Genomic DNA, 288358 nt, shown 5'->3' on the forward strand with positions numbered 1-288358 from the left:
TAAGTTCCTCAAAATCTGAGGGTTTTCCCTATCTCCTACTCTCCTCTCTGGAAGGTGGCCATTGGGTTTTCTAATACAAAAGTTATCTGGTCTTGAGTTATATGCCGGCTGCTCCTAGCCACAGCTGACTGAATAAGAACTGACAGGCATAAGAACTTTATCTAATAGGAATGTTCCATATATGATGGTCACTGACTGATTGCATTAGAACCTTTAAGGAAAATCTGAACACCAAACAGAGTGAAAGGAGAAGAAAAGGAGATGGCAGCAGAAGAGAAAAAGAATAGTAAGGTATAACAACAGCAGTCACAAATCCTATGATATTGGATTGGAACTGTAGGTATTAGTGTGAACTCATGATTTTTAATAACATACATATAGATACAACAATACATTGAGATGTGTGTGTTAACATGAATACACCTACTTCCTAGCTCTGTATGCCGAAAGGGCCTAGAAGTAATGACACTCCAGTAGTAATGAATACACCTAGTGTCCGTTCTTGAGTGCAAGAAATCAGGAGCTATCTGGGAAAACAGCTGATGCAGGGCTGGAACAGGAAAAATATGAGTGAGCTTGGAACATTTTGTGGTGCTAGAGAGAAAGGAAGGGCTAAAAAATGATGGGGGCAATGCGAAAACAATACAGAAGCCAACCTGAAAGAATTCTCAATGGCTAAACCTGGGCCAGTATGAGCAACAAATAAACTACTGGAAGTATTAGATTATAACCCACAGAATAAGACAAATATCCATTAGTTTATACTAATATAAATAAATTGTTGAATAAATATATGGGAGAAAAGAGAGAGCTCTTGCCTATAGTAGAATACCAATTAATAAGTACAGATGGAATAAGTAAACAGAAAGTCATCATTAGGCCAACACAACATTAATTCTTGTAAGCAAAAACCACTGATAGATGCTAAAATTAGCAGGCAAAAGTTTAAGGATAAGTAAGATATTTACACAGTTTCAAAGTATCTCCTCACAAGATTCTTATTAATTTCAAAGGGGGAATTAGTTATTTTACAGTAGAGAAACCTGACCCACACCACCACAGTCACATGATCCAAGTTAATATCACCTCCTGCTAGAAGGCACTAGAAGGGCACATCATCACTTCTGGGGTAGCTCTGCCAAAACTGCAGACCCTCAATCTAATCATGTGAAAACAGAGGACAAACCCAAATTGAGGAACATTCTATAAAATAACTGGTCTGGATATTTCAGAAGTGTCAAGGTCATGAAAGGCAAAGAAGGATGGAGGAACTACCAAGGGCTGAAGGAGACAAAGGAAACATGACAACAAAATATAACATGGGATCCTGGATTGGACCCTGGACCAGATAAAGGACACCAGCGGGGAAAATGGCAAAATCTGAATGTCTACAGATTAGTTAGTACAGTGTCAATGTTAATTTCCTGCTTTTAATAATTATACTATAGTTTTGTAAGATGTTAGTATTAGGAGAAATGAGGTACGGATATGTGAAAACGACTATTTTTGCAACTTTTCGTAAGTCTAAAATGATTTCAAAATAAGTAGGAGTGGTGGTAGTAGTAGTAGTAAAAAGAACAGCAGTCATTGAGGTAGGGAGCAGCAGACAGAACCTTGACGTACTGGACGGTGATTGCTGGAGCATCTGCTGGAGCCCATGTCCTGACTTCTGACTGCCTCATACCCACCACATGGTCATGGCATTCTTCCATCACCGAAGGGACTTTAATACCTGTCTCTATTTTCTGCTTCCTGAAAGAGAGTAGCTAACACCAAAGGAGGGATCCAAAATGGTCCTGCATGTGATGGGGTGGTCATCAATGGTGGCTAGTATCGATGGTGCCCAAAGATGCACCAGGCCTCGCTGTGTCCTAAGCCAGGGTTGACATGTGCCTGGTTTATGGTATGCCCTTGGGGGATGGTGTGCAGACCCTCTGCTTAGTGACTAATATGCAGACTGCATGGGGGAGTGGTTTATTACAGGCTAACTCAGCTGGGACAGCAGTATAGACAGAGCAGACTCCTTGGCCACCTGGGCACAGCCTGATCTCATTATCACTCTTCCTACAGTTCCCCGATGTCTGTGTTGGTCTCCTGAAGGAGGCCCCATAGAGCTGAGCTTGCTTGGTCATTTGGTACTGTTGTCCAGTCCCGGACCAGAGCAGGGTAGTGACCCACTCAGCCTTCCTCCTAGAGGTGCCTTACACTGGCTTGGTTCCAAAGCTGGAGAAACATGGTCTGGCCTGACACCAGAATGTGCAATGAGTGGGAACAGCTACCATAAGGCAGTGGAGTGGGGAAGAGTTCTATGGGTCCCTTCTCCTTGGAATTCTAGGGTATGGGAAAGAGGTAGCTACAGTCTACACTGCACAACCTCTGCCTGGGCCTCTGCACTCTTTTTCCACAATCTGTGCAGACATTTTGGGCACTGAGTTGCATGAAGGCCAGCAGAGGGTGGCAGGTCACAGCCTGGTCCCCGTCTTTGCCCAGGCAGATCTGTTCTTAGCTGCCAAACTTCTGAGCTTTCTGAGACCATGAAAAAGTTCCAGAAACTATAGGCCATGGGGATCATGCTGAAGGATAAAGATAAGGGGCCTCCTCTTCCTCCTCCTCCCTGCCTTGAAGGGGGTGGGGAGGCAGCTCCTCTCTTGGAGACCTGTTACCAAGTTTTTGGGCCCATAACAAAGGTCCAAGGGAGGGCAAAATCCCTATCTTTGACTTTGAGGCTGAGGAGGGGTCTACTAGGGGTAAACAGGCATCAGACTGGATGGAGAGGAGGGAAAGGGCAGGAGGGGAAGATAGGTCAGTTGCCATGCCACAGCCGAGGGGCCTTTATTGGATGTTGAGGGCACGTAAAGGCAGGTAGGTAGAAGCTAGAGGTTGTGGCACACCTTCTCAGGGTGTAGTGGTGCCCGGATGTCCAGTTTGCGGGTCTTGCTGTCCTTGTCAATGATCTCCAGCCGCAGCTTGGGTGGGCGCTTCTCAGCCTGAGGGGAGGACAGCTCGGGGCTCTTGAGCAGCTGTTTGTCTGAGTCCTCCACAGTGATACGCAGAGTGCAGCCCCCCGGGAGCAGGTCCTGCTCATAGGCAGCTGCCAGCTGGTTCACCACACGGCGCTCAACCTGTAGGTGATGGGCGAAGGGGTCAGCACTGCTAATGCCGTGGCCTGTAGCCCAGGCTCTTTCACTTACTACTGCTAGGGCAAGTCAGAAACCTGAGCTTCAGCTTCCCCCTCTGCAAAGTGGGGCTAACAACACACAGCTTGCAGGACTAGGCTAAGAACTCAACAACGCCAGTTTCTGAAGTTCCCAACTTGTTCCTCATTCCTGGCTGGGGTTCACATGGCTTATCCTCCAGGACCGGGGTTTTACTTGATCATCTTCTGGTTTGGGTTCTGAAGGGGCATCTGCTCTGCGTATGGGCTATTTCAGGTTGGGAGCCCAGGGTGGGGCGGAGGCACCGGGGAGGGAGGTATGGAGGTGCCTTACTTCTCTCAGGCTCCTGCACTTACCTCATGCTTGATGGAGCGGGCACCATAGTGTACATTGTAGCCGTCAACCAACACATCTGCCACCTCGCGGTCCCAGAGCAGCGTGATGTTATGCCTTTGCTTGGCCTGAGATAGGTCAGATAGGAGCATGCCTGCATGTGGCCCAGTGCTTTCCATCTCTCACCACTCTGGCCTGAGGCCTGGGACTGTGACTGACTGTATCCCCCAGGGCCACTGGCCCACACCACTGTGCTCCATGCCTCTAGGAGGGTCGCAACCCAGTGTTTCCTGATTTCCAATGGGCAGATGACCCAACCCCACCCAGGGGCAGTTCCTGCTCTTACTCTCTTGGCCCAGAAGTTCAGTTCCTTGTTGACAAGTTGGATGAGCTCCGAGTGGCAGAAGGGGAGGAAGTAGACAATCTCGTTGATTCTTCCCAGAAACTCATCCCTCCGGAAGTGAGCCTGCAGGGCCAGGTTAGGGGTGGGTGAGCTCTGTGACCCAGAAAGGGTAAAGGGAATTACTGGACCCTGGTGGGGAAGACTAAGGATGGCTAAGGGGATATTCCCACTGGAGACTCCAGTAGGAAGGACAAAGACCTCTTACTTTCAGGATAGGGCGTATCACATTCTCCTTGAAGTTCTTTGAGATGGTTATCTTGTCATTAATCTGGACATCCCCTGTGGAAAAAGAATCATAAACTGCCTACTCCCCAGATTTAGGGAGCTCTTGCTCCCATTCACGAAAAGAGCTCTGGTCCTGCCCCTAATGGTCTGTGTGATCCTGGTCAGGGTCTCAGGCTCTTTAGGCCTCAGCCTGGTCTCCACTTGAAAGAGAGGATTGGACTGGGCACTTCCTGAGGCCCTTCCAGTTCTATGTGCTACAAATACAAAGCCTGGGTGGGGTTCCTTAGTGTAGGAGTTGTGTGAGGGAGGGAAGGAGGGGGACAAGAGTCAGGACCAAGACTTGAGTTCTGACTTGGAAGAAGGGTTGGAAGGTTCATTTGCAAATAGAAAGGTGACAGATGTGGCCTCCTGGCTGATCTCATCCTTGCCCCTAGGAGATGTGCTGGTGGTCTGGGCACTTGCCCACCTGCCCAGACGGCTCAGGCTGTGTGCCATACCAAGATTTTCTGCGATACGGTTACGGCTCATCTCCAAAGCTTCCTGTCTCAGCTGCAGTGCGTGCTGTGCAATCTCATCGCTGGCCACATTGGAGGTCATGATGAAGATGGCGTCCTTGCAGTCGATGGTCTTCCCTTTTCCATCTGTCAGCCGGCCCTGGGAAAGAACAGTGACTGCACAGTCAGGAAGAGCTAAGCTTGGGCACCTCTTCCGGGAGGTCTCTCCAGAACCCCCAGCTGCTCACTCCTGCTGGTTCTCACTGTCCTGGGCTGCAACCATTCCACCTGCTGATAGTGTCTGCAATCAAGACTGAAGCTCTCTTTGTCATCCATCAGGGCCCCTGATTCATCTCTGGCACCCCAAAAGTTAGCTCGATTAAACCTGCATCCATGCAATATACTTTTTTAGAGGCCCAATTTGGGCCAGGCTCTATGTTGGGCACTGGGGCCTCACTGAACCTTTGACATGCTTCTTGTTTTAAAAAAAAACAAAAACAAAAAAAACACACAAAAGACACCCAAGAAACCAGCAATGACAATTCAGTGAGTTAAGTATTATAAGGGGGAAGCCCGGTGAGTTAACTATTATAAGGGGTCACTGTAGGAGCTCAGAGGAGGGTATTTTATGTGGCCATTGTGAAGACTAATATGGTCATGTTGGTGAAAAATCCTTGGTTAGCCAAGCTGTGCAAATGTTCTGAACTGTGATTAGACAGCAGACATGTAATATAATACCTATTTGTTGGTATTTGTTGTATCAAAATGAACGAGACGAATGAAACAGGTATAATCTGTGCAACTTAAAGCCTGGCCTGGCCGACAGGGACAGAAAATAAGGCTCCTCCTTTAACCAATGTGGGAAGGGGCCTTGGAATATTTAGCTCTTTCTAGAAAGGACACAGATGAAAGAAACCATCTGTACTGGAGACAGATGCACTGAGGAAAGAGAGAGGAGACAGAACAACAGAAGTATAGCTATCTGGGGCCACGCAGTTCAAGGGCAAGAAGCTCCCACTGACTCAGCAAACAATGCTGTATCACTGAACTGCAGTACTTTACAGTTATTTATGACACAAGCAGCGGTCAGGGCCTCGGTGAGTGGAATAGCTGGGGGAACAACAGTGGACACCGGCGGGGCACTTCTTGCACCCAGGTGCTGTGTTTCATGTTCTCTGTGCCCTACTGCACTCTCCCACCAAGCACAGGACCTGACAGGCCAGAGAACATGGTCCTGGGGACATGTCACTGACCTCAACCTGTTGGCTCCTGCCTGCCCCAGCCTCAGGTGGAAGCTAGTCCTCTAAGCATTTCCCTTTCCCTGGTGGTATGGACCTCACTCAGGCTCAGTCCTTGCTTCTAAAGCCAAAGCAATGGCAGACCAGCCCTGGCCCCCGAAGCAAAAAAGGAAGGATGTGCATTAACTTAGTACCTACTCCACGCTGGGCATGGTACCTGCTTTTTAGCCTTGCTTTATACTGGTCCTTGGCACAGGCTTCTTAGATTTGTTCAATTTGAGAGAGAGTGCAAGTGGATGTTCTTGAGTTTTTGCCACTGGCTTCCCTGATCATGAGTAACAGAGCAACAGAATCTACCGAGGGCAATTCTAGTTCTAGGTACCTGGTCGCGGTGTGTGTGTGTGTGTGTGTGTGTGTGTGTGTGTGTGTGTGTGTGTGTGATGTGTCCAAATGTATGCACGGGTCACTTGGCAGGGCTCAACCCCGAGGACGGAGTACACATACTGCTACACTGGCCAGAACAGTAACCAGTGGCAATTCCACCCCAGGATCAAAGTCCTGCTTTTTTTTTTAACTGGGACAGGGATGGGTCCCAGGTGGGTGAGGGTAGCAGACATGGTGTATGACGACCCAAAGCGTGACTTTCACAGTGTTCGTGTCTCCTCCTCCTCCTCAGAGACCTTGGCAATAAGGACTGCCAAAGAGTCCTCTCCAAAAAGGGAGCTGTCACTGTTCCACCCCAGCAATGACTGGGTGTGAATGCTACCCCAGGGTTATAGGGGCTGTTTTCCCACTGCTTCTGTCCTTGAGGGAGGAGCAGAAGCAGGCTCTGCAGGGGCAGTGTTCTCCTGAGACTTCTGCCCTGCACGGCAAGCTCTGGGGTCATTAGTTCCACTTGGTGTTTTGCTGAGAGCATCAGGGCTCCTGACCAGACTTGGGAGAACTGAGCTGGTTGGGAATGGGGGGCTTCCTTCACACCCCCAGACTGGAGCAGGAGCTCTTACAACTCCCAGCACTTGCCACTTATCCTAGTGCAGCACATATCACAGTGGGGTGAAGTGCTTTTTGCTGTTAGTCTTCCCAACTCTTTCATGAACACTGAGGCAGAGACTGTGTATTGTGTGTCCCGTCCACCCCACACTGAACCACATTCCCTCTTTGACTTTCCTGATAGGTCACAAGACTCTGTTATTAGCTCTCCCTTCTTCTCTGCATACCATATAGCCCCTAGCTGAGAGAGCTCATCCTTTCCTGAGGCTTCTTACTCTACCTGTGCTGACATTCCTCAATCTCTGCTTCCAGTCCAGATCTGTCCTATGCTCTAGACTTCTCCAACTGATGACCAGCCTCTTGGACACCTCCACCTGGTTGTCCCTCAGGTATCTCATTTTTAGCAATTTCAAACCTCAACTCATCTTCCTCGCCAATCTGCTGCTTGTCCTCATGGGTTCCCTGCCTCAGCTGAAGGCAGCAGCAGCTGTCCAGCCACCCAGGCCAGAGTCCTGTAGCTGACCACCCCTGGCTCCTCTGCCTCCCCTCACATTCAATCTCTGAGTCCTGCACAGTTGGCCTTCTGGGATTTCTGGCCAGCCTACAGCCCTGCTTCAGAGCAGGCGTCCCCAAATCTAGCCTGGATGCTTCACCAGCCTCCTCGCTGCTCCCCCTCTTCTTTCCAGTCCATTCTATCATGGTTGCCGATAGGATCTTTATAAAGTGAGAATGTGGCCATGTTTCATTCTTACTTAAAGCTTTTAAAGGCTCCTTTTGATCTAAAACCCACATTCCTTCACCTGGGATCATAACTGGTCCCTGCCAACCTTACCCCTCACATCTACTGTTCTGCTCTCACTTTCATTTTGCGGTCTAGTGGTGCTGAGCAGTTAGAGTTCCCTGGACAGACCAGGATGCCCCGTGCCCCTGTGCTTCTGCATAATAGGTGTCTGCTGTCAGCCCTTCTCCACTGTTCACCCAGAACCTCCTTAGTTATCCTGGGAGGGTATGCTGAATTACTGTTGAATTAAGTTACTCAGCAGAGCATTTCCCTTGACTCTGTGGGCTCTGGGAGTGGTTGGAGTGAGTAAGACAAGATCCCTGTCCATAAGAAGCCTATAAGCATAAATCTAAGTAATCTTGAATGGCAGCTTTGGTCAATGGAACCAAGGGCATAAACTTTAGAGATGGTAGTGGGAAGGAATTATTATCAACTCCTAGAAGGTAGTCAGTGGAGTGACAGCAGGGGAGGGGTACAGGGCTTACATATGGAGGTGGTAACAACTTGGAAGTAGCACTTGTTGTATCTCAGTCAGTAGCTGCCTCCCCTCTTCTGGGCCAAGAAAGCCATCAGAGATGCCATCTACAGAGATGGCAGAAGCTGCAGTGCCCATGCCCTCTGAGCTGGGCCCTTCCTTCCCGTGAAGGCTTCCCTGCAGATCTACCTCTCTCTTCTGGCCCTGGCTGCATGGTGGTTATTACTGAAGCTGCAGGCTCTGAACTGGACCACCTGGGCTCCCATCCTGGACTCCCTCTTCCCAGCTGCATGCCCATAGGCCAATCACTTCTCTCACTTTACTTCAGTAATTACGGAGGCAGTAATAATAACCACCTTCATAGGGATGGTGGGAGGACTCGATGAATTGATATAAGTAAATGTTTTAGAACAGTGCTTGGCACATAAAGTAAAAAATATCAACTATTATTATGTCTCCTTTCCAACCATCTACTATGCAGGGAGCTCCCAGAGATCAGGACTGGGCCTGGTCCATAGCTGTCCATAGCCTGGTCCATAGCTTGAATCCCATCAAGAGAATGGAACGAGGTGGGAGGTCTCAGAGCACAGGTATGAGTAACTGAATATGAAACTTTGGAAGGACTAGCCTTCATTCCTCAGCGGCTGGTCAGGGGACAGGGTAGACTTGGGGAGCTAGGAAGATAGCAGTAAAACTGGGGCAGGGACAAGGATGCTGGGCCAGGTGGGGAAGGTGATGGGCAGCTGTGAGTATATCTGGATCTGGGTCTTCCTGGCTTGGCACCTGGTGTGCTATTTGGTCCAGAAGTGCCTTCCTGCCCTTTGAGTACACTTGCAACATGGGAAGCAAAACACTTTCCTGTTGTCCCTGGGCTGCAGGGAGCTAAGTGGAAAGGCAGGCTGGACTCCCTCTGGACACGTGTTGGCTAATATAGAAGAGAAGCCTCATGCCCAGTTCCACAGGGCCCCTAAAGGAGGTCAACCCTTCCTATGTTCATAAGTCTCTCTTCTCTGCTTGAGGTAAGGAGTGGTACAGAGAGGGAGAACTGGGACTCCAGAATCAAACATATCTGTGGCCCAAACATGGTTCCTCTGCACAGTGGCTCGATGCCATAGGCACGACATTTATAACCTCTCTGAACCTCAGTTTCTTCTATAAAAAGAGTTTCTACTCTGCCTGCTGTTATGATGGTTAGCAATAACATCTTTAGCCTAGTACACAGAATGTGCTGAAAGAGAAGAGAGTTTTTCTCATTTAGGGCTCACCCCACCAGTAGGAGGAGGTCAAGTTTGGGACAAGCCTGAAAAGGGCTTGTGACAAGAAAAGGGCTCCATGAGCCAGAAAGTTTCTTGGAGATTATCTTGGATTCAGCCTGTTTGTCACATGAGGCCCCTGATGCTTAGAGATGGTGTAGAGTTGAAACTAAAAGTTGAGGTCTGTCCTGGCACCTCTGCTCTGTGTCTCTCCAGAAGGCAGCCTGGGTAGCCACAGAATTTCAATTCTTGGGTAGTGCTGGTCTGTCCTAAAGTGCCCAGCATGGGCCCTGGTCCAGAAAAGGGGCAAAGCCACATCTGCTAGGTGACTGAATGTACACATGTGGAAGCGGCAAGTGAAGGAAGGGTCAGACAGGCCTCTGGGTCCTTGATTCTTATTGTTCATAGGTCCCTATGTCCCGAGATGTCCCCTACTCCATCCCAGCCCAAAGTGACTTTCACCTCATCAAATAGCTGCAGCATGATGGTGAGCACGTCTGGATGGGCCTTGTCCACCTCGTCGAAGAGCACCACAGCATTGGGACACTGCTTCAGCTTCTTGGTCAGCTGGCCGCCCTCCTCGTGGCCAATGTAGCCTGGTGGGGACCCGATAAACTTGGCCACCTGGAGGAAGGAAGGAAACATATTGGAAAGGTCTTTCTATACCTTTAGTTTCTGATACGGACATGCACAGGAAAATGGCTTCATTCATTATTAACACTGCCTATCTCAACAAGGACAGTCAGACTTTTCTTCTGGGGTGGTAGGAACCCTGCCACAATGGAAGAGTCTACAGATCTTCTCTAGGTTTCTTTTTCAGAGCAAGTCCTATGCAAAACAGATCGGTGACCCTCTTGCACATGTATGCCCCCAAAGGATGAATCCCAAGGCTGCTGGAGTTATCTCAGGTCCAAATGACAAGTCCCAATAAAATACCCATGCAGAGTGATGTTGACTCACAGGCCCTCCATACCATACTTCAGTGAGGACTCTCACTTACCTCATGCCGCTCTTGGAACTCAGACATGTCCAGCCTGATGAAGCCCTATGTGGAAACAAGCAGGAGTCCATTTGGAGGCAGGAAGGTAGAGGGAGAGGGTTAAGGAGGAGAGCATCTCAAATATCCCCTAGGCTTTCAGACCACACCAATGCAAGATCTTCTATCCCATTCTATTTTTTTGGCTCCTTGCCTCCTTTTCTGTCCACTCATCTCCCACATGGTTCCCTCATTCCCTACCTTAATAAACCCAAGTCATGTCCCGGCCTTTCTAAATCTGGCTCAGAATGTCTCTTTTTAGGCTTCTACTGGTCTGATTACCACATCAGCCACCCATATTTCCTGAGGGCATCCTGTGTGTGCTGAAGCTACAGCAGCGAACAAGTCTTGGTCTCCATCCTTGAGAAGAAGCCGTCAAGTGGGGCAGGTAGACATGGGTAGAGTCAGCTACAGTCTGTGTGGGCCATGCGGGGAAGGAAGGGTGCAGCGAGCACCCAGCCAGCTCCATGGTGCCCTCAACTTTGCAGCTTTTGTGGGCACATGCCTCTGTTTTATATTACTTCTCTTTTGTGCTAAGAAATCTTTTAATTTATTTACATTTCTTCATTTCACTTAAAAGCTATACATAAGGCAGCTTGTAGCCCATCCTTCTCCACCACTGAGCCTAGGAGTGATCTGCTGGGAACTGGCCCTCTAGGGTGAGGTTCAACCATGATTAAACCCCAGGGAAAGGGTGTGTGTGTGTGGTGGGAAGTTCGCCAGTTAACGCAGGCAGAGTGTTCACTCTTTTTTATGACGAATTTAGGGACTTATAGTTACACGTGCCCTGTCCCTCCACCCAAACCGGGGTTCCCCAGGCTCCTCTCCCGCTGGCACACATTTCCACCGCAGAAAGTGCACTCACTGAATACACTTCGTCCAACAGCTGGGGATGACAGGGCACCAAGACCCTAGAGGGAGGTAGCTATCTATGTCTGAAATCTAGGCCACATTCTAGCATGCTGCTGGTCAGAACTGTAGTTTTTCTGCATCCTGTCACTCTGTATCCGCAGTACAGGGCAGCAGAAGTGCTCTGGCAGGGACATGGCTTCCAGTCCTAGGTTGGCCACTGTCTCTGTGGCGCTGGGCATGCTGCCTCTTCTTTTGGAGCTGCAGTTCCCTTCTGTGGAACACAGGCTCCTGTTTCCTCTCCCTTTCTCACCAAGGGCCTGAGAGCACCTAATCCAAGCGATAGATAAGGGTCTGGAGAACTATCAAGGCTACATGGAGGTGATCACTGCTCTCAGAGAACATGGGGCATCAGCCAGCAAGCATTTCCAGAGAGTCCTAGGTAGCTCAGCCAAGGCTTGTGGAAGAATGGGAGGATGGACATGAGGAAGCTCAAGTGCTTCCCAGAGGGAGCAATGCACTGAAAACCATGAGATGGGTACCTAATGATAACAGCTGACAGTTCTGGATGCTTCTTAAGTTCCTGGCAATGTTCTAAACAAACAACACAGGGCTCAGAACATGTACAAGTCTATGAGCTAAGTATTATTATCATTTCCACCCTCCAGATGAGAAAACTGAGTCACAGATTAAAGTAACATGCCCAAGGTCATTCAGGTGTGACAATTTAGCTCCAAGTCTGTGCTCTTAGCCACTAAACTCTACTGCCTCATATTTCCTGCTCTGTCAATCAGTGCTTGGCAGTCTTCATTTCTAAGTTCTGAGCTTTGTGCCCGGATGTCAAGTGTCCCAGGATACCAGAAGTATATACTCTAATGATCACTTAGGTCAAGTGTTGTGGGTTCTTGTCCTACTTCTACTGATTTGCTGAGTAACTCTGAACAAGTTTCCAGGCTTGATTTGCTTGCGTGGAATATTTTTGGTTTCACATGATCTTAGCTTAGGGTTATCTAGAAGTGAGGCAACAATTATGATAGTAATATCCAATATGTACCGATCGCTTACTATGTGCTAACAGTGTTTAGCTGTTTACATGGTCTCATTTAACTTTCATAATAATCCAATGAGATGGGCACCATAATTGAACCCATTTTACAGATGAGAAAACAGATGGGAACACAGATCCCAGCCAGTTCTGGAACAGTTGAGAGTTGGGATTTGAAGCCAGGCAGGGGACTCAGACCCTCGTCACAGTGCCACGCTAACTGCCATCTTCCGGGCACTACTATCCTACCTCAGGAGAAGACCACAGAGCCCCTAAGCACTAAAGTGCTTTTGCAAGGATTATTAACCCTAATAACGGAAGCTAACAAAATTGCTCAAATTTGGGACAAAGAGCAGAGGCTAATGAGAGAAAAAAATAAGCCAAAGATCTGAAAAAGAAATTATACAAATGTCTGAACAAGACCTTGTGAGGCAGCCAGGTCTACAGGCATTCGTGACTTTTTACAAACAAGGCCACTAAGGATCAGAAAGCCAGAACTTAAAACCAAGCCAAGTCCCCAGCTAGTGTACATGTCACTGAGCCGGCCCTACTGCCCAGGTCCTCTCCAGCTCCTGTGACATGGCCCTTCCTGTATACCTTTCCTTGGGTCCTGCTGGCATCAGGTACAGTCCAGGACTCTCAGGTTTTGAAGGCAGGTTTCATGCCTGCCTGTTACATGGCCAGAAAATGCCTGTGCTAAACAAAGACTCTGAACGGAGTTGGTACAAGAGGAGTTTTATAGATGCACCAACTAGGATTTAAATATTAAATACACAGATGGCTGTACTGGGTTTCTCATGCCTCACATCTCCCTATTTGACACGGGAACAGACTGACAAGTTTACAATCTAGCTGCCTACTACAGCTAGGAACAATGGCACTGAAAGGAGAGTTGAGAGACTTGGATTCTGATTTTATCTTCCCCTTGCAACTGACCTTGGACGGGCCCCTACATGCTATAGGGTCTGGGTCTTCCCATCTGAAAAGTGGCTCTAAATCAGCATCTATGTTATCTTCCTCATGGGGTTGAACAAGAGGTTGATGGGGTGGTACCATGGAAAATATGAGGTGATGAATAAACATGAGATCAGGGCTCAGGCACTGATTAGTGTGCTAGAGCCTGAGCTCACTGTGATTTAGTATCTCGCTGTGGGGAGGGGTCAAGCAACCTGCCTACGGCCAGTAGAAAGAAGAACTGGAGCCTGTGCTGAGGCATGGCCGGCTCCAGGGCCTTGAGTGCCCAGCCTCTGAGGGGTGATGGTGTACTGTAGGACGCTGTCCCCGTGCTTTCAGGAGCCCTTGCCCTGGTGTCAGTCGGCCCCTCGTTCAGATGCGCTGACTGAAAACGACCTGCATCATCAGTCTCTTAGCAAGCCCATCTCCTTTCTACACCAGCAAGTCAGCCGATGCTTCCCTTCTTCTTCTACTGTGTATGAAGACATATTAAGACAGCTTGGATAAGGAGATTATAATTTGTAATTAAATATTAACCTTTCTGACAGTATTAAAATTAAACCACTCAGAATTCTTCATCCCTAATCAGGTGGTTCCTGCCCGTAACTGTATCTTCCCTAATAGTCTTGCTAGTTTATGGCTCTTTCCAGAGTGCTAATTGTTTCAATCGCTGCCAACCTGATGAATTGTCTTAAAAATGCTATTTCAGTTGCAGCATGCTAATATGCTGTTCTTGCCTACTGCCTGTCAAGAAGGTCTGCTCTGGGCTTGGTTGAGGCAGAGCACAGCTACAGGCAGAGCCAGGGAGGCTCCAGAGCCTATAGCCAGTTATTAGGCAGAAGGGGGCTGGGGATGTTGCCATGGCTAACAGGCCCTCGGGGAGGAGGCAAAGGGGCAGTGAGGACAGAAGCAGGATGGAAGGTGGCTAGGACTCTGCTGTTAGTGCAATTTTGGCTGACAGGGGCCTGAGTAATTTCTCAATGCCTCAGCTGGGGAGGCCTTCCACAGAAATTAGGCAAGGGCATCTGAGGTCACGGGCAACCTCAGGTGGTGAGCAGGGGTACCTTAGCCTCCATAGGGGAAGGCTGGTGGAAGAATGTCTGGCTTTAGTTGAAATGTTTCTGCAATCTCCAAGGATGGTTCTGACATCTCTCTCTGTAGGAAAACGTTTCCATTCAGCCTAGAATGTAAAACTAAGAAGGCTTTGAGGGCCCGAGTCTGAATAAATATAGGGATAGTCTTCTATTTTGGTGAGGTCCAAAGGCTCTGAAGTCATGGGGAAAAGGGTCTATGACCACCCCACAGCTTAGGGCCAGAGAAATGTTTAAAAGCTCATATACAATGGAGAGAAGCAATACGGTATCTTCTCATTCCTACTTGTTTTCTTCTATAGGCCCCAAGACACTCTCTAGCATGGCCTTGATGTACTAGATAGTAATAATATCTTTCTAAACCTGTTTCCCTCTCTAGCCCGAGTTCCTCAGGGCAGGGAGTATGTCCTAAATGCTGAGTTATCAGGATCTATACAATACCCGGTCAGAGTAGATGCCTGAAAATGCATGATGAATCTTATTGGGTTCTCCTAAATGCCCTAGCAGTCAGACAGGGCAAGGATTATTTTCACTGTTTCACAGATGAATAAACTGAGATACAAGGAGGTTGGATAACTTGCCCAAATTCCTGGAACAACCGGTGGCCAAGTTGGGGTCAGACTGAGGCCTGCTTTCTGGGCCAGGGTCCATCTTTTTGATTCACTATTGCCAGATTCAGGGAGCCTAGAATTTTGGGGGCTAGCAGTAGTGGTGAGGTCTCCATGGCCTGCACATCAGGCCGACATCCCAGCCCTTACCTTTTTGGCATCTTTGTGCATATATTTGGCTGTCTGCTTGGCCAGCTCTGTCTTTCCTAATAAGAAGGAAGGGAGAGGTGTTGAGTTAGGACTAAATGACTTGTCTTCTGGAATGAAAGACTATTAGAAATGGATGGACATTGGAAATAATGTTTTACGGATGGGCTCATGGAGGGTCGGTGACTCTTCCAGTCACTCGAGGGAGAATTAAAGGTGGAGCTGGAATCAGAATCAAAGTATACACTGCATCTTGATTTTTCTGTGGATAGAGATTGAGACTTTTTTTCTACAGCAGCATCCTAAGAATAGGAGGTGGACTTTTATAATCCAAAGCCAATTTGTCCTTCAAAGCCCAGTGCAAACCTTGCCTCTGACAGGAGCATTCTGATTCCTGGTCACTGCACTGAATCTCTTTAAACACTCACGGTCTTGCCATCCAGCCAGGCCCCAGAGCCAAAGGCTGAACTGAGGCTGAAATGAGTGGTGGGGGTGGATAAAGACTACTTCTCCTTGGCCTCATAGCCTTTCTTCGTAACATAAAGAAGAAATGACAATACCAAGTGGTGGCTCTGAAGGGCCTTTTGGTATGATGGCCAAATCTTTGGAAGTCATTGCCTAGCAAAGGAAATCAAGTTCTACAGTATCATGGTGAGGTGGTGGTAACCTAATCTGGGGAGTGCTAGGTCCTTGAAGATGCTAAGAGGGAAAGAAGAGACAACAAATGCATGAAAACTTGCCATCAGGACAATGATGGGAGGGGGTGGTACAGGTGGGGGGGCTCTGTGAGGGTGAAGAGTGAGGACGTGAGAATACCTCAGATAATCCAGCCCAACTGGCCAGAAAAATACCCAACCCATCTGACTAAAACCAATTTTGCGATGCACCCCACACTGTGTTGGCCACATCATGGGCTTTCTTTTGCTTCCTAGAAGGTTATGCCCCAAGCTGTACTAAATAAGGTTGGTGTGCTAGGCAGTGGAGGTGGTTTAACTATTCCCAAAGGGCAGCGTTGGGGATGCAGAGTGGCCGGACCAGGGCTAACAGACCCCAAAGGGCCAGGTGACTTAGGCCCTACACCACAGCTTCGAGTGAGAGGGACATAATTCCAGCTGTTCCTAACCTAATGTGACAGATGATCCTCTTGCTGGCTCTGTAATTTGGAGGCGGTGTTTTCAGAGCTGGAGTTGTACAGAAGTGGATTGTGTGACTCTGGCCCATAGCAGCTAGGGTTCCCCCAGCTCTCCTCCCCCACTTTCCAATCTGCTCCCAGTTACCTATTCCAGATGATCCCAAAAAGAGGAAGACCAGAGGGTGTTCTTCGTCGTACCAGCCATTCTCCTTCCTCCGGATCGCTAGGGCCAAACACACAAGATTGGGGGGGGTGGCAGGGAGAGAGGCAGATAAATCAATGACACAAAAGGCAGGATAATTATCACTAAGTATACAATATGTTTTACTGCTCTGCGCCCACTCAAAGTCCTCACTACCATTAGTGCTGCCTAATCTGATTAGCTGGCAAGGCCCCTAGAGACACCTAATCAGGTTAGCATGGATTTGGAAAGCTGCCCAGAGCAGATTTCGGATAAAGTTTTCCAGGATGAGCACTCAGCGTTGCCAGGGAAACTGAAAGGCGGGTGGATGGTGAATGGAGGGGTAGGGGGCTGGTGAAGGAGAATTCGAGAGGAACTTTAGCTCTTAGATGGCTGGTTACCCATCTACTCACCATTGGTGAGAGAATGAGCCTGCCTCCTATGCAAATGAAAGAGACAGAAGCCCATGGCAGGCCCTGAGGGATCCGGGGTGTGAGCTCTGGACTCTTTCCCATTTGGGGAAACCAAGATCTAGTCTGCTGTCTGAAAGTATAGCCAAATGTACTTTCTGGAATCCAGTCAAGGGTAGTGTAGAGCTCAGGGCACAGACGGGTGAGCCACTCGGTTAGCACTGCCATTAACCATGGCCTCTAGTGAGGAGCAGTGGCTGGGGAGTGAGACAGACATGTACTATAGTTCCCTGAGAGTTCAGCTCTGCTCGAGACAGACCTGACCGCTCCTCTTCAGGAGGAAGTATATAACCAAGAGCTGTGCATTCAAGGTGAGGAAATTAAGTGCCTAACGACAGAGTGGGAGAATCGGGCTCAGAGGCATCACTCAAGTGGAAGAGCAGGGGGAGGAATGAGGCAGAACCACTAGAAGAAAAACCATTTATTGAACATGCTATCTGCTGCACACAACTGGAAAAACTGTCAACATTTTTTATTACTCAAGACCCACACAAACACCCTGAGAGCAAAAGTCTTATTCTCAATTCTATTATACTAAACGGGAAACTGAGGCAAGAGATAAAGAGACTTGCCCCAGTCATACAACTAGTAGATTACTAGTTGAGAGTAGAGTCTCTTCTCTCTCTAAATATTTCTTCTTTTTGCTCATATAGAGTTGCTTTAAACATGAATGGGAACATGGCAGTCAGAGGCAGGAAGGGGATAGAGCACTGTGTAATGTCAGGCTGGTCTGGTTCTCAAGAGTGTCAGGGGGAGATTAACAAAGGGATATAAGCCAGAAGACAAGACCTGGAAAACAAGTCAACTGAGAAAGAGCTGATGGTCTTGGGGGAAAGTACTGGCCAGTCCTGAGGTACAAAGATCATAAATGCTATACTGTGTGCTACGATCTATATGGCTGGGTTCCAGAGAAGTAGCTGCGGAGGTCAGGAAAGGCTTTCTGGAAGAAGTGGGACTGATGAGGGACTGTGGAGGCTGGGAAGGATCTGGAGGGCCAAAAGTGGACAGCATGACACAAATGGGGAGACAGGAATGAACATGAGTAATTGTGGGTGGGGTCAGATTATGGTCTCAAATACCTGCCTTTGTGGCCTTTCTTACCTCAAACTCATATGCTGCTACCTGAAGATCTTTCCAGCTCTGGCCTCAGCAGAAACAAATGGAAGTGCAACCTCTTGGGAGACATCCCCTGAGAATCCTGAGAGGGGCTTAAGAAAACACTCAAGTCCAGCCTCTCCCTTGGGCAAGGTTCCAGATCATCTCTACACTGGCTGACCCAGTCCTATGGAAGGCTTGGCTCTCAGAGGAACCCACCAGCTTCACAGGTACCTGAAGGCTGGGGATGATGAGGGGCAGTCCAACCCTGGCTGAGATGGGAGTCCGCAGTGCCCCCCGTGAGAAACAAGAACCTGTGGGTGGCGTTTTGGGGGAGGCAGAGATATAAATGGCAAAGGCTAGACTTCTGTGGACACAATGTGTAGGTGTGTGTTGGGGCAGGGGTGAGAGAGGGGCATCTGAAAGGAATCATATTCTTCCAAAAGCTGGGTGAACTGAGAATGTAGGTTGGAAAGAAGCTGAGCATGAACTGGGTTCAGGCTTCATGGGTTATCTGGGGGAGGCAGAAGTGGCCAGGCATCACCCAGACAGGTGGCCTGGGGGAAGTGTATTTCCCCAGGTGTCAGGTACCTGAGGTTCTCATCTTGATTTCTCTTTCAGAAAAGCTTCCCAGCTACACACTGCTGGGCTATGCAGTTCAAAAACACCACGGAGAAGGAGGAATTGGATTATGCCTGCGGCCATCTTTCCCCCTTCTTTTCTAATAATGCACCTGGGAGAGAGCCCTTTATAATGCCAGGCAGACTCCACTGCACAGCTGTCCCTGGCCAATTCTGCTAGACCCAGGGCACGAGTCTGGGGTGGGTTTGATCTGGCCCCCTGTGAAACAGGCGAAATGCCAACCATTAAACAATTACAACTCTGGATATTTCTAATAATATCTGAAGAGAAAAACGACCAAGCAGATGGAGTCCGACAGAATGAAAAATGGAAGCAGCTAGGAAAGACTGAGGAAGGCGGGCCCCCAGGGTGTTTGGCTGGCCGGGTGGCTGATGACCACGGCTGGGAGCCTTGAGGGTTCTGTCAGGCTGGGGCAGAGACTCTGAAGGGCTGCTGGAGACGTGGCCATAGGTGCTGATGTTCTTACTGTGGACCAGCAAATGTAGCAACTTCTTCTGCTAGCACTTTTCAGTCTATCAAAAACTTCCACAGACATAACTTAATTTGAGCCTCATTATGAATCTACAAAGCAGGCAGGACAGGGAATTTTATCCCCCCCTTTTATTAAGTTTATTTTTTAGTAATCTCAACACCCAACGTGGGGCTCGAACTCACGACTCTGAGGATCAAGAGCTGTGTGCTCTTCCGATTGAGCCAGCCAGGTGCTCCTTGATTCCCTTCTTATAGATGAGGAAATATGTGCAGAGAAGTTAGATAACCTGCTCAGGTAAATAAATGAATAAATGAAGGCCCTGGGCTTTACCCATAGCTCTGGCTAACTCTCGAGCCTGAACTAATGCTTCAGGAGTTTAAAGAAAGGAGTCAGTCTTCCCGGCCACAGCACCTCCTCATACCCTAGCCTCAGCCAGAAAACTTGTCTTTCTGTAGCCTTCCAGTCTGGCTCATTCAGCCTTTGATACATGGCCTCAGGAGCCCCTGTCCTCCAACTGTCTCCTGACCACAACTCTCTGGGTTCGAGATGGTATCAGGGTCCCCTGAGCAGGCAGCTCAGCCCCTTCCTTCGCCTGTCCCATCTCTGCAAGCTTGCACTGGCCTGGCTGCCTCTCCACAGACTGGGCCAGCACCAGTGCCTCCTTTCTGTGTTCTTCCCCTTAGGAGAATGCCTTCTCCTGGCTGTGTCCACCACTACCAGACCATCTTCAAACTCAAAGGCAGCGAACTTTTTGATTAACTCCACGACCCCACCTCTACTCCATTAACTCCCAGGGTCTGGGGGAGTTGAGCATCTCTTCAGTAGGTTGAGCATCTGCCTTCAGCTTGGGTCTTGATCTCAGGGTCCTGGGATGGAGCCCCATGTTGGATTCCCTGCTCAGTGGGGGTCTGTCCCTCCCCCTGGCTTGTGCGCTCTCGCTCTCTCTCAAATTGAATGAATAAAATCTTAAAACAAAAACAAAAACAAAACCTCCTGGGGTCTTTATTCTCTGGCCCACGTCACCTACAGGGTGTTACAGTAGACAGGGTAGGAGTTACAGGATCAAGTGTAGAGTCCTGGCTCTGCCACTTTCCAGCTGAGTGGCTTTGAATAAAATATGGATTCCTGTAGAGCCTTGGTTTCTTCAGTTTTGAAATAGGAATAGTCAGGGACGTCTGGGTGGCTCAGTTGGTTAAGCCGCTGCCTTCGGCTCAGGTCATGATCCCAGGGTCCTGGGATCGAGTCCCGCATCGGGTTCCTTGCTCAGCAGGGAGCCTGCTTCTCTCGCTGCCTCTGCCTGCCTCTCTGCCTGCTTGTGTGTACTCTCTCTCTCTGGCAAATAAATAAAATCTTTTAAAAAAAATAAAATAAAATAAAACAGGAATAGTCAGACACATGCCAAGCCCGGCCCCATGTAGATGAAATGAGTCCAGGGTTATGAAGGCACTCTGTACAAGCAGGATAATCAGAAAAGTACAAACCACAGTAGTCCCAGTAGCAGTGGCAGCTGTAGTGGTATGGGACAGATATCTCTTTCATCCTTGTGCTAGTCCTGAGCAGTAGGTACTAGCTCCATTTTACATAGAAGACTGGGGCTCAATGAGGGGCAGTGCAAGGGGTTTCATCCACCTGTGCCTTTGTGGCCTGGAGGAGGGTGTGCCCAGGCGTGCCCATAGTGTGTAATCTATGGCAGCAGGTGCTAGGAGCTCCATTTCCTGAGGGACTAGCCCAGAGGTGGTATAATGCTTGCTGATTGAATCAATTAATTGTTGGTCTTTCTGGGATCACAAGGAGGAAACAACAAACACTTCAATTTCCATTTTACAGAGAAGAAAAGTGAGGCCTGGATCTGAGTCTCTTAATGCTTCCAGTGGTCACTATGACCCATGGTGAAGAAGGCTTCCTCTCTCTTCTTAACCCCTCTCCAGGGAGCCTTCTCCATCTGAGCCAGGTGCTGTGCTAACGTAAGGTCTGTGCCATTTAAGTGAGCGCTGCTGTGCAAACTGTGGCTTCCAAATGGGATGGGAGCCCCGGGAGAGGTGCGGGAAGAGCCATTCGTGTCCGACTGACATCCGCGCCAGGACGATGAGGGGGCACTGCCAGGCAGTGTGGGCATGATGGGACATTTCAGACAGAAAGACCCACCATGTGAAAAACCAAAGCAAAAGGAGACACCTGCCTCCTCCTCCTCCCATCCCGGGCCATTGCCTCCATCCAGCTCCAGGTTCTGAGGCTATCTGCGTGGGCTGACTCCTCCTTCTTGAGAAGTTCTAGTGATCTAGTGTGGGAGGTGTTTTTTAACCTAACCTGGAACATATTTGTCCCATGCTTGTGGCACCTCAGGGGAACCAGTCCTTCAGAGGATTTCTTGTGGCTGAGTCATCTGAACATCTTTAGCAATCTTCTGTCTATAGCTTGTAGGTTCGGGCAGCACAGCTCAAGAAGTGCTTGCTGGCGGGGGCACCTGGGTGGCTCAGTGGTTAAGCCTCTGCCTTCAGCTCAGGTCATGATCCTGGGGTTCTGGGATCGAGTCCTGCATCGGGCTCTCTGCTCCTCGGAGAGCCTGCTTCCCCCCCTCTCTCTCTGACTGTCTCCCTGCCTACTTGTGATCTGTCAAATAAATAAATAAAATCTTTAAAAAAAAAAAAAAGAAGTGCTTGCTGGCAAAATGGGTACCGACTGGAGCCTCAGGTTGGGAGGATGAGAGAACAGTTCTCTTCTTAGTCTCTAAGGATTAGTGCTTTTGAAGGCTTACTATTTGAAGGCTTACTATTGGTACTGAGTGGTTAACATGATTAACATAAAAAATGCAAATAGCTTTTGCTGAACACCCCCACCCCAGGTGTGGGTGGGTGGGTGGGTGTGTGTGCGCGTGCGCTTCGTAGGAATCACTGGAAGAAAGAGTGCCACCCTTCCAGAAAGAGGCTGGGATGAGAATCTGTTGAAGAGAGGCTGAATGTCAAAATGGGCTCAGGCTTCATTCACTTGAGTTCAGCAATTTTTTACAGACCTGTGTGCCTAACCCCAGGGAAATGCTGAAAGAAGGTAGTTCCTGACCTTTGGAGAGAGACATTAAAAAAGATGTCCTGTGGTAGGTACAGTGATAAAAGGTGTCCATGGGAAGCCCCAAGAACGGGCCCTGTGTCCTGGCGGAGGGAGAAAGGCTTTCTGGAAAAGGCCTGGGTCCTGAGTTTCTCGACAGACCAGGGAAGCGCCCGGGTGGTCTGGACAACGAGAATATCTGAAGTGGTACAGGGTGGAATGGGACTGCACGCAGTTTTCTAAATTAATCACAACCACGCCATGACTCAGGAATGGCCTGGACTTATTTCTCAGCTCAGAAATAGGACTCTAAGGGGGGGTGGTCCAGAAAGGTGCAGGGCTTGGGCAATGAGAGTTTTAGACGGTCAAAAAGGGAAGCAAAACACAAAATAGCCCACTATGTGCCACATGGCTGATGCTGAGATTCTGAATTCAGGCCAGAGCCGGGTACGAAGATCAGTTGTGATGGGAGAGTTTTCTTGAGGGAATTCATGGGCTTCAGAGTCAAGTGGGAGCAGGTGCAATGGGTGTTGGTGATAAGCCCCTGGTTAGAGGGAGCATCAGGGAAGCTTCCAGGTGGGCAGGCTAACCCAAAGTAGGACTGGGGAATGGCCTATCCACAAGGGTCAAAGGTCAAGTAGTGTGCGTGTTGTTAACAACTATTTCAATACACTCGTGTTCCTAGTATGCTTGTGAGCTACTAGAGGGCAGGCCTGCAGCTTCTCCTCTTTCCTCAGAGCAAAGAGATGAACAAGGGGCCCAACCAAATTACTTCAGCGAACTGCACTACACATCTACTTCAAGCAGAGTGTTGTGCCAGGAACTGGAAAAACAAAATGATTTGGTCATGGTCTCTGCTCTCGGGAGTCTACAATCTATTGCTCCTGAACTGAGTTAGGTTAAGTAAAAACCAGCTAGAGTGTGGGATGGGCAGGGCAGGGGTGCAGGTGGGAAAGGACCAGAAAAAATGGAATTCTAAGCAGAGGGCAACACAGCATGTCCACAGTGGAAGCGGCCAGGTGTACACTTGCTCAGGGAAGGGGGATGGGGTGGCAGCAGCAGGGGTGGGCCTTGTATACCGGGCCATGGCAGCAAGAGACAAAGATTTTAAACAGGGCAAATTTCATATTTTACAAAGCTCACTCCAGTTGGGGAGGCGGCGTGATTACAGGGGAAGGAAAGGAGGCAGGGAGACCAGGGAGGAGGCCACTACATGGTTTAAATGGGAGATTCTGAGATCCTGAGCAAGGGCAGTGGTATTAGGAAAGGAGGGGAGAGGCCAAGTTTGAGACCCATTTAAGAGGCAGAATGCTAGGACCTAATATGTGATGGGTTATAAGGCGTGAGGGAGAGGGAGAAGCTAAGGAATTGTCTAAGTTTTTATTCAGGAGACCAGTGAATGGCAATGCCTTTACTGAGACGGAGGAGAGGGAGGAGAGGTGGGCCCGTTGGAGAAGGGGGTGGAGTCTAGCCCTGCATGTGCTAATGAGACAGCTGGTTGCTTTTCTAAGGAGAATGGTGGGCACAGAGGCTCTGAGCTCCCAGGAGGTTGGCCCAATGGGCTAGGCATCCTCCCCCTCCCATGACTAGGAGTAACTCTGGATTCCAGAAGGAGAGACTCACTTTCACTGCCAAGGCTCTGGCCTGTGGTATGTAGGCTAGCCTTGCTTTGGCTCCAGTGACCCTGGAAGACCAGAGAGGTCATGGGGGCCTAAGCTAAGGGGTTGGTACTTTATCTCCTCCATTTGTAAGGCGGTAACTGCGCGCCAGCCTTGCTAGAAGCCCTGCAGCTGGGGATCACACTGATAAATTCACTGTATTACTTTGCACAAATCAATATCCCAGCACTTACCAGGGGTTGATGTGACCGAAATTGGTTTCAGCCAATTCGTGTGGGTAATAAATGGCCATTTATCAAATCAATTCATTCTGCGGCACTTCTCTGGCTGCCCATCCTCATGGTACCCCTGGGGTGCCAGGCTCCACCCAGCCAGTCCCTAGCACATAGCTGATGCTGCCTAGAGGATCTAGAGAGGCCCGGCCTACCCCTGTGGATCCGCCTCTCTCTCCTGCACCTGCTTTAGTCTGGAGACCTTGGGCCACTGGCTACTGCTTGCCCACCACAGATTCTGACCCAGAGAGTACCTCATGCTTCACCTGGTAAGGGAATATTACCTGATCACCATTAGTGTGATCACCAGCCCCAGGCCTCTCAGTTGGTGGGCATACAGTTACTACCATACAAATGGAAGAGAGATGCCAACCCCACAGCTCAGGCCCCGATACCTGTTTGTCTTTTCTAGGGTCACTGAGAGAGCAGGGTCAACCTACCTAATACAGGACAAGGCGTAGGGCCTTCCTGATCTGAGGCAGAGTTTGGGTAACAAAATGGAGCTCTGGGTAGAGGGAAGCTCTCAGGGCAGACATTCCGACAGCCCCTCGGAGGTGGGCAGCTGGATCATTTACTCCTGCTCTGGGCCAACGAAAAGGAGAGACAAGGTGGGTGGTACTTCAGAGGCCAGTGTAGGATCAGAGGAAGAGGCTAGCCTGGGGCTGGGACTACGGATCAGTCCTGGCATGAAGGAAACAACTGTGGGCCTGATCTAAAGAACATGCCCAACCCTGGATGATAAACATCCTGAGGACAGAAACTAGAAAGAGCACGTGCTGTATTGTGAGACAGTCATGTACTTGGTTCCCCAGCTCACAGTTGAGCAAACTGACGCTCAGAGAAGCCGAGTGAGTAGCCTGAGTTGCATGGCTGATAGGTGGCAGAGCTGCTATCGGACCCAGTTTGGTCTAATGCTCTCCATTCAACATCCTCCTCCCTGCTCCCTCCAACTTCTGGGGGCTTTACATCTTACAGGCTTGAGGAGCCAGGGAGAGGCAGGAGGTCACAGACACAGCCTGCTGGGAAAGGACCGTGTAAGAAGGAGAGGAAGACACTACAATGGCAGTGGCAGTGCTGGCCCCTGTGGACAGGAAACTCCAACAGGAGATGGTTTCTGAGCTCTCTGCCCAGGTAATCTCTCTCCCATGAGCAACTCCTCTCTTCAACCCCCAAGGGCTCCCAGGGTCTCTTCTCCTTCCACCTCAGCCACAGCCTTGGCAAAGAAGTACGGGGTTGCCACCTGCAAGGTGGAGGCTGAGAGTGGATGTATCCAGTTACAAAAGGGCAGCCTGGTGTGTTTTGGGTAGTGTACTGGGGCCTGTGTGTTCAGAAAAGCTTTCCTCAGCTCCCATGTGTGGCTGCAGACAGCCTTCTGACCTCTAGCTGGTGAGGCAGCTCTAGTCGGTGGGCTCCTTTTATCTGCTGCTGAGGTCAGGCCCCTGATGAAGGGTTCATGACCACTGCATGAGTCTCACAGATGTTTGAGGAGGATGGAGCTCAGGCTGGGCTCACTGTGTCGCAGGGGCGGCTGCCTTCATTTTTCAATTACTACTCTAATTGGTGTCCTAGGGCTGAAATGCTGCTCCAGAATGTCCCAGAGGAGTACCACAGTACAGCCTGATGTCTTCTTTTATCAGTGAGCCTCTATCAGGTGCTGTCTTTGGCAGTACCGGACCGCATCTGGTGGGACCAAATGCTTGGAGAGAAGGGGTAAGCAACACAAATGGTACCAAGACACTGTAGGGCAGAGGTTTTTAAACTTGAGCTGAGCATCAGAATTACCTGGTGGGCCTGTTATAACGCAGACTGCTGGGCTCTACCCCATAGTTTCTGATTTCACAGGTTTGGATGAGACCTGAGATCTGTAATTCCAATGAGGTCCCAGAGGATACTGATGTTGCTGAGACCATTATTTGAGAAACAATGCCTTGGGGATATCTTGTTTAAGCTGGACACAGGTTACTCTGCCCTTGCCTCATCTGAGGTCACTTCAGAGAGTCATGCACCTGAGTCACAGACCAGAGGTGAGGCCACCACTTTGAGCAGCACCCTAGTTTTATATTCTTTCTAATGGGGTCTGCATGGGCAGGAAGACAATTAGAGTAGGGGTTATACCAGAGAGCAATCTGGCTCCTAGTATGGGACATAAGAGCTTCTAGGGTTGAGAAGAAGGCACTTAAGACTTGTTCAGGGTGTTTTTCCTAAAATCAAGCCAGCTGCTGACAAACTATACTGAAGAGAGGCAGAGTTCCAGGCTGGGAGACAAAAGACAGAAATTCTAGTTCTGGCTGAGTTGCAACATTACAAGTGATGGATAAGCTCCTGTTCTCTGGGTCTCAGTCTGCCCACCTGAAAAGTGGGGGTTGGGGACAGTGGACCAGATGAAGATCAGAGTTAGAGCACAAGAAAGCAGCCTTGAGCAATTATTTTAAGTGCTCTATATCTCAGCTTCCTCCTCTGCAACGTGGGGATTTGGGGCACCTGGGTGGATATGCTGGTCTGCCGTCAGCTCAGGTCATGATCTCAGAGTCTTGGGCTCGAGTCCCTTGCTGGGCTCCCTGCTCAGTGGGGAGTCTGCTTCTCCCTTTCCCTCTGCCCCCCAACTTGTGCTCTCTCTTCCAAATAAATAAGTAAATAAATAAATAACTTTAAGAAAAAGTGGGGGGGGATTTAATGGTACCAGCCTCATGGGGTTGCTGTAAGGATTAAATGAAAATGTATGTGCCAAGCTTAACCCAATGCCTGGCACACAGGAAGTACAATGAATGTTAAGTTGTAACAGCCCCCTCCTCATGGTATGGTGACAGCAGGATGTACGCCTCACTGCAGCAGACCACGAGCCACCCACCCTTTTGTGGTGCTGGCTGGCCTCCTGCTACTCACCAGCACCCACTGTGGCAATGGCACTCTCCTGGCCAATGATGTGCTCCTTCAGCCGCTGCTCCAGGGGAAAGCGGCGCCGCTCCTCAGCCTCACGCTTCCGTTGCTTCTCCTGATACTGTGGGGAGAAAGGGAAGCTGGCTCAGGGGTGCTGGACCCGGCAGGATCATTTCATTCCACACTATAACCCAGGGGCAAAGAACACAGGTCTGGGGCTCCAGGGGTCCGGATGCACACTCGGGCTCCTGGCCACTGGAGGCTGCCCCAGTGCTTCCTACTGTCTGCTTGTCCGAGTCCTCACCTCAGGTGGCCACGGCTCAAGAGTCCTGGCTCACCCTGCTAATAAAATAAAGTACTGCAAGTAGATTAACCCTTGACTCTGGAGTCTGACAAAAGGCCTGGGTTTGAATCCCAGCTTTATCACTTATAAGATGTGCTAATTACCTGGAGCAAGTTACTGCCCCTCAGTTTTCTCATTTGTAAACTAGGGATTAAAAATGATGATATGCACAATGAGCTGGCATGCAGTGTAAGTGCTTAACGGAGGTTCTTTCCTTTCACTTACCCTCTTGAAAATCTTTCTGGTTTTTACTCTCTCACTCCCTCTCTCTCTTTAAAACATTAAATTCTATGCCCAATGTGGGGCTTGAAGTCATGACCCTGAGATCAAGAGTCACACACTCTGTCGACTAAGCCAGCCAGGTGCCCCAAAAACCTTTTTGGTTTTTAAACCAGAGCTATGAATACCCTCCACTTCAATGATATTGCATTTCAATTAAACACAATTAGTGGGCAATTGCCATGTGTCTGGCCCTGTGCATGCCATGATGGAAATGGTAGGTTGGGGAGGAGGAGGAGGACTGGGACCTAGGGGGCTCTAGCTGCTGCTGAGTGTCTAGTGTGTGTCTCGCCCTTGGCTTCTTGGTCCAATTTAGAAAAGGCAGAAGGAAGGAGGCCTGGGTGTGATCACACTATAAGGGAAGAGAGGAGAGCCAGGTCTGCCCTCAGGGAGCTCTAAGTTGGACAGGGAGGTGAGGCGCGGGGCTCGTACACAAATAGTTCTTAGGCAGGATCAGCCATTTTCCTCCAAAGTATGCGTGCCTATTTCTAGCTTGTACCTATCACTAAAAAACAAACAAACAAAAAACAAATAAAAACCTCCCATTATTGAAAACAAATTTGCTGGGGTGCCTAAGTGGCTCAGTCCGTTAAGTGTTTGACTCTTGACTTCAGCTCAGGTCTAATCTCAGAGTCGTGAGTTCAAGCCCCACACTGGACTCCACGTTAGTGTGGAGCTTGCTTAAAAACAAAAACCAAATTTGTTCCATGTTTGTGCATCTGTCCCTCTAAATTGATTATGAGTTGCCTGAGGGCAGGCACTATCTTTTACTCACTGCGCAAATCCTGGCACAGTAAAAGGCAGCTGGTGAGAGTTTGCAAAATAAATTTGGTGACAGATAAGAAGAGGAGAGAAATAACAGCTAACCCGGGTGGCACAGGAGTCCAGAGAAGGGAAAGATACACACAGCCTGGAACACTGTGGGGAGGCTTCTGGGTGACTGGAGGCGTGAAGAAGTTGGACTACTGAGTTAGGCTGGAGACGCGGGACTGTCTGGAGGCCAGACACAGTGCGTGAGTATACAGGTCAGATCATAAAACGCTCATGGAACCAGGCAGATGGGGGAAGGAAGCAGGCCTTGGAGTGGGACAGAAAGATCTGGATCTTCAAGAGGCTCCTTTCCCCTAAGACCCCGTAACACTGACAGCTTTCTAGAAAGAGAGCTGCCAAGGTAAGGCCCTGTCACAAAAGTTGTGGCTGCAGATTGCTCTTGCAGGCAGAGTGGATGAAAAATACCTGCTGCTTGGGCAGTGTTTTCCTGTTACGGTAGTGACCTTGACAGAAGTTAAAAAAAATAAATAGCAAACAATCCAATTTTGGCTGTTGCTATCAGTCTGTAACTGAAAGCTCCCATCAGTCCTGGGTTTCATATGGAGCAATAATTCGGCGCCAATCCCAGTGGAGCGACGCTTGCCGGTTGGAATCCAGAGTGTCACTGCGCAGCTCCCTCAGGCGCCACATACATCACCTGGCTCTGACGACTCCGCCATATATCTGCCTCCTCCTCCTCCCTGCCCACCCAGCCCCTCTCAGCACTTGGGTCCACTGGGCTGGGAGGCTCTCATGGAGAGACGCACACACACTTCCTGGTCCCGCACTGGCTAGCGGCCTGGCCGGCTTGGAGGCAGGCAGGCCATGAAAGCAGCTTGAAGCAATGGAAGCTGGCTGCCGAGGGCTTGCTGGGTCTGCTTCCTTACCTGCCCTCAGTGACGGTCTCAGAGTCTTCCTGCCTCTGGGCCTTTGCTCATACTGCTCCCTCACCTCAGAAGTCTTCTCTGTTCCCATCCACCTCTAAGTGCCCTGGTGATCTCAACTTGAATACCGCATTGTCTCAAGAGCCTGGCGTAAGGCTTCATGCCTGGCACCTCCAGAGTATATGTTTAATTGTCTGTTTGTCTCTCCCTACTCAGCCATGAGATCCTCAGTGACAACGGCCATGTCTTACTCAGCTCCACGATTCTGTCACATAGCACAGGGCCTGGCTCCCAGAAGGCATCAGTGCGCGCTGCCAACTGAATGAGGTTAAGTCCCGGCTGTGGAACAGCTTGCTGAGCCAGGCGCTGCACTTCATGTACAGTGTCTCCTTCAGTCCTCACAGCTGTCCCTATCGGAAGCTTGGCTCCTCTTTTGGCTCACAGCGGGGCACCGTTGTATGGGAGAAATAGGCGGCTTTGCTCCGGAGAGACCGGAATTCAAACCTCACCTCTTCACTCACTGGCAAGCTGACCTTGGGGAAGTTAACTGGCCTCCCGGAATTTTCGTTTCCTCATGTCTAAAACGGAGACAGTAACTCACACCACCTTGCAGGGTCCTGGTGGGATGCTGGTGAGGATCGGGTGAGATAATCTACACAAAGAACGTGGCAGAGACTCTGGCACAGAGCAAATGCACAGGCAGGAGTGGTGGTGGAGGGACACAAGTGCAGAGCACAGTAGCTGGCCCTGTACAGGCTTCTGGTAAATGTTACTTCTCTTCTCCTTCACTGCATGTTGGTAACTATCTAACCCAGTGCTTTTTGGGGGGATGAGGTGGGGGCACTGGAACCCTTTTAACTAACTTATGCCGTATGGGCTCCACAGATGAAGAACTGCTCTGGCTCAAGTAGAATCTAGGAGCCTAGTCCACTTAGATGCCCCCAGTGCCCCAGAAATGGCTCCTTCCTCAAGAAGCCTAGGTCTGAGGGTACCATCTCCATACAAACTGGGTTCTGGGGATACCTCAACTGCGCAAGGCAGCTCATCTCTGCCTGTCAGTTTTCCTTACTGTGGTAGAGAATTCTGCCTCTAGGTGCTTTCCATGCATTCATCTGTAGGGCCTCTTAGAACATATCTTTTTCCTTTGTCACAGGCAAACATGACCTCTTGCCACTCTGTTGGTTTGGGTATAGATATTGTAGTCTCCCTAAGTCTTCTCCAGGGAAACATTTTTATCTTCTATAACTCTTTGGTGTCATGATTTTAGGTGGTTTTAATATTCTTGTTATTTTCTTGGCCAAGGAGAAATGGTCCTTGACTTCTATGGGCGTGAGTATGGGGGAAAGTTTATACTGTGATCTGGCTGGTTTCTTTTGTTCTTCTTTTTCCTTCTTTTCTTTTTAAAGATTTTATTTATTTATTTGAGAGAGAGAGAGAAGTGTCATGAGCAGGGGGTAAGGGTGGAGGGAAAAGCAGATTCTCCGTTGAGCAGGGAGCCCAATTCAGGACTTGATCCCAAGACCCTGGGATCATGACCTCAGCTCAAGGTAGACATTTAACTGACTGAGTCACCCAGGTGCCTTCTTTTCTTTCCTTCTTTCTTTCTTTTTTTTTTTTTTTAATTTAAAGATTTATTTTCTTATTCTAGGTGGGGGTGGGGAGCGCATGAGCAGGGAGAGGGGCAAAGGGAGAGGGGAAGCAGACTCCCTGCTGAGCATGGAGCATGAACCAGCCCCATCCTGAGGCCTCGAGATCCTGACCTGAACTGAAATCAAGAGTCAGATGCCCAAGAAACTACCCAGGCATCCTTAGCTTGTTTCTTATGAGGTTTCTAGATGGTCCTGGGAAAGATCCAACCTGTGGCCTAAATCTAGGCACATCCTGATTCTCTCCAACCTGGAACCATAAATATCTATTAAGAAAAACTTCTGAAAATGGATCAGACTTTTTGATTAAAAATGAATAGGATGCTGGGATTAAAGCAGGTTAAAGTTTCCTGCTTTATGGTCTTTTCCTAGTGCTCAGCACAGAGTTTGTATTTTAAAAAAATGTGTTGAGGGGTGCCTGGGTGGCTCAGTGGGTTAAGCCTCTGCCTTCAGCTCAGGTCATGATCTCAGGGTCCTGGGATTGAGCCCCACATCCAGCTTTCTGCTCAGCAAGGAGCTTGCTTCTCCCTCTCTTTCTACCTGCCTCTCTGCCTACTTGTGATCTCTGTCAAATAAATAAATTAAAATCTTTATAAAAAACGTGTTGAATGAACTGCTTCTTAAGGCATTAGCTAGGAGCCCAGGCTTGTGAAAAATTAGCTTGTGAAAAACCAGCTAGTGGAAGAACCGAGAAAAGGAAAATACTTGGTGTGTATATATTCTATGTGGGGGAGGAGAGAAAGATGGGAGAAGACACTTGGTAAGGGTTCCATAAATGTAGGCTACTACTGTTCCTGGCTTTTTAGGCTTTTTGAGGACGCCTACAGAGACTAAGTCAAGGCCCTATTTTGACAGGGTTCCAAGGAGAAAAAGATAGGGCAGGTGACCCAGCCTGTAGAAGCAGAGGGTACTGGGCTGAGAAGCACTAGGAAGAAGCCACCCAGGAGAGCAGGAGTGGGGGAGTGATCATCTTAATAAAAGCCACATGCAATTAGCTTCAGAAGCCCTCACCTGGAGCCAGCAGCAACCAGCTCCCCATGCTGCATCTTGGCTGGATAATCATGGCCACTGGTTTCCATCATTCTTGATTTAATATGGCACCCCTCCTGGCTGTGAGTGCATTTACAGGAAAGGGCTGGGAGGCTGGGGTGAAGCCTAGCTAGGCTCTCTCAGAGGTGGGTGGCTGGGATGAGTGGTTCTTTGGGGAGGGTTAGAGAGAGAAGGGGTATATCAGGCAATCCTATTATTGAGTGTTCCTCACGGAACAGGTCTGACAACGAACCTGGCAGTGTGTTCACCAAAAGGGCAGCTGAGGCAGTGGTGGGAGTGGTGAGTAGGCAGAATGAGACCCTGGGTAGGAATGTGGTAGGTATGGAGGAGGGAAGAGAAGAAAGGCCAAGTTCAATTTGCCTCTCATGGGAGGTCAGGGCCACAGAGCCTACTGGCTGCTCTCAGATACACTCAGATATGCCCCATCCTCTGGACTCTGACCTCAACTCACATCACCAGGCTTCTGTCATGCTCTGAAGCTAGAATGACAGAGAGGACTGGGTAGGAAAATCACCAAAGGGACAAGGGGCAATAGATGAGACTGGGGTCAGGGGATGATGGGAAGAAGCCCTGAGTGGGGGGGATGATGGTAAGAGCAGCCCAGGAGGTCCAATAAAGAAGCCTGTGGGATGAGAGTGGCACCCAAGGGACTCGAAAATCTCCTGAACTAGTTCATAAAGCACACATCCCTGGAGAGGAAGTCAGGAACAGGGCAGGTGTCAGTTCTATCACACTTGGTGACTGTTATGTCGGCACCCCAGATTCCAGTTTCCTCTCCTCTCTTGCTACCAGAGTGATGTTTTAATATGCAAATCAGATCATGTCACTATGCAAATAGCCAGGATGATCCATAGACTGGTAAGAGAAGGTTAAGAGGGGGCAAGGACTGTCTCAAGTAAGAAAATGAGTTGTGGTTCTCAGTGGCATGGGATGTTTATAATCCTACAACTGGTGACATTAACTTTGATCACTTGGTTAAGGTGGTCTGTGCCAGGTTTCTCCACTATCCTTTCCCACTTTGTAATTAATAAGTATCCTGAGAGATGAAGAGCTGAGCCTATGTAAATAATCCCGTTACTCCTCAAACTCCTGTTCACTAGTTTTAGCATCGACTTCGAAGTCTCACCTGATGGGGACCAGCTGTTCTAATCCTCATGGCCCTAAGAAGTTCAGAGTATCTCCTCTGTACAGAGATGAGGTAAATTAAAACACAGTTCCTCTAGTAGCAAGTAACAGAGACAGAGTGCTAACCCTTGCAGTCTGGCTTCAGAACTTTGCACTTGCCACCTTGCTGGTAAGAAAAGAGCTGTTCCCTGACTCAGGGAGTTTAGGGTCTGTTTAGGGAGATCAGAGTTAAAACACAAATCTCCTATTCCTACTTTTAGCATGGGGCTACCTAATGATTTTACTAAAAATAAACACCAGAAATGCATAACCTGAATTTAATCATAAGGAAACATTAGACAAATCCAAATTGAGGGACATTTTACAAAATAACCTGCTTGTACTAATTAAATGTCAAGGTCATGAAAGACAAGAAAAAACTGAGGAACCATTCTAGATTAAAGGAGACTAAAGAGACATGAAACTAAATCCAACTTGGGATCCAGAATTCTCTTCTTGTAAAGATAATCATTGGGACAACTGGTAAAATGTGAATAACGTCTACAGATTAGTTAATATCAATATTAATGTTCTGCTTCTGACGACTATACCAAGGTAAGAAAATGTCCTTGTTTTTTTAGGAAACACAACTATTTAGGGGTAGAGGAGCATCATGTGTATAACTTACTTTTAAATAGTTCAGAAAAAATTATGCATATCTCTCTTTATAATATTTATATACATCATAAAGCAAATGTGATAAAATGTTAACAGGTAATGTGGGTGAAGGGTTTACAGAATTCACTGCACTATTTGTGAAATTATGTAAAAATAAAATATATCAAGATAATGCTTCTCTTTGGGGGATGGGTAGTGACTGGAAGAAGTATAAGGTGGGTTTCTGAGTGAATGGTCTATTTCTTGATCAGATGTATTTAGTTTGTGAAAATTCAGTGAGCTCTATACTTGTGATATGTATACCTTATAAGAGTACATTTCAACAAAAAGTTTTTAAAAAGTTAAAAACAAAAGAGAGAGCAAAAGCTTGTCCCCATAAAGCACCTAAGTCTGTGTCTGGCCCACAGTAAGCCTACAGTGAAGGTCAGATGGTACCGCCACCCCCACAGCGCCAAGCACAGGGCTAGGTGTGCACATGTTGGCACCTGAGACGCGGCAGGGAGCAGGCTGGGCAAAATGGGGAAGGGGCATCACTTCACCCTAAGACAGGAGTAAGAGAACCCCCTTACCCTCCTGTGTACCTCATCCCTTCTCTCCTAGAGGGCTTTCCGCAGCTCTGATGGGAGCACCCAGCCTTATAGCCCAGAATGCAGGCCCAGGGGAGCACTGCATCCCCAGCTACCCCTGAAGCAAATGAAAAAATGTAGATATAGGAAATGCGCTTGTGATTCTGTCACTGGGATATGCAAATAAAATATATATGATAGGCCTATCTGCCTAATATTCCTGCCAATTCATTCTCTGGGTGTGATTAAAATGAGCAATAAATTCCTCGTGAGTCTCGGTGGAATGAGGATCCGGGAGTGGAGATGCAGGCTGGCACCAGCATGTCCCCCTCAGCTGAATATTCATCATGGAATAGCTCCCCATATTTTTGTTTTATCTGCCATCGTGTGCACAGAGATATATTTCTACCTCTCTCTTTCATCTCTTAGTTAAAACATGAAAATGGTCTAAGCTCTAAGTATTAAACTCTCCATGTAGTAAAATCCGTCAAACTGAGATCACAAGCTACCTTCTCTATGAAGCCTGCCCTGCTCATTCTGCCTGGACGCGATCCATGCTTTCTTGGAGACCCCACAAACTGTCTGCAGGCCCCTTCTAATGTACAAATCAGTCTGTGGGTATCAGAGCTAAGAGAGCCTGCCTCTCTCCCATACTCCTTTTCTAGACGGCCAGCTCAGAGGACAGGGGCTAGGCTTCATCTACCTCTGAATCTTCTCAGGAGGCCCAAGGAAGCTTCTGCACAGAGACTGCTGAGAAACTGAGCAACCTGGCAGTAAGGAGAAAATCATTCAGGCCACTTAAGGTGACAGAGATTCTTAGATAAGTGACAATTTTAAAAGGCAGAATGAAATTAAAAATTAGGCTTATGGATAACTTGAAAATGGGAAAATTATCAAGAAATAATATTTTTTTAAAAAGATTTTATTTATTTATTTATTTGACAGAGAGAGGTCACAAATACGCAGAGAGGCAGGCAGAGAGAGAGGGGGAAGCAGGCTCCCTGCTGAGCAGAGAGCCCAATGGAGGGCTCTCTGAGAACATGACCTGAGCCAAAGGCAGAGGCTTATTAACCCACTGAGCCATCCAGGCGCCCCAAGAAATAATATTAAGTTGAGCACCTGGCTGGTTCAGTTGGAAGTGTGTGCAACTCTTGATCTCAGGATCATGAGTTCAAGCCCCCACACTGAGTGTAGAGAGTACTAAAAAAAAAAAAATAAGAAGAAAGAAAGAAAGGAAGGAAGAATGAAAGAAAGAAAGGAAAGAAGGAAGGAAGGAAGAAAGAGAAAATTAAGTGGAAACCCCCTACCCTCATGGAACTAGGATCATAACTCACTTTCAGGGTCAAGTAGGAAATACAAATGTCTGATAGGCTGGCACATAATATAATAGGGAGTTGAGCGGCCTATGCCTGGAGAATCCACATTCCCAAGCCCTAAGGGATCACATTTTTTATAAATTCTTGGTTTAGCAAAATAAAATATGGCTGCCATTTGAGACTCCTGTATATACAGTAGGCTATTAATCAGGTTAAAAAAAGAGGTCATTTATATATAGATAGATAAGGTCCAGAACAGGCAAATATAATGTCATAAAAGGAAATCCTCTCATTCACATCCAATAGCTATTTATAATGACTTTCTGTAAGTCATCTGCTTTCTTTCTCTCAGCTTCAGTTTTCCCATCTGTAAAATGGAGGTAGTGAGAGCTGCTTCAAGGACTTCTTATAGGATTAGAAAAAATACAGGAGAGCACCTGGCACAGTACCTATTATTCACTCGGGCACTAGCCTTGTACTAACATGACCAACATTAAGCCACTTCTAAGGCAGCCAAATTTAGTTAAGGGTCCCTCAGCAGCCCTAACCCCTCCACCTATGCCGGCACTAAGAGGCCTGCTCTGTGTCATACCAATGAACATACCATGGACTCTCTTGGCCAAGTCCAGGGACAACCCATGATGATGGAAAGAGCCTGAGAGGGATGACTGGAGTGCAGTCCCTGAGGTTATTTGAAACATTTTCAGGGATTTCCTTAAGACACCTGAGGAAACTGACCTGGCCTCTAGGGCTGCTCCTAGGGGTGGAAAATCTGAACACAGAGGAAGAAGTGCTTGCTCTCTAGGAACTTTCACTCTTGCTGGTCCCAAGCACTCCTCAGGATGTGCTGTGAAAGCCCATCTCCCTTCTTACCCTCCCACCCCTTCTCTGGAGGGAACTACTGCAAGACAGTTACTCAGGATTCCAGGGAGACAAACTGTTATGTCTCATGCTGGTTGCCAGATATTTCCAGTTCTCCCCCTTCTGGGCACAGAAGGGTTATTCTTTTTGGCCTCTTGTGATTGGGTGGGAACAAAGCATTCTGTCCAGTGAGTTGTGAGTGGAAGTAGAGGGTCGATTTCTAGACTGAGTATTTAACTACAGATGCAAGACCCTCCAGAGCATTCCTTTCCCTCTGGCCAGAGACACGCAACATCCCAGATTGTGGCTGTAATGCCAGTCTGGTCTTTGAGGGCCTATGACAAACACAGGCCCCACCACTGACCCATCATGGACAGGCTGCATGAAGCAAAAAATAAATCTTCATTATTCTACACCACTGAAATTCTGGGTTTTACAACATAATCTGGTTTATTCTGACGAATACATAGAAAATTGTATACTGAATGGAACCTTAGAAACCATTTTGTGCAATGTCTTCATTTCACAGAGGTAAACTGAGCTTCAGTGAAGGGAAATGCTAGTCCACGTCACCAAGTCAGTGAGTGGTAGAGTTGGGATCACAACTCATGTCTTGTCTGTCTTGGTCCGGTGACCTAAGTGCTCTTACTCAAGACACAGAGAATATTTGCCACTAGGTGGGACCTGTCACACTAAATCACCTCAAGGCACTTCAGCCACTGTGCCAAAAGAGACTCCACGATGATGGAAAGAACACATGACTGAGAGTCAGAAATCAAGTCTTCTGCTCTTTCATGAAGATGGCACTGAGAGCGAGGAAGGAAGGCCCTGTCCCTCCCAAAGACAAAACCAAAGCCAAAGCCAAAGCCGAAGCTTTTAAGTCCCAGAAAGCAGTGCTGAAAGGCGTCCACAGTCACAAAGAAAAGAAGATCTGCATGTAACCTACATTCCCACCGCCCAAGACAATGGGTCTCTGAAGGCAGTCTAAATATCCTCCAAAGAGCACCCCCAGGAGAAACAAACTTGACCACTGTGCCATCATCAAGATCCCCCTGACTATCGAGTCAGCCATGAAGAAAACAGAAGACAACAACACACTTGTGTTCACTATGGATGTCAAGGCCACCAAGCACCAGGTCAAACAGGCTGTGAAGAAGCTCTAGGACATGATGTGGCCAAGGTCAACACCCTGATCAGGCCCAATGGAGAAAAAAAGGCATATGTTCAACTGGCTCCCGAGTATGATGCTTTGGATGCTGCCAACAAAACTGGGATCATCTAAACTAAGTCCAGCTGGCTAAATCTAAAATTTTTCATCATAAAAAGAAAAAACAAACAAAGAAACTAAGGCTTTCAGTTCTAGTCCTACCATTGAACCTACTACATGACCTTGCATTCAAGTCTATTAGTTTCTGTTTTGACACCAATGCACTCTGGGACCAAAGGCAAGCCATGTGACATACCCAGGCCCCCATTTCCCCAGAAGTAAAATGAGTCCATTGATTTAGGCTTCAGGTATTTAAAACATGTGCCTCACAGAAGAATGTCCATAGAGGCTGCCCAGGAGAGAAGGGCTAGGCCAGGTAGGTGTGGCTCTGATCCACCTCTCCTTCAACCAGAACAGCTTTATTTTCCTCTGACTTAATTGTTTAGGCTTTGGTAAGATTTCCCACCACTGGACTTAATGATTTCTGAGGTCCCTGGGAGCTCCGAGATTTGTGATTCTAGTTCTTGGATTCTGCCCAGTAGTTTCTGAGTGATAGCTTGGTGGCTGGAAGAGCAGAAGGTAACCGGCATTTAGGGAGTTCAAAAGTTTGGTTGAGAAAAGCAAATTATGATAGCAATTTTTTTGGACCAGACTGTCCCAGGCTCTCTGGAGTATGTGTGGAGGGGAAGGGTCAGAGAATGGTTCTGGAAGGAGTGATGATGGGAAAGGATTGCCTGCTGAGGATATGCTAGAATATGTGAGGCCAAGGTAATAGTACTTGGGCTAAAGATTTTGTCTAACTATCCCTGGTCCTATGAAAAGGAGCTAGAAGGCCCATTACCTCAAAAACTGAATCTGAAGATTAGTCCTCAGAAGTCAGAAGTGGCTCAGGCCTCTGCCTGGTCATGACAGGGGCAGCTACTTATTCTTGATGAAATTGGGGGCTGGACTTGTATTTAAACAGACAATAATCACCTAAGAAGAAGTGGCTTGGTATGGAGCCAGACATAATTTAATGAGTGAAAGATTAAATGCAGCAGGGAGTGCCCAGAGGCCTTCTCCTTTTTCTGAGACTTACCTTCACCTCAGAAGTCCTCAGAAGCTTCATCACCTCCCCTTCTCGGGCATAATCCAAGGGTGTGTGTCCCATTTCATTCCTCTGCAGAGGGTTGGCTCCTGGCAGGAAGAGAAGTAGTCAAAGGCTCTATGAGTGATCACAGTGAGGCCTCAGCCTTCTCTCAGAGGTAACCTGGGCCCTGGCTTCAGAGTAGGAATTTCCTTCGAAGTAGGGAGCAACAAACCCTAAGAGATTATAGAATGGTGAGAAAAACATGTCAAGGTACTCTGAGAGGACAGTCCTTAGTTCTAACACCGAGGTCAGGGTATCGGGGTTCATACACATATACGCACTCATGTGCAGAAACATATTACCCATACTACCATATACACAAAGATGTGTTATATGTATACATAGGTGTGTTGTACACAAATACACACACAGTTACCCCCCCAAATACACACAGCTGAACATGCTAATATACCAAACACATAGATTAATATATCCTACCACCAATGCATCAGTCATTAAAATGCCCGTATATTTAAGTCATTTGCATATAGATGAATATTCATTAATAAAATCATATAAAAGGGTTCCTTTCTAAAGCACAGAATATCAAAGAAAAAAGTAAAACAGCCCCCTTTTTTCCTGCTCTCTGCTCCTCTCTCCCTCTCCCTCTCCTTCAATGCCCTTTTACCTTGGTATTTCCTGTCTACCAGAATTAGTAGAGTCCTCTGGAAGGGAGTAGGCATCACCAGGAAGCTGGTTATGGCAGCCTCGAGGTTTGATGCCCTTACCAGTGCCTAACTGTTGGTTAGTGCGTGTAGGCAGGCATTTCTTCCAATCATTAGTTCCTGTGATTTGAGGACAAAGAACTTGAAGTATGATAAAAAGAAGGGGCTTGCTCAGGCCATCTATCTACCTTCTTTCTCTTTTAAACAGGCAACTGACGAGCCTGTTTAAACTGGGACTACTTGGTGCAATGTCTTGGAAGATATGGAGGAAGGGCTCCCCTGACCTCCACATTGCTAGAATCTCCTTCCCAAGGCCAGGTCTGAACACCTCACTCACCTCTTCAAAAACTGTCCATACCATTCAGTTTGGCAAACCTTGAATGTGTGGGACTTGAGACACAGAAGAATCAGATCTGGCTTGGCCCCCAAAGCACTTCTCTCAAACCACAGAAAGCTGTGCCTTGAACAGAGCAGATGCTCAAGAACTATGTATTAAATGGAACATTCCTTGATCTTCTTTCTTGCTAAGGAAATACTATCTAGAAGTAAAGAAGGGTTAAGACTCCACCTCTGTCATAAGGATATAGTAAGCTGGTTGGGAGCACTGTACATGCAGGCAAATGCACATCAGCATACGGCCTGGCTCAAGGTGGGTGTCTAGCTACGGTTTGCTGATGGACTATAAAACCCAGCATTTCTCAGTCCTACGCTGTGGAAACATCTGTTCCAGGATATAAAACTATTCCTACTGAAGCTCTCTACTTCTTAAAGGTCTATAAATTTTCAACAATTGTAAGCATTTATTAAGCATTTACATGTGGCTGTCTGCCCAGACTGCAGACGAATAGGTGTGGGAGGAAGAGGGGGTGGGGCAGAGAGCAAGAAGTATAATCCAGGCCAAGGACACTTATCAATGAGAAAAATTAATACTTTTATACATAATCCTATTTTCTAACAGCAATTTGAAATATTTATGTTCTTTTTTATTGATATGTGATTCACATACCATAAAATTCAACCTTTTAAAGTATAAAACTCACTGGTTTTAAATATACTTACAGGGTTGTACAACCACTCTAGATACATACAACTGATTATACATAGATACAACTGATTCTAGATCATTTTCATAATCTTGACAAGAAACCCCATAACCATTATCAGACACCCTCTATTCACCTTAAACCCAACAACTGTTAGTCTACTTTCTGTTTCTATAGATCTGTCTATACTTGACATTTCATATAAAAGGAAACACACAATGTATGGCCTTTTCTGTCTGGCTTCTTTCAGTCAGCATGTTCTCAAGGTTCATTGATGTTGTCGTAGCTGTCATTCATGCTGCAACATGAAAGCAGGAATGCAGCATTCCTTTTCATGGATGCGTAAAGCTCCATTCTGTGGACAGGCCACATTTTGCTTAGCCATGCATCAGTTGATGGACATTTGGGTTGTTTCTCCCTTAGGCTATTGTGAACAATGCTGCTATGAACGTATGCGTACAAGTCTTTGCATGTCTCTTGGCTATAAATCTAGGAGTGGTGGTCACGGGGGCTGCGGGTATTTGCTGAGCACTATGTGCTAGACACTGAGCTCTGCACTTCACATACACTGTATCATTTAACCCTTGCAACCACTGCTGAGAGGGAGGAATTAAAATCCCCATGCTACAGACATGAGAACTGGGGCCCAGAAAAGTGAACCAACTAGCCCAAGGTCACAAAGCTAATTATTTGCTTGGACCAGGAGTCCAACTCATTGCCAGGTTTTCTCAACTCCAATTCTCCACGCTCCCACGGGGTGGCTCCGACACAGCCCTGCTGAAATACCCTTCCCCAGCTTTTCACTGCTTACAGGACCAAGTGGTACCTCCCTGTAAGGAGGGTGTCTGTGCTCTTCCTAACTAGTAGCCAAGTCCTTAGGGGCTCCATTGGAGCCTCCTTCTTTCAGTTCTATTGGTGGTGACTGGGGGCTTTGTATTTGCAGGGCTCTGGATGCAGAATGATGGGAGACTGGCAAAGCCAAGGAACAGTCTTCTCTTTTGTTATTTCCTGACCACTTTGAAGCAACTGATACCTTGGCCACTCTCCACTGATTTCTATAAAACCATTTTTTTCAGATTTTCCTCACACCACTGTGGCTATCTCTTGTGCAGACTCCTCTTCCTCTCTTTAAGATTAGATGCTACCTACAGTGTGCATGAAGGCACAATCCCAGCTTTCCAGAAGCTAATGGGGATGAGAGATGACCAAACAACCACAACTCAGGCTGAATGTCAGTGTGCGCAGAAGGACGGATAGACAATACTGGGGGGGCCCAGAAAGGAATGGAGTACTAAGGGGCTTGTTCACCTAGTCTGGCCTTACCAGCCCATCCCAGCATCCCCCTGGTACTCAACATTGAGGGGCTCCACAAGGCTGAGGGCCAGTGGCAGACGGCATCCTCCCCTCCCCCCAAGTTCCTAGGTCATGGCTAGGGCCAAAAGGGAACTACAGTTCAGCAGGGGAAAGGCCTCCATTTTAGGTAGCCTTGAGGGGAACTCAGTCACTAGATATGGGCTGGAGTAAAAGGGGAATCTATAAGGAGAGACCTATAGAAGGGAAAGACAAGAGGAGCGAAGGGGAGAAGAGAAATGAAAGAGAAGGGAAGGGAGGCAAGGAAGGAAAAGTGGGAGAGGAAGACAGTGGGAGAAAGAACAGAGGGTGAGATTAGCTGCGTCAAACAAGTGTTGTCAGTGATCTATATTTGCTTACAGAATGAAAAATGTGTGCCATAAACACTGGCCACTGAGTAATTTCTAGTAGGAGTCGTGTCACTTCTCATAAAGGATAGGATGGGGACAGGTAGGACATCTCTGCACCTGGGCCAGCGAGCACAGGGACAGCTTTTAAAACAGTACTGGGCCAATCTCTAGCTCAGGAGGCTCTCAGTCCCCACCCAGCCACTCCTGAGGGGGGAAGCCAGCCAGTTTCTCCAAGGTTCTGGAGCCTCAGGGCAGCACTTCTGCTCCCACTTTAGGAAGGCTGAAGTGGGGGCACCATGGAAAATGTCCATCTAATATTAGTCCCCCAGCCCCACACACCCTTGCTCTGATGCTCTGACTTGACTAATTGCTGTAATAATTGATAGAACCTGACTTTTACAACTGATCGATTTCACCTCCACGACCAACGGCCACAAACCATTATACTCCAATAAATAACCACACTGGGTGTCACCCGTCTGCCCTCTCCGGGGGCATCAGGATGGCCCGTGCCCTGGCCTGACCTCCCCTTGTCTTCCACCCAGGGCCCCTCCGGGCCGAGCAGCTGGTCTAGAGGGTCAGGCCTCTGGGAGCAAGGGAGAGGGCCGAATGGAGGTGGGGAGTGCTAATCGCAGGCCATCCGTCACCTCCCACTGGCTGTCTGGGGCTGGGGCCAACACCTGGAGCACCCCAGGCAGTACAGAGCAGGACCCCTCCTCTCCTCTCCCTGCTCCAGATTAGTGTGTCCCAGCTTATAATATTTGATAAATAGCAGACTGGCTTCCTGGCAGCACTGCTGCGGCTGTGCCTGCCCGCTACAGCTGTGGAAGGTCACTCATTGGGGAAATATGTTTCTGTCAGTGGTATTGAAAAAAGTTTAGTGGAGTGACAGGCCTCAATTTTTCAAATTTTATTAACTCCATCCTCTTAACCATTTGTCTTGAATTCCTTCAGATTCTGGGGGATCTGTCAATAGGGCTTGGGTCAGCAAAGTAAGGTGTGTGTGTGTGGGGGGGTGGTATGGGCTGGTCCTGGCTGGTACCAGTGTTGGCTTGGGTCTTATCATGTAAAGCAGTGGAAATGGTGTTGGTAGGACAGAAGTATGGCCCACTGGGACCCAGGGAACCCCCTGCTCTTCTCTGGCACAGTGCCTGTCTTTGGTTTGACACAATCATAGATTTCCTGAGTGGAAAAACACCTTAATGGTGAGCTCTTCCAAGTCCCTAAGAAAAGATTTCCCTCCACTATATCAGAAACAGGTGGTCTCACCCTGGCTTGCCTGACTGTGCCCAGAACCTAGCCCCGAGCTCATGGTTCCAAAGGGTTCCCCCACTAAACCGAGGACAGAACTCAGTTTCATATGAGCTCCAACTTCTCCCTCCAAACCCACTCCCACCTTGGTCTTCCAGCAAACACTTGTTCATATTTAAAGACTTGGTTCAGGCTTCTCCAAGAAACCTTCCTGGTTTCCCTCCCATCCCAGGTTTGGTATCACCATTTGTGTTCCCACGGACCCTTCTGCTTCTACCTTACTGATCATTTTGCATGGAAACAGTCTGTCACTGAGAGCTCTTTGAAGTCAGGGATCGTGTCTGATCCACTGCTGTATGTTTGCTACGCAGCACAGGGCCTGGCACAGAACACTAAGATTAACCAAATGAATGGATTTCTTTCCAGGGACTATCTTCTGAGGTCACACAAAACATGGCTGCTCTTCCGGCCTCAGAAGAGCCCTCTGACAACAAGTGTATGATTGTCACTGACTCCTGTAGGCCAAAGCTCCTAGTCTCTTTCCTGATCCCAAGACATCTCTCTGGAAAATTAGGTCAGGTCAGGTCCAACACCCTCTAGGCTCTGTGGGGGGAAGTGGGCAGGAAGAGGTAGGACAGATTGGCTCACCTGCCCTTCCTTGGGAAAGGGCTGAAATTAAAGTGGGGGAGGGGGCTTGTTACTCCCTCTACCCGTGTCATTACTTGTTCTAGCCCTCTGCCTGCTTCTTTGAATACCAAAGAAGATAATGTTAGTATAGGAAGGCTGTAAAAAAAACACAACAGTGTACAAATGTGTTAGGCCATATTATTAATAACATGACACGCTCACACACTCTCCACTGCCCCCTGCCCCTGCGGTTCTATCAGCCATTCTGGCCTTCTAGTGATCCAGGTCTACCACCAATGAGTTTCCCTGACTCACCCCTTCCCCTGCATGTAGCTGGCTCCCAGCTCTCTAAAAGAGCAAGAGGCGGGGCAGCGGTGGGGGGGTGCGCGGCGGAGCTTGCATAGGTGGGGGCTACCACTTCCCTGCTGTGTGATCCAGGACACTTTCTTCACTTCTCTGGTGGTAACAACTGCTGCCTTGCCTATCTCTAGGGGTTTTGTTTGGACCAAGTAAAACAAAAAGCTTGAAAATGATTGGGGGAAAAAAAGACGGTACACTCTTCCTTCCATTTTTACTGCTAGCTCCTTTACCATCTTCATCTTGATTTTCACTATTTCAACAGTTTGATTACCCCCCAATTAGAGGTTTTTTGTTGAATATAAGGGAAAATTCCCCTATAATCAGAGATATTTGTCAGTGTGGAAGGATCTACTCTTTCTGGATGTGAGTTCCCCACCAAGGAAGCATTCCTAGAAAGACAGAATGACCACGTCAGAGAAACCACAAGTCTTCCCTGTCTCCACCCTGTTGTTCGGGCCACTCTTCACACCTGGAACCCTGCTCCTTATTTCCCTGACTACCCCTTCTTCAAGGTCCCTCCCTCTGGGAAGCCTCTACCACCCTCCAGCACTCAGTGCTCTCTTGTCTGTCCATGGGATCCTGTTGTCTTTCCAACACCATCCCTTTCCTTGGGGCCCATCCCCATTTAGTCCTCACAGTTAGTATGCCTGTAGCCCCTTAGGTCAGAGAGAGAAGAGATCTGTCCAGAATGCTGTCAGAAGGCTGAGTGGAACCAGGAAGAACCCCAGTTCCCTGTCCCTTGTCCTGAGCTGTTTCCATAAATCACACCAGTAAGCTCTCTCAAGATACATACACACACATACCTGTGTACCTCTAGATCGGCCTCCCTTGTGACCAACAAGCTTTACCAGCACTCACTACATGCCATACCCTGTGCTGACTCCTCCCATGTATTTCATTCTTAACAATTTGAAGAAAGCAGAAGAGGTATTATTTTCCCCATTTTCCAGGTGATTTAATGGAGTCTGGCAGAAGAGCAAGATGAAAAGAGGTAAGCTAACATTTGTTGGGTATAAGGCCTTTGTACACAGTGTCTGAATTATTCACCATACAACGACTCAGAGAAAACAGGCTCAGAGAGCTGAAATAATTTGCCCATGGTCACTCAGCAGACAAACAGTAGAGCTGGAATTTAAAGCACAGATTTATTACATTATTCTTTCTTTTGTATGCAATTTTACATAATCAGGCTTTTTGTTGTTTTTTTTTAAAGAAGCCAGGTCTGGTTTTCTACCACATAGTGCTATCTTCCAAAGACCTGACGACTCAAAAACAGGAAAAAAAATAATCTCTCTTCTTCCCTTCCATTGTGCTGAGATGCTCCAAAACCAAGATACAGGAGATTTCTAGAGGTGGGTTTGAGATTGACAGCTTTGTAGGGCACAAGATGGGGTTCCTTTTCCTTTCATTCAGGGCTTCCCCAACTGGGGACCAGGTGAATAGTGACCCACATTAACTGACATCCTAGAAGATCATCTGCAACTCCTAACTCTCCAACAGACACAGTCAGTTGAGACCCCTTGCCTGCAGAGAGGGGGATATCTAAAGTTCATGAAACAGAAAGCTACTGCCTCATGACTGGACCCAGCCATTTCATTAAAACCCACTGAGAACTGACACTAGGCCAAGTGCTGGGTACACAGTAGGGTCAGACCAGTTCTTGCCTTTGGGCAGAACCCAGACTGATGGGAGACAGACAGGAATGGAAACTGACAATGCAGTGTGGTGAGGGTGGACAAGGGGATGAGGATGACAACTCCCCTCCCCCCACTACAAGACAGCTACATACTGTGTAGCTGGAGAGACAGGAAAGCACAGCACCAGCTGGGGAAGAGCAGAGGTGTTACACTGAGTCAGCATTAAGGAAAAAAAAACTGGAGAAGTCTGGAGAAGGGAAGGTTGGAGCCTTCCAGTCCAGGGCTCTTTCCACCTGCCCACAGTCCTGGGCTCACCCCCAGACTTTCAATTCCAAGTGACCAGAAGGACTAGACCACACAGAGGTGTCACTATTCTCTTCTGTGGTGGCAAACTCCCCTTTGGCCACCACTCAGACCTTCTATTCTGTGAAGCCCAGCTCCATTTCCCCTGGCTAGAAACTTTCCCAGACCACTCTAGCTTACGTGCACCACTTCCTCCTTTGAACCCCTAAAATACCTAACTGATCACATACTTTTTATACACATACGTCTCATCTCCAAAATCAGATGTGGGGATGCCCTGTGACTGCTTAGAAAAGGAAATGGTGATGATCGCCAGGCAATGAGGATGGGGTCACAGAAACCCAAGTCACGCCAGACTAACCTCAGTTCCTTTCTTCATCGGGATTCTCTGTGCTCAATAGATGCAGTCAGGGCAAATGTGGACTTCATCAGACATTTGATGGGGTATCTCAGGATAACCTGAGGACATGATGGAGAATTGTGGGTTGGGTGCCAGTACAGTGTGGAAGGTTAGTAGTTACTGGTGGACTAACCAGACCCAAGGGGAATGATCATAGATGACCTGGAAGGAAGTTCTGAGTGGCAGCAAATAGGGCTGGTCCTGTTTAGTATGTTTATCCTTGACAAAAATATCACAGGATGGTCTGTTCATCAAACCTGTAGGCATCAGATTGAGGTGAGAAGAGCCAGATACACCTGGTGGAAGGCTGACATTAAGAGCTGAAACAAATGAGATGAAAAGTAATGGAAATAAATGGGAAGTCACGGGTTTTAGAAGAGAGACAAAGTAGAGATGGTTTGGGAAGTGTGATCAAAATAGGGAAGGGTTGGGTGCCTGGCTGGCTCAACTGCAAGAGCACGTGACTCTTGATCTCTGGGTTGTGAGTTCAAGCCTTACGATGGGTGTAGAAATTACTAAAAAAAAAAAGTTTTAAAAAAAGTAGAAAAAGGTTGGGAAGCCACATGAGAATAATGGGTTAAGGAACTGGAGGTGCAGGATGGAGAAAAGATAGCTCAGAAGAACATGCCTGCATCTTCAGGTATTGGAAGAGCCAGCAGAGGAACAAGGATTAGATTCATTCTACATAAGCCCTGCAGTAAAGTTAAGGCCCTTGGAAGCAGATTCTGGTTGAATATAAGAAATTTCTAATCATCATCCAAAGACAGATTCTGAGCAGCCTCAGAAACAAATGAATGTTCCCCAGCACTAGAAATGTTCAAGCACTGAGTGGATGACCATCTAGTAGATCTACTACTTATACCCCAGCTTATGGAGTTTTTTCCCCAAGACTAATTGTTAATTTGTGTTTGTTCATTCAGAGATACTTTTTGAGAACCTTTTATGTGTCTGGCATCAAGCTAAGTGCTAGGAATTCAAAGGTGAATAAGAAAACACTGTCCCGGGGCGCCTGGGTAGCTCAGTGGCTTAAGCCTCTGCCTTCGGCTCAGGTCATGATCTCAGGGGCCTGGGATTGAGAGCCGTGTCAGGCTCTCTGCTCCGCAGGGAGCCTGCTTCCCCCTCTCTCTCTGCCTGCCTCTCTGCCTCATTGTGACTACCCCCTCCCCGTCAAATAAATAAATAAAATCTTCAAAAAAATAAAAAATAAAAAAGAAAGAAAAAAAGAAAACACTGTCCCAGCTCTTAAAGAGTTCCTGGTCCTGCTGGGAGTAGGTTGCTAAGTTTATTTCAAGAGTATCTTGTGCCTCGATTACAGGCCTCAGCACAGAGAAGGTTGGCTTCAGCTTAGATTAAACCAAAGAGATCCTGTAGAAACCCAAACACATATTTGATTACTAAAGGCCATAGCTTAATCAAGCCAAATCACTTGCTTAAACCAGCTACTGGCTGTGAGAACAGAAGTGTACACTGAAAACACAATTCGTGAATTCTGTGCATGATATTTTGCTCTTAGAGCCTGAGATCTGATCTTTGGCGGGGACTTGTTTATGTACCTACAGATTGTCTTACAAGTGGCTGTGATGTCAGGGTGAAGTGATTTAGCCAGCAGGGCTACCCAACTCTCCATTTCTTACCCACCCTATGGGGACTGCTTCAGCACAGACATAAACATGCTCCTGCCGTTACCTTATTGCACTCGTCGCATGGGGAGGCTAGAAGGCTTGATTCAGGGATATGATTGGATTTTAAATCCCAGTCTCACAGGATTTTAATTACTGGTCTGGGGCAGCAGGGATAGGCGCTGGCTGCCTTTGGATGGAGGAGGTCGATACGCCACTCCACAACATATTGAGCCACAATGCCTGCAGACTCTATTGCTCTATTTAATCATCTTTTGCAAAATTTACAGTGGAACAGGAGGGATCAATACAGAATTTATCACATTCTCTTGTAAATATGAGCCAGGAAAGAGTTCCAGGCAGTTTGTTACTGAGTGGGAGGGAACATGTCTGTGTACAGCTGGGTATTAGGAGAGGAGACAAAATCCATACTTCTTGGCATAAGCTACAAATGCTCAGCCAGTCCCCCTTTAAGCCCGAAAGCAAGTTCAATGGGAAGAACATGGATTCATTCATTCATTCATTCAATCAACCAACCAACATTCCAGAGCACCTATTTTATGCCAGACCCTGTAGAGGCTCTGGGGATATAGACTGGTAATTCTGCTCATGAGATCATAAGCAGAGATAGACCACAATGGCTGTGCTACTTGCTAGTGAGTGGTGGAACTTGGCTAAGTTACTTAACAGTGCCATTGTTTATATATACGGAATATGTAGATAATAAGAGTATCAAATTCACAGTTATTTTAATTATTAAGAGAGAAAAAAAGCCATAGTATAGAGCTTAGTATACAGTAAGGACTCAATAAATGATAGCCATTGCTACTTTTAGTACAGTTACAATTATTAGGCATTCCTTCCTACAATGCATCTCACCAATGGTCTATTGCAGAGATCGCATACTGAACGCAAAGCCCCCTACCCCATCTCTTTAGCAGACAAAAGGGAGAGAAAATTCTAAGACAGACATGCTTGATGAAAAGTGAGAGTGAAGTCATCAGACTGACTTACAATACTTTCTTGTTTGGTGACCAGTAATTGATGCTTTCAGTCACCAAATAATGAATATGGGAGAGTCTGTGGAAGGTTGGCTTTAGATACACTGAATATGAGAATCTACAGAATATTAAGCATCAGCAGAGGTATTGGAGACATGAAAATGCCTGGCCTGTTGTAAGGCAAATATGTAGGCTAGTCTGGTTAGAAAAGAGGTGGTACAATAGCATGGAAATAAGTGTTCAAACATAATTCATATATAGAGTCAGGTGGGAAATAGGGTTTGCCTTATTCCTGCCAAGGATTTCTGTTCAATGCAACCTAAGGTAGGGGTTTTCTAGATGAGAGATGTTTCCGAATAGCATGCGGCATAAGCACTGGGAGTACAGGGATCCTCAGCTCATTTTCATTTTGGGCAAGTTTCCTGGAGTTGTGGACTCTCAGGAGACCAGCCCACTTCCCTCTCTCCCCACAATCCAGCACAGACTACCTTCAGAAGTGGCATCAGGCTCTGTGCCCAGAAAGCAGCTGGGAGCAACTGTCATGGAAGGGAATGACTCGGGATAAAGCAGAGTTCAAAGTGCACATAATAAGAGCCTGGGTCCCTGGGCTTCTGCATTCCCCCCACCCCCGCCCACAAATGACAGCTGAGACCAAGGCAGCCAAGCCTGGGGTCTGGGCTGAATTTAGCAGTCACAATTATACTGTTGACGTCTGGGGCAGAGCCACAGTCTCTGCAGAAGGCAGCAGCTTTTGTTCATGCACTAAAAACACATCATCTTCAAACATGCTAATCGCATGTCTGCTTCTGTCTAACAACATTGAAGGGAGGCTGAGGAGAGGGCACACAATGCTCACACATCTGGCTAATTCAGTTATGAGGCCAATCAATCTTGATGGGTTGTCTATAAAACATCAACCACCCCAAAGGACTGACCTGACCAGATGTTTAAGCTTCTGCTGACCAATCCCAGCCTAATGTCCACAGCAGAGAAGAGGGTTTATCAAGAGATGGCTTTTACTGCCACTCACATGTTTATTCCAAAGCTAAGTAAAGCCTTCTGCTTGAGAGCAATCAGTACATTAAAGTGGTGGTTGACCCAGGCTTACTGCAATGAAGCCCAGGTGACCCGTGAACAACACAGATTTGAGCTGTGTAGGTCACTTACACATGGATTTATTTTGATAAACAGTACTATACATCTATTTTCTCCTCCTCATGATTTTTTAAATGACACCTTTGCTCTAGCTTACATTATTGCAAGAATATGGTATATAATACCTATAATATACAAAATGTATGTTAATGAACCATTTATATTATTGGTCAGACTTTTCTGATCTACAGCAGGCTATTAATCATTGAATCTTGGGGGAGTCGAAAGTTACAAGCAGATTTTTGCCTGCATAAGCGCCCCTAACCACTGCATTGTTCAAGGGCCAACTGTATACTAAAATATACAGACTTTCACTCTGACCTTCAGGAAAACAGGAGGCCTTCTTTATAGGCAGCTTCGAGAACACTTGCAAAAACAGAAACCAATGGAATATTTTTGCTAACTACACTTCCTAGTAGGGAGAGAATCAGGAGTGTGGAGGTGGGTATCTTTATGATATTACATGCTACAGGCTCCAGTCCTGGATGCAGGAACCATTCATCTGCTGATGTCTGCTTTTCAACCCCCCATCAAGGCTGAAGGAATTACTCATCTCCCTCACAAAATTGTGGCTTTTTTAAAAAAACCAGAAGCCACTGCCAACAAGGACTCTCTCAGTTTATGCTCCTTCCTTTCTGGCCAACTCTGGTCACTAGGCTCAGTCACCAAAAATAAAAGTGGAAGGGCAGTGGGCAGATTAGGAGGAAGGAGAGGGCAGGGAATAGACTTGCAGGCTACACCAAGAGGACCATTTTCGACTCAGAGCTTCTAACTGGTGCTAATGATTCCATTCCCCTCAAAAGGATTTTTCTCTAATTAATTCTAAGGACTTTACCAAGTTTGTCTCAGTTGAGGCTGCATGACAAACCAGATGGATGAACTTGGAAAAAGAAACTTTTCAGAAAGTGGTGTGAGAGAATCACACATTTAAAATGAGGTCTCGTGATAGTCTGTGGCTAGAATAGTAGCTGGCACACAGTAGGAGCTTAATAAATATTTACTGACTGAGTAATTATGCTTCAGTTATGACGCAGTTGGGCTATGTTCCTTCAATTTTTATTTGTTAGGTGAGACCTCCTATAGCCCAGTCCCTGGAAATACTGCTAGACGAAATCAAAGAGATCAGGAGAGTCTTCTCTCAGCCTGAACAAGTGGGGATGAAGCAGTGTTGGAAGGCAGAGGTATGGACCTCATTAGCATACCCAACAACTCTTTCTTCTTCCTCCTGGCTACAGTAATCAGTGCTGCTGACCAATCCTTCCTCCTTTCGATTCTTTTCCTCTTTGATTTTCATGATACCTAATACCCATGACTTTATCTCCTATGCAGGTTCCTGTTCATTCCTCTGTCTCAGGTTATGGGTAACATCCAAGGCTGAGTCCTCAGCTCATGATCCTTTCTCTGTATGTACTCTCCTTTAAGAAACTGTTCCAGTTGGCACAGTTTAAACTACCCCAGTGGTTTGCAATCCTGGCTGTGTATCAAAATTATATGGGAAGTGTTAAAAACATATCAGTCCAAGGTGGGAGAAAATATTTGCAATATAGATCACAGATAAAAGGCTGCATCCTTAACATACAAAGAAATTTCAAAAATCAAGAAAAAGAGGGGCGCCTGGGTGGCTCAGTGGGTTAAGCCGCTGCCTTTGGCTCGGGTCATGGTCCCAGGGTCCTGGGATCAAGCCCCGCATCCGGCTCTCTGCTCAGCGGGGAGCCTGCTTCCCTTCCTCACTCTCTCTGCCTGCCTCTCTGCCTACTTGTGATCTCTGTCTGTCAAATAAATAAATAAAATCTTAAAAAAAATCAACTAAAAATTATAAAAAAAAAAAATCAAGAAAAAGAAAAAGACCAGGGGGAGGAGTCAAGATGGTGGAGAAGTAGCAGGCTGAGACGACATCAGGTAGCAGGAGATCAGCTAGATAGCTTATCAAACCATTGCAAACACCTACAAATCCAACGGGAAATCGAAGAGAAGAGCAACAATTCTAGAAACTGAAAATCGATCACTTTCTGAAAGGTAGGACCTGCGGAGAAGCGAATCCAAAGCGACGGGAAGACAGACCGCGGGGGGAGGGGCCGGCTCCTGGCAAGCCACGGAGCAACAGAGCACAAAACTGGGACTTTTAAAAGTCTGCTCCACGGAGGGACATCGCTCCAGAGGCTAAACCGGGGGGAAGCCCACGCGGGGTCACGGAAGGACCGGGGGTGTCTGAGTGCTGCAGAGCTCCAGGTATTAGAGCGGGGAAGCCGGCTACAGCGACAAAGCCGAGGTGTGAGCTCTCAGCCCGGGGTTACCTTGTGCCGGTCGCAGGCTGGGTGGGCTCGGAGCGCGGCTGGAGGCCACGGAGACAGAAGCGAAGGGGCGCTTGTTCTCCAAGTGCCAGCAATTGACTGCTTTCCTCCAGGGGCGACCGGAGGTCAGGGAGGCAGAGGCGGTTGGGTGCTTTTCTCTGAGGGCACACTGAGGAGTGGGACCCCAAGCTCTCCGCTCCTCCGGGCCGGAGACTGGGAGGCCGCCATCTTCATTCCCGTCCTCCGGAACTCTACGGAAAGCGCTCAGGGAACAAAAGCTCCCTAAAGCGAACCCGAGCGGGTTACTTAGCCGGGCCCCTGGCAAGGGTGGTGCAATTCCGCCTGCGGCAAAGACACTTGAGAACCACTACAACAGGCCCCTCCCCCAGAAGATAAACAAGAAACCCAGCCAAGACCAACTTCGCTTACCAAGAACAGCGGAATTCTAGAGGAGGAGAAAGCAAATCTTATCTGGACAAAATGACAAGGCGGAAAAACTCACCTCAAAAAAAAGAACAAGAGGGAGTACCGAAGGCTGGGGACCTAATCAATACGGACATTGGTAATATGACAGATCTAGAGTTCAGAATGACGATTCTCAAGGTTCTAGCCGGGCTCGAAAAAGGCATAGAAGATATTAGAGAAACCCTCTCTGGAGAGATAAAAGCCCTTTCTGGAGAAATAAAAGAACTAAAATCGAACCAAGTTGAAATCAAAAAAGCTATTAATGAGGTGCAATCAAAAATGGAAGCTCTCACTGCTAGGATAAATGAGGCAGAAGAAAGAATTAGTGACATAGAAGACCAAATGACAGAGAATAAAGAAGCTCAGCAAAAGAGAGACAAACAAATACTGGACCACGAGGAGAGAATTCGAGAGATAAGCGACACCATAAGATGATACAACATTAGAATAATTGGGATTCCAGAAGAAGAAGAAAGAGAGAGGGGAGCAGAAGGTATATTGGAGACAATTATTGGAGAGAATTTCCCTAATATGGCAAAGGGAACAAACATCAAAATCCAGGAGATGCTAAGAACGCCCCTCAAAATCAATAAAAATAGGTCCACACCTCGTCACCTGAGAGTAAAATTTACAAGTCTTAGTGACAAAGAGAAAATCCTGAAAGCAGCCTGGGAAAAGAAGTCTGTAACATACAAGGGTAAAAACATTAGATTGGCAGCGGGCCTATCCACAGAGACCTGGCAGGCCAGAAAGAACTGGCATGATATATTCAGAGCACTAAACGAGAAAAACATGCAGCCAAGAATACTATATCCAGCTAGGCTATCATTGAAAATAGAAGGAGAGATAAATAGCTTCTAGGACAAACAAAAGTTGAAAGAATTTGCAAACACCAAACCAGCTCTACAGGAAATACTGAAAGGAGTCCTCTAAGCAAAGAGAGACCCTAAAAGTAGTAGATCAGAAAGAAACAGAGACAATATACAGGAACAGTCACCTTACAGGCAATACAATGGCACTAAATTCATATCTCTCAATAGTTACCCTGAAAGTTAATGGGCTAAATGCCCCAATCAAAAGACACAGGGTATCAGAATGGATAAAAAAACAAAACCCATCAATATGCTGCCTACAAGAAACTCATTTTAGACCCGAAGACACCTCCAGATTTAAAGTGAGGGGGTGGAAAACAATGTACCATGCTAATGGACATCAGAAGAAAGCTGGGGTGGCAATCCTTATATCAGATCAATTAGATTTTAAGCCAAAGACTATAATAAGAGATGACAAAGGACACTATATCATACTCAAAGGGTCTGTCCAACAAGAAGACCTAACAATCTTAAATATCTATGCCCCTAACATGGGAGCAGCCAACTATATAAACCAATTAATAACAAAATCAAAGAAATACATCGACAGTAATACAATAATAGCAGGGGACTTTAACACTCCCCTCACTGAAATGGCCAGATCATCTAAGCAAAAGATCAACAAGGAAATAAAGGCCTTAAATGACACACTGGACCAGATGGACATGACAGATATATTCAGAACATTCCATCCCAAAGCAACAGAATATACATTCTTCTCTAGTGCACGTGGAACATTCTCCAGAATAGACCACATCCTGGGTCATAAATCAGGTCTCAACTGGTATCAAAAGATTGGGATCATTCCCTGCATATTTACAGACCACAATGCTCTGAAGCTAGAACTCAATCACAAGAGGAAATTTGGAAAGAATGCAAATACATGGAGACTAAACAGCATCCTTCTAAAAAATGAATTGGTCAACCAGGAAATTAAAGAAGAATTGAAAAAATTCATGGAAACACATGATAATGAAAACACAATGGTTCAAAATCTGTGGGACACAACAAAGGCAGTCCTGAGAGGAAAATATATAGCAGTACAAGCCTTTCTCAAGAAACAAGGTCTCAAATACACAACCTAACCCTACACCTAAAGGAGCTGGAGAAAGAACAACAAAGAAAGCCTAAACTCAGCAGGAGAAGAGAAATCATAAAGGTCAGAGCAGAAATTAATGAAACAGAAACTAGAAAAACAATAGAACAAATCAATGAAACTAGGAGCTGGTTCTTTGAAAGGATTAATACGATTGACAAACCCCTGGCCAGACTTATCAAAAAGAAAAGAGAAAGGACGCAAATAAATAAAATCATGAATGAAAGAGGAGAGATCACAACCAACACCAAAGAAATACAAACAATTATAAGGACATACTATGAGCAACTCTACGCCAACAAATTTGACAACCTGGAAGAAATGGATATATTTCTAGAGACATATAAACTACCACAACTGAACCAGGAAGAAATAGAAAGCCTGAACAGACCCATAACCAGTAAGGAGATTGAAACAGTTACAAAAATCTCCAAACAAACAAAAGTCCAGGACCAGATGGCTTCCCAGGGGAATTCTACCAAACATTTAAAGAAGAATTAATTCCTATTCTCCTGAAACTGTTCCAAAAAATAGAAATGGAAGGAAAACTTCCAAACTCATTTTATGAGGCCAGCATCACCTTGATCCCAAAACCAGACAAGGATCCCACCAAAAAAGAGAATTACAGATCAATATCCTTGATGAACACAGATGCGAAAATTCTCACCAAAATACTGGCCAATAGGATCCAACAGTACATTAAAAGGATTATTCACCACAACCAAGTGGGATTTATTCCAGGGCTGCAAGGTTGGTTCAACATCCACAAATCAATCAATGTGATACAATACATTAATAAAAGAAAGAGTAAGAACCATATGATACTCTCAAAAGATGCTGAAAAAGCATTTGACAAAGTGCAGCATCCCTTCCTGATTAAAACTCTTCAAAGTGTAGGGATAGAGGGCACATACCTCAATATTATCAAAGCCATCTATGAAAAACCCACCGCAAATATCATTCTCAATGGAGAAAAACTGAAAGCTTTTCCGCTAAGGTCAGGAACACGGCAAGGATGTCCGTTATCACCATTGCTGTTCAACATAGTAATAGAAGTCCTAGCCTCAGCAATCAGACAACAAAAAGAAATTAAAGGCATCCAAATCGGCAAAGAAGAAGTCAAACTATCACTCTTTGCAGATGATATGATACTATATGTGGAAAACCCAAAAGCCTCCACTCCAAAACTGCTAGAACTTATACAGGAATTCAGTAAAGTGTCAGGATATAAAGTCAATGCACAGAAATCAGTCGCATTTCTCTACACCAACAACAAGACAGAAGAAAAAGAAATTGAGGAGTCAGTCCCATTTACAATTGCACCCAAAACCATAAGATACCTAGGAATGAATCTAACCAAAGAGGCAAAGAATCTATACTCAGAAAACTATAAAGTACTCATGAAAGAAATTGAGGAAGACACAAAGAAATGGAAAAATGTTCCATGCTCATGGATTGGAAGAACAAATATTGTGAAAATGTCGATTCTACCTAAAGCAATCTACGCATTTAATGCAATCCCTATCAAAATCCCAACCATTTTTTTCAAAGAAATAGAACAAATAATCCTAAAATTTATGTAGAACCAGAAAAGACCTCGAATAGCGAAAGGAATATTGAAAAAGAAAGCCAAAGTCGGTGGCATCACAATTCCAGACTTCAAGCTCTGTTACAAAGCTGTCATCAAGACAGTATGGTACTGGCATAAAAACAGACATATAGACCAATGGAACAGAATAGAGAGCCCAGAAATAGACCCTCAACTCTATGGTCAACTAATTTTCGACAAAGCAGGAAGGAATGTCCAATGGAAAAAAGACAGCCTCTTCAACAAATGGTGCTGGGAAAATTGGACAGCCACATGCAGAAAAATGAAATTGGACTATTTCCTTACACCACACACGAAAATAGACTCAAAATGGATGAAGGACCTCAATGTGAGAAAGGAATCCATCAAAATCCTTGAGGAGAATGCAGGCAGCAACCTCTTTGACCTCAACCGCACCAACTTCTTCCTAAGAACATCGCCAAAGGCAACAGAAGCAAGGGCAAAAATGAACTACTGGGATTTCATCAAAATCAAAAGCTTTTGCACAGCAAAGGAAACAGTTAACAAAACCAAAAGACAACTGACAGAATGGGAGAAGATATTTGCAAACGACATATCAGATAAAGGGCTCGTATCCAAAATCTATAAAGCGCTTATCAAACTCAACACCCAGAGAACAAATAATCCAATCAAGAAATGGGCAGAGGACATGAACAGACATTTCTGCAAAGAAGACATCCAGATGGCCAACAGACACATGAAAAAATGCTCCACATCACTCGGCATCAGGGAAATACAAATCAAAACCACAATGAGATACCACCTCACACCAGTCAGAATGGCTAAAATTAACAAGTCAAGAAATGACAGATGCGGGCGAGGATGCGGAGAGAGGGGAACCCTCCTACACTGTTGGTGGGAATGCAAGCTGGTGCAACCACTCTGGAAAACAGTGTGGAGGTTCCTCAAAAAACTGAAAATAGAGCTACCCTATGACCCAGCGATTGCACTACTGGGTATATATCCTAAAGATACAAACGTGGTGCTCCGAAGGGGCACGTGCACCCGAATGTTTATAGCAGCAATGTCCACAAGAGCCAAACTATGGAAAGAACCTAGATGTCCATCAACAGATGAATGGATAAAGAAGATGTGGTATATATACACAATGGAATACTATGCAGCCATCAAAAGAAATGAAATCTTGCCATTTGCGATGACGTGGATGGAACTAGAGGGTATTATGCTTAGTGAAATAAGTCAATCGGAGAAAGACAACTATCATATGATCTCCCTGATATGAGGAAGTGGAGATGCAATGTGGGGGGGTTGGGGGGAGGTAGGAAAAGAAAAAACGAAAGAAGATGGGATTGAGAGGGAGACAAACCATAAAAGACTCAATCTCAAAAAACAGACTGAAGGTTGCTGGGTGTGGGGGGGACGGGAGAGGGTGGTAGGGATATGGACATTGGGGAGGGTATGGGCTACGATGAGTGCTGTGAAAGGTGTAAACCTGGTGATTCACAGACCTGTACCCCTGGGGATAAAAATACATTATATGTTTATTAAAATAAATTAATTAATTTAAAAAAATCAAAAAAAAAAAAAAAGTCTTAGGGCTCCTGAGAGAAATGGCTGATTCCAGGGCAGCAGCAAGGTGGACACAAGAGGGGAACATCTTGTTCTGCCAGGAAATACGGAAATGCTTAAAAAAAAAAAATTGGGGTATGCCACACTGGCCAAATCTGAGACAGTTTTAGCATTTTAGCACAAGATAACAAAGAACAGTAATGAGTTACAGAACAATTAAAGCAATAGTAGCCATGAGCACATTTTCACAACAGATAAATAAATGTGGCAGAAAGGACTCTTGTTTACAACAGGATGACAGGTGCTGAGTGGTCAATGTGGAGTGAGTGCTGAAGTTGGGAAAGTTGTAAAATATTCATTTTGCAACCACTGTATATAAAAGACTGGTTCAGGAAAGAATCATCAATGGAAAAAAAAACGAATCATCAATGGAAGCTAAGTCCAGAGGGAAATTTTGATGAGGAGCAGGATAGCTGCATAGTCTTAAAACTGTCTCCCCACAGACTGCTTATTAATTTCAAGGGGAAAAGTAATAAAGAAGGACACCTAGGTGCCTCAGTGGGTTAAATGTCTGCCTTCAGCTCAGGTCATGATCCCAGGGTCCTGGCACTGAGTCCCGCATTGGGTTCCTTGCTCAGTGGGGAGACTGCTTCTCCCTCTGCCTGCCACTCCCCCTGCTTGTGCTTACATGTACGCACCCCCTGCCTCTGACAAATAAATAAATAAAATGTTTTAAAAAAGAAGTCATAAAAATACAGTGGAGAAACCACCTGGGTTTTTGATGGGGTGGCAGTAAGATCGTTAACTGAAAACTTTTGAATTTTGTACTGTGTACTAGTATTAACTATTCAAAACAGGAAGAAAAATAAAACATAAAATATCTCTGAAAGTCTAGTAGGCAGAATAATGGCTCCCCCAATGATATCCACATTCTAATCCTTAGAACCTGTGATTGTGCTAAATCACTTGGCAAAGGGGAATTAAGGTTGTAGACAGAATTAAGGTTGCTAATCAGCTGACTCTGAGAAGGGAAGATTACCCTGGATTTTTCAGGTGGGCACAATGTAATCGTAAGGGTCCTTAAAAGTGAAAAAGTAAGGCAGAAGACTCAGTGTCAGAATGAAAAAGAAGAAAGACCAACTGACCACTGCCAGCTTGAAGACGTAAGGGGACTACGAGACAAGGAATGTGGGCAGCCTCTAGAAACTAGAAAAGGCAAGAAAACAGATTCTCTCTGTGTCTCCAAAAAGTAATGTACTCCTGACACCTTGCTTTTAGTCCATTGAGATCCATTCTAGACTGATTTCCAGAATTTTAAGATAATAAACTTGAGTTGTTTTAAGCCACTAAGTTTTTGCTAATTTGTTTACAGCAGCAATAGGAAGGATACATAAGAAAAGTTACAGTGGTTGCTTCTGAGGAGGAGGACCAGGGACGTAGAAGGGAGACTTCTTTTTCACTATATATATTCTGGTACTGCTTGAAATTTTTACCTTGTACATTTTTTTTTTTTTAAAGATTTTACTTATTTATTTGACAGACAGAGATCACAAGTAGGCAGAGGGGCAGGCAGAGAGAGAGAGAGAGGAGGAAGCAGGCTCCCCGCTGAGCAGAGAGCCCGATGCGGGGCTCGATCCCAGGACCCTGGGATCATGACCTGAGCCGAAGGCAGAGGCTTTAACCCACTGAGCCACCCAGGCGCCCCTACCTTGTACATTTTTTAAAGTAAAAATCACTGTTGGGGCACCTGGGTGGTTCAGTCGGTTGAGTGTCTGACTCTTGGTTCCAGCTCGGGTCATGATCTCAGGGTGTTAAGACTGAGCTCTGAGTCTGTCAGGTTCTGTGTTCAGCAAAAGTCTGCTTCCCCCTCTCCTCCCTCTGCTCCTCCCTCCACCCTCAAGTGCGCGTACTCGCACTCTCTAAAATACATTTAAAAAAATAAAATTTTGAAAGTAAAAATCACTAGTCACTAAATAAACGACAGTCATCTCAGGAGCTCTATTGATTTCAAAGTGGAGTATAAGTCCTCTGCTCATCCCCAAGGCTCTTCACACTCCCTACCCATAATCCAGCAGGGGGCCCGCTTCTTCCTCCTCTCTAACATGCAAATCTTATTTCTGTTACTGACGCACCTGAAAAGCTTTCCTCCTTCCCTCTACTTGTTTGAACTCTACCTGTCCTACGGGGAACGGGGAACGGCCTCCAGTCCCCCTCCTCCGCGAAGCTTCTACAACACCAACACTGATCTTCCCCTCCTCATTCATTACATGCATTTATTCTGCCCTTGGTGTAAGTTTATTTCAGAGTCCTGAACTGTCCTGCACGGTTCTGTGTGCTTTGTTTATGAGCCTTTGCACCAAACTCGGGTGCAGTCTGAAGGAAGGGCCTGCCTCTTTCTCTTTTTTATTTCCTGTAACATCCAGTGCCCATTATAAATACATTTATTCAACAAATGTTTACTGAGTACCCGTCATGTGCTAAGGATACTGCAGGATGCTGGGAATATAAACACTGCAGATCCAAACCCTCTACCTTCAGGAAACACATTAATATAACAAAGGAGAGATCTAGTGATCAAATAACTGTATGACTACATGTTGTGGTAAGTTTAAGAAAGAAATTATTCAGGACACTTTAAGAGCATAGGTTCAGAGGAACCTAGAAAAGGGATACTGGCGGTCAGGTGCAGGAAAATATTTAATAGTTGCTGAATTAAGTATTAGATTAATTCTTAGATTTGCAATTAGATAAATCAGAAGACATTCAATGAAAGTCACAAAATATGAAAACAGAAGGAAGCTTTGAGATTGAAATCCAATGATCTAGTTTTAGATCATTAGAGGCTCTGAGGCAGAGGGTCTCCTCAAGGTTGCACAGCAAGGCTGAATTCATGCCAGATCACCTAAACCTGACTTAGCACTTCCAACCAAACAGCATTCATTACTTCAAAGGGAGTTTCTGAAGGATTCCTGAAGTGGCAAGCTCCTTCTGCCACATTTAAAAGAATTCATTTCTAAAACGATGTTTGGGAAGGAGTCTATGGTATAAGCCTATAGAGAGCATCTCTGCTGTGCTCCTTCTGGGACACTGCCAGGCCTCTGCGTAGAGGAAGAGAAAGCATGAATGCTAGAAGCGCAACTCCTTTTGGGTAGGGAAACTTGGTCCTGGGCAAAGCCCCAGTCTGACTCTAGGATGGGAACTTTGCTACTGTTCTGTAGCCCTTGACCTTCAGATTGACATCCCTTCCTAAAGCTGCAGTGCTGCCCTTTTTCTGTGCATTCTGTCCACAAGCACATTCACTGAAGGAGCAAGACTGGGCCAGCAAAGGGCAGATGGCCTTGCTTCGGGAAATCTGAATTCTACTCAGCTCTGTTTCCAGGCCCAGTGCAGGTGGAGGAGAACACTGGACAGAGAACAGACCTGCCCCAGCTAAGGCTGACCTCTCCTTCACCCAGGGGAGACTTGGCCTCCAGCTGCCTCTGTTGGCGGTGATGAGGTCATGCCGGATACCAGCCAGGCTCATCCGAGGACTGCTTGGAGCCGATTACAGCCTTGATGAAATGCGGGTGCCTGGATGGCAGGCGGCTCTGAAGAGCTTGGGCTCTGGTGGCCAGGCGCTCATCTGTAACTCAACCATGCAGTGACTCCTCTACATCCACAGGATCTGGGATACAGAAATATCTTTCCCTGGGGGTTAGCGAGGACAGTTCTTTATTCTGCACTGGGTGAGGGGCTGACTAGGTCAAGGGCAGAGGAAGGACTCAGGGTCACTGAGGGCCCCTGTTGGCCTTTACTTACCATATGGACTGAAATTATACCACCACAGAACCCCTCCATTCCCACATGCCCCTGGCGGGAGTACTAGGTCCCTCTGGATGATCCTCCATAGGACTTTCTCAAGTTAAGTGATGAACTGAGATCTACACTTCAGGTCTCAAAACATTTACTCAGGGAAGACTTCTCTCACTTCAGACCAGATCAGGTCCCTGTTATGCTCTCATAGGACCCTCTATTCTTCCTTAATAATACTTATCTCAGTGACAACTAGCTAATAATTCTGTAATTATTTGCCTAATGTCTATATTCTGTCAGAGTCTAAGCTTCACAAGGATAGGGAGATGCCATAAATGTTGTTAAAGTAATAAAAGGAAATAAGCAAAAAGACAAGTTTTACAACAAAAACAAAATTTTACAGATAAGTTTTGAATAGTACTCTTTTTTAAAGATTTTATTTATTTATTTGACAGAGAGAGAGACAGTGAGAGAGGGAACACAGCAGAGGGAGTGGGAGAGGGAGAGGCAGGCACCCCGAGAGCAGGGAGCCCAATGCGGGGCTTGATTTCAGGACCCTGGGATCATGACCTGAGCCGATGGCAGACACTTAACAACTGAGCCACCCAGGCACCCTTGAATAGTACTCTTTAAAAAGAAACTTTCATATACAACAGAGGAGCTCCTCTTAACCACCACCTTAGCTATGGGGCCAATTGGGTCCTCCTGGCTTTCTGGCCTGCAACCACTCACGCACACAAGCCAATCATTTCTGGTTCTTCATTTTTTTTAAATTACAGAGAGAGAGAAAGAGAGCAGGAGCATTCACGGGTAGGGGTGAGGTGGGTGGTGGGGTTGGGGGGGGTGGGAGGGGTAGAGCAGGGAGCCCAATGCAGGCTTGATCCCAGGACTCTGGGATCATGACCTGAGCTGAAGGCAGACGCTTAACCAACTAAGCCAGCCAGGCACCCCCAATCATTCCTGATTTTGAGTGGCATGGAGGATTTTCTATCTTTCTTTCTAACAACTCTATTGAGATATAACTTATATACCATAAAGCTCACCCATTAAAATATATATTTAATGCTTTTTTAGTATATTTACAGAGTTGTACAACCATTATCATAATCTAATTTTAAAATATTTTTACCAGTTTTGTGCAGTGGCAGTATCGTAGCCAATGAGGTTTATCCAAGGTGCAATTACTGCTAATTGAAAATATTTTTACCAGGCCCCGAAGAAACCTTGTACCCATGAACAGTCACTCCCCATCCCTCCCACAGACACTTATTGGCATGCAGGGTTTTTAGCTCCATATCCAAACAACATGAGGAACCTTCAGCTTCCAATGATCTGACATGATCTCTTCATCATACAGATGAAAAAAAGTGATGGCAGAGATGCCACAAGTCCTACAGAGGTGAGACGGTGGCAAGCTGGGTGTCTGCATCATAATGGCAGTGCTCTGATCTCTCTGCTACATAGTATGACTGTGTGTCCCAAATGTTTTAGCCCACTGGACTTCAAGTAACTTGAGGGCAGAGGCTATATTCTGCTCATCTGTCTTCCCTTCTTGGCCAGGTGTACCATCAGGGCAGTGATGTCTCAGGTGTGGTCCATGTGCTGGCACAGGTCTGTGAGCCCTGATACCAGTCCTTGATGAGATAAGTACAGTGGATTGTCTGGAAACTTTATAGCAACTTGGGATAATTTTATATCTGTTGAACCTAATGACAAATTCAGGCCTCTATTTTGTATGCCTTTTTAAAATATAATTTTTCCAGTAATTTATTTTTATTGTTTTTTACCAAAAGTACTAGTTCATGACAGATTGCCAATTCAAACAACAAAAAGAAACAGATCTTTCATAGATTGTTTGAGCAAAGTGCTGCCTTAAAGCAACCCATTCTCCACTCCTGTTCCCCTTTTCCCCCTCAGTTTCCTTATATCTCTTGCACTTGCTCTTCCCATGCTCACATCTGAAATGTAGGTTCTTTCAGTTGTGTCCTTGGGTATCTTTAGCTCTACAGCTCTCCATGGGCAACTCACAGACTTCCATCGCCCCCAAGAAACCAACAGCTCTGAAATTTTCATGCCCAACTTAGCAGTCTTTTCTTCTTGAGCCTCAGACCCATTTATCCAACTGTCTGCTACACACCTCTCCGAGAGTGTCCTCCAGGTTCCTTGATTGGTCAACAGCTATTAATCACCTACCATAAGCCAGCTGTGAGTGTTTTTTCTCCTAGGAGATATGCATATAGCAGCAAAATAAAGAGACATGGCTTACATTTTAGTGGGGAAGAGAGATGATGAACCAATAAACATGATCATTTTAGGGACTGATAAATGGCAGAAAGAAGGAAAAATGGGATAATATGAGAGAAAGTGACTAGGGGAACTATTTTACTAAAGTGCCCAGGGAAGGCCCCTCTGAGGAGGGGGACATGTGAGTTGAGACCTGAATTCCCAAGGGGGAAATGATCCCAATAACTGGGAGACGTAGGTACAGAGGCCCTGCCAAGGGAAGGAGTTCAGTGCACCTGAGGGGTAAGAGTAGGCCAGTATGTAACCGGAGAACTGTGAACAAGGGTGGGGAGTGGCTAGAGATGAGGTCACATAGGCAGGCAGGGTCTGGGTTCCCTGGCGCCTTACAGGCTCTGGTAAGGAGTTTGGATTTCATTTTGGTGTGGGTGATACCAGTGGAAGGTTTTAAGTAGAACAATGACAAGATTGATTGACTGATTGACTGCCTGATTAAGATTTATGTTTTAAAAAGATCTCCCTGGCTATAATTTGGAGGATGGATCTGGGAAGACAAAAATGGAAATATGGGACTAGCCAAGAAGCTGTGCTGGTCATCACCTTGGGACTAGAGCTGCACTAATGGAAATGGGAAAGTAGGAATGGGTTCAAGATGTGCTTTAGAGGTACAACTGACAGGACTTACTGAAGGACTTGACAGGGAATGTAAGGAAAAAAGAGAATTCAAGGATGATGCCAGGATTTGGGGCCTGAAAACTATGTAGATGATGATATCATTTATTGAGATGTGGAAGACCTGGCAGATGCCGATTTTGGGAGAAAAGCAGATGCATGCATATTTTGGCCAGGTTGACACTGAGATGGAGGAAAAAACAGGAGCCAGGGGAGTGGATTAAGTGCATAGGGATCATTCTTTTTCCGGACTTTTGCCATGAAGGGATGGACAGAAATGAGGTGGCAGCTGCACGGAGATACACGGCCCAGGAAATTTTTAGTTAGCTTTCTTGTTTAAGATGGGTGATTGTAGAGCATATTTTTATGCTGACTGGAATCAGCCAGCAGAGAGGGTAACAAAGATAATGCAGGAGAGATAAGGGATAACTGGAAGGGCAAAGTCCTTGAGAAGCAGAGGAAACAGGAGCCTGAGCTCAAATGCAGGTTCGGTCTTAGGAACTGCAGAGGAAGGAGGGTGGCATTCAAGTACAGATGGGGGTAGGCCAATGGAAGCAGTGGGAAGATGAGGTAGTTCCCTTCTGACTACAATATATTTTCTGTAGGAAGCGTGAGGTGGGGTCATTGGCTTGGTAGCTGGAGGAGAGGACTGGAAGTCTGAGGGAAATGAAGGTATAAAAAAGGCTCTAGAATAAGATGGTGACTGTACTCACAAGTACAGTGGGGCGGATGACAGTGAGATTTACGGTTGTAAATGCGAAGTGAGTCCACTTAGCATGGTTGTATGATTTTTTTCTCCAGCAATATTCAGTTCTCCTGATACAGACATGAAGTAAAAAGAAACTGGGTTTAACCAGGGTTAGTCAGTGTTTCATCAGATGAGTGCAAAGAAGGGAAAAAGCAGCAAGGGAATCATCAGAACACTGGGCCATGGAATCTAAAAAGTGGGAGAGGAAGAAATGTTCAAAATAGCCCTGGTCATGCCCCTTACCTCCAATCCTATATTTCCTATCTCTGCCCAAGTACATGCCATCTACTCAGTCATCCAACCCAGAACCTGGACCTCATCCTGTCTCCTTCTCTCTCATGGTCTGATCCTATGGATTCTACTCCTGACTCTTTCTGAGATCAGTATTCTCTCCCTTCCCACTGCAACTGCCTTGGCTTAGGCCTCACCTAGACAACTGCAAAGCTTTTAAATGAAATATTTTCCCTTTCTACAACCATGCCCCTTCCTATCCATGTTTTTCCATTTTCTTAACCTTTGTTTCAAGTATAACATACACAGAAAAGTACAAAGAATACAGATAGGCATAGCTCAAAGAATTCTCATCAAGGTAGATATAGCTGCACAACCAGGATCTAGATAAAGAAATAGACTATTACTCATCCCAGAAGCCCCTTGGTGTCCTCTCCCAGTCACTACCTGCCTACTTGAGGGTAACCCCTACGCTGACTTCTTACAGAACTGGTTAGTTTTGTCTATTCTGAACTCTGTATGTAAATGCAGTCATACAGTAAGTACTCTTTCATGTCTGGCTTGTGTCCAGAATGCTAGGTTTGTGAGATTCATTTGTGTCATTCATTCAATTGATTACTCTATTGTGTGAACACTCCATAATTTATTTACCCATTCAATTACTGATAAACATTTTTGAAACTCCTAAACCATTTTTCACATTAACATAAATCCAATCTTTCCCTCCCCTAAATTTTAATCCTTTCCCCCTGGAGGATAAAGTCCAATTTCCTGAGCAGGGCTTGGTAGAGGCCTCCATTATTGGCTCCTGCTTTCCATTCTTGCCTTCTGAGCCTTGCATCCATACCCTATAAACCCAGTTCTTCTGAACCACCTGCAATGTACTGAATGCATTGAAGTATGCTGCTTCATACTCCATGCCTCTGGAGATGCTGGTCCCTCTGCCCTTCTCCCTCATCCATCTGGTAAACTTGTATTCATCCTGTAAGACTTAGTGCAGACACCAACCCCCTACACCATGCTTCCCTGCTCTCCCCTGGGACTGAAAGGTCTTTTCTCTATGATCCCTCAGCACCTCCTATACATCTCCATTAATATACCTGATAGCAATTCTTTGTTAAAATGTCTGATTTCCTCCCTGAACTATGAGTTCCTTAAGGGCAAAGACCATGTCTGGATCGTCTTTATTTCCCAGGTGTCTAGGGTAGGACCTATGACAGGAGAGGTACTCAGTAAGTGTTTGAAAAATGAATGAAAAGACTTGCCTAGGGGTTACATAGGATGCAAAGGATACAAAGGGGTCCATGGGATCAGCTACTCTAACTTCCCTATTTTACTGAGAAGAAAGGATCTGCCTACAGAAGAAAGGATTTGCCTAAAGGAGAAAGGACTTACTGGTAGCAGGGCCAGAACAGCTGATCTTCAGCCCAGTGCTCATTCTCCTTCTTTGCACTGCTGGCAAGAATCAGAAGGTGAAGTTTCCAAAGGACAGCCCGAGGCAAAGCCAACTCCCTCGGCATCTAGCAGTACAGCCAGATGGACAGACAGCAGTGGAACAATGAAAGGAACTTTAAGTTTCCAGCCCCCAAAACAAACTAACAGGCTGTTCAAGGGAAGATGTCAACACTGGAAAGGCTTTTAGCCTTCGGCAGAGATGGGGGGGAATCTGACTCATTTGATGACGGCTGGTTAACACTGAGGACTGAGTCGTGCCCTTGGGAGAGAAGGGCAAGGAAGAGCCAAGACAGTAAGTAGAAGGAAAGAGGCTAAGGGAAGCCCTGGGGAAAGTGCTGTTAGGTTTCACAAAGGCCAAGTGTTTGGGAGGTGATAAGCACTGAAAAGGCAGTGGTACTGTAACTACAAAGATAGTTGTAAAGAGGTGGCTTGTGTGTAGAGCTCTAAGACACCAGATACAATATGACACGAAGATCGACTGGGCCAGGAAACAAGGGTGCCACATCTCCAAACGGGAAATCTACAGTGGCCTTAGAGATTTATCAGAGCACCCCATCATGTACTAAACTGTGTGCAGAGCACCGTGACAAAGGAGGCAGGGGCAAATCAGACACTGTCTTCACCCTCAATCTACCTCAGTCTAGTAGCGGGGACTGGACCCAAAACCCAGGGAGCAGGGAAGAGTTCAGAAGGGAAGGGGCACTGAAGATGTGGACTGACTGGCAGAAAAACCTGCATGAGTAAAGGCACCAAGGTAGGAACTCTGGGGCGACATTACTGTACAGCTGGATATTAGGGTAGCAGTGGGAAAAAAGTTAGGTGAGGGTCAGACTAGAATGTCTCCAAAATCAGGTTAAAAAGTTAGGATGAGTAGGATTCTTTTTATATTGTATATATATGTGTGTGTATGTATATGTATATATGTATTTATTTTAGACTTTTATTTTCTTTAAGTAATCTCTACACCCAACACGAGGCTCCAACCCCAAGATCAAGAGTCGCATGCTCTACAGACTGAGCCAGCTAGGCGCCCCTATTTTGTATTTATTTTTTTAACAAGTAAGCACTGAATGTTTTTGAAGTTAATGACAAGTATTATCCATAAAATGCCTCCCCTGTAGAACCTACACATGCCCTACTCCTGACATGAGAGAGTAGGTGACACACTCCCATTTCCAGATGAGGAAAGAGAACCTCAGAGCAGTCCGTAGTTGGCCCAAGACCACAGGCTATTTCGTGGCAGGGCTGGCATTCAGATCCTGACTCCACAGTTCATGCTCTTGCCTTGCAGCTTTCCTCAACTGGGCTTCTCCTCTGAACCACACATAGGAAACTATCTGAGTAACGATATTTTCAATTCTCCCAAGAATGGTGCATAACTTGTACCATTTTAGATGCCTGGGAGAGGAGTTATTCCATGTGTACAGTGGCTGCCTTACAGCATTAGGGCTCAATGCTCTGGAGGAACCCTGGTTGAGAAAGGCTGCCAAGACTGGAGGTATGTCTCAGGAAGATGGATCTGGCAGAGGGATCATATCCCTGGGAGGAAACAGCAGCGAAAGCCCCTGAGGAGCCCTAGAAATACAGGTAGACAGCTCTAGGGGCTTAAGGGAGGCAACTCCCCACCCTCCCTGATTACTCCTCTTCCCAGTCATCCTGTCTCTCCTACCCTACCTCCCTCCAACCTTCTCTTGTACTTGGCAGTCAAGTGCTGAGGCAGAGCTTTTTAGCTCATTAGCCAACAACACAGGCAGAAGCAGCACAGTCACAGAATGAGGACCACAAAGACGTCCACTTCTGTGTGGAGCTCAGGAGTAGAAAACTGGTCCTCGTGAATTCAGAACTCAGAACCCAACCACATAAAACTGTGTGGCAAACTCCCATTATCCTTCCTTTTTTTTAAAAATTGTGTTGTGTTAGTCACCATACAGGACATCACTTTTTGATGTAGTGTCCCACGATTCACTGTTTGCATATAACACCCAGTGCTCCATGCAATCCGCGCCCTCCTTAATACCCATCACCGGGCTCACCCATTCCCCCATTCCCCCCGCCCCCCGTAAAACCCTCAGTTTTCTTCCCGGAGTCCATAGTCTCTCATGGTTCATCTCCCACTCCCTTTTCTCCCCCTTCATTTTTCCCTGCATTCTCCTAAAGTCCTCCATGCTATTCTTTATGCCTCCCATTACTCTTCCTAATAAGGCTTAAGTGCGCGCGCGCACACACACACATACCCATGCCCCCAGCCCCAGGCTTTCTATAACTGACTCCACATCCCTACTCACTAGGGTATTTCCTCGTTCATGTTCCCAGAGCCCCTGTCCAGTCCCCCACCAGAAACCCACCCAGCTGTCACTGCCTGTCTCCATATCTATTCTCCTCTACCAGTCTGAGAATCTCTCAGGGTCAGGGTCAATTTGCCTGATCATCTTAGGATGCCCTGAAGTCCACGGTTTCAGAAATGACAACTACCTAGCCCACAGTGACAATGCAGAACTAAAGTAAACCCAGGTCTGTCAGACTCCCAAGCTTGTGTTCTTTCCACTATGTTACAGAACCTCCTAAAGATGAAGAAATGACCTGTGCTAAGCACCCAGCCTAACAATGCAAGAGCTCAGGGGTGGTGCTATGAGACTGGACCAGAGTACCAAGAGAAGCTTCCTGAGAGAGAGATCTAGATGAGAAGAGAGGGAACATGATGGTTATCTTAGGCAGGATGCAGAAGTTGTGACTGAAAGAGAATGAAGAAGTCTTTAGGCAGGAGCACAGGTTTTACATAAGGAGGAAATAGGAAGCTTATAGCTGTCAGGAGGAGAGCTTGACATCTTTATACAATCATGGTGCACTTACCACATATCTGGGCATATATAGGCATTATCACTAGTCCCCATGTTACCCCTGTGATACTTCCCAGGTGTTATCTGACAGACAAGAAAACTGAGGCCTAGAGAGTTAAGGCAACATATCCAAGGCAAAACAGCTAGTAGGTGGGGGAGGTAGGATTTAAACCCAGGTTGGCCTGACTTTGAGGTCCGCAGTGTCCTTTCTATTACTCCACGCTGCCTCTGAAGGGATCAGAGAACTGCCCTCGTTAATAGACTGACGCAGCTGCCTGGATCTCCTCCCAGCTCTCATATGGGGTCACTAAAGCCCTGTGGACACTCAGCGATTTCAAAGACAAGGGTTCTGTGTGGACCTCGTGAACACAGGCTGCCCCTGTGCCTAGGCCTGCCTTGGATCTCCCAGAGAGTGTCCCTCTAAAGTTGCTGCAGCAAAGCCAGTGGCAAATATAGGCTGAGAAAGCTCACTGGGCAGGAAGGCAGGCCCTTCTGCCTTCCCTGAAACCCTTGGGAGGAGGTCAGCTGAGGTCACAAGACCTTGGAAATGTGACTGGCAACAGCCCCTAGGACAAGTGAGCAGGATCTTGCCTCTCGGTTGGCTGGTCACACACACAGGCAGACCAAGAGAGGTCAAGGGGGGTGAGGGGGGATAGAAGTTGGCAGGCCTGCAGGCCCTGAGTGACAGCCACTTGTTCAGGTCGGGAAAGGAGAAATAAGTGGGTTAATGGTTTTGGCCCTTGAGGCTGGGAGACTAAGGCAGGGGGTGTAAATAGATGCTGGGTAAAAAGGCAGGTGGGCGAACTGTAAAGTTGGGGGCTAAGGGCATCTGTTCCAAGCCAACAGGCAGGAACCATGCCCCTGGAACGGCTCAAAGGACCAGCCTTGGCCTGGAGGGGTGAGGGTGGGGGATGGTTCATAAAAGGCCTGTGCATCTTCATTTCAAAGGTGTTCCATCTGGAAGGCTGGGCGAGGGTCTCTCTTTAGAGTGAATTCCCTGTTTGGGGGCTGACGGGAAGCAGGGAATGTAAACCACTGGACAATGGCTGGGAGTACTGACTGATTTTAAGGCTCAGCAGAAACAAACCCTATGGCGAATGTTCCAATTCTTAGCTGCAAATGTCCTGCCTGAAGTCTTTCCAAAGGACAAAGTCAGCAGCATCTTGCTTGGAGACAAATTTTCTAAGTCTCCGTTTCTGAAAGCAGTGAGGTCTTGCTCTGAAAGCATCAGTCATCCCAGGGACTGTCACCACATCCATGAGAAGTCCTACACCTCACAGTGTTCATGCCCCAGAGCCAGCCACACTCTGCTGCTCTGGGGCAGACTGCCTAGGCTGGGGGTATGGGCCAGGCCTAAGTTCTAAGCCAGTGTGGCTGTGGCTGACAGAGGTGGCGGGACTTGGGGATTACTGAGAAACCCTTCCAGCCCAATCACATGACAAGGACTAGAACTATTTGGGAATGTTAGGCTGTGAAGGAAGGGCTCTGGGACTGAAAGAACTTTCTTTGAATATTGGATTTTGAAAAAGTGATTAGGTTGCAGAGGACAGTTGGCAGAAATTACAGAGAAGAAAATCACAGTGTATTTAAAAAAGATGTTTTAACCAGTTAGAGAAGAGTTAAAATGGAATGGACTCCTGGGGAAGAAACACAGTTCCCTCAGTCCTTGCTAGGGTCCAAGGAAATGCCAGCCTGCTAGCTGTTGAAGGTTCCTGCCAGGAGGAGGAGGAGCATAATCAGGGTAACTCAGAGAACTTCTGAGGCCGCTTCCAGCTCCCAGGCTCTATGAAGAATGACCACCAACAAGGAGGCCCTTGGTATCCAGGCCTAAGAGAAGGTCCCTAGGCCCTCAAGAAGTGGCAGCAAGGGCATAAAGAGATAGTCATGTGCCATACTCACTCAGAGGCCTGGGCATGACACACCTAGGTAAGATGCTTCTCTCCCTACCCCAAGGAGAGGCCAGAATGGGATAAGGGGAAGTGGGAGGGAAAGTGACAGCTTGGGAAGTATCTGACAGGGTGGCAGGTAACTCTGTACCAGACCAACATAGGATGAGCCCAGCCCAAACTGGGGGATGGCACATAGTGTCCCTCCAATTAAACCAACACTCTCCAAAGGGAGGGTATTCAATCAGTGAAAGATTTATTGAGTGCTTACTGTATGCCAAGTACTATACTAGGTGCTGGGGACAAATCAGTGGCCTTTAGGGAGTGAGTCAAGTTAGGGAGAAGGCTACTGAACACATGAAAATAATTCCAGATTGTGACAAGAGTGATGATGGGAAAGAATAGCGTGCCATGATCCAGAGTAATGAAAGGGGCCTAATTTAGACTGTGGTTGGGGCATGGGATCAAGGAGAATGTCTTTGAGACCTGCACTGGTACAGAGTTGAAGGGCTTCCCTCCTTGTTCCACTAGCCCTGCTCTGGAGGTCACAGGGGAGAAAAAGGACACTTCTGGAGAGAGGCACAATCAAAAAAAACTCAGAGCAACTCAGAGCATATGCAGACAGGCAGCATGGTGTGGTGTGTGACACACACACAGGCAAAGAACACATTCTAGTCACACGAAGGCAAATCACACATCTCAGAGCCACTCTCATGAGGTGGAGCCACCCTCTGGGCATTTCCCGCTCTGCGAGGGGAACAGAGCTCTGCGGAAGCATGGATTTTCCAGAGTGGAGAGGTTGCCAAATACTCTTTCTCTGCCAACCCCCAACTGCATTCCCCCACGTGCTCACCTCCATCAAGCAGCTCCTTGACAGTGCGGTAGTCATCAGCAAGGACAGCGTAGTGCAGGGCTGTGCAGCCCTTGAAGCTGGCACGGTTGTTCAGTCGGTTGTTGAAGTCATCCTCTCGGGTTACCAGGACTGGGGGGGACAGCAACACAAACCCTCCCATTAGCAACAAATGCCAGGAGTCACCAATACCACCTTGGTGTTTTCTTTCCCTCCCTCAATCATCTAGACGGCTTACTAAACATATAATGCACCTACTATGTGCTGGGCCATGGGTGAGGGGTGAGAGGAGGTACAACAAGGCCAGTTAGTTCACAAATGTTTACTGACATCTGTTATGTGTTAGGATTCATTTGGAGACACAGAAATGAATCAGATATGGTCCCTGACTCAATCTGTTGAAGAAAGCGACAAAAACAGACAAGTAAAGTGCTATCTGAGACAAATGCTATGTTAGAGTTATAACAGGGTGATACAGAAGGCAGAGGTGAGCTTAGCTCAGTTTGGGCATGAAGAGAGCATCCCAAAAGATGAGAGTCTTGAAGGGGGAAGAGAAGTTATCCAGGTGAAGAAAGGAGGCTGGGGGTTCGCTAGGGGATGGTAAGCAGATGAGAGAAAAAGGCTGTTCCTAGCAGAACAATAACATACCTCTCTATTTTGAAGATGTTTATAAACTAGTGAGTATTTAGTACTATTTTGTAAAGAACTTTTTTAATTTTTAAAAGTTATTACACATTTGAAATCACAAAATAGTACAAAGTAGAAAAGGTATCAACAGCTCAGCAACCCAGGAAACTACATTTAATATTGTTATATGTCTCTCTCTCTCTCCTTAAATATATATACATACCAGCATGTATGTGTATCCTACACACAATCCTACAAAGCACATATGCATACCTGTTCTTCAAAATTAGAGCTTACTATATTGCAATTTTTTATTTTTTAACCTTTAATGATCTGCTGTGAACATTTTTTTTTTTTGAAGGTAAGAAGAACAAGCATTTCATCCCAGAATCCCTGCAACTGTCCTCAGACAGTGGCGCTATAATTCTACTTACAGAAAGGAACTAAGGGTTATAGAAGAGTTTTTGATTCAAGAGTGCAAAGCTAGTCAGTGGCAGAAATGCAGGTTTGTCTGACTCAAGAATATATGACTTTAGGCAATCTCTATACTGTATCCCTCTTACAGAGCTGGTGGAGAGTGAGTTCAAGAGGTAAGGAGGAGGCCATGAATGTAGCCAGTGTCTGCTGGTCCTCCCAGAGACTGGTTGATAAAGGAAAGATAGATACTGAATGGTTAATAGAGAGTAACTGTAGGTGAGATGATTTTCTAAAGGCTATGTGAGACCTGAGCATGTTTATAGTATTAGGGAAAGATTCTAAAAGGAAGGGGATAAGTACAAAGAGAAAGACTTTCATTGATTGATGACCTCAAGGCTATGGAAGAAAAGAGGGGTTCAAAGGCACAGGTGGTTGTACTTGCTTTTGAATCTCAGTTTTCTCAACTGAAAAAATATGGACAATAAGCTCACCACTTACAAAGAGTTGTATTAAGGAGGGCATGTGATGTGATGAGCACTGGGTGTTGTTATATGCAACTGACAAATTATTGAACACTATAGCTGAAACTAATGATGTACTCTATATGTTGGCTAACTGAATTTAAGTAAAAAAAAATAGAGTTATATAGATTAAATGGGAAAAAAAGAGAATAAGCATTTCATGTGGTCAAAGAACCAAAACCCCTCAGTTCACTCTACTGCTAATATTCATGACTCTCCAATTTAATACAGAAGAACCTAAAACTAGTTCCATCAATTTTATAGGACCCTCTGGGCTGGGTGACCACATATGTCCCAGTTCACCCTGGATGGGTTTATGCCTACTACCCTGGACAGTCCCAGTTTGAACAATAAATTGGGTGGTTACCCTACCTCTGGGGACTTGCCTTGGAGATGAGAACCCATAGAACGATATTTATCCTGCATAGATAGGGTTTCTTTCTGCCTCATGTAGAAATTATTGAAATTATTGTCTTATATTCCCTCGTGAGCTGAGTTTGTTGAGGGCAAAATTTGGGTCCTACATACCTGTACTCCCCTCCCCCTAGCCCATGGCATAGAGTTTGAAAAGGTAGATTTCTCTAACCTCCCACTGGATAAAGGGTATAATTTAGTCAAGAGGTAACCTTGCCTAGGTAGTTAAAAGTTCCATACTATTTCTTTTTTTTTTTTTTAAGACTTTATTTATTCATTTTACAGTGAAAGAGCACAAGCAGGGGGAGCAACAGGGAGAGGGAGAAGCAGGCTCAGGAAGCCTGATGCGGGGCTTGATCCCAGGACCCTGGGATTGTGACCTGAGCCTAAAGCAGACACTTAACTGACTGAGGCACCCAGGCACCCCATACCATACCACTTCTAAATCATTCTTTTCTAAGTGATAATGGAATGGAGTCTATGCATTTCCCCTCCTGAGAAACTGGACTTCCTATTTAAAAGTTCCCCAAACAAGAAGACTGTAACGTTTCTTCCTAATATCAACAGATGTCACCTAATGACCTATTTCTACTCTATGCCTGGCATGGTCACTCCACACAATCTATTTAATTCTTCTAACCACCTTATATAGTAGGTATTATAATTCCCATTGTATAGATGAGGAAATTGAGGTACAGAGGTCACCTAGTGAATGAATGGTTGAGTGAGGATTAGAACCCAGATCTAATCCGAATGCTTTTTGTTTACATCATATCATGTTGTCACTCTAATTTTGCAAATGAGGGAATCAGAGCCCAGAGCCCAGAGCCCAGATATTCTGGTCTCAGCCTTGGTTCCCACTCCCTCTTCTTTCTCTGCTCAAATGAAGATACAACACACTCTTGGTGGAACTTGCCTTTACAGAGATCGGCCTGAGCTTTGTAGCTAGCCTCTGGATAAGCTAGCTTAGGTGGAAGCATTTCAAGTGTTTAGCCAAAATGAAGTTGGTGGAATGTGTAGCTGAAGAACAGACACTTTGCTGTAGTTTATCCACACAAAGGTAGATCAGCTCTTCTCCACCACAGAGAGGCTCTCCAGACTGAGCACCTCCTCCAGACCCTGAGTGTTATCTGACCTCTCCCGAGCAGGGAGAACAGGAAGAAGCTCTGAGTAGCTAACATACAAGCCCCGTGTGCATCTGCATTTCTGCAATACAAGGGCTCTTCAGGACCTAACTCAGAGATTACTAACTCTTAGTCACAAACAGTCTTATCAAATCATGGTGAGTGATCTTATTTCCAGCCCACTGCAGATTAGGAGAAACAAACAAGGCTGGGGAGGAGGCATCAGAATCCAGCAAATTGATTATAATCAAGTCCTGGCTAGGCAGGAAAGGAAAAGAACAGCACCACAAAAAGCTGAAAGAGGAAGTCAAGAATACAGCACCCCAAAAGCCCCTAAGGGCACCACTGAACTCCACACAGGACATTAACTGCTGGATATAATGATGCACCTGAGGAAAAGTTATAGTTGGCTCACGAAAGCAGGAAGGATATAATCCATTTTACAAAGAAAACACATCATTCATTCAACAAACAACATTTACTGAGCATCATTGCATAGTGATAGCTTCTGGAAACATACTAATGAAGAAGACAGGGTTCTTGACTTTAAGAAGTTAACAGTCTAATGCAACAATCAGGAACAGACAAATTATAAGACTGTTTCGTAAACACAATGACAGAGCTGTACACTGGGTGCTTACCATAAAAAGCACATGAACTTAAGGAATACAGCTGGGCTTATTCGGTTCAGGGACAAATGTCAGCAGAGTGCCAGCATCATAGCCCAGCTAATAAGGAATGTATCTAAAGAGGGTTCCTGCTCACCTGAGGTCTCATCTCTCACTATTCCCTTCCTAATGTGCTTTCTTGCCTCTGAGGTTTTGCAAATACTATTTCACTGCCTGGAACGTTTTCCCCTCTCCCATGCCTTTAGTTGACTAACTCCAATTCACTTTAGGCCCTCGGGTTAGAAGTCTCTTCCTGCAATGATTCTCCCTCAGTCTGAGGCAGTTGTTCCTCCCAAGAGCTCCCCTAGCATCTTAGACATCTCCCAATTACTGTATTGACTCTATTCTGTTGCAATCATCTGTTTACTTGACTATGTTTCCTACTAGACCAAATGCTCACTGAGGGCAGAAAGTGTGACTGTCTTTAGAGTTGTATCCCCGGTGTCCAGTAGGTGTCTAGACATAAATATGGGCTTCATAAATACTTGTTGAATTAGCTAATAGATACAGAATACATAAATAAGTTCTAGGATTACCTGTTTTAGAGTGTGGCTGTTATATAAGTGATCTCAGGAGGCAGACCCTGGTGTTTGGATTCCAGTTCTGAATTTACTTACTGTGTAATCTTGGGTAAATCACCTAACCTCTCTATGCCAAGTTTCTTTACTGGTAAATGGAGATAACAGTAGCCTCTCATGGGATGTTGTAAGGATTAGACAAGACACTATGAGTAAAGGGGCTTGGAACAGTGCCTGGCATACAATAACTCTCAGTAAATGTCAGCTATTACCCTTCTTGTCTGGTCTTGTGCTTCCAAAAGTGCATTCTCTCTGTGAAAAGTGGCTGCATTTGGGGAATCCTGCATATACTTTTCTTTCTGAAAGGCACAGTGCTGAGTAAGAACCAGCTGTTTAATTTGGTGTTAGTCAGCAGTTTCCTGTTTGGCAGCCTCTTTCTACCTTGTCCTTGTTAAAATCCTACAGTATTAGTGTTCCCCAGAACATTCTTTGGGACTGAGTAGTGCATTACAATCACCTGTAAAAGAGCATTTTGCTTTCCTTATTTATTTTAGATTAACCCCGTGATGTAGAAGTTATTTTCATGTTACAGATGAGAAAACTGAAGTTGAGAAGAGTACTGTAATCAGTTAGCATGGGAGCTACGACCTAGTCAAGGTCAGCTAGGCCCATTCGGTGCTCTTAGCAATAAGCTCTTCTCCTCACATCACCCAGTTTGAGAAGCCTGTCCCGTAAGATCTTGCTGAAGCCCCCAGATCGTTCGAGGTCATACTATTCTCTATCCAAAAAAAGTAGCTAAAGGAAGAAGGAGGTGTGGGGAGAGGTGCAGCACGCGCCATCACCCACTCTCACTGAGGAAAAGGAAATAAATCCATGGAAGCTAAAGTGACTCACCCAAGACTGGCTCACCAGCTGTCCACCAAGGTGGTCTTTTGAGGCCCTGTGTTTACGGCTGATCCTCAGCCAGTGAACTGACCCCTTCTCAACTAAGCCATTTACCAGCCTGTCTCTTCTCTAAGCCAGCCATTCACGTCTCTCTGCCCCTCTGACCACAGGGAGAAGGCCAACACATCGCACTGTCATCCTCCTGCTCCCACCTCTGCCTTTCAACGTTGCAAAGTCTATGCCTTGGGTGCTGTCACAAACACATGTGCCTGATGTGCTCTTTGCAGGATTCCCTTGGACTCAACAGTGCCAAGGAGTCGGCAGAGGTGAAAGTAGTCCTTGAAGCCTGTCACACAGCCCTGGCCACTTGCCAGCACTGCTGAAACTGCAAAAAAAAAAAAAAAAGTGACTGTCTTCCCCAGTGAGAAAGACTGATTTAAGGTAAAGGGGTTTTACAGTCCTGAATCTAAGCTCTGCCACTTACTAAGTTCTATCTGTAAAATGGGTATGATAAGAAATAATTTGAACAATACTAAATATTTAAATATTACGAGAATCAAATCTGATAATAGGTTTTTTTTTTTTGATAAGAGGTATTTTTTAAACATCACCACATTTACTAATGCTGCTCTCTCTCTTGGGTTAAGCACTGGGGGCACAGACATGAATCAGACATGGCACTTTCCACATATGCAAAGTCTATTGGGGGAGACTTTGAAAAAAGGTATATGAGGCAAGATGGGTGGTCTCTGAGTAACAAAAGCTTTATTACTGCTGCCTTATGCAGAAGAAAGAACCCTAATTACGAGTGCCACTCCCAGGAACTTGTGCCATCTAATGTCATGGAGGGTTCAGCAGCGCCCTTGCCTTCAAAGATGTGAGCATGTCCCCATGAGAGAGAACCTCTACAACTACTCTGACAAGGGCGAGAACAGCCCCTTCCATCTGTGCAGCATCAGTGCGATTGTTTCCTCACCCTGTGACAACTTAGGACAGATACCATTCTCTCTGTTCAACAGATTAGAAGACAGAGGTAAAAAGGCTGGGTGGCCTGCCCAACCTGCACTGCTAATTGGTAGTGGAGAAAACCAGATCCAGAGCCCGCCTGGCTCATGCTTCTATGCTTCTCCACGCCCAGCTTCTGTCAGTGCCTGTAGGCTCAAGCCTCACATAAACCAGGGTTGGCTGACCTTGCTTGAAGCTCAGGATCTGGGTTAAATTTTTATCAAGAGTCTTAGGGAAAAAGCCTCTGGGCTCTTTGCTTCCTCCAGGCTATTCTGTATCTACTACCTCTTTAAATCCTCACTACCTGAGACTGCCGCCTCCTGCCAGCACGGAGGGGACCACCGCCACCTCAGCCTCTATGGGCGCTGTCAGCTCTGTCTCTTGTGTTTATCTTTGGGCAGAGGATGGAGCAAGAGGGAGACTCCCTGTGAGGAGTCACATGAGACCAATACTGGGGAAGGCAAGGACCTTCATTTCCTTCCACAGCCTGGAAACCCCTCTTTCCTTTTCAAATCCTACCTGTTCTTTAAAGCCCTGTCCAAGGCTCCTCTTCCAGGAAGTCCTTTCCTCCCAGCTCTGCCCTGGATGCCTGCAGTGTTGATTATGCATACCCATTTACCAGTTAATTCTTTACTAACAACATCTCTAATAATAGTTTCTTGCATTAAAATTTCCCTCTGAATCCCCAGTTAGATCCTAGGCTCTTTGTGGATGATAGTAACTAGTTCATAACATTTTCTGTATGTATTTCATACATATCACGTATTTTACACAGCTTCAGCGATGAACACACGAGAACCTTTATCCACCTGCCTGCTCATGAACATACCACAACTGAGCAGCTCAGAACAGCAGGCGCTATGAGAGTCACACATTCACACAGTCTGATGGCAGCAGAGACGGGGCACACACACTGCCTTTGAGAGGAATCACCCAGGAAAACTGTCTTGAGGATGAGGGGGATCTTGCCAGGTAGAGAGGGGAAGAAGGACGTTCTAGGAAAGAAAGTGGTGTTTGCAAAGGCCAGGGGGTAAAGACTGCACTACCTGTCCATTCAAGAAACTGAGTCTCTCAGTGAGCCTAGGATGCTGTGAGCAGAGAGAAGGTTGCCCATGGAGGCAGAGGACCGACTCTCAGAGGGGTTTGGATTCTATCCTGAAAGCTATGGGCACACAATGGTTTTTTGTTAAGGAATTAAGCAACATGGTGAACAGCAAAAACAACAGATCAGGAGATGAGAGACCTGGACTAAAAAATAACTCATTCAACTACCTTGGAATGCATTTCAAGCCCTCTGTGCCCCAGACTCCCTATTTTTCAAGTTGAAGAGTTTTTCTACACCAATGGTTCTCAAACTTTAGTGGGAACAAAATCACCTGGGTAACTTGTAAAAACTGTTGATTCTTGGGCCCCCATCTCAGCAATGTTCAGTAGGCAGTGCCTGGGAATGTACCAGAATACACCAAACTAGATGGTCTCTGAGTGTCCTTCCTCTAATGTTCTTGTGCTGAAAACAAGAAAGATGCAAGGCTAATTAAACCATCCCACCTCCACCTGCCTTGTCTTGCTTCTGGGAAGCCAAGGATGTCTGGGCATCAGAACACTCTTCCCAAGCCTCATGTTTAGAAGCTTAGAGCAAAGCCCCCAAGACACTAAGCCTTGGGATGAGACCTCCAATATCTCACTTAAACATCCTTCTGCCCCACAGAATCCCAGTTGGAATTAGGTCCTTTTTCATCATACACTCAAGGTCTATCTCCACATTCATCCACCAACCATTAATTAAGTACTTTCCATGGGCTGGGTCACAGCCTCAAGAGCTTGTAATGCTGCAAATAATGCTGAAAAAATCTATCTTTTATAAAATATCTCTGGCAGGAAAGAGTTCAGAATTTTGAGTTGGAGAGAACCAAATTCTAATCCTGATGACCCTGGAAAACTACTTCATCCCTCCAGGCCTCAAATTCATCATTGGTAAAATGGAAACATTAATTTAATATCTATGAACTGGTTTGCTGTGAAAATCAAAGATGATGTGGTATAGTCAGGGGCACAGGAAATGGCCAGCCCCCTAGGAAATGGCCATTTTTCCAGTCCTGGAGCTGTAATACATCCATATTCCTCTGTTTGAGTTTCAGAGGCTTTTCCTACCTAGTCCTCGTTAATGTCTCCAAATAGACTTTCAACTCCTCTCTTCTTGCAGTCAAAACCCACATAAGAGGACCCTGGTGATCCTACCATGAGTCCTAAGGAGGCAGCACTGTGATTTTGAAAGAATAGAGGTTGGAGTCAATCAGACTGGGGAGCAAAAGTCACTGTGCAACATTGATCAAAACACTTAACATCTCCGAGAATCTGTTTCCTCATCTGCAAAATAGATATCACCTACCTTGCAATATTCAATGGCAAACCCAATTAAAAAACAGACCAGGCTGGGGCACCTGGGTGGCTCAGTGGGTTAAAGCCTCTGCCTTCGACTCAGGTCATGATCCCAGAGTCCTGGGATCGAGCCCCGCATTGGGCTGTCTGCTCGGCAGGGAGCCTGCTTCCTCCTCTCTCTCTCTCTCTCTCTCTCTGCCTGCCTCTTTGCCTACTTCTGATCTCTGTCAAATAAATAAATAACGTCTTAAAAAAATATAGACCAGGAATCTGAGTAGAGAGATGTACAAATGGCCAAAAGGCACATGAAAAGATGGTCAACATCATTAGCCATCAGGGAAACACAAATCTAAACCATAGCAAGAAACGACTTCATATCCACCACGATGGCCAAAGTAAAAAAGACAGGCAGTAGCAAGAGCTGGTTAAGGATGCAGAGAAACTGGACCCCTTATACATGGCTAGTCGGAATGTAAAATAATGGTGCAGCTTCTTTGGAAAACAGTCTAGCAGTTCCTCAAAAGGTTAATAGAGAGTTATCCTATGGCCAAACAATTCCACTGCTAGGTATAAAGTCAAGAAAACTGAAATCATTATATTCACACAAAAACTTGTACGCAAACATTCACTGCAGTATTATTCATAATAGCCAAATGTAGAAACAACTCAAATATCCCTCAACTGATGGAGATGTGAAATTTGGTAGATCCATTAATGAACTATTATTCAGCTATGAAAAATGAATGAAGTACTAGTATGTGTTACAACATGAATGAACCTTGAAAACATGCTAAGTGAAAGCAGTCAGTCCAAAAGATCATGTATTGTACGACTCCCATTTATATGAAATGCCCAGAATATGCAAATTTAAAGAAACAAAGATCAGTGGCTGTCTAAAGTTAGGGGGAGTTGAGAGGAAATGGGGAATGGGGTTTCTTTATGGAGTGATAAAAATGTTCTAAAATTGACTGTGGTGATGGATGCACAACCCTTGTGAATATACTATAAACCAGTGACATATACTTTTTAAAAAACAGATTTATTTATTTGAGAAAGAGAGCACACACGTGAGCATGCACACATGAGTATGAGTGGGGGGAGGGGCAGAGGGAGAGAGCGAATCAAGCAAACTCCCAGCTGAGCATGGAGCCGGACACAGGGCTCGACCTCAGGATCCTGAGATCACGACCTGAGCCAAAATCAAGAGTCAGATACTCAAGCAACTGAGCCACCCAGGCCCAACTTACACACTTTAAATGACTGAACTACACAATATGTGAATTAAATCTCAGCAAAGCTATTATATTAAAAAAATGTACATAAGGAGGTGAGCACACTGCCTGGCATGTGGTAGGTACTCAATAATGCTAAAACATTTATTATTGTGCCCTTTCCTCTTCCTGAGGCGACACTCGCACTCTGGCCAGGATCTGCTCACACTAGCCTGGAGACTATGTCAGGCTCATTGCAGGGAGCGCATTTCATCCTCAGTAGAAGGTAACAGGGGAGTCCTGATGCCTAATATCCTAGGACTAAGAGTCTTTCTCCAATACTCGGATTAATAAGTATATAACTCTTGGAGAAGTAAGAAAATAACAGCCTCCATTTATTGAGCACTTACTATGTGCCAGGTTCTGTGCTAGGAACTTTACAATGGTTTTCCTCCCAAGAACCATACTAGGTTATTATTTTTATTGTTATTACTATTCCTACTTAATTAATGAAGAAACCATGACCTACAGAAGTATGTAGCTTGTTTCAGGTCACTGATACTCAATGACCTAGCTGCTCGGTTTAACTCCAAGGACTGTACTCATTTCTCTATGTGATTACATGACTTCATTATTCCTTTTCTTTATCTACAAGTTACCCATTCTTTATAACTCAGGCAGTTTGATTTTCACTGATCTCCCTTTCCTCTATGCATTCAAGTAATATCTAGTTAACATCAAATTAGTTAACATTCTCTTAAGTCTTATGGGTTTGAAGATTGCCTCATGTGTATGTTCCTGAACATGGCAGGTGCTCGATAAATACTTTAGTGAGTAGATGGTAAGCTTGTCTCCCCAAGAAGAAGATGGGTTCCTGAAGGATAGATACTGTGTCTTAGAAATCTTTTTATCCTTCCTACAGAGAAGGCACTCATGGCCATCTAGGCTGGCCTATGGAGGGAAGACAAGACCCCACTTGCAGATGGTTCTCACAGACACCACGTTCTTTGCCCATGGACTGGAAAATTTCTCCTTAAGAACAGAACTCTGTTTATCTCTTTATTACCTTCTAGTAGGAGCTCAGAAAAGGTTTGAAGAATTAAAGGGAAGACTGGGTCAGCACTTACTCTACTGAAGTCACATAAAGGGCAGCCTTCCCCTAAGGATCCCAAACTCATCTTCTCTCATCCCCACGAAAGGGAAGGGGGAGAGTGGGAACGTTGGAGCTTTAAGAAGACAGGTTGTTGACCCTGCCTGTGATGCTAGACAGTGTGGCATCCTTTCTGGCCCAGGACTCTCCGCCCACCCCTTTTTAAAAAATATTTTATTTTAGGTAATCTCTACACCTAAAGTGGGGCTCAAACTACAACCCTGAGATCAAGAGTTGCATGCTCCACCAACTGAGCCAGGCAGGTGCCCCTTCACGGACCACAGACTCAGGTGGAGGTTTCCACAGCTCACGTGCCACTTTCACATCATCAAATTCAAAGAGTGGGACAACCTCTTAAGAATGTGTTACTCTGCTGTCTGCAGGCCCAGCAACACTGTTTGATTCTCCCCTTCTTCCCATCTCCTCTAACTCTCACAGCAGTAACATGTCATAGCTATTTAGAGTCCCTCTGAGGTGGCCTATTGTTACTCTGAGCTTAACTTCTCCCCACTGTCCCTGTTGTGCCCCCGTCCCAACCAAAACATCCCATCTTTCAGCGCCAGGGATCCTCCAGGTAGGGCTGGTGACAAGAGGAGCCTGCCCTCTCTGCCTTTCAGCCAGTTATGCTTCCTGGTTGGCCAAACTCAGTCCCTCTGTGCTCCCCATCTCTACACCTGCTTGCCTCTCCTCTGCCTTTTCTTCAAAATGTTAAAAACTTGCAATAAAAAACAAATACAAAATGCTGTAATTAATAGCCAATTCCAAGCCAACCCAGCATCTCTACTAATAAACCTCAACACTTGCAAAAAGAACAATAAATTCTGCCTCTCTCTGTTCTGAGGTGGTCTCTTTTATATCCAGTCCGTGTGTGTGTATGTATGTGGGTAAGTGTGTCTACATATATATTTATTTTCCTTTATTTCCCATCCAGGGAGGGGCAGAATAATGAACTGCGTGCGTCAGGGAAGATGAATCTGAGATACTAGGGAGCAGTGCAGTAAAAAGATTAAAGTGTTATTATTGTTGTTTTTTTTTCCCCCATGGTCCATTGTGACAGCTCGACCGTCATCTGTAAAAAATGTCTCAGCGAGAGATAATCATCGGAAACTCAATAAAGCGTCAGGGGGAGCCTCAGCCCCCATCAATCACTGGGTGCCTGGAAAATTTCAGCCCTCTGTCTCCCTTCCTGCTATCCATATAAATGTCTCTAATATATTTTGTGTGGTGTGTGGGACCCATCCCTGATTTGGAACTTTTTATGAAAAAATATTTATACACAAAATATGTAAATCGGTTAAAAATCACAGGACTAGTTCTTCACTCCATCCTACTTTTCTTTATTTTTATAAATGTATCAAATTTATTCTTTTTAATAAAACATGTCAACTAGTCTATCTCCTTCTCCTAGTCAAACATATATAAATACATATATATAGGCTTAGAAGGCTAAAAGGAGAGAAACAATTAACCTAACTGGCTGATACACTTCACCTGGAAGTTGGTTAACAGGCATGATGGATTGACAGTGCACTGTCCATCCTGGTGACTACAGCAGCTGGCACTGCTGAGAAATGAGACATAGAACCACTGGCCCTGGAGGTGCAACAAGGCTGTGACAATGATGAGGAAGAGGCAGGGACATTAAAAGTAATAACTTGCCCCAACAACTTTTGGCCTGGCAGATTCCCAAGCCTTCTAAGACTCCGGCCAAGCAGAGGTCCTGGTACATACAGGGTGCCACGGTTGCTGGGTTCTGCACAAAAGCAGAGGATATCTCTGCTGGCATTTGGCTGCATCTCCCTGCCTCAGTTTCCTTGAGTGCCTGCATTACAGGGTGCTGTGGCACACCGTTATCAGTCCATGTTACCTGCTGCTGTAGTGGTCTTATCATCGCCATTCTGTTACCACCTCCCCTGCTTCTCCACCCTGGAAAGGATCCGTTCCTGAAGTGCCCTCTCCTCTAAAACCTTCAAAGCCCCTCTCTGTCTAAAGGACAAAGTCCTAGCATCTTGATCTGGCCCCAGTGCACGAACTCAGCATCTTTACTGTTCACTACTTCTCAAAATAAATCTGCTCTGTAGAAGCTTCATCTGAACAAGTTCACTTTGCAGCCTGACACACATTTCTCTGTTTCCCAGTGTTTGGGATATAACATACTCCTTTACGCCCAACTGCACCCACTTTCAGGCCCCCCATAAAACTTTTTACTCTGGGGCTCAGATACCATTTTATTTCCTTGACTGCTTCAACCAGAGATTCTCTTCTCTGAGCTCTTGATAGTCCTCTGTTATCTGTACCTCTGACTGAACACTTGTCAAATACTGTCTTGGTCAAGTCTTCAATCTTTGTTATTACTATTAATGACTTTTCTAGCTAGTACCTTACACATTTCCGTGATGCCTTATATTTTCTCAAGTGTTTTCATAAGTACTTCAATCTGATCTTTGTAATAAGCCAATGGTGTAGGAAATATTCTTCCCTACAGATGAGAAAATCAATTCTCAGAGAAATAAAGAGAAATGCCCAAAGTCACATGGTTCGGTGACGGCTAAGCCACTCCTCAGACTCTTAATAATGTTTGGCTCTCTACAGACAACAGTTTGCTACCCCTGAAAAGCATTTGGAAGGCTATGTTAAAGAGTCTGGGTAAAGTTCCACGAGAGTACAGAAAACCAGAAATTTACATTAGTGGGATTCCTTCTATGTTCTAGGTTTTAGGTTAGGGAAAAATATGCTACCTCTAACTCTTCTGATAACCTCTATTTATTTATTTATTTTTATTATTATGTTCAGTTAGTTCCAGGAAACAAACTGGTAACCTTTATTTTATAAATAAGGAGACAGGACCCCTGAAAGGTGCAGAAAATTGCTGCAGGTGTTCTAGCTATTACGTGTCCTGTAATACCCATAATACCGTGGCATAAGCACTCAGCCTCGCTAGGACTGAAGTTTAAAGTGGCAAAATAAGGTCTCTTCCAGGGAGAAGGCCCAGATGAGTTTTTAAAAAGCAGTTCAAGCCCAAAGCCAGAACTAACATCTGTGGTCTAGATCATGCTACTCAAAGAATGGAGAGCTGTGAGAAATGCAAAATCTCAGTTCCCACCCCAGAGTCACTAACTCAGAATCTCTGGGGGTGGGGCCCAGGACTCCGTGTTTTAACAAGCTCTCTAGGTGATTCTTATGTCATTGGGTGCATAATTACTTCCACTTAAATTTATGCTCTCTGAGGGCACACATTTTCTCTGCTGTCCCAGGTAGGGCTGGGCACACGGTGGGTGCTGGGTGGTTAACTTCTACTGAAGAGATGAACCAGGATGAGACCACTCCCTGGCATGTCCTGGGGAAGGGGAGAAATATTAGAGAGCCGTTGCATTACCGCCAGTGGGGACTCCTAGCCATCTCCTGAACTCCAGGGCACTTGTCCACTGGTTTGTGATGCGCCAGCTTGCACCGTCCTGTCCCCCATCTGAAGACACAGAGATGGGGAGGTCAGCTACAGCAGGCCAGAATCTGCAGCCCATGGAGCTGTGGGCAGGGGACCACCCAGACTGTTGGGGTTGGCCTTGGGAGGTAGAGCCTGGCAAGTCAGACCCTCTAGCCCCAGAAGGGTCCTACGCCAACCCAGCTTCTACACGACTCATCTTTATTCAGCCACCATTTGGAGCTGAGAAGAGAAGCTGATTTATATCCTGTTCTGACCATGTTTCTGCCGTGTTTTATTGTTTTAATTGTACATATAAGAGGCGCTCAGAGTGCTCGCTTGCATTTCTGACAGCCTGAGACACCCAATGTTTATAACAGTTACTTACAAGCACCCTGCGGCATCTCTGGCTGGATGACTTGTTTACTGTTACCATTAATTTACTGTCTCCTCCACCTGAGGATTGGGACCCACCACCCATCTGCCAGCCACAAGTGGAACTCTCCTGGAGTGGGCATGGATGGGGATCAAGGCACTGAATGGAATGTGGTCAATTATCAGGGAGTGAGTTGGTAGAGAAGCAGCAGTGATCTCCATGCTCCCCTCTCCACATGTGTCCCCTCTATGTGCCTTTGCTCAAGCTGTGTTCCCTGCTTAGAACAGCTTTTCTTTTCTCACTTTCTTTCTGCCCTCCAAAGCTCAGCTCAAATCCCACTTATAAGTACATCACTTGCTCTGATGGTGAGCCTAGAGCTTCTAGACCTTAGAAATCACATGGCTGACAGGGTCCTTAGAAGTCACATTACCCAATGACCCAGGGCAAGAATCCCCTGTACAGAATCCCTGATGGGCAGACAGCCAGCCTCTGTCAATGCCCCTGGAGTAATGAGTTGCTCAGTACCTCCAAGGCAGCTTTACACGGAGTCAAACCCACCTCAGTAGAGAAGTTCTTCATCAAATATCATCCTTCACATGATGCTTTACTTATCTCTAGTCATCCTAACAACCCTGTAAGATAGGTATTGTTATCCCTATGTTACAGAGGAGAAAACAGAAATTCTAGAACCTTAACTACTGGCTCAAGATCACATAGCTAGTAAGTTACAGAACTTAGACAAACAGAGCTTAGATAACTGCCTAGCACTAAAGCCTGACCTCTCTCCAGGACACCATTATACCTCTTAAGATGCCACTCTTAATGGCTGAAGAGAATGGACAGAACAGTCGGGCCAACCTGGTTTCTATGCCGGGCACTCCCGCATCACTTGCACTAGCAGACCTGCTCTCTGCCCAGAAACACCCACCTTGACGAGGGTGGGGAATATTGTAATGTTGTAATATTGTAATATGCCCGGCTGAGCAGTCTTCTTGCTAAAGAGCAATGGCCATATGTAAAACAGAAGGGTTTTGCTAGGAACGGGGCAACCAATGGCAAAGTCTCAAAAAGGTCATCGCGGAGGTTTCTTTCCTTTCTAGACTGTGTCTGTTCTAAGCAGGTAAAACAGTCAGAACCTCTCTGAAAGAAAACAAGGCAACTTCTCCAATACTTTTGGCACCCCTGTTTGGATCCTCTTTCTTCTTCACACCTTAGATGCTGTACCCTGAGGGAGGAGATTGTCCCCTCACCTCTTACCTTCACTCTTCTCCTTGGACAATTTTAGTCACATCCACTGTAGTCACTACCAAGCAAACGCTGGTGACTCCTAGATCCCTATCTCCTGCCAGACTTCTCCTTTGAACTCCAGACCCACGCATCCAACTGTTCACCCAAATCAGAAATCAGGATGTCACCACGGATGCCTCCTTTTCCATCAATTCCCACATTCAGCTAAGAATTCAACCTTTTAATATTTTTTTTTAACATCTACTTTCTCCATTTCCAAAGATCACTTTTAGGAATCCCCAGAAATTTTAAGTGCATTTTGGAGGAGAGGAGCATAGCTTCTCATCCAATTCTCAAAGGAGGCCATCATCCCCTAAAAATCAAGAGCCACTGCTAATCTCTCTCCAGTTTCATCCCTCACCCCATCCAAATGATTCACCTAAAATGCAAATGTAAACCAAGCATCTCCTTGCTTAAAATCCTTCAAGGACCTTCAGAAAACAGTGTGAGCACCCTAGAACTGTCCTACAATGTCTTTCTCATGCAGAACGCTGCTTCCCTCTCTAGTCTCGCTTCTTGCTATTCTCAACACTGAGGCAGATGAGTCCACTTGCTGTCATCCACCCATCCCACGTCTCTGTATGTGTTATCCCTTCTACCCGGAAGATCCATACCTCTTAGTCTTCCAGGCAATCTCCCACTCTTCCTTAAGACCCTATTCAAAGTCATTCACACTATGCCCCTTCCCAGACAGCAGTCTGCCCTTAGGCAGAGGTTATCATTGCCTATGCCAGTGCTATCTCCATTCTTTGTACATCTACCTTTGCATTATCACTCTGTACTGTGATGCCTTGTTCATAGGTCTGTCTTCTCACTTGACTGGGAACACTGTTGAGGGCCTAGACCATGTATATTCATTTCTACATTCCCAGCATCTGGCAGTGTGCCTGACACTCAGTAAATGCATGCTGAATTATAAAGAAATAAAACTAATAAGCAATTACAACTGTAGAGCACTTTACAATTCACACATCATATGCTTTATCTCTTGATGTTCACAATACTGATAAGGTAGAAAAGGGATATGTTACTGGGGTTTAGAGGTTCTGCCAAGGTCACGAACGACAACTTACCACCTCCTTTCAGTACTTAGCACAGTACAAAGGGCCACAGAAATATCTACTAGAAATTTAGTAAATTTGATGGACCTGGCACGGACTCTGCTGCAATAGTGAAGGACTGTCCAACTAAGCCTGTGACTTTCCTTTGAATTTGCCTAGACACACTCTGGGCAAAAGGCTAGCACTCTTGCTCTTTTCTACTCTCCTCACATATCCTGTAAGTCAGGTAACCTCCTGTGAGAAAGTCTGTCCCATCCAAAGGAAACAGAATCACAACGTTCTTTTGTTCCTGTCTACTTCACCAATGAGAATGACCCAGAACTAGATACAGTAGGCAACAGATACAGGTTGAATGGATAAAAGAACGAGGTATCTTTAAATAAAAGAAAGAAAAAGAAAGAAAGGAAAAAAGGAAGAAAGAAAGATCGATCAATTGATCAATCTGGTTAAGAAGGAGCTAAAGGCTTAGTAAGGAGAGAAGCGAGCCCTGGGATGATTCTAAAAAACTGTTACTTTTCAGGGCCTAGAGCATATGAAGTTGGGAGGGCAGAGAAAATCCAAACTGATATGCCAGGGAAAATTAGATAAGCTGCCGGAAACTGTGGCAGGCAGTGCAGTCTGGAATTTAACAAAACAAAAACAAAAACAAAAAACCCTTAGAACAACAACAACAAAAAGATGCAGAGACAGGCATATCCTGCAAGCTAAAGAAGAGTGAGTTCATCAATGATTCTGATAAAGTTCTAGAATGTGTTTTTTTTTTAATGGTTCTTAAACCCTTAGGTAATTACTGGGTATTGGTATGGGCTCACTAAGGACAAGACAAGACCATGTCAGAATAACTTAGTATCTTTGGGTGAAAGGGTTATTGGGCAAAAAAAAATACAACAAATGCTAAACACATTTTTATTTTAGAGAGAAATCTAAGGAAATCTCTTAAAATTCTGTGGACAACATGAGAAATGGAGGATAGAAAAAAATGAAGTTTGATGGACACAGTTGTGAATGTTGAGTAATGCTTCAAAATTGTCATGATTATGTGCTCCAAGGTTCCGTACTGAATTGAGTCCTTATTAACATTTAAACCAAAGACTACATCTGAAGGTCCTCAGTCTCATAAACCAAAGACTAACACGTAAAGCACACGATGGCAGGGATCTTGCCTAACTCACCAATGCCTAGAACAGTGTCTGCTAGGTAGGAATGTCATCAGTAAATAAATCTACAGAAAGCTTACTCACTAAATTCGTAGATCATACAAAATAAGAAAAGATACTTAATATTTTCATCTTATTTCATAAGGAATATAATAGCCTTTTCCAATATTTTCGTTGTCTATCTACCTACCTATCTAGAATATAGGCTAGCTAGTGTAAGAGTTAAAATAAAGTTAAGAGGAGGCTGACAGAAAAGAAAAGAAGGAAACAAAAAGGAAGGAAAGAAGGAAGAAAGAAAAAAGAAAATATCTACAACAGGGTCAGCAAATACAGCCTATGTTTTTGCAAATAAAAGTTTTACTGGTTCATACCCACGTACATGTGTTGTGTGTCTATAGCTGCATCGGCACTACAGCAGCCAAGCTGAGCACTCACAATTCAGACCAGGTGGCCCACCAAGCTTGAAAGTCACTAAGCACCTTTTTCCAGAAAAAGTTTGCTGACTACTGATCTAGAATGCTGAATATGAGCATCAATCTGGAGAGAACAAAGATATAAAACTTAGGTGCAGGGGGTAGGAACTGGTGTGACAGCAAAGGTTGGCCTCCATGGCTTCACAGCTCTGGGATTCTATGAAATCAAAAATAGTATCTGAGCCCTGCTGGGATCCTGAGAGCAGATGATAAGGAACTCAAATAATTCCTTCCCTTCCACCTGGTTCTGCCCCCTCAGAAAACACTCCTCTTTGCTTTTTGGTGAGAGCACCTGGACACAAGACCAAGCTGAGGACAATAATGCTGTGTTCGAGTGAGGAGAGAACAGCCAAGAGGCGTCTCCACACAGGGCAAGTTTCACTCATGAAATTCTCCTCTCAAACATAAAGTGAACATAATTCCTCCAGCTCAGTGGGGAATCCAAAGAAGCGTAGGTCATGGCCTGCACATGGAGCTGTCAGCTGAGGAGGAAAGGAAAGACATATGGGCAGATGAAAGTTCAAACAACCATATAAAAGGCCAAGATTTAGAGAACATTCAAAAGAGCAGCTGAGGGCAGGTTGCAATTATTGCCAAGGACAGGAAAGGCTTCGTGGAGGATCCAGCCACAGAAGTGGAGCTTGACAGAAGGAGCAGGTTTAGAGAAGTAGAGAGGTAGGGGGAGGGCAACGCCACACTTCCCCTGGGCAGCAACGCTCTGACGCTCTTGACACTGCCTTCGTGCTGCTGATCTGAGAAACCTCACTGGGGCAACAACGACAGCTTTGCTCTGGGCTACCACAGCTACGTCAGTCTGGCAGCCTCACTGACCGCTCTGGGGACCAAGCACACTGCTCGCCTCACCGAACCTCCCTTCAGTCAGTGTTCTGACCCGTAGGCAGTCGGCATGACTGTCTGTCCTCTGGGCATCACTGCCAACCCTAGAGCAGTACTTCTCAGCTACCCTATTGATGGAAACAGGGGTATCTCAGCATCTGTGAGTGACACAGAATAATGGACAGGCAGGGGGGTCAGTATGAATCAGCAAAAGCTCAAAAGTAAAATAAATATTCATTGCTGTTTATAGCCAAAGCAACCTATTCTCTTCGACACCTCACTTCTGAAGAACTACTCACCAGAAGAAGTAACAAAGACTGATTGCCTGAGTATGCTCCGACAGACATGTGACTGAACCCTGATGCAGGTGCACACCGCCTCTTTCTTCTGAAGTCCAAACAACCCACGTTAACACCCTCAGGAGGCACAGATGCTCACCCCATTTTATAAGCATAAACATCAAGGCACAGAGAAGGTCTACTTTTTTGTCCTGGGTCATAATGGTAAATTGAGGGGCCGGTCCCAGAGATAGGATTGCATTCTGCATATAGAAGGGGGAAAAAGCAATAGTCAGAGTGGTATTGAGGGACTTCTGAGGCAGAGGAAACCAGTGAGGCCACTTTCTAGTTCTGGGACAGGGATGGGATAGGGTAAGTCTGCAGGAAGTAGAAGAGGAACAAAGCCGCATTCCATGCAGTTGCCTTAATTATTTTATGGAAACCTGCTCCAATATCCACTCACCTGAGACTCTGGGGTGAAGTGCTATCAGGAGAACACCAAGTGAAAGGTATCCCCACTCCCTGCTCTGGTCATGAAGTCAGGCCTCTATCTTATTCCCCAAGACTCCAGAAGGGACATAAATGATAGAGCCAGAAGGGACTGTGAAGGGCATGTGTTCTAAGCCTTCTGCATTATCCATGAGTTCCCAGAGGATGAGGGACTTGTAGGCTCTCACTCTGAGCTGCTGGGAGAGCGGGCACAGAGCAAGGCTGCCTAGAAGCCAAAGCGAGGAGAGTGCTCAGAACAGCAGGGGATTCTGTGCTTACCTTCCAAAGAATGGATTCCCTGCTCCTTGGCAGTCTTATAAACACTGCTGAAATCATCCCCAAGGTTTGGGTCAGCACCAGCAGCGAGCAGGATCTGCACCACACTGGGAGAAATCAGAAAGACAAAGTGTCAAAAGCCAGAAAGGCATAGGAAGTAGAGACTCAGATTCTGAAGCATGTTTGGGGATTGGAGCTGCTTCTGCTCATGTGAGTGGTACAGGGGAAAGAAGGTAAACTCTGCCAGTGTAAAAGACAAGGAAAGCTCTGAAACTGACTAGCCGAGTGACTCTGGTCAAGTTATCTAACACCTCTCTAAGGCTAGGTTTCCACAACCACAAAATACAAAGTACTTATTCAACAATTACTTATTAAATGTTTACAACAGTGTTGTAGTCACTGTTCTAGGTGCAAGGGTCTGCACCCTCATGGAACTTATGGTCTTCTGGGAATATCAAGAATAAGCATGAAATTATAGCAATGTGTTGTAAAGGCTATGATGGAGGAAGTACTGGGGCGGCTGGGTGGCTCGGTCGGTTAAGCATCTGCCTTCAGCTCAGGTCATGATCCCAGGGTCCTGGGATGGAGCCCCGCATCAGGCTCCCTGCTCAGTAGGGAGCCTGCTTCTCCCTCTCCCTGCCATTCCCCCTGCTTGTACACACATGCTCTGTCAAATAAATAAATCAATCCTTAAAGAGAACAACAACAACAACAACAACCATGTACAGTGGGAAACCAAGGGAGATCAGGAAAGGCCTCCTGGAGGATGTGGTATTTAAGGATCCTAAGACGTGGAAGGATGCATAGCCAGAGCTGGGTGGTAAATTGGGAAGACTCAATGCATTCACAAATCCTGGAGGCAAAAGGGCACAGAGCTTCACCTGAAGAAAGTAGCATTGGAGCTGAGAGTGTAAGGGGAAGAACTGTGGGAGAGAAGGTAGGCCACTGAAGGGCTTAAAGGGGAAGTGACTTGACAACATATGCTTTTCCTCCCCACTTCAAAATATACAGACTTAGAAAAATGCATACTACATTGCAATATGAAATTAAAAAACTACATTGCAATATGAAATTAAAAAATGAAAGTCTTCCCTTATATTCATCTCCTCAATCTAAATTCCAAGAGTAACCACTATTTATAGTTTGGTGTATTTCCTGCCAAAGCTTTGCTATTCGAACAATCACTCTAGTGGCTGTGTGAGAATGGATTAGAGGGAGTGGGACCAGAGGTAGGAGCCTCTACAGATTTGTTATAAGGTTAAATTAGGTAAATTTACAAAGCACTGAGCCTAGTGTGCTTGACCCAGGAAGGGGTACATATATACGTTCACTTCCCTTCTATTATGGCATGTTTCTGCTAATGCTTTTTTTCCTTAAGGAGAAAAAAAAAAAGCTCTGTTCACCATAAAAAATTCAGAAACTATAAATAATTAAAAAGAAAATGTTTTTAGAATATATAAACAACCTTCCAGTTTTTTCAATGTATGTATATTTTTATTTACAAAAATAAGACCATACATAAATTCTCTCAAAACACACACAAACATACACGACTCCACTTTTTTTTCTCTTATTTATTTGACAAAGAGATAGAGAGATAGCACAAGTAAGCAGAGTGGCAGGCTGGGGGAGAGAGAGAAGCAGGCTCTCTGCTGAACAGGGAGCCCGATGCGGGGCTCGATCCCAGGGCCCTGCAATGATAACCTGAGCCAGAGGCAGCCGCTTAAACAACTGAGCCACCCAGGCACCCCACATTTCCACTTTTTAATAAAGATTCTATTTATGAGAAAGAGCACACGAATGCAAACATGTGAATGGGGAAAGGGGCAAAGGGTGAGGAAGAGGGAAAGTGAGAGAATCTTAAGCAGACTCCACACTGAGCACAATGCAGGGCTGGATCTCACAACCCTGAGATCATGACCTGAGCCAAAACCAAGAGTCAGATGCTTAACTGAATGGACCACCCAGGAGCCCCAACATTTCAATGTTTTAAGTATTTGTCTACCATGCTGTTTTTAATAGCTGCACAGTGTTCTACTATAGTATACTTCATTTAACCAATCTCCTATTCTAAAACATTAGATTATTTTAAATATTTCAATAACACAGTCTGATTATTTCCTTTGGCTAAATTCCTAGGAGATAAAGTTCTGGATCAAAAGTGTAAGGTCTTTTTTTGTTCTGTTTTGTTTTTAAGCTTTTTAATTTGAAAGAGAGAGAATGAGCTAAGGGGAGGAGCAGAGGGAGAGGGAGAAGCAGACTCCTTGCTGAGCAGAGAGCTGGATGAGATCATGATCTGAGCCAAACGCAGACGCTTAACCAACTGAGCCACCCAGGCACCCTAAAAGCGTAAGCCTTTTTAAGTGTTTTGATAAATATTGAACTGAACTTCAGAAAGAGTGTACCAATTTTTTTTTTTTAACTAGCAAAGGAAGAAGGATGAGAGTAACTTGTGCCTTCCTTTCACCAAAATAGGGTATTTATTTTTCTTTATCACGTGTCAATCTGGTAAGCAGAAATGGAATCACACTGCCATCTCCACTTGCACTTCTTGGATTACTAATGAGATTGGACTTAAAAATATATATGTTTAGTAGTCAGTTGTGTTTCTTTTTTCATGAATCACGATGGTTGACTATTTTCATAATGTCCTTTGACCATTTTTCTCTTAGCATGTTAATCTTTTGCATACTGGCCTTCAGAACTGTTAATGCTTTTGAGGGTGTAACAGTGAGCATTTCTAAAAATTACACTATCATAACTATTAAAAAGTCAAATTGTAGGGATGCCTGGGTGGCTCAATTGGTTAAGCGTCTGCCTTTGGCTCAGGTCATGATCCCAGGTTCCTGGGATCGAGTCCCACATCAGGTTCCTTGCTCAGCAGGGAGCCTGTTTCCCTCTCTTCTTGCCTTTCCCTGTGCTTGTATTCTGTCTCTCTCTGACAAATAAATAAATAAAATCTTTAAATAAGTCAAATTATAGTTTTAGCTTATCTCTGTTAGTTTTTCAATATCTGTAAGCAGCAGTGTTGATAGTTTTCCCTGTGCCAACTGGCTTGAATTTCATTCAAATAGGCATAGAACCTGGTTCAATTATTTGCCGCATGGAAGGATGAATTTTTAAAATGATGTCTTAAATTTATTAATGAGAGACACAGAGAGAAAGAGGAAGAGGGAAAAGCAGGCTCCCTGCTGAGCAGGGAGCCCAATATGGGACTTGATCCCAGGACCCTGGGACCATGACCTGAGCTGAAAGCAGACGCTCAACCATCCGAGCCAGCGAGGTGTCCTGGATGGATGAATTTTAATAACTCCCATGTACACAGACACACAGTCCTCACAGGTAAGTCAGAAAACCAAAATCCACCTCCCAAGTAGCTGAGGTTCTCCTACAACTGGTCTAACATGGTCAGGCTGAGTCTCAGTAGGTAAAGTAGGTAAGTCACCTTACCTACTTTAAGGTAAGGTGAGTCTATCACCTTACCTAAAAGGATCTTAAGAATTACCTTTCATTGGGAGGGAGACAAACCATAAGAGACTCTTAATTTCATGAAACAAACTGAGGGTTGCTGTAGGGTGAAGGGGGAGGGATAGGGTGGCTGGGTGACGGGCATTGGGGAGGGTATGTGCTATAGTGAGTGCTGTGAAATGTGTAAGCCTGATGATTCACAGACCTGCAACCCTGGGGCAAATAATACATTATATGTTAATAAAAAAAAAAGAATTATCTTTCATAGGTAATCTATCCAGTATATCGATTACAGTCCTAAGAAGAAATGAGAAGGCTCTCTAAGCAGTTAAAATCCATGTCGAAAACTCAGATATTGACTTCACAGCAGAGTCTGTCAGGTTCTCACTTGGAGGTGTATTTGCTCTTCGTTTACACATAATTGGGATAAAACTGGCATTGGTCTTCCTTGTTTCCCCAGAAGATGAAAAGCCAAGAGGGTACAAAAAGACTGTTAAAGACATGCAAACCAACACAGAAGGCAGTGAGAAAAAAATATCTGCTAGAGAGATAGTATGGTACAGAGGTTAAGAACATTGGCTTTAAAATCTGGGACAATCTGAGCATCAACATGAATGACAATAATGGATTATAACCCATTGAGTAAAAAAAGATTTCATAATTCCATACTGAAAATAAGTATGTTAATGGGATGAAAGGAAAGTTCTTTCTTATTGTAGAATGACAACTAATAAATGTAGAAGGTACAATGAAATTAGAACATCATTTTGCAATCTCATAATTATCACGGATGATAAGAGCATCTGGCTCACATGGCTGTGTGAACACACGTAAAGTGCTTAGAACACACCTGACATATAGTAAGTGCTCAACAAACGCTGGTTATTATTTTTACTATGCCCCTGACCTGTGGTTGGGCTGTGGGGAAGTCAGAGAAATGTGAACTGAGACATTTAAATTGGGAAGACAGCATATTTTATAACTAAACAGAGAGATCTGAGTTCAAATCAAAGCTCTATCATTTACTGTATGTGATCCAGGACAAGTTACCATACCTCGGACACCCATTTCCTTACCAGGAAAATGGAGATAATGACGCCCCCCACCACAGGTTTTAAGTATGTAAAACTCAGTAGTACATGACACATAGAAGGAGTCCACAAATACGAGCTCTCTTCCCTTTGTCCATATAATCTTTTTTAAAAAAGATTTTATTTATTTATTTGACAGAGAGAGATCACAAGTAGGCAGAGAAGCAGGCAGAGAGAGAGAGAGGAGGAAATAGGCTCCCTGCCGAGCAGAGAGCCCGATGCAGGGCTCGATCCCAGGACCCTGGGATCATGACCTGAGCTGAAGGCAGAGGCTTTAACCCACTGAGCCTCCCAGGCGCCCCCCTCCTTTGTCCATATAATCTTAATGATAATAACATGATTCTGGGTTGAAGCAGGCACCAGATGTATACCTGACCATGCCCCCCCGCCCCCGCTCCAGGACTCATGGTGGCACAGCCCTGTGTTAAGAAGGCAGCACTTCTTTCTATATTCTGCACAAGGTGTCTTGTTTTAAAATCCAAGTGAGAAAGGTTTGTCGACCTAAACTCAAAGGGACATAATTTGGTTAATCCTCAGCTGCTGTGTCCAATCACCATTCAATCACAACCCCTCCCATGGCAGGCTGTCCCTCCAGGCAGCTAGTGTCACTAACTGTGCTACCTGGGCCTCTTCAGGTTCGTGAATATTGATTCCATCTGTCCAATTTGCAGGCTGCAAGACGTGTCCAAGCAACCAAGTATGCTACCCTTGGCCCTGGAGGGCAGATGGTGGTCTGACAGGATGGAGAGAAGACAGTGACTAGGCTCAGCCCTCAGACTGCTAACCCAATCAAAGGGAATGGGCAATTCACTTCACAAACTTGGAGGCCAAAGAGGGTAAGCAACAAAGCTAGTGACTCATTCTGTAACCTCAGAGAAGATTCCCGTCATTTTTAATAAAACTCAAAGGCAGGAGCCCCACTGTGGGGGTATAGCTAGGACTAAAGGAACTATGGCTGCTTAGTGGCCAAGAGTGGCACCAAACACCTTGCCAGATGGCTAGGAGGCTTTCTGTCCAACAGCCATTACTTACTTACAATGTATCTAATCCAGACCTCCAGGGGGAATAAGGCCCTTCTTGGAGAAGCCAGCCCAGATCAGGCTAGAGGGCTACTTGACTCTGGTTAGCTAGCTTTGATGACCAACAGAAATACAGCAGGGCAAAAACAGAGTAGGAGGCTAGCCAGGTTAGAGAAAGCTAAGGCAAAGCTGGTAAGAACAGGCTTAGCAGTTGGCCATGCCCAGCAAGTGTCAAGAAGTTCAGAGTAAAACAGAACCAAGGGCCAGAGACCGGGCAGCATAGATATGAGGCAGAGTCAAAAGCCAGGTCAGATGTTAAGGACTAGAAGCTAAAGAAGAACAGCAGGTTAACAAACCAAGTAGGTAGCCAGAAACCAAGGAATATACAGGTATCAGAAGTCAAGGAAAGGCAAAAGCAGAAACCGGGAACAGCACTGAGACTTTGGAATGAAGTGATTTCTTTCTCTTTGATGCCTTTTACTGAAGCAGAAACAAATTCCTAGGTTCAGAACTGTATTTGGGAGAAGGTGAGTTACGTGGGGAGACGGTAAGTAGGCCTGATGTCTGGCTAACACGGGGAGTACAAGGTCAGAAGTAAAAAGAGAATCTGATGGCACAAATGGAAGCAGATGTCGCTATTTGAGGTGATCTATCAGGGGACAACTGCAGCCTCCCCTCTGTTCTGATGCTGGCATACTGGCTGTTGACCTTTAGTAGGTCTGGGTTTAGGTACTACTGCCTTAAACTTGGGTAGCTGGTACCAAACAGGCTGTGGTGTATGGGCTACGCCTTTACGGTCTTAACAGCTGGATTAAAGGGGGCAGAGTATATCACTCCATGAACTTTTGTTTTTCTGCAAGAGGAAACATTTCTACTCAAAGGATCTATGCTGACTACTCAACAGGTTTCCTCTGGGCAAAGACTTAAGAATACCAGCAATTCTCTGAGCTAGCTCAGAATTTGATCTCTGATGGTCATGCCATTATAAGCCTCAAAGACTAGAGATAATCTCCAGACTCTACTGCCCTAATTTGGAGATTCAGAGGCTATGTACAGCCCAAGAGGATGGGGGTTTGTCTTTTAATGACTTGCCTCTAGCAGCAGTACTTGCCTTCCCGGACGCAGGTCAGAATCTGTTCTGTTTCTATCTCCGCCCAAGTGAGCTGACTCACTGAAGAGACTGGGCCTTGTGAACACTGAAGGATGTGAGAGTGAGCTCTGATCCTAGGCTGAGAACTGTTTTATTCTCTGTCTTGTTTCTACTACCTGCTAGTACAAGTATCTATTTTCTCAAGGATACAGAGTGTGGCTAAGTACAAGGAAGACAGTAGTCTAATAAGAGCTAACATTTGTGTATACTTCCCCCATGCCACATGCTGTTTTAAACATTTCATATATACTAACACATTTAATCTTTGCAACACCCAATGAGGCAGCTTAAGCATTAAGAAAACTGAGGCCCCGAGGAGTTAAGTAACTTGCCTAAGGTATCATTCAGCTGTAAAGTATTGAGGTGGGATTCAAAGCAGGGCAGTGTGGCTACAAAGTCTATGTCCTCATCCCTCTGCTATACTGCCCCTCACTTCCCTATACTGACTCTGAGGCAGCTAACAAACCGTGGGAGCCGTGCCTCAAGTCAGGTTTTAGCAGCAAGGCTAGGATCAGAAAGCCCAACAGAGGAAGAAACTAACAAAAAAGATTACTATTAAGTATATGAAGAGATCTTCAAGCTCATATGTTATTAGGAAAAAGCAAATTAAAACAATGAGATATCACTTTAAATTCCACAAATTGTCAAAAGTTAGAAAGCTGAAAAATGCCACGTGTTGGGAGAGGACACGGGATTCTGGGACCATCTGACAGACTGGTGCAGCCACTCTAGAAGGCAACCTTGTAATACTTTATCAAATTAAAGTACCTTACCCTATGACCCCACACTTCTGAATATATACCTCCCACAGCAATTCTTTCGCAGATCCATAGAGGGCAACACGGGAGACGTTCATCCAAGCATTCTGTGACAGTGGGGAGTTGCAGACAATCAAGTGTCCCCCACTGGGAACGAGTAAGTTAAACGAGGTAGAGACACACTATGAAATATGATACAGCTGTTAGAATCAACAGACTGGATATACATGCAACAACACTGACATGATTTTTCAAAAAGGGCTGATTCCCTACCCCCTTCTATTAATCATAGCTGAACTTAACCATTTGTTCCAAAAGTTTATTCCTTCAGGATGTCTTTCAACTGCAGAACTTCTAATTCCTATGATGATCTTGGGGATTATCTCTAGTGGATCTTGGGGACTGAAGGATTATGAACCCAGCAAAAACAATGAATTCTCTGAAGTACACCAAAGGCCAACAAATGTGCCACTCCTTCTGCTGGGAATGTTTCCTGCTGCTTCAACTGGTTAGTGCCCATCACTTTCAGGGCTCTTCAGGAACTAGGTCACCAACTTGACTAAGTCTTCTCTGACCCCCAACCTGGTCCATGTCTTTCCTATTTGTCTACCCACAATGCAGTACTTACCCCCAAGGGTAAGTGACCCTCATCATGTTGTACCATGACTGCCTGTTCACTTTTATTTGCCTTCTCTTCTAGACTATGAGGGAAGGGCCAAGTTTTGACCTTCATTCCCAGCTCCTTGCCCAGTGCCTAGGCCAAAGTGGTCAGTAGATGCTTTCCGAATGAGTGCATGAATAAATGAAGGAAGAATAAATGAAATCATTATTTTATTTGGTGGGAAATGGAGGAGAACGGTAGATGCAACTCTATCAGCCCTGCCCAAACATCTTCCACCTGAGGATGCAAACTAGGTCACGGGCAGTTTAGCTGTGGAAAACCTTCACCTTCCTCTCCTGAGTACCAGGCCCTTCCTGCCTTCCAGCAGGCTGTTCCTAGACAAAGCTGAGGAAATAAACAGGAGGGTGGTCCCAAAGTGGCAGCTCCTGAAACTCATGGAACTCCCTTTGGAGCCACAGCCACCATGAGGCGCATTTTAATTTGCTGATCAGGTTGTAATTAGATTAGAGGTAGGAGCATATGTAGGAAGGTTGGCTCACACTGACCTTGATAAGCTCCTGCTTTCAGGACAGTGGGGCGTCACAATGCATGGGAGGACAGTTACATCGATCGATGCTAAGGCTTTCTGCTCTCAGTGGCCGGAGGGGCTTGGGGTTGCCACATTGTTTAAGAAAAAGCGAGGAAACCTGTGGTGTGGGCCGAGGCCTATGCTGGGCCAGGCGCGTGTCAAAGACGGCTGGCGAGCAGCTGGAGCTGGTGAAGCAAGAAGGGCAGTGATCCCAGCTCCAGGTCGTCCCCACACAATGTTGAGCTTCAGGAGAAGCTCCTCCAACTCCTCCTCCCCTTTACCCCCCACATCCAAAGCACGGGGTCACTGTGATGAGTGTCACGGGTCCCAAGGAGAAGACAAAGAGTTGACCTATTCTCAATCCAGTGCACACCTCGATGAAGGGAAGAAGCAAAGAGGTCATAGTTCAGGAGGTCTGCTGGAAAGTCAAATGAGCTGTGGCTCATTCAGTCCACTGGCTGGTCTATGCGCTGATCAGGAAAGCAGGGTGGCCTGACCAAAGGCAGTAGCATGTGTTAAATCTAAAGGTCCTGTGGCATGGGGGCATGAACCCTGAGTGGAGAGGGTAGGGAGAACAGTTTTCTCTTTAAAGCCAGCTTCCTTAGGAAAGAAACTAAGATTTGGTAGGAGGCAAAGAACCTGTGTAGAAAATGTGCCACAATTTTCTCAAAAGAAGATAATAATCTTTTGTTTTCTTCCCTCAAAATGTACAGATCAGTAATCATAACATAACAACCACACTTCACATTCACTGTTCCAGGTCCATATAACCACTTACAATGAGGTACTAGTCCCATTTTATAAATGCATAAACTGAGGCCCAGCAAGGTAACATGAGCTGCCCATGAATTAAATTAAGCATAGGAACCAAGATTCAAATCCATGTCTGTGTGGGGCCAAACCTGGTACACATTTCCCTAAACCACACTAGTTCTCACTCATCCAACCATCCATCTGTTAGTCTGTCTTACTATCCCATAATTACTGAGCCTCTATTATGTACCAGGGATGGTGACATTTTCAGATGGGAAGGTAAAGCAGGTCATAGCAGCTAGCTGGGTTAAGAGGGAGTCTTCTGGGGCACCTGGGTGGCTCAGTTGGTTGGGCGGCTGCTTTTGGCTTGGGTCATGATCCCAGGGTCCTGGGATCGAGCCCAGCATCGGGTTCCCTGTTTGGTGGAGAGCCTGCTTCTCCCTTTCCCTGCTGCTCTGCCTGCTTGTGCACACATGCTCTCTCTTTCTGTCAAATAAATAAATAAATAAATAAATAAATAAATACGGAGTCTCCTTCAGATGGACAAGGGTCAAAATCAACGGTGGGCCCAGACAACATGAGGTCACATGCACTCGCTCGCTCACTCTCTTTCTCTCTCTCTCTCTGTCAAATAAATAAATAATAAATAAATAGGGAATCTCCTTCAGATGGACAAGGGTCAAAATCAATGGTGGGCCCAGACAACGTGAGATCATTTGGGTCAAGGCCCAAAGACATGGCACATTAAGGAGAGGGCCATGGAACCAAGATCACCCATCACAGGTTTCCCAGACAACCTGGATCTCACATTCTCAGCTTAGTTCTAAATATAATTCCCTATCTTCCACGTCTTTCGATCTTTGCTCTAGAATACACGGTTGCTGAACCTATAGGCCAAAGTGGTCAAGCCCTGGTTGTTAGGGATTTCATTACAACATGGGCCTGGACTAGGTTCTCTCTAGGCAAATGCTCTATAAGACCATGCTGGAGCTGGTATATTCCTTAGACTCTGGATGAAAATAACAAGAAAACAAAAAATATTAGTAACACCAGCAGATACCTATTAAGTACCTAACTACACACTAGGCATCCCACTGAACGGTTTTATGTGCATTTTAATCTTTGCAATCTCCCTATGCTGAGGTAGGGGCTATTATTATTTGCATTCTGCAGATAAGGAACCAGAGCCAGTAAGAGGTATAGGAAGGTTTTAAAGCTAGGCAATCTCCTTCCAGAGCCCTTGTTTCCTACCACTACGTTACACACAGCTAGACTACATGCTCCCCCAAACAGGGACTGTGCCCTGACCATCTGTTCCTCACACATAAGGCCCACTATAGGCCAGTAAATATTTGTTGAATCAATTCACTTCTGGGGCCTTAACATGCACTTGCTGATGCACACACTGAGTTTTGGTCAGCTTCTGGGCTTTATTCACTACTATTGATAAGTTGGGTCTTCCTCACCCTGGATTTTACAGTTGGCTTTTGGTTTTAGTTGTAGACTTAAACACTCATCCCTATTAATGTTTTTCACCACAGATTTAACCATTGTTCGAGCCCACTGAGTTCTTATTTCAGTATCTCCGACTCTTTCACCCAACATATTATCTCTCTAAGCTTCAGTTTAAAAAAATTTTTATTTATTTATTTGACAGAGAGAGCGATCACAAGTAGGCAGAGAGGCAGGCAGAGAGAGAGGGGGAAGCAAGCTCCCTGCAGAGCAGACAGCCCGATGCGGGGCCCAATCCCAGGACCCTGAGACCATGACCTGAGCCAAAGGCAGAGGCTTAGCCCGCTGAACCACCCAGGTACCCCTCTTTAAGCTTCATTTAATCTGCCAGTTGGGTTGGTATTTATCCATGGTCTCAATGGAATCAGTGATGTAATGACTGAATAGGACAGGGTCCCGTGGCTCACCACTCAGTTTGCCCTCTGGTCTCCAATCATATATACACAACATATGAAACAGGCCATTCACCATCTGACTGAACTATTCTCCACATCATACTTTATTCATATGGGTATCATGAGAAACAAATACCCTGCTGAAACCCAGACACACCTACTATATTACCATATACTCCTGATCCACTAGCCTGCAGCCCTATTTAAATAAACAGTTCACCTCTTTCCATCATCTTGTTCTATGGAGGCCTGCTAGGAATAGGACTCCTAAAACGACAAATACGTCTGGAAGGCTGTGATCCACGGCCATTTTTGCTGGCTGTAAGTGAGGTCTCTGGAACCAGAGGGAGCACAAAACTCTTCTTAAAATTGAAGCTGTTTATGCCCGAGATGAAACTGAACTCTATTTAGGTAAGGGATGTGCTTAGGTGTACAAAGTAAAGAACAACACAGTGACTCCTGGTGGCAAACTGAACAAAACCACAGTAATCTAGGGAAAAGTAACTAGTGCTCATGGAACCACTGGCACGGTTCATGCCAGATTCTGAAGGAACCTGCTAAAGCCACTGGCCACAGAATCCATGTGATGCTGTACCTCTCAAGGATTTATAAAGGTGTAGATTTGTTCTCTTATAAAAATAAATACATAATAAATAAATAAGCAAGCAAGCAAGCAGCTCATGGCACAACATGGGTCTGATGTCTTTAAAAAGAGGTATGGGAGTGAACCAAATCACAGTCCCTAGAAGAGGAACATCCTTCCCCAAGTAGCTGAATTGGATGAGCAGTGGATGCTCCCCTGATCCCAATTGATACTCTCTGTGAAAGCACCAAACACAGAACCCCAGAACAAGATACAGTGTTGGAGAAGGGGGGTTACCCTGAGATTGTTATGTTAGGCAAATGAGCTGGCACTGCTTTCCAGGGAGCACTGTCTTGGGTTGCCTGAGGTCAAGGCATGCATCTGCCAAACTAGAATCGGTGCATGCTGGAATTGGAATATCATTACTACAAAACAGGATTATCTTGAGCAACGATTCCAAATGGGATTAGAAATGACTGTTACTCAGACATAATCGGCCACAGCAGCAGTGGGAGAAACATCAAGCCTGGCACACTTTTCTGGGGGCATGATGCTGGCATTCCGGGCACCTGGCCAGCACCCTCACCCACCCTTCCTTGCTGGGAAATACTGGGCACTGTCCAGCATTGGGCATGTGGCCACCTGGGACAAAAGCCAGTCCCACATCAAAGTGCCCTGCTCTGGGGTCTCATGTTCTTAGATGAAAAGGAGTGTAAAAAAAATCTCCAAATCCCTTCTGCTTCTGAGCCACCTAAAGGTGTTGGTGAGAAACAATACCCCACATTCGAAGACAGGTTTACCTGCAGACTGTTAGCTAATTTCCTCCTGGAGTGACCCACAGTGGTAATAATAATTAAGCATCACCACCACTACTAGTATGCTATTAACTAAAGTACCCAAACCTTATCAAGTGCTTACTGTACGGCAGGCCATTATTCTAAACAATACAATATTTACATATTTAAACCTCAAAACAGCCTTTTAGGGTAGATTTGCTCATTAGCCCCATTTTATGGTTGAAGAAACAATCACAGATAAGTGAAAGAACCTGCCAAGGTACATAACTGGTAAGAGGAAGAAGAGGAGTTGAACCCATGTAATCTGCTCTAGAACCTACAGATGTACCGATGCTAGACTACCACAAACTGAGAGGATTGTGGCCAATGTTGGATAAGGCCTTTCCATCACACTCTCTCATCTCTAGACTGCCAGCTCCTCCAACTGGATCTGGCACATTCTTGCTTTCTCACCTTCGTGAACCGATGTTCACACCACTCCTTTGGTACTAATGATATTCAAGAAATGCTGTCCCTCTACTCTCTACCTCTACCAATCAAAATCCTGTCCCATCTTTCAAGGTCCACCTCATGTGAAAGGCCTCCTTTCATTATTTCATCTCTACATGGCATGATCTCTGCCTGTCACTCAAGGTGATCTTCTCTGGGACACTGACCACATTCTGCCTCATTCTACAGGTTAAAAAGGGTGGGGGCTGTTTATCCTTTACTTTACTGCTGTCAGCTTTTTTTTTCTTTAAGATTTTCTTCTCTTTCTTTCTTTTTTTTAAGTTTCTAAGTAATCTCTACACCCAACGTGGGGCTCAAACTTGCAATCCCAAAGTCAAGAGTTAGATGCCCTACCAACTGAGCCAGCCAAGTACCCCCCTGACTATCAGCTTTTTGAGACAAAGAGTGCTCTGTTTTTAGACTTCTCAAAAATCCAGCATATCTTGACACCAGTGGGTCATCAAGAAACCTTAACTGAGCTGATTTGACTCTGGTCCTGATACCTCTTAGTCCATCCCATGGCCTTGCTCCCCACTCCTTCCCTCCACAGGCAGTATATATCCAGTGGAAAGAATGAGAATTTGTGGTTCAAAGAGATCTGGCTTCAAATCCTATCGCCCTCTTTCACTTATTAGACAACCATGGGCATATCTGAACTTCATTTTCCCTAGATGTAAAACAGGGATAAGAATCTTTCCCTACTAAGATTGCAGTGAGGATCAGAGCCAACACTGGAAGTGATGGACATGGGCCTGGCACACAGAAGCCCCCAGTCACAACCATAGCCGTGATACCAATATAGTCAGAGGATTGGCCAGTGCAAAGCCCAGCCTCCTTGGGCCAAAGGAAGCACCCCTCTGCAACAAGCAGCCAGGCCAAGAACAAGCTGGGGACCCCAGGAAGAGGCTGTAGGTCTTTAAGTCAGGGTAGAGTTCTACGTGGTTAGGTCCCCTAAGCACCTGCACTGAAGCACGGGTGCAGGGGTGCTGTACTTGCTCTGCCTCCAGCCAGCCAGCAAGGAAGGAGAGCCTTGCAGGGAAGCTGCCCCAGGCCCAGCTGCAAGAGCAGTATCACTGTAAGAACACCTATGCAGCTGCTGGCCCACAAAGAAAGGCCTGCACAGCCTCTTCTGCAGGACAGAAGTCTGGTTGAGGCTGCTGGTTTATTAAACACAGGGTTTAATGCCCACCCACCCATCCCCTTAGTAAGGTGGAGGGAAAATAAGCAAATGCTAAAAATAAATGAGTGCTACAAGAGGAAATTAAATGGTCTTCAGCCAAGGATGGTGGCATTTTAAAATTAACAAAGCCCAGGTACCACATCCAGGAAGGCCTTGGCAAATGCGTGTTAGCCGCTCATTAGATCAGCTCCTCAGGGACCCCAGCCAAGCAGGGAAGGCAGTGCCGGGAAGCAGTCCTTCCGATGCTGATGAAATGCACTCCAGGAGAAAAGGCAGAAGAGGGAGGGAGACTCTTGTGGGGAATTTCAAACAGTTTTGCTGGAGCTCTGCCTCATGGCCTCACCTTCTCTGAGACAGGGGCTTGCAAAGCAACCAGCAAACCCAAGTGGACTCAAATCCAAATCTCCCCCCACCACTCCACTCTTTCAGGATCTGTGGCTCCTGAAGCACCACAACGGCCACACTGTTTAGGTGGTCTCCCTGCATGGCAATGCAGGGACAAGGAGTCAGAGGATGATGTGGGATGGGAGGCAACCTCTCAGTCCTATACCCTTTTTCCTTAATATTAAGGATCGCACGATATGCTGTGAATTTATAAAAGCTCACTGTGTATCACTTGTAAGTGAATTTATCATTATTCATCAGTAATTATGTTTCATGACATCAAAAATCATGAGATATCACAAATCTTTATTCTCCACCAACAACCAGAGTATACAGTACTCTAATATGAAATACTACCAACCAGAGGAAGTCTAAACATTCCAGCTGACCATGAACCATACAAATTCATTTTGACACTACAAATGTGAATTTTTAGTATGCCATAGGTGACAATTAATAATGAAAATGAGACACGGATAGCTTTTTAAAAAGTTTTTTTTTAAAGTCAATTTACTGAGGTATCATTTACTCATAGTAAAATTCATCCTTTTAAGATGTACAATTTGATGAGTTTTCATTGTATATCACCACCACAGTCAAGATTTTGAATATTTTCATCACCCCAAAAGTTTCTCTGGGCCCTTCCTCCTACTCCTAAATCCTAGCAGCCACTAAGCTGATTTCTGTCCCTACAGTACTGCCTTTTCCAGACTGTCATATAAATGGAGTTATACCATAGGTAGATTTTTGTGACTGGCTTTAGCTTAGCATAAGGCTTTTAAGCTAGGTGGCTCAGTCAGGCGTACAACTCTTGATTTCAGCTTAGGTCATGATCTCAGGGTTGTGAGATTGAGCCCTGTGTTGGGCTTTGCACTGAGCGTGGAGCCTGCTTATGATTCTCTCTCTCTCTCCCACTTTCCCCCAGTCATGTGCATGCACTCTCTCTTAAAAAAAAAAAAAAAAAAAGATTCATCCCTGTTGCCGCATGTGTGAATGGTTTTGTTTTTTTTTTTTTAAGATTTTATATTTATGTAACAGAAAGAGAGAGCACAAGCAGGGGGAACAGTAGGCAGAGGGAGAGGGGGAAGAAGCAAGCTTCCCTGGAGCAGGGAGCCTGATGTGGGGCTCGATCCCAGGACCCTGAGATCATGACCTGAGCGAAGGCAGTCGCTTAACCAAGTGAGCCACCCAGACACCTCTGAATAGTTTTTTTTAATTGCTGGGTAGTGGTCCACTGTATGGATGTACCACAATTTGTCCATTTACCAGCTGAGGGACATTTGGGTGATTTCCAATTTTTGGTGATTATGAACAAAGCTACTATAAATGTCTGCATACAGGTCTTTTTGAAGATGTATGTTGTTATGTCTCATGGACAAAGTTAGTACAGGAGCTAGTATTGCTGGGTTGCGTGGTAAATATATGTTTTACCTTCACGAGAAACTGCCAAAGTGTTTTCCAAAGTGGCCACAGCATAATGCATTCCTAATCAGCAACGATGGCAATTGTTGTGCAACCATGTCAGCACTTGGTATTGTCAGATTTTCTAAATTTTAGCCATTCTAAATGACTAATGCTGAGTTATTTTTTCACGTGCTTATTTGCCACCCATCTCTTCTCTGGTTAATGTCTGCTCAAATTTTTGCCCATTTTTTAAGAACTGGGTTGTCTTTTTACTGTTGATTTATAAGAGTTCTTTATATCTTCTGGGTAACATTCCTTTATCAGATGTCTGTTTGGGTTTCTTTTTTGAAGAATTAAAAATTATAAGGATCTAAATCATACCATTTTTCTGCCAAACCACTATCCCTTGCACATACACGCTGATGAAGGGAGCAGGACAGACTTCAACCTTCAGTTTACAAATACCTTAGTGCCACTGGATGGACAGTCAAGCAATAGCTGATACCTGCTAAAACTCACGAGGCTATTTTTACCTCTACTATAAGCACCCAACCAGCATTAGACTTTAAGGAAAGCTACATCTGGAGAAATGGCTGTCTTATAAACAGCTTTTGGCCCCCCAGGCTCTGGACTCCCAAAAGCCCTGTTCTGGTCCGCCAGGCTCCTGGAATGGTCAACAGTCGTCACACTCCATTGCTGGCCATTGTCCACTGGGAAAGGTAGGAGGCTCCCAATCCATCCTTCAGTGAAAGAGCAAACAGTGGGGCCTGTGGCTGCTTGGACATCAAAGTTGAGCAAACAGGCCTGGCAGGCCCTGCCTCTCCGCCTACACATCCTGCAAATGCCATGTGAAGGAGCTTCCCTGAGGGGGTCATGACTTTCAGCTTGTCATAGCACACATCAAAGTTTGCACCACACACGAACTGGGTACATGGGTTCGAATCAAGTCGCCTAAGAGCGGATACTCAGCCATTGTGTCCAGTTTTAATCCTGTGTTTTCCCAAGTAATTAAGCCTTCTTGCTTATGAACTTGTGACTAAGTAAAGCATCACTGAGAGGTTGTAACATCAAAGTGCCTTCCACCGTCTGTCCGTGTTTGGTAAAATTGGATTTCTTTCCCTTCTTAAAGAAAACTAATTGAATTTAGCTGCAGGCTGGGTATATTTGCACGAGCTGGTGAAGGCTATGCTAAGTCACAGTGATCATCCTGGGACCCTGTGGCTCAGCCTTTAGCTGGGCGGGGTCAAAGTGCAACACAGAACGAGGCCCCCAGACTCCAGCTAAACAAGTGCCTGTGGCATGAGGCTTATGGAGGCCTCACTATGGAAAAGGGGTCAGCCCCCAGCAACTGCCCCTCAAGTCACTACTACACCCAAGCTGTTACTAGGGCTGGCAAAAGGATCATCCTAGTAGAATGTTGGTAAATCTTTGGCAGAATGGTTACTGAAGACAATGGCCATCACATTACTTGAGTCCTTGATGTCGGCAGTCCAAGGAAGCTTCTTAAGGCAAAGGCTGTGCTGCTTATTATCTGAATCCCCTCAGAGCCTACCACATCAGCACCAGACACAGTATAGTTTTTAAAAATGTTTGCTGGATACATAAAATGATAATACACAGGGGTGTCAGAAAATAGTTTTTTTTTCCCTGAAGAACCAGATCCTTTGTATCCCTATTTTTGCCCTGCTCATTAGGAAACTTAAATCTAAAGTGAAAATTCCACTAATTACCTGACTTACAGTGAGTATAGCATGGTCCTGTTTATGTGAAATCACACACACACCCACTGCTTAATTTCTAGATAGAGGGAATTCAGTTGACTGCTACTTTCTTCTCTATATTATTTTTACAAAAACAATAAAGCTATTTTCAGAAAAGAAAATCTCTGGTTCAATCCTGATACAATTATCTTTCCTTTTACCAATATGATTTCTGATCCTGATCCAGTTTTAACTCTCCTGTGTACGTTTATATTTGTATTTTAATTTGAGTCACTGCAAGCCCTTTTTGGAAATAAAAGGAGAGAATAAATTATAAATTAAGTTCCCATACATACTTTTAAAATTTTGTTCTACAGTACTGTATTTTTTTAAAAATTAAATAAAATAGTACTGTCTTTACTATTCAAAATTAAGTTAAAAATACATATATAAATAACAGTTCACAAGATGTTTGTCTCCTTAAGGATAGAGATTATTGTGCTATATCCCTCAGGACATAGGCATGAAGCAGGCACCCACTAAAGGCAGTTGAGGGTGAAATGACTGGATCCTCTTAAGACCTCTTCCTTGAGGCTGTGGGCTGACATCTAACAGAGGTGAAGGTTCTCTGCTTTCAGCCTTGAAGCAAGGGGTGCTGCACCTCTCTATCCCCCCTTCATCCAAGTCCAACTGAAATGGTGGCATTTCGGGCCTGGCCGATATGATTCCAGAAGGTCTTGGTAACTGATGAAATGAGGATCAGTACACTTCTAATAAGGAGAAACTTATTGGCAGACTGTACCGGTATGGACATGATCATCTTTTAAGACCATTCCCATGGCACCTTACAATGAGGCCTACTCACCCTGACCAAGGTACTCCTGGCATTCCTTTTTATCAGGTTCTATTTTTCCTCTTTCTATAGCACTTCTTACCTTCTAATACAGTATATATTTTATTTATGTATTCTGCTATCATTTACTATCTGTCCCTGCCTTCTCTATCTAGGGACCACCACTAGTAGAGACATAAGGTCTATGAGGGTAGGCATCTTTGTCTGTCAAGAATAGTGCCTGGAAAACAGTAGGTCCCCCCAAAATATTGTGATATGAATAAATTAAACTAAAAGGTATGCCACTTTTAATAAAAGTCACTGGAAGGAAGAGGAGGACACAAAATGCATGTTTAAAACACCAATAATTGGGGCACCTGGGTGGCTCAGTCGGCTAAGCAACTGCCTCCGGCTCGTGTCACGATCCTAGGGTCCTGGGATCGAGCCCCGCATTGGGCTCCCTGCTTGGTGGGAAGCCTGTTTCTCTCTCTCCCTCTGCTGCTCCCCCTGTTTGTGCTCTCTCTCAACCAAAAAATAAAATCTTTAAAAAAAAAAAACAAAAAACACCAATAATTAGTCCTAAGAACCCAAACAAGTAAATACCAGCCAACATTCTCACTTTGCTCAACAAGCATCACTGAATTGCTAGTGGCACTGGATAAAGACAGGGCAATCAGTTAAGGTAACAAGTCATTAGAATTAGAGAAAAGTGTCCCCAGAGCACATCTACCAGCTATCTGCGCACTGACAATACTCTTTAAGTATAGTGTTATTTCCTCATCTGTCTCAGTGGTGGAAATACTGCACCTAGAAGGGCCACACACTCCCTTCCCTTTTCTCCACCACCTGCTTGCTATCTCTTGTGGATGGAGACCCTCCAAAGCTGGAAAAGAAAACTGGTGGGTGGGGTGGAGGTGGTGGTGGGTGGAGTATCAGTGGCAGAATAAACACAGGCTTGTGTGTAGACAGGACTAATGTAGGCAACAGAGAATAACAACTCGACATCTGCAACAGGTGACACATACACTACCTCACTGGGCTCTCACAAAAATACAGCGGGAATCAACTCTGCTGCCAGAGTCAGTCCCCTCACATCTTCTGCTCTGATAATATCCTGTCCACGTGGCTCTGACATCATGGGTCATGCTAGACTCTGTGTCTCTACCTGCCTTTCCTTTCCACATTGGACCTTGAGTTCCCAAGGTCTCTGATTCTCCAGTGATTAGCACAGAGTCTGGCTCAGAGTAGATATTTATCAAATGCTTGTGAAAATAACTGATTTCAGGTGGAGAAAGAAGGGGCCCACAGAATTCTGAAATTCAACTAAGGGTCAGAACCAGGACGGGAGTCCAAGCCTCTCAACTGCAAAGCCTATTTACACCAAGTTTCCTTTCAAGTGCTTGGAGCTTATGAGGCAAATAAGGAAATGGAATGCTGAGAACAGGTTCAGGACAGAGGAAGAGAGTCCTATCTCCAATACAGCTAAGTCTCTCAGCCTGTCTAAGGCAGTGCCACCTCTATATTATAAAGTCCCTGATCCTTCCAAAGGAAGCCAGTACTGGCAGACAAAAGCCTTAATGATCAGCTTAAAGGAAAAATTAAAACTGGGCACTTCAAACTATCAATTTCCATGGCTGCTACTAAAGTGCCCAGTCTGCTTTCTTTGAAAGCATTTCTTTTTGCTCTTATTTAATCAACTCTTTTGCATAACTATAGCTAGAAACTGGGAAGGAGAAGCAGGATCCCGGATCTGGCAGTGGGAGGCAGCAGTGAGGTAAAGTAAAACACAAATTTTGCAGGCAGCCAGACCAAATTCTAATTCTTGTCTGTGTGACCTCAGACAAATCATCTTACCTTACTGGGGTTCAGTTCTCTTAGCTGCAAAATGAGAATTCTGGCAAATTGTGGCAGTTGTGAGAACTGGATATAACACTCTATACATAGGGGACTATTTCAACCTTTACAAAATAGCTTCTCAGAGGGAATGGGGAAGTGGGCAGGAAAAGAGCAGGGCTTCTAATGGGAGGGAGGGGGTACCCCCTTCCCTAGTTTCCATCAGAATCTCCAAAGAAATAGCCCAGTGGAGCCCTCGCTGGGGACAGTGACTAGATTCAACCACATGGACAGATGATAGATAATGAAAACATGAACAGAACTCACATGTGTACCCTCAACCACTTAACACAGCCTTGCAAACATTTCATGGCTTCAATAATGCAAACGACTCACCTAAGGTCACAAAGCAAATGAAAGATGAAGCCAGGATCCAAGGCTATCTCTGCCTTTTCCCCATCTCCTATACTTTCATTACACCAGGTGTAGACCTGACCTTGAGCTCAGTCCATCATCCTGACTCTGGGGAAGACAGCAAGGAGACAAGCAAGGGTGGGAAAGGGTTCTGGAATGTGGTCTGCAAGGATCAGGCTAAGGGAGCCCTGTGTGGAAGAAGATTTCTCACCTGTCGTTTCGGCTGATGGCTGCCACCATGAGTGCTGTCCAGCCAAGTCTGTGCCTTGCATTAACATCTGCACCTTCTGACAAGAGCCTAGAAAGAGACAGAGGAATATTTTTAGTAAATGGCTTATCGTGGAAGTAGGAGTGGAAGAAGTGAAATCGTCAAGAAACAGGGAGGCTGCGTGAATCTGGAAATAGTCACAGTACTAAGTACCCACCCCAGTTCCTCTGGCTTGAATGAGTCTGGCCCTCTGCTGTTATCTTCTCAGCCTTCTGAGGAAATAATGTGCCTTCCCTACTTTAATACCCTGACACTTCCACTCCCTTGGTCCAGAATGCTCTTTCCCTGATTCTTCACCCATTCAAATCCTACTAGCACACTATGGGGTTCAATCCTGCTTGAGAACTCCCTCCTGTGAAGGCTTCCTTGGCTCATCCAGTCCACAGATCTCTTTTCCGTCCTTAGAATTCCCCTATGATCAGCACTGAATGCCCAATGACACTGGTTATCTAGGTAGTTCCCAGTTTACAAAAGGATCACATCCTCAGGTTTCTCTGCATGGTGGCTGTTTGGAAACTGAAAATCTTGAAGCCAAGGACAGATGGGAAGAGTATTAGAAATGCTGGATTAGGTTTCTAGGAAAGTCCACATGAGCCTATTTGATTCTCTAGGTCAGTGCCTAGCACATAGTAGGAGTTCAAGCGTTGCTCGATAAACTAACAAAAACAAGGCTTTATTTTTTAATTTTTTTTTTGGAAAAAAAATGTTTTATTGTCTAGAAATATATATAAAAAAACTTCCCCACAAAAGATGCTATTCTCTCATTTCCCCATCTTCTTCTTCTTCTTCAACACCCCTGATATAAAGGACATTATTACACCTTATTAAAACTTCACCCAAATGTCCAGACAATGCTCCATCTATGTATTCTTCTGTGTTTGCAAGCTGCATGTTCATATAGCCATCTACAGATACCAGGTAGCCTTTGTATTCCATTCCCCACTTAAGTTTCACCATTACTGGCTTTCCTGTTAATCCATTCAGGAAAGGTTTGGGATTGAGAGGCAACTCATCGCGACTACAAGCAAATGTTGCAGGTAACTCGCCGCCGACCCAGGTGTCTGTCCCTCGTGACTGGAGTAGCTCCCGCCGGGCGCGAATCAAAAACAAGGCTTTAAATATATCACTAAAATCCTGGGGGGCGCCTGGGTGGTTCAGTGGGTTAAAGCCTCTGCCTTCCGCTCAGGTCATGATCCCAGGGTCCTGGGATCAAGCCCCGCATCGGGCTCTCTGCTTAGCAGGGAGCCTGCTTCCTCCTCTCACTCTCTCTGCCTGCCTCTCTACCTACTTGTGATCTCTGTCAAATTTAAAAAAAAAAAAAAAATTCCTAAATTCTGGGTTCTGGGAACAGAGGGCCCTACAATGTGGGGGTGGACATAGAGAAGGGGAATAAACAGAACCAACTCTTACTGAACATCTACTGTAAGCAGGAAGTGCCTTCACAACTTGACACATGCTCTCATTTACTCTTCACACAAGCTTAAGGAATTGATGTTAACCTCTTTTCATGGATGAGGTGACAGGCTCAGTGAGGTGAAATGTCTCGCTGAAGGTCACAAAGCCAGCTAAGGGGCAATCAGTGATTGAAGTTCAGGTTGATAATGCCTCTATAGCCAGAATCCCTGTCACCTCACCGCCCTTCCCCCAGACTCGGCCTCGCTCCATGGATCGTGGAAGTCAAGAGACTCAACTGACTTTAGCCAGTCATGGTATGTGCTTGGTCCTGTGCTAAATTCTGGGTCGGGGTGAGAAGACAGGGGGTCTGCCCTAGGAGCAAATGATTTAGTTGTGGAGTTGGGAGGGGTGAATGGGGGGAGACTAAGGATAGTAGGAAATCAAAGCCTGGAGTGTGTGGTTTCCCACCAGAAGTGCCACAGGAGGCCAGGAGAGTTCGAGACCAAAAGCCAAGAGCGATTCACTAACAAGGCAGGATCTGCTTATGAGGAATAGTGGAGGGTGTCTGGGGAACTGGGAGGCCACTGACTCTTCAGTGGGTTCCAAATGAAAGGCACCATCAGAGAGTCTGGAGGCGGGGTTGAGTCCTAGCTCCATTCTTGTGTCACAATGTGCAGTAACTGCTCATCTGGACCAAGCCAAATAAAAGCTCAGTGCAGGCTGAAGCAAGCAGGTGATGAAGGCTTGGGAGGAAGAGCCAGAGCATGTAGGATTCACCTGGCATGTGCTGACGCAGGGAGGGAACAGGCACTGTCGGAGTGCAGGGAGAGACTGGCTAGCAAGCACATAAGCATGCATGGGAGGAGCTCTGTGAATGGGGGAGCACAGGGTCCAGGTGCACACCCAGGGAACCTAACCGAGGCTCAGTGAGCCAGAAGTCCTCCCTGAGGAGGTCATGCCAGAGAGCTAGCCAGTCAAATGGGGTTGAGGGAGGGGAAGGAGTATATCAGGCAGAAGTAAAGCCTCTCGCCCAGAGTAGAAGGCAGCATGACTGTGCCCAAAATGTGAGGGAGGGTTGTCAAGAGAGGAGGTGAGGAAATCCTCATCTCTCCCCTCTAATTTGGAGGATTTCTTCTAGTGAAACTCCTAGGCTTCTTTGCCACACACAGTTACGCTTCTTTTTGCAGAAACAACTTTTTTTTTTTTTTAAGATTTTATTTATTTATTTGACAGAGACACAGTGAGAGAGGGAACACATAGAGGGGGAGTGGGAGAGGGAGAAGCAGGCTTCCTACCAAGCAGGGAGCCTGATGCAGGGCTCAATCCCAGGACCCTGGGATCATGACCCAAGCCAAAGGCAGACGCTAAATGACTGAGCCACCCAGGCACCCCCAGAAGCAATTTCTATGCACAAGAATATTAAAGTGACTAAGAGCCCTATGAGACAAAAACAAAAAAACAAAAAAACTCTTTTTGTACAAAACCTCCTTAATTTACAAAACCTTCCCTGGTTTAGCAGGGGCTGTGCAAAGCGCATGGGTCAGAAAGCTTAAGAGCCTGGAGTTCTGATCCTGTGATTCTGATCAGATGGCCTCACTTCTCTGGTACTCAGTCCACGAGGCTAGAAAATCAGGACTAGCTAAGGCAAAACAAAGAGGTTTCTGAAGGAAAAGACACAAAGTGTGCCTTGAAGAACAAGAACAATTTAGAGGCAAGGGAGGAAGTTCATGCCGGTCCAGACAAAAGTAACAAGACAGAAGCAGAGAAGCAATGGGAAGGCAGATTCAGAGATATAAATGGATTCAGGCAGATCCATCCAGGTGACAGCTCACAGCAGAGAAACAGGCAGCTGCCAAGGTATGCAGGGCCTACAACAGGACCTCTAAAGCCAAGCTACCAAGGTGGTGGACATAAACCTTTTTGAGCCACAGGCTTTAAGCTGATGACTCTCTCCAGAAAAGTTCATAGGAACACACATACCCATAGAAGAATTTTTCCTTTTTTTTGTCTTCCTTCCTTCCTTCCCCCTTTCTTTTTACAATGTCCACGAGTTCACAGCTCTTCATGAACTCGGTACAGATCTTAGGTTAAAAACCCAGTCTAAAGGGTTGACAAATGCCTGGCATACATGCTACTCTCCTGCACTCCTACACTGAAGTCAGAATCATGACTCCTGGCAGCTCTGTCCTGTGGAGCCTTTGAAAAAGCCTTAGAATCCTCCTCAACACTCGTTCCAATCAGCCATCATTTTAATCAACTAAAGCTGGCAACAGAGAGGAAACCTCTTTGGCGTTCCTTAGACTCTCACCACAGGCAGAGGGGTTGTCACCGAAGGTTTTGGGCAAAAGAAATTATAAAATTAACCTGATAGCTTAAGCAAGCTAAGTCTGAAAGGAAAGAGTAGAAAGCGGGGGCAAGAAGACAGTTTGGGGGCTGCTGTAATAGGAGACCAAAGGAGATGAGCCAGAGAAGGAAAATGAGAAAGCAGGACACAGCCAGGAGAAACTCAGTGCAGTAAGAATCCCTCCTGTCTCCAGTGGGTCAGGGACCCATGTTCCCCTGCCTGAGTCCTGAGAGTTCTGGAAGCAGCTCTGCTCTGGAAGCAGGACGGAAGAAGGGGTGGAGATGTCCCTTGAGGGCCAAGTATAGTGTAATGAAAAGGATGAATAAAGGACTTCGGAATAAACTAGACCCGGATTCAAATTCTTGTCCAGCTAGATAATCCTGGGCAAATCAATTCTCTGAGTCTCAGTTTTCTTACCTATCAAATAGGGGCACTAATCTCTACTTTGCTGGGATCCCAGCCCAGTACCTGGAGTATAGCCGGAGTTCAGTACAGGGTGACTTCTGCCTGCCAGCTTACCCTACTTCCCCCCCGCCTCGATGGACCAACATGTTCTAGTCTGAAGCTGGCGGCAGTAGGTTGGCCAATACCCAGGGATTCTGAGACAGGGACACACAGGATGACCTGGATAATTCAGCCAGCCTGGCTCCAGGCACTCCTCTATTCATCTATTCAACAAACATGTGTACACACCTACTTTGTGCCCAGCTGCATGCTGGTTCCTGAGGAGGACACAAGACAGAGGTTCTTGCTTTCCAGAACCTGAACCAAGCAGGATTTTTTTCTTTTTATACACATATACACATATGCATTTCTGTTTATTATCTCTTTTCACAAGAAATTGCATTTTAAGATAAACTCGTACTGCTAGGTATACAATAATTCAATTTTTAGGAATTGCTATATAGTTCTCCATGGCACATCCACCAGATTTTTCCCTCTCTGCTGATACCCACTCAGGAAGCCTCCATGTCCCAGCCACCAAAAGTGATGCTCAAAGAACGTCTTACATGTGGCCTCTTGGACGGGTTTCTCTGGGGCATGCATTTGCAGTGGGATCCCTGGGTTTCAGTTACTTGGTTTGATGCCACTGTGCCAGGGTCCTCTCCCAGACAGCTGCTCCATCTACCTTCCCACCAGCAGGACAGGGATGTTCCTGTGTACTGCTCTCCCTACCAACACTGGGCAGTTGCCAGCTTCCTATTGACTGCAAGCCCCACAGGTCTAAAGGAATCTCATGTTATTGTCTTAGCTTGCGTCTCTGATTAGCAACAATTTTGAGCTACTTGTTACACGCCCATTAGCAATTTGGGATTTTCCTTTTCCATACAATGCAGGGTTTTCTTTTAACAGGAGGACTGCTGGGAAAAAGGGCGTCTCCAAACTTTCGATCCTGCCAATGACCAGAGCTGAAGGAGCACAGAGCAGGCAGAGTAGTCAGGGCTGCCGCCGCCTCCTCTAACACGCTGGGGAAGGTATTTCATCCTGAGCTTCAGCCTCCTCATGGGTCCACGTGGGCTTCAAGAGGGGACACAGAAACCTGAGGGAAAGGGTACCACCAACCTGAAGCGTCACTTCTAGGAGGCAAATCTCAGTGCTCTTCAGCGACACTGCAGGGTTTGAGCCCTGCCCAGCATCCTGACTGAGAGTTGTTCTTTGCAGCCTCCTGGGCCTCCGGTGTAATGGAAAAAGCAATGACCCTGGAGTCCAAGGGCTGGGGTTCAGATTCTGGCTCTGTCGCTTACTAGCTGGGATGTGGGGGATATTAATCTCTACTGTGCAAGGTATTGTAAGGATTAAAAGTGTCACCACACAGTAGCACTCCATAGAGTGGCGGCACTTGTCAAATCAAGGGAGGAGGGAGGACCAGAACCAACACGACAAAGCACCACAAGCAAAGCCAACTACAACTTTTCCTCCTTCAGAGCTGGGTGGGGCCCCTCCCCCACCTCCCTTCCGTACAGAGCAGCCCTCAAAGTTAGCATTTCACACACACAGGTCTCCTCCACTTCATTTCGTTGCTTTGCAAGTGAATGCCCAGTGGGCAGTCATTTCAAAGTAGCGGGCCAGCTGGGCTTGCGAGTGGCTGCCTGCTGAGAGTGGCTGAAAGGGCCTCTGAGGCCTGAGAAAGCCACCCCTGCTCTCCCCTGTGATTTTCACCAACAGACAAAATGCTGCAAGTGAATTAATCTCTTTTAAAAAGAGCAATGCTTGTGACAGAGCATGGTGTCTCTGAAAAGGTTAGGATTCCATCATCCCTGAGATGATGAGTGGAATGCTTAATGCGGGTTGCCACTCAAGGCAGAGCAGCCTGTGTCCAGGGGCTGGGCATTGCAGGCCTTTCTGGGCTCCCTGCAGACTTGGAGAAGACCCTTCCCTAATGAACTAGTTCTCCTGCCTGGCAGGGCAGTAGTGGGTGACACTCACTGGGGGTGGTCCAGGGCAGTGGACAAGGAGAAGGTCACACTAGCAGTCAGGAGTTGAAGCCCAGCTCTTGCACAGATCTCAGGCAGTAGTGGGGGGCAGGGGAAGAAGCAGGATGGATCTGGCACATGCAGGCTCTGGCACTTACTGGGTGGGCAGGAATGGATGAATGAATGACCTAGCCTCTCTGAACTTCACTTGGTCCCTTCATCTGAGTAACAGCTCATGCTCTCTGAGCCTGTTTCCACATCTGTTAAAAATGGAGAGAACCCCAGCAGCCCTACCCTGTAAGTCACACGGGGGTACCATGAAGCAACAATGAGACAAAATATAGAAAAATACCAGCCATGCAATAAAGCACTGGACAAACAGAAGAGCCTGTGCTATTATTATTTCCAATTAGTACCTACCCCATTTTAAGGAAGGAACAGTAAAGGAGATTATATGTGAAAGGTGTACACAGAACTTGGACCATATGTGCTCAAAATTTGCTGTGGATTGATAAATAAACAGTCTCAAATCCCCAGGCAAGGGCAGTGGTAGAATAAGGGTACCCTAGCCCAAGACCTGAGATTTCCATAGGAGACTAACACATCAAGGCGGGGGGTGGGGGAGTACGACACAAAGCTGCTGTGATCAGGGATCCAGGAGGGTTCTGAAGGCTGGGGACCAAAAACAAAACAATTAATGGAAAAGAGGATGAGAGGGTCAAACTTTCCCTTCCTGCTGTGAGTGCTTCTGCATTCTTTTAAATTTTATTTATTTATTATTTGTAGCAATGAATATACTATTGCTTTTTTAAGCAAAACTTTCTTAGGGGGGAAAAAACCCTTCCCCTTTCTTTCTGCAAGAAGCCTGTGCTAACCTGTATCAACACTTAGCAGTTTCCTTGTGTCCCTCACCCCCCAGTGAGTGTGGCCCTCCAGACTCCTCACTCCCTGCACTGGCATCACCGCCACACGTGGACTGAATGAGTACATGTCTACAGCACATCCCTACACACTCACCAATACCTCAGTCTTGTGTTGGAAGTTACCTGTTCTGTACTGGTGGGCCTGTCTTTTTCAAAGAACTTGGGCTCCTGTGTATATGTGGGAAAGTGTGGGTGTAGCTTCTCAGGTTCAGGGCTGGGGACACTTAAGATGCAGGCCTGGAGCTGGAGGCCATGGATTCTAGTCACAGCTCTCTCGGTAACTAGCTGTGTGATCCAGATCTGTCTCTCTGCGCCTGCCTTTCTCGTGGTAAAATAACAGAAAAATGATTTCTTAAGTCCCTCCCAGTTCTAAAATCTCAGGATTCTAAATACATATAACATCAAAATTTGAGAAGTGGATTCCTAACAGATACAGGCATTAGCAAGACTTTCAAAGAAAAGACAAGTCCCCCCGCTGCTGTCTGTAGGAGGGAGAGTCCCAGGCAGGGATATGGGAGTTTTGAGTTATTCTGGCTAACCAGCTCTTCCACTCAGGGGAGGGAGGTACCACTTGATTTTTCTTCCTCTTTCTTTATGACCAATCAATACAAAGCGGCCACTGAACTTCAATCGTGTATTGTTCCAACTGATTTCCGGATCCTTTGCATTAACTGGCTCTCAGCTGCAGCTGGGGAGGGGGCTGCAGGGTAGGGAGGCCTGGCCCACCTGCATCGGAGGCCTGGAAGCAGTGAGCCATGCAGACTCAATCATGATCACTATCTGGGCAACAGGGCTCTGGCTGGAGCCTCGCAGAAGGTCCTGTTTACAGTAATAACAGCACCAGGCCAGCCTGTCTGAGCAGAAGCAAGGCGCCTGGGGCTAGAATCCACACACACAGCCTCCATCTGTGCCTTATCTACCCAGTCAGCCAAGGCTGAGAGGGGCAGGGCAAGGAAGGAAGGAGGTTGCTCTCAGAGCCCAGCTCAGGCCAGCGGACTTCAGGCAGGCTCCTAGTGCTCTAACCCCACAAACGCAAGGCCTCTCTGGCATCTTCTGCATTTGCTACTTGAACTAAGCATTCTCCTTCAAGGCCCCTCTTGGGACCCGTCCTCAAGGAAGCTCTCGAGATGCTCTTCTTACTAGGGAGATGGCCCACTCCAGCAATGCCATACCAGAACTGCTCCAAAGGGAAGCTGGTGAGCAGTGAGGGAGAAGAAAGATGGGCATTTATGCAGCCTGCAAGCTTCATAACTAGTTATTTCCTATCATATAGGTTTTAAATTCCTAGATGTAAAGAATGATCTGCAAAGATCAATCAGTCCAGTCCTTTCTTCTATATACATACAAACATGGAGGTTCACAAAGCATCAGCCTTCAACTACACTAATTTGGATATGAGCCTGTATCTGTCTCTTCCAGGCTGTGTTACTGTGGCAGGTTATGCTGACCTCTCTGAACCTCAGTCACCTAACCTTATCAGCCTATCAGACCTACCTAACAAGGGTGCTGAGCTTGACCAAAAGAAATAGCGTATGTCAAGCACTTATATTTTGCAAAAGTTAATTGTCATTACCACAAGTGTTCTACTTGTTCATAAGTACACAGCAGAGGAGCTGTATCAGACCCTCACTGAATATTGCTGGATTAAACAGAATGAAGTCCAATGCTGGGTGACCATTCTTTGTCCCATCTCTCATAGTTTCTAGCAAGAACTTGACACACATGAAAGTGCAGAGATTATTTTTTTAAACTTTATTTTAAAATGATGTCAAGCATACAGTGCAGTTATAAAAATAGCACAAAAAACCTCAGCCTCTGTCCTTCATTCAGATTCTTGTTACGTTTGCCTCTTGTGCTTAACCACTCCTTTTCTCTATTTTTTCCTGGACCATGTGAGAGTTAGTTTCAAACATTATGACCCTTTACTCCTAAATACTTAGCACATATTTCCTAGGATGAGGTTAATCTCTTACATAACCACTAACCAGCAATGATCAAATTTGGGACACTTAACATTGGTAAAATATTTTTATCTAATATTGAAATTTCATCAACTACCCCAATAATATCCTTTATAGCAATTTTCCCTGTAAAACAGATATAAGCCAGGATCAATGTTAGAATCAGACATTGCATGTGTCTTCAGTTTCCTTTCACCTAGAACAGTTGCTCAGGCTTTCTTTGATTTCCATAATTCTAACACTTCTGTAGAGTAAGGCTAGTTTGTTTGTAGAATGTCCTTCAGTTTGGATAACGATTTTTTGAGGAACCCATCTCCTATTATTCACCCATTCATTCCACAAACTTTTCATGAGACTGTAATTATTATAGGATTCTGAGCAGGATAAGTTCCAGTGTCCTTGCCTTCAAGGCACTCACTGTTCAGCTCCACACCTGACAAACAGCTAAAATATAAGAGAGGACCCTGGAGAAGGTACCATGCGAGTGTAGGTCAGAGCAACAGAACCACAGGGACAACTTTCTGGAGGCAGAGGCATGAGTTGTGCCAGAAACCCAATTCCCCTAATGACCTCCTACGGTCCTCCTGAGGAAATCTCTGTTTCCCCAAGCAGTGTGTCCCGGGGCTGGGATGCAATAAAACATGAAAAGCAACAATACAAGGCTAGAAAGGGGAGGGATCGGCCCAGGGCACCCTTGTCTGGGTACCACTGCCCAGGGCTATATGCTCTGTCCCCAGCTGCCCTGGCAACTTGGTGACAAGAAGGAAAGCCCTGTCTAGGCAGCTCAAGTGTGGGGAAGGGCCATGGGCGCCACCTACTGGCACCGCAGCAGGACTCTAGGCTGCTACGGAGGGCAGCTGGGCAGCTGGGCAGCTGGCTGGGTTTCCAGAAAGCTTGTCATATGTGGTATGGCAGTGAGACATAGAAGTGGCTCAGACTTCCCAAACAGGGTTGGCACTTGAACCACCATTGCCAAGGTCCAGAACCGCATGAGCTTTTCAGTTAAAGACGACTGTGCAAAATACCCGGCCTCCTAGGGGCGCCTGGGTGGCTCAGTGGGTTAAAGTCTCTGCCTTCGGCTCAGGTCATGATCCCAGGGTCCTGGGATCGAGCCCCGCATCGGGCTCTCTGCTTGGCAGGGAGTCTGCTCCCTCCTCTCTCTCTCTCTGCCTACTTGTGAACTCTGTCTGTCAAATAAATAAATAAAATCTTAAAAAAAGAAAAATACCTGGCCTCTTAGACAAGTGGCGGCAAAGATCAGTTTCATTCCAGTAACAAAACTTAAGTAGCACCTTCTTCAGGCCAGGCTCTGTGCTGGGCACTAAGGGTCCAGAGATGAAACAGACATGGACCTTGCCTACAAGGAGCTCCCAGTCTGAACTGGGGTTGGGGAAACAGGACAAGCCCACAAACGAGCGCTTTAAGTATCACGGTGCTCTGAGAACTCTTTCTAAGGGCCAGTGAGCACGCAGCATACTTGGCTCTATGTGTGGTGGTGAGCTCTTGAATGGTGGAGTCAAAAGAACTCACACTTCTTGAGCGGCCTACTATGTATCAGGCACCTGGCATTTATAATTTCATCTGATCTTGTAACTAGTTAAAAACTTGCTTAAGGTGACTGGCCAGGGGTACCTGGGTGGCTCAATTGATTAAGCAACTACCTTTGGCTCAGGTCATGGTCCCGGAGTCCCGGGATAGCGTCCTGCATCAGGCTCCTGGCTCTGTGGGGAGTCTACTTCTCCCTCTGAAATTCTTTTTTTTTTTTTTTTAAAGATTTTATTTTTTTTTTTATTTATTTGACAGACAGAAATCACAAGTAGGCAGAGAGGCAGGCAGAGAGAGGAGGAAGCAGGCTCCCTGCTGAGCAGAGAGCCCGATGCGGGGCTCGATCCCAGGACCCTGGGATCATGACCTGAGCCGAAGGCAGAGGCTTTAACCCGCTGAGCCACCCAGGCGCCCCTCCCTCTGAAATTCTTCCCTCTCGTACTCTTTTTCTCTCGAATAAATAAATAAAATCTTTAAAAAAAAAGAAAAGAAAAGAAAAGAAAAAACGGGGGCGCCTGGGTGGCTCAGTGGGTTAAGCCTCTGCCTTCAGCTCAGGTCATGATCTCAGGGTCCTGGGATCGAGCCCCGCATTGGGCTCTCTGCTCAGCGGGAAGCCTGCTTCCTTTTCTCTCTCTGCCTGCCTCTCTGCCTACTTGTGATCTCTGTCTGTCAAATAAATAAAATTAAAAAATCTTAAAAAAAAAAAAAAAAGGTGACTGGCAAGTAAGTGGCAGCTTGGGACTGGGACCCATGCTCTCTCTGCTGAACCACACTGTCTTCGGGGCACATATCCCATTTTTTCACCCTTGTTTCCCACATTTAACCTGGGGCCAGCACACCACAGGAATCTGATGGGACTAATCGACAAAAAATGATAAAGAAGGAAGAGACTTAAGTAGAAAGGAAGGATCTGAGGGATGGAAATACTCTGATTAGTTCTGCTTTCTAGAACCTTCTCTCCTAGAAGAGATCCTCTTCTCCTAGACTCAAGATGAGACAGGCCAATCCATCCCTCTTCTTCCTCACGGTAGTCTCTGCACTAGCTCCACAACTTTAATACTCAAACACCAATACGATGCATTAAAGTGCTCTTGCCTTTACGTTAAAACAAGCTTGGCAAACAACACCAATCAAAACGTTGAAGAAGCACAGGAAGGCGTGGTTCTCAGCAGACTGGGCTGACTGCAAGCTTATCTAGGAATCTAGGAGTGCCATGCAGCTGCCAAAAAACCTAGTGCAAATTCAGGCCATATTAATAGAAGCGTAAAATCTGTAACAAAGGGGATGACTGCTCTGCTCCTCACAACTGTGGTCATGCCACAGTTCAAAAATGGCACCAAAATCTGGGGGCCATTTCATTAGGAAATGACTAGGATGGGGAGAAGACTTGAAAGCACAGTTTAGGGAACTAAGTCTTATTTAGCTTGGGGTTCTGTCTCCTAATATTTAAATGTCTGAAACAGGAAAAGGAAGCTGTGTAGTCGTAGAGGACAGAGCAGGGGCTAAAAGGGGCAGCTGCAGAGGAAGCTAATGCATAATGACAGCCCACTACATGTCAAGTGCAAGGCCAGCACTTTTACACATATCACTTCAGAATGCACTATAAGATAAAATGTTTTTCTAATTACAAAGTGCCATTGCTTACATTACTCCAAAAGTCCAGAAAGTCTTGTATCCAAATACGACCTATCTCTAGGCCCAGAATAAACACCACCTTGTCTATGAAGCCTTAACTTGTCTTACATACTAATTATAATTCTCTTACCAGACTGCAAGTTCTTGAAAGGCAAAGGTCACCATGATACATGTTTATGCTCCTCCTCAATGCCAAATAGGGCATAATGCTTACAATGGACCTTAAGAATAAATGCCAAGAAAAAAAAAGAATAAATAAATGCCAAAGAATATATACAAATGGCCAGTAAGTACATGAAAAGCAGCTCGGTGGATGGATCATTAGCCATCAGGGAAATGCAAATCAAAACTACAGTGGAATATCACTTCACACATACTAGGATGGTGATAATAAAAAAGACAGATAATAACAAGTATTGGCAAAGACTGGAGAAATCAGAATGCTCATTCTCTGCTGATAAGAAGTAAAATGGTAGAGCCACTTTGGAAAACAGTCTGGTAGCTCCTTAAAATGTTAAACATAGAGTTACCATATGACCCAGCAGTTCCATTCCTAGAAATCTTCCCAATAGATATGAAAACAAACATTCACATAAAAATTTATATATGAATGTTCAGAACAAAACTACTCACATTAGTCAAAAAGTAAAAATATAAATGTCCATCAATTGATGAAAGGATAAATAAAATGTGATATATCTATACATGGAATATTATTCAGCCATAAAAAGGAACGAAGTACTGATACGTGCTACAACATGGATGAATCAAGAAAACGTAATGCTAAGTGAAAGAGGCCAGCCACAAAAGACCACACTGTCTGATTTCATTAATATGAAATGTCCAGATAGGCAAATCCATGGAGACAGAAAGTAGATTAGTAGTTTCCAAGGTCTGGCGGGAAGGGAGAACAGGGAGTGACTGCTAATGAGACTAGGGTCTTTTTTGGGGTGAGGGAGTGATGAAAATGTTCTGGAATGAGATAGTGGTGATCGTCACATAATTTTGTATATGTGCTGCCGAAGCGAGCACTGTCACATAATTTTGTAAATCTACCAAAAACCACTGTACCCTTTAAAGGGGTGAATTTTATGGTATATGAATTATATCTCAAAAAGAAAAAGAAAAGAATGAATGAATGAATGGTTATTCAATCAGAGTCTGCTTATTCTTCGGGAGGCAGAGAGGGCTTCATACCTAGAGAAGTTCAACTGAGGGTGGACTGTTCCCCAGCAAAAACCTTTTTTGGTGGTGGTGGGGTGGGGGGGGGGGTGTTAAGAAAAGCTAAACAGGGACCTGAATACTGAAGAGTAAGTGAGGCCAGAGACCAAAGTGCCTTGGATCCTGTCTACCCGTGCAGGGGCTGTAACTAAGTGTCACCTGCCCTGGAAAGGATCCTGGCCTGCCTGCTGGACTATGAACCCCTGGGAATTCAGAGGCCTCCCCCAATTGTTTGTGCTTTACACCCTGTCCCTGCTCACTATCCAACTGTAAAAGCTGGTCAAACACACAGACTTCATGGGAGGCCTTGGTGCTATCCCCCCCAAACAAAAGGGCATTGAGATGGAAGCCTCAGCTCAACCTCAGAGAGGATTCTTAGGAAGCCTTCCTGGGCCTCCCATCCACATGAATGGAGGGCCCGGAGCCCAGCCAGCCTGCCCAGCTGCTGTACCCTCCTGCTGGGCAGCCTCTGGAGAATAAACAGGGTTTCATTCGACCCATCAATCAGCCAGTCGGACTCTATCTGTACTGTGTGCCTTGGAGTGTCCAGCCAGCCTTGTGTGGAGTCAGGAGGAGGTGCCATCCACCTTGCTGTGACGGCACAGCCTAGGTGAGGAGACATGGGCATGAGAGGCAAGGAGGCTAAAACCCTACGTGATACTGTATGGCGCAGACTTTAAGGCCATGGGAATGTGATATGAAAGCTCACCGCGGGCTAGAACAAGTAGTGAACTGCACTGAGAAAAGCACACGCTTTGGGTCTCAGCTTAAATCACAGCTCCACTATTTACTAGCTGTGAGGTAGTGAGTGTGAAATTTAAGCCTCAAGTTTTCTCATCTGGAAAATGGATATAACACCATCTGTTCTGCAACACTGTAGCAAGAAAGGAAAATAATACATATACAGTATCTAGTACTCTGCCTCAGACAGAGTGGATATTTAATAAAAGACAGCTATTATTACCAGTGAGGGAGAGCTTTCTAGAAGAGGAAGGGGTTGAGGTGGGCGATGAAGCACGAATTAGAGATCCTAGAGAGAAGGACTGGTTGAGCTGAAAGCACTGCAAAGGCTTCCAGGTAGAAGGAGTAAGCTGCATGTTTGGGACAGTGAGAAGCCATGTCTGACTGGAATGGGGTTCTCGGGATGGAAGGCAAGGCCAGGCTTGCCTGGTGGGAGTGCAGGGAAGTGAGGGGCAGGGGGAAGGGTGTTGGTGAAGAGCAGAGGGAAGGAGAGAAAGTTCTTCAGGAACCTTGTAGATTCCCAAAAAGGCAGACAGAAGTGGTTCTCCCTCTAGCTAAAAAACACTTCCTGAACAGGAAAAGGGACCCTGGAAGAGTGCTGAGGAAACCATGACCACAGCAAGCCTCTCTCTGCCTCGGGCTCCTCATCTGTACAATGAAGTGGTATGCCACTTCCAAGTGGACGACTTTGGAAATTACTCAAGTAATCCTCATTCTTGTTTCACCATCTGTGAAATGGGGCTATTATTAGTTGCACAGTTGTGAGGATTTAGTGATTAGAGACTCACATAATACCTGCCTCAAAAAAGGTATTCAATAAACACCAGCTACTATCAGTAGTATTTAACAGTATTATTAAAGTATTATTTTGTAATATTTTATAGCACAAACCAATATATATAAAAATTATATGCACAAAAATTTTCTATTAAAAAGTAATATCCCATAAAAAGTAAATAAAATTCTTAATATATGTTAAGTTCTTAAAAAAAAAAAAGGAGTAAAACTAAGCATGATAGCCTGTGTAGTTTTTTGCCCCACTTACTATTTATTTACCTTGGCTTTGTTAGTCTGGAAGGTTTCTGAATGCTCACACTAAAAGCTTAAGAAACATGTACAGGGTAACAACTGAATATTCAGTAAATTCTATCCATTACCTTATTTACCGGGCAGTGTAATTAACAACACTTAGTAACAAAACGTACTATATACAGAGCATTCAGTATGTGCTAGGCATAGCACTAAGCAGCTTCTCTCATTTAATTTTCTCATTTACTACTTACAGCAAAGGTGTGAGGTAGGTCAATCATTATCTCACTTTGCAGAGGAAGAATCTAAGGCCAGAAGAGGTTAGGCACCTTTCCCAAGGCCACAGAGCTGACAAATGACACAGTTGGAATTCAACCCTTGTTTTCTCAGACTCACAGCTGGGAATCAAATCTTGCTTTCTCAGACTCCAAAGTCCTTACCACTGGGATTCCTGCCAGTGATATGAGAGCCTCTGACAGACCCACTGACTGAGTCAGAGGGGAGAACCACTTACTGCCTTAAGAGTCTGGACCTGGGACTTCTGATCAAAAGGAGGAAAGGGAAGGAACTAGGAGTAAAAGAGCCTCAAAAATCAAGTGATATTAAAAAAACAAGTGAGTTTTTCTGAGAAAGCTTTCAAACAGGGCAGGGACATAGCAGGAACTGTGAGGCAAGAGGCAAAAGTGAATATCGTAAGCCCAGCGACATATTTAGCTTGACTACTTTCAGTATTCTTGGACTTTTCTCCCTCAGTTTCCAGGAAAGTCCCTTGGGAAAAAATCCAACTGGTTCTAGCCATGCTGATAGGATTTGTGTTATGGTCATAACTGAGCTGGGATTTTCAAGAAGCAGCACTTGGGCCACAGCAATAATGCTGGGGAAACAGAGCCTGACCGCCCCTGCTACGGGACCCTGGAGCACTGCAGTTTTGTGACCTACCCTGCCTCGGTGGCTGGATCAGTGCCAAAGAAGATCCTGGCACACACAGGCTGGTAACAGACTGGCTCCTGACATTTCTTAGCCATCAGAAAGGTTGTCAATCCCGTCAACCCAACTACCCCGCTGGCACCACCGATCGGTTACCATTGCTGTTAGAATGAAGACAAAGCTCCTCACTATGTCCTCTAATGCTTACTCTAGCTCCCCCGGCTGCAGGTCCCTGCCCTTTTTAGTCCTTGACACTTGTCACCACTCCTCCTTCCACTGGGTCTTTGTAAATGAAAGTTCCTTCTGCCAGGAAAGCTCTTCTGCCCTTCTTCACCTAGGTTAACTCCTCACCAGAGTTCAAGCTTCCTCTGGGAAGCTTTCCTTCACCAGAAGAAATTCACTAGGGGCTCTAGGATTCTCTTTACCTTCCCTTGCAGCACCTGTCACAGCTGTAATTTTTCTTTCTCTCTTTCTGTAATTTTATATTTGCACAATCAACATCTGAGTAGGCTTTAAGCTCTGCGTAAGTATTTTTGGCTTACCACCAATCCATCAGGGCCTAGCAAAGTGTCAGCACATAGCAGACACTATTTGTTGAATGAATAAAGGAGGTAATTCTCCATTTTTATATTATTTTTTCAAAAGGAGGTCAGTTCTCTGTTTACAGGTTTATTATAACTGCAATTAACTATTAACATTTGCCTAACTCTTTACCATTTACAAAACACTTATGCGATACTCAGTAAGTGCTTTTATTTTTCATTAAGTACTTGTTAACCAGCACATGAATGGTGATGAACAACTGCAATGCTCTGCCATCTATATAACTCACAGTTAAGGGACCAAGGCCACACAGACAAGAAGCAGTAGGGCAACACTGAAAGGCTCCATCCCAGGGTTGGGCTCCCTCTCAGGGACATCCCACCTCCCTACATGCCACCCCCATAGGCCTTAGCTGTTCTCTGCTTCTGCACCTGGCCAACCCCTGACTCTGCTGGGCTTCTGTGCAGCTGACTGTCTGCTTCCACAACTCACCTAACTATGAATTTCAGAAAAAGCTGCCAATCTAGTCTTCCCCAACTACCTTCTATCACCAGGGAGCAAGTAAGCAGAGACCCAGTCACACACCTCTGCAGAACTGCTTACCTGGTGCTTCAGCATGAGATCTGGGCCTTTTCCAAAGGGACTTGGTTTTCTCTGCAGAGCTAAACACTGGGAACTGTATTTCAAAGTTCTTAGTGGGGCCCGCATTAACATGATTTGGAGACTAACATTAATATGATTTGGAAACTAAGACTCAAAGAGGGAAGTTCTGTGACTTATTATGGGTCCCAGAGCCAGTCTGAAGAGGAACCCAGATTGGCTCATTCTAAAAATCTTGTATTCTTTCTGTAATATTCCACTGCCCTCTGACATCCCAGTATTCAAAAAGTCCATGGGTGTTACACCCCAGCACTCAAAAACCAGTGTGATGATCTTAAGGAACTCTCATAAGCATCAAGTTAGAAGTGTGATGCCAGTTAGGCCTTGACCTTTGGTCTAGAATAAAATTTGTTTCAATCAACTGTAAACCACAAGGACACTTAAATATTTACTGGTTAAGAGAGCTGGATGTTTGGTTGCTCTGATGCCATCATTAATATCTTCCCATCCAGCCCAAATGATACAACAATCAATAAACAGACGGCCTCTCTGAGGACCTGAGACAGCCAAATGTATTTACCAGCCAGGGTTTTTGTTAATTAGATAAAATCCCTGGATCAATGTGCAGAACATTTACCTATGCTGTAGCTGAGCACATTCTAGACACCTTAGTCCTGGCATAGGGACAGCAAGTGCCTCGAGCCCCAAGCTGGGGCATCCAGGGACAAGAACCAAACCAAGCAATCGATGTAAAGCTAGAACAAATGTGTTTAACTCTCAACAAAATCTAACCCTTTCTTCTTTCCTGAACTGTAAACCAAATCAGACTTTTTTCCAAAGGCATCTAGTAAACAAGTCTGAGCTGGTATTAATTCCTTGATTTTCTAAAACCATGAAACCAGAAATCAAAATGAGATAACAAAATAATCTCTAGGGGTGCCTGGATGGCTTAGTCAGTTAAGCATCTGCCTTTGGCTCAGGTCATGATCCCAGGGTCTTGGGATGGAGCCCCTCCACAGGGAGCCTATTTCTTCCTCTCCCTCTGCCTGCCATTCCCCCTGCTTCTGTGCTAGCGCGCATGCACAGGCGCGCGCGTGCGCTCTCTCTCTCTCTCTCATAAATACATAAATATTTTTAAAAAATCTCTAAAGTGATAAGAGTTTTTTTTTTGAGAGGCAACATGGTATATACAGCAGGAAGAGTCAGAATGACGCATACATTCAACTGCCTAGTTGAAATCTTCACCTGAGTATCTCACTAGCATGTCAACTTTAGCATGTTTAAAACTGAGTTCATAATCTTTTCCTACCAACCCAGTAGCACTTTCATCTGAGTGAACAGCATCTACACAGCTGAAATTCATTCTTAATACCTTCTTCTCCCTAATCAGTGATATCCAATTCTATTCATTCATTCAACATTCATTTATTAGTACATATGACATATCAGGCACTGATAGTGCTCTAAACACCACCCAGTCCTGTCTAGCTTACTTCCTCCATCTCTGCTGACATCTTAGTCCAAGTCATCACCTGCCATCAATCTCTTCTAGACTATTCCAGTCGCTTTCAACCAGTCTTCCTGCATCCACCATGGCTCTCTATCCAATCTATTCTCCATGGAGCAACTAGGGAGATCTTTTACAATTACAGATCTAGATCATGTCACCAGGTCTTTCTCTCGTTTGTGTGCGCGCTCTCTCTCTTTCTCTCTCAAACACACAAGTGTACAGGGTTAAAATTCTTCAGTGGTTGCCCAGTGATCTTAGTAAAAATAAAAATCATCACCATGGCCTACAACCCAGTGTGGTATGGTCCTTGCTTAACTCCCCAGCTTCAGTTTATGTCACTGTGCCCTTGCACTCTAGAGTCTAGTCAGATTGGCCTTTTCTCTATTCTTGATGTCTTCACATCTGTTCTTGACTTAGGGCCTTCCACCCTACTGCTCCCTCCAACCGAACGTAATTCCACCTTTGTCTTCATCCTTCAGAGCTCACTTCAATCTCATGTACTCCAATGCTTTCCCTTACCGATACATACCCTCTCCTCCACTCTTCCTAGATCCAAGGTTAGATTCCCAAGTGCCTTGTCCTTCCCTTTTAAAACAAGTTTGAAGATATAATTAACATGCCATGTAATCCACCCATTAAAAGTGTACAACTTTATCATTTTTAGTATATTCAGAGCTGTACAATCTCAACTACTAACTCCAGAACAGTTTCATCAACCCCAAAAGAAATTCCGGACCCATTAGCAGTCAATCCCTATTCCCTCCCAACACCAACCTCTCCAGTCCTTGGCAATAACTAACTAATTTATTTTCTGTCCCTATGGATTTGTCCATTCTGGACACTATATGAATTGAATCATACGGTATGTGACAATCTTTTGTCTGACTTCCAGTTAGCATAATGCCTTCAAGGTTCATTGATGTTGTAGGATACAGCAGTACTTCACTGCTTTGCACTGATGCATAATATTCTACTCTGTAGCTATGTCATATTTTTATTTATCCATTCAACCACTTATGGACTTTGGGGTTGTTTTCCTCTTTGGGGTATTATGAATAAAAATGCTATGAACATTCATGTTCATGTCTTCATTTCTCTGGGTTATGTACCTAGGAAAAGACTTGCTGGGTCATAAAGTACCTCTATGTTTAACATGCTGAGGAAATGCCAGCCCTTTTCCAAAGTAGTTCCACCATTTCACATACCCACCGGCAACACGGGAGGGTTCCAATTTCTCCACATCCAACAAACACTTGCTATTGTCTTTCTGCTTACAACTATCCTAATAAGTGTGAAGTGGTATCTCATTGTGGTTTTGATTAGCATTTCCCTAATGACTAATAACCTTAAGCATCTTTACGTGTAGCTATTGAGAATCATGTGTGCTCATTTGAGTATCTTCTTTAGAGAAGTATCTATTCAGATTCTTTGTTCATTTTTAAAAAAAGATTTTACTTATTTATTTAACAGAGAGGGAGAGAGAGATAGCACACAAGCAGGGGGAACAGCAGGCAGAGCAGGCAGAAGGAGAAGCAGGCTCCCCGCCGAGCGAGAAGCCCGATATGGGACTCAATCCCAGGACCCCAGGATCATGACCTGAGCTGAAGGGAGCCACTTCTTTGTCCATTTTTAAATTCAGTTATCTTTTTATTGATGAGTCAAAGAGTTCTTCATATATTCTGGGTACAAATCTCTTATCAGAGATATGATTTGCAGATATGTTCTCCTATTCCATGGGAGTCTTCTTCACTTTCCTGAAGGTGTCCTTTGAACACAAAGTTTTCAATTTTGATGAAGTCCAATTTATCTACCTTTTTCTCTGTCTTCTTGTGCTTTTGATGCTATATCTAAGATGGCTTTGCCCTAACCCAAGGTCACAAAGATTTATGTGTTTTAAGAGTTTTATAGTTTTAGCTCTTACATTTAGGCCTATGATCCATTTTGAGATAATTTTGGTGTATAGATGAGGTAGGGCTCTAACTGCATTTTTTTGTATGCGGATATCCAGTTGTCCCAGCACCATTTGTTGAAAAGACAAACTGCACTTCATTTTTAAGTACAAAATTTTGTCTGTATAATTAGTCACTGGCTCCCAGTTAGACCGTTAAGTACCAAGAGGGCAGGGACTGTGTTAATCTTGTTCACCACTGCATTTCCAGCATTCAGCCCAATGCCTAGCTCCTAATAAGCATTCACAAACCTTGGTCAAGTGAAGTATTATCTCTGTTATTAAGAAATACTCTACAAATCTATGGGTTATAGGTATTATCTCCATGTTACCTAAGCTCATAGAAGTTAGGCAACATGTGCCTTGTTTTGTTGGGTCTCAATTTTGACTCACGTGCCCCACCCTCCCCTAGGAAGGGAGTTAGTGAGCTCCTCCAGAACATGAATTGCTTCTCCTTCCTCATGCTGTTGCCACCAACACAAATTTAGCTCAGGGCTAGGCACAGAAGACAGGCTGGACAGATGATGACTGAGAGACAAATGGACAATGCCCTCCATGGCCAGGCCCCTCCCTCTCTCCAGATCCTCCTGACCTCAAACTGTGATCAAGCAACACCAAACAATATATAATTCCCCCTCCCCACCATACACCCTAGACTGTCTCTTGCCTCCGTGCTACCACTCAAGTGGCCCCCTTTGCCTGGAATACCTGCCCCTTCTATATCCTAAGCCCTACAGATAAATAAAGCCATTTCCTCTAGGATGCTTTCTCCAGTCTCACAGGTTGGTTAGGGGCATCTTCTGGGCTCCTGTCTCACAGCACTGATCATGCTATGTTGTCACAGTCTTCCCAGTCTCCTACATTAAGGGCAGGATACCTGGTCAGGTATCCCCTGTGCCAAGCATAGGACCTGGCATATGCTCAGTAAATTTTGTCAAATGATCAAATCATTCTGGAAAGGGCAGGCAGTCTGAGGTTCAAGACTGATATCACAGGCCTCCTTCATTAGACAATGTTCGGGCTGATGAACAACAGAGTTATGCACTCAGCAGAGAGGTCCAACTCCCTGCTGGGAGAAGGGAAATGGGTAGGGGTGTTATCTTTCACTCAAGTTTGTTCTGAAGGAAATGTGATATCCATTGGGAGAAGAGGAGGCCTCACTTTTCCCAGCCCTGAGAGCTCCTCACATGGCTCAGCCCAAGCCTGAACAGATGTGCCTTCAGTCTGCCCTATGCCCTAGGTTTCGGGTGAGTGGTTCCTGCATCCAGAAGCCAGGCTTGGGTAAGGGCTGAGCCCAGGAGTCAGGCCACCTGCTCATGATGCTGACAGGTGGGACAGGGGCCCAGGACAGGGCTTCCACTCCTGAGGAGTCAGAGCTAAACACACTAACAAGGTTTGAGTGCCTTGGAGGAGGAAGGAAATGGTTGCCGCAAAGGGAGAAAGGAGAAGACAAAGAAGGGAAGAGGAAGGCACCCAGCTTTCCTCTAATATAGCCAATGGAAGTATGGAAATAAGACTCCAGACTGCCTGCTTCAAGTTTACTGAAAAGTCAGTAAAAAAGCAACTTTCCCCAAGTTCTGTCATGCTGGGGAACAGAGTATGAAATGTGGGGAAACAGACCTGTCCCTGCCCTGGGGAGGCATACAATCCAGTGGTTTAAGGTGAAGTCTAGCTCACAACCTTCTTAATATCAAGAACAGAATGTGGCCAGTGGCAGATCCTTCCCTGCCCCTCTAGCCAGGCAGGCTCACACCACGCACAGTCAGCAAGCACCACGTAAAGCAGGTCAACAGTGCCCCCACATGAGGGTGACTGTCCAGAGCTGCTGGCTTAATCATCTCATAAGGTTGTCTGTAAGGATTCCTGATTTCGGGAGCAGTGAACCTTGCTGCTTTTCCTGTTCATGGACTGAGTGCCTCCTCAGTCCTGACAGTCAGCCCTAGTTCTCTCACCCAGTCTCCAACTTCTCTCCTAGACAAGGATCATTCTCCTGTCGCAGACCGGCCTGGCCCTTTTCAGATGACTTTCATACCCTCCCAGACCAGAAGGGAGATGAGGCAAAGGAAGGGGAGATCACCGTCGGAGGAGTCCAAGAAGGCTTCATAAGAGCTGTAGCACTAGAGCTCAGTCTGGAAGGATTTAAGCAGAGGGTAATGAGCACAGAGTACAGAGGGGTGGTTTGTGTAGAGGGCTATCCAAGACCTAGGAACTTCAGATTCCAGAGTATCCTTAAAAAGGAGGATGAAGCCCTTCCCCTTTGATCAGAAGAACCTCAGGCTATCCAGAGCCTTCCTAAGGCTCTAGGGCTAAGGAAGATTGGGGGACACCAAGGCAGACACACAGAGCTCAAAGCCTCAGAGTGAGCAATGGGGAAAGAACGGTAAAGGACAGTATTATTCACCAGATCTAAGTTTTATTCCAAAAACTGATATCATAAACAATACTGATCATACATTTGATGACCTAACCATGTATAAACTATGTTTAAGTAGTTTTTAAAAATTGAGACTGGGACTCTATCCTGCTATAGGAAGGTCTGTTGGGAGGAACTAAAAGCAGGATACACAGGAAGAACCTAAGAGCAGCATGAAGCACCCATGCAGAGTCTAGGGCACAGAAAAGCTAAATAAAGACCAGCTGTAGGAATTCAAAAGAACTTTCTTCTAGCAAGGGTGGCCAGGCTCTCCCCACCTCCACCTCTAGACCTATCTCTGGTAGCAGGAAAAACTGTAACTGATAGGTTACAGGTCTGCTTCCTTGAGACCAGAGCCTGGGTCACCCCCTATCTCCAGTGCCCTCCAGCAGAGGACTACGCATTCATTCATAAGCAGGAACTGTTTTGGGTGAGGAGGAAGGAGGAATGTCCTAATTCAGGCCTTTATCTTCTAGAATTTGTTTTATTGAAACAGCCTCTCCCCACTTGTTTATCCTTTACCCTTGTGAATGATCCTAATTAGGTCATTCCCCTGCTCAAAGACCTTCCATGTCTCCCCATTGCTTATAGGATAAGAATACAAGACTCCTTACCATGGACATTCCAAGCCTTGCACATTGGCTTCTCTCAAACCACCTGCCCTCTTGCCCCACACCCTGCAATGCTGCACAAGTACCACCTCAGCAGCACCAACATGACCCTGGGCCCAGCAGCCAGCCAGCATCTCCCATTCCCTGCCTTTGCTCAGTCCTGTTCCCTACTCTTTGCTTCGGAGTAGGGGGGTTTGGGGGGGGGGGGTCACAGGAGGTAAGAAGAGTAGGGGTAAGATTGGTATGCTAAAAGTCAGGCTCTGTGCCTTGCTCATCTCTGACTCCCTTACAAGGGGTGAAGGGAGACTGAGTCATCATGACCAAAAGAGATGACATGACTGGAGGCAGGAGAAAAGCAGCTAGAGACTGAAGATATGCATGAAAGGCCCTTACAAATGCTATCCACACAGCAAGAAGGAATGTTCTGCATCACACGGATCAGACACTCAATCACTTTCTGCATTCTTTTGACAAGTGTTTAATTGCTATCAGAAAAACATGTATTTCAAAGAGCTAAAATAATCAACACTCAAGGGCTTAATGAACTAGGGTAAACTCAGTCTCCCCTGGGTGACGGCAAAGTGATTCACGGCATTGCTGCTTTACCAATACACCGTCTAAACTTTGCCAGAGGAAAGCGGCAGCCTGGCAGTCTTCTGCAGGAGGGCTGACCAATCACTGACAGGTGATTTGAGGGTCAGCAAAGGCCTGAGAGGAGGGGGCAGAGCCAGTTTTGCCCCCTCACGCCCTTGTACTGCAGCAGAAGGAAGCACAGCTCAGCTGTTTCTGGGGAAATGAAGACGCCACGCACAGCTGGCAGTTATGAATGGCTCTTATAACAACAAGCTGACATCTGTGCTTGGTTTTTAAGATGCATCATCGTATGTTTATTAAACTATTGCTCCATCATATTTATTTGGCTACGAAACAACTCCCAGCCCATACTTCCAAAAGTAGTTTATTAAAAACTAAGCCTTGAACATTAATACTCAAAAGCACCCTTGAGAATCAATAATAATGCTGCAGATAAAATGAAAGGGAATCAAAGCAGTAAGTCTTAGTGGGGGTTGCAGATGACTTTCAACACTTTCATATATGTTCAGGAAGCTGGAGCAAGGAGGAGCACCAAGAGTGTGGCACTGGATGCAGGGGTAGCCACTCCAAACACAGGACTTCCTGTCTAAAATGTGGACATGGTAGCAGAGAAAGGGAGCATCCTGTGACCACCTCACTTTATACAAAGGGCCAAGAAAGGCCAAGATGAGGCCCAGTGCAGGCCACTAGTTTCACCAAGAATAAAACCTCTGCCCCTAACCAACAGCCCCACACTGATGCTCTGGGCTGGTTCTGGTCTGAGCATCTATCCTGGACACAGACTGCCCAGCCCCGGCACCAGGCTGAGCCCCAGCCTGAGTCCTGTCCCTGCCCAAGAACAAACCTCAGATCTAATCTGCCAGTGGTCTTAAAGGGCCCAGCTGAGCCAGGCAGGCTGGAAGAACGCAGTCAGCCCCCAAGCAAGAGCCCAGCATGTGCACCCCAGCCCTTCATGAAGACCTTTCTAACTCCAGAAGACCTGGCAGAAAGGCTTCTTCCAGCTCCCCCCTAAATCCCCAAACCTTTCCACGGGTGCCCACTTGTACCCCATCCAGCAACAAACAATAACACATGGCCAGTTCCACAAACATGTAAGAACAAACTGGAAGATTCAGTAAAGAACCCACAGGATGTGGAGGGGACTCTAAATCATGCCTTGCTAAAAATAAGATAGGGGGAGGATTCAGCGATGTTTGGGGCCAAGAACAAAGGAGATACAGGGCTGACTCCCTACTTTAAAAAATCTAAGGGTTGACCTAAGCCAAGAGAGTCCAGGTGATTGTGACTATAGGGAAGTTACAGGGTTCACTTCCCAGATGAGTGTGAGGATATTCTCCAAGGCAGTACTAAGGACTGAGGAAGGCGTTTGCCCAGCTCAGGCCCTCTTGTGGGGGACAGCAAGTCCTGGGGATCAACACTCACCTGCTGACTTCTTGGATATTGTTGGCACGAGCAGCTTCCATCAGGGCTGCATCTGAAAAGAAAGGGGACACTGGTCAGACCCCTGGCCAGGACCTACCCTCAGAGCTAGCTGCATGGAGGCCCCATCAAAACAATGGAAATGGAAGCACTTTGGAAACAAGGGCTTTGGGGTGCCTGGGTGGTGCAGTTAATAGACTCTTGGTTTCGGCTAGGGTCATGATTTCAGGGTCCTGAGATCGAGCCCCACATTAGACTCCAGGCTGAGCACAGAGTCTGCTTGGGTTTTTCTCTCCCTCTCCCTTTCTCCCCCTAAAATAAATAAAGAAAGAAAGAAAAAAAAGGAAAAAACATGGCTTTAACAAGGGAAATGATGCCAAGGTATATAGAGAGAAAGCTAATCATCCCCTGCCTACGTGGTAGCCACTGTAAACCCATCTTCCACATCCATTAGAGCCCAAACCCGTAACTCTTTTTTTTTTTTTTTTAAGATTTTATTTATCCATTTGACAAAGAGATCACAAGTAGGCAGAGAGGCAGGCAGAGGGGGAGGGGGAAGCAGACTCCCTACTGGGCAGAGAGCCTGATGCGGGCCTCAATCCCAGGACCCTGAGATCATGACCTGAGCCCAAGGCAGAGGCCTCAACCCATTGAGCCACCCTGGCGCCCTCAAACCATAACTCTTATCGTGCAGGTGATCCAGGTAAAATGCTAGCAGCTATGCACGGCCTACACAACCTGATACGTGAACCCCTTCATTCTTCATTAGCTAGAAAGCTCGGACTAGTATGTTTCATGTGGCTGTCATTGTTATTAATCATCCCCCTACATTGTCCCACTTTCTCTCCCAACTCTGAATACTCAGGCCAGTTTTGAATCTCATGTCACAAGTCACCAACCCAGCACAGAGGAACAGGCAAGGGTGTGGGCTCCTCAGTTAAGAGCCCTGACCAGGAGCCAAGAGGCCCAACTGTCTGCCCCCTGCTCCCGGGGCTGTGGCAGCCCCTTTCCTCTCAACTCCAGCTTCCATGACTATAAAGTAGATGCAATAATCCTTGTCCGGGCAAGACTCACAAAGATGCCAAGGAGGTGAAATGATGGTTGAAAAATTTCCCAACTCCTCGGTGCCAAGCTCAGCAAAGGGAGACTCAAAAGAGAGGGTTGCAATTCCTTAGATCAGAAAAGCAATGCTAAGCCTGGCCTCCCCTGAGCAGCCTGCAGGCTGTTGGCACCACCTTGTGGCCATAAGGAAAAACTGCATGACTCGAAAACAAGCAGAGGCAAGATTTTTTCAGTCATGGAGCCTTATGTGCCTAGCAGGGTTCTGAAAACACTGGAGAGACTCATACTGAGCCCCGTCTCAGGGATTTCTCAGTCCAGCCAGAGACTCACCCAGCAAAACATGAGAGGAGGCATTGCAGTAAGGTAGAAAGAGCAGAATATGGAGACAGACCTGGGCTCCCACCCCAATTCCGCCACTGACTTGCTGTATGCCCTGGCCAACTCAACTAACCTCCTAAGCCTCACTTTCCTTATCTGCAGAGCAGGGATAAGAGAGCCATCTTGTCATGCATATGCAAAGCAGGTCTGTGGTTCAAACATTAGTCTCTCCACCCCACGTGCCAGCCTAGACTCCAGAGTCAGGTCTTTCCTGGTTATCTTCCCCCATGGCTCTCTAAGCACACATCCAGGGATGCTCAGACAGCCCTCGGTTGGAAGGGGAACAAAGCTTCCTCACAGATCACTGTATCCACTCCTCCCTCACTCTGAAGAAAGAAGTGGCTTCTGCAAGGTCACAGGGGGAATGAGAAGGAGCTTGAGAATCAGGGCCTCCTGGCTCCTACAGGGTACAGTTTCTACCGCACTGTATGGAGGGCCTGAGCTTATAACTCCAAATCAGGGTACAGCATAGGCTAGCGAAGTCTGAAGGGTTGGAAGTGAACATGGTTTTTGGTCATTACTTTAGAAAGTAGACAAAGTCCAGACTGGAGCCCCCAGGAACCTCTAAGGCAAGACCCTGGACACCTCCCCCAGTACATCTAAGCATACTAGCATCAGGACATTCCCTGCCCATGAACTTGCCATGGCTCTCCGCTGCATACAGGACAAATTCCAAACCCTCCAAAAACCCTCCTGACATCCAGGCCCCACACCATCTGCTCTCACCTCATTCCAAAGACCCCCTGTCCTCCAAACAGGCTGGCTACCCTTCGAGCCCCTGCAAACACCATGCTTACCTATGACTCCCATATCCATGAAGCCTTTGCATGCAATACAATCCAACTCAAGACACATTTATGGAGTACCTACTAAGTTCCAGATGCTATAGTGGGCAAACAATGTGAAAGTATTAGGGAAAGGAACTTGTATCAACCTGAAAAAAAAGGTAAGCTGCATTCCTTGTTCTCATGGAGCTCACAATGTCACTCTCCCTTTCATCTCTTGCTTCATCCTACAGAACTCAAGTTCAAATTCCCACCCTCCAGAGGTCTCCTATCTTCCAGGAATGCTTTCCTGACCCTGCTGGCCCTCCAATCACTCAACAAAACATTGTCAGACCACTCACCAGACCCATAGGCCTAACTGCCTGCACTGTCTCCTTAAATGACTTTGTGCTGTTGGGAGTTCCACACCTCCCAAAATTGGGCTCACAAAGGGTATTCAAAATATGTCCAAAGTTATAGAATTATAGCATGTCTAAGTTAGAAGAGCCCTTAGAGTCTCTATTTCAACATCCTCATTTTGTAGATGAGGAAACAGGGCCAGTGAGGATGAGAAGCAAGAATCCAAAGTCACAATGGGACTTAGAGGTAGAACCAGAACAAGATCCCAGAGGTCCTTACTCCCAGTTCAGGATCCTTCCTTTACAGCTGGCCACATCCTGCTAGATAAACTTCAAGACGGTGCCCACTCTTGCTCCCAAGTCTCAGAGCTTGGGATGCATGAAACCTATGAACACCATGCTTCCTGCCTTCCCCCCTGAGGAACTACTGAGAAGCCGCATGGTTGGACTCATGTAAGCCAGAAGTCTGGCTGCCTGCTCTCCCAGTTCCTGCTCAACTCCTTGCACCCAGGTGAGATGCCAACCTGGGTCAGCCAGCCCCCATGGTTGCTTTGGGTCTCTAAGGATCCAACTTTGTTTTTCTTCTCCTGCCAACTGCATGGCTGGGCAAGATCACCTCACACCTGAGACCAGGGACAACAAAATCCCTAGGAGTCTGTTGGGCAGACCCAGACTGCTGAATTCAAGACTCAAAATAACAGCACTGTAAGAGTACTGAGAAATCATTCTTTACTGTGTAAGGGGGGAACCTGAAACCAGAGAGGACCAAGGGGTGAGCAGCGGCAAAGGTGGCACTGAAACCAAGTCTGTACTTCCTTTTTTGGGCCACCTTTCTCGGGAAAACTTTTCCTAAACTATCTAATAGTTGCCATTAGAACACAAAGCAGTTTCTTGGGAGACCACTTAAGAGAGGAATTCGACCAAGCAGAATATTAGTGCATAAAAGGCCCACACTCTAATTTTAGAATGTCTCAATGTTTCCATTGTACAGATGGACAAAGTAATGCCCAAACGAGGGAGCTGACCTATGACAGGAAGTTATCCAACTCAGAGGCACTGAGCCCTCCAGTTACCAGGCTGCCCCAATAACCAGACGATGTCTGAGTCCCTACAGGCCTGAAGCTCTGCTGATCGAAATCTATAAGCAACTCCCGCCCTCCAAAGATACGGAGTCGGGTCACTCCTCCCGCCTCTGTCTTCCTCAAACCCGTACTGCCCCGATAATCACCCTTGTTAGACGGGTTCTTGCTGTAACAGTGAACCACAAGCGCCGTGGCCAGGGCCCACATGCTCAGTCCGGCCCTGCTGGGGACCCCATTCCAGCTGTCCTGTCCCGGGAGTGTTTCTTCTGGGCTAGGAAGGCGTCCCGATGTTGCGGCTACGAGGCACGAGGTCTCGGTGAGTCCTCCCTGGCGCCCCCAGGTGGCTGCCCCTTCATGGGGGAGGAAGGCTGGCGATGTTCCAGGGCGCCCCCCGACGGCCGCCCTCAACCATTGCGGCTCCCCGCGGCCCGCGGTGGTTACACTCGGGCTGGAGGCACTTCCATGACTCCGGAGCGATGAGGACCTAAGCAGCTGGAGGAGGAGCCGCGGCGCCGCTGTTCTCCTCAACACCAGGGACCCCAGCATCGTGACAGCTGCTTCGATAACCCCCTGGTGCCGGCCCCCGTGCTGGCCGCGTCCAACATGGCTGCCGCGGCGCGTTCGAAGACGCCGCGAACGCCGTGGAATACCGCACTACTTCACGGGAGTGGTAGTCCATAGCCTTAGACTTTTCCGTAGCTGGAGAACAAATAAACTACATTTCCCAGAAAGCTGTGGAACTCGCGTCACAATGACTGCCGACTTAGGGCAGCCTAGTGCATGTTGGGAAGTGGAGTTTAACTGAGGGGGCGTGGTAAGAGGGGAAATGCCTGGGTAGAACGTGGAGATTAGAATTAAGGTTGGGGGCGCCTGGGTGGCTCAGTGGGTGAAAGCCTCTGCCTTCGGCTCAGGTCATGATCCCAGCGTCCTGGAATCGAGCCCCGCATCGGGCTCTCTGCTCCGTGGAGAGCCTGCTTTCTCCTCTCTCTCTGCCTGCCTCTCTGCCTACTTGTGATCTCTGTCAAATAAATAAAATCTAAAAAAAGAAGAATTAAGGTTCGATTCCCAGAGCCTCCTGCCAAGTCTAGTCAAAATACACGACGCAGGCGGACGCCTGGGTGGCTCAGTTGGTTACGCCACTCCCTCAGCTGGGGTTGTGATCCAGCTGGGGTCGTGATCCTGGAGTCCCAGAATCCAGTCTGGAATTGGGCTCCCTGCTCAGCGGGGAGTCTCCCTCTCCCTTTGACCCACCCCTCTCTCGTGCTCTCTCTCTCAAATAAATAATTAAAAATATTTTTTAAAAAATGCGATACAGGTTCTGACTACTGCAAGTTAAACACAGATCTGCAGCAGAAAACTTTTATAAAATATATGCTTATTTCTTTTAGCCTGTGTTTCTTTTTAGCCTGCAACAGCTTTTCAAAAAAGAAGTCTAGGGGAACCAGTACACCTGTAATAACAATTCTCTTTATATCCCTACATAGACTTCCTTTCGGTTGAAGAGCTAACTCCCAGTCTTGTTTTCTCACTTGTGTTATTTTCGAAGGGTTTTCACGTGGGCTGTCGCATCGTATCTCATGACAGCTGCACGGGGAAGCTGGGCAAGGAATGTTATTCCTGTCTACGGGAAAGGGAATTTCAGCTCAGAGGGGAAAAATTGCTGATCAATCAATAAAAAAAGCTCAGGTCTTCTAACTAGGAGCTCAGTACCGCACCCCCATTTCTTCCTCTCTTTTCCAGACTGAGCCCACAAGCAAAGGAAGGAGCTCTTTTATGCCAGTCCCATCTCTTACTTCTGCCCTTCCTTCTCTCCTCGAACTTCATGTCATCAGAGCCTTCTCTGATGATTTTATTTAAAATAGCAATTCTCTTTCCCACATGCTTCCTATCCTGTCTAATTTTTCTTCACAGTACTTACCACGTGATATACTGAAAATTAGTTGTTTATTGTCTCGCTCCAATAGAACATGAGCCCCACAAAATAGGGACTTTGTTTTTTCTCTTACATTACTAGCACTCAGAACAATGTCTAGAACAAAAAGAGCTGCTAAATAAATATTTCTTTGGTAAAAGGATTACTCCTGCTTTATTATCGTGGGGAAATGAATATAAACTTTGGAGTGCAGGCAGACCTTGATTTCAATTTTGACTCTTGAATTTACTAGATGTATGACCTTGGACAAACTTCCTTACCCTTTCTCATTGTTAATTTCCTCATTATTATAAAAAATAATACTACCTACCTTCAAGAGGATTGCTTGTATTAAATGAGGTAATATGGAGACCACCGCCGTCCCTGGCTGACATTAGGTCTTCCAGAAATGGCAGCCAGCATTGTTTTCCCTGCTCTAGGGGTGCATTGGATTCCCTACTCTAAACTTCTTTTTAAGTTTTTATTTAAATTCCAGTTAGTTAACATACAGTATAATATTAGTTTCAGGTGTACAATACAGTGATTCAGCACTTCACGCAACACTGGCACTCACCTCAGCAAGTACCCTCCTTAATCCCCATCACCTGTCTCACCCATCCCCCACCCACCCATCTCCCCTCTGGGAACCATCTTTGTTCTCTGTAGTTAAGAGTCTGTTTCTTGGTTTGCCTCCCTCTCTCTTTTTTTTTGCCCTTTGTTCCTTTGTTTTCTTAAATTCCACATACTAGTGAAATCATATGGAAATCATATAGAAAAGATAGATTTTTTGACTCTACAAAAAAATAATTCTGATAGTGAAATATATACAGTGAAAAATATACACAGTGAAAAAATGACAGTATGGGAAAAAATATATTCGCACCACAGTGATGAAAGGGCTAAGTAATATAGAAAACTCCTATATAATAAGCAAAAGGCCTACCACACAAGAGACAAATGGACAAGGGCAAGGCCTTTGCTAGCTTATACTGCGCTTTTGTGCAAAGTAAAGAACGGGTCTCCCTGAGGATGAATTAGAAAAAGAGGCCTGCACAGTGCGAGTGATTAGGTGTGCAGGGCGCTGCCAGATTCCACATTCTGCTTCCATGAACTACATATCCAAACTTTGCCTCAAGCAAAGGACTTGACCAAAGAGCTCATGAGAAAAAAAATACAAGTTGTATTTAAACATATGAAAATATGCTCAACTACGCCCATGATAAGAAATGTACAATGGGGTGCCTGGGTGGCTCAGTGGGTTAAGCCTCTGTCTTCAGCTCAGGTCATGATCCCAGGGTCCTGGGATCGAGCCCCTAGCGGGCTCTCTGCTCAGCAGGGAGCCTGCTTCCTCCTCTCTCTCTGCCTGCCTCTCTGCCTACTTGTGATCTCTGTCAAAAAAATAAATAAAATCTTTAAAAAAAATGTACAAATGAAAGCTTTATTGATCCATATCTTACACCATAAACAAAAACAATCTCAAAATGGATTATAGATCTAAATGTAAATCCTAAACTCTAAAACTTCTAGAAGAAAACATGAAGAATATCTTTCTGAAATTCAGCGAGGCAAAGATTTCTTAGATACAATACCAGAACCATGATCCATTAAATAAAAAAAAAAAAAGATAGGGACACCTGGTGGCTCAGTTGGTTAAGCCGCTGCCTTCGGCTCAGGTCATGATCCCAGCGTCCTGGGATCGAGTCTCACATCGGGTTCCTTGCTCGGCAGGGAGCCTGCTTCTCTCGCCGCCTCTGCCTGCCTCTCTGCCTGCTTGTGTGTACTCTCTCTCTCTCTCTCTCTCTCTCGCAAATAAATTAAAAAAAAAAAATCTGACTTTGTCAAAATTAAGAACTTTGGCTCCTCAAAAGCCACTTTGTTAAGAAAATGAATAGAGGGGTACCTGGGTGGCTCAGTCGGTTAAGCGGCTGACTCTGGATTTCAGCTCAGGTCATGGTCTCAGGGGCCCATGATCTAGTGTCATCAGTCTCCATGTTCAGTGGGGAGTCTGCTTTAGGATTCTCTCTCCCTCTGCCCCTCCCTTTGCTTGTACTCTCTCTCTCTAAAATAAATAAATCTTAAAAAGAGAGAAAGAATGAACAGAGAAACCACAAAGGGGAGAAAATATTTGCAAATTATATATTTAATAAAAGACTTGTATCAGAATATAAAAAGGATTCACAAAACTCAATACAGTAATAAGAACATGATTCGATTTTTTAAAAAAGATTTTATCTTACTTATTTGACAGAGATCACAAGGAGGCAGAGAGGCAGGCAGAGGGAGAAGCAGGCTCCTGGCTGAGTGGAGATCCTGATGCGAGGCTCGATCCCAGGACCCTGGGATCATGACCTGAGCTGAAGGCAGAGGCTTTAACCCACTGAGCCACCCAGGCGCCCCATGATTTGATTTTTTAAATGAGGGTCCACCTGGGTAGCTCAGTCATTAAGCAACTGCCTTTGGCTCAGGTCGTGATCCCAGGGTCTTGGGATCAGTCCTGAGTCAGGCTCCCTGCTTAATGGGGAGTCAGCTTCTCCCTTTTCCTTTGCAGCTTCCCCTGCTTATGCACTCGCTCTGTCAAATAAATAAATAAAATCTTAGAAAGAAAGAAAGAAAAAAGACTGCATGCTGTATTATCCCATTTATATAAGATTCTAGAAAATAAAATCTAATTTATAGTAACACAAAGTAAACCAGTGGTTGTGTGGGGATGGGTAGGAAGGGAGGTATGTAGGGAGGGAATTACAAAAGGATACAAAGAAACCTTTGGAAATGAAGGTTATGTTCATTACATTGGTTGTGGTGATGGTTCAAAAGGGCACAAATGTCAAAATTGATCAAATTTATCCTTTAAACCTGTACAGTTTATTGCATGTCAATTTCACTTCAACAAAGTATTTTCAAAAACAGTAAGATAAGGGGTGCCTGCATGGTTCAGTCAGTTAAGCGTCTGACTCTTGATTTTGGCTTAGGTCATGATCTCCCGGTGGTGGGATCGAGCTCCACACTCAGAGCACCAAGACTGCCTAAGGAGTCTCCCTCTACATCGCCCCACCCCCAGCGCTCTCACTCATACTCTCTCTAATAAGTAAATAAATAAAATAAAAATTACAAAATAAAGTAAAAACTATAATATAAGAGGTGCCTGGCTGGTTCAGTCAGTGGAGTGTGCAACTCTTGATCTCAGGGTTATGAGTTCGAGCCCCACCTTGGGTATACAGATTACTTAAAATTAAAAAAAACAAACAAACTATAAGATATAGTTCACCTATCAGATTGACAAACATACATTTTAAAATATATTTTAAGCATATATATTAAGTATACCTGTATACTTAATTTTATTAAATATACCTGTATACTTAATTATATTAAATATATAACATCTCTGGCAAGTTTATAAAGAAAAAGACACATTGTTGGTAGGAATGTAAATGGGTACAACCTCAACAAAGGGCTAGCTGCCTGACGATATCAAACATCAGAATTTTAAAATATAGATAGACTTGTCATGGGTAAAATGAGGAATGTTTTGGGCTATTTGTAATAGCAAGAAGCAGGAGAAATACCCCCAAATATTTCTCATTGGAAAAAGGCTGAATATCCTTCAATAGGAACTGGATTAAATACATTAAGTTAAATCTAAACTATGGAATATTATTTTTTTAATGGAGTAAAGCCTGTTGCTTTTAATATGGAACACTCTGAGGTGTTTTAAGTAGGAAAAAAATCAAGGCACTGAACAGTTATATACAGCCATTAGTGTTATTTAAAAACTTGATATATACATTTATGTGCTTAAATACTTAGGATATCTATGGAAGGGTAATAAAAACAGTTGCCCTTGGGGTGGGCGAAATGGAGCTGGGGGATAAGGGAGAGAAATAAAGAGGGAAGGAGGGCTTACTTTCCATTGTACATGTTTTTGAATTTTGTACCGTGTGTGTATACTGCCTAGTCAATTAAGTCAACCAATCAACTAATTGCTCTTATTTCTATATCAATATTCACTTTAAATTAACTTCCAGCATCAGCTAGTGGGAGTACATTTAGTTTCAGACTGCTGCATTATTTCTCATGTGGTAACACTGACATCTTGTGGACTTTTAAGACAGTGCATAAAATATCATTAAAATCAGGAAGAATTTTTACCATTTTTACCATTCCTCTCCCCTCCAGTCCCTTCCTCCCAACACGTATTTGTTGATGCCTACACTGTGCATTTGTCCAAGCCTTTAAAGTGGACATAGTTTCATATTGAATAGTAATAGTAATATCGAACCTCATTTATAGAACATCTGTGAAGTGCCAGACCCTGAAACCACAGTCCCCAGTCCAAGGCTCGGAGCTTCGAACGGCAGGCAGTCCACTGACATCACAGCAGAGAGGTAAGTGCTGCAACTGAGACAACTCAGGTTTCCCTGGGAGCCCACAGCAGGTTGAGAGGCCAGGGAAGGCTTCCTAAAGGAAGAGACATCTGAGCTGAGTTCTGCAGGAAGAGCCACAGTTGACAAGATAAAAGGGAATATAGTAGCTGGCTGGCGGGGCACTTGGAGAAGGGGTCACTGCAAAGGGAACACTCTGGAAATTCACAGAGGCTGAAGCGTAGACTAGGAGAGTCTAAAAGGTGACAAATGAGGCTTCATTTAATAACCAGAGAGGTTAAAGCAACTCACTAGGTTCTGTCTCAGCAAGTACGTGCTGCACCAAGAATTTACACCCAGAACTAGATGACTCCACTTCTTTTCTTCTTTTCCTCTTTTCCACCATCAAGATTTTGCTCTCTGAGCCTTTCCTGAGCACCGTGCGTCATGTTCTGCTCCTCCCTTCCTTCTTCCCTCCCTTGCTCAGTCCCTCCCTCTTTCCGTCCCTCCCTTCCTTCTCCCCTTCCTTCCTTCCATAATGCTTGTTTCTGCAGCCTGGCGACTAGAGAGGAGAAAGGAAGGCTTTGGGGATCATAAAGTGATCATTCAGGTCTTAGAAGAACTCTCGACTCTGGTTTTTGTTGATCTTGTTGATAAAGTTAATAGATGAGAAGGACTGGGCATCAGAGCCGCTCTCTGTCTTCCTTGAGAGCTGGTGGAATGACCGCCACCATTTCTCCAAGCTCGAGGGGGCTCTGATCTTTCTGACTAACAAGCATAACACAAACCCCTTCTCATTTATCTGACATTCTTCAAATACATAGCTTAACTAGAAAGCTGACAGAAGAACAAAATCTTAAAAACGCAAAGGAACAGATGAAATTCTAGGGCGTATATTTTTGATAGTAAGGAGGATGAACTCTGGCCACATATCTGCTTGGCTGTCCCTTGCCCCAATCTCCTATTTGTCTTGTTCGGGTGGTGGACAAGTTCCTTTATCTTCTGTCACACAATGGCTTCTTTGGAAGCAGAAGCTAAAGATGGAGTTTGGGTACCAGATGGTTTCAGGGAATGTGAAAAACAAGACAACAGGCCCACCCAAAACAAAGTTGTTTATGCTAAGCCCACGTCACCAAACTGAGATTTAACTTAATTACACCTTTGTCTTCCCCAGAAATAGAGTCTTAAGCCAGCCAATCCGGAAATCGCCCGAGGAATCTGCCTGATGAATCCCTGCCATCCCCTATGGAAAGTAACCTCGCAGTAACCAACCTGTTTTCTTGCCTAGTGTCACTTCCTCGTTCCTGCTCCCTTCTGCCTCTAAAAGTCTCCCATTTTGTACATTTTCTCAGAGCTCCTTTTGACATGCTAGATTGGACGCTGCCTGGTGCATGACTTGTTGAATAAAGCCAACAAAATCTTAAAAACTTAGTCTGAATTTTGCTATTTGCTGTTTCACAGGATCCACATTTGTAAAGATGGGGTGAGGGAGGTGGGAGGAAGGAGTTGGGTTAGGCAGAGGAAGAAACTGAACTGCTCTCCAGACCTGCCCAAGTCTTGGCCAACCTGGAGTTACTCTGGAATATTGCCCGTCAGTATCTCCTGTGTGGCTGGAACGGCTCAGTCAGTCACGGGGAAGGGCTGCTTAGGCAGATCCTGAAAGAGGAGACAGCTACATCTGCCTCCTGGCTATGTTCTCTGCATCTGGGCAGCAAGTCCTTCCTTGAAGGGGGACCTGATATCTCCATGACTACCAACACGCATAACATTATTCATTCACGTATGGCTCTTTCAGTGCACACCAGCTGCCATGCTGACTACTGGAGGGCAGGAGGGGATAAAGGATGGAGCAGAAGTGGATCCTGTCCTGAGTTTAGTGGAGGAATTAGATACTTACGGAGCAGGGTGGGAGATCCAGAGAGCAGTGAGAGCGTCTGGAAAAGTGCCACTGCCCTAGCTGGGGTGACCTCTGCTAGGGGTCCTTCTCAGTCGACCTTTCCAAGACGTCTACATCCTGCTCTCTCACCACATTGATGCCATTTGTGTCCTCCTCTTCTGTTCCACTGAAACCGCTCTTCGTGAGAATACCTTCCCGTCCGTCTCTCTCCCCAGCAGCAGTGTAGTCTTCATATCTGAGTGTTGTGGTGGTTTTACTGGATTCTATTACCTCCTTGAGTCAGAAGGCATGATGTGGTTTCTCTCTCTTGAACTAGCTGTAAAGAGCCAGAGGTGTAAGGGGGCAGATGGAGAGGGATTTGGGGGCAGGGAAGAAGGAACCTAGGTAAGAGAGGTCTTGGGGCCCTGAAGAACAAGCTGCATTTGGGAAGAGAGATTTTACAATACTACACGGCCTCGTTCTCCAGAGCTCCAAGACCCCTCTCATCTGCCTTCCCACTTCTCTGCTCCAAATTCTCTCTCCATCTGCCCTCTTACACCTCTGGCTCCTCACATCTGGTTGCAGCTAGTGGGATTGTAGCTAGTTTCGGTCGTCCTTATAAATTAAATCTCTCACGGAGGATGCAGCCAGCTCCCATCTTTAACAGAATGGATTTGATGTGGAATACGAGGAGGTCTCAGTGGTGCGAGGAGTAACTGGATCAGAGCCCACGGCGCCCTGTGTCACATCACTTAGCTTACCTCTGATGTTAGCCACTACTGTGACTGACAGTCCTTAGAGATTGCAAATTCATCTAGTGCTGACAGCATCCCCCCTCAAGCGGGAGTCTGTTTGCATCATGCCAGGATCCAGGGACAAGTTAAGATTTGCTTTTCAGATGGAGGACAGCCAGCAGAAAAGGGTATAGTTTTATTTCAATCCCCTAAGGGTCTGCACTGTGATTATCTTATCGGGGTTTTGGCAGAAGGTCTCCTTTTTGGTACATTTCCCACACCACTGGGTCTGCCGGGTCTCAAGATCCAAGCAGCAGGGCAGCTTGAACCACTTCTGTCTGCTGCTGAGCCTTTTCAGGCCCCAGCCCCCACTCAGAGCTGGCGATCTTGTGGATTACTTGGTAATTGGGTTGGCGTAACATGCTTCAATGTAGTACCCATGTTGCCTCCAAGATCCAAGCACGTTATCACCTAGCTCTGTGCCTCTTTAGTGAGGGTGGTCAAGTCAAGATGAAACAACCCGCCTCTCATTTAATAGCTGTATCTTAACATGCCCCAGGCAACTGGACCCCCAGAAACTTCATCCACAGGTCAGGTCCCTGAAATTCCATAGAGTTGATCTCCTGTCCTCTGGAATGCCCATGTTCTACCAAAGTCTTCGGAGTGCTTACTACTTCCTGCTCAGCAGCTCCTAGTACCATAGTATCATCAATGTAATGGGCCAGCGTGATGATCTGTGGGTTATCAAGATGATCAAGGCCTCCTCTGGCTAGATTATTCCAGAAAGCCAGAGGTGGACATAGCCATGAGAAAAAATAGTGATATAATACAGCTGTCATGCCACATGGAGCCAGATTGCTTTGGGGCTGAAAAGAGCTCTCTAGATTTGCTTCAGTAAAGATACCACGTCCGGGTTGCAGCTGTAATTGGATTCACTAGCTGATTATGTTCATAATAATCCACAGTCACCCTCCAGAACCCGTCTAGCTTTCGCATCTGCCAAAAGGACAAATTAGATGGGGTTGGGGTGGGAATAGCTATTCTGTATCTTTCAAGCCTGGTTGGTGGCAGTAATCCTTGCAATTTCCTTGGGAATGCGTTACTAGAATGATGCCAGGAAGGAAAGTGATTTTGTCTCCTCAATAGCAGACTATATAGGTCTGGGCAACTACAAGGTGAAGTAGGATTGTCCCTGAACACCATTATTTCCAATGACCCACTTGTAGAATTCACGTTTCCTGTTGCCTTATCTTAGGTCCTTACAAATTCCTATTCCCATGCCCGTGCGCACGTGTGTGTGTTTGTGTGTGTGTGTGTGTGTGTGTACACGTGCGTGCTTCTACCAGGTAACTGGAGCCTGTGACCATGGTTTGCTCACTTGGGGCTCCTCATGCCAATAGACCAGCAGACAAACAAAGACATTTCTATCATGGCAGGGGTCATCGACCTTGATTTACATGAATAGCATGGGTTGTCATTTCATAATGGATAAAGGAGAATGTCTGCAATTCAGGGGATTCACTGGGGCAAGTCTGGCTGTTTCTCTGCCCAGTGATTACTCTGAATGGGTAATTGCCACAATTGCCTGGCAAGAGCAAGTTTACCGGGCAAGTAACCCAGACCAGCCAAAGTGCTGGCTGAGAGTGAGGGAAACCTAGAATAGTTGTTAGAGCAGGAGGAGAATGAATATCAATTATGGCCCCCGGACCACAGCTATAGCAAAGGGATTTAACTTGGTCTTACAGTCCCTTTTTAAAGAGATGCAACTGGCCATCAGCTTGAAGAATTGGATTTACACTGCTCTCTTGGGGAAGAAGTGACAGCATCATTTTTCCTCAAACAAGCTCCAGATATAAACGGGTAAGAACAGACCTAAGTGGCATAACAGATGGGTGGTACAAGATCCAGCTTATTTCACCCCAGAGGTGCTCAGCCTGACCTGCCCAGTGCTCTCTCCAGGATCTAAGCCACTTGCCATATTTTCTGACCATACTGGCCCCAGGGATGCCTGATTTCATTCCACTGGTCATAGCCCTGACCACCGTATCTCCCATCTTTGCTTGCCTCAGGCTCCCCTTGGGGTTCAGGACCAGGGGTCAGCACGACTTCTGTCCCATCCACTGCCATGGGAGTCACAGCAGTGACTCCCACACTGGGTCTGACCCGACTGGACCCTTGGGTGCTCTGGCTTCCCCACTGACTTCCCAGAGTGGTCAAATACACAACCTGCAGATTGCAAGGAATTATTGTCCCATGGGGAGGATTTTGGCCCATGAGTGAAGGCAGCCACAGATAAATGGCTTCCTTTTCCTCCCCCGATAGATTGTTTTTAGTTGCTGCGGTTCCATATGGTTTCTCTGGAAGGCTCCTGTAAGCAATCCTGTTTGGCATGCTTGTAAAGATGGACTACCTCAGTATAGCACCACCTTGTAGGTGTTCTCTTGACTTCTCTACCTGATATTCCTTTTTCCTCGCTCTTGCGTCTTTCCAAGAAAAGAATCAACACATGTTTTGCCTCAAACCGGCTCTGTGTTCTAGAAAATCTGGGTTAGAAAAGAGGTGTAGTCAGAGAATGGAATATCTAAAATTGAAATTGTGGCGAGACTGACGTTCTTGTAAGGATAAGGTCTAGAATACAACCATGGAAGAGAATGGCTTAGACAGAATGGAAGGCAAGTTCATGGAGAAGAGAATATTGAGGGAACTTGAGTCCAGGGCACTGGAATCATCATCAATGTGGATGTGGAAATCCCCAAGAATGGTGTTGGAGTGTTGGAGAGAATGGTCCAGGGGCTAAAATCTTCTAAGCATGGGGAGGAGGGCAGAGATGCCCACAGACAGAAGGGTTGTGGATAGTCTAGTCTCTTCATATTGTGGCAGAAAGGGCATTTGGGATCGGCAATGAGGAACAGGGAGAACATGTAACTCAACTCCTGGCCCAGAGATACTAGGGCCACAGGCCTGCAAGCAACTACTTTTAGAGGGGATTTCAAAGAAAGCAGGATCTTCAGACCAAAATTATGTTACAGAGCAAGAAGACGAAGAGAACATTCATAAAAGAGGGCAAGGATGCAGAATAGTCTGCTGCTGAATGAACCTGTGCTCCAAGGGCACAGTGAGAATTTTCAGGAGATGAGTTATGGCAGGTGGGGTCAGGAAAGGTGATGTACAAGCCACTCAGGGATGGGACTAGGGGAATGAGGATGATTTGGAGGTTGCATGCCCAGGGAAAGGGGACTGGTGAGAGCCATCCTGATGAGCCCAAGGCAGAGAGTGCTAGAGGAGCTGGGAAGGAGGAAGGAGAGCAGCTCCTGCGAACTGTATGCATCCCTGGCCCCTGCTGCAGGAAATGGGCAGACCACAAGCGTGGGGGATGGGTCCTGCTCTGAAAGCTAGAGTTCCTCCCCTGGGACTTCTGTGGGTGGGGAGGCCTCTAGGAGAACACAGCGTCCTCCCTCCCTGGCTGAATGGGCCTCCTAGCCTCCTGCCTGTCACAGCGAGCTAGGCATTGGCTAGGGATCGAAAGGGCTGACTGTGGGCCCACCGGTCTGTTTTCTGTCCTTCTGTTTTGCATTCCGACAAGGGACTGATTCCCTTTGCTGGTGTTTGCTGGATGCCTGCCTATTCCTAAAACACCTTCCTATCCTTTTCACTCCTTCCCCTAGTTTACATAATTCTTTAATCTTTATCTTCTTATGAAAAAGAGTCTATTTTTATTTCTTGACATTTCTCTCATAACCTACCATTCTTTTCCTGTAACTGACTCCTTCTCTCACCTTAACTGACTCTGTACATTTTGAGGGTGCTTAGCCTGACAAGGCCAGACCAAACTGTTTCTCATGTGCTCAGCAATGTACATACTTCCCTCCTCCTTCTGGCCAACTTCGGAAGGACTTGGTGACCCATACGCAATAATCTGAATTTACAGACGGTGCATTAGAGTTCCCTTAACCTTGCTACTTCCTTTCTTCTGATACAGATTTTCTCTCTGCTCAACAAGGTCTCATCCAGTATTTCCCTACCTTTTACTTACACTTTCCATCTTCCACAGCACTTCCCTCATCTTCTACAAAATCTGTCCCTCCCCCTACAAACACCCTCCTCCCAGGTATAGCTATTTCACCTGTTTACCCTGTGCCTTTACAGGATTTCTTTCCTCCTCAAACCTACTCCTATCATTTACATTCTAGGGTCTGACCAAAATACCACTGCATGACTCGTATAGTTTGGGATGGTCAATAAACAATTTAAAATCAGTAATATTGTCAACGACTTGCCCATTATTACCACCTTTTGGTTCCTTTTGTGAAAGCTTCCACTATTTAGGATTTTGGGGAACTCAACAGTTCTTTTAACAGACTTACCAGCTCGGACTCACCGGGGTTAGTGTTTCCCTCCCTGGGGTTCATTCATATAGTCACGTGCTCTTCTCACTGAACCTGCCAGGCGCCCCTCTCATCTCTGTTTTTAAGCAGGTCTTTCAGACCTTGTCAGTTCTGCCCAGGTTATCTCTAAATGCATCCTTGTTTTCTTGAATAAATGACAGGACGCCACAGGCTATTTGAAATGCTTCCTACCTCAAGAGATGGAAATAGTTTTCTTTCCCAGAATCTTAGCCTTTCTTCCAGGAGAAAAGTATTTGAGTCAAAATCTAGCTAGTGCCCCTTATCAGCCAGAGGAAGGCTTCTCGATGCTGGAGTATTCTCAGGCCACTTTATTGCCACAACAAGAGTCTCCTTTTCCTTTTGGCTTTTTACCCCTCTCTTTTTTTTTTTTTTTTTAAAGATTTATTTATTTATTTATTTATTTGACAGACAGAGATCACAAGTAGGCAGAGAGGCAGGCAGAGAGAGAGGAGGAAGCAGGCTCCCTGCTGAGCAGAGAGCCCGCTAGGGGCTCGATCCCAGGACCCTGGGATCATGACCTGAGCCGAAGGCAGAGGCTTTAACCCACTGAGCCACCCAGGCGCCCCTACCCCTCTATTTTTTAAGGAGTTTTGAGTATATCATGTCTCCAAGTTACCTTAACCAAAGTTCTTGTTACTTTTCTCAATTTTTTTTTTTTTTTTGAGAAATACAGAGTGAGCTGGGGGAGGGAGAGGAGAAAGAGAAAGGGGGAGAGGGAGAATCTCGAGCAGACTCCCACTGAGCATGGAGCCGGATGCAAGTCTTGACCTCACCACCCTGAGATTGTGACATGAGCCAAAATCAAGAGTCAGATGCTTAACCAGGTGCCCCCATTGTTAGTTTTCTCTAAAGTGAGATATTATCAACTTCCCCCCTTCTTTCCAGCTGAAAATTTTTCCACTTCCCACCAACATTGATGTACAAAATTGTCAAAGCAACTACAGGAGTTAGTTATGGCTCTGTCCTACCTTTTTTCTGAGTCTCCACCCCAAGCTTTTAACCCTCAGCTCAAGCATCCCTGGGCTCCAAAGTATGCATGTCCCTACTACCAGACTCATAAGCATCATCACATCCCATCATCCAATACCCCTTCCTAGAGTAACTTTCCCCACCCAGAGAGGAACACACACTTCACAAAGGTGCATGGAGACACAGACCCAAGGTTTCCGAAGGCTTCCCAAGGCTTCCCAAGGCTCCACTTCAACTTCTCTAGTTTATGCCTTCTGAGTCTTACAATTTAAATCTATTTTCTTCCCCTGTATACTTTGCTTTTTCTTTGGTGATTTTGGTCATTGGTGGTTTTAGAACTGATCTCCATTTCCTCATAGATCCTAGAATACATGTCTATTACAAACCTTTCCAATCCTCCCAAGGTGCTTATAGCATCATTTTTGGTTCCTGTATTTATGGCATTTGTAACTTCAAATGCTAACTTGTATCTTTATGTCTTGTTTCATCACCTACAGACCTTATCTCTTGACCCCAACTCTTACAGAAATAATGTCTATGTTCTTCATTTACCTTTGCTTCTACCTTCCATCTGTTTCTATCATCCATACTTTCATTTTTGTATTTTTAAAAGTATTTATATTCTTGGAATGCCTGGGTGGCTCAGCTGGTTAATCATCTGCCTTTGGCACAGGCCATGATCCAGGGTCCTGGGATCAAGTCCCGCATTGAGGACTTGCTCAGTGGGGAACCTGCTTCTCCCTCTGCCTCTGCCCCTCCCCCTGCTTCTGTGCGCTCTCTCTCTCTCTCTCTCTCTGTCTCTGACAAATAAATACATAAAATCTTTTAAAAAAGTATTTATATTCTCTCCTGTTGCCATAAAGCATTCTGTTCAAAGAGTTGAAAATCAATAAGCAAATGTATAAAGTCTATATCAGGTAAGAATATTTCTGTTTTATGAAGAAAGAAACTTGACCCAGATGCATTACGTAAAAAGTGAGTTTATGGACTCACTTAAAAGTCCCAGAATAGGGTTGGCTATGGGTGTGGCCTGAAGCAGGAACTCATAAAATATCATCAGGACATAAGTCCTCTCCATCTTTTGGCTCTGCTTCTCGCTGTGTGTCAGTTTCAACCTCAGAGAGGCTCTCTCTGTCCTGCGATTTTCATATGGCAGCCAGCAACTTCGAAGACTACATCATCCCAGATTTACGACCAGCAGGAAAGTGAAAATCTTTGTCTTTGTAGCAACATTTCTAGCTATCATCCTAAGTTCCCCTGGACTGGACATCTTAGGGAATGTGCTGTTTTGTTTTGTTTTTTTAAGAACTTATTTATTTATTTTAGAGAGTGAGTGGCAGAGGGAGAAGCAGACTGCCCGCTGAGTAGGGAGCCGGATGTGGGACTCTATTCCAGGACTCTGGGATCATGACTTGAGCAGAAAGCAGATGCCTAACTGACTGAGCCACCCAGGTGCCCTTATGTACTGCCTTTTAACCAATATTGTCACTAGTGAGTGCTTATTATTTGGGTTCAGCCTGGCTTATATGGTCTCTTCTTAGAGTTGAAGGCAGAGCCCTACCCAGACCAAATGCCTGATTAAAAAGGACTCTGAGCTAGTTAGGAGATAAATATCATGTAATTCTTTATTGATTTGTAGTTTTCCTTCCTCTCCTCCAGGCAACAACTTTCCTCAGCCCCAAAGCCTATCACCCTTCCCCTCACAAATATAAACTCTTTTTTTTTTTAAATTTTTTTATTTTAATAAACATATAATGTATTTTTATCCCCAGGGGTACAGGTCTGTGAATCGTCTGGTTTACACATTTCACAGCACTCATCATAGCACATACCCTCCCCAATGTCCATTTCCCCACCACCCTCTCCCGTCCCCCTTCCCCCCCGCAACCCTCAGTCTGTTTCTTGAGATTGAGTCTTTTATGGTTTGTCTCCCTCCCAATCCCATCTTTTCATTTTTTCTTTTCCTACCTCCCCCCAACCCCCCCCACCTTGCATCTCCACTTCCTCATATCAAAGAGATCATATGATAGTTATATTTCTCCGATTGACTTATTTCACTAAGCATGATACCCTCTAGTTCCAACCACGTCGTCGCAAATGGCAAGATTTCATGTCTTTTGATGGCTGCATAGTATTCCATTGTGTATATATACCACATCTTCTTTATCCATTCATCTGTTGATGGACATCTAGGCGCTTTCCACAGTTTGGCTATTGTGGACATTGCTGCTATAAACATTCGGGTGCACGTGCCCCTTCGGAGCACCACGTTTGTATCTTTAGGATATATACCCAGGAGTGCAATTGCTGGGTCGTAGGGTAGCTCTATTTTCAGTTTTTTGAGGAACCTCCACACTGTTTTCCAGAGTGGTTGCACCAGCTTGCATTCCCACCAACAGTGTAGGAGGGTTCCCCTCTCTCCGCATCCTCGCCAGCATCTGTCATTTCTTGACTTGTTAATTTTAGCCATTCTGACTGGTGTGAGGTGGTATCTCATTGTGGTTTTGATTTGTATTTCCCTGATGCCGAGTGATGTGGAGCATTTTTTCATGTGTCTGTTGGCCATCTGGATGTCTTCCTTGCAGAAATGTCTGTTCATGTCCTCTGCCCATTTCTTGACTGGATTATTTGTTCTTTGGGTATTGAGTTTGATAAGCTCTTTATAGATTTTGGATACGAGCCCTTTATCTGATATGTCGTTTGCAAATATCTTCTCCCATTCTGTCAGTTGTCTTTTGGTTTTGTTAACTGTTTCCTTTGCTGTGCAAAAGCTTTTGATCTTGATGAAATCCCAATAGTTCATTTTTGCCCTTGCTTCTGTTGCCTTTGGCGATGTTCCTAGGAAGAAGTTGCTGCGGTGGAGGTCAAAGAGGTTGCTGCCTGCATTCTCCTCAAGGATTTTGATAGATTCCTTTCGCACATTGAGGTCCTTCATCCACTTTGAGTCTATTTTCGTGTGTGGTGTAAGGAAATAGTCCAATTTCATTTTTCTGCATGTGGCTGTCCAATTTTCCCAGCACCATTTGTTGAAGAGGCTGTCTTTTTTCCATTGGATATTCTTTCCTGCTTTGTCGAAGATTAGTTGACCATAGAGTTGAGGGTCTATTTCTGGGCTCTCTATTCTGTTCCATTGGTCTATATGTCTGTTTTTGTGCCAGTACCATACTGTCTTGATGATGACAGCTTTGTAATAGAGCTTGAAGTCTGGAATTGTGATACCACCGACTTTGGCTTTCTTTTTCAATATTCCTTTGGCTATTCGAGGTCTTTTCTGGTTCCATATAAATTTTAGGATTATTTGTTCTATTTCTTTAAAAAAAATGGATGGGATTTTGATAGGGATTGCATTAAATGTGTAGATTGCTTTAGGTAAAATAGACATTTTCACAATATTTGTTCTTCCAATCCATGAGCATGGAATATTTTTCCATTTCTTTGTGTCTTCCTCAATTTCTTTCATGAGTACTTTATAGTTTTCTGAGTATAGATTCTTTGCCTCTTTGGTTAGATTTATTCCTAGGTATCTTATGGTTTTGGGTACAATTGTAAATGGGACTGACTCCTCAATTTCTCTTTCTTCTGTCTTGTTGTTAGTGTAAAGAAATGCGACTGATTTCTGTGCATTGACTTTATATCCTGACACTTTACTGAATTCCTGTATAAGTTCTAGCAGTTTTGGAGTGGAGCCTTTTGGGTTTTCCACATATAGTATCATATCATCTGCAAAGAGTGATAGTTTGACTTCTTCTTTGCCGATTTGGATGCCTTTAATTTCTTTTTGTTGTCTGATTGCTGAGGCTAGGACTTCTAGTACTATGTTGAACAGCAGTGGTGATAACGGACATCCCTGCCGTGTTCCTGACCTTAGCGGAAAAGCTTTCAGTTTTTCTCCATTGAGAATGATATTTGCGGTGGGTTTTTCATAGATGGCTTTGATAATATTGAGGTATGTGCCTTCTATCCCTACACTTTGAAGAGTTTTAATCAGGAAGGGATGCTGCACTTTGTCAAATGCTTTTTCAGCATCTATTGAGAGTATCATATGGTTCTTACTCTTTCTTTTATTAATGTATTGTATCACATTGATGGATTTGCGGATGTTGAACCAACCTTGCAGCCCTGGAATAAATCCCACTTGGTCGTGGTGAATAATCCTTTTAATGTACTGTTGGATCCTATTGGCCAGTATTTTGGTGATAATTTTCGCATCTGTGTTCATCAAGGATATTGGTCTGTAATTCTCTTTTTTGGTGGGATCCTTGTCTGGTTTGGGGATCAAGGTGATGCTGGCCTCATAGAATGAGTTTGGAAGTTTTCCTTCCATTTCTATTTTTTGGAACAGTTTCAGGAGAATAGGAATTAATTCTTCTTTAAATGTTTGGTAGAATTCCCCTGGGAAGCCGTCTGGTCCTGGACTTTTGTTTGTTTGGAGATTTTTGATGACTGTTTCAATCTCCTTACTGGTTATGGGTCTGTTCAGGTTATCTATTTCTTCCTGGTTCAGTTGTGGTAGTTTATACATCTCTAGAAATGTATCCATTTCTTCCAGGTTGTCAAATTTGTTGCCATAGAGTTGCTCGTAGTATGTTCTTATAATTGTTTGTATTTCTTTGGTGTTGGTTGTGATCTCTCCTCTTTCATTCATGATTTTATTTATTTGCGTCCTTTCTCTTTTCTTTTTGATAAGTCTGGCCAGGGGCTTATCAATCTTATTAATTCTTTCAAAGAACCAGCTCCTAGTTTTGTTGATTTGTTCTATTGTTTTTTTAGTTTCTATTTCATTGATTTCTGCTCTGATCTTTATGATTTCTCTTCTCCTGCTGGGTTTAGGCTTTCTTTGTTGTTCTCTCTCCAGCTCCTTTAGGTGTAGGGTTAGGTTGTGTACTTGAGACCTTACAAATATAAACTCTTATAAACAGAAGTCTGGGAGGGAGTTTCAGGCCTCCCAACCCCAAATTATGAGTAAGCTTTGCCGGAACAGCCAGCTCCTGAGACCCTCTGAAGAAGGACCCTGAGGAGAGAATTATAGGATAGTTTTACCAGGGAAGGATTTTGAAGCAATTTTTTTTTTTTTTTTTTTTTTTAGAGAGGGAAGAAAATAGTTTTCTAGAAATAAACATGGTTTTCATCACCTCCTTGAGTGTCTCCAGATTTTCAAGCACAGCAAATCTCTTGAATCTGTATTTTCTGTAGCTTCAGCTTCCTGGATCCCCCGTGCTCCTGCTCCACCCTGTCACGGCTACAGGGCTCCCACCCTCGGGCTCCTTTCACGACCCCCCTGGCTTGAGTTGCAAGTCTGCCTCTTTATGGGTTTACTGCCTGGTCTTATTTGAGTTTATCCTCAGGAACTTTCTCATTGGGAATATGTTGGGAGATAAAAGGTCCTTTTTTTCTTATTTGTCTGAAAATGTTCCTAGTCTATCCTTACACTTGACAGAAAATTTGTCAGGATATAAAATTAAAAGACCAAAAATATTTTCCATCAGAACTCTAAAGGCACTATTCTGTTGTCTTCGAGTACCTAGGATTACAGGTGAGCAGGCCCATGTGAGCTTAATTTTCAAGTTTAATTTGGAAGTCACCTCTAATTTTCCTCCATCTTTGGAATCTTTTAGAATCTTCCCTTTATTCATGGAGTTTTAAAATTTCACAGTGATTTGTCAAAATGTGAGTCTTTTTTTCACTCATGTGCTTGGAATTTGGTGGATCCTTTTCCTCTGGTGACTTGTGCCCTTCGGCTCCGGTCAATTCTCCTCTTAGCTCTTTCATGTTGTCCACCCTCTTTTATCCATTTGGACTTTCTATTACTTTAATGGTGTAAGTCTTTTTTCTCATATTTCTGTCTTTATCTTACAATTCTTCGTTGACTTGCTTATCAACTATATATTTAATTCCCAAGCTCATTCTTGCTTCCTGGTTTCATAGCTGCTGCTGCTTGTTTTATTTTGGTTACTCTCTTTCATCTTGTAGGCTTTCAAATATCTGGTAATACTAATTTATTTTTTAAGATATTATTTATTTATCTGACAGAGAGAGAGAGAGCACAAGCAGGGGGAGGAGCCGAGGGACAAGCAGGCTTCCCACCAAGCATGGAGCCCGATATGACAGTCGATCCCAGGACCTGGGGATCATGACCTGAGCTGAAGGTAGATACTTAACCGACTGAGCCACCCGGGCACCCTGATACTAATTTATTTTTGGGAAAGAACCACAAAGACCTGACTGGGACTCTGAATATGTGCTGGGCTTCTTTACTGGAGAGCTTGACTCCAGGGTGATCCACTCATTAGCTGGCCAGAGGGCAGAATTGGAAATACACGTTCTCAACAGCTGCTTGAGAGACTGATGCCTACCTGCTGGGGTTTCTGGGTGAGGATAGGGTGGGAGAGGGTGTAAGAAGGGTACAATGTCCTATCTCTAGAACTTCAATTATATTTCCCAGCTTTCACGGCCATGTCTTCTTTCTTTCTGTGGCCATTCCTGGTGTTTCCAGGTCTCCTGGTTTTCCTGGGGCCTGATTCTACCCAACTCTGTCTCCTACCTCTCTAACAGTGCAGGCTGCCGTTTCCTGCACCTTGCATCACTAGCTCCGTCCACTTCCTTTCTCTTAGAAATGCTTTGACCTTTCTGTTATACTGATATCCCCCATCTTGTTTTCACTTTGCTGTGCCTTTATATCTTTCTTCAGTCATATAATGGGTTTTCAGGTGGGAAAAGACAAACTTGTGTTTTCCCTCTTGAATCAGAAGTTAATAGATGATTGGGTATGAGCAGTAAAAGGAAAAAACCAAACAACAACAACAACAACAACAAAAGGAATCCAACATTCAGTACTGCCTGTCTCCTTGGAAGGAAACCGCAGACATGCTCCCCTTCAAGACAGAGAAGACTCCCCGTGGACAAGCTGTAATGGCTACTCTGGGCATGGCTCAGCTCTGTGGGTCTCCATCTTCCCTGTTGTGGGGAAAACCATAGGGAATGGTTGAGATGAAAGGATCTTCCTGATGGGATGGATGCGTCATCAATCACACTGGCCCGAGAACGTGACGGGGGTCTGATATCTTATGGGACCCTCTCTGTACCATTCCATGGCTACCCTTCTGTTCCACTCCCACCACTCCTCAACAGTACAGCTGAATCTGCCTCTCACTGGGCTTTTTTTCCCCAAGAATTTCCCAGCGGAAGAGGTGAATGTGTCATTAATTACCTTATTTTTCTTAAGATTTAGTTATGATCTAATACTCATTTACCTCCATGATTTAATTTCACATAGGGACTTAAGTTTAATAAACTGTTACATACTTCTGACTGTATCATGTTGGACCAATACAAAATAGCTCTGGATTCCTAATACATTCTGAGCCAAGATGTCCTTGTTATTTATATTCCGGACTTTGCCTCTAGGTTAAGGAAGAGGAAAACTATCTGAAGATAAGATTGTCACATATAAGACAAAACTGGCTTCATCTTTTAAAATGCAAACCCTCAAGTTTGGATGACCACAAACATAACCTTATAAAATATTCTTACCCTCACAAAGTGGATATTTGCCACAGAGAGTGCCGCCTATCTACCACATTACCTGTCACATTGTGGGTGCTTGATAGACGTTTGCTGGGTCAATGAGTATTGGGCCAGAACTGTTTAAGTACCTTTTGATTGGGTCAGGATCCATTCTAGAGACCAGAACGGCACTCATTACATAGGTAGCATTAGCTACAGTAAGCTGTGGGGAGACAGGCACTGAAGAGGCTGAAGAATAAGGGAAACTTGTAGTTGAATGTTTGGAAAAGGGGAAGGAGCAATCATTAGCGTTTAACTGCTTTTCACTTCCAGCTGAAGCGGATTCTGGTTCTGAATTCATTTAAAAGGTACAGGATGTTTAGAGAACATTATTTTTAACAGTGGAAAACCAGAAACAGAGTGAATGTCTGACAAGAAAAGAACACAGTTACTGGATAGAATAATAATGTTGTCTTTTTAAAAATAGGCTCTATTTTTTAGAACAGTTTTAGATTTTCAGAAGAATCGAGACGATAGTATAGGGAGTTCCCACATACCCCACACCCAGTTTCCTATATGATTGCAATCTTACAGCAGTGTGGTCTATTTGTTACAATTAGTGAATCGATATGGATACCTTACCATTAACCAAAGTCCATGCTTTATTTAGATTTCCTTAGGCTTTTGCCTGATGTACTCCTTCTGTTCCAAAATCCCATCCACAATATATCATGTTTAGTTGTCGTGTTTCTTTAGCCTTCCTTCAACTGTAACAGCAGCTATGATGTAGGGTTTTAAAATGATGAATTTACCAAAAAAAAAATATGTGAATGCATTTACATAAGGGAATAGATACCAAAAAGAAACACAAGGAAACAAAAATACTGGGTTGAGGGATCAAGGTCATGGTTGAAATGTACATATTCATATTATTTTCTTTTTAAAATCATGTTCTAGTTAACGTTGGTTCAATTATAAATTCTCAACTCTTCACCTTTACCTCTCCCCATCATATTTTTACAGTTTTTGACTCACAGGTAAATAGCCTACAGACGTCAGCTTCAGTTGGCTGATGGGGACACACGAACAGGTCCCCGGAGTCTCCCTTGAGGTTAGACTGGATGCCCTGAACTGTGAGCAGAATGACATTTCTTCTGAATTCTTCATCTCTTCCTCCCCTCATCACTTTGAGACTGAGATAAAGTAGGTATTTGAACCTCACACTTAGGAAAGCTTCTCAATTTCTGAGGCTAGATGTCTAATTCTTTTAATACGTTGAAAGGACAGATTCCTTACTCCAGTTAGGGAATAAACACCATGTGGAGTTTTTTTCCTCTATTTTTCTTTTTTCTCTCCTCCAGGCACCTTCCTTTTCCTCTTTCTTCAGCAACAAAGCACTACTCCCCGCTATGTAGAACTAACTCATGCACCTCATATGTCCAGACTCTGCTTACACTCTGCTGGGAGACTGCCACGCAGAAGTGCAGAAAAGACGCAGAGTATTGAGAAGAGCGGAGCAGACTTTTTGGAACTTAAAGCGCTTTGAAACCATTTTGCAGAAGTGGAGGATCTTGGGGGAACAGAGTGGTCGGAAACTCACCAGCTTCTTTCCTCTTCTTCCTGGGAACACAACTGGAGTCCACTGTCTGGCCTCCCACCCGGTGGGTGTGGTCCCAGGCCTGAGTTCAAGCTGCAGAACTGGGGCAGAAGTGGTGTATGCCACCTCAAGGCCTGGCCTGTAAATATAAGGTCTTCTCAAATGAGGAATGTTGGTGAAACAAAAATGATCATGTTCACCCAGCCAGCCCTGTAGCTGCTCAGCATACACACCTGTCTTCTCAAACAGACAATCCCAAACGCCCCATGAACATAATCCACAGACTGCCTCAAAATCATTAGTCACATGCAGCTTCTGCCTCCAGCTCCGAGGCCAGGATCTCTGGCTACAACCTGTATTGGGTCTGGATACTGTTTCTCACAATCCAGCAACTCTTGAGTGAAGTGATGAAGGCTCCCCGCTTCTACCCAGCGGTGTTGAAAATTTCAAGTCTGTCACCAGCAACACTTCATTTCTGTGTTATCAGGCCTCTCGGGTGACAGAAATCCAAGGTGTTTGGCAAAGTGAGATGAACCTGAAGCCAAAAGAGAATTAACTTGGTCTCTGCCGGATGTGGCATCTATAGCATTTAGATTCGGCATCTGTGGGGCAGTGACAGTGGGCTGAGGTTGGAGGACAGGAGAAGGCTGATTCTGGAGAGAAATGGAGAGGCCTCTCACCTGCAGAATTTACACAGACAGCTTTCAAATCCTGCAACACCCCCCCCCCCGCCCCCATCTGCCTACTCTTCCTTCTTGGGTTCTCTGAAACATGTTTGTATTTTTATAATAATTAATCCCCCCTTTCTGCCTCCCAATTCTTTTTTGGCTTAATTAATTTGGAATTGGTTTTCAGAGCTTGTCACTAAAGAATCCTCACGAACACGATGAAGCAATGTTTAGAAAAGCCAAAGGAAGGAGGCATCTGCTAATGATGGGTAGGTTTTATTTACTTCTTCCCCCCAAAAGAGTGGATTCCAAACCAAGACATTGTAAATTCTTTTTTTTTTTAAAGATTTTATTTATTTATTTGACATACAGAGATCACAAGTAGGGAGAGTGGCAGGCAGAGAGGGGTAAGCAGGCTCCCTGCCGAGCAGAGAGCCCAATATGGGACTCAGTATCAGGACCCTGAGACCATGACTTGAGCCGAAGGCAGAGGCTTAATCCTCTGAGCCACCCAGGCACCCCAAACATTGCAAATTCTTTAATGAGTCCCAGTTTTCTTTTCTATGAGGATATGATAATCACCTTTTAGAAATTCCCCTGTGGAGATTTACGGGGGAGTAATATCTTTAATTAATTGAACTTTCATTAAGTTTGGAGATCCCTGCTAGAAAGAAAATCTTTGCTAACCCCTGAATCAGAGTTCTAGGTTTAAAATCCTCACCATCATTCACTCATAACCTCCTCGTTCTTGCCTCAAAGGGCTGTGCTTCTGGAATATTACCTTGGTAGCAGACATAGAATGTCTATCGACAGGGTGACGTCTAGACACTAAGAAACAAATTAGGAAGCAACTGCAATAGTGAAAGGGAAAAATCTCCCCCCAGTCATGGCAAAGTAAGTAAAAGAGGGAATGGGTTCGCGAGAGATGCGCAGATGGGATTTAACAACTGAGTAGGTGTGAGATACAAAGAAGAGGTCTGAGTCAATGAGAACCCAAGGCTCCATCTGCAGCATTTCCATTGTGTCCGTTTAATTAAAATTGCGTTACATTACATTGTACCCGTCATATTGGCAAAAATTAGAAAGCTAATTAATGCTAAACGGCGTTGGGGATAAAGGAATATAGGGACTCAGATATTCTGCCACTGGCAGAACAGGCTGGTGCAGTCTTTCTGGATCCCAATCTGGCAGTACTAAGTGAAACTAAGATGTGCCTATATCCAAGGGATGTTCTCACACATGTCAAAGGGGAGATGTACAAGGGTGTTCATTGCAAGCATTTTCTTTAAGTAGTGAGTTGGAGGCAATCGACTTACCTGTCACTTGGTGGGTCGAATAGGTAAAATGTGGGGGAAGCACCCAATGGAGCGTTCTGCATCAACTAGAAGCAACAAACTAGCTTTATCTCAGCACCACAGCTAGATCTCAGAGCCACAGTACTTGATAAAAAAGAGTGAATGAGGGGCGCCTGGGTGGCTCAGTGGGTTAAGCCTCTGCCTTTGGCTCAGGTCATGATCTCGGGGTCCTGGGATCAAGCCCTGCATCGGCCTCTCTGTTTAGGAGGGAGCCTGCTTCCCTCTCTCTCTCTCTGCCTGCCTCTCTGACTACTTGTGATCTCTCTGTCTGTCAAATAAATAAATAAAAATTAAAAAAAAAAAAGTGAGTGAGCCAGCACCTGGCTGGCTCAGTCAAGGGAGCATACAACTCTTGATCTTGTGGTTGTGAGTTTGAGTTTGAGTTGGGTATAGAGATTACTTAAAAGCAAAATCTTAAAAAAAAATAGTAAGCGATAGCCTTTTACATAAATTGGCCATTTACATGAATTAAAAAATGTACCTAACGTAATGCATTTTGTAAGAAACATAATAAATAAGAGGATACACATCACATGTATTAGAGTATTGCCCATCTCGAGAAAAGAACAGGAGGAATGAGAATAAAAGAATAAATCAGTAAATGAAAGAGAGAAGCTTCAAGCAGACCAGTAAGGACAGAGTGCCATGAACTAAGGAGCATTACGGACTCAACCCTCCAACCTGAGGTGAGAAGAGACTTCCACGAAGGAGGTAAATATCCCACAAATATCACTAACATTTGAGGAATCCCTCGAGCGGCACTCTTCCTTGGAAGGTATGCTTTGACCCAAAGAAGCACATGCGGAAGAAAGGCAGGCAGAGAAGCCATGCATATCAAGATGTGGCTGACCATGTGAATGGCCATGAGCTCCGGTGAGCTCAGTTACTAGGTCGAGACAGAGAAGAAAGGCAGAAAGCATGGTGGGAACAGGACCCAAATTTCATGGCCGAATGAAGGGAATGGACAACATGTTTCCGACATATACCAAAACGGGCATACTTGTTAGCAGAGCCAATTTACACTGAGAAGCACCGGGGGTTAAGGAGAGACAGCAACAAGCAAGATACAAGTAATCAAGGGGACCAAAAAAATGACCATCATATGCATGCTGAAAGTGAAAGTATGTATTTCCTCAAGATTATAAAGGGTCAGCTTTCAAAAGGAATCAGGTCCCTGGCAGCTCTGAATTGGAGAATCTCTGGGATCTATGAATAAGAAGATGGAGTCTGGAGGAAACGAAGTCCTCTTACGGAAATGAGAATTTAGGGGAAGGGGAAGGGAAGAATTGAGGACAGGGGGTGGAGGGTGGTGATAGTGGGAGGGGGTGTGGGAGTTGAAGACCCAAATTCTATACTTGGCAAGAAGTATTCCAAGGGAGGAAGTAGTATTCTTTTAAAAACTCTAAAATTTAACCATATCCCGTAATTTCCCTCCAAACCCTGAAGCGGCTCTGCTGGTTACCTGAACCTCAGATGGCCCCTTGTCAAACTGGTGGGACCCAGATCCTCAGGACAGTGGTTAAGTATATTCTATTTCCCCACCTTTCTCTCATCCTCTAATTCAAGGTTCCCTGTGTCAACCACCTCTTTACTCCTTTAGTCAGATCTTTATTAGAAATGAAAACTGCAGTCAGGACTTACAATAAATGCTCTCAGCGAGGGGTAATTTATAGAGGAAAGTCATGGTTCTTGGACTTCCCATGTCTACTTAGGCTCTGATGCAACATTCTGATACACCTCTAATGATTAAGTTGTACTGAGTCCAGCATGACGGGTATGGATCTGAAACTGCACTCGAGACTTCAAGATGAGAAAATAATTGAGAACAGGAATCTATCTCACTCGTCTTTGTAAGTCCCTGAGCCTAGTCGGGCATTTAGCACATATAAAGTACCAAGGCAGTGACTGAAGTATCAGGGAGAATTGAGCTAGAATGCTTAACTGCCTCACGCCTAAGTCAGGATGCACTGTGCCTGGATTAGGGCTAAAAATACAAGTGACGTGAAGTTGGTTGTGAAGAGGGGCTACAAAAACTCAAAACCAGGAAAATTTTGCCAGTCTCAGAGTGGGGACGACAGCCAACGATTACTACTTCCCAATTGGTTACAGATACATATAAATAAGATGTTTACAGAAAATTACTTAGGATAGTGAAAAACCAGAAACAAGTTTGAAGAGGTACTGGAATGTTCCAGAGAAATTAAAAAGAAAGCACTGACATTAAAATAGTTTGTGACAGAGTGAAGGGATTTTAGGTGAAATTTGACTTATTTTTATAATGTTGCAAATTGTCATTTTAAAGTTTAAATTGTCATTTTAAAGTTTCTTTTAAAAAGTTTAAAAGAAAAGGAATTCATTGAACTTTTCACCTTGTACCTTGTATCAGTGAACAGATACTAACTTGAAAAAAGCACATGGGAACCCACATTCAGGACTGCTACTCATTTACCCCATGCTTGGAACAGCGGGCAGAATATTTCCCTCTCAATTTTTCACCTCATCTCTCTTACATCATTTTGAAGAGAAATAAAATGGGTATTTGGCATATTGAGTTTAGACGGGGATCTCATTCCATTGCCTTGGAAGTTAGGTGGAGAATATTTTGTAGGTGCCCAGGGAGAAGTATCTAGGGACAGTTGGAACATATTGTCTACAATACATCAATTTCAGTTTCCTGTTTTCCCCTGTCTTCTCCTAGTTGGTTCTGGACTACCTACATTCTCCTTTCTTTTAGTCACAAAACACACCAGTTAACGCAAATAGATGTTTGAGGAGTTGCTGCCAAGTTCACACACTCAATATCTGATCAAGCGCCATCAGAAAGCTGTAGTGCATGTAAGTTCTGGATGGCTCTAGAGGAAAGGAGTGATCAAAGTAAACAGGATTGCCACTGTCCTGTTGTCCAGTTTGTGCACTGCCTAAAGATGCCTGGTTGAGTATGGGAGCCAGCACAGTCCCTACTTCACCCTCCAAGCTGTGCACACTTAACTTCTAGGAACCACTTCAGAAGGGGCGCCATTTTCTTCTTACAGAGATGTTGTCCACGTTCCAAAACTCTGGCCCCCAAGGGCCATGTCTGCTCAGAGGAGGCACTCTTGTCTAACTTGTCCACAGAGAAGGAGCTTTCTTCTATTCATTCAAGGCACATACTCTTAGCAGACATCTTGAGAGTGGGTTAGGGCTACTCAGAGAAATCTGGGGAGGAAGGATTTCGAGACAATTCTGAAAGAAAAAAAAAAGATGGCTTTTTTTTTTTTTTTAAGAGAAAAACTGGCAGGGCCCAGACTTATTTCAAGCAGGAGGATATACTGCAGACACTCTCAGTGTCCTGCCTGCATCCCCCTCAGACTGCCATCTCTGCATCCGATGCATTTCTGTATCTGAATGCTGTTCCAGAACTCTGGAAAGCTGTCTTGTTCACCCAGACTCATTCTGGAAGGACTGGGGAATTAACACTCCCAGGATCAGCCATCAGCCAATGACTGATGAGACTTGGTGTAAAATACCCCCAAATTCCCTGTTTCTGTAGTGAGATAACCCTGAGGTATGCTTTGCACTCTTTTCCATAATTTTCCTGTGGCCCTGTGGCAGCTGGCTCAGTAACATACCCCTTTTCTGGCGGCCTCCTTTCCCTGTGTCCCTTCCCTAACTGCCCTGCAGGTGGCGCTTGTACCTCCCAAATAAACTACTTGCACTGGAATCTCCCCGTCAGCTTCTGAGGGCCTCTCCGCTGAGGTAGTGACTGCCTTGCAGGAACAGGCGGTGTGGTGCTGAGAGGAGAGTGGGTACATGAGTGAGGCCGGAGGCCCTTTGCTTAAGGACTTAAGAGACCAGATTGAAACTTTACACTTGATTTAGGAGACCATTCATGTATTGGGAGAAATAGGAGCATTTTTCTTACAATTTATTATTTTCACATTTGATGTGTTAATTCCTAGATTTCTATCAATCTTGCATTTTCCAGTGAGTTCTGGCTATTCACATCTTGCCTGAAGTCAAAGACTGCAGCCTTCCTATCTATTAGTTGTGTGTAAAAAGAAACTCTAGGGAGAAGTCTTATTATGGTATCAGACAGAAATGAAATTCAGAGACATGAAGCCATTCTCAAGAGCTTGTTAGAGAAAGATGAAGGCTGAGGCTAGTCACAAGACTACAGGTTATAAGACTACCCATGAGAGGATTTTTATTTGTAGCCATCCTATTCAATATTTTATAGCCTTTTTAAGAAGTAACTTAAGGTTATCTGAAGTCTCTTTAAAAACATTGAGACTTCAAAAATTTAATATTATTTCCGATGGTAGGAAAACTCGAGTCTCAAAGTATTGCATAATAATTGGTTGTCATGGGAAACCACATGATTGTAACTGATGTCTGTAACTCCTAAAGGTATATAAATAACCTAAATCCCTTTGTTCTGCAGAAGAGTCTCAAAATTCCATATCTGACTCTTCTCACTTAAGCCCAGAAAAAAATTAATAAAGTCAGTGACTCTGGCAGATTCTGTCCTAAGACAATGCATTTGAGAAATTTAAATTAGAAAGTTGGCAAATCTATCACATCCTCTCTGCCTTGCAGGCTTAGAAATCTGGATTAATCTTTCTTAGAGGTATTTCCCCCCTGCCAGCGAGTTCAGCAACCTGGTATCATCTTATGTGTGTGGACTCCTATCAACCAATCTCCTAGAGAATGCCACGCTAAAAAAAAAAAAACAAAAAACAAAAAACAAAAAACAACACTAGCTTGTTAATTTACACCAGAATTCTTTCTGCAGAGGGGACTAGAGAGTCACATTCTCTGCTTAGAGCATTTTTGCCCTGCAAGGCAGTCTACTCAAGGAGTCAAATTATCATCAAAAGTTTGTTTGGGGGGGTACCTGGGTGGCTCAGTTGGTTAAGCGTCTGCCTTTGGCTTTGATCATGATTACAGGGTCCTGGGATCGAGCCCCACACTGGGCTCCCTGCTCAGCGGGGAATGTGCTTCTCTTTCTCCCTCTGCCTGCCCCTCCCCCTGCTTGTGCTCTGTCAAGTAAATAAATAAAATCTTTTTAAAAAGAAGTTTGTGTGGTGTGCATTGAATAAAAATTAAGGGAATTTGATCATTTGAGCGGTTGGCATCAGATTAAATTAGGATGATACTCTCATCTTGCTCTCAGGACCAGAATATTTGGTGGATTATTTTGGTTCAGAGTCCTCTTTCCCATGGAGAGTATTTGGATGGACACTATAGGGTTTGTGATTCTCTTTTCTTCTATATTCATGCTTAACCAATAAATTCCCTTCTGATGAACTCTTTCTTTAGATATTTTAAATACATTGGCCCAGTCCCAAAAGGCATGGGTTCTTAGCTATGGGTTTATGAATAACTGGATATTTTTGAATACCTGAAAAGTGAAGGCATATTTTGTGTCTATGGACATTATCTCTAGAGAAGATTCATAGTTTTTACCAGATTATCAAAGTGATATTATCAAAACAAGGTTAAGAACCAGAGACACGGGGCATGTGGGTGGCTCAGTTGGTTAACCGACTGCCTTCGGCTCAGGTCATGATCCTAGAGTCCCAGCATCAAGTCCCACGTCGGGCTCCCTGCTCGGCAGGGAGTCTGCTTCTCCTGCTGACCATTCTCCACTCATGTTCTCTTTCTCTCTCTCTCAAATAAATAAATAAAATCTTAAAAAAAAAAAAAAAAAGAAACAGAGACACAAAAAAGTGAAGCTCTGCTGGCCTGGGTACACACTTCTTTTTTTTTTTTTAAGATTATTTATTTATTTAATAGAGAGAGACAGTGTGAGAGGGAACACAAGCATGGAGAGTGGGAGAGGGAGACGTAGGCTTCCCACCAAGCAGGGAGCCCGATGCAGGGCTCTATCCCAGGCAACTGGGACCATGACCTGAGCTGAAGGCAGACGCTTATTGACTGAGCCACCCAGGCGCCCCTGGGTACGTACCTCTGAGAATGATTTTCTATATTTCTACTCTGACTCATTATGTGCTGGTTTTTTTTTTAAAGATTTTATTTATTTATTTGATAGAGAGTGAGAGAGAGAATGACAGGGGAGAAGGCCAGAGGGAGAAGCAGACTCCTCATGGAGCTGGGAGCCTGATGCAGGACTCGATCCCGGGATTCCGGGATCATGACCTGAGCCGAAGGCAGTCGCTTAACCAACTGAGCCACCCAGGTGCCCCATCATTACGTGCTGTTTTTAAAGTGTTAACTCTTCTGGGCCACTCTTATTTCTATATTTAAGGGAAAGAGAAGGTACCTCCATATAACCATGAAAGATTTGACAGTCAGAAAGAAATGAGAGGTTTTCTACAAGGAGTGATCAACATGAGCCAAAAGTGTCCTGTCCAACAGGATTTTAGCTGGGTTTAAAAAAAAAAAAAAAAGAAATCTCAATTTACCCTCTGTTATTTTGAAAGTTCTAAAAGTGGTTAGCCTTATGTAGGTCAGAATAAGTAGGGATGGTTGCTTTAAATCTGGAAAAGCTGGAAAGCGTGTATAGAAGTGCACTGATTCTAAGTGCATCAGACCAAGGAAGTGAAATGTGAGTTTGAATAGGCATAAAGTTGCAGATTACAAATGTGGATGTAGGTTATAATATTAAATTTGAGTACCCACAAGTGGCTTTAACTGCTTGCTTGGTTCATTTATTGAATCCTGGATGTACTGGTAGCCTAGAGTCTGTGAGGTTAAGGTGTCAAAGACCCAAAAGCACAGGGAGATGGGAATCTTGGGATGTACCTAAGTGTGGAATCTCCTTGGCCACCCTCAACGGAAACCCTAGCAAGTTCCTGAGGCTGCCCTCTCACCACAGTATAAGCTATGCACAGGTGATAGAAGCACCCTGAAAAGCAATGCCAAAGATGGTAGTGGGAGACACCACCTCATAACTGGAGTTGCTGATTTCCGTGGGAACGGAATTCTGGATTGGCAGAGGCCAGGTGGTGGCTCTTAACTTCAGGGTGAGGTTGGGGAATTGCCACAATCGGCTGCAGGGACAGAAAGGCCCTTAGAGTGTTTTGTCTTTCGGAGACCTGTGACGGCTGCTAATGGATCATGGGGTTCTCAGGAATTAACAGATAGGCCGTCCGCTGAGGTGTGGTTTTAGCTGTGTATTTGGAAAACAGAAACCTGATTTAAGTTGTCAAGGTGGGAATATACTGCCTTATATCCAATTATCAAACCAAGCCAGATCACAGGCCTAGAGCCCCTCAATGAAGGGGAAAGCTGGGTCCCTTTAAGGGAGGACCCAGCAATGTGGCTGCATTATAAACTTTCCTCCAAGCCTCCCTGAGAAAGGCCTACATCCAATTATTAAAATGACTGCACTGGGAGGGAAAAACCTGTCCGGAGCTAGTAGATATTGTTTTAGTTGATGTTGCTCACTGGGGGGAACAATACCACCCTGGTTAGAATGAGGGTGTGTGTGTGTGTGTGTGTGTGTGTGTGTGTGAATGTGTACATATATACGTGTGTATATGTACACATATATATGTATATATGTACATGTACATATATGCATATATGTACATGTACATGTATATATGTACACACACAAACTAGAATAAAGTAGACATGCCTGGTAATTGGTATGTCTTGGTAATTGGTAATTGGCTGAATCCCTCCATCAGTTACCTGAACCCTTCCTTTATTGTCTCTTATTCAATCCATCTCTATGGCCTTGTGACTGGGACGGACTGGACAGGAGATATGTAGATGGGCTTCCTGCAATGGGCATAGAGTATGAAGGCAATCATGTTCCACAAAAATGCCCAACAGGAGGCATACACTATAGTTCAGTCACTCAGTAATAGTCATGTGGACAAGATGACTGGTCATGCAGATGTCAGTTTGTCTCTTACTCCATCTGTCTCACTGACTGCCCAAGGGATCAGGAACAAAGTGGCATAGTGGTGAAGGAACAACATAAATTTCCCCCATCAAAGTTACTTTGGCTACCACCACTGGTGAGTGTTAATAGCAGAAGCCAACAATGGTGCCCAATATAGCACCATTCCCTGGAGAGACCAACCAGCCAACTGATATTACATTTATTTCATAGAAACCTTTCCTTCACTGAGGACTAAAAAGCGTCCTCTTGGGAGCAGATATATTTCCAGATTTTCTTTCCATGCTCCCAATGCTTTCGCCAGAATCATCCAAGACCTACAAAGAATATCTTATGAAATACCACCATGACATCCCCATACGACATCATTTCTGACCAAGAAACTATTTTTATAGTGAAAGGTATGTGGCAATGGGCTCATACCATGCAATTTATTGGTTTTGGATATACGTTATTACCCAGAAACAAATGGCCTTAAAGAAGAATGGAATGAACTTCCCAAAGGCTCAGTTATGGTGGTAATAGGAAGAGAGCACCCTTTCAAGTTGGGGAGCTATCCTCCCAGGGGCAGCACATGTTTGAAACCAGCAATCAATATTTGATGTTGTTTCATCCACAACTGGGACACACATGTATAGGAAGAAAGAAGGTGGAGGTAGGAATGATCCCTCTCATTAGTATATTTAATAATGCAGTTAAAGAATATCTGCTTCTTGTTCTCACAATCTTGGTGTTGGCAGGTTAATAAGTCTTAATTCCTAAGCAAGACGACACTTCCAACAAGGAATACAGTCATGGTCTCATACAATTAGAAGCCGAGACTGCTCAACTGACATTTTGGTCTCCTCGTGACACTGAGCCAACAGGCAGACATGGGTTTTCTATTGTCTGGGATAGCTATTCCTAACTGTTAAGGGGTGAGTGAGTTACTGGATGTTTCAGGACATCATAGTCTAAGGAAATACCACGGAGAAATTCTAATTTTGAGTTATCTCTGATATACCAATTATTATTTTTAAAGATTTATTTGAGAGCAAGCAAGCATGAGTGGGAGGGGCACAGGGAGAGGTAGAGAGAATTTGAAGCAGATTCCATGCTGAGTGCAGAGCCCCAACACGGGGCTTGATCTCATGACCCGAGATCGTGACCTGAGCCTAAACCAAGAGTTGGATGCTTAACTGACTGCACCACCCAGACGCCCCACCCCAATTATTTTATTTTAAATCAACAATCAGGGACATGTGGTCTAACATGAAATGCACAGAGGTGGGAATTCCCTCTTAAACTTTGATCTGGGGAAAGCCTATGAAAGGCCAATCTAGCCTACATATAAAAACAGAAAACTCAATCTTTTGAAGTCATATAGGAAAGATAGCAGAGGTGGAAAAGCCCAGTTTATGATCACTGACTGAAATGACAGTCTTCTGACACAAAAGCAGTTCAGAAAGAGAGAGCAGGGACAACTCAAAGACCACAAAGAGGCCTATCATGAATACTCAGTCCTGATCTGACAAGGCTCCTCCACCACTCCCAGGCTCTGTGGGGCTCCAGATTCATCCAAGATGTGTCCGGTCATGGCGGAGAATCTGACCACAGATTCAAAGATAGTAGTAAGATTGTGTTATTAAATACAAGTTCCATGCAAGGAGAAATGGAAAACATCAGAATGAGGCAGTTCCTTGACTTGCCTTGCTAGAGGTGTGTGGCTTCCATCTTCCAAGCAGAAAATAAAAGGTAAAGGATTTTCTTTAGATGCACCAAGTCATGAGTCCAATTGCACTAAGCAAATGATCATACCCTCGAGAAATCTTCCATGGAACTTCCTTAAGACTGAAAGTGTCCAGGACTCAGGTGTAAATTCAAACCTAGAGTTCTGGATCCTGGGCTGGAAGTTGAGTCATTTGCACAAAAGTGCGTTTAATGCTGACTCCTCATTCTCACAGTCTTATACGTCTTTGTAGTCCTTGTTCAACTCATAGTTAACATGAGTGTTAGCAACAGTTCACCTTTTGATCCCAGCTTGGTGCTGAATAGTACAGGTAATGTTTTCCAGTCCTGGGCTCACATCCTCCAGACAATTACTCTCCCTTCATATTTTATGGGACAAGATGGCCCCCAGAGTGGGGGCATAGACTAGGGTCTGTCGGAGATTGTAGATCTTAAATAGGGAGAAGTTTTTATTTTATTCATTTTTTAAAAGATTTTATTTATTTATTTGACAGAGAGAGCATGAGAGAACACAAGCAGGAGAGCAGCAGAAGGAGAGGGAGAAGCCCGATGTGCAGTTGGATCCCAGGAGCTTGGGATCATGACCTGAGCCAAAGGCAGATGCTAAACGGACCGATCCAGCCAGGTGCCCCGGGAGGAAGTTTTTAATGATAAAGCTAAATAAAAGCCATGCAATTTAATTCTCCATAGAGAAGTTAATATGGATTTGTTACACATGTTGCATCCATGAGCTCTATGGTAAGAATGCATGAAATTTCATGCTTAAGCAAGAGGTCCATGGTATGGGCTCTGCATGGACACAGTTGACAAGACAGTTGATGACTGGTATGTAGGCTGTACTGAAGAAATGGACAAAAGTCCCTCCAGCTGTTACAAGAACTAGAAGCAAATGAAAATTTTAAAACTGAAAGTAAGGGGCCTCTGGCTGGCTCAGTTGGTAGAGCATATGATTCTTGATCTCAGGGTTGGGAGTCCAAGCCCCAGGTGGGGTGTAGAGATTACTTAAAAATAAAATCTTTTAAAAATAATAAAATAAAATAAAACCAAAAGTAAAAGGGCAGAGGGGAAAATGAAAGAGAAAAAAAACAAAAACACCCAAACCCAGAATAAGCAACACAGCATTCTCCCCAGATAAGCCCTAGTGACTTACACTGGGCACATCACAACAGAATTTAGCAGCTGTAAAATTCCATCAAAATTCACAAGAACTTTCAGTTCAAAGCATTGCATTCATTATTATTTGACAGGAGCTCTTCAGCTTTTCAATCTAGGGGAAAATGTTCAGTTACAGAGGCTCTACCACTAAGTTTCAAGTTGCATTACAGTGGAAGAGGAAATCTGCACTTTGGGCAATTTACCTTACATCTTGTTCTCAACCAATAGCTACTCATCCACCTTATTTTAGTGGAGAGGACTTTTTCTTTGACATCAGAACCTTCTTAGGAATTTCTATTAAAGAATACGTTTTTTTTAATCCATGTGAAGATGAAGTGCTCATTCCAGATTATGAGGTATTCTAAAAATGTCAACATTAAAAGAAGAAAAATAGGAATAATATTAAATCTTAACTTCGGGCAATTTTTCTAAAATGACAATAATTTCAGGGGCACCTGCCTGGTTCATTGAGAAGAGAGTGTGACTCTTGATCCCGGGGCTGGGAGTTCGAGCCCCATGTTGGGTATGGAGATTATTTAAAAATAAAAATCTTAAAAAATAAAAATAAAGGGACACCTGGGTGGCCCAGTGGGTTAAGCCTCTGCCTTCGGCTCAGGTCATGATCTCAGGATCCTGGGATCGAGCCCCTATCGGGCTCTCTGCTCGATGGGGAGCCTGCTTCCCCCTCCCCCTCTGCCTGCCTCTCTGCCTGCTTGTGACCTCTCTCTGTCAAATAAATTAATAAAATCTTTAAAAAAATAAATAAAAATAAAAATAACTAAGTAAATAAATAACAATTTCAGCTGCTTCTCTGGTAGCTCGGGTGAGTCTGGGATGATGTTCTAGGTGTGAGCTGTGAGGCCATCATGAAAGAGAAAAGGGAGGTGCTCTGCTGCCAGAAACCACCAGGACAGAGAACCACAGGGCCTCCAACCAGCTGCTGAAGACTATGAGGTTCCTAAAAAGACAGGGTTGATATCCTGGAATAGAAAGCAGCTCAGACAGTTTCTGGTCTAGCCAAACTCCTAGCCCCCCACCTGTGCAGAAAGCTCAGAGATCTGCTGAGCACCAGGGAACACAAGTCATGGAAAATACCAGAATGTGTGGCCATGGAAAGAGTCGGGGCTGGGGGTGTCAGGAGATGTGGTTCCAGGCAGACTGGTACGGCGGCGGCAGGAATCTTGGCCAATATCCAGGTGCCTGGACTGAGAGGGTGGCTGTGGTAACTGAGGAAGGTCAGGGGACTGGTGTTCTCTGTTGTAGCAGGAAGAGAGTGAAAGCTGGTGGACTGAGGGGTCAGAAAAAAGATGGTGGACCCTGAGATTTCCAGTGTGGAGAGTATACAGATGCTGAGCAGGTTGGAGGGCATTTCCTAGAAGTGGCTGACTAGATCGAAGAGTAGGTGAATGGTGTTAGAGCTGATGAGATAAAAAATCTGAAAGGTTTCTCATGAGTGGGCTGCCCAGCAGACCACGTGCACAGGATGATACCTGGAGTAACGAAGGTTAGAGGTGTTAAACCAGAGGACACAAACCTCAGTGACAGCCAATCCCTGGAAATAGCAATGCAGAGCAGAGAGAAGGGTTTCCCTCTCCAGCTCTGTGAGAGAAGTGCCACCAGAGGCAGCCTCCCCTCTACCCGACTCTTCCCAAGGTATCCTGGCTCTCAGGTTTCTGTGCATTTCTACCCATTGTTCCTTCTGGCCTGAAGTCTCTGACTTCATGTCCTATTTCACCCAATCTTAGACACTATTCACTCAGTACAGTAATTATCTTCCGAGACCTCCTCCCTCAAATATCATCTCCAATGTTAAAGCTTCCTCAATACTTTCAGGCAAAATTAAACTTCATACCATGCTTCAGCCCAAGGTTTGGGGTCAGATGGCCTCAATGGTAATTCAGGCTCAACCACTACTAGTTCTGTGATTTTGGGTGAGTTACCTGAGTAATCTCTGTCTCAAATGCCTCATTTGTAAAATGAGGATACAAATAATAAATAGGTCAGGAGTGTTTCTGTGAGAATCAAAGGAGCAAAGTCCATAATTTGCTGCCTAAAGCATATAGACATTGCTTAATAAATACCATCTTTTCCTCCCTGGAGAATTTTGAATGCATCTTTGGCCATACACCCACCATCTCAGTGATAATCATTTGTTTATAGTCTGGTGATCTCTTTAATGCCAGAGCCCTTGCCTCCCTGTTCCATCTGTCAAGGTCTGGTTTGACTCAAGGCTCTCGCGTGTGTTGCTGAAGTAAGGTTAATAAGATGACAGGGTCCAGCCAGCAGTGGATCTGTGCCGCAGAAGGACTAAGTATCCAGCAAGTTTCAACCAAATCATGCTCCGAAAGGGTGCTAGAAACAAGAGAAATGTTTGGGGTTGAGATGGGATCACAGAGAGTGATTACCAGGAAACTCTGAGCTTTCACACAGAGGGATTTTGAATTTGGATCAAACCTAATGAAAACCGGACAGGCAGATAAACAGTCCAGCAGAGGGAAGCTGCAGTCTGCCATCTTGGGTCCAGTGGTGGGTTTCCATTCTGATTCAGGCAGGCTGAGAACCCCAGGAGAGGAAGCAAGATCCCACCAAGAGTCAGAACTTCAGTTAACATGGGTTACTGGAAAAGGGATATATACATTGCTGTGAAAGATGAACTTCCATGAGGTCCAGACCCAGAAACATATTCCTGAGGGGAGGAAGACAAGCGTGAAGGAATGCCCACAGTGGCCAGGGACCTTCAAGCCCCAGGTAGGAAAGGCCTTTCTTATCAAAGACCCTTAGCTTGGAGCATAGGAGCCTGGGAAGTGACGATGGGAGGGAGGGTCCCATTAGACCTGATAGCCCAGTCAACAACTTGAGGCCTCCTTAAATTCAGAGAACGAAAGGAACTGTTCTCACAGTCTGGCATTCCTGAGGCTTCAGGAATCCCTGAAAGGCAAGAGGAGTCCTGTCAGCAAGTATCTAGTATCTAGAGCAAGGAGCCCTGAGTGGCTACTTTCTTGGTTTTTAGACCCTAGGGTGGAGGCTGAAAAGTTTGAGGGGCCCCTAGCTTGAGAAACCCCACAGAGAAACCTTTCCTTCTCCTCCTCCCATCTGCAGGAATGAAAGAAAGCCCTGCATTCATCTTGCTAACGTCTAGCCTCCTGATCCTGCCACTTCTCCCTGCTGAGCTAGAGAACCCTCCCCTGCCTGGCACCTGGCTCAGCCTGGGGTTTGTAAAGAGGGGTGTGAGGGGGAGGTAAAGGGGTAGGGAGCTGACTGGCTGGTGGGCCAGCATCAGGAAAGGGAAGGGTGGTAACACAGGATTATTTCTGTGGCCTGCATTAATGCTCACATCCCCCAAGACCTCTAACGTATCTCCCGGTTCTGACTGCAAAACTGACTGCAAAATTGTTTTCACGTTTACCACCTGAGATAAGTCCCTAGTCTCTTGGCACTTCACTATGACTACAAAGCAGTATTTTTAGGTACTGTCAGCAGTAACAGTCTTAAAAATGCAATTTAATTGTGATGAATGTTATCGTTTAAAGAAATAAACCATTTATAATCACACCTTGCTTTTCTGCAACCAGTGATTTCTACAGGTTGTATTATTTGCTCAAGAAATTCTCTCCAGGCATCAGATTTGATGCCTGCAATTTAGAAGTTCAGAAGGTTCATGACTTGTACTTCCCACTGATATCCCTGAAGCCCTGATTGATTGAGCCAAAATATTAGAGCGGTCTTAGATAAATCCCTCTCCCTACACCACCAGAAATTCAAGCAGTTACCCAGCCTTGTCCATTAACTTTAATAATAGCTCCCAAATCTAGTGCTTGCTTCTCACTCTGATTATTGCCGTGAAATGGACTTGCACGTTCTGATGTGCAGACAGCCAGGATGCCCAGGCCCAGAGTCTGGCGCCCTCCTTCTCAAGGGTGGGTTTGGCTAAGAGGCACAGAACTCAATTCACTCTTCATTCCCCACTCTCCATGCCGGAAGACTTTACACTGCCCTCTGTCTACCCACTAGCGAGACATATGACAAAGAAGTAAGTAAAACCATATGGTAAAATGGTAGAAAAATAGACAAAAAGATCATGGGAGAGAACAGAGTCAAGAAGAAGCCCCACGAAAGCATGGGCACTCTAGATATGGGAGGGGAGGCCACAAGTCGGGGAAAAGGATGACTCAGTGAATGGTGCTGGGACAACTGGCTTTGAAAACAAAAAACTGAATTTGATTCCTGCATAGCACCATACACAAAACAATCTCAAATCTCAAATCATACTTAGCCACCTAAATGTGAAACATAAATCTCTAAGACTATTAGAAAAATATGGGAGAATTTATTTATTTAACCCCACAGCAGGAAGTTCTTTCTTACCAAAAAAATAAAACAGGCCAAGAGTTTATTTCTTGCCCATACCTATTCAGGCCACAATGGGGCACTGCTCCTCATCACTGAGGGAAGCAGGATGCTAAGGCCCCATCACAGAACATGCTCTCAGGTGACCATGACCATGACCATGGCAGGAAAAGGGAGCACACTAAGTGGGCGGCTGTGACCCTACAGCTCAGTCCTTCCACTTGGATTCATACAGCCAGTGAAGCCACACACCACATCTAACTTCAAAGGGGGCCTTACAAGGTGCCCAGAGAAGAAAATACTAATTGGGGAAATATTTCTTAAATAAGACCAACACACACACACACACACACACACACACACACACACACACACGTAAATTGTAGTAATAACAATAAGCTATAAGGTATTGCGTGCTTACTGAGAGTCAGGTATGCACTGTTCTAAGCACTGTCCATGTTTCCTCATTTTGGCCCTCAGGATAACCCTTGAGGGAAGTTCTGCCATTTTCCAATTTTATAATTGAGGCACTAAGGTTATGTAAATGGCAGTCAATGAGTAAAACAGAGGTAAGAAACAAGGGAAGAGAACATATTCAGACAAGGGAGGGTGGTGGTAGTTAACAGTTAGAAGGGGCTATGTTAATTAACTGTATATATTCTTGAAGCAAGCCCTTTGTTGACTATAATGTGTTGCAAATATTACCCATGCTGGGGCTTACTTTTCCACGCTCTTAATGGTATTTTTTAGAATAGAAAAAGAGGGGTGCATGGGAGGGTCAGTTGGTTAAGTGTCTGCCTTTGGCTCATGAACCGGGGTCCTGGGATGGAGCCCCACATCCTCCCTGCTCAGCAGAGAGTCTGCTTCTCCCTCTTCCTCGGTCCCTCCACACTACTTGTGTGCACATGCTCTCTCTCAAATAAAATCTTTTTAAAAAAAGATAAAAAAGAAATCATTTTAATGTAGTTCAATTTATTCAGTCTTTTATGATTGGTGTTTATCATGTCTAGTTTAAGAAAATTTTCTCTACCCCAAGCTCAAGAATTTTTCCAATGTTATTGTAGGGACCAAGGCCAGGCTGCCCCAAAATGTACCAGTTTGGTACAGTGATTATTATTATTATTTAAGATTTATTTATTTTAGAGAGAGAGCACAAGGGGAGGGCCAAAGGGGGAGAGAGAGAGAGAGAAGCTCAAGCAGATTGCATTGACCTTGGAGCCAGACGTGGGGCTTGATCTCACCACCCTGAGATCATGACCTGAGCTGAACTCAAGAGTCAGATACATAACCGACTGAGCCACCCAGGTGCCCCGCATAGAGATTATTTTAAATAAAATTTACTTAAGAAAGAGCTGATACAAAGACACTCAGACCCTCCTCTGTGTCCCTGAAAGCAGGAACTAATCTCCCATCGGAAAGGTACCTTCTCTGTACAAAATAAAAAGACATCCTTATCACCAGAGGTAGGAACTTGAAAGCCCAGACAGTTGTAGAAGCAAACCGAATGACTTTTTCTAATCTACAACTTCAGTCCAAATTCCACTTAGAATTTCTTAATTCATGCTTCCAAACATTTTTTTCTTTATCCTGTCAATTCCTCATAAATTTATTGTGTCTTCATCTAAAAAATATAAAAACTGCCTGCCTCATTTCTTTAGGTCTCAATTGTAAATAAAATAAACACTGGTTTTTCTTTGTCCTGTTAATGTCTCAGGTAAGTTTAATTCTTAGTCCAGCTGGAAGACCCTGAAAAAGAAGAATTTTTCCTTCCCTCCATTATCTTCTAGGAGGCTTGTTATTTTGTCACATACAGTTCAGCAACCCACTTTAAATTGATTCTGGAGTAAGGCTAAAGGAGTCAGATTTCATTGTTTTCCACTTAGACATCCAAATTAGGTCAGGATTGGAGTAGAATAGGAGCCTGCTGCTCTGTGTTAACCTTAAAAATAAAGATGCCAGTTATGTGGTGAGCAAAAATGGGTTTATTCAGGACTAGTAGAGAACTGCAAGCAGGGACAAGCAAACTATGGCAAAACCATAGGAAAGTCTGCAGAACAAAGGAGAGGAACACTGTATGAACCAGGCTAATGTCAGCATGGACAACTCCGCCTCGGTGACCACACTGTGACCCAAGCCCTAAGTAAAGCACACCCCTCCCCCCACGTTTCTTTTTGTTTGTTTGTTTAATTCAGCCACACCGGTAAGCTCACTTTTAGGGCTTAAAGTCCTTGATCTGCTCTGGAGATATGCCTATGGCACAACTATTCTCAAATATTTCCTCCTGGGTGGTCTACTAGCACATACTTCCCAACTCTAAAGCTGTAAAAGCAAGTATTACGGGAAATAGGGCTGCACAGATCTACAGGTCTCGCCACCAGGCAAGACACACTTCTGTCCACGATAAGATCCTTTAATAAACTATTTCCTGTTAAGCTGGACCTGTAGGCCTTTTCCTTCAGCATTTTGCCCTCAAAGGTCATTTTGGGTATACCCCGACTATTATAAACCCAAATTCCATTGGTGAAAACTAGGAGTCTGAAGTCTGGTGGCTCTTCATTGGCTGTATCGTAGTGGGGGAGGAGGAACACTATCCTGCTCTTGCTGGAAGTTAAGTAAAGAATCCACCTGTTGGGTCTGTAATTGACAAGGAGGGGCTAGGGCTTTGGAGTTCCCTCTGCTGCATCTCAGTTTCCTTCTAAACTATTTTTCTTTTCAGGCAAGGAATTTCCTGGAAGCAGTCATACCCTCCCTGGATCCTGAGTGACAAGGCATTGGTCCCTGTGTTTAAGAGAAAAATAGAGGTCATAGCAAGAAAGCGTTAAATGGGAGGGTCCATTTACTTACAGTGAACACAGGATCTAAGACTGAAAGCCTCAGCGCCTGTCAGCCATCTGGGTACTTAACAAGGCTTGGTAAGGTTGTCTCCATCCAAGTACTAACCAGGCCCAACCCTGCTTAGCTTCTGAGATCAGACAAGATCGGGCGCGTTCAGGGTGGTATGGCCGTAGACGTCTCCGTAGAAGATCCAGCGACATCTTCCTTTGAGAAACCTTATATGATCTCAGTCAGCAGCTTTGCCATTACTGTGCAGAGGTCAGCTGGTATGTTGCGCTTAGGCTACTTAGATACACATCATTAGTGCTTTAAAATAATCGACCCAACATTGTCTGGCCCACAAATGCTCTGGCCTTGGGAGAGTAAACAGAAATTGTACAGGTCTCCCACCGATGATGGATTGTGTGCGAAGAGTCCTGGTTTTCACCTTGCAGTACATGCTCATAAGAGCTATGGAAAGGCCATGTGGCCTCTAGAGTCCAGTTTCTGCTTAAACCCTGACCAGTTTTACCTATTTTAGAATCCCGTTTTGAAGTTTCATCACTTTCCCTGACTCCAGATACCGTGAGCCATAAAGGCATTCATGAATCAATAGGCTTTGCATCTATTTATAGGCAAGGGTAATCCAAGCTTAAAAATAAACCTTTAGAGGGGCACCTGGGTGGCTCAGTGGATTAAGCATCCAACTTTTGATTTCAGCTCAGGTCATGATCTCAGGGTGGTGAGACTGGGTTCAACCCCATTTTAGACTCCGCACTGGGTGTGGAGCCTGCTTAAGATTCTCTCTCTCCAGGGTGCCTGGGTGGCTCAGTGGGTTGGGTTTTGGCTCAGGCCTTGATCCCTGGGTCCTGGGATCAAGCCCCGAATGGGCTCCCTGTTCAGCAGGGAGTCTGCTTCTCTCTCTCCCTCTGTCCTTCTCCCTGTTTGTATGCTCTCTTTCTCCCTCTCTCAAATAAATAGATAAATTAAAAAAAAATTATCTTCCTGTCCCTGTGCCCCTGCCCTCCTAAAAAAAAAAAAAAAAGAAAGAAAAGAAAAGAAAGAAAACCTTAGAACTCTTTCACCAACAGACATAGTATCAATTCTTGTGTTTAGGCTTGCTTTAAAAGTGCATAAATTTACTAAAATCTATACATGTGGTCAACACTGCACTTGAATGAAAACAACTGGAATAAAATGTATTTTTAAATACATATATTTATATATATATATATGTGAGGTTGAGTCGTTCTTGTCTTGACAGGTTTTCCCACACTGCAGTTTTCAAATGCACCTAGTTCTTCCAATACTGTTGACAGATTCGGAAAACGGATGCATCCCAAACATGCTAAGTGTTCCTGGAATCCCCTTTGTTTGTGGGTGCTACACCTTGGGTGATGTGTACAAAGTGAAAGAGAAGACACTCGGTGCTGCTAGTCAGCGGTTCGGGGAGCACTGTAGATGGTCGGGGCAGAACGACGCCGTGGTCAGTCTCCACAGGCGACGACCCGTGGGGCCTTAGAGCAAGGCAATGTCTGAAAGAGAAGCCGGAAGATGTCAGTCCATTACAAATGAGAACGAATGTGCCTGAGAACAGGAATGGCTACAGTCTACTGTTGGCCACCAGAGGAACAGGATTTTATGATCGCTGTAGAAGAAGGTAACAAAAGCAAGGTAAGAAATACTGGTTCCTGTATGAGTGAGGGCCTGTTGGGTTTTTTCCACAGTTGCCAACAGTCACGAAGTCCTCAAAAGCATGGTGAGAACTGGTACAAATGCCAACAGACTCCTGAGAAGTGAAAGTACAGGTGCAGGGAGGTTACAAGAGCACAAAAGAAAGAAGAAATTTTTCTGCCTTGTGTTGAGAGCTGACTGCATAATCCAAGACCATCTTTTCCCTCAGCAATCAGTCACTTTTCATGGAGGGTTTTATAACCATTAACTTTAATATGCCTTGATATGTATGCATGTTTATTATGGGGAACGCCTTTCCTGCACCACCTCACACTCTCCCAGCCTCGCTTATAGCTCCCAGCCCCATCTGCAGCCACCGGTTCCTTGGTTCCTCGCTGACTCCTGCCACCGCCTCTCCCTTGCTGCCTTTCGGCTTCTCTGATGCAGATGCACAGAATGCCTGGGAGAACCCACTTTGCATTCATACCTATGCAGCTCAGCAGTGTGGGCTGGTCAGAATTCCATGGGGCAACTCTCAACCAGTGGAGTACCTAAACCAGACGATTAAAATGTCTCCCTTTCATCCCCCTAGCTACATGATTCTGAGACTCATTTCCTCAGAAGGCCCCAGCAGGGTAAAGGCCCAGTTGCCCACTCCATTATGCATCCTTATATTGGCTTTGCTCCTTTCCTTTCTGCCCTCTGGGTCCTGCCCTTCTGTTCTAGGATCACTTCCTAAATAAGCCTCCTGAATGTGTAGGCAAGGCAAAAAAATCTTTTTCTTCTACCCTCTTATGGTCAGTGGGTGAGGCATGTGAATTAAACCAAAAGCAGATGGATTCATGAGAGAAAAAACCAGAGTATACTTATTTATGCACGTAACACACACACACACGCCACATACACACAATGTGTTACTCAACCATGAGTAACTCAAACAGGTGGTTAGAATTTGGGGCTTATGTACCTAACTTAGTATATGAAGAAGAAAAAGAGAAAGGACACTTATGGGAAAACAAATGACTTTTTGGAAAGATAAATGAGACTTTGGAGAATAGATGAGAGACATGATAGTCTCATGACAATGTCTGTTTGGGCGCGGTGCCAATTTCTAGTCTCCGAGATTATACAGAGAGTTGGTCCCAAGACGGGATTTACGACAATTGAGTTCTTCTGGGAGGCTCTGCTTTTAGGCAGATAAGGGATTCCAGGAACTCAAATGCCTTCAGTTCAGAATAATTCCTATGCCAAAGTGGTATGTTTTGGGGTGGTGTACCCTGCTCCCCTACAAATGTAAATCCATCTCTCAGGTTAAACAGATAAGAACATATAATCATATTAAACGATATGCATAAGTGACAATATCTATTTTTTAATCATAACGAATATTGTCAATCATATTACAAAGCAATGTTTACAACACATTGATTAATTTTTCTTAATTTGAATATTTCAAAGACCAAATGTATTTATACATAGAAAATAATCCACAGGTTATAAATCCACCTGGGGATTATATAACCACGTGCTTTATTTTCTCTGTCTCTGGATTTTAACTTCTTTACAAATCTCCAGATGAACAATGGTAACGTATTAATCTAGCTTAATATTTTATCACCTATGATTCAAAATCATTTATAGGTTTTAGAAAATGTGCTAAGTTAACATTAATCAATCTTGCGGATTATAAGGATTTGTAAGGGAAATACGGTAACAAAACATACACAAGTGAAAACTAGAAATTCACATAATTTGTGATATTGGGTAAATATTATGTAAGTTCCAGTAGTACAAGAAACAATTTATAAAATGCTGGTTATTTTTTTTAAGTTTTATTTATTTAAGTAAACCCTACACCAAACGTGGGACTCAAACTCACAACCTCAAAAGATCAAGAGTTGTACGCTCCGACTGAGCCAGCCAGCTGTCCCTAAAATACTAGTTCTTTAAAAGAATTAAATTTCACTGAATACTTGTGTTGACACTTACATACTCTTAAATATCAGTGTAGGTAATAGTAATCAGGAAATTTGAACTTTCCACTTAATTCGACTTTGGGGGGGAAATTAAAAAATTAAATTCAAAGTCTTACAGGACTAGTACATTTGCATTTTCATTTCCTACAGTGGTAAAATCAAGAAGACCTATATCATCTTTTAGCTAAAATTCACAACATCATTTATTTTATCAAAGGGTTTACCTTGACTGAGAATATTAAAGGCACATACATTAGCATTTAATTTCCTTGCATTTATTTATTTTTTCCATTTTATACCTGCTTATTTGAGAGCTTTGCCTGTAAAACTCCTCCTTGATAAAGGCACATTGTTGCAATAAACCTTGGGGATGAATAAGACAGAACTCCATCTGATAAAGAATGTACACAGGCAAGATTAGATGGCTGGTGCTTTCTTCTTTTCTCTTTCCTCCCCCAATTCCAAATCACAAACAGCAGCTGATTTCAAAAGCCTCATCTGCTCCACCCAGCCCTGCTCTGGCCGTGAGGGCTTCTGTTACACTTGTTTAAGATTAATTCTAAAACTGAGAAGGATTTTACAAAATGCACATTCATATCCAGAACACGTTCTTCCTCCTTAACACAAGGATTCTCAGGGACCCACACAGATCAAGAGTCAGTGATTTAGGATTCTGGTGAAATTCTTGGTCAAACAAAACCAACATTCGGAAGACGCTCCCCAAGGGTGAGAGGTAAGAGTTGTGGGAACTGAATCAGTAGTTGGTCCACACCACTGAGCTGGGCAGGAAGGTCCTTCTGTCCTTGGAAGACATACCCCTGGCCTCTGCTACAGGAAAAGCTGGACTAATTCAAACACCAGATACTGACTCAGCAGAAAGCAACATTTTCCTCTTAGAATTCAAATTGAATTGTTTCAGATATTTCCTTAGAAAGTCATACAATGAGAAACATTCAGGAGATACACTGGCTAAGGTGTCCGTATGCAGGAAAAGGTGGAAGACTTCCCACCCACAGAGCCCCTTTGTGCACAGGTTAGAAAATGCTCAGGTGTTTGAATCAGGGGAGGGAGGGCTCCAGCCCTCACCCAGAGGATCTACAGGGATTGATGCTCACTAGCACTGAATCAGCCACCAGGGGGTGTGGTGTGCTCGTTAACCCAGGCATTTCCCAGAGCCCAAAGCGTCACAAGTCTGTCTCGGTGGATCTGGAACTCTCAGGCAGGCCAGTAGCTTGTTTTCCCTTGACTTGGGAAAGACGTGGGTCATCAACATAAAGTAAGAGGCAAAACACCCTTGAAGGGTGTTTTTAAATTTAAGACGCTGAAGAGCAGTGTTAGTGATGGGTGTACCACCGTTGTCATTGACTGGTAAGATTCTCCAGACAATTGAGTAAGGGACAAATTACTTTAGAAAAAGGGAACTCTGGAGAGAAAAGGGGGAGCTTGGGGGTTTCCCAACAGGAGACTCCAAATGAAGACTAACCTGAGTTTGTCTTTGGGAAAATATAAGCTGGGTGGTAGTGCCCTGTGCAAGAACAGCGAAAGGAAGTCCCGTAATTCACAGACCTTGGGAGGAAGCACCTGGGCCCTGCTTGCATGCAGGCCACTTGGCAGAGAAGATCAAGGGCTTCCTTATATTTATTTTATAGAGTAACGGAATTCTCTGAACCTTGATTGGAAGTCTTAGTACTGAAGGGTTTCTTAAAATCTTTGCGGAGTGCTAATTTTTGGCCTGGTGTGAATTTGCATATCATTGGGCCTGATCTGCATATTTATTTTGTAACTCAGCAGGGACCATGAAGCTATTAAACCAAAGTTAGATTTTCCCTTTTCACACCCAAAAACGTTTTGAAGAAAGGGCTTAGATTTGAAAACAACAATAGTGTTTAAATCTGTATTTGGGGCGCTTGGGTGGCTCAGTGGGTTGGGCCGCTGCCTTTGGCTCAGGTCATGATCTCAGGGTCCTGGGATTGAGTCCCGCATGGGGCTCTCTGCTCGGCAGGGAGCCTGCTTCCCTCTCTCTCTCTCTCTCTCTCTGCCTGCCTCTCTGTCTACTTGTGATCTCTGTCTGTCAAATAAATAAATAAAATCTTTTAAAAAAAATCTGTATTTGTTTATTTTGTAGGTTATTTACACATATTTTGTTTCATCCTTCTAAGAATGTAAAATTTACCTTTTACTCCAAAGGTTTTAATACTCAATTGAATAGTTTCATTTTTTTCCCACTGGAAGTCATTTTTTTCTAAGTGAAAAACTGTTAAAAGATTCATCCTTTTGAAGATAATTTCTTTAATCTATTTAAATGTATTAACATAAATTACAGAGTGCAATTTACAGCTCAAGTCTTCTTGTAAACACGGTGTTCTGTGATTTGGAAGGTTTTCTTTTATTTTTCTCTCAGCCTGGGGGGCTTTTCACAAAAGGCTAGCACATTTAAAGTATTGGAAGTATGGCTTGATTTCTTAATTTTTCCCCCTGGGAGACTCTAAATCCCTTTATCTGAGATTTATATAAGTGCTCACTGATCTCTTGAAACTGACACAAATATGAAACCGACACAAATAAGAAATTCACTGAGGTTGAGAGACATTATGGAAGTATTTTCTGCAAAATATTTTCTACAGAGCAGGCCTAATTAATTCAAAAATCTTTTTGATATCAAACTTATTTCATGTCACCCATAGTGTATCCAGACCAATCTTCCAGAAATCAGCAAATTGAAATATCTCTTGGGCTTCCAGTCCCTTGGATTCCCCACTCCTGATCCTTAACTTCATACCAATTCAAACGCAATTCAGCTGGGCTTTAACATGGGGTAGAAAATCTCAAATAACCGAAGAAATTTTCGAAGTATTAGGCAATCTAGGGGCACCTGGGTGGCTCAGCCAGTTGAGCGTCAGACTATTGGTTTCAGCTGGGATGGTGATCTGGAGTCCTGACCTCCGGATGGTGGGACTGAGCCCTGCCTGGGGCTGCACTTTCAGTGGGGTGTCTACTAGAGATCCTCCCTTGCTGCCCTTCCCCTCCGAATGAATGAATGAATGAATGAATGAATGAATGAATGAATGAATGAATGAATCTTTTTAAAAATTATTAGGTAATCTAAAGATTAAGCAGTAACATTTCCCCCCCCAAGGAGAAGAAACCTTGCATACATTGATAAAAACAGCGGCCCTGAGTTTCCCTGAACCATCATACACATATTTATCCTCTAGGGGGCGGTAGTTCCCTGTTTCTGGGGAAAAACAACCCTCTCTGGGCCAGAGTTTTGCAGCTCTGAGCCTCTAGGGAAAATTCACTTAGCTAGGCCATAATTTGAACAGAAAGACAACACTCCAGCTTCGAATCAGATAAAATTCTAACCCAGAAACTAGAAACATTCATTCCAGGAGACAGAAGCACAAGAGCTCTTCCATCTGCTCTGACTGCAGGCAGGCTCGTAAATAAGACTCTACCTATATTGTCTGGATTCATACCCATGAACATCTGGCAAAAGGCACAAGACAATAATCCACAACAACAGGAAACAGAAACCGCAGTTTTTCACTTCCCAGTGCTCTATAGATGTTCTTAGCCTGTCACAACTTGATGTCCTTGTTAGAAACAGATCTCAGAGACAGGCAGTTACCCCCAACAAGACCCAAATGGATCGTCATTGCCTGGGTTCCCTCTGTAAACAGCCTGGGACAAAGACTTACCTGGAAGGGCTACAGCCACGGTGCAGGTATGAGGAACCAGTAGACTGACTAGTCATCCCTGTTTGTTGGGGATGGAGGGGGTCCGCAAGTTGTGAGACTTTCAGAGCTAAAATTGGGGAAACAAGTTGGTCATTACAGGAACTGGAGAGCTAGCTCCAGGGAAGCAGGGAAATCCAGTACAAGGCTGAGCTGATGCATTCGTTGGCTCTCATAGGACTGAATGGGGTGCATCTCAGAATCAGGGAACATTTATCCGTGGGTTCTCATCCCCTAGTAGACAAGCATTGCCCCTTGGGGTGTTCACTTGTCCCGCATCCAGGGCTCACACGCATGAATGAACACTTGTGAGTTCCCACAGGCATTTCTCACTGTGGCTTGAGAGAAGCCGTGGGCAGAAAGTGAGAGAAACACGATGCAGCTGACGGCCATCAGCTGAGGTGTGGGGTCACACCTCCACAGATCCGGTTGGGGCAGCAACGGCGGGGGTCAAAACTGGACTGACAGGGTGTGAGGTGGGGCAAGAAGTGTCCACTCCATGAAGGTGAAAAATCTTCCCTTTGATTGGTTCCTATTTGAGCCCCACCTGGAGTCACAAGTCTCTGTTCTTAGCTTCGTATCAGTTTATCAATTTTAATGATATACTTTTTAAAAACCGCTCAAATTCTTTGTTTAAATAAATAATTCTGTGGGATGCCTGGGTGGCTCAGTGGGTTAAAGCCTCTGCCTTCAGCTCAGGTCATGATCCCAGGGTCCTGGGATCGAGCCCGGCATCAGGCTCTCTGCTTGACAGGGAGTCTGCTTCCTCCTCTCTCTCTGCCTACTTGTGATCTCTGTCAAATATAAGTAAATAAAATCTTTAAAAAAAAAAAAAGTAATTCTGGGGGCACCTTGGTGGCTCAGTCAGTTGGGCGACCAACTCTTGGTTTTGGCTCAGCTCATAGTCACGGGATCCAGCCCTGTGTTGGGCTCTGTGCTCAGCCAGCCTCCACTCCTCTCTCCTTCCCCCATCCCCTGTACTGTGCACCTGTGTGAGCATGCGCACTCTCTCAAATAAATAAAATCTTTAAAATAAATAAGTACAGAGTGGTTTTATTTTCCCTCATGTATATTGAGGAAGGTGCCATGCCAAGGATCCTGTCTTGGCAGAAAAAAAAGAGAGAGAGAGAGAGAGAAAATTCACAGGTATTTGTACCTCCCCAAAAAGCTGAGGGAATTCAAGTGTCATCACCAGTCTAAAACATTATCAAGACAACTGTATTAAGAAGCTGGGGCTGGTGTATCGAATTAAGAATATGCAGACTCTGCCACAAGGCACCCACACGGTCAGGAGCACGGGGCTCCCTCAGTATCCAATCTCCCACTTTGGAGAAATGAAACCCACATGGTCATTTTGCTCCAAGGCGCAGTTTAAATAACACCCCACAGGGGACCGTCCTCTGTCCCAGGTCAGGAGCCAGGGGGAGATAGAGAGCGGAGTAGCAAGCACCTATTGCCTATAAGGTGGCTGGTGCAGAGGTCACTTTTTGTGGGCTTACCTCTGCGTGATTAGTTTAGAAGGTGGTCTGGGAAAAGTAAAGCAGGAACTTATGGTGGGAATTCTAAACTTCAGTCCTCATTTAAATGTCCAGACTTGGGGCACCGGGGTGGCTCAGTCGGTTAAGCACCTGCCTTCTACTCAGGTTATGATCCCAGGACTCAGGATAGAGCCCTGAATCCGGCTCCCTGCTTGGCAGGGGTCTGCTTCTCCCTCTCCCTCTGCCTGCTGCTCCCCGCTGCTTGTGTTTTCTCTCTGGCTGTCTCAAATAAATAAATAAAATCTTAAAAATAAATAAATGTCCAGACCTGAGTGTGAATAAGGTTATCATATGTTAAAATGCCTAGGCAACAACTCAGAAAAAACAAAAGTTGCTTTTTTCATCAACAAACAATCAAAATTACAGACTTTAGAGGTTAAGCCACACTGTCACAAGACATAGCAACAATCTCCGAAGCCCAGACGTCTTGCAAAATTTTTTGGAAATCGTATTTGCAAGGATGAGTTATATATATGTGTGTGTGTGCATATATGTGTGTGTGTGTATAATTTTCATAGTTCTTTAAATTCTTTATTATAGAAAATTCTCAGAATCTCCTTATACTATCAACAACCATCAGATTTTAGCTGTTCTTTTTCCATGTCCCTCTGTTAAGAACACATGAAGCGGCTAGCCACAGAAAAACTAATTATGTGATCCTAAACAAATAAAAGCGCTATTTGTCTTGGGAAACATAAAGTCTAGAGATAGTCAGTCCAAGCTGTAAAATTAAACGATGTCTTCAAAAAATTGAGCTCCTTCTATTGCTTTGGTCTTCCATCTTTAGAATGTGGTGGCAGGAGGACTGCTAAGCCTCCAGAAATCACATCCTTGTTGCAGGAAAGAAGAATGAGGAAGAGTGAAAAGGACCCAAGGATATGCCAACTGCCTCAGGGTTCCTTTAGAAACCTTTCCCAGAAGCTCCCAGAAGTTACTTATATAAGTAATTTTTACTTACATGCCTTTGGCTGGGGTGGGTCACATGGTCTCTACTTGCTACGAGAGAGTGTGGGAGGTAAGCAATTTGAGCTGGGTACATAGCCACCCTGAATTAGATCAGGGTCCTGTTAGTCAGGAAGGAGAGGCCTCAGCCATTTTGCCAAAGATTTTCTCTCTGCTTCCAATGCGTTCCCTTCCTTGACCACCCAGGTTATTCCTTTTTTTTTTTTTTAAACAAATATTTACTTAATACTCTCTTCCTGCTAGTCCCATGGCCAGGTCCTGGGGTTCTGAAGAGAATTAAAATGTAGTGTTTGATCTTGAAAAGGTCCTACTTTAATCTGTAGCAGGAAGCCAATACACAATATCTAAACTTAGCAAATGCAGAGTCACACAAACACATTATTTAAAGATACAGAAGCTATACCTCAAAGATAGAAAACCAGAAATGCTTCAAAGGGGTCGCCTCTAGAGACCAGACTGGGACGGAAAGGTGCAGAGCTGGAGATGGTTGATACCATTATAAGCTCTTGTGTATTGCTTGCCCTCTTTTTTTTTTTTTTTTTGAATCTCATGCCTACATAAATTTGACAAAACAAATAATTCTGAAAAATAATACTGCAGTAAGCATCCTTGTGCATAAAGAATGGTTGCCATTTTTGGTTATGTTTGCATGGTGTATTCTTAGAATTTCTGAGTTAAAGGTCACAGATACAAATTTGTTTCCAGAAAGTATGCAGGGGTGCTGAAGAGTTTAAACAGAGTAATATATGTAAGCTACCAAGCACATAGCAGGCCCTCAGTACACATCAGTTAGGAACAAGTAAATCACCCAATGTTTTGTCTGGGTTCCAACTCCTTCCCAACAGCTGCCACAAAGAAGGAGTGCAGCTCTCTTGATGATCTTCCTCTGGGTCTTTTGCTAATACAAATACTGCTGCAGTGAGCAGTCTTGTGCCAACGTCAATTCAGGGTTTTGCCAGTGTATATTTGGGATAGTTTCCTAGAAATGGGTGAACGCATATGTCATTTTGCTAGATGTTGCCATGTTCCCTGTACAGAGGTCATACCATTTTGCACCCTCCCCAGGAATGTGTGAGTGCGCCTTTCTCTCGAAGCCTCCCAAGAGAAATTGTTGTCCAACTGTGGGATTTATATTCATCTGCTGAGTGAGAAATGATCTCTCAGTGTAGTTTGAATTTGCATATCTAACTGATGCTTGTCATTTCCCCCTGCCACTGCCCATTCTAAATTTCTCTTGACCTCTGCTAGCCCTTCAGCTGGTCTAGCTGCTGGCCAAGGGGATGACCTAGACATTTGTCCCTGAGGGCTCTGAGCCCTTGGTGGCCTTGGCTTTATCAGACCATGAATGTTTCAGTCACCCACGCAGTGCTACTGCTGGGCACAGAAGCAACAAGAGGCATCCTAGGGAATGCCCTGAGCTCCGGACGTGCTCCTTTCTGCCCCACTCAGTGTCTGCAACACTGCCTCTTTATGAAAATCAGAGGTGATTATACCCTGCCACCATGGCAAATCCTTTTGGCCTTCTGAACCATGGGCACGGGATCCGAAAGTGACCAGGCGGCGGTTGTAGCTTTAGGTTCAAGGGAACTTTCCGGTGTCCCTTGGTGCAAGAGCCCCTCCCTGGAAACCAGGACTTCTTTCCAGTGTAGCCTAAAGTTGTAAGAACACAAAGCCCAACGACTGCAAGTAGGTCACCGGAAATGGTGGTAGGAGGGGCCACTCCTCCTTTTACCCTTTAGCTCCCCGACCTCTGTATTCCTGCTAATGGGGACGGAGTACCAGAGTACTGCATACCAGCCCTCAGTTCAATACAGGTTGCATACCTTCCGGGACAGCCCCTGCAATCCTTCAAGGGGGCATCCCTAGGCTAACAGCCTCACTCAGCCTTCCAGGTGACTCAGGGTGTCAGGGGACCAGTGAATAGTGTGGGACTGTGCCCCTTGTCCCATCTTCATCATAAAACATGGCCATTAGGCTAAGGCAGGGCAAGGCAGAGTGCTTTGTTGGGAAATCAGGGACGCCGTCACTCTGAATTGGTGGCAGAGGCCCTGTAGGCCAGGAAGGCAAACCCACACCCCAGAGCTAGTTTAAGTTCCTATAAGAAAGAATTAACTCCCCTTCCAGGTAGAAGGAACAGGGTATAACCTGCTTGCTTGAGCGCGAGGGATGGAGCAGCGTTGGAGAACATTGGTGGCAAGTTGGATAATCAGATAATCAACAGAGGCGTAGCTAGATAGGCGTTGGTGGGTGTGAGCCCCTGCTGCTGGGCCTCTGCACAGCCCCCATCCCTGCCCCTGTGACTCCCCCATTTATGGGTCCCAGCCCCAGCACTGGGCTGGCTAAGGATAGCACATGGCTGGCTGCCACGGGCCAGAGGAATCATCCTGTCCACCGGGCTGTTGCACGCTTCCTCAGAGGTGGGTGCTTCCTAGTGAACATAGATTCGAGACACAAACATCTTCACATCCCTGCCTCCCCCACCCCGTAGGTCGTCCACATGCCTCTCCCGTGTCTTCTGATGATGCTTCTTCCTGGCTTCTGACCAGCCAGCCAGTGATTTACCGCTGCTCAGAAGTATGTGTCTTCATCTTTGCCAAATCTTACCCCCATAACACTTATGGCTGAAAGCACTGCTTGGAGCTCTGCCCACTAGGAGGGTTTGCCTTCTGTACTACCTTCTAGGGCCACCGCTGCTTGGGGCTACAGTGTGGCAACAGTCCATTTTTGGCTCACGTCAACTTACAGGCGGGCCTCCCCCTATATGTGGACCACGCCTGGATGTTTCCTTTCTCCATGGTCAGGTCACAGAGAAGACCCCATGAGGCCATGGACTTGAGTGCAGGAGAGACATCACTGCAACAGATTTCTGACACGGGGCTCTGAGCCACCTGTTCGTATGACTCATTTGTGTCTTACAGACCTCCTCAGGCCTGAATGTACCCTTTCCATCAGTCAGTGGATTGCTACTGTGTCTGTCTCCTTGCTCTATGACTGGATGGAATACCAGCTCATGATAGCTCCTGTCTCCTAATTATGTAGTGCACTTCTGAGCGCACGATGTTCAGCCTCTACCAGGGGCCCGTAGTCCATCAGGAGCTGCTTCTCAAATATATACAGTTTTCTTATGCAGAAGGCACGGCCAGCAAGAGGGTCTGCGCCATGCGTCTCCTATGGGGCTCACCAGAGACTCCAACCCGCATCCGATTTCCATAGACAGCTCCAACGCTATAGCCGAGGGGCAGAGCTATTTGTACTGTGACCTTGTCCTAATGCACAGCCCTCTCTTCCTCAGGGCCTCACTTGAAATATTAGATTTCCGACCACTCCATACATGGATTGGCGTCTACTGCCTTTAGATTCCAAAGGATCCATCAAACATGTATATCTCACTTGGCAATAAGGCGTATAAGATATAATAATTTGTTCTTTGCCTCAAAAGGGATGTCTCCGACCTAGACCCCCTAAATCCTTCACCTACGTAGCAGACAAATGAACCTTGTAAGTTTTTTCTCACACTCCCTTTTGGACATTCAGGGTAACCCCATATTCCTGTTTACCAGGTCCAATGAGCATGACCTCGCCAATACGGTGGACCAGAGCAATGGTCTGCAGAAAGTCAAGGTAACCAAGGTCTTTGTGACAGACCTTGTTTGACAGAGAAGGAGAGTTATAGTCTTGCGGGCAAGACTATAAATGAGTACTATTGCTCATTTATTTGTGAACTGCTTTTGGTTCTCTTTGCTAATGGGGATTGGAAAGAACACCCTGACAGAATGAACAGCAAGGGCCAGAGATCGTGCTCATCTAGCCCAATAAAGACACTACATCCAGCATAAGAGCTGTATTCGAGGTTATCACCTGTGGTTATCACATGATCCAACATGAGCCAAATAATTTTTGCAGACACTAATACAGTGGGGCAGATATAACGGGAACCACCACCCTCTATCTTTTTAGTCTTTAAGGGGGACAATATCTGAGCCCAAACAAACTGCCAACCTACAGATTCAGGGGCTAAATGTTCTAGTTTTAAGCTACTAAATTTTGGGCATGGTTGTCATGTAGCCAAAGCTCCATTGGATATGCAGGCAGGGAATATAGAAGAGAGATTTGAACAGAGCCTATAAATTTAAGAGTCATACAACGGTACTGAAGGGGATGAGGCTGTCTTAGAAATTCATGGGGCGGGGCACCTGGGTGGCTCAATGGGTTAAAACTTCTGCCTTCGGCTCAGGTCATGATCCCAGGGTCCTGGGATCGAGCCCTGCATCAGGCTCTCTGCTCAGTGGGGAGTCTGCTCCCCCCCCACCGCCTGCGTCTGCCTACTGTGATCTCTGTCTGTCAAATAAATAAATGAAATCTTAAGAAAAAAAAAAAAAGAAGAAATCCATGAGCCATAGGATCAGCTTGAAGCCCCCAAAGTCAACATTGCCAAACTGAGTTCAGTGATTCCTGTCTCAGAAAATGGCACCATCCTCTACCGAAGCACCCATGCTGGAGACCTGAGCCTCTAGCAGCAGACATCATGCCTTTTTCATGATCTGGCCCTGCCAGCCTCATCTCTCTCCATCAGGCATCCCACACACCAGCAAAACAGAACTTTGGGATGCTCGTCATTTACACTGCGCTCTCTTCCCACCACTGTCCCCCTGGCCTTGCACTTTCCGGCATCTGGAACACCACCCGCCCCGGCCCCTTCTTCATAGCCTTAGCCACCATTGCAACCTCATGTGTCACTTCTTCTAGGCAACCTTCCCTGACTGCCCCCAAGCAGAGTTAGATGCTCCTGTTCTCGAATCTTTCTGTGCACAAGCCATAGCACACATTGTGGAGATGCCGGCTCTTTCTCTGCCAGCCCAGCACGTCCTCTCCACCTGACTGTGTGGCTCTGGAAGGCATGGACCATGCCTTTTATGTCTGTAGGCATCCGTGTTTATGTATACCCAAGAACGTAGAGTGTCTCCCCAGGAACAAATAAATCTAAAAAGGGTCCTGCTTGGGCTGGGGAGATTTCAGAATGGCCCGCTGGAGTGAATGACAAGGCTGATTACCTTTATTCTCTCTTCCTTCTCTAGCATCTACAGCAATAACTGTTGGTGGGCTCATGCAACACCCACTTGCAAATCACTTTTCCTTTGTCCCCTTAACCACAGAATCTGAAAAACCTAGCTGTTTTCTCAGGCTCTTTTATTGAGTGTGGCCAATAAAATGAAGCAGAAGTCTGCTAGAGGCCTCTGGGAAAGCTTCTGCTTTTCTGAGCAAAAGGACACTTGGGCTAGCCTTCTCCCTTTCTCCCATCTTCCTGCCTGGAATTTAGATGTGAAGCCTAAAACTTCACCTTGTACTGTGAGGCGACAAGCCAGCATGCTCAAGGGGGCTGAGCAGAAAGTCTGAGTCTGCTGGCATCTTGGGAGCACTGCCCCAGCCTGCCTCCAGCCTGCCTCCAGCCCTCTCCTGCGTGAGATAATTAAGTGACCTGATTGTTTAAGATGCTGCTTGTCAGGTGTTCCGTCACGGAGTGGAAAGCACTCCTAACTGAGACAGAATACACAGAGCGGCAGCACTAATGGCCAGAAGAGTGCCCCGGGTCAAGGTCATGCTGGAACGGGTGTTAAAAGTAAACCTACCAATTAACACACGCGGTTGCTTTTTGTTTTTTGCTCTTTTCAGCTCTGGGTGCTGTGGAGGAGACTTAGAAACAGATGTAGCCTCTGTTCTTGAAGGGTTCGTAGTCAAGTGGGAGGACGTCTGGTGAAAGGCCACACTGGACAGCACGCAGTTAAGAGCTGGATTTTATCAAGCTCAGAGGAGGGGAAGCCTGGTGAAGGGGAAGTGGCTCAGACGGGGAAGGCTTCCTGCAGGTGGAGGGCCTTGAACGGGGCCTCAGCCTAGGAATAGGATCTGCTGGCTCGTCATTAGCCCATCCGTAATCTCTGCCTCTGAGGTGAGCTAAAGGAGATGCCTGCTGGCAAGCCCCCAGAGCACCGTAGAGGCTCATTAAGTCTTAATGCCCTTCTGGTTTAGAAAGATGTTTCTCTCCCTCTCACGCATTTATTCAACATGTATTTATTGAGCCTTTGCTATGGATGGGGAACTGCTCCAGGCACTGTGGATACAATGGTGGGCAGAACACACATGGAGCCTGACCTCATAGAGCTTCAGGTCCAATGAGGGACACAGACAGCAAACAAAAGAACAGCTTGGGACTGGAGGGACAGGAGTAACAAACTCAGGCCTGGGCTGCTTTCTTACCTTCCTTTAGGCCTCCGCCTGCCCAGATGGGTGCTACATCCAGCATCCTGTTCCCATTGCCCAAGCCACTCATTAGACAGCCCTGCTTGCTGGAGTAAAGAGAAAACTGGCCCAGAGCACACCTCCTGTGGGTGCTGTGTACAGCCTCTGGGCCCAGGCCATCCCTGCGTCGCTGCAACCCGTGAGCCTGTCATTCCTCTCTGCCCATCCAGGATCATGGCCCCGTACTGCCACCCCCACCTCCCTTCCCGAGTCACACGTACAGCGCGTGCCACAGCTGAACTCCATACCGTCAGTCTCCCTGCCACTCAGTGCCCTCGCCCCAGCCTCAGCTGGCTCGCTCTGGCCACACCTCTCTGCTGGGGGTGGGGGAGACCCCATCCCTGATCCTGAAGAGCCCCTCACTTCCCCCTCTTCCAGGAAGCCCTCCTCCTTACCTAGAGTCAAGTGATGACACAGCTGATCATCTCAAACTAGGATACTCTGAAGAGGGGAAGGGGGCGCTACTGTAATCATATCCAACTGCAAGCAAACTGAGGCTCCTACCCAGAGCCCCTCACTGCGGTCTCATTCTCCAGACAGCCTCTTTTTTTTTTTTTTTTTAAGATTTTATTTATTTATTTGACAGACAGAGAACACAAGTAGGCAGAGAAGCAGGCAGAGAGAGAGGTGGGGCAGCAGGCTCCCCGCTGAGCAGAGGACTCCCCCCCCCTCCATGCGGGGCTCAATCTCAGGACCCTGAGATCATGACCTGAGCTGAAGGCAGAGGCTTTAACCCACTGAGCCACCCAGGCGCCCCTCCAGACAGCCTCTGCGTCTGTTACCTCACCATTACCCAAACTGTGTTCTGTGGAACACCTGGGGGACATCAATGGGGCTTCACAAAAACAAAAAGAAAACGAAAAACTCCACATTGAAATGATTTTGAGAAAACACCGAGTGAATCCAAGATAAACAGATTTCCTTCCTGCAGGTCTTCCCAAAATTAATACGTGGCAGTAAGCGTACAGCACGTCATGTCCCCCAAACCCATTTGATGATGGAATCCTTGTGCAGAGAGCACCCCGTGGAAGAAATATACTTGGAGAAACACTGCCCTAGGCAAATGTAGTGGTTTGCAGAACTTACACTTCTCTCTGTCCTAGAGTTTAGTATTAAGATATCAACACCACGATGGAGATGGTTTTAGACCCAGCTCTGTCCCTTTCCAGCCGGGTGCCATTTTGCCTCAGTATGCTTTGGGCTGCAGGGGATAGATATTAGTGGGTGTTGTAGTTTGTTTCTGTCCTAGCAAGGACCCTGAGCTAAGTGCTTACAGGCCAGTGGTCCTCAAGGACCCAGGTGCTTTCCACTTTTCTACCCCACCATCTTCAGCTTGCTGCTTATCTCCTCTCGTGGTCATAGGATGGCACCAGCAGTTCCAAACACAGTAGAGAGAAACAAAGCCTTCCAGCAAAGAAGGGCATGTCCTCCCCTATGTAAATCTTTACCATTTATTAGCCAAGAAAAAGTTTTCCAGATGCCCCTATCCCCACAGAAGTTGTCTCCTCAGGCCTCACTGACCATTGGGGTGACCAGCCATCCTAGCCTGCCTGGAAATGACAGATTTCCAGGCACTCAGCACTACTAGAACTAAAACGGGGACATTTCTGGGCAACTTCGAAGTTCCTAACTGGGTAGGAATGGACCACATGACTGCTAAATCAATCTTTGGGTAGGGGAATGGAATTACCATGATTAGTTTAGACTAATCAGGATTTATGCCCTGAGGCAAGAGAGGGGGCCAGCTTTCCTGAATATGGAATAATGAACACCCAAACCAATCCTGCTTTCTCACAGTGAGGAAGAGGGGAAATGCCATTGGGTAGGCAATCTGCACAGCTGCCTTATCTGTAAAATGAGATACAATGATCATTCTGTCCTCAGGAGGCTGGGGTAGAGATTAGATAAAATGACATAGGACCAGGCCTCACAGAAAGAATGAACAATAGCATCGTTATATTAAGCACTTACTCTGTGCAAAGCACTGTGCTAAAGGCACTGGATTGTGTTGTCCCTAGAGCCACAGAACGTTCTAGGGGACAGAAATGTAAATCCCATTCTACAGATGTTCTTGAGGCACCCAGAGGTTAAGCGATTTGCCCAAGGTCACACAGCTAGGAAGCTGTAGAGCAAAGTTTCAAAACCAAGTCTGTCACACCGTGATGCCCACCTTCATCTCGCTAGCCTGCTGACTTGCAGAGTTGTGCATCGAATGCTAATTTCCTTCCCTTCCATCTCCAGCACTTGGCACAGGGCTCAGCATATAGCAAGCATTTATTCAATATTTTTTTTAATGAGTGGGTGGTAACAGCTGATATTCCGGCAACCATAGGGTTTACAAAGAACTTTTCCTGAATTGAGGGTTTTCTCCTCCAAATCTGGTCCTCTTCCAGGGCGCCTTCTCCCAGCAAATGGCACCAACGTCTATCTAGTTGCACAAACCAAGAGACTAAGAGTCGTCACCAACCTCCTTTCTCTCTCCCAGACATCACCTCCAAACCATCGGTCAGGCTGTCTCTCCAATCCATGCACCTCTCTCCATCCTCTGTGACCTGGGCCCATGTTACTGTCACATGCTCACTTGAGCTGCTGCGGGAACTCTCTACCTGCACAGGCACCCAGCTGCTTCCCAAGCGTGTGCTGCCGCCAGAGTACGTGTCTCAGTTTCTGACCCGGTCACCCACCTACTGCAAACCCTTGATATTTATTCTTTTTGGAATAAAGCTCAAACTCCTAACACAGCCTGACTCTCTTGCCTCATCTTCCAAGCTCCCTCTCATAGTCCATAGTCTCCCAGCCACCTCCCTCCGCTGACCTTCCTTAAGACCCTTCTTCTTGTGCTGCCTCCTGCCTTGGGATCTTTGCTCCCTCTGCTCCTCTGCTGTTCCCTCTGCTCTTAGTCACCTCAGGCCTTAGCCTGGGTTGCTCTCCTTCTGCTAAGACCCTCTGACCACCATGACCAGGTCAAATCCACCTGTCAGAGACTCTTAAAGCATCTCCTTTTTCTTAATGGCCCCGTTGGCACAACTGCCATTTTACATTTGCTTGTGAGTCTGCCTTTTTTTTTTTTTATAAAGATTTTATTATTTGACAGAAAGAGACACAGCAAGAGAGGGAATACAAGCAGGGGGAGTGGCAGAGGGAGAAGCAGCGTTCCCACCAAGCAGGGAGCCCGATGTGGGGCTCCATCCTAGTACCTTGGGATCATGACCTGAGCCAAAGGCAGATGCTTAACAACTGAGCCACCCAGTCACCCTTTTTTTTTTTTTTTAAGATTTTATTTATTTATTTGACAGACAGAGATCACAAGTAGGCAGAGAGGCAGGCAGAGAGAGGGTGGAGAAGCAGGATCCCTGCTGAGCAGAAAGCCCGATGCGGGGCTTGATCCCAGTACCCTGGGATCATGACCTGAGCCAAAGGCAGAGTCTTTAACCCACTGAGCCACCCAGGCGCCCCCCTCCTTTTTTAAGTAAATCCCCATATGGGGCCTGAACTCACAACCCGGGGGTCAGGAGTTGCATGCACTATGGACTAAGCCAGTCAGGCACCCCTGCCTACGAGTCTATTAAATAATGTCTATCGCTCAATCAGCCTGAGTTTGGTGTCTGGGTTTGTTTTTTTTTTTTTTTTTTAAGATTTATTTGTTTGTTTGTTTGTTTAGAGAGCAAGCCAGCGCAAGCGCAGGAAGGGGCAGAGGGAGCAGGAGAACCTCAAGTGGACTCCACCCTGAGCGCGGAGCCCCACACGGGGCTCAATCTCAGACTCTGAAGAGTCGGGCACTTAACAGACAGCGCCATCCCGGCATGCCGGGCATCTAGTTCTGTTGCCTTTCTGATGCCCAGTCAGACACAGCACATAGTATGTTTTCAATAAACATGTGTTTCACTATGAACCAGTTGATGAATCAATTAGTGTTGCACTAGGTAACCCTGAACTCTGGGCGGGGCCCTGCCTTAGTGCTTCTGTTACCCCCCACCCCCAGCAGCTGGCACAAGGCTGGGCTGGGCAAGTTTGTCAGGAACCACTCTGAGGGACGGTGACCACGTGGTTGACAGAGATGGGAGTGCTTGTCAGAAACAACCTGTAAGGGAGTGAGGCAAGCAGAACAGGAAAGGGGAATAGCCGAACACGGATTGGGTCTAAGACCCTAAACTCCGTCTGGTGGGAGAAGGAAATATGGAGCGTCTATCAACGATGTTTCATCTCAGGGCAAGGAAGCCAGACGTTTGTGTGTGCCTCCCAGATGGTCTTCAGTGACTGGACTGTCCTACCAAGCGGACTCAAGACACCAAAGTCTTCTGGTGTCAGCTCTGTCCCCCTCCCACCAATCCACCTGTGCCCTGTGCCCTGAGGCACCATTTCCCGGCCACATGCCCTGTGGTGGTCTCCTTGGGCTGAGATGATAAATCTCTGCAAAGTGAGTGGCTTCAAATGACAGAAATGTGTTGTTTCATAGTTCTGGAGCCTAGAAGTCCTAAATGAGTGCTGGCAGGCCATGCTGTCTCTGAAGGACCTAGAGGGGGACCTTTCCTCGACTTCCTCACAGATTCCAGTGGTGGTGGCATTCCTTGGTGTCGCTTGACTTATGCTGGCATCATCCCATCCCTGCCTCCATCATCAAATGACCTTTCTGTGTGTCTCCGTGTCCACATTTCCTTCTTATAATGACCTCAACTGAATCACATCTGCAAAGACCTTATTTCCAGAGAAGGTCACATTCACAGGAATCAGGGATTAGGACTTGAACATACCTTTTGGGGAGGGACACATTCAATACACTAACCCAGAATGCCATGGTGACCTCTTCCAAACTCTTTTGAACCTGCCCTTTCTGTCTCTAAGGCCAAAGCCCTCTTCCCAGGAGCTCTTTTCTCACCCCTCAGCCTTTGCCAAAGATGAAGTTACCTCCTCATTCCCATAAACACACCCCCATGAAATCCTGCAATTCACACCACTGGCAGCTTTGACAAAGGCCAAAGGCTTTCATGCCTCTTCTCATTTAATTCTTGCCACAGCCTTGAGAAGGCTTATTATTATCCCCACTGTACAGAGGGGAACACTGAGACTCAGGGAAGGTTAAGTCCTTACACAAAGTCACACAACAAGGAATGGCAGGACAGGATCTGACCTGGTCTCCCACATGGCAGATATCACGCCCTTAATAACCTTGCCCAACCCATTCTCTCAGTGGGATACCCACCAGCTGCCAAGAGGGGCCACAGAAACCCATCTAGCAACTTAGAAGAGTGTCATGAAAAACCTGCTAAGAAATAAGAGAGAATGCAAAGCTGGGGCCCTCTGTTTGGTCCGTAGGAGGACCCAGGAATAAGGAGTCACAGATTGTATTAAGAGATGAAAATAGATGCTTAGGGGAATTGGGGGGGATAATTCCTTAGGGAGGAATTTTCCATTGGTGACATTTTAGAATTTATTTGATGAGGGTATAGTATGAATGCAATGACTATTCTCTGTCCTTTTACATGCCCCACTAATGGTGAATATCACTTTGCATCCTGGAGCCTGCCCGTGTTCTGGAAGCCAGTTGGTTTCGAATGATATTCAGCGCTCGTCATGCAAGCATGACTCCACGGTGAACATGATTTCCTCCGATGGGATGCCTGACTGCTCGTCACGCAAGCACGGTTTTACTGAGCAAACTATTTTCCTCAGTTGAATGAGCTAACTCTTGCACATCCATGATCATGACCAAGATACTCCTCAAGATACGCAGGCCAGCCCCAGATCCCACAATGGGTGCAGCCGCTTGGATTGGATTTACAATGACTCACATTTCATTTAAGCAGTCAGTACATTTTTGCTGAGTGCTGCTCTGTTGTAGGCTCTGTGCTGGGTACTAAGGATCTAGAAATAAGCCAGACCGGGTCTCTCCCTTTAAGGAGCTCATGTTTTATTGGGGGAGACAGGCAATTACAACCAATAGGATCTGGGCTTTTGAGAGGACTCTATCAGCCGAGGCTCCAAGCTGTACACAGCATAACCTACATAGGGTTAAGTAGAGGGAGAAGAGAATCAGGTTCAGTGTTACATAGCTGAAGGTCAGGGCCAGCCAAAACGCCCAACTGGTTTTTTTATTTTTATTTTTTTTAAAGATTTTATTTATTTATTTAACAGATAGAGATCACAAGTATGCAGAGAGGCAGGCAGAGACAGAGAGGAGGAAGCAGGCTCCCTGCTGAGCAGAGAGCCTGATGCGGGGCTCGATCCCAGGACCCTGAGATCATGACCTGAGCCAAAGGCAGAGGCTTCAACCCACTGAGCCACCCAGGTGCCCCTGCCCAACTGGTTTTCAAGGGGAAACATCACCATGCAGCCACCTGTTGCTTGGCACCTATGTGAAGAGTTGCCGTTTAGAAAGCCCTCCGTGGGTATCTCATCACAGCTGCTTTTCAGGGGAATCTATCTACCTGCAGGCAGTCATCAATGTCCAGTATGAACTTCCACCTCTGTGTCTTGGCAAGGACATCTCCTTCTTCCTCTTTTCTTCTTCTTCTTCTCCTTCTCCTTCCCCTCCTCCTCCTCCTTCTTCCTTCTCATACATTAGGTGCCTACTGTATACCGTGGGAGAGGACCAAGCCAAGAATATACTAATCCTCAGGGCAGCTCTGGCCCTCATCCTGTGAGCCAACTGACTAGAGGAGGTGGGAGCACACATGGTACCGGTCAAGGGACAGAGACGTCAGGGGCTGTGATGCCAGTGACAGCTGGGTGGCAGGGGGCTCCCTGCAGGTGGGAAGCCAGGGTGAAAGTGAGGAAGACCCAAAGGAGAGGAAGAGCAGGCCCGGTGTAGGTCTTCAGGCAGCTGCGGGCCAAACAGCATCTGGGGCATTTGGGGGAAATGCACGTGGTCAAGACCAAGTTCAGAGGGTAGGTTGTATTCCAGGTAGCCACCACCGGAGGCTTGGAGCGGAAGAACAATATGGTCAGTGGCCTCTGGCCACCACATGGGGAACTGGCTGGAGGAGTGGCGGCCTCTGTGGGGGTCGGGAAGACGACATGGCCTTTCCCTTGTCTGGCTTCCCATGTCTCACCTCCTGACAGCCCAGCACGCCAATGCCACGCTGCTCAGAGTCCTCTGGACACCTTCCTGGTAGAACCCAGGTCCTACATGAAACACAAGCTGGTGTGAAATACGGGAAAGGTTTTCCAGCCTCTATACCACAGGAAGGCAATCTAGAAGGGATCAGGCAATTGGATGCTTGTATCTGGGATTCAGGAAAGATACATGGACAAGTGAGCTGGGCTGGGTCACAGGTTTTGCCTGGGTGCAAAGATTGGTGAGGACAGTGACCCAGACCAGGTAAAAAGATTATTTCCACTTTGATTCACCACTGAAATTCACCACTGAAACAGCAAATGAGCTGGCAGAGATAGAGGTACAGTGTGATGCACTGATGCCGCCCTAACTTGTTGTACAGGTGTGCTCGAAGCCTAATGGTCAAAGCCAAGAGGGAGAAATCCACCAGGGAGGGGGAGCCCTGGCTGCCCGCTGGCTACCCTTTATTTCACTGAGCTTGAACTCAACACTCAGGGATCTACTTACTGTTACATAGGGAATTCCAAAATCCTATTCTGATAAGGAGCAGTTCTAAACCATGAAATATTGAAGTGTTATGCATTAATTACAATGTGAGTGTTGATGAGAAGCAAACTTAAGCCAGAGAGACAGAGACAAAGTAGTTTTCCTTCTCACCAACCACAAGGCAGAGAGTAGAAAGCCTTTTTTCTAGGTAGAGATATCTGGTCAGGGACAGATCCTTGGTTATAGATCAGGAGCTAAGGACGGAGACTGCCACTGGTGACCCTCTCCTCCCCTGAGGGGGGTGTGAGTGTGAGCCCCCAGGATAAGAATCTAGTGGTCAATATAAATATAAAATAATTTCTCCCAGCATTACTATTTTCTCTTGTTATCACAGGATTTCAGCAAAATTTTGTAGAATACTTTCTTAGCATGCTTTGGGAATTAATGGAAATGTACTTATCCGTAGCTGATGAAGACTGGATTGAGGGGAGGGAAAATCACCATGGATTCAAGATGCATTATGAATCTCAAACAGGAGAAATACAGAGAAAACCACACATAAGCACATTGTGATAAAACTGCTGAAAACCAAAAACGAAGAGAAAATCTTAGCAGCCAGAGAAAGAGATCCATTAGGGGACTTTCAAAGGAATAAGAACAAGACTGCTGGCTGACTTCTCATCAGAACCAATGGCACTCAAAAGAGAATCGAATGTGATCTCCAAAGTGCTTCGAGGAAAGACTTCCCAACCTATATTTCAACAGCGGCAACAACATGCCTGGGTGGCTCAGTGGGTTGAAGCCTCTGCCTTTGGCTCAGGTCATGATCCCAGGGTCCTGGGATTGAGCCCCGCATCGCATCAGGCTCTATGCTCAGCAGGGAGCCTGCCTCCCTCGACTCTCTCTGCCTGCCTCTCTGCCTACTTGCGATCTCTGTCTGTCAAATAAATAAATAAAATCTTAAAAAAAAAAAAAAGAATGAAGGAGAAACAGACATTTGCAAACTAGTCCAACCCAGAAGGATTCAGCAGCAGCAGACCTGCACGAAAGGAAACACTAAAAGGGTGTTTTTAGGTAGGAAGGAATGGCTCTGGATGGAAGCCTGAAGATACAGGTCCATAGTAGAATAGAGAAATATATATTCATACAACGGAGTATTCAAAATATACACATACACAAGAACACCCCTGGGAACATTGCTCATAACAGCCAACATATTAATATCCAAAAGGCTGTCAACATTCATACTTGGAGTACTATTCTTCAATCAAAGTTAGTAAAATAGATTCACACTCCCATCCAAGGCAGAGTAATAAAGGCTAGATTTACCCGCCTCCTTGAAATAACAACATCATGGACAAAATATATGAAATAAAGGTTTTCAAAGGGCCGGGTACCAGACAAGGAATGGGATCATAAGAGAAGGGAAAATTGTGGTAACCTCTACAATTGCCCAACTTATAGCCTCGAGAGAGTCTCCAGGTCACATTGCAGTAGGGAAGGGGATCCTCAGGGAAGCCTGGAAATTTCCCTGAGTTGAGAGGATGGAGCTGGGAGTCTGAAGAGATCCAGTTGGCTAGCATTTACAGGGCAGAGCACCAGAGATGGAAGAGCTGCACAGAGAGAGAATTCTGGAGATTTTCAGAGGGTCTCTCTGAAGCGTTCAGTTGAGTCGTGATCAGCGCATATGCCCCCAGAGCCCTGACTTGGTTCTTCTGAGAGCTCTTTTGAGCTCTCTTGGCTCTTTTGAGCCCCTACGGCATACTCAACTCTTGAGTAGGGACGTGGAAAGCCTGAGCCAAGGCAGATCTTTTCCTGCCCTCGAGAGGCTCCTGGTCTGTGGGAGGAAAGCAAGCACATGTACCTGACCGGCACACATGGCCTGGAGAGTCTGAGCTGAGAGCCAGATGGATGTTCAGAGGTGGATGTGGAGAGAAAAGGGCACCTACTGCTCTAACCAGCCTTCCCCTTCTGTGACCCCAGCACTAGGCAGATGCAGGAGCACTGGGATGTGGGAGGAACAAACCAGCTCACCAGGGCTGGGTCTGCAGAGGGGCAAGGCTGACGTGAGGCCTGACGTTAGTGACTCAGGGAAGCAAAGACTGCCCTCCCTGGAACAGCGGCAAGAACCTCTGGCTGGGGAATGGCAGCCAGTACTCAGCTCTGCTCTGCCTCTGTGTTTTGTATGATCTTGGAGGTCCCTGTCCTTCTGAGGCTCGATTTCCTCATCTGACTCTGGGGATGCTCTATAAGCAATTTTTGCTTTGAGGGAGGTTGCTGCCAGCTGAGCTTCTGGGCCTCAGTTTCCCTTGTCACTAAAGGGGACAGTAATTCCCACCCATCTTTGGAAGAGTCTCCCAATTAAGAGGTTGTTCTTTTCCTTCAGCCACTGCCCAAAGGGGGTAAAGAAGCACCAGGACTTTGTGCAGACGTGAGAAGATGGGCAGTGGTGGACTTTCCAAGGCAACATGGGGAGAGGCAAGTGCTTTCCTCCAACCCAGCTTCTCACTTTAATCTTTCCCCAACTCATCCAGAATTGTTAGTTCCCAGAATTCCATGCTCCTTGCCCAGTTCTGTGGCTTCTGCAGGGATGACTGAGGAATGGAGAATGGCCGCCATCTTGGCCAGAAAGGCAACACCTCCCATTCTCACACCTGACCCGCCAGTCTTCAAACGGCATGGTGTACTCTGCTTCCTGTACAGACCCATGCTAGTTAGCCCTCAGAGAATGATGTGGCCATGGCGTCTGTGTGCAGACTGCATTCACACACAACTCCTTACAAGTAGAGTGGCTTCCCTCCCAGCACACCCTCCAGTCTCCTGACGGCTTCCAGAAGGGCCTCATCATCCCAGTTTGTGGATAGGAAAACTGAGACCCCAAGGAAGAATCTGAGGCTCATCCTTACCAGGAGAGAAAAGAAAGTCCTGGAGGGACTGGGTGTGTGGGGACAATTCTTGCTTTGTGTTTCAGGAGAGAGAACCCAGCAGTGCAAATTTCAGTCAGATAGAGGCCTCTCCTGACATTCTAAATCCTCCCCAAACAAGCCATGTGGCCTCCTCCTCCCCACTCCTCTCATTCCCCTGTCAACCCACTTTCTCTTCTCTTCTCACACACCATCCAGAGTCTAGCTTGGACACGTGGCTGCTCTGCAGCTGTGGAGCTCAGCTCCTGCTCAGAGCAGGCCTCTAACCCCTTCACCTCCCTGCTTGAGGCCCTTCCATGACACTGCAGCTGAGGCTAAGAAAATAGCGTCTCCCTGCCATTGTCCTGCCCCTACCCTGTCCGGCCACCTCGTAGCATCTGTGGTTGGCTTGCACTCCCCACCTCCAGCAACCCCCTCATCTCAAGGAGGCAGCCCTGGGGGGGCTGAGCAGTGAGAAAAGGCTGAGGCCTTGCGCACAGATCCTACACCTCCCCGCCACCCAGCCTGCTGTCCTGGTGTATCTGCAGTGCCCTCACCTCCTGTCCCAGTCCTCCCATCCAAACATCAAGACCCCTGAGCCCAGCCTCCTCCCGAGGATCCTGCACATTCCAGCTAGCTCCCATCCTGACTCTCCAGCTTCATCAGCACAGGACCAGGCCCCACAGTGCTGTTTCCTAGTTATTTTAGGCCCAGAGGAGGGGTTCCACCCACGCTGGATCTCAAGGCTGGTCCTGCCTCCCCAGGGATCCTTCTGTAGAAGGAGGCCATTCAGCAGGCAGACATACCCTAGACATGGGGTCTCACTCAGGTAAGACTGGCGGACCTCAGTCCTGTTCAAAGAGCAGCTACAGGCCCCCAAGAAACATTTCCCATTTTCCCTATGGAGTCTGCACAGCGTACGCCCTGTAGACTGTGTAAAGTCAACTCAAGAGTGTGCCAGTAGAATGAGCGTGTGAGTCTGTGTCTGTCTGCGAGAGAGAGAGAGAGAGAACACGCATCTCTCTGTGTGAGTATGAGAGGAGCGTATGTGAGTGGATGGGAGTGAGGTTGGTCCCCTCCAACCCCCCACCCCTCACCCCCCACCCCCCTAGCTCCCCCAACCCCCTCAACCTGTCTTGGACCTGAGGAGGTGAGGCAAGGGTTGAGTGCCATCTAGTGGCCAGGAGCTGCACTACAGACCACTCACACCTTCACCTCTTCTGTCTCACCCCTCAGGCCCCTGCAACACAGAAGCAAAACTGATCCCAGATCCTTCTCTTGAGTTCCAGCCCCACTTGCTCACCACCCCTACCTTCCACCACAGTCCTGCAGAGACAGTGACTCTGACCTACTGAATCTCCTTTCCCTATCCCAGAGAAAGAGCCATTGGAGGGTAAGTCAGGCAGGCCTGGCTCACATCTCAAGCTTGGCAGATTAGTTAACCTCCCTGAACCTCAAGCTGCTTGGCTGCAGAATGAGATAATGGTATCTACTCCCCAGAATCATAGTAAGGTTTTATGTAAAATGAAACCATTAAGTTGGGAGGGCTGAGCAGCTACAAGAAGCCACGGGGCCAAGCCTAGTGTTCTCTGATCCAGCGAGAGCGGCCTGGTGAGTGCCGCGCAGAGACTCCTCCTCCCAGCCGGCTTCCCCTTTCTCCTGACGCCCCTCCCCCAGCCGCCCCAAACAGCTGCCCCGCCCATCTTCCCTCGAGCTCACCTCCTGCCCGGGGCGCCACACCCCCCGGTGGTCGTTGCGGGTGAGAGAGGCCCTGAGCCTCCACCCGGAGTGGTTCATGGGGCCGCGTGGATCCACCTTCCAGGCCACCTCCCAGGCTTCCCTTGGCCCTCACCTCCACCCAATTGGTCACCTGCCAATCCTACAGGCCTTAAATTCCTTCCTCCCTCCCAGGCCAGCCCAGAGAACCCAGAGCACGGAGAATCAGCTCTAGAGGGATCCCTGCCTCATCTTCTTTTTCTGCTTCCCAGCAGGATCTTTCTAAAATGCAGGTCCAGGAGCACCTGGGTGGTTCAGTGGGTTAAAGCCTCTGCCTTTGGCTCAGGTCATGATCCCGGGGTCCTGGGATCAAGCCCCACATCGGGCTCTCTGCTTGGTCGGGAGCCTGCTTCCCTTCCTCTCTCTCTGCCCGTCTCTCTGCCTACTTGTGATCTCTGTCAAATAAATAAATAAAATCTTTAAAAAAATAAAAAAATAAAATGCAGGTCCAAGTCACTCCTCTACTGCAAACTTTCCCTGGCTTCCCCACTGCCCCTGAGGTCAAACCAAACTTCCCGGCCTAGCATTCAAGGCCCTTCCTGATCTTCCCTCTGTCTCTTCATTCATTGTGTGCCTTCATATGAGCAGTCCCTTCTACCACGACCGCCTGCCCCCTTGTCCCCACGGGAAAACAATACCTGCTCATCTTCCAGACCTCCCTGCCTTTCCTCAGGGTTGTGATCCTGCCCGGGGCCCCATGGTCAAGAGTCCCGTAGGGTTGTCACGTCCTGTGACCATATCTCCCTGGCCAGGCTGTTAGACCTTCCAGAACAGTGACAAGGACAGTTAGCTCTGGGCCTCAGCAAAGGCATGAAGAAATATTTGTGAGCTGTTTGCTCAACTGGGTGGCGAGGAAGGATCTGTCACAGCATGGGCCTCAAATGGGATTAGATGTCCTCAAGGGAGGGTTGAGCTGGGGACAGACAACAGATGCAGGGACGGGGAGCGAGATCCCTGCAGTGTGCACACAGGCTGTGCTTGGTAGAAGAGGGACACACATTCAGGGTTGGGGGGAGGGGAGGGGAATCACAGGCAGAGACGCACCTGTGCCAACACACACTGATGCCAGGGTCAGCTGCACATTGTTAGAACAGCCAGCCCCTATCAGCAAGGGGCCTGCTGGGCACTGACCTGCCCCTACCTGGGGGTCCACTGGTCAGCCTGGGTCCTGTGCTGAGAGAAGACAGGGACAGATTGGGAGAGCCCAAAGTGGGGGCTGGGCAGGGAAGGGGACTGGACCCAAGCTCCTAAGGGAAAGCTAGGTGCCCTACAACCATCCAGCCCAGAATAGCAGGTACCAAACCATGAGAAATAGGTTCTGTGGTCCCAAAGGCTGGCACCCGGAGCACCGCCAGTGGTCACAGAATGGCCCTAACCATCTCCTCCCAGCCCTCCTTTCCTCTCTGTCCTAGGAAAGGAAATCCCAGTGTTGAGCACTGAACGTATCAAGCTTTACTGATCTGGACAAGATGAACAAGAGAGGAAATGGGGAGGAGAGGGGGTGTAGGCAAGAGAGGGCAGGGTGTAGACATTTTACCCATCTGAGCCTGCTGCTGTTCCAGTCTGGGCTCTGCCTCTCTCCCTGCAGACTGAAACATGCTCACAACCAGAAAAGCAGGGAAGCAAATCCGCAGACACAACTCGGGCTGTATCTGGTGTAGAGTCAGACTCAGGGGCACTTTCTCGGCAGGACTTATGGGGACACAGATGGGGAAGGCCCAGAGGGGTTTCAGAGGTCTAGGCTCTGGCTGGGTGGGCACTCATGACCAGTAGGTCAGCAGACACAGGGTTTAGGACAAGCTCTAGGCGGCCTGCTTCAGCCTAGTTCTTTCTTCCCAGGCGGCCAGCTTCAGCCCAATTCTTTCTTCCCAGCTCACAGTCTCTGCCAGGCAGCATGTCCCTCACTGCTCCAGGCCCAGGCTTCCTCATCCACCGTCCGCCTCTAAGCCCCATGGTGTGGTAGAGGACTGGTCCAGGGGGTACCCAAACAGGTCTGTGACTCTCCTAGAAGAGGAGCTACGCACGAGTGGTGGGGGCTCCGGTAGCCGAGGAGTTCTAAAGAGCTTTAGCTGGCCCCAATTCTGTCTCCCCCATCCCCATGCACAGTATCTGGAAATAGCCCCATGGGAGAGGGTTGGTAGAAAGAAATAGATTTATTCTCATGTACAAAGCGGTCAGCCCACGGGACCATATACAACAGTTGCACAGAATCCTAGAAAAACGCATCTCTCTAAAGGCAACTCAGAATAGGTAAGGCAGGTGGCCCCCCTCCCCCCACCCCACAACACATACAGAACAACACAGAGAAGAGAGAAGCCAGCAGCCGGGCTGACCCAAGAGGCCCGGCCCTATGGGGGTCTCCCAAGCCCCAGGGCACGGGTAGATATGGCCTTGAAGAAGATAGGAGCCCTGCTAGGGCCGCGGCAGCCCTCTCTGGCTGCAGGGAGGGGGAAGGGACTTAGGCTAAGAGGGGGGACACTCAGGGGGCCCCTGAGGGACTCAGGGTCGGCTCTCTGCCCTAGGGTTGCAGGGACATTCCACGGCTTCTCCTGGGACTCCACAGAGCCAAGGGGACTTTGATCTAAAAGGGGTCTTAGAAAATGGATTGTCTCACTCTCCTGTCTCACCCACACAGGGGAAGTCACTTGCCCAAGGTCACACAGTCAGGAGGAAGCATTATTGACTCAACTGGCACCTGTCTTCCAGCCCCAGGCTCCTTCCTGCCCACCATTCCCATCCTGCTTTCTTCCTGAGCCCCCTCTGCCCAGAGCCCTGAGCTGGCCCTCTGGCAGCTTCCGTGTGGGGCCCGGGCAGCCCAGTTCCCAATGCTCACCACAATTATAGTGGCGATCCTTAGGGTCACCTTCAGCCTCGTGGCTATTTCTAGCCACCCACTAGAATTAATGACCGTTTCTAAGACCCACTCCCTGCTCACTGAGATGTCCCACCTCCTTGCAAGAGAACCCTGAAAGAGGGAAGAGGGCCAGATCAGGTGAGGCAGGAATGGGGCCCAGGAGAAACCATCCAGGCTGCCTCAGAAGGACTTGCCAAGATGTGGTCAGGGCTGCAGAGCGGGTCCCATTGCTTCTCATTCCCCCCTGCGCTCTCAGAGGGCAAATGACAAAGTCTTGGTGAGGCTGGAAGTCTTGCTTCCATTATAAGGACAAGAAAGCTGAGGCCCAGGAAGGTCGGTGCTTGCCCAGGGTCGCACGGTAAGTCCTGGCTTAGGACCTAGGACCTGTGGCTCTGGTCCCAGGACACCGGGGCCAAGCCAGTGCAGGGCTGTTAAGAGGAGGCCTGGGCAGGGAAGGGTCCCGGGGCAGGGCTCATTCAGCATCAAGGCTGCAGCAGCCGTTGACGGGGGCCCTGGTGCCATCCAGCTCAGGCACCTCATACTCCTCGTCCAGGAAGTCCAGTGAGTTGTTGCTCGGGAGGCCGCGGATGGTGAACTTGTGAGACACCTTGGTCCAGTGCTCACGGTTAGAGGCCACGCGCTCGTACAGCTCTGCTGCCTTGGGGAACAGGTCCTGCAGCAGCCTGGGGGTGCAAGGGCGCAGGGGCAGGGCAGAAGTCAGACTGTGAGTAGCAAGGGCAATGCGGGCTATCCTGCAGGTGTAACTTGCACCTGAGTATGAGGCCTGGGACAGGATGCTCAAGGAGAGCGTGAACTGAAGGCCTCATGTAAGGGCCAGAAAAGGATGGCTGGGCCCAGAGGCCTCGGGGTGCGTCAGCTGGAGCTCAGAAGCTCAGTCCCTGGGTCTGCCGCAGCCAGCCCCAACCCCTCAGCAGGCACCCACCTCCCCCCAAACTCTCTCACTTGTAGATGGGCATTGCGATGTGCTCCATGAAGCTGATCTGCAGCTCAGGGATATAGGCCTTCTCCCGGTCCATCATCTCCATCGGCCTGTTGCCCATGGCCTTCTCCTGTAGGCAGCAAGTTGTCAGGCCCAGCCCCTTCTCCCTCAGTCAGGCACCAGGAAGAAACTAACCCAGCCCTTCCCAGCCCCAGGCCAGGGACCCTCCCCGCAACCTGGACACCCAGGGTTATGCCCCACATACCAAGTCTCCCTGGGAGAAGAACTCTTTGTAGATCAGCTCCTGAAAGGCCAGCACTCTCATTACACTCTGTGCATGGGCTCCCTCTACGTGAGCTCCTCTACAGCTCATTCCCAAGATGGCAAACTGAGGCAGCCCTCAGCCCCACCTCAGGCCCAGTTTGGCAGGGGGATAGCCCCAGATGGGATCAAGTGGCTGCATTCTGGCCACCCTTCCACCAGCCACTGACTTGCAGTGTGACACCCAGTGAGTCCATGCCCCTCTCTGAATCTCCCCATCTGTCGCCCTGAACTGATATAGGTTTCTATCTCCCCAAAACTGAGCCAGACTGAGCTTGGCCCAGAGAGGGTGTCTGGGCTGCAGGAGCCACACAGAACTGGGCAGGCAGCTTCTCAGGGAGGGGCAGCACTTACAGCAATCTTCCTGGTTGTCTTCCAGCCCTTGGTCTGGTCAGAGAGGTCACAGGAGGTCATAAGGAGGCAGAGGAGGAGGCTGTGGTGCTGCTTGTTGGTCCGGTCATAACCCACTATTGGGGAGAAGGTGGGGTCAAGGACCCAGGCCCCTCTGTCTGAGGGCAAGACCCCAGGGCCCACCCTCCATGCGTGGCTCAGGAAATCCAGCACCCTGGATGGGACCCAAAGGGCTGGGTACTGGATCTGCCTGGGTCTGGTGGCTCGATGCTAGGCAGAGGAGCGGGGGGTGTCTAAACCCCCAGAGCTGCTCTGCAGGCACATCACCCTCTTGGTGGTCCTTCCCCAACCCCAAGGCCTGGGGTTAACAGCGGGCACCTTCAGCCATCTTCTGGAGGTCTTTGAAGATGCGAAGGTGATGGGCCAGGTCGGTGGCCAAGATGATGTCCCGCATCAGGTCCAGCATACGCTGATAGTCCTGGGCCGGGGCGGGGAGACTGTCAAGGCCTCTTGCCAGACACCTCCACCCACTCCCTCGGCTCCTTCCCCTGACCCCATTACCTTCCGGGAGAAGTGGTCGAAGATGTTGCAACCATGGGTGTTGAGGATGGCGATGGCCTGAGCGAAGTGGTGTCTCTGGGGAGGGGGGAGAGGAAAGATGGGGACCCAGTGGGGACTGGGAGCACTGTTCACTGCTGACCCCAAGAGAGGTAGCAGGCCTGGTACAGCTCCAGCCCCCCAAGGTGAGCACAGCAGGCAGACCCAGGGAGTCTGGGGACCTGGTTCCCATTCTGGGCTCTGTTGCGGGCCTCTGTGTGACACTGGGCAAGTCCCTGCAGGCCCTGAGCCTCAGGTCCCTCAGCTGTCACATGGAGGGACACAACCAGGCAAACTCTGAGAGCCTCTCAAACTGGAGCGATTCTGAAATGATCCCCCAGAGTCCTAGACACTAATTCATGCAGCAAACATTTGTTTGCTGACAAAGAAAGGCAGTGATGAGGTGAGGGCAAGGCCCCTGTCTCTAGATGCTGATGGGCTGTCACTCGGAGGAGCAGCAGGCTTAGCCCAGGGCACAGCGGGCAAAAGCAGGGCTGCCAGGCGGCCTCCTGGGAGGGAGTGAGCCCCTTGTCTCCCAGGGGCATGCAAGCAGGGGCAGTCTCCAGAAGGGTGTTGTGGCGGGGGGGTGGGGGTGCAGCGTGGGGCAAGGTGACCTTGAAAGTTTGACTTCTACTGTGTGCCAAGCCCTGTGCCAAGGGCAGAGAATTCAGAGACATCTCAGATTTTGTCACTGCCCCAAGGAGCTTCCATCTGGGGGGTGGACAGACCCAATTCAAACAACCTAAGGCAAAACTGGGAGTGACAGGGGCAGAGCCATCCTAGGCCTGGTGGGGAGCAGGATGCACAGGGCATTCCCAGACACGCAAAGAGAAACATGCTAAATACAAGTCCTCCCTGTGCAAACCTGGGCTCGGGCAGAATCTGAAGGCTGACTCACACCCCCATCCACACCGGCACCTCTCCACACCCATCCAGCCAAAGGAACCAGACATGCCCTGGGCACGGGGGTGGTGACAGTCCGCAGGGCCTGTCTGGAGAGCAGGGCTTGGGAATAGGAGCAGCTGGGTCACAGTCTAACTACGTAAGTCACAAGCCTTAAGAGGATGATGGGTACAGGGATATTAGGTAGAACGGTGGTACCTCCATGACAGAGCCCTCGGAGCTGTAGAGCGCAGCCAGCACAGATTTCTGGAAGAATCCCGGAAATCTCCATCACTCCTCACATCCAGATGTAAGTGCCGGCCACGTTAGGCTAGGCATTGCCTTGTCCTCCCTGCCCCTTACGACTCTCCCATCTTAGAGCCCTTGCAAAGCCTCGGGGAGCCTCCTCCCAGCTCTAAACCACCTCCTGGTCTCAGCAGCTCCCACCTCCCCTCAGGATGCAGGGCTGAGACTCCCAGACACCCCCAGGACGGTGCCCCCTATGGGGAGGGCAGAGTCTCACCGAGGCCACCTGGAAGGAGTTGTTTGTGCCTCTGTGGTCCAGGTCATGACACATGCAGGAAATAAACAAGGCGAAGATCTCGATGTCCCTGGTTGGGAGGCAGTGGGGAGAGGGAGATCAGCCCCCTCCCACACAGCCAGAGGAAGAATGGCTGCATGAGTTGCCTGGGAGCCACCAGACAGGACTCGGGACGCCTGGGTCCCCTTCCTGGAAAGCAGCCCTGATTTGGAGTTTCATAGGCTCATTGTTCCAGGCGTATGTGACTGTGAGCAAGTCCCACCTGGAAAACAGAGGACTACGCAACCTTCGTCACAACACCCTTAGGAGGATCCCAGGAGGTGGTGCATGTTGGGGGCCTGCCACACTGGGAAGGGGACTCCAGCAGCTGCCAGACGTTGGTGGGGAGGAGAGGTTGGCGCAGTCACTCACTCGAGGTAGTTGGAGAGCTCCAGATTCTTGTAGAGCAAGTAGCAGAAGTGGGAGACAGAAAAGGCGTGCATCCAGTTGTGGTAGGGGGGATCCCGGTAGCCCTTCTTCACCATCAGACAGAACCTGGGGGGAGGAGAGAGAGCAGCAGAGGGGCCTCAGGCTCTCCTCCTCCAGGAAGCCCCTCAGGGTCTGCCTTGTCCCATTCCTTTCCTTTACTCATGGTCCCAGGGGCTGGGAATTGCCCCACTCTGACACACTGGGCCACTCCCAGTCATCCTCAGAGACCCCTTCCCAGAGTGCTGGGGCAATGGATATGAGAGTAGAGGACAGAGTAGGGCAAAGCCCGGGGCTCCCCGCCCATGGAGAAGGCTGGGGCACACACCGGGCCAGAGTCGGGCAGTCGATTTTGTAGTTGTTGATGAAATTCATGTCCTGCAGCATGCTCAGAATGGCCTGGAGAGAGCAAAAGGGGGGGATCAGAAGGACTGTCAGTTTTGAAATTACTCCCCTGCCTTGGGCCTTCTTGAAGCCTACAGAATTTTGGAATCTTAGAGCTTTAGATCTGAACCAGAGAACCATTAAAACAACAATAACAACAACAACAACAACAACAAAAACCCCCGAAAACCAAAAACCAAAACCCAGAGAACCACGAAATGGTAGAGCCAAGCATTCTCAGAGCCATGAGCTTTCAGAAATGGGATCTAAGAACTCTTGTAACCAAGTTCACACAAAATCTTAGAAAACCACGGAGGGCCTGCTAACCCTGAGACCACACACCCTGGGCATTGATGGTTCTGGGGCAGCCTTAGGCGGTCATCCAGTCCAGCCCCTGAGCCCTGAGAAGGCCCCATGGTCCATGCTGGCAGACCACATGCCCACTCCATCTCCAAGGGAGGCTCTCTAGTCTTTGGTGATGATGGTCTTGCCAGGAAGCTCCTGTCCACATCTAACTTAAATCTCTGGCTGACATCCTCCACCTCTTACAGTCAAATGGGGAAGGGCCAACTCACCATGGAAGTGTCATCCTCGGGCAGAGAGCGAGGGGTGTAGGTGAAACTGGCAAAGTTGGAGTCAATGGCAGCCACAGGCTGGATTCCGTCATGGAGGAGTTTGGTGTATTCATCATCAGAGACCTAGAGGGGACCAACCAGAGTGTTAGAGGATGGCCTCCACCCCGACCCAGTGTCCTCATCCTCAAAATCCCATAGTGAGGGGGACCCCCCACCCAAAATGCACCCTCACTGGGCAAGAGATCCCCATTGTCCAGCCCACCTACTATGCCTCCTTGCCCATGAGAAACCCTATCTGTAACAGCCTATCCTCAGCAAAGACAGAGAACACCCCTTCACGATACCCCCCAAATAACGCCAGCCTTTCACAGACACTAACTTGAGGGTTCCTTCCTTCAGGGGGAATGTCCCAGAGTCTAACCTCAGTCCTTCCAACCACAGCTTTGACCCTACGCACAAAGTCTGGGACCCTTTGATTTGGACATAGGTGAGAGGAAAATGACCACCACACACTTTGAACTAAAGCCTGGGACCGTTTTTCTGAAACTGAGTCTGGGAATGAGACAAGCTATCAGCAGACTGTGGAGGACTGTAGGACCACAGTACCTAGGGGAGCTGGCGGAGGGCCCTGAGTGAGCTTCCTAGCCTTCAGTGATTCTTAAGTTGGGAGTTCTCCCCAAATGTGGGGAACATCAGGCTGAACCAAGTTCCTCCCTGGGCTGGGTCCTGCTGCCAGCCTTGGGGCTAAACCAGAACCTGCTTGAAAGAGGCTGCCTTGAAGGAAAGCAGGAGAACAGGAGGCCTGCCATTGCTCTGGGTCTATTCTTATCTTTAAGAGAGGGCAATCAGAAAACCCAGGCTGGTCCTGAGCCCCTGAGGATCTGGGAAGTAGGGAAGAAACAGGTGGGTTGCAGGAGACCCCGGGATCCTGAAAAGAAGGATAGAGACTCCGTGTAGGCCTCACCTTCATGTGGTACATCATCATCTCGTTGGCTAGGTGGCTGCGATACTGGGCCTCATTCACTTTCTTGTATAGGAGGGACTGGGGGAGAGAAGGAAAGATGGGGCTCAAGCAAAGTGGCTATGAAATCTCAGAATGCCCAGGACAGGGACAAAGGGGTCAGACAGAACCCCCTTCCTGTCCCATGCTGACCCTAGTCCGAGCCTTCAATCTCCAGCCCAGAGTAGGGAGCCCCCTCGGATTTCCCCCCAAACCTCCCTCCTCTTGCTCCTCCTCCCCAGGTCCTCTTGGCATTTGATCTGGTACTTTGCACCCCCTCCTGAGCCTGCCCCAGTCTTCAGTCATGGAGTCTGAGTCCCAAAGCAGGGAAAGAGAAGCAAGGAAGTGGGAGAGCCTCAGGAACCTAGTGGTTGGCTTCCCTGAGCCAGAACTGCCAATTCTGGAAAATGAGACCCAACGTTTCCCAAAAAGAAGCTAACCAGGGGCTTGGGTTGAGGTTGCTTTGGGAAGGGACGGGCAATAATGACAACTGGAGTCTTCCTTGATCCTAGAAGGCTAACACGACAAGATAGTAAATAGTAATAGTAACCTGATTTTCAGATGGGAAACAGGCCAGAGGTGACCAGCAGGCACTGTAGGCTGTACAGTGACCCAGAGCAGAACTCCAAGTCACAGACCCGTGCTCTGGACAAAGTCAATGAGGAGAGGATAACAGAAGGTCCTGCACTGGCTCTAGGCCCCGTCCCCACTCACATGGGCTATGCTGATGCCACAGTAGATGGAGAAGGCTGTCGCCAAGTCCTCATCGAACTTGCTGAACCATGGTCCGTTAATCTTGTTCACCAGCTCGGCCACACCGATGACCTCTGGGGACCAGAGAGGGGCTAGCACCAGCCGCTGAGTGTGTCCGGTGGCGTCTGCCCTCCCAGGGTGTCCTCAAGGGACGTCCCGGCCTGGGTAACTGCAAGGCCTTTCTGCTCTGGGACTCTAGGACGGTGGGGAAGGGTCGCCAACCCTCCGCTCGGCTCCGCCCCATCCTGCTCAGGCCCCGCCCCCTCGCCCCGCCCCGCCCCGCCCCGCCCCGCTTCCCATAGCCGCCGGGAGCTCGCACCCTGGTTCTCGTTCTTGATGGGGAAGCAGAGGATGTTGCGCGTGCGGAAGCCTGTGCTGTCGTCCACGCCGCGGTAGAAAAGCGGGTGCGCGTACGCGTCTGGGATGTTCAGGATCTGGCCGGTGGTTGCCACGTGGCCCGCAATGCCCTGGTCAGCCGGGATGCGGATCTCGTAGCTCTGCCGGGGCGGTAACGGAGTAGGGAGGAAGTCAGCGGCCCGCCAGGGAGCAGACCGTCGACTGTCCCTTCTGCTCCCTGGCCGCCCTGCGGACTCCTGGCTCCCAGAACCACGGCCACACCCGCCCTCCGCGCTGCCGCGCCTCACCTCGTCATCCACCACACCCCCGTCGAACACCTTGGCCACCAGCTCATTCTGGTCCAGCAGGAACACGGAGCAGCTGTGGGGAGATCGCCTCAGTCCACAGCGCCCTGACACCTCTCTCTGACCACCCCCACCCCCTCAATTCTCACGACTTAGGGCAAAGCCCAGATTTCTGAAGCCTGGAAGGAGTGCTCCGTTACGAGACCCTCTGGAGGGCTGGCTGACTCCAGACATAAATTCATCCCAATGATTTTTTTTTTTCCTCTTTGTAGCGGCTACTGTGTGCCAGGCACTGTGTTAGGAGCTGGGGATCCATGGCCAGCAAAGGGAGCCCCCCCCCACTGTCATTGGACGTTACTAGTAAGGGACACAAGCATGAAAGAAAGGATCATACAAAATATGACAGGGTCCCACAAGGAAGCAGTTAGCGGGGGGGGGGGGGTAGGAAAAGGAAAAAGGGGATGAGGCCTGAGGACTGGGGCCTCTGCTGCCCCACCCTGAGGTAGATTCGCTTAGATTCGCTTACATCTCAGCATTGCTGAGGTTTCTGGCCTCTGTGATGATCTCCTGGAGCAGGACAGAGACATCATCTGTGGGTGGGAGAAGCGTGTACGGCAGTGATGAGACCAGGCTAGAGTGCCAAGAAAAGCCTTCTCACCTTTCCTCCCCAAAACGCCCACCCCAAAGCTGGGCATGGAGGAGGACAGTTCACTCACCCAGGTGAGTGAAGAGGTTCTTTGCCACTTGGAGAAGAGCCTGGAATGGAGAGAATGAAGATCGTAGGGGTTGGCGTTGCAGAGGGGTCTCCCTCTCCAGCCCCCTGCCTCCAATATTTCCAGAGTCTTCTCATTCCTCCTCTAGGGCTCTCTGGTCATGCTGGGGACTGGCAGAGTCTAATTATATCGTCTGGCTACCAACTGAAGGAGTGGGAAGTACAGCCCCAGTGAAGGAGCACAGTAATCTGGAGTCTCAGGCTCTCCCTCACATCGGGCTCCCGCTGCCCAGATGTTGCTGTAGTACCCAAGTTGAACACTAGAGGACGATCGCACACAGTGCCTGCAGCCAGCCGCGGGCTGGCCTGAGGAGCCACTGACCCACCTCCCTCTTTAAGAAGCCTCCAGGGCACTAGGTAGCTAACCTTCCTGCCATCAGTCCAGAAGGACAGGGGCTTTTCCTTATGGGTGACGCTCTGGGCCTGAGAGCTGGGTGACTTCATCTCCAAGAGAAGCTCATAGTAGGTGACTCACCTGGCACTCACACTTGAGCTTTTGCTCCTTCTGGAAGGCCAGGGTGCTGGTGAGCACAGTGCTCGTGTAGTGGAAGCAGTGCTGGATCACACGCTCATCCTGGTCCGTGAACCTGGGGCAGGGGGCAGGGGTCACCAGAGAGGCAGTGGACAGCGGTCTTCCCTCCCTGTTTCTCCTTGCTTCCATTTCCCCAGGAAGTCCACTCAGAGACGCATTAGCTAAACATCACTCCCCTCTACCCGGGTGCTCGCAGCATAGGCAGCTGAGGCCAGCTTCCCCCTCAGACTGGGGCTTTCTGAGGGGAAGGCTCTAATCCCCCTCAGACCAAAATGTGTTTTCCTCCTCAAACTATTGTTTCTTGAAGCCAGAGCTATGTCCCCTTCCACTGACTTTGGATTTATCCAAACTGAGGTTGGGTCTCCCCCCTCAGACTAGACACTTGCTTGGGCCAGAGCTGGGTATTCTCCTGCTCTTCCCCAGGGGCTGCCAGCCTCAGGGAGGGGCAGTGGTCCCACCCTGTCTTGTCCAGCTTCTGTCACTATCCTACTCTTCCAACTCTGTAGGCTGTGATTTGGTGCCGCCATAAATTCTAAAGTGGCTGTGAGGAGGAGCCCATCTTTCTCAGAGCTAGCTCCCATTTGGCAAGATGGCCCCTAGTCCTGCTGAGGTCATTCAATCTGGCTACCGAGTGATAGGGAGTTCTGTGGGGCTGGATGGACCAAGCTAGGGAGGATCTGCGCTGGAGACATGGGTTAGCCTCTCCAAGTGGGGGCCTTAGGAATGAGGGGGAGAAGCATGCCTCTGAGACCTTGACCTCTCGGCCCCCAGATTTCCCTGCCTAGGCTTCTCCCCATTTTATGGCCGGTCTCGGTGCTCCTTTGCCAAGGTATCCCCCACTCCTGCTGGCTGCCTCATGCTTTGGGTATAGATCCCTGTCCCCACCACCCTATATCCTCTCCCCACCTTCCCTAGCACGGCATGTGAGATCCCTCAGTCTGGTCCCGCTCACCTCTGTCCCCATATCTATGGGTGTCTCTCATACTAAGCCTTACTGAGATCCTCATCATTCTGAGAAAACCTCAGGCTCTTTCACACCTTCACGCTTTTCCCCACACTGTTCACTCTGCCTAGAATACCTTTCCCACTCTCCTCCCTCTCTGCCCTGAAAATAAACTTCAAATCTTGAAGGCAGGGACCATGACTGTGTCATCCAGTGCAGAACTGGTGCCAGAGAGATAAATGGGAGGTGTCTGCTAAGTGCTTTAACTGTATTCTATGTCTTCCCTGGCCACCAGCCCCCTCACGCTCCCAGCCCAAGGGACTCTGAGGTCCCTGTTCTTTGGGCTCCAGGCAGCTTGTCTGCCATCCCTGCTCTGAGCAGAATCCCACCTTGTCTCATACACTCATTCAGCACTCACTCCCTGAAATGTGTGGGATCCAGAGATGGCTACAAAGCTGTCACCAAGCCCCATCCCATTTCCCTTCTGATGCCACCTCTCTTCCAGGCCTAAGGCCATCTCAGAGCCCAGTCCCCCAGCCAGCAGCCAGAGGTCACAGCCCCTGCTGAACCCCCTCCCTCTGCACTCCACTCCCGAGGGGCCTTTCTGAGGCAACCTGACCAGTCCAGGGCTGGACACAGTAGGTGCCCAACGTGTGCTTGCTGAACGATGTAAATGCTCCCACCAGTAGGACGCCAAGAACGGATGACACAGATCCCACACCCTCCCTGCCTCAGCGGGTTCTGCTTCAGCCCCATCTTCACTTCCCCAGGCCTAGCTGCCCTGCCTGCAGAGCTCTGTGCTGGCAGGTCCTGCTCCTCAGGCCTACGACTCCCAGATCTCTGCCTCACCCTTGCAGACACCATGCCCAGGCTTTCTGACATCTCAGTCGTCCCAACATCCCCAGTGTCCACTTTCTGCAGGACCCACAGCCCAGTCTGCTTGCTGGAGCCCCAGGGGCCAAGCGTTTTGTCAGTATGTCTGCATCCTGGAATCAGGACTCACCCCCCACCTGCCTGCTCTTCCCTCCCTGTGCGACTCAGGCACAGTCTGAGAGAGCAGTGGACCCTATGTGGCAGCACTCACATACGGAGCCTGTGCCCAGGACAGACACGGCTCACTGGTCATGGCACCGTTTCTCACTCAGCTAATCTCCATGCTCAGCCCACTCTTGCAAGCAGCTCCTACCAAGTAATGAGCTGGAGTAGGACATGAAATCCATTTACAATACCACTTCTAGACCCCAAATCTGACCTCAGTTCTTGAGAATAGCTTCCTAAGCCTCTTTACCTGACTCTGCCCTTCCCACCACTGTGTTTTCTAGGATTCTTAGAGCTGCCCTGTCAGTGTCTCTACAGTCCTTCAGCTTATCCCAGCCCCCCACCTCTTCCCTTTAGCCCCTGTCCACAGTGTCAGTGGCGCTCTCTGGGTACCAGAGAGTTCACCCACCCCAGAGCACACCACCCCTCCATCAGGGCAGTTTCCAGCAGAAGTGCCAAAAGAGGGTGAAGGCAAGTGGGGGAAAGGTCAGTTCTCTCTAAGAGTAGATAATCCAAACTAGAGGAAGTGGGCAAAAAGAAGGGGAACTCACTTGGACCTCAACATGATTTTATTTTTATTTTTTAAATGATTTTATTTATTTATTTGACAGAGAGAAAGAGAGAGAGAGAGAGAGAGAATAAACAAGCAGGGGGAGTACCAGGCAGAGGGAGAAGGAGAAACAGGTTCCCTGCTGAACAGAGAGCCCAATCTGGGGCTCGATCCCAGGGTCCTGGGATCATGACCTGAGCTGAAGGCAGATGCTTAACGGACTGAGCGACCCAGGCACCCCTCAACATGATTTTAAATAAGCCAAAATGGGTGATGGAGAGTCACCAATGACCTGTGTCTCAGCCAGCAGAAGCTGCAGCACCTTCAGAATCCCCTAGGCTCCTGCACCAACCGTTCAGCCCACCATTGCTGGGACGGTGTCCCCTGCCTGGAGTCTTTCCCCCACTGTGGCCCTAGCAGAGCCCTGCCCAGCCTCTCAGCTCCACCTCCTGATCCACGTCACCCCACCAAGACTCACAGGTCTCCTCCAAGCTTGTTGAAGGCGCAGGCCAAGGCCACCACCTGGTCGGTGGCCCGGCTGATGACAGGGACGCAGAGCATGGCCTGCAGCTCACAGCCCAACATGCTTTGCAGCTGTTGCACATCCTCCTGCAAAGGGGAGGGGTGTCAGGGTGGGGATGGAGGGAGGGAATGTGCTTCGTTCCAAGCCCGCCACCACACCCCGAAACAGGCAGTTCTAAGGGGCTCCTGCGGAATGGGAAGCACTAAACATGGGGGTGGCTTGTCCCTGGGGCTTGTCTCCCCCATTCGCAGGCTGCCTTCTCCCAGAGACCCTGTCCCTTTGCCTCCTCCCCCAGTCCAGCCAGCCCATGGCTTACAGAGGTGAGATCTTTCAGCTGGATAGACTTCTTATCTTCCACCACGTGGCCCAGGCGCCCTGTCGTCAGCTGGGGAGTGAGGAGAGGCTGAGTCAGGGCCCAGCTCTCTCCAAGGTCAGGTGACCTCAGACTCAACCCCCCTCCCAAGTCTGGAAGTTCCAGCAACTTCTTCAGTAAATCCAAACAGTGGATAGAGTCAATACTGGGGAGTTGGGGTGGAAGGTGGGGTGGAGAGAAGTTCTGCTCTTGACCAGAATCCCCTTTAGATGACATTAGGGTCTTCCCTAATTAGAAGAGAGAAAAGCAAACTCCGCAGAGAGTGGAACTCAACAGATTCTAAGAGAGCCAAATCCAGAAATATTTCAACAGAAGTGAACTGGTCCCAAGTAAGCCTTTCTATAGATTGTAAGAGATCTCTCCTAATGGATCCTGTTCATGACAGATTGTGATCTCTCATAACATTTCTAAATAGATTCCAAGATCCAGATAATTCCAGCAGATTCCAAGAGATTCTAGCAGAGATCCCCCTCTCTCTGGCCAGCTCCCTGGAGCCCCTCACTGGCTCTAACTCCTCCCACAGACTCCCAACACTGAGGATGGATGAGAGACTCACCGGAAAGCTGGTTTCCTCCTGTAGCACTTTATCTCCAATGACCTGCGGGGCAAAGTGGCGGCACCGGTTAAAGGGTGGGCAAGGCTGTTCCCCTCGGAGACCCGGGTCCCCGCCCCTGCTCCAATCCACAGTGGACCTGGGCCCTCACCTTACAGGAAAGCTGGAGATTGTCCTCGGACACCAGCAGGAGGCAGCAGCGAGATGCCTGGGTTTCCTGCTGCAGCTGAGAGGCAGAGGGACCAAGGGAGCGGCTGACCGCGGATCTGGGGCCACCCCCACTCCCCACCCTCTCGCCTCTCCGAGGCTCCTCAGGTAGGAGGAGGAGAGGGCGGGGCGCCGGAATCCGATTGAGAAGGGCCCTAGGTCCCTGGAGGACCACCGGGGGCGGGGGAGAAGCACGTGCACTCACGTATTGGAGGACTTTGAGCTGCAGGGAAGAGGCGTCCAGGTCGTAGAGTTCCCCTGCAGTGGGGAGGCGCGGGGCAGAGGGAAGACTCATCGACTTCCCCAGGGGTGCTCCACCTGCCGGCCCGGCCCGTAGACCTCCCTTCCACTTGCCACTCGGGTCCCCCCATCCTGGGCGCGCCCCACCCCATAGGCCCGTCCCTTCCAGGTTAGATCCTGTCGGGCCCCGGGGCCCCGCCCCCGCCGGGTCCTCACCGCACAGCTGTAGGATCTTCTGGTCCCGGTCGGTGTACGTGACGCCGCCCTTCTGGTCTGCCGCCGCCGCCGCCGGGGGGTTCTGGACCGCTTCGGAGGCCGCGCCGAGCCCGCGCTGCTGCAAGGCCTGCACCCTTCGCAGGGCCACCAGGGTCTGGGACAAGCCGAGTGGTCAGGGAGTCACTCGCCCCACCTGTACGACGCTCGCCGCCGCCTGGGGACCTTCGCCTTTGCTCCGTCGTCCTGCGGTGCTCGTTGCCCCCAACCCCCGTCCCAAACAACTCAGCCCTTAGCGCTCCACCCACCCGTGGGCTCCCAGCGCCCCAGGAGCATCCTTCAGTCCTCGAACAGCTAAGGACAGGGTTTGTCCCCTTGGCTGGCCCCCAGACTCTTACTAGACGGGGCAGGGTCAGATTTCTCCGCTTCTCTGGCACTCAGGGAGTTGGAAGGCCTTGTTAAAGTCACAAACTCCTAAAGTCTCAGGATCATTAAGTACATAGTCCTTCCTAAGTATTGACAAGGTATCTGACTTGCCTTATCTCACTGTACCATAAGCAAGTCATGGCTATCCTTATCCTCATTTTCAGATGTGAAACTGAGGCCCAGAGAGGTTAAGTGACTTGCTCAAGGTCACATGGCCCAAAGATGGTGGACAGGAACCCAGGTCTGTCCAGTTCCCTGGCCAGATCATCTTCCTACCAGTTGTGGTGAGGTCTTCAGCAGCCCCCATCTTATCGGCCCTACCCCCACTCACATGCTTCTCCACCGCCTGCAGGCTCCACTCTTCACTGTCGCTCAGCTGGCCACAGTGCACCTGAAGGAATATGAGAGGGGGACCACCGGTGACCTCCCCTAGGCTGTCCCATGCCCAGCACACACCTGTCACTACCAACACATCCACACCCGAGTCTGTGGGCCTCAATGATAAGCCTATCCTTCGGACCAAGCAGATGGCTCCAGGAAAATCCCCTCCTCCAGGAAGCCCTCTAGGGCTAATCCGAAGAAAGAAACGTTCTGATCCCTGCCTTTTCAGACACTGTCCAATTAACAGCACAACCCGGGTTCCAGTGAGGGAAAGGGGGGTGACCTTGGACCCCTTTCCATCTCCCAGCCCATGGAGCCCCTTAGGCACTGATTATGGAATCAGTGATATTAGCCTCGGCCCCAGCTCCATACTTTCCGAGTTGAGGCTTGAGCTGCCCTTGAGTCTGCAGTAAGGAAAGAGTTGTTTTTTTTTTTTTTAATTTTTTAAATTTATTTATTTGACAGACAGAGATCACTAGTAGGCAGAGAGAGAGAGAGAGAGAGAGGAGGAAGCAGGCTCCCTGCCGAGCAGAGAGCCCCATGTGGGGCTCGATCCCAGGACCCCGGGATCATGACCTGAGCCGAAGGCAGAGGCCCTAACCCACTGAGCCACCCAGGCGCCCCAGGAAAGAGTTTCAACAATTATGATGCATCTGCTGAGCCTAAAGAACTTGGGAGGAAGGTTGGGAGAATGGATGAATGGAGTGATAAAGTGCTTCCCTTACACGTGTGGGATTCTCACCAGCCCAGAAGGCAAGCTTCCATCCTGCACATGAACCAAGGCCCAGAAAGGTTGTATTGCCTTGCCCATGGTCACACAGCAGAAAGTGGCAGAGTCTGGGAGAGCACCAATCACTCCCTCCCCTTGTCTGCCCATACCTTCTGCTTTCAGGATCCACTCTCAGCCCTTCCACCCCTCATCGTCTATCATCCAACTTCCCTGTGTCAATCATGAGGAATACCCTTAGCGCATCTTCTATACTTTGTGAACGCTCTTCCCTGACCCCTGCATGGGCACTTGGTAAGAAAAATGAGGAGGGGGGGTGGTGGCAGTCTGGGAGCCCACGGCAGGTCCTGCCAGCTAGGCTCGCCACCTGCGTCACCAGCTTCCTGTGTCTACTCAGGGCTGCTTGCCACCTGCAGGGCTCCCCACAGTGACTGCACTGGGGTCCCTCCAACCTCCCTCCCCACGCAGCAGCCCCCATCCGCCTCTGCTCTAGGTCCCCTGCCTGGAGCAGATGGAGAGGAGGAGCCCAGCAGGTTCTCGGAAAGCTCACAGTCTGGCTGGGGTGGGATGGAGTGGGGGATGCAGTTGGTGGGGTGCAGAACCTCAGACCTGAAGAAGTAGGAGAGGGCAGATGGTATGGGTGGGAACCTCAGGGTTGTGGTGACTCCGAGGGGAAGGGCATTAGGGAGGCTTCAAGAACTGGCACTGAAGTATGGGGAGGACAGGTGGAGACTGAAGAGAGGGGACACTGCAGGGGTGTCCTGGCAGGGCTGGCTAAGAGGCGGCATGGGAATGGGAGGACCAGGGAGGGGGTAGGATCCACGGTGCCACAGGGGGAAGAGCCTTGAGTGCAAGGCGAAGGAATTGGACTTTAGCGTCACTGTACTGGGGAATCCATGGCAGACTCTAGCATCTGTGGACCAGAGATGGTTGTTGAAGGTTAAGTTCTGGACGAAGTGCCACCATCTAGGACTCCCGCAGGACAGGGAGTTGAAAGAGGCTGGGAGCGTGGTTGATTTGTGTATGGCTTACAAAAATCTGTCAGTATTTTACTGTTAGTAGATGGGGGAGGCTATCCTTCTTATTCCTTCCACCTGGACCCGTCTCTCAGGAAAAGGGAAGATTGGGACCCCTCCAGGACTATGCGACAACCAGTTCCTGGGTTGACAACACAGCCTGGTGCCAACACAGAGCTGGGAGACCGACGGAGAGCTTCAGAAGGCTGGAGACAGGGACATGCTTCTATACCCCTTAGACTCCCCCCACCCCCCAGCCCAGCGCAGGCTCCTGGGCTGCCTCAGCCCATCCCCACCCAGCCTATGCACGAGCCCACACACATTCTCCTGAAAAGCCTCAGCACCCACCCCTACGCTCACTTTCCCATGGAGATGCTCAGGCATGTGGGCACACATGGAGTAGAGTCCCAGACTCAAAGGCATCCACACACCCACACCCACAGCATACACACCATCCATATGGGCACATTCAGACCCGTACACAGGACACCTGGGTTCACATAGCCAAGAGCCATGCACACACTCCTGCCCCCCCCATAGGCAAACACACAATCACCAGCACTCACACATGGCTTTTTGCTCATCCACAGGAACACACAATTGCAGCCTACTCTTGCTAATCAGGGAGTGTGTCTGGGGCCCTGTGGGAACACTCAGGTGTGGGCATTGGGGCTGCAGAGAGTGTTGAAAGCCCAGCACAGCCCTCAAACCCCTCACTCTCACCAAGTTCAGTGTGGCTAATCACATGAACACATCGTCCTCATGTAAGGAGCCGGTGTGGCTGGCAGAGCCGAAGGGAAGCATGGGCACAAAACATGCATCGGATGCCAGAGACCAAGGGTCACCCTCTCTTGGGACTTCTCATCCCAGAACTAAAGAACAGAACTAAGGACTCTTTGCACACGAAGAATCTGCCGTTCAGGCACCTTGAGCCGCAGATGCCCAGCACTCAGCCACGCAGCCCTGCACCTGGCTGGCACAGTCCTCAGACAGCCCTCCACCCACAGTATCTCCATCAGGCACCAATATTCCTTGCAAGGCTCCCTGTTTTCCTTGCCAGCATTTGCCATCATTTGCAATTCTATCCCTGTTTGGCTCACTTGTTTGATGTCTGTCTCCCGACACCTCCAGGCTGTATGACCTGCGAAGCCAGGGGTCAGTCACTGCTCTGTTGGCAGCACCTAGCACACCATGCCTGGCAATGCCCGAGAAGTGGGCCTCTGACTGATAGATGGGTGGGAGGATGGATGGACAGATGGAAGGATGGATAAATGGATACCAAGAGCAGAGAGTCTGAGAAAGGAGAGGGGCTTGTTGAGGATGGAGCTGGTGAATCAGCCCTCCCCAAATCTCTGCTCTGTGGCATCCCCTTTACCCCTCGGCCCTCTGCCGTCAGGATCTGGTTGTAGCTAGGAGGTCGGGGGCAGCCTGTGCCGCCTCTAGTAGCATGTGAGATCCAGGGGAACACAGGACCTAGCAGATGTGTATGCATTGGGGAGAGGGGTGTCCTGGGGAATTGCACTTCTACCTGAGGCACAGGCTTGGAGGAGAGGCAGACTGAATAATTTAAGTACCTTTCAAGAGCTCTTAAAGAAAAAAAAAAAAAAAAAAAGAGCTGCCCGGGGCCTTTGAGGAGGTGGGAAGCTAGTTGTCCGGAACTTCTCCCGGCAGCCAAAGCCCCAGGTGACATCTTGCTCAGCACCGTGCACCCCAAGCCTCAGCCTCACCAGGATCACTCTTCTCCCAACCACCCTTCTCCCCACCCTGCCTTGGCTCATGCTGTTTACTCCTAGAATATCCTTTCCCTTCTCTGCCTCTCAACCTCCTACCTATGCCCCAAAGCCCCACTCAAATACTACCTCCACTATGAGGCACCCCTTGGTGCTCCAGCCTCTGCCACCAGAGCACCTGCCAGCAGCATTTATTTCATTTGGCCAGTAGTCACCTGAGGCTGTGCCTGCCTTCCCCCAGATGGAGCGTCTAGAAGGCGCAAATGGGTCTCACTCTGCTCTCTGCCCCAGCACCCAGCCTGGATGCCCAGAGCAGAGTTTTCTAGGGTGTACTGAATGTGAGTAAGGCTGGCCACCTCCCCTTCCGCAACCCACAACACACATATACACACAGGCCTTTCTCCCCACAGGTGAGGGCAGAAACCTGGACTCCGGGTCCAACCTGAGCCAAGCTGAGCTGCGGTCATGGCAGCCATCCTCCTGTAGGCAAGATGAACAAACTCCGAACTTCCTCCTCTTGCTGGAGTGGCTTCCCTTCTGATCCGGCCCTCACTAGACCTCTACAGGAAATCCTTCTCGGGAACCTGGCACCCCCAGACTCTTCTCCCTCAACAGAGGTGGGCCACCGAATTACCCCCTCCCACCGCCCACCTCTGCACATTGCCCCCAGCCCTGGGCCTCTTCCAAGCCACCCGCTCTGGCACAGATTGGGACCAAAAGAGGGAGGGAAGCCGCGCTGAGAAAGAACTCTGTGCCAACAGCAGATCCGTCCCCTGCGGGAACAGAAGCTGGGGGTGGGGGAGCAGCTTGCGGGGAGAAACCGAGGGGCCGGCGGCTCCCTCAGTCAGGCAGATGGGGCGCCGAGGAGACCAAGCCAAGCACTCCTTCCTTCCTCTCCTCTTCCCCCTCTCCCCGCGGCCGGCCCCCACTCCCACTGCTCTCCCCCGCCAGCAGCTCCGGAAAGGTCAGGCGCCTCGGAAACCTTTAATTCCATTTTAATGAGCTCGGGAGGAGTCCCACGGGCCCACGAGGACCCCCTCTTCATCTGTCCGCGCCCCCAGGTCTGAGCCTTATTGAGGTTGTGGTTGCCTTGGTGAAGCAGACCCCCCAATAATGGCTATTGGGGGGCGCCAACCCTCAGTTCCTAGGACAGGAGGATTTGGTTTATGGGAGAAGAGCCTGAAAGAGTGGCTGAACCAGCTCCACTAGGCTCAGCCAAGCTCGGCTGGTGGAGCAGAAAGCTGGTGAGATCCGCCAGGGGGCAGCAGAGGGCAGGGGGAGCCTGGGCCCGGGTTCCTTGCCGGACCCACCATCCCACTACCCCTGGCTCCCCCCACCTACACCCCCGCCCCACCAGGCAGCGCATCCCCCCTTTGCCGTTGAAGCCCCTTCCCCTTCATCACCCCCTCCAGGAAGCCCGCCCATCTTCGCCAGCATCAGCGATGGGGCTGGATGCTTCTCAGGCAGCCCCTCCCAGTGGGCCCCCCTCATGCTCCTGAGCTCCAGCCACGGGAATCTGACCGGCCTTCCCACACTGGCTCTTTTTGTCGGCAACATGTCCATCCACCCTTCCTCAGTGTCTGTCAGGCCTTCTGTGGACACAGCCCCCTGCCCCTAACCCAGCAGGGAGGATGCCAAAGAGGAAGCAAGGTCAGGGTTGTACAGATAGCTCCAATCGGGCTGAGAAGTACAAGAGAGGCTTGTACATATCTCTGAATGTTGCTGACAGGGCCGATGATTTCGTCCTGCCCATTCAAGGTAAGGCGGAGAGCTGGGGTGTGGGAAAAGCCCAGACTCCTCCCAGATCCCCATTTTCCCCACTCCAGTCCAGCTTGCTGCTCTACACACACACACACACACACACACCCAGAGAGGCTCCATCCCGTTCCTCCCTTGTTCCTCTCTCCCCCAACCCCACCCCACACTGTTCTTACCAAGATGACGGCTGCCACAGCCCCAGCCTCCTTGTCCACGAGCGGCATGACCAGCACTGAGGGGGAGAGGGCAATGAGGTGGTCCTGCGGGGCCAATGAGGCTCAGAGATACAGAGCCAAGCCCCAGGGAGGGAGACAAAGACACAGACAGAGAGGCTGGCACAGAGACACAGAGACACCCAGAGAGACAGGGGGTCCTGAGGCAGCAACAGAACAACCACAGCAATGTCCCCTGCATGGAAGGAAGCCCCCTCACTTCACAACTTTTCTGTGAGCCCCACCCCCCAGCAACCCTGAGAGGGCAGGAAGCAGGTAAGGCTGAGCACCCCTATTTTACAGATTGGGAAACTGAGGTCCAGAAAGGGGAAGTGACTTGCCCAAGATCACACAGCAAGTCAGGTCTCCTGACTCCCAGTCTTGTGCACTTTCCACATCGAGACAGAGGACAGAAACCTAGAGAGACTGAGACACGAGGCAGAGAGACATGGCGGACAGGGGGCGTGGAGAGGAAGAGAAAGAAAAACAGAGACAGTGACAGAGAGAGCATGACAACAACGCAGCCCATCTAGCAATAGACACAAGCACATGATCACTGCGGCCACCGGCCACTGAGCCCTAGTATGTGGCAGGCCCTTAACATGCGTTATCTCATTTGCTCCTCCTCAAAACACCCCCTCAAGGCAGGTTCTTTCGTCCCCACTTTACATATCAGGAAATTGAGGCTCAGAGAGGTTAGTAGCACAACAGAGAGAGAATTAGATGGAGGAACTGCTGGAGACACAGAGCAAGAGAAAGAAGGAGACAGAGATGAAGACAGGGCTAGAAGACAGACGTGATCTGGGGAGCAGGGCCACAGTCCCTCCCTGCCCCTGCCCAGGTCCTGGCCCTTACCTTGGGTGTCAGGAGCCAGTGGAGCCATCAGCCTGGCCAACGGCTTCCCGGGCAGGTCTGTGGGGCCCAGTCCGCTGCAGCCCAGCCGCTTCCGGGAGAACACAGCCTCTCTGAAAAGGACACCCTCCCAGCTCTCAGTCCCGGGATCAAAAAGGAGCAGGCCCCGACCTGAGGACACACAGCCAGCTTGACCCTGCACATTTGCAAGGATCTAGACAATTTGACCTACTGTAGGGTGGACATGAGGAGGACACAAATAAAAGAGATGGGAACCCTGACCGGCCACTTAGAGGGGCAGGCAGCCACAGTCTGGCCTCTGGTGCCCCTTGCTGGAACCCTGGGGCCCAGTGCAGGTCCCCCCAGAGCAAGTCAAGAAAGGGCTCAGAGCTAGGCTACCTAGCTCTGAAATCCTGCTGTGGCTACTACTTGACCTTGGGCAAGTGATCTACCTCTCTGAGCCTCCCAGGGAGAAAGAGTATGGAGAAGAGTAGAATCCTAACCATACCTACCCTCAGAAAGCCCTTCCCTACACCTGAAACTAGTGTAACACTGTGTGTCAATGATACTTCAATTAAAAGAAAAAAGAAAAAGAAAACATTCTAGAGCACCTTGTGGTGCTAAGCACAGGAGGACTCCAGGGATAGTTGTCATGACTAAATTTTATCCTACATTCCCCATGTGCCATGCACAGTCCAAGCAATGCGTCTGGTTTAACTTGGAATTCCCAGAAATCCCATGAATTCAATATTATCATCATTTCCATTTTCAGGTGGTGGTTGAGAACATATCCAAGGTCCCGGGGCTAATAAGTGGTAGAGTCGGGATTTGAACCCGGGCACTTGGCACCAGAGCCCATACTCCTAACTAATGTGCTCGAACCTTCCTAAAGACCTGAGGGGGGTGAGCTTCCAACAGGATTGGCATGAATGGGCGTAGGTGTGATGGAAGGGGTGGGGAGGGGAGGTCGTTTAGGAAGAAAGAGCTTCTATCTGCCCTCACCACACATACTACCCTTCCCCTGGCCTCTAGCTCTTCCTGCTTAATGAAGTGCCTGTTTTTTCACCAACTGTCCCTCCCCGATGATTAAATGTCCTGGGTTCCTCATCCCTCATGCTGCCTTCACTAATTGTGTTTGTAGGAACTGCCTGACCTGAAGAGAAGAGAAGCCTGGGGGGCTGGGATGCCAATGTGGGCATCCGGGGTCACTAAGGGGAGCCAAGCAAAGGCCAAATGAGGATAAGAGAGGTGGGGTGGCCTCCAAGTCTCCCGATCAGGTAGAGGTCTCTAGAGAAATCAAAGGCAAAGAGGTTGCACCTCTTGGTAAAGGTCATGCAGCATTCTGAGCTGGATCCATTCACTCCTGGCCTCCTGTAGATTCAGAATCTACAAGAACCAGTGGTGTCTCCTACCTTCTAGCCCTCACACCCTGGACCATGAGGCTCCTGCTCTGTCCAGCTGGGAATGAGGAATGGGAATCTAGGGCGGCAGGAGAGCAATGTAGCCACGTTTCCTGATGACTCAATTGCTGAAGACTGGGACTTCCTGGAGGCAGGGGTTGCCTCCATGACCCTCAGCCAAACCCCCTCTTACTGAGCCCACCCAGCCACTTGGCCTCCTGCAGTCTGGTTATTGGGCAACCACAAGATGGTGCTGGTCCTTATGTTGCTGGTCTGTAAACCAAGGGGCTACATCCCCCTGACCCCTCACTCCCCCTTTCCCAACCTCCCAACCCCCCTGCCCAGACCAGAAGCTGCCTTTGCCTCGTGCCCCACCCCCCAACCCCGGGAGCCTGACAAAAGAGTCTATCCTCCGCCTTTCTTCTGCACAAAACTCCCTCTTCTTTTTTTTTTTTTTAATTTAATTTAATTTATTTTTTTTTTAATTTTCAGCCTGACAGTATTCATTGTTTTTGCACCACATCCAGTACTCCATGCAATACGTGCCCTCCCTAATACCTACCACCTGGTTCCCCCAACCTCCCACCCCCCAAAACTTCCTCTTCTGTGCTCATGGCCTCCTGACTCCAGGTCCCACTCTCATGAGCTCCAGACCCCCGATACCCAACGGCCTCCTGGAAGCCTGTCCTGGATGTCCCTGATGTCGTCAAAGGCACCCAGTCCCAATCTGAACTTGTTCTCTCCACCACATAAAGAGGCACAACCACCCACCAGGTCCATTGTAAGCTTGTCCACAAAATGTCCCAGCTACCTCCCTCTTCCTCACCTCCCCCATTCAATGAGTGAATCACCTTCCATGCATCTCACAACTGTCCTGCATAGCATTAGTGTCAGAGAAGGCTTCCTGGAGGAGGCGATGCTGAGTTGGGTCCTAAAGAACATGCAGAGGTTTTCAAGGCAGACAGGAAGGGAGGTGCAAGCAGGGGGACCCGCATGTGTCGAGGCTCAGAGGAGAGAAAGAATGTTTGTCTGCTCGATGGGCCAATTGCAAGGAGTTTAGTGTGGCTGGACAGCAGGGAGCAAGGCTGGACAGGGTCCTGAGGAGCTGGGCATGATCCTGAGGGCAGTGGGAGCCCCAGGATGGACTTGAGTAGGGGAAGGTGAAGGTCATGTTTGTTTTCAGCCTAATCAGTTTAGCTGCTGGGTAAAACTCTCACTGGACAGGGAGAATCTGAGAGCCTGGAAACGTCCTGGCAGTGAGGGCATCTAGTCTCAGTGGTCCCTGGACAGCAGAGGAGAGGCGGGGCTGGGGTAGATCAACCTTGACTGAGCCCAGATCTCTCACGGAGCACTGGGGCCTCTGAGGAGCCTAAACCCAGAGGAGTCCCCTCACCTTGGCACCTTGCTCTGCAATCTGTCCTCCCCAGCCTGGCCACATCCCACAGTCCCAGGCGGGTCTGTGCTGCTGGGCCATGCTCACCCTAGCCCACACCCATGCAAGCCCTTCCTGAAACTGCTGTCCCCCTAGAGGTTTTAAAGATACCCATGGACTAGAAGGCGAAGGGAAATGCCCAGGCTGAGTCTCCTCAAACTAGAGGGGGGATGAGGGCTTTGTCTATACTCACACCCCAGTGGTTCCTCCCTCACCTTAGGGCCCCCTCCCCCTGCCTCCTCTCCCCTGCTGACTCCTCTGTCCTCCTATCCAGCTGCCAGGCTGATGGTGAGGGGTGAGGGGACTCCACGCCCGGGGGCCAGCTGTCCAGGTTGAAGGCTAATGACTCAGGTCTGGTGCCTGGGTGGTCATGGCTGCCCCAGTTACGATAAAGACAGATGGGCACAGAGTGGGGAGAGGAACGGGCGTGGACTTTATGACAGTTCCATCCCTTTAACAATTATTTGTTTAGTGGCAAGAGTAGAGAAAAAAGCTCTCTGTTGGGAGGGTCAATGGCCTGGAAAGAGCTGAGTGCCCAGGCCCCCTCCCACTCCTCTGAGCCCTGTCTTTGGTGAGGCCCCATCCCCTTTACTGAGCACCCCCCCCCACCTCCCAGGGCCTCAACCTCACTCTGAATTTTCATCTCTCTTGGAGATAAATTATGATTCAGGCCAGGACCTGGACCCTCTCCTCTTCTTCTCCCTCTCCCAGAATGTGAGACTCCAGAGACAGGGACAGACTACTCCATGTGTCCCTTGACACAGATCAGAGGAACACAGATTCTGCAGTGAAAGAGGACCAGGTCAGCTCTGAGGAAGAAATTTCTCAAGACTGGGCCCTGGGACCCCCAAATGGCAGCAGAGGGAGACAAGCAGCTGGGCTCTTGTGGGCGGGGGTGTCCCCGTGGCAGCTGAAAAGCCCCAGACTTCGCTGCAACCAGCAGCGGGTAATGAGAGGCTTGAAGATGGCAGGAGACACAATAAGAGGAGGAAGGCGGCAGGGCTGGGGACTGAAATAGGCTGGGAGATTGAAGGGGCACCAACATGAGGGCGACGGAGAGTTCCCGGAAGGCCCTTCTGCAGGCAGTCTTCCAGTAGGCCCTCCCCTCCAGCCTCTAGAATTCAGAGCTGGAGCAGCCCTCACACATTGCAGTGTGTTCCATCTTGCTGTCCCCCAGGAGCCCCCAGAGGCCAAGAGCAATTATTGGCCTAGGGTGGTGGTGGTGGGGTCTCAGCCACACCCTCCTGGATCCCGGGTCTCCCGGACGCCCAGCCCACAGTTCTTCTCGTGGAAAGCCCCATCCCTGAGGGAGGCCACCACAGCCGGAACACCTTTTCTGGAAACTGGAGCTTCCTCAGTGATGGGGGCAATATAGAGCAGGCGTCCTAGAGCGCCTCCTGCTGGCCAGGAGAAATCAGGGAAGTGTGGCTGGTTGAGATGGAGCCGCCCAGGGAAGGACTTCGCTCAGGAGAAGAGGGCTTGAGGCAGCATGAGGGGGTAGGGAACCCAAACCACATTGTGGGGATGAAACTGGGGACCTGTGAGCCCACGGTGGAGGACAGTGGAACGAGGGGTCTCCCCATTCCCCCTGGACTATCTCCCCTGTTGTCCTAACACCACACTGAGCCTGTCCTCTTCCTCCCCGAGCCTTATCTGTCTTTATGACCCACCTCTATTCACACCTGCTGCTGTTTCCCAGCCCTGCCAGCCCTCCAGGGTTTCCTGGAGTGGTGCCCCCTCCACTGGGCACAGCCAGAGCCTCGGGCCCCACCTTTGGATGAAGCATCTGTCCAGTCTCCCACTGGGGCCAGAATCACAGGGATCACCACTGGAAGGACCCTGTACCCAGCCTCACCCATTTTATAGAAAAAGACTGAAGCCGGAAGGGAAGTAAAAATTTTCTCAAGGTCACCCCGATGAGTAAATTGGGGCTTGGGGTGGAGGGCAATCAGCAACCACTGAGCTCAGACTTGTGCCAGGCACTGGGAGGAGCACTGGGCATCCAGGATCTCATCTCTTCAAAAGACAGGTGCTACTGTTATCTCTTCTAGGGAGAAGAAAACAGGCTTGGAAGTGGACACAGGGAGTCAGGGAGGGGGCCAGGCTAGACTCCAGGCCCATCTGACTCCCATTTCAGTGCTCTTCCTCTTCCACATACCTAGCTAGGTCTTAGCCCTGGCCTTGGAGGTGGACTCAGTACCAGATGTGGGGTTGGGGGTGTGGCAAAGCACAGATTTCAGGAGAGAAGACTGATGTAAACCTTCACCCCTAATCCTTGCTGGCTTGAATGAGTTTTGAACTCTGTGTCCCCTGGGATGCGGGCTGCCTCACCCGCCTTGCCCCTTGCTAGCCTCTTCCTGGGATTTCTGAGCCCAGTCTCCCAGCAGGCGCTCACCTCCCCATCTCCACTGAACTCTGGGCTAACTGCATTGTAATACTCACTTTTAATTGCCTTCCACCACCACTCTCCCCCCTCCACCGTGCCCCCCATATCTTTTCCAAAAGCTTTACTGAATCTGAAGGTTGTTGGCGGTGGTTGGGGGATCCTGAGAGGTGCAGAAGATCTGAGAGCTCTCCAAGATGCCTGGGCCGCAGACCCCCACCCCACCCCTCCTCACAGCAGAAGGCCTCTGGGAGCATTCTTGGGCTCAGAAGGGAGGGCAGACCCAGCAGGATGCTCCCCTCCTGCCTTCTGGGCCCTTGGTCCTGTGTCCCTCTCCCAGGAAGGCCTTCCCCGGACACTGGAAGGAACCCTCCTGGGTGGAGCAAGATCATATATAAAGCCGAGTTCTTAGTAGTAGGGCTGCTGGCTCCGAGAAGGAAAGGGGATATTATAAGCATTCTTTTTCCTTAAGATTCCGAAGACCTGCCAGCCCTATCCTGCCATCTTACAGATGGGACAGTAGAAGTCAGACAGTGGCATGGTGCAGTCATTGAGGGAAGGAACTGTCAGGAGATGGTGAAGAGGAGAGGGTCACCCGCCAGCCATCCCCTAGAGGAACAAAATGGGAGAACAGGACGTGAGAAGGCTCTGGCTTGTTGGAGAGGAACCAGCCTCTCCAAGGGGGAAGGGCTGGAGAGAGAGGCCAGCGTCCTGGAATCCAGGGTCCCAAGTGCCAGGAGGGGCCTCAAGACCACCAGCATCCCCAGGACCAGGGTCTCCAGCAGCCCCGAACAGCAATTCTTTCCATGACCTCCGTGAAAGGAGGTCTTGCCATGTGTCTTGCTGGCTTCGGCTACTACCTGAAAAAGCCATATTCCTGGAGGCCTTGGCCTGTTGGAAAAGCCCTCCCCGCCAGGGAGTAGAGTGCTGCCTTCTAGTAACACCCCACTGGTGCCCACTCAGCCCTCAGCTTACGACCTCATGCTCCCTGGGCCCACAATGGCCCCGAGGTACTGAGAAGGCAGTGACCATGTCCTCTGCGGCCTGACCTCCTCTGGACCAGCACTCCTGCCCGTCAACACTGTCTCATCTGACGAGCTCCACTTCCCCTGACTGTCCCCTGACTGGCCAGGAGCCAGGAGACTGTGTCCCAGGCCTGGCTCTATCACACACCAGGTACGTGGCCTGGGACACATCTCGTGGTGGAAGATAAGGAGGCTGAATTCAATTTAGGCTCAGAAGTATCAGGGGACCATAGCACACCAGGCATCCCACCCGTGTGCCTAAGATCAGGGATTCCAACATTCCATCCTGACAAAAACAAAACCAGATGCTTAGCATTTCTAATAGATGCCTTTTAAGGGCTTCACTTGTGTTAAACTCATTTGATCCTTGCAACAACCCTACGAGATAAGTAACTATCATTATTGGCAGTTATAAACAAGAACCCTGAGGCCCAGAGAGGTTGAGTACCTTGCCCTAGGTTATACAGCTAGTAAAAGGGAAGTGGGATTTGAACTCAGGCACTGAACCCACAGCGGGACACCTGTCTCTGATCTCCCTGCTTTCGGACACCGGGTTGATACCATGTGCTCCCACATGTGCTCCCACAGGTCCCAGCATTCTGGGATTTGGTGAAAACCTCCCAGGCAGTTCTCAGAGCCTGCTGGGAGTCTAATGATAAACTCTAGCCCCAACCTTCTGAGAAGCTGTAGCAATTCCAAGGAGCTCTCTAGGTTTCTAGAAGAAAAACTACCACTGGGTACTTTCCTGTGCTGTCCACTACCACAACACAACACGAGAAAAGACATTGCTTCTCTCCTCTATGGGGAGTCAGTGACCCAGCCAAGGAACCCCAGCTGGCAGGGAAGCTGAGGTCAAGGGCAGATGGGGAAAGTCAGACCAGATGACTTTGGCAGGTCCCCCAAGCCTGAGATCCTTGACTGTAGGAGAGGCAGCAGAGTATAGAATGGCTCACCGGACTTTCCCCTCCTGGGGCAGCTCATGAGGGGGGTCTTCACACACCAGCCGGGACTCCCCATCCAGCAGGTAGGTGTAGACAGTCTCCTAGGACAGAAGGCACTCGTGAGATCCTACAGACAACCCTCCCAACTGCCCTGTCCCAGGGCTGATGCAGATCTGGGTGACAAGGTCACCGATCCTCTGGCAGTGGGCTCAGGCATCTGTTTGTTTTCACTCCCCCAGTGAGGTCTAACTTGAAGCCAGGGTGGAAGAGCTCCTGTAAGCACCCTTTCCTCCTGGAGGGGTTCTGGGCAGGCAGTAGCCCATGACCCTGCTGGCTTTCCTTGTCTATCACCCCAAATCCAGAGTGCTGGGGAGAGAATCTAAAGGGCTGAAGGTGCAGACAAATCCCACCCACCCCCCACCCCAAGAGATTTCCCTGCTGTGACTCCAGTTTCAGTGAACCATAACAGAGTGGTCAACCGAGTGGTCTATCCAGGGCTGTATGGCAGGAGGGGCTCAGAATGCCCTGGGAGCTTCCCCCACGACCTCAGACCTCAGAGACACAAACAATTCTACGAGAAACCACACACTGTGACTCAAGCCAGAAGGACTTCCTAGAAGAGATGACCTTAAACTGTAACTGCTGGGAAAATTAGACATATTTGGGGAATGGGCGAGGCATAGAAGAATGGCTTTTGGGCCTGGGCCAAGTCGTAGATACGCGGTAAAGAGCACAGAGTATTTATGGAACTGGCAGTAGAGGTAGGGGGCACAGGAGATAGTCTTGGGGTCAGCAGGACCTAGAAACAGAGCTGGGGGGAGGCTGCTGTGAGCCCTGAGAGATAGGAGCAGGTGTGTCTTTTGGAATGATGGTTCCCTAGAGTGAGATCAAAGCTCTATTCGAAGCTTGTCAAGTCTTCAGCTTGTCAATGTGCCTTCCCCAAGGGCCCAGAGCCGTCTTGGCCTCAGTTCTGGGCCTTGTCTTGGCAGAAGCTGTTGCCCTCAGTGACCCATGGTTGAAAAGCCACATCCCCTCCAAGCAGGACTGGCTACCCGAGGGTTCCACACAGCCTCAGCGAGCGTCCCAAGGACCTGCACTCTGGGTGCAGAGGGAGACACAGAGACCTGGGCTGTCCAGCGGATGCCCTGGCCCAGCTGGGGGCCCCTGCATGCCCAGCTAAGTGTCTTGAGGGACACTGTTTTCTTGGGAGGGGAAGGGAGTGCTCTCCTCTCTGCTGATGCTATCAGGGACGGCTTCTGGAGGAGGTGACACTGGAGCTGGGTGTTGAAGGCCACCAGCAGTAAGTGTGGCAGTAAGTGTGGAATCCAGTCGAAGCCATTGCCCTTCTGCCACTGTGAGAGTCCACAATCTTGCCAGCCACTCTGGTCTTTGGCTGCCCCCACCCTCCCAGCCCCAGGAGTTATTACAGTCCTACTTCCAGAGAACCCGAGCCAGTTCATCAGTGGTGTGGGTTGGGGATGATAGGGCCCAGGACGAGTGTGAGGGGCAGGTACTGGCCAGGCCTGGAGACCCCCTGTCCTCCAGGGGAAGGGTCTGGGCAGGGAGCTCAGGGATGGAGAAATCAGTGCGAGGGAGGCCTCTTCTCATCTGTATCCTGCCTCCGTCTGCTCCTCTAGTCGTTCAGCAGCCTGGGAGGGGCCTGAGGGATCCAGCCCAAAGAGGTTAGGAGACACCCCAGCCCCAGCACCCAGGGTCACACGGAGAGCCTGGCCGTGACAGAGAGAGAGGTGGCTACCCTGGGGGTGGGGAGGCAGGGAGGACAGATCCTCTTTGCTTCCGGATGTCCCTCTGCCTCCCACCCCCTCACTCCCAGCCCTCTGGGTTAAAATTAGCTGAGTTTATTGGAGAGAAGGAGGGAACCATCGCAGACACATCAGCACCATCTGCATTCGGGGCTGCCTGCCACAATGGGTGCTGATGAGAGGGCCAGGTGCGGTGGCTCTCCTCCGAGGGGGAGTATGGAGACCCCTCCCCCAGTGCCCCACCCTCCCCGCATCCCCCCCGTGGGGAGCAGAGACGCCTCCACACCCCTCCCTTCTCTGGGAGCAGAGGAGGTCTCCCATCTTCCCCGACTCCCTGGGGGCCCAGCCAGACCCTTTCCATCTCCCCACCCCCTCCATTCCCTGGGAGCAGAGAAGATGCTTTCCTCTCCCCTCCCTTCTCAGGGGGGTGGACACTCTTATTTCCTCACCCCTCCCTAAGGGCAGAGTGGACCCTTCCCATCAACCCTCCCCCGACTCCCTGGGGGCAGACCAGACCCTCTAATTCTCTGGGGGCAGAGAAGACCTCCTATCTCCCCTCATCCCCTGTGGGCAGTTGAGACCTTCATCTACCTCTCATCTACCCCTCCCTGGGGGCAGATCACACTTCCCATGTCCCCACCCCTCTAGCAGGGGTGGGGGAAGTAGGTAGGGGGAGGAGGAACGCCTCCAGGAGAGGGGTGTGCTGAGACCCTGCAGTTAAACTACAGCTCCCCAAAGTCGGGGTCCCTTAGCTCATACAGGTCTCTTGGACGAGTTCAAGTAGACAGACATGTCCCACTGTCCCAGGAACCTAAATGTCTGGACCACAGCTGACTTCTAAGCCCTCAGCTCTGGGGATACAATTAATCCAGTGCTGGGCATCTATGCTGGCACAACAACCAGGCATCCTGCCTCTGGAGACCTAACTAGTTACCTTCTCCTTACCCCTCCCAGGGCAGCCTCCATGGCCACAGAGGGGCCCAGGACAGCCTTGAAGATGCTGACCTGCTAGCCTCCCCACCCCCTCCTTTCCAGATGTTTCTCCATCCCAAGCCAGATGTTGCCTCAGTCCTATCCTTCTCTGGGAGGATTTATTTTGGGGTGCCAACACACCACCCACTTCCTACCAATTTCACGCTCAATAAAACTCACTCATTAGCCCTCCTCCTGGGCTCTGAACTTCTAGAAGGTTTGAGAAGCCAGAGCTGAGGAGAGAGAATGGGGATGCTTAGGTGCCAAGGCCCATTTGTCCCTGTCATGCTGTGTGACCTTGGGTGAGGCACCCCCCCTCCCCGGGCCTCTGGAGGTTCATTAATCAAGCAGATTCAGATATGGTGGACTTGCAAGGGTGGGGGTGGGGAGTGGCGGGATGAGGGGTGTCACATTTTGGCAGAGGCTGCCCTTGGCTGGGTCTAGAGTAGGGAAGAGGAGATTCCAGGATCTGGGGACCCAGTTGAGGTGTCTCCTCTTCCAGGAAGACTTCCATGCTCCTTCAGCAGGTTCAGACCACCCCCCTCATGAAGAACACAGTCCCCTCAGCAAGGCACTCTGGGCCCAGACAACCAAGTGGGCCAGGTGAGCATGGGCCTAAGCAGCTGCCCTCCAACTGCCCTCAATCTACAACCATCTGTGGTGTTGGGATAGGTCAGAGAGAAGCCTAAAGGTTTCTAGAGGTCATCTTGTCTAGCCTCCTATCTCTGGGCAGGACACTTCACCTCGCACAGACTCATTCAACAAAGCTGTGCCTCTCACTCTAGCAACTCCTGGACTTGGCATCAAGGAAGTTCTCTTGCACGTCTACCCTCAACCTCTTTTGCTACATATTCCAAAGCCCAGCTGACTCTACTGTGTTCTCACTATTATCCCAGGGGAATCCTTTCCATTATTTGAGACACGATCTTCCCAGTTAAGCTCTAAGTTCCCATCTTCCCCTGACATTTCAGAATTCCTATGCAAGTTCATTCTCTGGTACTTAGCTTCAGACCTTCTCTTTCAGGAACACCCTCTCGGAACACTTACTCAAAACCTTCACTTCCCTACGAGAGGCCCTGGGTACAGGGCCCCTGCTTCTTCCTTCCTTCTCAAATTTATGTGAGGTACAGCAAGGAGCTGGGCAAAGGTTTGAGAGCTGGGGGGAAAATGTGGGCCAAGGCACCTACCACTTTGGGGAGCACAGCCAAGAGGGCCTCCTTGACAGCCCGCCGGAAGCCCGCTATGTGGATGACGGAGCCCAGGCTCAGCAAAGCATCCTGGAAAAGAGGAAAGGGCAGTGAGGGCTTTTTCCAGGCAGGCCAGGGCAGCCCTAACGGCCAGAGAGCTAGGAGCACAAACTCCCCGCTTAAACCAGAGCCCAAGGCTCTCAGACACTTGAATCCCAGGATCTTAAAATCTCAGAATCCAACAAGTCTTAAGGTCCTAGTGCATCCAGGTCCACTCTTCTTAGTAACGAGGAAAAGGGGCTCAGAGAAGGGTCAGGGGCTTAGCAAAGTACTCACAGTACATTAAAAGTTCAAGTCTAGATTCACCCCCAGGCCTCTTGTCCTTTAGCCAAGGACAATTCTAGCATAGTAAGGAAAGCATAACCTTCAATATTAAAACAAAGCAAAATAAGCAAACCAAAAAACCCCCCAATCTGAATCCTGGGTTGGGAGTAGCAACAGTCCAAGCGATGAGCCCACAGGTGGGAGAAACACAGTTGGGCCAGCCCCTGGCAGGATAGAGGAGGAAGGAGAAGCCAGCCTTGACAGCCTCACAGCCTTCCCATCCCAGGAACAGTTCTGTCCTTGGAGAGCCGGAACAGAGACAAAAAAGTCCATGCTTCTCTCTCTATTAACTTGGCTGAGCCGCAGGGATCAAAAAGAAAGGTAATGGAACAGGGGATCCAGGGCCAAGGCAGGCTCATGACTCATACCATCCACTCAGCCATGCCCTCCCCGCTAGCCCTTGAAGTTCTTTTCTGTGGATGGCCAGGTCTGTGTTCAAAAAGCAAAATGATTTACCGTAGGAGGAAGGAGACATGGCTTGGCCCCCATTCATATAAAAATGTTACGAGGTTGAGGGTCTTAGTGAACCACAAGCTCCGCATGAACCCATGGTGTATGTGTGGCTGGTAATAATTAAAATGCTGGAACTGCAGGCCATATTAATAAAGATCTGTTAACCAGAATAGGGAAGAGGACCATTCCCCCACTTCTGCAAGTGAATTAGATCATCTCCAGTGCACTTCATCTCAAGTAAGGACAAGATGAGACTCATTCACAGGTGACCCCTCTAAGGAGGGAACCAGAAACCAAGGCCTGCATGTGGCTGAGACTGGAGGACCTGGGGGTGCCCAGCTTACTGCAGAGCAGACCCATGGGTCTCCGTCTTTGACTCCAATCTCTCAGGCTCTCCCGAGCAGCAGGACAGGACTCTATGGCCCCAGAGACAGGCTGGAGACCCACAGGTCTGAAGGAGGCTGGCCTCAGCCCAGTGGGATGAAGGACCTTTTTCTAGGCAGAGCCACACCACATAGAAAGAGGCCACCAGGAGAGAGGGAGGAGGTGAGCTGCCTGTCCCTAAGGGTGGGCAAGAATTGACTCAGGGCCCATTTTTCAGAGGCCACTGAGAGGAGTCCTGTGCTGGGGTCCAGGAGAAGCCTGGGGTCCAGGCTTCAGCTACAGCATTCGGCCATGTGTCTTCTTGGCTTCAGTCTTCCCCCTCATCCCCACTGCCACCGAGTCCTGGGTTCCCAGGAGTGGGCAGCTGCAGTGGACTTTCTCCCCGAATGCTCACTTCCCACTGCTCTCCCCACACCCCAGCCTCTCACCAGGCCCTCCTGCTGCTCAAGGATGAAGACACATTTTGGTCACGGAGATAGGTCGCTGCCCTTTGATATCAGAAGCTGCTGGTTCCGAACATTAGAATCCCTCCCACTGGATTAATTGTCCTTTAACCCTTAGGCATTCCTGATCACACTTCACACGCGCTCAACACCCTCCGCCAGGCCACACAGCCACAGACCTTCACTTCTCCACAGAAGTGCCCAGCACACCCAAGCCCACCCTCCAGGCACACACAGAGGTTCACGCAGGGGCAGCCATTTCCTTCTGGCTTCGAGACACAGCGAGAGAGGGAACACAAGCAGGGGGAGTGGGAGAAAGAGAAGCAGGCCTCCACTGAGCAGAAAGCCCTACGCAGGGCTTGATCCCAGGACCCCGGGATCACAACTTGAGCCAAAGGCAGACGCTAAAAGACTGAGCCACCCAGGTGCCCCTCTGTGACTTTTCAGACTCAAGGGCAGGATGAAGATGGGGACAGGGGGACAGCTGTGCAGACAACATACAGATAGGCTACTGTGGCCTTTTGAGGTCAATTCTGCAGACTGAAAGTGGGAAGAAAGAACTCATGTCCCAAATAATCCCAAAATTAAGTCTGCCAACCCAGGGTCCTCAGGCTGCGACTCCCAGGTCGGGGCCTCCTCAGAAGGTGGTGCTGGTTTCTGCCTGTTCCTGCCTGGAGGCGGGGCTGGGGGGTAGACAAGCAGAGCCCTGGGCTCTTGGCCTCTGGTGGAGTCTGATGTGTGTACACTGTGGAAGTTGGAGAAAAGCAGCCAAGGTGATGGAGTGAGCACTGGTGCGGGGCCAGGGGGGTGGTGGGGAGGCTTGGGACAGCTTAGTCTCATTTGACAGATGAGGAGACCGAGATTCAAAGAGAAGCAATGTCCCATTTATGGTTAGCCAACGAGTCAGGCAGAGCTGGTTCGCAGCTCAGGTCTCCGCCTCTCCAGCCCCGGTTCTGCCTCCAGCTCGGCACCTGGCCCCCAGCTCTCTCCCCAGGGCCTTAGAGAGGAGAGTCTGTCCTTTGCTCCAATTGGTGGGCTCCTCTACCTGCCCTTTACTTGGATTGGGGGCTGCCCTGGCCTGTCCTTTACTGGAATTGGTGGGTGCCTGTCTGGCCTTTCTTCAGATTGGTCAGCTTTCTGTGACTTTTCAGACTAAGGGCAGGATAAAGGTGGGGACAGGGGGACAGGAAAGGAAACTTGAGGAGAGTCCAGGCGGTGGCAGAAAGGGGCTTCACAGCCTTGGCCAGAGCTAGCTAGAAGCAGACATGGCCGATGAAGCCTGAGGCTCCCTGCCCCACATCCTTCTGTCCCATCTCCCTCCTGGCCTAGCCCTGCCCCGCCTGCCCAGGAGTAAGGGTGTGGGGTGCAGGAACAGCCACTGGGAAGACCATTCTCATACCTGGCTCTCAGGGGCCTTCAAGCCCTGAATCTTCCCCAGATCTCAAAGCTACTTCACCTCCACCGCATCAGCTCAGGAAAGGAAACAACTCTTATCCCAAAGCCCAGGAAAATCGGTGGGAGCAGCTGAGAATGCGCATGCCTCTGTCCAACATACATGCCACACCCTCACACAAACGTGGCCGCACACAGATAGAAACGCAACCCTATGTACAACGCACACATGCAAATACATACTTAGACATGAGTACACGCATGCACACACACGTGCACGCGCGTGCAGTGGCCCAGGCTCAGAGTCGGGTGAAGGAGGTCACATTTCCTGCCATCTCAGTTTTTTTGGAACAAACCTCAGTATAAATATCAACATAACCACCAGACAATTTCCCAGACCCCAGGGGAGAATGTGTGGTATGTAGAAAAGAGCGGCAAGGGGTGCCTGGGTGGCTCAGTGGGTTAAAGCCTCTGCCTTCAGCTCAGGTCATGATCTCAGGGTCCTGGGATCGAGCCCCACATCTGGCTCTCTGCTCAGCGGGGTGCCTGCTTCTTCCTCTCTCTCTCTGCCTGCCTCTCAGCCTCCTTGTGATCTCTGTCTAATAAATAAATAAAATCTTAAAAATATATTTATTTAAAAAATAAAAATAAAATTAAAAAAAGAAAGAAAAGAGCGGCAATTTCCAGGACTGTCCCAGACTGATGACAGAAACTGTGACCTTAGCAGGCCCCTTTCCTCTTCTGGGTCTCAGTTTGCTCATTAGTAAAAATGGGTCCTTCCAGCTCGGCAACAGATAGTTGTAGAGTTTTGTGGTTGAATTCAGTGAGAACGGCTAGCTGGCTGGTGACTTCCTGCCTTCACTGGCTCCCTACCCACAGCTCTGTGGTTGGAGAGAAGGCCAGGCAGCACCTAAGACACTGCCCCCTCCCCCCGCCCCTCAACACTGGGCTTTCACTCCAGGTACCAAGAAAGGGGAGTCTGTTAGGAGTCAGGGCTCCTCTGGGGCCAGTCCTGTGGCAGATCAGCATTTCTGCACTTGTTGAGGTAGGAGGGGAGGGTCTAGACTAAATTACTTCTAACTCCTTCCTAATGCCTAGGATCATATGAAGCCAGAGACCTTGACCTTAGTTCTTCTGCTGCTTCCTGTGCAGGGACTAATGCAGGGACCATCTTGAAGGTCAGGGTCACTGTCACAAACTGCCCTCCTATCTTATCTTCATGAGTCTCTGTGTCTTTTCCCACCTCTTTAAACCCTCCTATTGCTCTCCCCACTGCCTGGGACCTAGAGCCCACCCCTCCCTTTCTGGAAGGAAGCCTCACCATGCCTCTTGGTGGCCTAGAAGAAGGTAATAACATCAAACCCAATGGTCAAGTCCCTCCCAAGACTCAAGCTGTATTACAGGGACTGGCCATACAGACTGAGTTATCCAGCTCTACTTGTGCTAGGTCTCCTGTGTGGCCTGGGGGTCTCTCTGTGGGCCTTGGTATCCCCTTCTCTGAGGCACGGGCATCCTTCAAGATCTTCAGGGTGTTGGAGCCCCTCTCTGCCTCTTCCCTTCCCTCCAGGCTGTGTGTCTCTCTCAGGCCCTGTCTCTTCCAACCTCTCTAAGTGGATCTCTCTTCTCTCCATGCCTCCCATCTCTGTCACAGGCTGCTCTCCTGTCATGTCTCCATGAGTTTCAAAGTCATTTCCCACCCCAAATCCTCTCTCCTCTCACTGGCTTCTCTCCCATTTCTCTCCTGCACACTCCAGCCCCCACCCACTCCTATCTCTCCTGTCCACTCCTCCCCCAAACCTCCAGGCAGTACCCTTGAGAACTTGGGGAGAAGGCACCTGACCCAAGATGGGTACCCACAGAATGGGGGAAACCCAGGAGGACAGCCATGTTGGGAGAAATTGGGGGTGCCAGGGCAGATGCCATCTACACTCTTTTGATTCCCGCCCCCTGTTTTGGTGATCAATATATAGTCTCTTACCTTCCTGGAGAATGGGGGCCCTTCTAGGGCAAAGGAGAACTTATCCATTTCTGTGCCCAGGACTAACAGGCTGAGCTGCTGTGTCAGGGTGACTAACAGAACTCCCCTAAAAGAAGCCTCCTGAGGGCTCAGAGCATGGAAGCCCCCCTTTTGGTGGGGCCTCAGACCCTGGCCTGAACTCCCATACTCCAACCTTCCTCTGTGACTTCGCACAGCCCTCACAGCATGGCCAGCCCTGTAGAGAGTCAAGTGTCAACAAAGAAGAACAAGAGGCAAGCCCTCCTCCCTCCCCGGCTCCAACCCATGCCTGTCACCTGCTCGAGGAGCTGGCTCTAAAAGACAGTCACGCCTTAGATACTCCGAGAAGAGCTACCTGTGAGCTCTAGATCTTGCACTCCCAGACCTCCCCCTCAACAAGGCTGAGCTGGACCAGCAGCAAGAGAATAGAGGTGTGGTGATCCCTGGGAGACTTGATCTGAAGGAACAGGAAGGATGGAGACCCAGGCCGCAGACGCAGGCCGCAAACGTCAGAGCCTGGTTTGAGTGGGCTGTCAGGCTTGGGGGAAGTGTTCTCAAACACCTACCGTGTTCAGGTCGGGGCGGGGGGGTGCACCAGGGGCTCTCAACCATCTGTGCCCACCAGTGTCTCCTGGAGGGTTGGCTACCATACAGTTTGCTAGCCTCACCCCCAAGTTTCTGCTACAGTACATCCGGGATGAGGCCAAGAATTGCCATTTCCAACAGCTTCAGAGCTGCTGCTGCTGCTGTTGCTGGCCCAGGGCCCACACTCTGAGACCCAGGGGCAAACACCGCCTCCAATCCTCCTGTGAACCCTGGGACCATTGTTTTGTTTTGCGTTACTGCTGAATAGTCGACATATACTATTACATTAGTTTCAGGTTAAAACACTGCGATTCGGCAATTATATACCTTACAAAATGCTCATCTCGGTAAGTGTAGTTACCATCTGTCACCTTACTACCTTGGGACAATATTATGGGAGGTGCCTGCTTTGATCCTCCCGTTTGATAGGTGGGGAGAGGAAGGGGCGGGGCCTTGCTCAGGTGAGACCCGCCCAGTCCTCCCAGGGCGGCCTGAGGTACTCCCGCCGCTTCCGCCTAGTGAGAGGGACTCCTCGCGGAGGGTCCTGAAGGAGGGGAGAAGCGCGACTGCTGGAAGGAGAGAGTGAAGTGGGACAGAGGGGTGACATGAACAAGGGCCACCTGGAGCTCAGGAGCCCAGTCCTCAAGGAAAGTCCTGCGCTTCGCCGTGCTCCTCCGCCCTGCGCCCCTCTGGTCTCCGTCCTCTCTCCTCCTGCTATTATTTCCCCTCCCCCTCCCCACATTCCTCCTCCTCCCTCCTCCCACCTTTCGCAGACTCCGGCTTCAGTTGTTACTCCAACAGGGCCGCGTCTCCAGCCTCTGAGCCACACTGGAGACACGTGCACTGTAGAATACACCTGAGCCCAGTCCTGGCGCCCGCCCCCCGCGGCCCCGTGGGTGCCCCACTTCCCGGATGGGCTTGGCCCCCGCATTGTGGGCTCTTCCCCTCCAGTATGGCCAACCAGATCCTCCCGGGCCCCTCACCCTTTCTAAGTCAGACTCAGCTTCTACTCCAGATCCTGCCTCCTCCAACACGCCCTCCAATTGTTCCAGGCCCCCCTGGATCCCTCAGGGGCTAGGTTTGGGGATGGATGAAGGATGGGAGGAAGGACAGATCTGGGGAGAGAAGGTAGGCTTGTGTGAACAATTAACTTTCTGGACTCCTGACTCCCTGGAACCTCTCAATCCCTAGCACAGGGTCTGGGTTCAGGAACAGAGAGGATAAAGGGACAGCCAGAGCGGGCAGAGGGAGTGTATTGAGGGCAAGACTGCCCTGGGAGGTGGACATCAGACCAAGGGGGCCAGGACAGGCTCCTGGCTTCCCCACCTTCAACTGCCTAATTCACAGGACAGGGTAAGTAGTGACCTCCGTCCTCATGACCCACATTCTCCTAGATGCCACAGCCTTCTTCCAGAGCCCATCACCAGCGTCCCCCTCATCACAGCTGTCCCAGTCATTCTGATCACCTGGTGCCTCTCCATCCTCGACACAGCGAGGTTGTCACAAGGAAGCAGATGTAACTCGCTGAGAGTCAGTCATGCCATAAGACAGAAGTCTGGGAAGGAGGAAGGGGTGAGCTCCCTATCCCCAAGGATGTGATAAGAAGAATGGGGGCAATGAGGTAAGGCCTTGGTGAACTTGGCCTCCAGCTCGGGGTTCCTTGACCCTAAACGTCTTCAAACCTTCCTCAGCCTTGCCCCTCACATGGTCTTCATAATGGGTTCAGAGCTGAACAAAGCCCATCCAGGAGTATCTGAAAGGCACATAGTGGCCTGAGCAGAAGAGGATGGAGAGGTGTGACCCATTGGGCCAATGTCAAGAAAAAGCTCTCTCAGAAAATAATGACCAAAGAAATGGCTGGATACACGAACGAACAAACCAGTGAACAAATGAATGAGTGACCAACCTCCCTTCTCTGGGTCTCCCTCCATGAACTTTCCCAGGCAGATGTGACCCTGACACTCACTGTCCTGTGCTCCCCCCAACCAGGGCATGGCATGCCAGATGCATTGCCATTAGTTCCCATCTGGTTCTCCCAATGGACTGGGAGTTTTTAGAGGCCAGAGGTTGAGTCCTGTTCCTCCCCAGGTCCCCAGCTTCATCCAGCCCATCACAGGTGTCAGCAGATACTTGCTGAGCTATAAAATAATCAGTTGGACTTCTTAGTGCTCAGAGCCTTTGGGCTGTGAGGGGTACATGCCATCACCAAGGAGATGGGTGGACCCCATAACCTCTGGAGGCTCCCAAGCCACAAAGACAGCTGAGAGCTCTCAACGTTTCCCAGGTCTCTCACAGTGACTGTCTTAGAGAAGGAGCCTGAGGAATGAGGGTGCCTTCTGCTGAGAGCTTTTGGAAGCCTTTCCAAGGCAACTTCATGGGCCAGAGGGTCCTTCAGTGCTTTAGGATCATCTCCCAGAACAGAAGGGGCCGGGGACAACATGTCAGGATGGAGGGGCTCTTCCCTGAGAGGAGCACTATCTCTATCAGCTTCTTTCATGACTGACGTCACCTCTTCCAGGCAGCCTTCCTGGATGGGTCATCTTTCTTCCTCCCAGGCCTCCTGAGAATTCCTGCAGGACCAGTGTCTAGAGGGCTCTAGGTCTCAGGGAGCCTAATCCCCAGCTTGATGGGGGTAGCTTAAGACCAGGAGAGGTAGGAAAGGACTTGCCCAGGGCCTCACCTGGAGTCAGGAGGCCCATGGTCCAGCTCAGGGCCCTTCAAGACACACTAGGCTCCCTCCCTTCTGAGCACTGTTTATTTTTGGAGTCCCTCCCATTCCCTGTTTTGGCCAGGAGATGGGCTGAGCCCCTCTCAGGTGTGGGGTGGGGCTAGGTGTCTTCCTCTAGGTCAGGGGCAAGGCTTCTCGTCTCTCATTCTGTGCCAGACACCGTGCCCAGAGTGGGAGGTGAATACTGGATGGCACCAGCCTGGCCTAGGATTAGTGTGGGCCTCCAGAGGGCAGGGAAGAAGGGATGAGCTGGGGGGTGCTGGTGGGGGTGGAGGGAGGGTGAGTCTGGTAGAGCATATCCCCCCCCCCCCCCCCCCCGCGACAAGTCAGAGAGCACAGAGCAGCTGCCACAGTCATCGAGGCCTGCCTTGGGGCTCTCCCTGACTCTGTCCTAAGCTCTTTCCCTGCCTCTCAGCCTCCCCAGGCTCTCTGTGTTTGTCCCTCTTACTGTCTGTCTGTTCTCTGGTATGTGTTTCTCCCATAGTCTCACTGCTGGTCTCATGACTGTATTTGGCTCAATCTTCAGGCCCTGGCTCTTCCCAGCTGTTCCCCAGATCCCAAGGCGGGGGGGGGGGGGGAGGAGGGGGGCAGATGGGGGTATGAGAAAGAGACTGGGACAGAGACAAGTTCAGAGGCAACAGGATAGACACAAGACGAGGAGGGGACCCTGGGGACAGGGAGGCTGGGCCGGCCAGGCGTTATAAAGCCTCCCCAGCCACCGAGGGGGAGACCCTGAAGACAAAGTCAGAGATGGAGGGAAAACTAGGGTTGGCCCTTTCCTTCTGCACTGGCTCCTGGCCGCCCCCCTTCCTTCTCCCTGCCCCTGTAGGAATGTGTGAGCACTTTCATTGTTCCCAAAAATAGTCCTCCTTTATTGGGGGTTGGAGTGAGGAATCTTCTGGGCTGGGTTCATCTCAGGCATGCCCCTCTACTCTGTGGGGCCTCTCTGAGCTACCCCAACCTTTACCTGCTGTGCTTTGTTAAAACTGTAATCCTTCTTTGAATAAGACTGCTATGGCTTCTGGGCACAGTAGGCTCTGAGCTCCCAGGCCTGTTGGGAGCTCTCAGTCAAGGGCTCAGCGTCTTACAACGGGGCCACTGCCTATTCCTACTAGCTCTCATGCTCTAGCTTCTACCCAACTCTCCCAGCCTCACTCCCCCTACCCTTACATTCCTCCACCTCCAGGCCTCTCCTCCCCCTCTTGTCCTTCTAGGTCCTGCCCTGGTCTGCTCAGCTGCTCTGCCTGGCCCCGTCTTCTTGCACTCACTACTCTCATCTCCACAGCCCTGCCCTGCTCCCCTCAGCAGCTCAACAAGGGCTGGGCCCCAGCAGATCCAGGCTCTGAGGTAGAGAGCTTCTCCAGGGAAGGGGCGGTGGGTGAGAAACACGGCAGGCTCTGGGACCCCATGCCCTGCCCTGAAGCCTGGACCCTACTGGCCCCCTCCATCTCCTGTATCCCGCTTTTGTTTCTCTTCTGCACCTTAAGCTTGGGATGTCTCTCTCTCAATTTCAGTCTCCATGGGGAGGCTGGTCTGGTCTCATCTCCTCCCTGCCTCCGTTTCTTGGATGGGGAACCTGAGCCCCAGAGAGGGGAAGTGATGGGGGCCTACAAGCTTAAGGAAAGCTGGCCACAGGCTACAGATCTCAGTCACTCTGCAAAAGATTGTGAGGCCCCATCAGCGGGCTCCAGAGGGAGCAGCCAGCCCTTTACACAACCCAACACCCCACCCACCCTTCCCCGGGGGCGGGCAGTCTGGCATCCAAAGTTATTTGCCTTTGGAGGGCCCAGGAAGCCAAAGAACAAACATCCGGAGTCTCTGAAACTTCTACCCTCCCTCACATCCCAAGGATCCGGGAGCCACCAAGCGGGTACACCAGCGTGCATGCACACACACACACTCACACACACACATACACATACAGTCCAGGGCCAGGTAACACGTGAGCCCAGAAGATCTCTTGGGACTGTGAATCTGAGCAAGTCCCTTGGAGCCCCAAAACCTGGGTAAAGAGATCATGAGTCCCACCCCCGGCTTTATATTAATTTTGTCTTGGAATTGAAAATCTCTTTTGTATGACTTCTCTGATTGCAAAATTCTGGACACACTCATCAGAACTGATACTCTTATCAATACAGATCTTTTCGCTCACTTTATGGGTAGCTCCCACTTCACTGGTGCCCTAAGCACGAGTGTGGCCTGCCCGCGAGCCGTCTAGAACGCGTGTCTCTGCAGGCCGCCACGCAGACTACGGCAGACTACGCCCCGTGAGCCGCTAGAAGAATGCCTGGGTGAAAACCCAAGGATCCATGATTCTGTGAGAGAGTGTGTGCAAGTGTGACTGTGTGAGTGTCCCTATGTCCACATCTGCACCTGAGCGATCTGCTTGTGTAGGGGACCTGTGCCCCAACCTGTGTGCCCTGAGCGTGGGCTGCTTTTGTCTCTGAATGAGTGTATGGCTGAGAGCCTTGGTGTCTTACACGTGGGGAGTCTGATTCTCGGCCTCCCGTGCACCCTGCCCCCTCTTCAACCACCCATGCCAGACCAGGGCTACATCCCTACCTTGCCACGTGTCCCCTATGTGACAGTGGACAAATCTTTTAACCTTCCTGGGCTCTGTTTCACCATCTGTAAAACAGTGCCTTCTTCTCAAGCTGCTGGGAGGACTACCCTTGCACCATAAATGTCCTGCCCCAGAGGGCTCCCAGCTGGGGGCAGGGCCACTTCTGTTTGAGTTAGGAGAGGGGTGACACCAGCTCTCTGGCCACTGCCACCCTGAGGGACATGGACTGATGGGGGAAGGCAGGCTGGGTGTTGGCAGTGCCCTACTTCTGTGGGAGCTCCTGTGCTGGGTGTCAGGTGAGGTTAGAGGCCGTGGCCCAGCCAGTGAGCCCAAAAGAGCAGCTCCCTTTCTTCAGCCCCACTCCAGGTGTGCAGCCTGGGACTAAAGGCTGTTGACTCTGGACTGGGGTATCCAGGTTCCAGACGAGGCTCTGAGGACACCCACCCCCTCCCCTTCCACTGGGGCCCTGTTCCCTTCATCCACCCTCCTTCTCCAAAGCCAAAAAGAAGGCCTTACAGAAGCCATAGGAGGGGCGGGGGTGGGCTCACTATGCTGGCACTCGGAGAGGAACTAGGCTGACCAGATGCTCAGAGACGCGCCCCGCCCCCCAGCCCAACTCCCATTATCAGAAAGGGAAACCGAGACATGAAGAGGGCCAGGGACCCTCCCAGGGACACCAGTGAACCCAGTCAGTCCTAGCTTCTGTCTTAAAACCTCTGTAGAGGCTGTTGGGGAAACCCCAGCTTTGCACTCTGTTGGCTGCTGAATGGAGTCCAAGGGAGTAGGCGGGGGTCCTGAGAGATGGGTACAGCTACACCTGTGCCCCCAGCTGTGGGTGTGGACCTCCCAACCCAGCCCCACCCTCTCCACCTGGGCCAGATCCCCTACTGGTGTGATTAACCAGATTATAGGGCTTTTTCTTGAGCAAATTGCGTAGGCCTAATTGAACGAGGCTGCGGGAGCCTGGGTGAGAGGCTGACAGAGGTGAGGATGGCGGGAGCTGGGGAGAGGGTGGGTTGGGAGCAAGTCGTGGGGGCAGGCCAAGCAGGGGACAGAAGGAACAAGAGAGGTGGAGAGGAAGGCTGTGGGCACAGGAGGACAGGACATCACTCGTTCAGCACACCCTTTCTGCACACCTGCAATGCTCCCGTCACACTAGCCGCCTGGGCACTGGAAGGAGTGCTGCTCCCCTAGAGACCTCCGAGCCACTGCTCAGTGCCAGGTACCGCGTTGCCTTAAAAGCACTCTTTTGTGTCATCCCCAAACAGCTGCATTTTATTCTTAAGGGGACTGAGGCTCAAGACATGGAATGACTTTCTAGATATCAGAGCCAGATAGCACTGTCAGACACCGCAGTCCTTGCTCTTAGCTGGTCCCAGCTCATTCTGCCAAGGTGTTACCATCCTGCTTCCAGGAGGCCTTCCTGGGGGGTTCAAAGAAAGGAGGCGGCCTCACACAGACTCACACTTGGCCTGGACCCCACTTCCATCCATGTCAGGCATTCTTCCTTATCTCTGCTCTGGTGGCCAGCAGCTGAGGCTGGGGCCAATCCCACATGGATCACACGCCTCCACACAGCCCATGGCACACCCACGGCCCCTCTCACTCCCAGTGTCCGGGTCTGTGTCGCACTCATCACCCCTGGATGACACAGAGACAGGATCGCTGTCACTTTCGCGTGGCATGACTCACATACTCAGTGACTCACAGCCATTTCGTGGTTTCCATAGTGTCATACATCACTGAGTGTCATGGGGCCACACACAGTGGTACTATCCCTGTGCCCTCACTCAGGGTGGCTCATCCCCAGTGTCATACATCATGTCCCCTGTGCTCCACAATGTCACCCTCATGTAGTGTTATGTGCACACTTCCAAGCTGGCTGTGAGTTGCACCATCACATTTCAGCATCACCCAGGACCTTCTGACATTGAAAAAAAAATCCACCTTTGGTGAAATGATACCGTGTCTGAGATTTGCTTTAAAATACAAAGCAACCTACAGGATGAGAAAAGATATCTGCAAATTGTACATCTGATCAGGGGTTAGTATCCAGAATATATAAAGAAGTCCTACAACTCAACCACAAAATAAACAAACTGATTTAAAAATGGGCAAAGAACTCGAATAGGCATCTCTTTAAAGAAGATATACAAATTGGTCCACAAGCCCATGGAAAAATGCTCAACATCACACATCATTAGGGAAATGCAAATCAAAGCACAATGAGATATCACCTTTCCCCAGTCTTCCATCCATTAGGATGGCCATGGAAGAAGGAAGGAAGGAAGGAAAGGAGGGAGGGAGGGAGAGAAAGAGAGAAAGAAGGAGGTGGTGGGGAAAGGGAAGGGAAGGGAAGAGGGAGAGAGGAAAGAAGTGTTGACAAGGAAGTGGAGAAATCGGAACTCTGGTACTCTGTTGGTGGGCATGTAAAATGGCACAGCTGCTGTAGAAAACAGTATGGTGGGTCTTCAAAAATTAAAAATAGGGCGCCTGGGTAGCTCAATTGGTTAAGCGTCTGACTCTTGGTTTCGGCTCAGATCATGATCTCAGGGTCATGAGATGGAGCCCCATACTGGCTCTACACTCAGTATGGAGTCTGCTTGGGATTCTCTCTCCCTCTTCCTCTGCCCCTCCCACTCATGTTCTCTTTCTCTCTCCCAAAATAAATAAATAAATATTTAAAAAAATAAAATCACCTATGATCCAATAGTTCCACTTCCAGGTATATATCTAAAAGAATCGAAAGCAGAATCTTGAAGAGAGATTGTACCCCTACATTTATGGCAGCATTATTCCCAATAGCCAAAAGGTGGAAGCAGCCCAAGTGTCCATCGATGGATGAGCGGATACACAACACGCGGTCTATACAAACAATAGGATAGTATTGAGCCTCTGAAAGGAAGGAAATTCTGACACAGCTGCAGCATGGCTGGACCCGGAGGACATGCTGCTGAGTGAAATAAGGCAGTCACAAAAAGACAAAAACTGTATGGTTCCAGATATCTGAGGTACCTAGTAGCCAAATTCCTAGACAGAAAGTGGAATGGTGGTTGCCAGGGGCTGGGGGCACAGGGAGCTGTTTGAAGGGTATAAGTCTCAGTTTAGCAAAATAAAAAAGTTCTGGAGAATGTGAACATACTTAACATTACTGAACTATACACTTAAAAATGGTTAGGATGGGAAATTTTAGGTTACATATATTTTACCACAACTAAAAAATAAAAAATAAAGTACTTCAGGAAAGAAGAATGAAAAAAAGGGGGGGGCGGGGTTTGGGTAGGGTAGAGAGGGATAGATGAACTAAATGTGCCCAAATCTTGGTAACTGTTAGATTTGGGTGATGGGTACACGGCAAGTTTTTACTCTCTCTACTGTTGTATGTATTTCAAATATTCTATAATTTAAAAATTTTACTCTCCCTTGATCTCACACCTCCTCCAGTGACCACGCCCCTTCTCCACATCCCTTGGGGCCAAAGGTCTCCAAAGTGTTGACTGTGCTCTTTCTTCACTCCCCACTCAGCACCCACCCAGGCCGGGTGGCTTCAGGCCCCACCCTGTCACTGATGTGGTTCCTGTTGGGCTAATGCTGGGCCCAGTCCAGCACGGTCTCCCCTGTCCACCTTCCCTGACACGCAGCCACCTCCCTCCCTCTCAGCCCTCTCCTCTCCTGTGGCTCCACCCTTCAGCATCCCCTATCTCCCCTGTCACTCCTCCCCTGTCTCCAGGCTGCTCCTCCTCACCTCCCAGGCCTCTAGATGATGGAGTCTGGGGACCTGCGGCTGGGGCTTGGTCCTCAGCCCTCACCCCTACTCTCACCATGCTCTCGCCGTAGGTCATCCCAGCCACACTCGCCACCTCCCAATGATATCCCCAGTTTGACCTCTGCTGCCCACGGGACACCTTCACCTGGATGTCTGACTTCTGTCCAAAAACAGATCTCTCCAATTCTGCCTCCTTGCCCTCTCTCAACCCCCTAACCCTGGCATCCCCCCAGTCCTCACCCATCTCAGTAATGTCTCCACCGTCCATCACTTGGCCCTCAAGCCAGAAACCTGGAAGCCATCCTCTGCTTCTCCCTCTGGCTCATGGTCTCATTCATTAGCATGTCCTGTCATTTCAACCTCCCACATATTTCCAAAGTTCATCCATTTCTCTCAACTCTTCTGCTGTCCCCTGAGCCCCGGCACCACCATCTCCTGCCAGGGTGGCTGCTGTGGCCTCCAACTTGTCTGTCCACCTCCTCTGTGCCCCTCCAACTCGCCCACCCCGCTGAACAACTCAGCAGCCAGAGCAATCTCCAAATCATGCATCAGACCGTGTCACTTCCCTGCCTGGACCGACTGGGGGGTCTTCCTGGGACGGCGTCATACCCAGTGTCGTGTGATTATACTTCACGTCGTCATCAGCCATGACACACAGCATCACACGTCCAGCATCGGGCTCAGAGTGTCCCGCAACCTCACACACAGGGTTTCACACTTGGCATCACTCCATGGCACACCCTTGGCAACGTGCTCAGCGTCGCTGGATCCCATACGCTTGGGGCACACACTTGGTTTTACAACTCAGTGTCAGACGGCTGAGCCCCAAGGACCACACCTGTTATCACACCATATCACCCATCTGTGTTTACATATTCGCTCCTCATGGTGACACACCCTCAGTGTCGCATACTTGGTATCATTCAGCATCACACAGTCCATGTCACATGGGATGACAGTGTCACGGACTTGGTGGCACATCCCCAGTCTCATAGTCTCTGAGTGGCACCACACACTCAGCATCACTCGGTGGCACACACTCGGTGTCACGCCCTGACTCACGCACTCCCCACACGGTATCCCATGACAAAGGACGCACACTGGATAACACACAGCATCACAAGCTCAGAGACACATATTTGGTAGAACACCCACTGTCCCCCAGTCCGTGTCTCGGTTCCCCCCACCCCACTGGGCACAATCACTAGAGCTGCTGCCCCATGTCAAGGCTGTTTCCTGTTGTTGTGCTCAGAGTCCTTAGCCTGCTTGTTCCTTCAAGGATTTCCTGTTGTCAGGGCCCCAGTCAGGCCTGGCCCAGCCTGGGATACAGGCCCCAAAGCCCAAGAGCCAGCCAGTGGGAACCCTGGGCCCTCTGGGCCCACCCCACCCCATTCTTGTAGGGCCTGTGGAATTTTCCCTCACTCAATCAACCTGGATTCCCCATGGGCCTAGGCTTGTGGTGGTTCTACTGAAAGGTGGCCTCTGGGCCCTGTTTCACTCCCAGGGTGCCCAGGAAGGGAACGCTTGGGCAGTCTGAAGAGGCTGTCTACCTCCCAACATTTTGGGAGAAGACCTTAACCGGTCTATGGGGCTCAGTCTGAAGCTGCTGGGAGGTCGAAGAGAAGGACAGAAGGTAGAAGGGGAGGACAAGGGGTTAAGGGGTTAGAGAATCAGGGAAGCCTTCCCAGAGGAAGCCAGCTGAGAGCTAGCAAATATAAGGGCAAAGAAGAAAAGGCAAGCCGGGTGGGAGCCCCAGACAGGAGCAAATGTTTGCAGGTAGAAACTGGGAAGCAGCAGCACGCCTGGGGATAAAGACAAGAACATGGGAGACAGGTAGGTTGTGTTGTAAGATTTGGAGAAAACAGGTTTCTCTCCTACCCTTCCCCCTCCCCCCATTCCAGCCTTCAGATTCTGGCTCCAAGAGGAGCCTGGGACACTCCCTTCCTGGCCCCGACTTCAGGCCACATAGACTGCCCCCCACGGGCGGCTGCCAAGCCCCCTCACCTCCTGCCCCAGGCCAGCCTGCAGGAAGGACACAGGGAGGCCAGCACACGCTCCCCACACGGCCTGAGATAAATATTTCCCAGGAAACGGAACTTGTTCTCTCAGTGTTTACAGCCAAGGACCAGGCCCAGTGGGGACGGGGGGGCCCGCCTGAGGAACCTTGTCCTGGGGCTCACAGCATCGACCCCAACACTGCCTCAGATCTGCTATGCACCTCCGAGCCAGTCTTTGCCTCTCTCTGAGCCTCCATTCCAAGCCCTCAAAGGGGCTGGATCTCCCCCTGGTTTTGGTCTGCCCAATGCCTGGCCCAGTCTGAGCTTGGGTCTTTTCTGGGTGTGAGTCCCTGGTACTTGACACCTCCTCCTTTAGACTAGGCTTCTCTGATTGTAGGACCTGTGTTCACCCATCTCCATCTGGTCCTCGTTTGGTCAGGGGTGAGGACAGATGAACAGACTGACAGACAAAGAGAGAGACTGGGAGGCAGCTGAGACCACCTTCCTGGCCCCAAGTCCCTGCACAGCCAGAGCCCCTGCAGCCCAACAATTGGGCACAGCCAGATGGCAGGGACTCCAGACCCCCAGAGACGCCAGATGCTGTGGCCAACTTGCCGGCAGCAGCTCCTCTGGGGCCATGGGGCATCACTGAGGCCACTTAATCCTGATGTGCAGAATCCAGGAGGGGGCTGGCACCTCTGCCAGTTATGAGCACTCACTCAAGAATCTTAATCACAGGCCGGGAAGTGCTGCCTCCTGGAAAGCAGCCCTCCCAGCCTTATCCCCATGCTCCCCCGTCCATTTCCTGGGCTCCACAGACATGCTGGGCCTTCTCTCATGGAGACTTAGGGCATCCCATCCACATGCCCTTGTACACTTACCACTTGCATAGACCTTCTTAGCCCCCATGGCAATCTTGCCTTATAGGACCACCCCAACTCCTGCCTTTCCCTATCCCCCCATCACTATGCTACCACGCTGGACCCATTTATTCACCATGGGTGGCCTCGGCCTCATCCAGACTGTGGGATCAAGTGGACCCAGGGTCAGAGACCCAGGGGCTTCTCAGCACCAAGACAGCCTCCTGCAGCCTCCTCTGGGGCTGTCTTTATTCCAGCTCCTCTCTCTTCTTGTTCCCAGTCCTGGGCTGGGCCTAGTTGTCCTCATGTGGTACTCACAGAGGCTGACCACATGGACCTCTCTGACTACGCAGCTGATTTCTGGCCTCAGTTCATGGCCTTGACCCTCCCCATCCTTCAAATTTCCAAGGCCACCTCCTCTAGGAAGTCTCTAAGACTGCTCCCAATCCAGCAAGTGGCCCTTTCTTGGAACTCCTCCAACCTTCACACAGCCATTCTCATTTAAACAAGAAACTTCATTGAGCACCTACTATGAACCAAGCCTGTACCAGCTCTTATGGGGGCCCAGGAGAGACAAAGGAGACTCAGCCTTGGTTCCTATCCCCCATGTGTTTATAACTATGTGACAAAGGATATGTAACCACATGGGCAACAAGTCACCCAACTGTAAGCTCAGGGAAGCTTGGGGGCTGTGAGTGCCCAGAAAAGAGCAGAGACTGATTTGACCTGAAACTGAGCAGAGGGAGCAATCTGAGAGGACTCCACAGAGGAGGTGAGTCTAATCTGAGGCTTAAGTAGGGAGTAGGTAGAGAAAAAAGGGAAGGGCGTTCCAGAGAAAGGCGTTGGTGCAAGCAAAGGCAGGGAGGCCAGGAAGAATGGGTGCCCTGGGGAGTAAGCATGCCATAACTGGGAGCAATGGGCAGATGTGAGGGGGCCCAGCAGGCAGGGCTGGCAATGCCAAGGCCTGTGGTCTCTCCTTATCCTGTGGGCAGCAAGCGAGGAGCCAGTGCTGGGCAGGACATTAGTGTGCTCAGTGTGGATACCCGTGACATCATCTGTGTCGCCTCTCCCTCAGCCCCTGCCCTAGCTAGTGCCTCCGAGAGCTGGCAGAGAGGGCACGGACCCAGCATGCTCAGTTCACTACTTGAACTGCCTCCACCTGACCCCCCAGAGAGCAACGGGCCTGGCCCTGAAGTAGGGTTCCAGGCTGAGCCTGAAGAGCCCTCCTCCCAGCTGGCCAGCGGGCACAAGGGCCAGGGAGCCGTCCCGAGAGGGGCGCTGAGCAGATGCCTACCCCAGAGATGGGCACTGGCAGCCCTGCTTCCCCAGCTGTCGCGCTGCCAGCACCAGGAGGACGCGCCGTGCCCACAGAAGCTCCAAGAGCCCTCGCCCAGCCCCGTGCTGCACCCCGTCAGCCCAGGCCTGGCTCCAAGGAGCTCACCCTTGCAGAAAGCAGGAAGGGGGGCCAACTCCCTCCCTGGGCCAGGCGCCTCACACATACTTTGTAACTTGTCCCAACGGCTCTGCTGTGATTATGGCCAATAGCAGTGATTAGGTCCACTCCCCTTTGACAGATGAAGAAACTGAGGCTCAGGCTGGTTAAGGAACTGGCCCATGGTCAGACACCGAGAAAGTGGTAGAACTAGGACTTGAACTCATGCCCATCTGACCCCAGCCCCTGCTCTCTCCAGTCCTTCCCTTTCTGTATTGGGGAGCACTCAGCACTCTCTCCCAGCAGAGCTTAGCCTCACAGCCTAAAACCTTCCCCCTATGAGGGAGGAAGCAGGAGGACCAGACAAAGGAAATGTGGAGAGAGAACAGAAGCAAAGGGATCAAATGGGCATGATCCCCAGAGGCCTCCTGGTGGGACTTGGTGGGCTGAACCTGAACTGGCAGGGACCTGGGCAAAGGGTCAGGGCCCACAGGTATACACAAGGAGCTCAAGCCTGGCTCCTTCCCTTGGGGCCTAGTTCCCAGCACCAAGGAGGGTCTCCACTTCTCCAGAGCCCTCTCCCCTCATGGCTTCCTGGGAAGATGACAAATCCAGGCTTTCCTGGCAGGTGGCCGTGGCTGCTGAGATGCTGCAGGCTCCCAGGAACACCATCTGTCCCGGCTCGGGGGGGGGGGGGGTGGTGGTGGCGGGGAGCCTCTGCCCCGTGGGGAATGCCATGACCATAAATAAATTAATAATGACTTTCTAGCGCTACCCAACCCCCGCCCCCCCCCGCCCCGCACCCAGCTCCCAGCTGCAGGGACATTCTCGGGACTTGGCCCTGTGTCCCAGCTGAACTCCTCGAGCACCAGGCCCCATGTGGGCGCCTTCTTTCCCATCTCATTGGAGAGCAGCAAGAGAGCGAGGGCTGGGCAGGAGACACATGTGGGCTCCACACTCTGATCTGCCCTGTGCGCTCACTTGTGACCCCACTGTGTCTCCGCTTCCCCGGCCATAAAAGGAGAATAATAGCAGTCCCTGCTTCCCAGGGAGGTTGTGAGGATTGAACAAGGAAGCGTGTCTAAAGCTTCTGGCCCAGAGGAGCCTCCTCCTTTCTCTCAGCCAGGCCAGGGCCCAAGAGTAGGCTCAGGCTGGTCCTACTGGTTGGTCCAATTTGACACACAACCCTCCTCTGTGCCAGTCTTCCCAGTCCCCAGTCCACCCTGTTGCTGCTGCTCAAGGCCCCTCCGAGCATCGCAGATGCCCATGAGGCACCCCAAAGTTATGGTCAGGGCTGCAGAGGGCATCCCTCATCTCAAAGGAAATGCACTCCCTGAGCCCTCACCAGGCACCCTTTGGAGGGCAATGGGAAACTCAGGAATGCAAAAGGCACAGTCCCCAGGCTAAGGAGCTCACAGTTCAGAGAGGAGACCTGTAGAGAAGCATAACAGAGAAACCAGGGTACTAATGACACAGACATCAGAATATTCCATCTGACTGCTAGGGCAGGAGAGCTCAGAGGAGGGAGCAAGAGGGACAGGGAGGGCTTCCTGGAGGAGGGGAGGCTAGAGCTGAGCCCAGAAAGATATGGGAAGCTGAGGGAGAAGAGAGCGGCAGGAGTGGTTCTGGGGAGGCAGGATGTATAAAGGGGGGACTGTGGCCTGGCTGGGGCTGCAGAGGGAGCAGGAGGATGGGAAGCATGGATTTTTGAGTAGAAAAGGGACAAGTTCAGGTTTACATGTTAGGAAGAGCTTTCTGGCAGCTGCATGGAGAGAGTGGGGTGACTGAAAGCAGCCAGCCGGTGAGCCATCCAGGGGGATTGGGACAGGGGGCAGGGATGGAGAGGAGGAGAGGAATTCAGAAAACACTTAGGGCAGAGAATCAGTGAATTTTTGGGTGAGGGTGGGGAGGCCTAGAAAGGGGTTTGAAATAATTCTCTTCATCTCTCCTCAGGGGGAGAGAGCCCCAGGCAGGAATAGGGCAGGGAAGGTGGTCTTGGTGCAGGGCGGGTGACCCTAGGCTGGAGGGGGTGGGGCTGGGATTCAGCTCCAGCCTCCCAGTCCTCCTAGGGGTGGGGACAATGCTCAGGCTGACCCCCAGCCTGTGCCCCCAGCCCTCCAAGCCCACCCAGGTCTCCCTCCCCTGAGCTCTCACCTCCAGTCGGCTGGCAACATTCCCTGGGGGCACTGGCTCCTGGGCAAGGAGGTCCCGGCTGGCTGTAGAGACAAGAAGGCCAGGAGCTGAGGCCTGCTGGGCCTTCTCCCCTTCTCCCCAGCCTGCCCGAGGGCCCTCCCCCCGCCCCCTGCCACCACCAAGCCCCCAGCAGGCCCAGGGGTTCCTGTTGCCTGAGGGGGGCCTCCTCAGGGAATCTTCTCAGGGAGCCTTGCCTGATTTTGCCCTGCTTTCTCCCCCCACCCCCATATCACTCCCTACTCCCAGCTGAAAGAAGGAGCTCAGCTCTGTTCTCAGAGTAAAAGGCAGAGAATATACCAGTCAGAGGTACCTCTGCCTTTTACTCTGAGAACAGCTCTGAGAACAGAGCTGAGCTCCTTCTTTCAGCTGGGGCCTCCTCAGGAGGGGAAACAACCACATTGTGACTCCTTCTGAGGCCCCCTCCATGTCCACTTCTCTCCAGGGAACTTCACCACCCCTCTGTAAGCCTCGGTTTCCCCATCTGTAAAATGGGGTTTGCAATGTCTAGTTCACACTGTCACTGGGCTGGGCTCCCTGCTAGGCAGTGGTCATGATGATATGTGTGAGCCCCCAGCCCCTTCCTAGCACCCAGTCTTCTGGGCTCCTGCTGCCCCCACCCACAATCTGGGGGCCACAGTTCCTCAAAGGCTGGCTGCCACCCCAAGGAGCCGCTCGCTCATTCTCCAGGAGCCTACGGCCCAGGTGGCATCGAGAAAGCCCAGCCTCTCCAAGGCACTGCCCAGGGGCTGGCTGCCCCTCCCCACCCCCACCCAATAAGTACACCCAGCCATCGGACAGGCACAGGCGGAGGGATATTCTGAGCCTGGCTTCGTTCCAGTCAGCTGCTGGCCGCCATGCCAGCCTGGCGCGGGTGCAGGGGCTGATTTGATTTGGCAGCTTTGGAAGCGTGTGGTGGGGACGGGGAGGGGGAGAGGGATGAGACACCCATCCCTGTGAGGAAATAAACAGCCTTGGGCACTCAGCGAACTGGGGGTAGGGCAGAGTCTGGCCTGGGGGTGGGGTGGGGGTTCTGCATTCCCTGCCTCGTGCCCCCCTCTTTTCACCCAGGCCCTGGACACCTGCCCATGACTGCTGGAATTTATGGCTCTCCTTGGGTCACCATAGGGGTGACAGTAGCTGCACCTGGTGTGCGGAGGCTTGTGGTGTGGCTGTGGCAGGGTGTCTGGGTGTCCCCGTGTCCTGTGGGCTCTCCCTACTCAGCCAGGGTCTATAGCCCAGCCTGAGTGCCACCTAGGAAGCTTGGGTCTGCGTGTGGGGCAGTGGTCTAGATGTAGCCATCCCCCAGGGTGACTGTGGCCGCATGGCTGGGCTTTGATGGGGGACTGATGGCAGCCCAGGGTGTGATCAGGTCACCCACATGCCTGAGTCTACTGTAGGGCCTGGTATGCCTTGGTCCCGGCCTGTTCCTTCCCTCTGTGCGATGACCTTGCTCACCCAGCCATGTCCGGCAGAGGAAATGACGAGGGCCGAGCTAAATACCTAACCCCAAGCCTGTCCCTTTGTCCACAGGCCTCAGCCTTGCTTTCCACCCAGGTCTCCAGTGGTCCACCCACTGTGCTGCCCCGGGCCAGCCCCTCCTCCCCTGACAGGAGGCAGTGCTAGCTGTGATTCTCCAAATACCTCTGGCCTCTCTACCACTCTCTGGAGAAGCCCCTGCCCGTGCTCTTTGGCTCTCCATCGCCAACTTCCAGCATGGGAAGGTAGGCATTCACAGTTCCTCTGTAATTCCACCCTGCCTCAGTGTTTGCCACCCTCCTGCCCACCCCATAGGCGGGCCAGTCCGGCTCACCCCCACTGGGGTTCTGCAGCACCCATCACAAGACTGCTGGGCTGCTGGGGACCTGGGCTCCACAGCCTCCACTTAGAGAACTGCTGAGTGCGGTCAGGACTCTGACCCTCTGACCTCTACACTGAGAGGTCAAGGCCATGGGGTCAGACCAGGACCCTTGTGGTCCCACAAGCCAGGGCTGTGCCCCAGACACCAGCCAGGAGGTTAAGGGAGGGTGGAGCCTGCTTTGGGGAAGACATAATGTCTCATCTGTCACCGCCTCCCCATTGTCCCACTGTCCTCTGGGGACCTCAGGGCTCTCCCCACCCCAGCCACAGGAAGCCGAGCCCCTCCTAGAGACAGAAAGAAGGGACACTGAAGGAAGGGCTTTAGGACTAGGAGGAGACTCACCCATGATCTGACTGTCACAGGAGAGAAACCTAGAATTACAGAACCAGTTGTCACAAAGAGGCTAGTGAGAGGGAGACAGTCTGCAGAGAGGTCCTGGAGGGCTTCTGAGCGGAAGTGTATGGTACCTCGCTAGAAGAGAACACCAGGTTCCAGGACAGCCTCCTAACTATGAGACACAGGTTTTCACCTGGTCTGTGTCCCAAGGGCAGGGTCTGCCCAAGGTAGGGGTCAGCTAGGCAGCTGGCACAGTGGCAGACAAGAGAGTAATCTGGGCCAAGAAGAGGGAGGACAGCTCAGGGCTGAAGAGAGAAGCTGCCAGCTGATCATAACCTCAGGCCTCATCATAGCCACCTGACACAGAGGCCAGTGTGCTTCTGTGATATGGGCCCAGCCACAGTCTGCTGTGCCCGTGTGGCAGAACCTTCCCCTCTCTGAGCTACTTTCCTCATCTGGAGAATGAAAGCATGGGATCTGATGATCTCCTGGGGCTCATCCAAGCCTAACAATCTTTGGAAAGAGATTGACACATACAGCCAGCCAGAGGGGGAGACTTGCGGGGTGGGAGAGGGGCTGAGTGAAGGGACAGGAGAACCAGGAGGCTCCTTGTGGGTTGGGCAGTTGGGGACCCCATCCTCGGGCCAAGACAGGAGGTGGTGGACAATGGACACTTGGGGAGAGCAGGAAGCCACTGCCATCACCTTACTTGCCTTCTGGCCTGTGGGAGGAGAAAGATGGAAGAGTGACAGATAAGAGCTCTGCCCCTAACAGGTGTCCTGCCTCAGCTCCTGTTCCAGAGATGTTCCAGGAGAAAGGTGGAAGCTGCAGACAAGGGGGAGCACCCAGCACGGGGAGTCGGGAAGCTGGGTTGCAGACCCTGCTGTGCCGTGTGAGCTGGGCCAGCTCCTGACCTCCCTCACCTGATCTGATCACCAGGCTGAGACTCAGGCAGCTGGTCACAGGCTTCTGAGGCACCCAGCTGGAATGAGCTCTCCAGAGGCCGAAGATCCTTCTCTCCTGCCTCCAGGGCTCCCTACCCCCACCAACCCTGGGGTAGGTGCCGAGGCATGTGCGTAACCCAAGCAAGCCGCTGGGCAAACGGCCTGGCCTCCTGCCAGGCTGGGCCCTGGGCCTGGGCCCCAGGGGAGCACCCACTGGGCGTCCATTCTCCAGGCCCCCTGGCCTGGGACCTCCCTTCCTCAAGCCCTTCCCACAGCCACCTCCAGGGCAGAAGAAGATTCCTCCAGAGTTGCCAATGGGTCCCTGGCCAGTGCCCACCCGCCTCCTCTGGCTGCCCTGGCCTCTGCCCTAGTCGGAGGCCCTTTGTGCTCAGGGCCCTCACAAACAGGGGTTCGTGCATTTCCACGTCCGTGTCCAGGAAGTGTTCATGTCCTGTTTTCCCCCTCAGGCCGGGGCTGGCCAGGCAGGGGGGGTAGGCGGTGAGCAGGCCTCTTTCCTCTGCCGTCTGTGGACACTTCTGCCCAGAGACTTTAGGGGCTGGGAGGAAAGGGCACTCCTCTCCCTGCCATGGTCTGAAATAGCTGAAGAACGGAGGCAGGGGATGAAGGAAACGACCACTTCTCTTGCAAGCTTAGGGAGCAGCGGCTCTCACACATGCACAGATGTGGCTTCTGTTGTGGTGGGAGAATCCGCTCCCTCGTCCTGACACCCGTCACCCATGCCCCAGGCGGGAGAGGGTCTCCTTCCCCCAACACCAGGCTGGGCCCTTCCATCCCTCCCCCACTCCCCAGGGGCGGGGCCACCCTCCATCCCGAGCTCTCTCCATTGCTTCTCGTTATGTTTTTAATAACCTAACATCAACATTAACGAGGCAGGTGGCTGCAGCTCTTCCCAGCAGCCCCATTTAGAATCATTGAATCATCAAATCATCAAATCCTAGAATCCTGGATTCACAGAATGCCCGCCTATCCGGCTCCTGGAGTCTCTGCAACTTCAGTCCCAGAATGTCGGAATCACACAACCACGCTTCCACACAGCTCCGGCTGGGAGCTAAGCATTGGGGAAGGCTAGAAGCCCACAAAGCGGCAATGCCGGGTTCTTAGAGTCATGCACACCAGAGCCAGAGCTCATGCACGCCTTGGTGGAAAAGGCCCCTACTTCCTCCTTTCCCAGGTGAGAAAATGCAGCCCAGAAAATGGTGCAAGACGAGTGGAGAGTGTGAGCCAAGCATTGCCCACCCCAAGACTGCAAGATGGGACCACAACATCCAGGGGTTCCCGAAACGGCATCACATTTACAGTAGGACACCGTGTTCATGCTGGAGTGGTGCTGCTCTTTCATTTTTGCTCCCTTCCCCTCGTGCCCCCTCCCGGCTCTCCCCAAGTCTCCCTGTGCCCCCACCCCACCCCACTGGGCACTGTAGCCGATACCCCATCTCCTGGCACCCTTCCCTCCTCCAGGGCCTCTCAATAAACACAACCACAGATGGGAGATTTCGAGGGCTAACTCCCTGGTGGGGGTGCGGACAGGAAAAGCAAAATGCTTGTCACCTGAAGCCACCAGAAAGAGGGCAGGCTCCCTGCAGGCAGGACCCTGAACTCAAGTCTGGAAGGTCCTGGAGCCGCTGTGGGGGTCAGTCACACCTGAGGCAGCAGCTTCCGGGGAGTTGTGTCCAAAGTGGAGGGAAGCGACTGAGGCTTACAATTGATACTAGAATCATCAGTTAGGTTTAGCATTTTCATAAATTTACATTTTAACTCGTTTTGGAATGTACTCATACATTTTGGATTTGAATTTTATTAAATATTATGTTTCACAGATTGTTTTAATTTTTGAATTCCGAACACTCTTTGCCCAGGGCAGTTCCTGAGTCTTCACGCTGCAGGAGACAACACAGGAGCCCAGAGCAGGGTCCGTTTCTCCTGGTCTCTTCTTAGCCTCAAAGCTCCTGACCTGGGAGACCCTTCCTGAGACCTTTCAGACCTTAGAGGGCCCTGACACAGGCCCAGGCATCTGCCCTCATGCCCTGTCTTCTCTCGAGAGCTGGCCTAGACACCCAGGGCAGCGTTTCCTCTCTCTCTCTCTGTACCTCCACAGCCGAGTGGCTCCCTCTTCCACCCTCAAGGGTCTGTCTCCTCCCCTCCATCCTCTGCCTCTTCCTGCCCCGGCCTCATTGCTCTTCTCTGGACCATACTGTGCCAGCCTCACCACTTCGGTGTGCTCTCCACCCCGAAGGTTGGAGGTTTTCCTAACAATCAGATCTGAGCAGTCCCTGCCCTGCTTTCAACTCTCCCCCCTAGTGCCCAGTTCATTCTGGAAAAAAGTCCAAATCTCTTCACTTATAAGTCCTGCACAATTTGTCCCTGCCGACCTCACCAGTCTCGTCCCCAGCTACACACACACACACACACACACACACCCCACCCTGGGCCTCAGAGCCCGGGCAGTCCAGGATCCACAGAACTGTAGAACCACACTTCTCTCCCTCTGTCACCAGCAAGCTGTCACATTGGCCATTCACTCTTTCTCTCTGTCCAGAACTTTCTCCTAGCTCATCCCTTAGCTCTCAGATTAGATATGTTTCCTCCTGGAAGCTCCCCAGCTTGCCCTCCCTCCCACTCTGGGCTGAATCAGGGGTCACTGCTCTGTCCCATCAAGGCCCCCCAGTCTCTCCAGCATTGCCCTCCCTACACTGCCTACCATATCGGTCTTTGGGCCCCTGCCTCCACCCCATTATCTGCCCACTGTCAGCCCTGGTACCTAGGTCCGCCGAGGGGCCATAGGACAGATGCATTGTGGCTCAGACGTGGGCCTGTGTGTGACAGAGCCTTAAAGCCCACCTCGTGCTCATCTTTACCTCCTGTCTCTGTGGGGCACATAGTAGGTACTCACTGAATGTCCACCTATGAAGGCCTGGCAGTACACGGTGTGTGGCCTGGACAGGCAGGCTGGGATGCTTAGAGTAAGTGAGAGTCCCCAGGTTGGGCTGGGGACTTCCTGGAGGAGGCATCTGGGAGAATCCTCCAAGTGTCAGTCTTAAGATAACAATTGAGGACAGGTTACAGGAAGTCCCCAGCCCAGACACAGGACCAGCAGAGTGGGAACAAAGTCTGCAGGAGGGAGAGTTAATGGTCAGGGTCCAGCACAGGGCCACTGGTGGGCCTAGCAGTGCATTCAGAAAAGCCCTCCAGGAGAAGGGCTGCTTCTGGCTAGTCTGGGGCGGGGAAGAAGGTAGAGCTGAATCAAGTTGGAGAAAGTGTTAAGCCAGAGACATGGAATAGAAAGCTCTGTCTCTTCTTGTCCTGGAAAGGAAAAAGCTTCCCCGGGGGCTGGGCAGGAGGAGCAGGGAAACCTGGGGCAGCATGGAGATAACATGCGTGTTGACCCCAGGGGCAGGGTGGGTGTGGAGGGCGGAGGCTGGCCGGGAGCATGTCCCCAGCTGTGGCTGGGAAACGTTTCCTGTCTCCTGGCCAGGGGGGTCATTAATAATCGTTTACACGCCACAGGCAGCACGGAGGCCAGCCAGGGAGCAGCATGGTGCGGGGCTGGAGCCCAGCCCAGTGACCAGTGGAGCTGTGTTCTGGGAAATACAGAATTGCTGTGTCCTGTCACCTTACTGTGAAACCTGGGCATGTCCCCCAACCCTTCTGGTCTCTGGTAACACTGGTAAAAGGAGGGTCTAAAGAAGAGACTTGCCTGGAGTCCCCTCCCTGCTCTGGGCCTCGGTTTCTCTATATGGCAGATGGGCTGCCAGCCCGACAGGGCATGATGACCATCTGATGATCGATGTGGCCATCTGGACTCTGCGGAGCCCAGCTCAGGATGTGCGGGATGGGCAGACCCGGCCCAGTCTCCGAAGAGCTTGCGTTCTGTTTGGGAGCCAGAGCCTAATACCATGGGGTGCATGCCTGGAGCCTCCCAGAACCACGTGCAAACATCAGGCTGGGGAAACAGACCGGAGGGTTGTGTGCCCAGGGCCTAGGGGGCTGACAGTGTGGCTGGGCTGGCAAGATGGGCTTTCTCCAGCATGGGAGGTGGGAGCCCCAGGAAACCTATTTGGGCCCTGCTGTGTCAAACTGGGCCTGCCTGGTGCATAGCAGGTGCACAGTAAATGCTGTAGCCAAGCGAACTAATTCATCTGTTAAATGAGACCCCTGTGAAAGGAGCCTGGGATCTGGAAAGAGCCGGCTAACAGATGATGGTGACAATGACAGTCATTTTGGCTGAACACAAGGGGGTGGGAAGAGGTGATGTGAAAGCCTGAGAAGGCTGGAGGCCCAGGGATGGCCCTCCAAAGCCAGACAGGACTGCTTGGGAAGGCTCAACCGCCGTCAAGATCCTTTTTTCCGGTTGACCCAGAATCTTCCTCAGCCCCAGGCCACACTTCTCTGCTTACTCAACACCCCCTTCCAGGCCCAGCTTAAGCCCACTCACAGCAGGGAACATTTTGGAAGGTGATACTGAGGTGGTGCCCCAGTCCCCTCCGCTGATGACTCTGGTAGTCTGGGTCTTCCAACTGTCAGGAGGCCTGGCCCTTCTTCCCAAATACCTGTCAGCAGGCTGCCTGCTAAGTCTTCTCCATCACTTCCTCTGGAGGGTTTGACCTGGGTCCTCCTACTGACTGGCCTCTCCCCTATCAGACTAGAGGGCCCCCAAAGTGTGACCAGACTTCCTTTTTCAGATAAGGGTCTCTGTGAGGACAGATGTGAGGTCAACAAGAGGAGATAGATTAAGGCCTTCCTGGCTGACTCCCAGCCCAGGGACACTCCTGAGGGCCACACGGAGAAGAGAAAAGGACAGGTTGGCATGCAGAAGGGGGCTCCCGGCTGCTTGGCACCCCAGAGATGATGTGAGCCAGAAAGGGTACTGGGCCACCCATTGGACAAAGACCTCATAGTTGGCAAATTCACCCAGTGCCATGCCCATTCCAAGCTGCTTTTGAGCCAAGGAGGCACCCCTCGGGATACAACCCAGGCCCCATGGCTTGGGCCTGAACCCCTCCCCGCTGTGGCACATTGTGAGGGGGTAGTAAACACAGTGAGCCTACAACACGTGCATCCTTTCTCCGCCCTCCTCCAAAGCCCAGCCCAAAACACGACACAGACCCAAAGGAAAAGAACAAAGCTGCCCAGACCACGACATCACCCGCCGCCTGCCTGTCCAGCGCCTGCTCCACCGGAAACCCAAGACAAAGGCCTTGGTCAACGTGAAGAGGATGAAGGGCAAAGGGTAGAGGCAGCTTAGCTTGGGGTGGGCCATGACAGAACGTCACTGGGGATCTCTGGGGACCTAATTGGGAGGGAAGCAAGGACAGGATGGCAGCCAAGTCCTCCCTGCACACACACATCATTCCACAAACATTTATGGGACACCTGCTGGATTCCACACAGCCCAAACATTACATACCTCATTCCTCACCCCCACATACCTTGTGCACACACTTCCTTGCCCCCGATGCATACTCCACAGCTCTCAACACTGCCTACCCCTCCACACACACACCACTAGCTCACCGACACCCTTCACACACCCCTCACCACACACCACAGATAAACAACTCACAGAGAGAAAAGATCACATAATCCACATGTCACACTGAAAAGTCACACAGCTCACACACCCACACTTCACACCACACACTCAACTTCCCACCACGCGCCTCACATACCCCACACTCACCTCCCCAACCACAGACACACACACATCCAATTAAATTCAACACACACACTATCTAGACATGGAGACACACCCTGTATAGATGACATGCACACCTAGTGTCACACATTTGTGGACACACGCGGACCTGTGGCAGAGACAAGCCTGCTGGCACATCGCCTCCTCCTGCCCATGTGCACGTGGACACACAGACACACAGACACACACACACACACACACACACACTTAGCCGACCAGCCCCTGGCCTTGGACCCCTCGGCCCTAGATGCTGCACCCTTCCCTACCCAGAGGGGCACACACAGCCATCACACAGACACATGACACTCAAACACCAGCCCCTGGGTCCAAATACATTTCCCAAGCAAGCCCAGGGTGTACCACAGTGACTCTGAGCCGCCTAGGCTGCGAACACACTCGGGCCCACACACAGCTCCCCCACCCCCACTCCCCTCCACCAAGATGCCCAACGAATCCCTCCATCAGGCCCCCACAGTGGCTTTTCCTGGCTACACACAACAGCCGAGAACATACGCAACCACCCACAAAACCCCCTCATGCAGGCTGACCCTACAACTCCACCCTATGGAGACAGACACACCGCATACACACATGTTCCCTGGACACACAACACTCGTGCATACAGCGTCCACAACACACTCACAACATAGCCCTCCTAGCTGCACACGACAGGCAATGCCATACACACCATCTTCACACTCACCGGAAACTCCCATGAGTCCCCCCCAAATTATCGCATTGGTGATGCCACACACAATACTTCATGACACATCACATATGATCACACACGAGGCACACCCAACACATGAAACGTGGCCCATCCTACACAAACACACATACACCTCAGACTCACCCAGCCCCGGACACCTCCCACCACAGGTCACTGGCTCCAGATTGCAGTCTACTCCCCCATCGTTCCTCCATCCCAAGCCCCCAGCTGCCCCCAATCAAGACCAGGACGGTGTGGATGGGGGGTTATAAGTTATGAACCCCAGGGCTCCATGCATAGTCCCCACCTACCTTAGATCCCCGGGCACCGCCCAAGGGCTGTACTCTCCATGTTTAGTCCCTTCCACCAGCGCCCACACCATGCCATGCCTGACAACATGGGGCAGGCAGAGGTCGTGGGGACACCAGCCCCATACTCTGAGTCTACCCATTCCTCACCCCAAAGCAGAGGCAGATATAAGGGGAAGGGATGATCACAGGGTGAGACCCTAGAACAAAGATAGAGACCTAGAGAAATGGAGGGGGTGGGGTGATGGACAGACTGAGAGAGATGAATATGGGCAAAAGGGACCAAAAGAGAGAAACGGAGGGGTGGAGAGAGAGGATGCCCAAAAAGACTCAGAAAAGGCAGAGGAGAAACCAGAGAATAAAGTGGGACCACCACACCGGAGAGAAACAAGAGGAGAGGGTGAGACCCCTAAAAGACTAGAGGACCTCTTACAAAGGAGGGAGGAAGGGTAGGAAAGCAGGAACCAGGTGGAAGGGGGTCCTGCAGAGAAAGACACAAGCTGTGATAGAAAGAGGTGTTTGGATCCTGGGGTAGAGTCCCAGGTGAGGACTGAAGACCAGATGTTTGAGTGGGAATCTAGGTGGGGGCACAGATGAGGCTGTGGAGTAGAGGTGCAGGGGCTTGGGGTGAGGCTCCAGCTCTGACAGAGGTCCTGGTTGAGAGCTGGGGGTTCAGGTGTTCTGGTTGTACCTGGAGTCCGAGATATATACACACACACACACACACACACACACACATATATATATATACACACGTATGTATGTATGTATGTATAGTGGGTGTTCAGGGGTTTGGGCAGGGTCATACACTCATCTGGAAGGCGGGGGGTTCCAGGTTTGAACAGAGCTCTCCGTGGGGACTGGGGTCTTACTCTGGACTGGGAGTTCAGCGCTTGGAGTGGAGTCCCAGATCCAAAAGCGGTTCAGAGTCTGGGGTGAGGTCTGGACTGTGAGCTGGAGATTCAAGGGCTCCGGGTATGGGCTGCAGTCCCGGCACAGGAGTGGAATTCAGAGCTAGGGGAGGGGGCCCCACTTTGAGGAGGGTTCTGGGGCAGAGTGGACCGCACGCCCCTTGGAAGACCCGGCCAAGCGCTCGCCCGACACCCCGTCCTCCTCGTGCCCAGCGCTGGGGGCCCCCCTACCTGCAGGCTGTCGGCGCATGGCTGCGGCGGCGGCGGCGGCGGCGGCGGCTCGTCCGGCTTGAGGAAGACCTGCTGGCCCCGCCTGAGGAATTGGACAACAGCGATGAGGATGTGGTGCAGCACCAGGACCATGCTCGCAGCCGCCCGCCCGCCCGCCGGCCCGGCCGCTGCGCTCGGTCAGCGCGTCCGCGACAGCTCCGCCGGGTCCGCGCGAGGGTCCGCCCCGGCCCCGCCCCGGCCCGCCCACTCCCCGCCCCCCGACCGCGCGGCCCCGCCTACCCTCCCGCCACCTTGCGCCGCACCTCTCAGCTCGTCCGACCTGCGGACCCCCCCAGGGTCCCCCTCACCGCCTGGCTCTCACCTCCCTTTTCTCTCCGCCCTCAAGACTCTTCCAGCTTGTCCGCTATTAGGATCCCCTACCAGGTAGCCAGCTCTCAGCTTCCGCTCGCTTCTCAGGCCTATCGCTACCTCGCCTCACGGAGCCCCTCTCTTGTCCGATCACGTCCTCTCCCCCCACTTAGAAAGTCCTGCGGCCCGGCCAGAGCCCCAAGCCAGAGACCAGCGCAGTGACAGGAGGGGCGGAAGACGGAGGGTAGAGGGGGAAGGGGCCGCTGACCCGATGCAAGGAGCCCCGGGCCGGCTCCTCTTCAAGTCGGGGAGAATTATAGAGGTCGCCCGGCGACGGACAGGCCTGGGGCAGTAGCCAATCTGTGAGGGGGACACGTGCGCACAGACACACGAGCGCACACACGGACAGGCGCACCATCTCGAGAGCGGGGTAGGGGCCCCGGACCCCCTGCACTGGGCAGGCAGGTCTGCGTAGGCGTCCCCGGAAGCCAGAGAGGGTGCGGGCCCCGGGGCCACACAGTCCACAGTTCGCCGGTGGGACCGCGCGTCCGGAGCGCAGTTCTCTGCAGAGCGGCCTCTGTGCTCTGGCGCCTGCTGTAGCCGCGACGCTTCTGCGCCCCCTGCTGTCCTACCGCGGCAGCGCGGCCCGGCCCTGTTTGCCGTCTGCCTGGCGAGGAAGGTGGGGGGGCAGGCGGAGGGAGGAGGGGTCACCTGGGCCAGCTCCCTGCTGGACCCACCCAGTTCCTAGCCTCCGCTTGCTGTGAAATCCGCTGGGGTGGTAGAACGTGTCTGGACTGGAGGGTGTGCTTTGGATCACACCTGGCCTTTGTCAGCGACTTGCAGCATGACCTTGGTCAGATTCCCTCCCCTTTCTGGACCTCAGTTTTCCCATCTCTTTCACAAGACTGCCAGGATAATCAACCCCGATAAAGGTGGGAAGGCAGCCAGAGTCCCCTGACAGCCCTCGCTGTGGTCTGACCTGAATCTTCCCACTGCACTGCAGGCCCCTTCTCGGCAACACCCCCCTTCCCCACTTGGAGGGTGATTCAGTGAGCCCCCTGCCTCCCCACCTCTCGGGGCTGATTCATCTGGGGCCTTTCTCCCTAAGGAGTGATTTCCTCCACGTTGAGTCACTGAGCCCGGTCCTGGACACAGTCCACGCCCCTGACACAGGCTGGACCAAGCCCTTTCCATCCCATCAGCCCAGGGGGAGCCCCTCCAAGCTGGGATTTCTCCCACCTCTGTTTCTGAGGCCCAGCTCTGAAAATGCTTCTTCCTCTGCTCAGACACCTTTAAAGATTCCCTACCACAAACACCAGAAAGCCCAAATCTTCAGTCTGACATAGCAGACCCTCTGTAATTTAGCCCTGACTTATCTTCTCAGCTTTGAACCTCTTGCCGCCATTCCTTAAACTTATACTTCGTCCTGTACTCAATGGGTAACTGACTCATCCTTTAGACCCTTGCCCATGCCACCCTACCCCTGATGCCCTCCAGATCTTGTCAGCCTGCTTACCATTCAGGGACCAGAGGACCACATCCTCCAGGAGGCCTTCCCTTGATGCTACCTTAGTCCTCTGGGTCCCCCTTTTTGTGTCTTTCCTGGGAGCCCCGTCTGGGAACATGGGGAGGAGTACAAAGCTTTTCTGTCACTAAGTGATCCAGGCCAAGTCAATGTATTTTACTTTATCTTCAGATTGGGGCAATGTGGACTACTTTTTAATACCCTAGAAATCGGCATGGGCTAAGGTAATGTAAAGGTTCTGGCCCAGATAAGGGCCTCCTTTCCTTTCTTTGTCTCAGTTTCCTGCTCTGTAAAGGGGGTGACCAATGTAAAGACTAATCAGAAGGACTGAGTCCGAGCTCAGTGTATAAAATGCTTGGCAAATCCTGAGCACCTGTTAGTCCTGGGCTTTAACAGCCTGGCTGGAACACAGGCACGGAGGGGCTATCTGTTACAGCCACAGGACAGAGCTATTCGTCAGGGGAAGCCATGTCAGACCCGGAAGTCAAGTGAAGTGCCGACCCTGGCCCAGCACAGCCACTATCCCTTGGGCTCTCAGCTCTAGGCAGGACCTCCCAGCACTCACCTCCTAATAGATTATTTCTTAAATCTTCCTTGGCCATCTTATACTGCAGCTCAGGGGCTGGGGCCCCAGGTACATGCTCTATGTCTTCCTCAGTCAGATTCACTCTGCATCAGTCCTTCAGACTCAAGCATTCCTCCGAGGGTTTGAGTCCTAACTCTGCCACAGACTTGTGGGATTCTGAGCAGGCCACTGAACCTCTCTGGACCTCATTTTCCCCATCTGTGAAATGTTAATACACTAGATTTAATCAACAAACTTCCTTCTTTTGATGCTTGGCAGGATACAGAGCCTTTTTCGAAAACATCCCACCATGTAATCCTTGAAAGTCTCCATCCAGCCCGCTCTCAGAAGAGGAGGCAGCCCAGGCTCCTCGAGATGGCAGAGTGGCAGGCCATGCCCAAGCCCTCATTGCCAGGAAGTGACTCTTCCTCCAAGGCTAGGACTCCTTCATTCCCCCCATGGATCCCTGTCTGCCAGCTCTTCATTCTGTGATTCTGTGTTGGGTTCTCACCCTGGCTCATGCCTGGGACTCCTCCACCTCAGGTACTTTTAAATGTTCCCAGGTGATTCTAATTTGCCACCAGGTGTGAGAACAGAACCCTGGATGAGATACATACTGTTCCTGGCTGACATCAGTCACACGAAATTGAGGGACGGGCTGACCCCTATGGCCTGAGTGTTTATATCTGGAGCTGGGGGACTGTGTGTCCAAGGGGCTTTAACATTTATTTCCAATACTTACTATGAGCCTCCCAGTTCAGCACCTCAGGAACAATATAAGGTCAGATCTGTTATTGCCACATTTTACAGATAAGGACTCTGAGGCACAGAGAGACCAAGTAACTTGTCCACAGTCACACAGTTAGTAAGTAATGGAGCCAAAATTCAAACCCGGCCCATCTGGCTCCAATCTGTGCCCTAAATTCATGCTCCACATCTTGAAGAAAAGCATGTGAGAAAAACAGATTTTCCCACCTCTCCTTTTGCCCCCAACAATGCAGTGACTGAGGGTTCTATGCTCCCAGTCCCTGAACCCTCTGCCCGTCTCAGTCACAAGGAAGCCCGGCCCCAGGAATGCCTGCCCCAGCCCTTCTAGACCCTTCTTTTCATCGCCCCACCTTATGGGCCACTCTAACTGCCCCGTGGCCCAGGTACTGAGTATTTTTAGGAAAAAGTGACTCAGCCCACAGCTTGTCAACCTGGGTACCAGGCCCCCCAGACCTCAGGCCCTGTCCAGAAACTAGGTCTTTGTTGTTCCTGATGATATTGACACTGCTGTGGGCCACCATGTTCACAAAACTCTTCCTCACCTGGGCCAGGAGAGCGGACTTTCCTGCTGGCCATCCCTCTAGCTGACCCCCAACAGACCCCCGATCTGCTCTCACCCCCTCATGCCACATGTCCTACTTCCACAAGCCTGTCTTGTGTCTGACATGCCTCCCTCCTGTGGCTGCTAACTGTGGTCAGACTCCTGGAAGCCTAGGTTCAAATCTGAAGGAAGCTGCCCTGACATATTGGGGGACTTCAGGCAAGGTCTGGCTCTCAGATGGCTCAGAAAAGTGAGCCTCGTTCTCATTGAGGGCTCAGGCAGCTCAGGTGGAGGGAGGCAGCATCCAGGTAGGCCTAGTTGGGCACAGAGCAGCTTTCTTGGGCAGACAGGCCTGCCTGGGCATGCCAGACCCAAGGACCGTGTACAAGGACCAGATCCCAGTGTGGCAGGCTCCTCAGGAGACAGTGTGCATGACTCAGTCTTTCCATGACTTGGGCGTGGAGCCGAGGGACTCTACCATCCTGGGGGCCCTGCAAAGGGACAATCCAAGAAGTGCCTGGAGGAGGTGACATCCCTGCAGGTTCTGTGTCCATCTATAGCCTGTCCTGCACGCTTCAGCCCTGACGAGAGCATGTGTATAAGCCGCCCTTAGGTACCTGTGTATGTGTGTGCAGGTGTGTAAGGCCTAACACCCGGGCCCGTGAGCATGGTGTGGGTGAAGGCAGGAGAGAGTATGACTACAGGTTTGTCAGTTTATTTTTTTGTGAGGATGTGTGATGCTTCCATGGTATAGCTGAGTGTGTGTGTGTGTGTGTGTGTGTCTATGGAACGTGTGTATATGTATGTGTGTGCACATAGGTCTGTGTGTGTAGGTGCAAGTGTGTATGTACACACGTAGGCATATGTGGACAGTTGTAGGTGTGCATGAGTGTCCACATATCAAAAACATGCATTTACGTGTGAATATGTGTGCAAGTGTGTGAGTATGCATGTATTCAAATTCACACCTAACAAGAGGCACTGCCAAGGCCACCGGCCCAGGTCAGCTCTGTGTGTCCCTTGGCTATGGCCCCAGATGTAGGGGTAGCCCTCACAGAGAAAGGATCCGGCCACAGGGAGGTGCTGGGAAAATACGGATTTTGGCTCTGGATGAAAAGGTCCTGCTCCCAGAGCCCCAGGAGCAGCTGAGTAGGGAAGAGCACAGGCCGAGCAAACTTAAGCCCAGGGGAATCTGGGGATGGGGAGGAGTCAGCCGAAGTCTCATCCATTTCCATGTTATTTGTATACACATTTGTCTGCAGCAGATGGCCAGGTCCATGACCCTAGAGGGTTAAGGAAACCCACGGGATTCTGGCCCAGACTAGCCTAGGGCCTGTAGTCTCACATCTGGGCTGAGGTTCACGGGACTCAGGTCTTTGCACATGTTAGGACTTAGTATCTTCTCCTTATCATCTGCAAACCCCAAGATCCTTCTACCACCACACAAGGCCTCCCTGGGACACCATAATCACACACACACTCACCATCTTCCCACAGATACACACACACTCCTACCACTCACACACACACACACACGCACACACTCCTATACCTACACACATGCTCACACGACTCCTACACACAGAGACATAGAAGGGCATGTCTGCCCAAGGGCTTCCTTCAGGGACCACTGCGCCTCCTTCCCAAGGCCCATACCTGCTGGAATAGTCTTTTCTGCAGCCTCACCCACACTCAATGGCTCCCAATTGCCTGCTGGACAAAGCTGGAACCCTTCAAGGTCCTTAACCCCCACCACCGAACAGACTTCCTTGCAGGCCACACCTATGCTGCCTTCTGGCCACACTCCTCACAGCTTCCAGATCCACCAACCAGCACTCGCCATCTCCCTGTGCTTCGCCAGGTGTTCAGCCTTCCCACTGTGCTCTCCCCTCCAGGGAATGGGACTCTTTCTTTTTTGTTCATTGCTGTGACCCCAGCACCTAGAACAAGGATCAACCCAGAGGAATTGCTCAAAAAGAAATCTTTGACTTCATAAA

The 288358-nt window shown here is 48.2% G+C and overlaps 3 protein-coding genes across 4 annotated transcripts; all 3 read right to left on the reverse strand.

The window, feature by feature from the left end:
• Positions 1-345: 345 nt before the first annotated feature.
• On the reverse strand, positions 346-144913 carry CLPB (ClpB family mitochondrial disaggregase). 2 transcript variants are annotated; one of them, XM_080815992.1, is made up of 17 exons: positions 144447-144890; positions 140659-140710; positions 114826-114912; positions 93666-93769; positions 87384-87473; positions 73092-73220; positions 38702-38799; positions 26886-27000; positions 16355-16432; positions 15081-15136; positions 10348-10392; positions 9810-9971; positions 4614-4770; positions 4097-4170; positions 3835-3954; positions 3512-3616; positions 346-3122 (listed from the first exon to the last, which is right to left on the reverse strand). In XM_080815992.1, the coding sequence occupies exons 1-17, from the start codon at positions 144844-144846 to the stop codon at positions 2874-2876; spliced, it is 2121 nt and encodes a 706-aa protein (XP_080672118.1). In that variant the 5' UTR covers positions 144847-144890; the 3' UTR covers positions 346-2873. The 2 variants fall into 2 exon arrangements, with proteins under 2 accessions (XP_080672118.1, XP_080672119.1); XM_080815993.1 differs by lacking the exon at positions 87384-87473 and having other exon boundaries at positions 144447-144913.
• On the reverse strand, positions 115628-116547 carry LOC308351890 (small nuclear ribonucleoprotein F-like; the record flags this gene model as incomplete). The annotated part of the gene is made up of 2 exons (XM_080817852.1): positions 115628-116016; positions 116512-116547. 2 exons carry the CDS (start codon positions 116545-116547, stop codon positions 115636-115638), a joined length of 417 nt encoding a protein of 138 aa, XP_080673978.1. The 3' UTR covers positions 115628-115635.
• Positions 144914-218104: 73191 nt separating the features above from the next.
• PDE2A (phosphodiesterase 2A) lies at positions 218105-250512 on the reverse strand. The gene is made up of 29 exons (XM_080816043.1): positions 250429-250512; positions 246519-246607; positions 239329-239438; positions 238438-238493; positions 232981-233040; positions 232227-232380; positions 231976-232028; positions 231715-231789; positions 231567-231608; positions 230954-231022; positions 230593-230723; positions 227527-227638; positions 226996-227035; positions 226806-226869; positions 226283-226355; positions 225958-226135; positions 225600-225712; positions 224850-224927; positions 223886-224008; positions 223255-223325; positions 222873-222995; positions 222444-222531; positions 222140-222187; positions 221003-221077; positions 220820-220919; positions 220445-220557; positions 220035-220073; positions 219793-219899; positions 218105-219512 (listed from the first exon to the last, which is right to left on the reverse strand). Exons 3-29 carry the CDS (start codon positions 239354-239356, stop codon positions 219302-219304), a joined length of 2424 nt encoding a protein of 807 aa, XP_080672169.1. The 5' UTR covers positions 239357-239438; positions 246519-246607; positions 250429-250512; the 3' UTR covers positions 218105-219301.
• Between the last annotated feature and the right edge of the window lie 37846 nt (positions 250513-288358).

The sequence above is a fragment of the Martes martes genome (assembly GCF_963455335.1).
Source record: "Martes martes genome assembly, chromosome: 10".
In the NCBI taxonomy this organism is placed as follows: domain Eukaryota; kingdom Metazoa; phylum Chordata; class Mammalia; order Carnivora; family Mustelidae; genus Martes; species Martes martes.

Coding starts and splice junctions, on each gene's coding strand:
- CLPB (XM_080815992.1), bottom strand. CDS start 144,846: ATGCTGGGGTCCCTGGTGTTGAGGAGAACAGCGGCGCCGCGGCTCCTC. Junction 93,770..114,825: donor GCCATCAGCCGAAACGACAG/GTGAGAAATCTT, acceptor GATTTCTCCCAG/TGTGGTGCAGATCCTGCTCG. Junction 73,221..87,383: donor GCTAGGAGTCCCCACTGGCG/GTAATGCAACGG, acceptor TGTCCCCCCCAG/TCCTGGTAACCCGAGAGGAT.
- PDE2A (XM_080816043.1), bottom strand. CDS start 239,356: ATGGCTCCACTGGCTCCTGACACCCAAG. Junction 224,928..225,599: donor GTGGCATCAGCATAGCCCAT/GTGAGTGGGGAC, acceptor TCTCTCCCCCAG/TCCCTCCTATACAAGAAAGT. Junction 219,513..219,792: donor ATCGCAATGCCCATCTACAA/GTGAGAGAGTTT, acceptor TTGCACCCCCAG/GCTGCTGCAGGACCTGTTCC.